The sequence below is a fragment of the Cetorhinus maximus genome, unplaced genomic scaffold (genome assembly GCF_964194155.1).
Source record: "Cetorhinus maximus unplaced genomic scaffold, sCetMax3.hap1.1 HAP1_SCAFFOLD_360, whole genome shotgun sequence".
NCBI lineage: Eukaryota > Metazoa > Chordata > Chondrichthyes > Lamniformes > Cetorhinidae > Cetorhinus > Cetorhinus maximus.
In genome coordinates this window covers 1-288,358 of record NW_027596306.1, presented here as the reverse complement: position 1 = coordinate 288,358, position 288,358 = coordinate 1, and the positions used below count along the sequence as shown (strand labels likewise).

Below are 288,358 nucleotides of genomic sequence, written 5' to 3'. Positions count from 1 at the left end.
TCTCGGATTCAGAATGATTCCGATTCTCATTTTGAATGGTTCATATGGAAATTCAGAATGATTAGAATTGGATCATGATTTATTGAGATTAACGTACAAAATAATTCTGATTCATATTAAGGTGGATTCATATTTGGATTCAGATTGATTCAGATTCAACTTCAGAATGTTCCAAGTTCACTTTGAGATTGTTTTATATTCAGATTCAGGTAGATTCATGTTTGGATACGCAATTATTCTTTTTCCCATTCAGAAATATTTAGATTCATATTCAGAATAAGTCAGGTTCACATTCAGGGTAATTCAGGTTCACATTCAGAATGATTCAGATCCACATTCAGATTGATCCAGATTCACATTCAGAATGATAATTATTAGCATGCAGATTGATTCGGGTTCTCGTGGAGATTGATTCAGGTTTGGGTAAGATTCACATTTTGAATGACTAAAATTCATATTCATAATAATTCAGATTCACGATCTGAATGATTAAGATTCATATTAACATTGATTCAGATTCACATTGAGAAGTATTCAGACTCACACAAGAACGATTCAGACTCAGCATGATCCCAATCCACATTCAGGAAAATTCAGATCCACATTCAGAATGATTCAGATTCAGAATCCGAAAGATTCACATTGACAGAGAGAATGATTCAGATTGGGATTCAACTTGATTGAGATTCACATTCAGCATGATTCAGATTCAAAATTAGTGCCATTGAGCTTTGCATTGTGAGTGAATCATGCGTACAATCAGCATATGTCAGATTTTCATTTAGATTCACATTCCAAAAGATTCAGATTGATATTCAGGTTGATTAAGTTTCACAATGAGACTGATTCACATTCATATTCAGAATCGTACAGATTCACATTTGGATTGATTTAAATTCACATTCAGACTAATGTAGATGCAAATTGTCACCGATTCATATTCAGATTGATTCATCGTTGGATTAAGATCGATTCAGAATCGGATTCAGATTCATTCAAATTCACATTCAGAATGTTTCAGATTCACTTTCAGAATGATTCAAACTTATATAAGATTGATTTGGATTCTAATTCAGAATTATTCAGATTCAATTTCAGAATGATCCAGATTCAGATTCAAATTCTGAATGATCCAGGTTCACATTCCTGCTGATTCAGATTCACATTCAGATTGGTTCAGTTTCGGATTTAGATTCACTTCAAGGTTCATTCATATGCGGATTCAGATTCGTGTTCAGAATGATTCAGATTCATATTCAGAATGATTTACATTCACATTCGGAATGATTCCAATTTACATCCAAAATGTTTGAGATCAAGCTTCAGATTGATTCAAATTCACGTTTGGAATGTTTCAGATTAACTTTGAGATTTTTTCACATTCAAATCCGGATTGTTTCAGATTCGGATACACAAGAATTCAGATTCCCATTCATGATGATTTAGATAAAACATCATAAAGATTCTGATACATATTCAGGCTGATTCAGATTCACATTCAGGATGAGTCAGGTTACCATGGAGATTGATTCAGATTCAATATAAGCATCATTGAGAGACAGATTGTGGTTGGGTCATGTGAAAATTCAGAACCTGCCAGATTCATATTTAAAATGATACTGATTCACATTCAGAATGATTCAGATTCATATAGAATCAGACTCACATTCAAATTATTCAGTTTCACATTCAGAATCATACACACAATCAGAATGATTCAGAATTTCATGGGGATTGATTCAGATTTGGTTTCAGGTTGACTCACATTCACGTTATGAATCATTCGGATTCAAATTCTGAATTATTCAGATTTAAAATTAGTAACATTGAGTTATGGATTGCGATTGAATCATGTGAACATTCATAACGTGTCAGTTTCGCATCCAGAATGATTCAGATTCAAATTCTGAATTGCTCAGATTCACATTGAGATTCATTGATTTATTAATTTGGTTTGAAGCAGGTTTGGATTCACATTCACAATGATGTAAAAGCATATTCAAAATGATTCAGATTTACATTCAGAAAGATACAGATTCGGATTCAGATTAATTCAGATTCTCATTCGAAATGACTCAGTTTCATTTTCAGATTGATTCGTATTCAGATTCAGATCCGGATTCACCATGATTCTGATTCATAATTGTAACGATTCGGATTCACATGGAGGATAATTCAGGTTCTCTTAGGGATTGATTCAGATTGACTCAGATTCACATTATGAATGATTCTGATTCAAGTCCTGAATGACTCAAATTCAGATTGAGGTCGACTCATGTTAGGATTCCGGTTGAATCAGGTTAGAGTTCACATTTAAAATGATTTAGATTCATAGTCATAATGATTCAGATTCACATTCAGAATGACTCAGATTCACTTATAGAATGATTCAGTGTCAGATTCAGATTGATTCGGATTCGGGTTCAGAATTACTTCGATTCGCATTTTGAATGGTACATATTCACATTCAGAACAGTTCAGAATCGGTCTCTGATTGATTCAGATTAACCTACAGAATGGTTAATATTCACATGCAGATTGATCCATATTCGGGTTCAGGATGATTCATATTAACATTCAGAATGATTGAGGTTCATATCCATAATATTTCCGATTCAGATCCAGAATGATTCAGATGATTCAGGATCACCTTCGGCGTGTTTTAGATTTGCATTGAGATTGTTTCATATTCAGATACAGACTGATATATGTTCGGGTACAAAATGATTCAGATTCCCGTTTAGAAGGATTTAGATTCATATTCAGAATGTTTCATATTCACATTCAGATTAATTCAGACTCACATTCAGAATGATTCAGATTCACATTCAGATTGACTCAGATTCACATCCAGAATTATACACGTTCGCATTCAAAATGATGCACATTCACATTCAGAATGAATAATATTCACATTCAGAATGATGCTGATTATCATGCAGATAGATTCAGGATCCCATGGAGAATGATTCAGGTTTGGTCAAATTCACATTCTGAATGATTCAGCTTCACATCGAGAGAGAATTACAATTAGCACCATTGAGTTACGGATCGTGATTTATTCATGTGGACATTCAGGACGTATGAGATTCATATTAGAACTCAGGTTGATTCATGTTCCGGTTCACATTCAGAATGACTTAGTATAGTATTCAGGATGGCTCAGATGCAGATTAGGATTAAACCAGATTCACATTCAGAATAAACCAGAATCACATTCATTTTCATATTCAGAATATAAGATTCACATCCAGCAGGACACACTTTCACATTCAGAACGATACAGATGCACATACAGAATGATTCAGATTCCCATGTGAACTGATTCAGATTTGTATTCAGATTAATTAACATTCCTAATCATTGAAATTCACGTTCAGAATGATTCAGGCTTAAAATTTGCACCATTGAGTTACGGATTTTGAGTAACTCACGTGAACATACAGAACGCATCAGATTCACAGTCAGAATGATTCTGATTCACATTATGATTCAGACTCAGACTGAGATTGAGTCAAATTATGATTCAGATTGAATCAGGTTCGAATTCACATCCACAATGACTTAGGTTCATATTCATAATGATTCAGAATAACATTCAGAAGGATTCAGCTTGATCCAGATTCTGATTCAGAATAACTCAGATTCACATTTTTTATGGTTCGGATTCACATTCAGAATGATTCAGAGTCGGATTATGATTAATTGAGATTAAGCTAAAGAATGATTCCAATTCACATTCAGACGGATTCAGATTCGGGTTCAGATTCATTCAGGTTCAGCTTCGGAATGTTATAGATTCACACTGAGATTGTTTCATATTCAGATTCGGTTTGATTCATGTCCTGGTTCACAACGATTCAGATTCTCATCAGAAACATTTAGATTCATGTTCAGAATGACTCCGCTTCATATTCAGATTATTGCAGATTCACATTTAGAAAAAAATCAGGTTCACTTTCAGAATGATACAGATTCGGATTCAGATTGATTCAGGTTGTCATTATAAATGTTTCCATGTCATATTCAGGTTGATTCATAATCAGATTCAGACCCAAATTCACCATGATTAAGACTCCTATTCACAATTATTCAGATTCACATTCAGGATGATTCAGGTTCTCATAGGGAGTGATGCAGATTTTGATTCAGATTCACATTCTGAATGATCCTGATTCAATTTCTGAATGATTCAGGTTCAGATTGAACTAGGTTCAAATTAGGATTCCGGTTGAATCAAGTTAGAATTCACATTCAAAATGATTTAGATTCATATTCAGAATGATTCAGTTTCACTTTTAGAATGATTCAGAGTCAGGTTCAGATTGATTCGGATTTGGATTCAGAATTATTACGATTCACATTTTGAATGGTTCAGATTCGCATTCATAATGATTCAGAATCGGTAAGTGATTAATTGAGATTCACCTACAGAATGATTCTGATTCACATGCAGATCGATCCGTATTCCGATTCAGAATGATTCAAATTCACAATCAGAATGATTGAGATTCATGTATGGAATACTTCTGCTTCAGAACAAGAATCATTCAGATTGATTCAGAAATATCTTCGGCTTATTGCAGTTTCGCATTGAGATTGCTTCATATTCAAAGACAGATTAACATATAATCAGGAACACAATGATTCAGATTCTCATTCAGAAGGATTTAGATTCATATTCAGAATGGCTCAGATTCACATTCATATTCACATCAGAATGATATCAGATTCGCATCCAACAGGACACAAATTCGCATTAAGAATGGTACAGATTCACATGCAGAATGATTCGATTCCCATGTTTCAGATTTCCATTCGGATTCATTCACATTCTGAATCATTCAGATTCACATTCAGAATTATTCAGATTTAAAACTAATGCCATTGAGTTACAGATTTTGATAGAATCATGTGAACATTCAGAATGTGTCAGATTCACATTCAGAACGACCCTGATTCACATTATGATTCAGATTCACATTGAGATTGACTCATATTATACTTGAGGTTGAATCAGGTTCGAATACACATTCACAATGATTTAGATTAATATTCAGAATGTTTCAGAATTACATTCAGAATGATTCAGATTCAGATTCAGGTTGATTCCGCTTCTGATTCCGAATGATTCGGATTCACGTTTTGAATGGTTACAAATCACATTCAGAATGATTCAGTTTTGGATTTTGATTAAATGGGATCAACCTACAGAATAATACCGATTCACATTCAGATTAATTCACATTCGGATTCAGATTGATTCATATTCACCTTCTGAATGTTGTTGATTCACATTGAGATTTTTTTCATGATTAGATTCGGATTGATTCATGTCCTGATTCACAATGATTCAGTTTCCCATCAGGAGGATCTGGATTCATATTCAGAATGACTCACCTTCACGTTAAGATTAATTCAGATTCACATTCACATTGAATCAGATTCACATCTGGAATGAAACACAATCACATTCGCAGTGATACTGATTCACATTCAGGATAACTCAGATTGAAAGTTAGAATGATTCCAATTCATGTTGAGATTGACTCATTAGGATTCATTTTGTTTCAGGTTCAGATTCACATTCAAAATGAATTAGATTCATATTCAGAACGATTATGATTAACATTTAGAATTATTCATGATCAGATTCAGATTGATTCAGATTCTCATTAAAATGCATGTGATAAGGTACTGTGTAAAAAGGTTATTGCACAATATAGGATCTCAAGGTATTGGGGTAATGTACTAGCATGGATTCAGGATTGGGTAACACACAGAAGGCAACGAGTCGGGATGAAAGGGTCTTTTTCAGGTTGGAAAGATGTAACTAGTGGCATGCCATAATGATAAGTCTCAAATCGTTCATTATTTGCTATCTATATTAATGACTTGGAGGAGTAGGGAAAGTGTAATGTTTCCAAATTTGTTGATGAAACAAAAATAGGTGGGAGGGCAGGATGTGATGAGGACATAAGGAATATTCAGGGGGGACATAGATAGGTTGAGTGAGTGGGCAAAAAATTGGAAGTTGGTGTTTAATGTAGGAAAGTGTGAGGCCATGCATGGCAGGAAAGAATCAAAAGGCAGACCTTTATTTAAATGGAGAGGAACTTCAAAACAGTGAAGCACAGAGAGATTTGGGTGTTCTTGTGCATGGAAAACAAAACGTTAGCGTGCCGGTGCAGCAATTAATTATAAAGGCAAACGGAATTTTGGGCTGTATTGTTAGGGGGTTGGAGTTCAAAAATAGCAAAGTCTTGTTACAACTGTAGAGGGTGTTGGTGAGGCCAAACCTGGTGTATTGTGTACAGTTTTGGTCCCCGTATTTAAGAAATGATATACTGGCATTGGAGACAGTTCAAAAAGATTCACTAGGCTGATTGCTGGGATGAAGGAGCTGACATATCCAGAACGGCTAAGCATACTTGGACTTTATTCATCAGATTATAGAAGAATGAGGGGTGATCTTTTTGAAACGTACAAGATTCTGAGGGGGATTCACAGGGTAGATGTTGAGAAGATGTATCAACTTGTGGGGAAATCTAGAACTAGGGAATATAGTTAGAGAATGAGGGCCACTCATTTAAAAATGAGATGAGAAGGAATTTCTTCGCTCAAAGGGTAGTGAATAGCTCGAATTCACTATCCCAGAGGGCTGTGGAGGTTAGATCACTGCAAGAATTTAAAGAAGAGATAGATAGTTTTTTGGAATGTCAGATAGTTGAGGGCTATGAGCAGCTGGTATGAAAGAGGAGTTGAGGCCCGGGGCAGATCAGCCATCTTCTCATAAAATGGCGGGGCAGGCTTGAGGGGCCGAATGGCCTACTTGTGTTCCTGTTTCTTATGTTCCCATATTCTTATGATTCTGTTTCATATTCAGGTTGATTATATTTTGAATGATTCAGATTTGGAGTGAGAATAATTCAGATTCACATTTGTAATAACTCAAATTCACAATCAAAATGATTCTGGTTCATGTTCAGAAATGATCACTTGGAGGTTCAGATTAATTCCGACTCAAGTTCAGAATTTTGGAGCTTCTGATTCAGATTGAATCAGATTCTCATTCAAAATGTTTTATAATTATGTTCAGAACGATTCATATTCAAATTCCGATTGACTCAAATTCACTTTCAGAATAATTCTGAATTCATAATGATTCAGATTCACATTCATAATAATTCAGGTTCACGCCCTGAATGTTTAATGTTTACATTCATATTGATTGAGGTTCACGTTGAGAATTATTCAGATTCACATGCAGAAAGATTCAGACTCAGAAAGATTTCAATTCAAATTCAGAATGATTCATTGTCAGATTCAAATGGATGCAGATTCTGATTGAGAAAGATTCAGATTCACATTTATAATGACTCCAATTAAGATTCAGATCGTTTCCATTCACATTCGGAGCAATTCAGATTCACATTCATAATGATTCAGATTCATGCTCAGAATGATTCTGGTTCAGAGCCAAAAATAATCTTTTGAAGGTTGAGGTTGATTTGGGCTCCCAATCAGAGTTACTGAACATTTTTTTCAATTCGAGACAAGTTAAGATTCAGAATGACTCAAATTCACGTTCATAATGATTCAGATTCACCCTCTGAATGATCCAGGTTCACATTCATATTGATTCAAAATCACATTGTACAGTATACGGATTCACATGCAGAACGTTTCAGACTCAAAATAATTCCGAATTCAATTCATAATGATTCATTTCCTGATTCAGAATGATACTGATTAGGAATCAGAATGATTCTGATTCACGTTCAGAATAATTCTGCTTCAGATTCTGATTTTTTCCGATACACATTCAGAGCAATTCAGATTCACATTCGGAATAATTCAGATTCAAAATCCGAAATATTCTGATTGACAAACAGAGTGATTCAGATTCGGATTCAGTTTGATTCAGATTCACGTTGAGAAAGATTCAGATTCAAATTTAGCACCACCTAGTTAAAGAGTGTAATTGAATCAAGTGAACATTCAGAACGTGTGAGGTCCACATTCTGATTGATTCAGATTCACATTCAGAATGATTCAGATTAATATTCAAGTTGATTACGTTCCACATTGAGAAATATTCACATTCATATTCAGAATGATGCAGATTCCCATTCAGATAAAAATAGAATCAGATTGTTGCCGATTCATATTAAGGTAGGATCATATTCTGATTCGGATTGTTTCAGAATCGGATTCAGGTTTATTCAAGTTCAGAACGATTCAAATTCAGATTGAGATTGATTCAGGTTCTAATTCAGAATGATCCAGATTCTGTTTCAGAATAATTCAGATTCAGAATGATCCAGATTCACATTTTTTAAATCATTCATGGGACGTGGGCTTCTCTAGCCAGCATTTATTGCCCACCCCTATTCCCTGTTGCTGATGGTGAGCTGCCCAATTGCCCCACTGATGTCCATGTGGTGTAGGCACACCCACAGCGCTAATCGGAAGGGACTTCGAAGATATTGGCCCAGCGACTGTGAAGGAACGGCCAAGTCAGGATGGTGAGTGGCTTGGAGGGGAACTTCCAGTTGGCAGTATTTCCATCTACCTGCTACCAATGTCCTTCTAGATGGGTGTGGTCGTGGTTTTGGAAGGTGCTATCGAAGGAGACATGATGAATTACTGCAGCGCATCCTGTAAAGGGTACACAATTCTTATACTGTGCGTCGGTGGTAGGGGGAGTGAGAGTTTGTGGACGTGGTGTCAATCAAAAGGGCTGTTATTTCCTGGATGGTGTCAAGCTCCTTGAGAATTATGGAAGCTGCACTTAACCAGTAAAGTGCGGAGTATTCCAGCACACTCCTTACTTGTGCCTTGTAGATGGTGGGCAGGCTTTGGGGAGTCAAGAGGTGATTTACTCGTCGCAGCATTCCTAGCCTCTGACCTTCTCTTGCAGGCCCATTCACCCGGGATGTTGATCGTGGGGGATTCAGCAATGGTAATGCCATTGAACATCAGGGGGCAATGATTGGGTTCTCTCTTTTTGCAGATGGTCAATACCTGACTTTTGTGCGGCGCTAATATTAATTGCCACTTCTCAACCGAACCCTGGACATTGTCCGGGTCTTGCAGCAATTTGGGCATAGACTGCTTCAGAATCTGAGGTGTCGCAAATAGTGTTAAACATTGTGCAATCATAAGTAAACATCCCCACTTCTGACATTATGATGAAGGGAGGTAATTGATGAAGCAGCTGAAGATGGTTGGGCTGAGAATACTACCCTAAGGATCTCCTGCAGTGATGCCTTGGAGCTGAGATGATTGACCTCCAACATCCACAAGAATTTTCCTTTCTGCTATGGAAACTTTAACCAACCGAGACTTTCCCCCCTGATTCCCATTGACTTCAGTTTTGCCAAGGCCCCTTGATGCCACACTTGGTCCAATGCTGCCTTGCTGTCAAGGGCAGTCACTGTCACCTCACCTCAGGAGTTTAGCTCCTTTGCCCATTGTTTGAACCAAGGCTGTAATCAATATTTGTGGTCCAGCTATATCAATCCCTAGAATTAATAGCACCCCTGCACTGGGAAATTTCTCCACCACTCCAACAATCACCTCTCCTGTTTTCAAATCACTTTTTAAATTTAGATTTTTTTATAACTAAATTGGCTTGAAACGCCATGAAATCCACAAACTAACACATTCTGCTGCAGTAACTCTTCTGGACAGCAGATGGCACTATCGCATAGCATTAATGTGTGCATAGCCCCTGTATCTCTTAGGGTCTTAAGCCTCCTTCCTGCCCTGCTCGGAAAGCATGGATACACTTTCCCTTTGCATATGAACTATTTAAGGGTCTCTGTAACTTGCCCTTCAGAACTTCCTTCGGCAGGTTGTGAAAACATCACCACCTCTCTGGCGAATACCGACTGTTCCGTTTTCACCTGTACTCGGGATATTAGCCTGCCTTGCATGTGTTCATCTTTAGAAGACTGGTATCGTTCAGCTTGCTCCTTGTTACTCATACTTTTATGATCAGTAGCTTTTCTTTACCTGTGATTCTCTTGCTGGGCCCCGCATGATCCTTTTCCTACACTCAACTATTTGTGTGAAATATCAAAATTATCGGATAAAACGACAGTTTCCCTGGAGTTTTTAATGGTTTTTCATCTAAATATGCCTTGATGGTTACTGGAATAGTATTTCTACATTATTCCATAATCATCATGTTTCTTAAATTGTCATAAGTCTTATCTAACTTCAAAGACCTAAGACTTGGTTCTCGAAGAATTTATTTATTTTTCTTGAAAACTCTACAAATGGTTGGTTATGTTTATTTCTTACAGACCTAACCTTCAACTGATAAGCTTCAAGGACAATTTCATAAGCACTTAGTATTGCCCTTTTAGCTTCCTCGTAGCCTGCACATGGTTCCTCTAATAAGCTCGTGTACAGATTCGTTGCTGTACCTGAGAAAACACTTAGTAGCATTATAGTCGAAATATCTCTTGGCCAATTCAATTTCATAGCTACATTTTCAAATCAGGTGAAATATCTTTCAATTCCATCCTCCGTAAAATTAGGCACGAACTTAAGATTTTTTGTTAAATCAAATTCCTCACAGAAATCAAAGTCACCACCTGAATCAGCAACTCTCCTTTCCTCCTTTATTCTAAGTTTTACTTTAGACAATTCATACTGCCTGGCTTCTTTCTCTCTCTGAAAACCTATATCTCTCGACTTCTCTCTTTCCTCAATTGCTACCTTCTCTCTCTACAGTTGAAGTTCGAGCTTTCGCATTTCTATTTATTAAGAACATAGGAACATAACAAATAGTAACAGGGGTAGATCAATCAGCCCCTCGAGCCTGCTCCGTCATTCAATAACTTATTCTGGTGTTTCAAATTTCACATTTCCACATAACCCCGAAAACCTTTGAGTCCCTTGCCTAACAATGGTCTATATATCTATGCCGTAATACTATTCAATGACCCCGCCTTCAATACCTTATGAGGCAGAGAATTCCAAAGTCACACAACCCTCTTTGAAAAAACAATTCCCCTCATCTCTGTCCTAAAAGACCTATTGCAATGTTTTTCTTTTCCTAATCTTGCTCTTCTTCCTCCTTCCCCATGCAAGCGTTTTTATTTCTATTTATATTAATCTGTCCTTATCTTCCTCTTCCTCATTTTTTTCGAATTCAAGTTTTCTCATTTGTCATTTTACTTTTGATTCAAGTCCCTTCAGTTCCACTTCTTGTTCAAGTTCAAAGTTCTTCATCTGCAACTGAAGCTCTACTAATTCCAGCTATGAAACACTATTGTCAAGTGTCTCTTCCTCTAACATTAAATGCTGAGTAAGCACTACAACCATATGAGCCTTAAAAAATTCAGCTTTTATTTATACCTGGGCTTCATCTGATAACTCTTTCAGAGATTTCAAATACTCCAAAGTTACATTTTGCACTCCCAGATAAGTCTTAGCAGATGGATTTTGCAATCCAACCACTTTACAGTCCATCAACACAAACCCCCTGACTTCAGTACTCTCCTCTAACTCGTATCTTTTTAGGTTCACAAATTGCAATTCAAGCAAATAATTTTAAATCAGGCAAAGAGCCCCCAAATTTGTTACAACCACAGCCGATGTTATTTGCTGAGCAAGCCAAATCCTAGAGGTAAACTTATCTTCCTGTGCATAACATTTTCATTTGTATTTGGAAAACAAGAAAAAAAAGCGGCTGATCCCAGAAGCATAGAATTCCAAAAGACCTTTAGGATTTTAAAAACTTAAAAGGTTTATTAACAGGAAGGAAAACAGTGACCACTTAAGATTAAAGTTACGAAGTTGAAAAAGTTCTACAAAACATCGCCACCTCCCTGGCCCCAAAACCACAAATAGTCAGGATACACAAGTAAACTATTTGGAAACAACATCCTTAGAGACTTTTAACTATAAAAATCGAATAATATTAATTCAAGTCAAGCTGCTGATAATTTAGAAAGGGTTTACCACATGACTCCACAAACACTTCTGCTCTGCTGTGGAAATCCAAGAAAGTTCGGAACACAAACTGCTTTCTGGATAAAATATAACCTTTTCCTTGTTTGGCTGGAAGGCTGTTTCAGATTTCATACATTTTCTCAGGACAGAGCTGGTCTCAGGACATCTCCCCCGCACAACCACAACAACTGAGCTCAGCATCTTGACACTAGCAAAATACTGTGGATGCTGGAAAGCCAAAATAAAAAGAGAAACAAAAACAGACACAGCGTTTTCTGTTTTTATTTCAGCTGAACATCTTTCCTTAAATATCCATTTCCCCTTTCATCTTAGACTCTATTTTCCTCAGCACCTTCTTGCGCTAAACTTTCCCAAAGTAGAAAAATCATTAATGTTTTCCTATTGTCTCCACTTTCGGGACAAATAAAATGTAACAACCTTCCCTTTTTTCTGATGAAACAATTGTAAGTTTTAAACGTTCTTCAAACTCTGCTTTGAAATTTAACAGCTGCAAAGTCAAGTCCCTACCTATCTCAAAATGCGAATTTTAAAAACCCACCCTATTTATTTGTAAATCCAACTTCACCGTTGCCTCTAATTGCAAATATATGCAACTCGTACCTGTACACTTTTAAATCTCAAGTCATAGAGGCAAGCTGCCTCTATGAACCTACCCCAAGCTTAATAAATTATGAGCACACACACACAAATACACATCCATCTATACAGAATACCAACATATTGCCAAAATACTTTCCAAAAAGCATCCATCTTGTTATAAAACTATAAGAATTTTTCATATTGCTATTGAGATGCATTGCAAAGTAGGCATTTAGGTGTGAGTCTGGATGATTCTGTCTGTGTGTAATTTATTTGATTTACTAATGAGTAAACATGATGAGACCTTAGCGTGGAATGTGCGAAGGAAGTAAATTATATGTTTGGATTTCAAAGAGATGGTAGGATGTTAACAAATGGCGCAATAAGCAAGGCCAAGCAGTGTGTTTATTTTTCCAAAAAGGAAAGTGCTTATATTGGTATTAGGAAAGATAATTATTTTATGGGAAAAGTAAATTTGTGAAGACATATGGAACAGTGGAATTTATAGGTTAAAGATGGAGAAACATATATAAAGAGGAATAAAAGGCAATTTTAGGGTTGAAGCAGGGATATGTAAGATCTAACAGGAGTGCGTGAAACAGCTTTGGAGAGGCCTCCAGCCATATTTTGCAAAAGTCTGCTGTGGACAGTAACTAAAGGAGAAAAGGCTTTTGGAATTCCATTGTCGCCTGGGTGTTGTGGTAACGTGCTGGCTTGCTTTTTAATATAAAATCTATTTTGAACTGTTGCTTTAAAGGCGGTAGGTAAGTGCTCCTGCAAGTCTAAACCATTTTGACTTGGAACTATATCGTCGTCCCTTCACTGCCACTGGATCAAATTCCTGGAACTCCTTTCACACATCAGTGAAGGTGTAACTACATCAGGTGGACTGCAGACATTCAAGAAGGCAGCTCACAACCATCTTCACAAGGGTAATTAGGGGTGGACAACAAATGCTGGCCTTGCCACTGAAGCCCACATCCCATGAAAATTATCCGCAGCCCTCACTTAGTTTGGCCTATGTGAGAATCCAGATACACAGCAATGTTGTTGACTCTAAACAGCTTTCGGGAATGGCCTAGTAAGCCGTTCATTTCAAGGGCAATCAAGGGAGGGCAGCAAATACTGGCCTTTCCAGCGAAGCCCACATCCCATTAAAAATATATACTAATAATATAATAATCATCATAATCATTATTATTATTATGAAGAAGGATAATAATAATAATAATAATGAGTTGGATATGAGCTCACTGGATGTCGATGACTGGAACAAGATCTGCCCACAAGGAATGTCACCACTTTCAACTGGACCTGTCCACACAGAAATTAATAGGGCGGAGCTAGGTCTATCAACAGTGAATGAAACAGGTTGAATTAAACTAGTTCACACTGCATTAAAGCGCTTTGATCTCCGCCTCTGTGCTGAGAGTAAACTGGTTCAAGTGGCCCTCTACACATTGATATTAAATTGGGCCCCGAAACACTGAATTTATTACCGCTGGTTTGGACCTGGTCGTACAAATGGACATTTCAATGCTTGAATTAAACCTGTTGGCCTGGACTGAGATCGGCTTCTGAACACTGAGTGCAGCCTATTGAACATGTCCTCCCCACGGTGAATTTAACCATGATGAACTGGACATGTCCTGGACTTTCTGAAAATTTGTGGAATGAACCCGGGGACAGTCACGGTTCCGGTGTTAATGCGGACATGTACGCGAAAAAAATATAATAAAACGAAACTATGATCAACTAGACCAGCCTATGCAGAATTACAATTCAGTTAACTGGCCATATCCATACTGAATATATTTGCCCTTAACTGGACATGTGAACACTGAATGCAACTGCTCTCGTCTGGGACAGTTTACCGTGAATGCGCTCATGCAGAAGAGAATGAAATGTTACTCTGCTGATCTGGACGACAATTCACTCAATTGAATTGAGTGTGCCGAACTAGACCTGTCCTCACTGAAAATAACTCTGCATGATTGGAAATGTCACAATTAATTCACAGAGGTTGATTTGAGTTTGGATACACAGCTCCAGAGTAATTGAAGTCAATGGTGTTGTAGCACAATGTCATACGGACTGAACAATGCTCAGGAATAAGAACTAAACAGAGTTTTTTCTTCGGGCCAGAATCTTGCTGGTTCATTAACCCTTGTGCTGAGACTTAACGCCGTACTGTTGGGTTCACACCCGACAATTATCCATGCATATTTCTCGTTTTCGCCATTGAAACCACCTATTTAGCCTTTCATTATCTTCTTATGAAGGGACATAATTGGGAGTCCATAACTGTACTCCCTGGGTATTTTACGTTAGAGACAATTCGGAGCCCTTTAAAAACATTACATGGCATAAAAAAATAAAAACCACCTGGAAGCAGCTGCAATAAACTGTTTGTTTCAATTAGTATAAATAATGAAAGAATCAAACATTTAATTAAATCCCGGGAGCCGGACATCGGGTATAAACGTGACAATTTTTTCAATGTCGTATAGAACCCGCTGACAACTTTTGCTAAACATGCACGGATCACGAAAAGATCTTTTCTTTGCCATTTACTATCCTTTCCTTGCAGCTATCGGGGTTCCAGGTAAATTATTGCAGTTAATTATTACTTACGGGATTCATTGATTATACTTTATCATTGCTCGCATTTACTCGCGGCTCTTCTCTATTGTACCGACATCTTCCCCCGGCTCCCCTCCACGGTATCTTTTTCCTTCAAGCATGGAACTCCTTTACTCTAATTGATATAATTTCTCCTCTTTACTACACTTTCACATATTCGTTCTCCAATTTAACGACATAATTAATTACATTTACTGATGCAATTTATACCCATTAATGATATAATTTCTCCCCTTTAACAGTGTACTTTTAGACGTTTATCAGTGTGGTTTTTTCACATTACTGGTATCAATTCTCCCTCTCTCTTGATAATATCAGTTTGAACTTTATTGGTTAAATCTACCCAATATAATGGTCTCAACTAAAAATAATGATATAATTGTTTCCTCTTCCAAAGTATAATTTCCTCACTCTAGCTGCACAATTTCTTACGGTTACTCATACCATTTCGCAGCGTAAACGTGATCCTATCCTGTTGACACCGTCACTGTGGGTGAGTTGTCACACTGTTAAGACAATGTAAATGTAATTTTATTATGTTATTGACACTGATCAGTTTCGGCAAGAGATTCACTGAGTGAAATTATTCAGATCTTTATTAAACCCCAACTGCATTTTATGATGAACTTTTTTGATGGGACATTACTAACCATTGATTTGTTAACAGAAATATGTTCAAACTAACGAGTGTTCAATGTACAAATGAATCTGTTCTCGTGCTAAACTCACACAATGCAGTGTCTCTGCTCTCACTCCGAAACACCTATCTATTCATGTCGATTCTCCTCCTCCACCTTAGATGCTGCTGGTAATTCTACCGTGCCAGCTGCTGAGTCCGGGTATTTTGCTGCTCCTAGCATCTGGTAATGTCCAGGACTGTCCACTCGACAATGAAAAAAGAACAATGAAAAGTACAGCACAGGAACAGGACCTTCGGCCCTCCAGGCCAGCGCCGATTATATTGTCCATCAAATAAAATATTTTGCACTTATGGGTTCCGTGTCCCTCTATTCCCATTCTATTCATATATTTGTCAAGCTGCCTCTTAAACACTACTATCGTACCTACATCTACCACCTCCTCTGGCAGCGAATTCCAGACACTCACTACCCTCTGCATAAAAAACTTGCCCCGCACATCTCCTCTATAGTTTTCTCCTCTCACCTTAAATCTATGGCCCCTAGTAATTGACTCTTCCACCCTGGGAAAAAGCTTCTGATTATCTACTCTGTCCATGCCACTTATAATTTTGTAAACTTCTATCAAGTCGCCCCTCAATCTCCGTCGCTCTAGTGAGAACAATCCGAGTTTCTCCAACCTCTCCTCATAGCTAATAACCTCCAGACCAGGCAGCATCCTGGTAAACCGCCTCTGCACCCTCTCCAACGCCTCCATATTCTTCTGGTAATGTGGCGACAACTCCTTCACTCTTTCCTCCCTATAGTTTGTGCCGGCATAATTGCTAACGCTTCTTGCATCTGATACAAAAGTTTCAATTGCAATATCACGAAATTTACCCTAACAGTACAGTGCAGCACGAAAGTGGATTTGCATTCTTGAAGGGGTCTTTAACGGGAAGAGACCTTATCATCTGCCAGCTCTGGGGGACGGGGTCGGCAACGGAGATCCCAGGCAACTGCCAGGAGAGGCGCTGGGAGTTATTATTGTGGCTCGTCAAAATCTCTAATAGTCTGAAACTATGAATTGCCCTATAGTGGCTCTCTAGCTGAGGATCATTTTTGAACAGCTAGGCTGCGGAGCTTTCCAATAGTGAGTCATTTTACAGTAATTCACAGAGTGAGGCCGCCTCTCGAACCCAGCTGGATATAATACGTTGTAAAAATATGTTTAGGTCTGAACATCTTGTTTGTTTATCTTTTGCGGTCTCTTTCTTCGATCATTTAAATATGACTCGCAGAGTATCACAGGGATCAGTATTTGTGCCCCAGCTATTCACAATATATATCAATGATTTGGATGTGGAACCCAAATTAATATTTACAAGTTTGCTGACGACACGAAACTCGGTGGGAATGTGAGCGATGAGGAAATTATTAAGAGGCTTCAAGGCGACCTTGACAGGTTAGCTGAGTGGGAAAATAAGTGCCATATGCACTATAACGTCGATAAGTTATCCACTTTGGTAGGAAAAACAGAACGGCAGGGTATTATTTCAACGGTAATAGACTCGGAAATATTAATGTACAAGTGGATCTAGGTGTCTTTGTAAACCAATCACTGAAAACAAGCATGCAGGCGCAACGAGCAGTTAAGAAGGCAAATGGTATGTTGGCCTTCATTGCGAGAGGACTTGAGGACAAGAGCAAGGATGTCTTACTGCAGCTGTACAGGGCCTTGGTGATACTACACCTGGATAATTGTTTGTAGTTTTGGCCTCCTTACCTAGGAAAGGGTATACTTGCCATAGAGAGAGCAGCGAATGTTCACCTGAGTGATTCCTGGGATAGCAGGATTGTCGTATAACGAGGGCTTGGGCTGAATAGGCCTGTATTCGCTGGAAATAAGAGGAATGAGAGGAAATCACATTGAAACATATAAAGTTCTGACAGGGATGGATAGACTGGATGCGGGTATGATAGTTCCTCTGGCTGGCGAGTATAGAACAAGGGGTCACAGTCTCAGGGTATGGGGTAGACAATTTAGAACTGAGATGAGGAGAAACTTCTTCAATCAGAGGGTGGTGAACATATGGAATTCTCTACCACAGAGAGCTGTGGAGCCCAGGTTATTGAATATATATATAAGAAGGTAAATGGTAGATCTCTGGACTCTAAAGATGCTAAGGGGTATGGGGAGAGCGCAGGAGGACAGCATTGAGATAGAGGATCAGCTGTGATCATATTGAATGGCGGAGCAGGCTCGAATGGCGCAATGACCTACTCCTGCTCCTCGTTTCTATGTTTCTCCATGTTCCTATCACCTGTAATACGTTATTGATGCCATTTCTTTTCTCTGTGTGGCGTTCCCACGTTTGGTGCAAGGTGTTTGTGACTGGTGTTTGGTTCTCCATGTTTCAATACATTATTTTATATTTATTAGGTATTTGCCCTTTCCTACTTTAAAACGAAACATAATTTGTTATTTTAATCACAGGAGACGTTCCTGTCGCATAAATGACAATTTCCAAACAGCATCAAGTGCAAAGCAGGATATTTGACACAGAAACCAATGAAATGAATGTCATTTTGGTTTTCGACCAGTAGCGTTGCTGTTCCCAAGAACTCATATGATAAAGACACTCTCTCTCACTCAATTTCTCTCACTCTCTCTTACAGCTAACTTGGCAGCGATTATGATCCTGTCTCGAGGAAGATGCGGTGTCTCCAGATGTATCACTTACTATTTGGTTTCTATGGCCGTGTCGGACCTCATGGTCATTATCAATGCTGTGATATTAAACCGGATCGCTGGTATTTATTTTCCATTTAGTTTCCTGGCCATCACACCAGTCTGCAGTCTCCGTTCTGTCTTCAACTATGCAGCCTTAGGCTGTTCAGCACTGTTGACGGTCGCTTTCACCTTTGATAGATTTGTGGCCATTTGTTGTCAAAAGTTGAAAATAAAATATTGCACCGAGAAGGCGGCAGCGCTGGTTATCGGAACAGTCTGTGCAATCAGCTGTTTTATAACTTCCTTCTTGTATTTGATTTATGAACCTTCACACACAGTTCACAATGTCCCCTGGTTCTGCAGCATAAAACGCATATTTTATACGTCACCTTCTTGGGTGACATATGACTGGATTCTCCACATTTTAAGCCCTTGTCTCCCATCCATCCTGATTTTACTGCTCAATGCTCTGACTGTCAGGCACATTCTTGCGGCCAGTCGGGCCCGCAGGAGACTCCGGACCCAGAGCAATGGAGAGAATCAGAGCGACCCAGAGATGGAGAAGCGGAGAAAGTCCATAGTTTTACTCTTCGCCATTTCAGGCAGCTTCATCACGTTATATTTGTTAACTTTTATAACTCTATGTCAGAATTGCGAGAGTTACTTATTTCTCTGGTTCCAATTTCAATGAATCAAATTTCATTCTGGAGGAAAGTGGATTTATCTTGAAACTTTTCAGTTCCTGCATCAACCCTTTTATTTATGCCCGAACCCAGAGTAAGTTCAGAGAGGAGTTAATAAATGGGGTGAAATATCCACTCAGTTTAATTTTTAAGTTATTTAAATTATGAGAAAGGTAAATCCTACATGAATGGTACATTATAACTGATTTGTTTGTTCTCCGGCTCTATGTAACAACTGGCCTCTTCTCGCAGGTACAATGTCACTCTCTTCACAATATTTACCCATTGTGTAATTTTAAAATTGTATAAGGAACCATCACCACACATTTCAACTTTGCAATTCGTTCTCGGTTCTCGGTCAGTTTCTAGTTCTTTTACTAGTTGTGACCCAAGCCTGGTTCATTCTCACAGCTCCACGGGCGCCGCACTACCACTACAGTAATGTGGGCGAGAGAGCCTGGCCTGTCATCTCTCATTGGATACGAATTCTAACTGTCTAATGAAGGAATCCCAATATCCTTCCTGAGTAAAGATTGGATCAGGAGGGTAGAATACGCTCTGAAATTGGAATGCTTATTGTTCCATGCACTGTACCCCTTTTACTGAGCACCGACATGCACCCACACAGCTGTGTCACTGTTATGTGTGCATACACTTAATAGCAGAGTAATTAGTGGAAGGGATTAGTTAAGTCTCTCAGAGGGGAGTGCGAGAGGAAGACGATGGGGCATGTAGTCAGTAGCATCTAAAGGAGAGTGTGAGAGGTGGAAGCTGGGACAGGCATTCAGTAGCACCTACAGGACAGTGTGAGAGGTGGACCCTCAGGCAGGCAGTCAGCAGAACCTAGAGGAAAGTGCGAAAGGAGGTTATTGCGACAGGCAGTCAGCGGTAGTTAAAGGAGAGTGTGAGAGGAAGACCCTGCGACAGGCAGTCTGCAGCACCTAGAGGAGAATGTGAAAGGAGGACCTATTCCTCCCTGTCAGAGCCGAAGTGTGACGTCAAAGGAAAAGAGGTAGGTGATTGGTGGGAATTCCTTCAGAATGTATTTTGATTAGCCAAATGTTTTAAATGTTACAACAGCTGAAGAGTAAAGTTTAGAAATTTACTTTTAAAATAGTTAACATCCAAATTAATTAATTGAATAGAATAGGGTTGGCTGGGCAGGCGATGTGTTGCAGCTATAGTATGGGGGATTGGTGGTCGCTGGTATGATGCCTGGAGACCACATCTGTAACAAGTGTTGGCTGCTCGAGTTACTTCAGCACAGAGTTGATGAGCTGGAGTCGGAGCTGCGGACACTGCGACACACCAGGGAGCGGGGGTTTTACCTCGATACTGTGCTTCAGGAGGCAGTCACACCTCTTAGAATTACTTTAAATTTGGACCGTGGTCAGAGACTGGAGGGCGTGGCTGCGAGTGGGGCAGTTTCGGGAATCCAAAATTTAGCTCTGGAGGAGCTTCAGCCAGTCACTTGTCCAATAGGTAAAAGGTTCTTGCTCCCACTGTGGATGAGGGTACAGACTGCATGGAGGATGAGCGAACAGACCACAACATCGTGGTACAAAACGTCTTTCAAGTGCAGTGAGGAAAGGGAAATGAGCTATTAATAGGTAATAGCATTGCTATGGAAATAGATACTGTTCTCTGCTGTAAAGGCAGAACGCCCTGAAAGCTGGCTGTGTTGCCTACCTGGTGCCAAGGTTAAGGACATCTCCTTTGGGTTGAGAGGAACTTGGGGTGGAAGGCAAAGGATCCAGTTGTCGTGGTCCACGTAGGAACCAAAGATATAGGTCACACTAAGATAGAGCTTCTGCTGAGGGGCTACGAGCAGATCGGGACTAAATTAAAAAGCAGCACCACAGAAGAAATAACATTCGGATCACTACCTGAGCCAAGTGAAAATTAGCGTTGGGTAAAAAAAGATTAGAGAGATAAGTGCGTGGCTCAAAGATTGGCGTGGGAGAAATGGCTTCCGATTGATTGGGGTATTGGCACCAGTACAGGTGAAGGAGAGAGCTGTACCGTTGGGATGGACTTCGTTTGAACTATGTTGGGACCAGTGCCCTGGAAAATCTTATAACTAGGTTTGTTGATGGGATCTTAAACCAATCATTATGAGGGGTGGGGGTAGGGTATGGATCAATTGAAGGGAAGTTTAAAAATCAAAAATAAACGAGAGAGCAGAGGTATAGAGCAGTGAAGAGGCGAACGATAATCAAAGTATAACAAGAAAGGGCAGAAAATATAAGCAGAAGAGTGCAGCAGAAATCAGAACCAGAATGGGCAATAATGGTGAAAAGTCAAAGCAAAAGACTCTTTATCAGGGTGCTTGCAGCATTTATAATAAGATAGCTGAGTTGAAGGCACAAATAGAATAAATGAATATGACTTGATAGCTATTACAGAGACGTGGTTGCAGAGTCCAAGATTGGGAACTCAATATTCAAGGGTCTTCGACTTTCTAATTAAGGACAATTACAGAGGTGAGAAAATGGGTTGTCTAAAGAGGGCTGGGAAAATAGGCTAAGGGGAAGGTCAGTGGATGAGCAGTGGCGAACATTAAAGCTCATATTTCATAACGTTCAACAAAGGATTATCCCTGGCAAAAAGAAGGACTTGAGAAGGATGAACCATCCGCGGTTAACAAAGGTGGTCAAAGAGAGCATCGAGTCAAACCCTAGGGCGTCCAAATTGGTGAAAACTAGTGGTAGGCGAGGGGATTGGAATTTTTTTGGGAGCCAACAACTGATTGCTAAAAAGATAATGAAGAGGGAAACAATTGACTATGAAACTAAATTGGCAAGAAATATAAAAACAAACAGCAAGAGCTTCTACAGGAATATAAAAATAAAGAGTGGCTTAAGTGAGAGTGGGACTCTTGGAGGATACAATTGGAGAGTTGATAACGAGGAATACGGAAATCGCATGTAATTTAAACCAATATTTTGCTTCGGTCTTCATTGTGGAGGGCACGATAAACATCCAAAATATATCAGACAATCAAGGAACTAATGGAAGGAATGATCCTGTAACAGTCTCTATCAGGAAGGAAAACGCATTTCACAAACTATTGGGACTAAAGGCAGACAAGTCGCCAGGACCTGATGGCCTGCATCCAAAGGTTTTAAAGGAAGCAGCTGCAGAGCTACTGGAGGCATTGGTCAAAATATTCCAAAACTCACTGGAATCCGGGAGGGTCACAGCGGTTTGGAAAAGCACTAACGAGATGCCGCTGTTCAAGAGAAGAGGGAGACAGAAAGCCAAATGCTATAGGCCAATGAGCCTGACATCTGTCGTTGGGAAAAGCTTGAGTCTATTATTAAGGAAGAAATAGCAGAGCATTTAGAAAAGCTTAATGCAGTTAAACAGAGTTAACATGGTTTTGTGAAAGGGAAGTCATGTTTGACAAATTTGCGAGAGTTCTTTGAGGATAAAGAAAGCAGGATTGATAAAAGGGGACCAGTAGATGTTCTGTATTTGGATTCCCAGAAGGCATTCAATAAGGTGCCAAATAAAGTGTTATTTCACAAGATAGGAGTCTACGATATTGGGAGGTAATATATTAGCATGGATAGAGGATTGGTTAACACACAGAAGACAGAGAGTTGGGATTATTGGGTATTTTTACTGTTGGAAATGTGTAACTAGTGGAGTTCCACAATGATCAGTCCTAGAGCCCCAAGTATTTACTTTCTACATTAATGACTCGGAGGAGGGGCCATAATGTAATGTATCCAAATATGCTGACGATACAAAAATAGGTGTGAAGGCATGTTGTGGTGAGGACAGACTGAATCTGCAAGGGGATATAAATAGGCTGACTGAGTGGGCAAAGACGTCACAGATGGAGTTTAATGTAGTAAAGTGCAAGGTCATGCATCGAAAGGCAGACTATTATTTAAATGGAGAGAGACTCCAAAAAAGTGCAGCATAGAGGGATCTGGGTATTCTTGAGATTGAAACATAAAAAGTAAGCATGCAGGTGCAGCAAATAATTAAAAAAGCACGTAGAATTTTGGCTGTGTTTATCAGAGGTTGGAGTTCAAAATATAGGGAAGTCTTGTTACAACTATACAGGGTGTTGGTGAGGCCGCACCTGGAGTATTGTGCACATTTTTGGCCCCCGTATTTAAGAAAGGATATACTGGCATTGAAGGCAGTTCAAAAGAGATTCACTAGGGCGGTTCCTAGTAAGGATGGGTTGATTATCTAGAACGGCTGAACACGTTAGGCCTTTATTAATTAGAGTTTAGAAAAATGTGGGGTGATCTTATTGAAACGTGTACGATTCTGAGGGGGCTTGACAAGATTGATGTTGAGAAGATATTTCCACTCGTGGGAAAATCTATAACTAGGGAACATGATTACAGAATAAGCGGACACATATTAAAAACAGAGATGCAAAGGAATTTCTTCTCTCAGAGGGTAGTGAATGTCTGTAATTCTCTAGCCAGGGCGTTATAGAGGCTAGATCACTGAAAGTATTTAAAGAGGAGGTAGATAGATTTTTGAAATACAGGGGAGTTGATGGCTATGAGGAGCTGGCACGAAAGAAGAGTTGAAGCCTGGACAGATCAACCATGATCTTACTGAATAGCGGGGAAGGCTTGAGGCGCCGAATGGCCTACTCCTGCTCATATTTCTTATGTCTTTATGAGAAAGGCGAAGAGCAGTGGGAAAACAGGGGATTGGGAAGCCTACAGAGACCAACAGAGGACAACTAAAAAAGAAATAAGGAGGGAGAAGATTAAATATGAGGGTAAACTAGCCAGTAATATAAAAGAAGATTGCAAGAGTTTTTTTTAGATATATAAAAGGTAAGAGAGAGGCAAAAGTGGACATTGGGCCGCTGGAAATTGACGCTGGAGAAGTAGTAGTGGGGAACAAAGAAATGGCAGAGGAACTGAATAGGTACTTTGCGTCAGTCTTCACGGTGGAAGACACGAGTAACATCACCAAAGTTCAAGAGAGTCGGGGGGCAGAGGTGAGTATGGTGGCGATTACTAAGGTGAAGGTGCTAGGAAAACTGAAAGGCCTGAAGGTGGATAAATCACCTGGACCAGATGGATTACACCCCAGAGTTCTGAAGGAGATAGCTCAAGAGATAGTGGAGGCGTTGTGGTGATCTTCCAGGAATCACTGTAGTCAGGGAGGGTCCCAGAGGACTCGAAAATCGATAATGTAACCCTGCTGTTTAAGAAGGGAGTGAGGCAAAAGACGGGAAATTACAGGCCGATTAGCCTGACCTCGGTCGTTGGTAAGATTTTAGAGTCCATTATTAAGGATGAGATTTCAGAATACTTCGAATTGCATGGTAAAATAGAGAAAAGTCAGCATGGTTTCATCAAGGGGAGGACATGCCTGACAAATATGTTAGAATTCTTTGAGGAGGTAACGAGTAGGTTGGACAAAGGAGATCCAATGGATGTTATCTACTTGGACTTCCAGAAGGTCTTTGACAAGGTGCCGCACAGGAGGCTGCTCAGTAAGATAAGAGCCTATGGTGTTAGAGGCAAGGCACTAGCATGGATAGAAGATTGGCTGTCTGGCAGGAGACAGAGAGTGGGATAAGGGGGTCCTTCTCAGGATGGCGGCTGGTGATTAGTAGAGTTCCACAGGGGTCAGTGTTGGGACCACAACTTTTCACTTTATATATTAGTGATCTAGATGAAGGAACTGAGGGCATCCTGGCTAATTTTGCAGATGATAAAAAGATAGGTGGAGGGACATGTAGTATTGAGGAGGCGGGTAGGCTGCAGAAGGATTTGGACAGGTTGGGAGAATGGCCAAAGAAGTGGCAGATGGAATACAATGTGGGGAAGTGTGAGGTCATGCACTTTGGTAGGAAGAATAGAGGAATAGACTATTTTCTAAATGGGGAGAGAATTCAGAAATCTGGAGTGAAAAGGGACTTGGGAGTCCTAGTGCAGCATTCTCTTAAGTTTAACTTGCAGGTTGAGTCGGTAGTTAGGAAGGCAAATGCAATTTTGGTATTTATTTTGAGAGGACTAGAATATAAAATCAGCAATGTGCTGCTGAGGCTTCATAAGGCTCTGGTCAGACCACATTTAGAATATTGTCAGCAATTTTGGGCCCCATATCTCAGGAAGGATGTTCTGGCCCTGGAGAGAGTCCAGAGGAGATTCACGAGAACGATTCCAGGAATGAAAGGCTTAACATATGAGGAACGTTTGAGGACTCTGGGTCTAAACTCGATGGAGTTTTGAAGGATGCTGGGGGATCTGACTGAAACTTACAGAATACTGAAAGGCCTGGATAGAGTGGACGTGGGGAAGATGTTTCCCTTAGTAGGAGATACTAGGACCCGAGGGCTCAGCCTCAGAGTAAAGGGAAGACCTTTTAGAACAGAGTTGAGGAGAAACTTCTTTAGCCAGAGCGTGGTGAATCTACGGAATTCATTGCCACAGAAGGCTGTGGAGGTCATGTTATTGAGTGTATTTAAGACCGAGATAGATAGATTCTTGATTGGTAAGGGGATCAAAGGTTACGGGGAGAAGGCAGGAGAATGGGGTTGAGAATCTTATCAGCCATGATTGAATGGCGGAGCTGACTCGATGGGCCGAAGGGCCTAATTTCTGCTCCTATTTCTTATGGTCTTATGGTTTTAAGGCAAAATAACTTGTAATTCATCTTCTACTCTGCTGATTAGTCTAAAAGGATAGCATCGTCAGTGTTATTAAAGAAAATGAATTAAACTACACTAATTTGCCTCTTCTTAAAGGGATATAAACAATAGCAAGATCATAAAAGAACATGAAACTTAATAAATTAGCTGAAAATATAATTGTCACAATTCACAGTGCACTTAAGTCCAATTCGTTTTCTTCCATTTTCCTACCCGCACGATGCAAAGATTGTGTAGTTGTTGACTCATTAATGCAATCAACCTCTATTAATTAGCCTATAAAAGACTCTGAACGAAGCGAGAAAATGCGATTGTGGAGAGTTTGGGAAGGGTTGTCTGAAATCATTGCTGCAGTATTACAAGGGTCTAGCATAGTTTTACTCGCGTTCCACGAGCAGCATTCCATTGATAAAAAGCAGCTGACAGGCCCATCACCTGAATGTGCTGGATTGCTTTGGATGGACACTATCCTGAAGTCACACAAACCAACAGGCTGAGGTGCCTCAAGATTCCTGGTTTCTACCATTCACTTCAGCGGAACCTTGGGCACATCACTTTGCAACTGATGGACAAGAAAGATGCAATTTGGGCGATACACTTGTGCTACTTAAAGATCCAAGTAGCTTAACTGCTGGTAAGGCATTTCCCCCCGAAACTCTTCAGTGTCTTTTGAAGGATTCTGAATTGTTTTTTTAAGGGAAGTTGGTGATTTTGTGCGGATGCGTTGTACTTCATAAAGGTTGCATGAAATGTGGGTTCAGCGGCAGGAGAACCATTAAGATTACAGCAAAACAGATTGACGTCACAGAGACAGAGGAGAGGGAAGGCTCTGTTCAATACTCTCTTACAAATTCGAATTTGACACCTCAGTTCTTTTCACTGACGGGAAGCAAGCTAAAGCATCGACCATACCGATGTGTCCTTACAATCGTGATTTCCTCCATAACGTCCCATCCAGTTCCTTGACTTGGCACTCTGCAACAGAAGGTGTATGGTTTGTTTTGGGGCAGGCCCCTGTTAGCAGAAATACCACACGTGTTGCCACTGCATAAGAACAGTGCTGAAAATCGCTAAGCAGACAATTGAACATTTTTTGTTTTCCTTAATTCCCAGATATTCTAATGGGTGAAATAATTATAACTTTATTTGAATTTCATTCTTCCCTCATTACTTACGTTAACCTTATATCGTTTTATTCATGTCATATGTTCTCATCCCTTAATATTCCTGCGATACGTTTTGCCTTTTACCGTGATGACAGACTCAAAATACCTGTTCAACGCTTCCGCCATTTCCTTGCTTCCCATCATTAATTCCCCAGGATCACCTTCCAAACAACCAATGCTCATTTCGTTACTCTTTTCTTTTTTATATATATACATACATCTAATACACAAAAAAGATATATATAATTTTCTCCTGAGCTTTCTCTCTCGCACTAATTTCTACCTCCTTATTGTTTCTTTTTAGTAGTTATTTGCTTGTTTATAAAGTCTTCCTAACATTCTGATCTTTGCTGTAAGTTTGTTTCAATGTGATACTAACTTTAACTACTTAAGATATCCTCGAATGGTGCACCCTTCCCATGGAGTATTTATTTCTCATTGGAATTCATTTTTCCTGAGTGTTGTGAAATATCTCCTTAAATATCTATCAATGCTACCTAGAAGCTCCTTTACCCAGGTGTTATGAATTAATTGTGTCTCATTGTGCATTACCATGTCTGAAATAGCCGACTACCTGGCTGGCACGAAAACATACTGTGTTTAGATATTGAACACCATGAACTCATCTTCTAGGCTGCCTTGTTAATCTGATTTTTGGAAACGATATGAAGATTAAAATCTCTGGCTTGTATTCCATTGACTTTCTTTCAAGCCATATTTATTTCTTCCTGTGTACTCTGTACTACGGTATAAGTCCTTTTAGGGAACATATAAACTACTCCCTCAAGAGAATTCTGACATCTGCTGTTTCTTACCTCCACCCAAACTGATTGTACATATTGACCTTGTGAACAAAGGTCATCTCTCATTACTGTACTAATGTTAACCTCAATTAGCCAAGCTATGCCACCACCTATTTCTATTTTCCCACCATTCTGAAATTTGGAAGACATTTGATAAGTCATTTAACATCTATGGTCAACTTGCAACCACCTTTCTGAAGCGTCAATCAGGCCATGCATATTTAAGTCTATTGATGCTATCAATTTATTAATTTTGTTCTGAATGCTGTGCGTATTCAGATAACAGCTTAAAATCCTGATTTTTGTTACCATCCTTGTAAACACTGGTCTATGTGCCGGTCAACACTTCCGTTTATACACTCTGTCACTTCCTGCCACACTCTGGTTACCATTAAACATTCCACTGCCCTGCCCTTTTTCCTTGTCCTTTATCCTTAATTCACCACATTTCCTCTCAAGTGATCACTGCACCCCTGACACTCCCGCAACAACCGTCCCCCGCAACCAGCCCCTCCAGCCCCCCGGAATATTTAGCTTAAAGCCCTCTCCACCGCCCTAGATATAGAACGCGTCAGAACACAGATCCCAGCATGGCTCAGGTGAAAACCATCCCACATTCCCACTTTCTGCAGTACTGGCACCGATGTCCCATGAAGCGAAACCTATTTCTCCCACATCACCCTCTGATCGATGCATTCCACTCCATAGTCACAGTTATCCTGTGATAATTTGCGCCTGCCTGTTGCATTAATGTAGGGATTATTGCCTTTCTGGTCCTTTTTAAAATTAAATCCCAGCTACCTGTAATCCATAAGCAGCAGCTCTACCTTGGTCCTATCTATGGCGCTGGTATCTACAAGGTCTATGGAAACTTGATACTCCCTCTCCAGCCCGGAACTCATGTCCCGACGTGCGACACCGGGCAGATGGCAGAGCCTTCTGGACTGATGGCTGTCAGCTGCCGAAACCCGTGTCGACTCCCTGGCTATACTGTCTCCTACTTGGTCTAGATTTCTGGTTAATACCCCACATCCCCATTTCAATGGCTTCCTGAACCTCGAATCCATGTCCAGATCACTTATCAATGCTACAACCACCGAATTGGTTCACACAAGCTGCAAGCACCTAATACCGATTTGACCATTTCAAGGGCTAAGGCCGCTCCACTTCGAACTTCTCAATCTCCACATCACTTGCAGCCATTCCCTCCATTCTATGACAACGGACAAAATCAGGAGGCCTTAGCTGAAGCCATATGATTGCCTTCCGGAACAAAGAACCCAGGTAACTTTCGCCATTCGTGCAGCATTGCAGCTTCCAAAGCTTAGTGTCGAGTTCAGTAACTCTGAAAAGAGTTACTTGAGCTTCAGTCAGTAACTGCATGCTTGGATGATACGGACGTCCATATATAACCTACATATTACAGTTGCAACACAACACCTTCCTTGTTACCCTTACTGTGATTTAATTAAATAATCAATCAATTGATTTCTTTGTTACGTTTCAATTAAAGCCTCTGGGCCTGATTATTTTATGCTTTACTCGTTTATAGTTCAATTTTCTTATACTGACACGCCTCCATTAACATTCCCTATTTAGATAATAGAGAAAGAGAAAATATTGACCAAATCAATCACTTATCTTCTTTCCTATCCGATCACCCTTCCAGTTCTCCACAATGCCCTGAACTCACAGGCTCACCCGTTGAGATCATCAAACTCTCGCTGCTGTCTCCAGATTTCCCTTTCATTCCAACCTGCAACTTGTTTCTTCTACAGTTATTTAGGGCTGAAAGATGGCTCAAAAAGGAGTGCCTCTTCTCTCATCGACGTCTAATTCACACATAAGCCAATTTCTCGACTTTGCACGCGGTCTACATTGCACTCCGCCGTTGTTTCCTCTCTTTGTTTCCCACTTGCTAAATTGAAGAGCCAACAGGAAACAGTGGGCTCAAACGAATGAGGTGGAGTGGATACAGCGTCTTAACTGGAAAAGTGGGCTCAAGTCATTTGGTTAAAGGAAATGAAATTGTGATGTTAACATGTTAAATGAAAGAGAAGGAGTATGAGGCAGCAGAGAAGAAGAAAGAAAGGACTCGATGCAGTGGAGCAAGTGGAAGGAAGGAGCTGATGCACTGGTAGAAAGAGAAGAGACAGTGGGAAGGCATTGCGCTAAATGGAACACCCAGGATTGAGATGGGAGTGTAAGTTGAAGCTGCACATAGAGGCAGTGGGAAAACTGAATGAGGTAAACCGGATATATAGAAGAAGAGGGGTCAAGGAAGATGTATCATTGGAACAATTTCACATAGACATTGAAATTTGTTATTGAAACTAAATTCGGAAAGTTTCAAACAGTAGTAAGAATGAAAGCTTGGAAGAGAATTATAGCCATAGGGCATTGAATATGCGAATCCAAAACAGTAATACCCCCAACAGAGGGCAGAAATATGAGGAATACAGATGAAAATATTTCAAAGCGTGTGATTACGGATGGTGAAGGCGAATAAAAGGGTACTTTGGTCCCTGGATTTTACAGGGGTGGCGGATAGAACTTCTATCCACAGTGATGTGAAATCACGCATAACATGGACGAAGCCACTGACCGGCTGCTGGGTGTTAATTGTGTCAATTGAACTTAAGTATACATAAGTGTAGTACATTGATTGGATGGTCACTTGAGCACTTTTGAAGAGATACTTCCTGACACAGGTTACTGAATAATACGCCAATGGCAGGTTCTGCACGTGGAAGTCAGTGGCGTTCCGACATCCGGGATAGCCATCAGTGCAAAGGTGTTAGTATGGTAACTGCCATCAGATAGCGCCTAGGGCGGGTTACAGAGCGTCATCCTGCCCAATGAGAGGTGGAGGGCGGGAGGTCCGGTCTCTGAGGTTGCAGATCATGACCCAGAACAATGTAAGGTCCAGCATTTTGATGGGCCTCTTGGCACGGATCAGTATCAGGTAAACCTTCAGATAATCTCTAGCGTGCTGAAGATTTGTGCATTTTACAGTCTGGACAGATGATTCAATTTAATTTATCCCTAAAATAAAAGCAAAATACCGCGGACGCTGGGAATCTGAAATTTAAAAACAAAGTCAGAAAATGCTTGAAAAAGCTCAGCAGGTCTGGCAGTATTATTGGAGATCGAAGCGGAGAACGTTTCGAGTTTCCATGACTCTTCTTCAGAACTGAATAGCGGTAGAAATGCGATGGGTTTTACACTGTTGAAGAGAGGGTGTGGAGTAAAATAGATGGTCAGAGATAGTTGGGAGCTCAAGAGAGACTTCACAATGATGCCATGGACACAAGACAATGGTAACGCTAAAGACTAAGGCGGGTGCTAATAGTGGCATAAAGGTCAGATAGCAGAATGTGCTAAAAGCAGAACAAGGGCCCGCGCTCTCTGAAAGCAAAAAAATAGGAACACGTTACAGACTGCCCTGTTAAAGGGAAGGGGGTGGGGGTGGGAAAAATGTCAAAATGGAGGTCAGAGTTCATGGTCTGAAGCTGTTGAACTCAATGTTAAGTCCAGAATGTCTGTCAGGTGCCTAATCAGAAGATAAGGCTTCCAATTAGATACTTTACAGGCTTCCAGCATTGACATTAAGCTCATTACTTCAGACCATGATCTCTGGCCTGCATGTTGATTTTTTAATCCAACCCCATCCTCCCACAGGGCAAGTCTGTAACTTGTTCTTATGCTTTGCTTTCACAGGCGCTGACCCTTGCTCTGTCAGTAACACATTCTGTTATCTGACCTTTAAATCAGCATAAACACCTACCTTAGGCTTTATCACTATCATTACCACTCTGTCACAGGAACATAAGAACAGGAGAAGGTCATTCAGCCTGTCGAGCTTGCTTCACCATTCAAAACGTTCATAGTTGAACGAACACTTCAATGGCTTTTACCCACACTATCCCCATAATACATTATGTTATTGTTAATCAGAAATCGCCCACTCTCTAGCTTAAACCTACTCAATGACTGAGCTTCCATGGCCCTCTGGAGTGGAGAATTCCAAAGATTCACAACCCTCTGAGTAAAGAAAATTCTCCTCATCTCTGTCCTAAGTGGCATCCCCCTTATTTTGAAATTCTGTCCACTGGTTCTAGACTCTCCAAACAGGGGAAAAATCATACGTGCATCTACTCTATTTATTCCTTCAAGTATTTTGTAGATTTAAATGAGATCACCTCACATTCTTCGAAACTCTAGAGAATGCAGGCCTCGTTTCCCCAATCTCTCTTCATAAGACAGGCCCCCCATTCCAGGAGCAAGTCTGGTGAATCTTCGTTGCACCCCCTCTATGGCAATAATATCCTTCCTCAGGTAAGGGGATCAAAACTGCCCACAGTACTCCAGATGCGATCTAACCAAGCTTCTATACAATTGAAGCTAGACTTCACTACCCCTGTACTCAAATTCTCTGATGATAAAGGCTGACATTCCATTAGCCTTCCTAATTTCTTGCCCCACCTGTATGTGTTGTCCATGACATTTGGTCACGTCTCGCCTGAGCTCCCACCTATCCCTGACCTTCTATTTTGCTCCACCCGCCCAATCCCTCTCTTCAGCAGTAGTAAAAAGCACATTTCTACCTCTCTTCACCTCTGAAGAAGAGTCATACGGACCCCAAGCGTTAACACTATTTCTCTCTTCATTGATGGTAACAGATCTACTGAGTTTTTCCAGAATTTTCAGTTCTCATTTCAAATTTTGGCTAATCTCCGCCAATCATGTAAATCTGTATAGGTGGCAGAATTTTTAAACAGCAACAAGCCTCTCACTTTCTGTCAACGAGGGGTTGTACATTTATCACATATTTCCATACATAGACGTCTGCGCCATCGGAGCGAGGGGAGAGGTGTTTTATCAGGGGGAACGCTTCCCCCAGATTCCATGAGGCCGCCTTGCGATGGAGCAGATATCTGTGCATGGAAACATGTGGTAAATGTACAGCCCCCCAATTATAAACGGTGGTACACTTGCTGACCTCTGAAACTTCTCCATTTATGAAAAATGACATAGTTGATAGAGATTATCTAAAATATAAAATTAAAACAGACAATGCTCCAAAAACACAGCCAGTCTGGCAGCATCTGTGGAGACAGAAACAGAGTTCATTTTTCGCGTCCATCTAACTACTCAGAGCTGAATAGAGGTAGAAATGTGATTAGCTTAACGCTGTTGAAGAGAGGGGGTGGAGCACGTGGAACAAAGTAGAAGGTCAGGAATAGCTGGGAGCTCAGGGGAGATTTGACCAAGGTGTCATGGACACAAAACAAAGGAAGTGGTAATGATAGTGTTAAAGTGCTGTTCCTTTCGGTTGGATTGGGGAACTGGAGGAACAGCGCCTCATCTTCCGACTCAGCACTTTGCAGCCTTCTGGACCCAACAATGAATTCAACAAATTCAGACTATAAACTCTGTCATGCTCAACCCACCTCCTGCCACAGGGCCAAACTGTAACTTGTTCTAATATTTTGCTTTTAGAGAATACCGACCCTTGTTCTGCTATTAACAAATCCTGCTACCTGACTCAGATGTTGTTTTTTACAACGGTACTGACATAAGTATGGATATGAGTTTCAATTGATATTTTTTGTTTATTAAATAACTGAGTTGAAACTCCACCAGCCACCTGTGGTGGGTTTTGACCCCGTGCTCCCTAAGCATCAGTCTGGCCTTCGGGATCACTGGTTCAGTATATACATTACTACTCCACGACCATTTCCCCGAATCCCAGCGACTCGAGACAACAAACCAGATTCATTATGCTTTGTGAAAGGGTGGTGAGTGTTTGTGTTGCCCTCTTATTTTGTAGGCTAATCATTGCCTGAATGTAAAATTTGAACTGAAACCCCTGATGTGAAGCGCCTTGAGCACCTTAATGGCTCTGGATATGGTGAGCTGGTGAGATTTGGCATAGAAATTGAATGAATAAATATTAAAATTATTGTAACTTGATAGAAAATGCTCTAATAGTCTACTTTATGTTTTTCAAAAGTTTCCTTGGTGAGAGTGGTAACATTGAGTAGGACAATTTTTCGCTTTCACCATTTAACATTTTCTCTGAACAGGGCAGTTGTTCCCTTAGGAGTTCTTTTTAGAAGATTATAGAGCTCAACTAGATCTTCTCATGAACGCCTTAAAGGTAAAGAACTGTTTTTTTCGAAATAAACTTGACATGATGTAACCATAAAATCACCTTACTCAATGAAATTGTTAGACGTCTATGAAAACAACAGCAATGTTGCCAAATAAACTCAAACACTCTCAACTCTAGCAATGGTGGGGGCAAATTTGATTAAAAGAATGTGGCAATAAATGATTGTGGTTTGTTCACAGTAAAATCGCACCATCTGCTGCTGTATTATATGACCTGAAAGGAATGATTCTTTACAGGACCGAGATTTAAGGTATGGAAATAATGGAAAATCACGGGAAAGTGTGGTAAATTGATTGAACAGGAACCCACGTATTAACGACGTGGAAATACTTGCAGCCTCTGTGACAACATTATACCTTGTAAGGTAGGTATTCCAATCATCGAAATCTAATAGAAATCGCACCGAAATCTGCAGCAAAAAAAAAAAGCAAGGGCATCCAATGCCGGAAGCATTCATGGAGAAACATATACAATTAAAGAGTAGAAAATATATGACCGTGCTCTTTCAGGATGTCGTGTACAAGGTTGACTATCCAGGAGCTCCATCTATCAGGAAAATCAGGGATTGTATTAGGGATTATGTCAGGGACTGTACAACAGAGCATGTCCTGGAGTTCCATCTGTCAGGGAGGTCAGGGATTGTACATGAGGGCAATGCCCCGGGGTTCCTTCTATCAGGGAAAACAAGAATTGTATCAGGATTGTACAAGAGAGAATGTACTGGAGCCCCATTTATCGGGGAGAGGTCGAGGTCGCAGCTGGAGGAGATCGATGCGATGGGACCAGATTACTTTTCTCATTAGTGCCTGCCCCACCCCTCTCAAATTTAAATTTGTTTCAAAATAGAACAGAATAATTCTTGCTGGTTTCAATTGATTTGATGCGAGGACGTAATAATATTATAGGAATACATACGGGTTGTAAATATTGTGCATTGTTAGGCAAAACGCAATTATTTGAAAGACTTGAATAAGAATGTACCCTGTGCATTAGCAATTCACTGGGGCGTTATGAGGGTTGAGAGATGACAGTTCTGAAAAGATTTAACAGGATCTATTTTTCATTAGAGGTCTGGAACCAATAAAGGGGATAAACAAGATGGATATTCATTGTCGATAACGTTATTAATTCAGAAAAAATAATGTGGGTTTGGTTTTTTGATCTCCTACGGGAGGGAAGCTTCATGCTGCTGTTCAGGATAATTTTATGCAATATTAAGATAAAATAAATAAATGGTCACGGGGGAGGGGTGAGGGTGTGGAGATACATTAACGGAGGGTAAACTGAATTTGTTATTAGTGCAGAGTGCATGAATTAATTTAACAAAAGGCATTTGGGTTAGTTGGTTGTGGAAAGCGGGACATTCAAATGTTTCAGTGGAGAAATTGTCTTATGTTCCATGGTGCCCTTGTGGTTAAAAGCCACCGAGACCCGGTTTCGATTCTCGGTCAACTGAGCGCAACTCGGCTCAAGGAGATATTTGGAATCTTTCTCTTTGTTAGACGAAGTTTAGAATGTAAGATAGAGGGCTAAATACTCGAACTGTATAAAACATTACTTAGGCCACAAGTTGAGAACTGTGTGCAGTTCTGGCCACCTCATTACAGAAAGGATATAATTGCACTAGAGAGGGTACATAGGAGATTTATGAGGATGTTGCGAAGACTCGAAAAAATTCCACTAAGAGGAAACATTGGATAGGCTACGGTTGATCTCAATGGAACAGGGGAGGCTGAGGGGAGGGCTGATTGCGATGTACAAAATGATGTAGGGCCTGGTTAGAGTGCATGGGGAGAGCATATTTAACTTAACAGTGAGTTAAGTGACTAGGGGACATAAATTTAAAGCAATTGGTAGAAAGTTCAGAGGGGAGCATAATGAATTTTTTTAAACAGATGTTAATGGGAATATGGAAATCACTGCCTGAAACGGTAATGGATGCAAGAGCCATCAACTGATTTATAAGATGTCTGGATATGCAACTCAAGTGCCGTAACCAGCAGGGCTACGGACCAAAAGATGGGAAGTGGGGTTAGGCTGGATGGCTCGTTTTTCGGCCGGAGCGAACACGATTTCTGTGCAATAAACTTTCTGTGACTCTATGAAAAATATCAGTTTTTGAGCAGAAACACGCTGCTCTTTCAGGCTGGTCCCATTGAAACCAGGCTCGTCAAGGCCAATGGCCTCTTGTTATAAATAGGCATCTCGACTTTCTAATATTGCGCATTTTGATTGATAGGTACAAACATTTTAATGCAAATAATTCTATTACTTTATTGGGGCCAGCTGAGTTGGTCTCATGGGGCCTGCGCGCCCACATTGTTCCCTTCTGTGTTGTATCAATTCTATTCCATTACATCATTACAAGAGGGCTTTCCATTTCAGCATTGGAAATACAGAGTTTAAACTTAGTTTTGGTAAATTCACGGGGGTAGAATGACTTGCTTCAAGATTGTTTATCTCTAACCCTGAGGCACTGAAGCGCAAAGTCTTCCCACTTGCCTGAATTGAAGCGGGAATAAGAAGTGCATTCTAATCGAAGAGGCACAGTTACTCAGAATAACGTGAGGGGAGGGGAAGGGGGAAGGGAGCGGTGTGGTGGGGGTGGGGGTGGTGGAGTGGTGGGGGGTGGGGGCGGTGCTGTGGATTGGTTGGGGGAGTTCGCGGAGGGGGAAAGGTTGCTCTGTTGCTTCAGTGCAATGGTGCCCAAAAGAGATTCGACACTTCTTACCACCGAGTGATGTAGCGTTGATTGAAATTTCCCTTATTACCCAAAAACCAGCTGATTATTTTCACAGAATCACAGAATTACAGAATCACACAGTGCAGAAGAGGCACCTTGGCCCATCGAGTCTGCACCGACATGAGAAACACCTGACCGACCTACCTAATCCTATTTACCAGCACTTGGCACATGGCCTTGAATGTTATGACGTGCCAAGTGCTCATCCAGGTACTATTTAAAGGATGTGAGGCAACCCGCCTCCAGCACCCTCCCAGGCAGTGCATTCCAGACCGTCACCACCGTCTCAGTAAAAAAGTTTTTCCTTACACCCCACTAAACCTCCTGCCCCTCACCTTGAGCTTATGCCCCCTTGTGACTGACCCTTCAACTAAGTGAAAGAGCTGCTCCCTATCCACCCTGTCCATGCCCCTCATAATCTTGTACACATTTTGTGTGTATAATATAAGGTCGGGAACAAAGAAAGGAAAATGTCGCTGAAGGCTCCCAGATCATTGGGCACCTTAGTGCAGAAATTCAGTTTCAATATAGGAATGCAAATAACTCAGATTACTTCAAGGGACAAGAAAGCACAAGTTTTATTCTGCTAAAGCTGAGAAATGTTGATGCTGCATTATTAATAGCTTTCTAATGAAACATAATTTAAGCAATCGAACCCCATTCGTTTGAAAATCTCTGTTACAATTCACATGCATAGGAAGAAACAATTATTGGCATCTTAAATATAGAACAGGTTATTCTCACTTTGGTTACTGTTAGGGGAAATTAAAAAGCAATTCTAAAATTTATAATTCCTGCTGTTTACAACGTCACAAATACTTAGCCAGGAAATTAAACCTTCACACCGGTCAGATACATTAATTAAATCTGCCGAGATTACCGCCACGTTTCGCTTTGAAATTAAACTCAGGAGTTATTGCTTTGAACTAAGAGCCGGTCTTTAGAGATTGCAGGTGTCCAAGCTGATGGATTTCTCAACCAGGGTGTCCTGAGACTTGTATCTGAACAGACACGAGTAGTGATCCTTCGAGTTCCAGGAGCTGACAGGAACCCTGAGGTAGCTGCTCATGCTGTAGCTGTTGTCAGCCTCAAGGTTAGGTAGACTTGTAGACACTCCGCTCTGCGTCTCACTGCCCCGCACTTTCCACAGGATGTCCACGAAAGCTGGGTAGAAGCCCCGAATCAGACAGCTCAGCGTAACTGTTTCAGCTGAAGTTACTTCTTGGCGCGAAGGAGGAAACAATTCCAGTGATGGTACCTGTAGTTGACGATCTGTAACAGACGGTACATAGATGACATGGCATGTCACTGTAAAAGGCATTATTATTGTAGCTTAACGGAATGGTTATCACAGAACCAGAGGAAAATACCGCACAGAATGAGGCGTCCATCAGTGCCTCTGCCGGCTTTTCAAATAATTATTCATCTTGTCTCAGTCATGTACCCTTTTCCCTTAGCCCCGGAATAGTGTCTGCTCAAATATACATCCCATTCCCGTTTGAAAGTTATTATTGAATCTGCTTTCACCGTCCTCCCATCCATGCCCTCCAGATCACAATAAACCATTGCATAAAAAGAAATATAAATCCCGCATGGCCGCTCTGGTTCTTCTTCCAATCGCTTTAAATCTGTATTCTGTGATTACCGACTTTCCTGTTAGTGGAAACAGTTTTTCCTAATTTTTGCTATTGAAGTCCTTAATGGTTTGAATATCTGCATTAAGTTACCCCATAAACGTCGCTGTTCGAAGGAAACAACCCCAGGTTTTCCAGTCTGTCCACAGAACTCCCGTGCTGCTTCTCTGGTGGGCTTAGTTATGGGCTCATAATCACACCATTACAATTTCGGGAATGGAATTCAATTACGCTGGAGGCAAACAAGCTGCCGGATTTTTGTAATAGCCGAGTGGCTCACAGGGAATGGACCAACCCCATTCCTACCCAACTTGTCTACATGTGACTCAGTCCCACACTGCGTAGTTAAATTTTGGTTCACTGAGGGCGAATAATAATAGGCAACTTCGCTCTGTAGCCCACTATGTTAAGAAAAAATTATTGTAAAATGCTACGACGCCATTATTTACTAACACCGCGTAACATTTTTACCCTTATCTTTTAGTTTTCGCAATAGTTTGATGGAAAATTCCTCGAATTGCTTGGTATGAACAATTTGCTCAATAAAAGTGGAACTTTCCATTTTCTGTTATATATTGGGGAACTCCCAAACAGATATTTCAAATATCTGCCAGCAATACCAACAGAATCATCGCCGCTGTCACAGTTATTTGTTCTACAAAACGTATTCCACCCAATGTGCTTCTGATTCAGCTCCACTCCAGCTGAAAGCGCAGCTGCTCGGTGTGTTGTAGATCAGTGCACACTAAGCCTTGTGCATGTCTGTAAAAATGGATTCGTGTAATATCCTCAGCTGCTATCTTTTATTCAGGAAGAACGCCTTTATTTTTTGTAAACGTACCTACAGCCAGTGGCCAAAATGTGAATCATTAAAAGAAGCATTGCCTGTATTTATTTTTCTTGCAATTGATTATATTGTATTTCTCTATCGCGGAAAATTAGTTAATTTCTAATCTACAACTCCGACATTCAGACCGACAAATGCAGCGCTTTATTGTTGGAAAGATCGAAGCCTTTGCACTAACCACATTAAAATTCTCATGCGCTAACTTAAAAAAAAAACTAACCAGAAGTGAGCTTTCCAGCGCAAGGTCCAACTGATTGACCCACACTTCAGTATCAAAATGTCTTGCAATGCTTTTGGCTATAAATTCGCCCCAGGCGGCGGAACAATACAGTCGGCATTGATTCTACCGGCCGTTCTACACAGCGCCTGATATCCTTATCCATGCAGTTAGTGGAGCTGAGTATCGGGAGCTGTTTGAATGATGGCCGACATTGACTATTTTCTAGCACTTATCAGTAGCATGAGGAACAATTGAAAGAAAATAAAAGTTCTAAAAATATTATAAATGCTTTGAAATGTGGGGGAAGTAATTGCACCGGTCACTTTTTGAATTAAAATAGGAAATGTACCCCAGAATATGTTCCCTGCGTTGCATTGAAAGACAAGTTGGGCATTCACTGGGCTTTGAATTGTCATGGATCGAAGGAGAAGGCATCTATATCCTATCTATATCCCACCACCCTGCACTGAAATCAGAGCAATTCTTCCCCGTCGGAACAAATAACAATCGGAGGCAATTTCAAACCTTTTTTTTCTTTTCGGAATTATTGTCATTTTCTGAAAGTAATTCTATTGATGGTGATGTTCGTTCGTGGATCATTGAACATTCTTATTTGAACATTTCTCTGCCTCGGAGCTCCGCTCTAAACTAATGGCTTATGGTTTAAAGTGAAATAATACATGGCAGCTCCAAATTAAATACATTTTTTTTCTCAATGTTGTACTGTAGGAAATTTAAACCCACAACTTTCTGACTCCAACGCCAGAGTGCTACCACTAAACCATGGCTAACACAACAGAAATGATACCAAGAGGGAGTGTAACGGCCCTCTGTGTAAACATTAGCATCATACTCGGTGTTCCAGTCGAATAATATCACAATTAAATTGTTTCATTCTTACCCTGTCCCACTGTATTAACCTGCAACTTAAAGTGCAATAACGTCTAGGTTTTTTTTTTGATAAATACTGATTGACATGAATGAGCTTTGCCAATGATCATGGCACAGGTCTGCAGTTTCATTTAATATTTTACCACGAAGGTCAATGTTCTCGATGCGTTTATACCGGGAAAATGGCGCCGAAATACAAGTTCAGAACAGAAGTAAAAAGTGAAATTTCAAATCCTATAACTTATTGACAACTAATCTTTCTTTAATTATGCTTCATGCTTAACATTTCTGGATATTTGGATATTGAATTATACGGTTTGCCAATAAATGAAAGATCGGGTGATTTAATTTTTGGTAGCTGTAATTGTTCAGATTATAAGATTCTATTGTTCTGATTAATTTCTGTTTATTTTACGGTATACGCTTTCAGTTATTCGAGCCAATGCATTAAATATGGTAGCTGTACATTCAAAATACATTCATTGAAGGGATTTGTGATTTGTTGGTTATACACCGTTCAGCCACAAAACAATAACTGCCCCCTCATGCCGCTGGCACCACGCCCCAGAGCAATAATGAATATGGCTGTGTGACCATGAATAAATGTAGAATTGAAGAGTGGTGGTAATAAGATAGATTGCTCCAAATTTAAGGAAATACATATCCTGTGTCACTCAATGTTGAAAGACCATCCAGTTTTAACCAATTTGACACGGCAATACCAACTAGCTCCCAGAAATAACAAATATCGCCCAATAATAATGAGTAGAGCTTAGCACCAACAAACAGCACCTACTATTGGGAAACTAATCTTCACCACAATGCACGGTAGGGATAGGAATTCGCCTTGGCAGTGGCGCAAATCAGGCCGTATCGGTGAGGCCGCTGGTTCAGTGCAGCCCCTGACATTTAGTTCCATTGGCTACAATGCAACTGACTATTGGCCGCTGGGAAAAAGGCGCGGCCTATCTGATAAAGTCCATTTCGCGCCACCACCAAAGACGATTTTTACCCCATGGAATCCAAAGAATTTCGGACTCCCTGATTCGTATTCCGCGAAGCTGAAAATGCTCCCACTTTCCTGCATTCTTGACAATAATTTTTAGTGGGGCAACATTAACGCAGCTGAACGATCACCGAGGCCACCTATTTTCAACTAATAAAATGCCAACTGCCGAGTATCTTAAGCACTAAAGGAAATGTCATTGCCGTCGTGTCGGGCTTGCGAAGTTTTGTCACAATGACTGTTGCAACATTGTGTAATATTCTGCAATCTAAAATGTTCCCTCAACCCAAACACGGCCTCAATATTGACTTACCCAGTACGTGTAGCTCTGTACCTTTACCAAAATAATGTCCAGAATCAAAAAACGAGCAGTAGTAGACAGCCGAGTCCTTCAGCTCCACTTGATTGACGGTGAGAGAGAAACTGTTCTTTGGGTCGTTTCTAGAATGGGCGAAGCGGTCGGTGAACCCTGAGCCTCGGATCAGTGCGCCTCCATCATTGGTGCTTTTATGGGTCAGGATCCATACCGGTGTCTTCCCCGGCATCTGCCGGAACCAACGGAGCCATCTGTTCCCGATATCTCTGTTCTTTACCGAGCAGCTTAAGGTGACGGACCCTCCTGGGACGGCAGAGGCAGTTTCGGCTTGGAGCAGTTCGGGAAGTGGACAGACTTTTTTTTTTATTGTAAAAATATACTTTATTCATAAAAATCTTCAATCACATTCAAAACCATTTCAAAAACAACATTACAAGGGTACAATCCAGGTTAAACTTTTACAAAATGTATCACCAGGTGCCTCAGTACAAACAATATTACAGTCATTTACAGCCTTTCATTTTGATCTGTACAGCCCGAGGGGCTCTAAACAGTTCCCAGTCTCTCGGTGCGCTGTGGTAGAAAGGTCTTAGACAGCGACCCTTCCCCATTGCGCCTTTGCGGCAGCTGCCCCAAGCTTTAGTGCGTCCCTCAGCACGTAGTCCTGGACTTTGGATTGTGCCAGTCCGCAACAATCGGTCGGGGACAAATCTTTGTGCTGGAAGACCAACAAGTTTCGGGCAGACCAAAGCGCGTCTTTCACCGAGTTGATGATCCTCCAGCTGCAGTTGATGTTTGTCTCGGTGTGTGTCCCTGGGAACAGCCCGTAGAGCACAGAGTCCTGTGTCACAGAACTGCTCGGGATGAACCTCGACAGCAACCACTGCATCTCTCTCCAGACTTTCTTTGCAAAGGCACAATCCACAAGGAGGTGAACAACGGTCTCTTCCCCACCACAGCCACCTCGAGGGCATCGTGCAGAGGGGGTGAGACTCCTGGCGTGTAGGAAGGATCTGACGGGGAGGGCCTTTCTCACCACCAGCCAAGCTACGTCTTGGTGCTTGTTGGAAAGTTCTGGCGATGAGGCATTCTGCCAAATGACTTTGACAGTCTGCTCGGGGAACCATCCCACAGGGTCCACCCTCTCCTTATCCCTCAGGGCCTCTAGGACGTTACGTGCTGACCACTGCCTGATGGACTTGTGGTCAAAGGTGTTTTTCTGCATAAATTTTTCCACCAGGGACAGGTGGTACGGCACGGTCCAACTACTTGGAGCGTTCCGCGGCAGCGTGGCCAGACCCATCCTTCGCAACACCGGGGACAGGTAGAACCTCAGCACGTAGTGACACTTGGTGTTTGCGTACTGAGGGTCTACGCACCGCTTGATGCAGCCGCACACAAAGGTGGCCATCAGTATGAGGGCGATGTTGGGCACGTTTTTTCCCCCTTTGTCTAGAGGCTTGTACATCGCGTCCCTGCAGACACGATCCATTTTCGACCTCCAGATAAAGCGGAAGATGGCTCGAGTGATCGCCATCGCGCAGGAGTGTGGAATGGGCCAGACCTGCGCCACGTACAGCAACAGCGAGAGTACCTCACACCTGATGACCAGGTTCTTACCCGCAATTGAGAGGGAGCGTCGCTCCCACATGCCCAGTTTCCTTTTCACCATAGCCACTCGCTCCTTCCAGTTTCTAACGCATGCCCCGGTCCCTCCGAACCATATCCCCAGCACCTTCAGGCCGTCAGCCCTGACAGTGAAGGGGACAAAGGATCGGTCAGCCCACTTCCCAAAGAACATGGCCTCGCTCTTCCAGACACCTGCAAGAACCAGAGTAAAAGTAATGAGTTCAGGCCTAAGGTAAAGGATAAAGGCAGCACGGAACGTTTTGGGTCAATACACTTTTAAATATTTACAGCAAAATCAGCTCAACGTTATACTCACTGGAGAAACACATTAGCAAGAGCAGCATCATATAAATTGTGTCCATGGTTACACTAAGGCACGCGCAGTGATTGACAAGCTGGGCCTGAGATTCTGACTTTCTGTGCAAAGGCAAAAATTGGTTGCGACCCATTTATATCCAAATCCAAGGATTCTTATTGGCTGTCGGCAACACGCCTTCAAAAATGCAAATTTATTGGATTGGAAGAGAACTGGCCAACAGACCGAAACCCGTGGACACTTGGAAATTAAAATTGATACCGATTGTGAAAATAGCAATTGCAGCCGAAATGTCTGGGAACAACCCAACACTCGTGTGTTTGGTAATATCAGCAGTCTTAACTGCCCCCTTTGTGAATCCCTCATAACATGTACATCTACATGATCTATCTCCCCTTCACCATGCTGAGGCTATGCTCCCTTACTGTACAGTCATTGAGTATGCTTGTTTTTCTTTAAAGTTGTGTTTTACTATCCAGCCTGGAAGTTGCCATTGCTACTGTGAATTGAGGACCTTCGGTATTCTAGTGAAACGCCCAATTGCCGCTGCTACACTGCTAAAAGCAGCAGAAAAGTGTTTGGCGCAGCGACACGTTAATGTAGCTGGTGGTTGACATTACCAACTTATCTTTGGCCTGAAGTAACTCACTAGCCCTTAGAAAGTCAAATAAAGCATCATTCAGCATTTACACTTGAGCACAACGCAACAACACAACTGTGGATAAATAAAAGTTCTTTGCTGCAGTTTGTCTTCCAGTCTATTGAATGGAATCATCAAATGATACGATGAAGAAGGAAGACGCTCTTTCTACCTTTGCATGCTCTATAAGATCTGTTGAATTTATCCTCGCTCTTTCCCAGTAGACCTGCAAAAATCCCCGTCCATTTATTTTTTCAAATTCCCTGTTGAAATTCATTATTAAATCTGTTTCCACCATCCTCTGAATGGTGAATTCCAGATCATGAACGAATACAATAAAATAAATAAAACCTGCTACACACCCTTCCCAAGGCCCTGACATCCTTACTAAAGTTTGGCGCGCACAATTGACGAGAATACTCCAATTGTGCTGGAAATAGTGTTCTATTAAAATTTAACATGAATTCCCTTTTTACCTGCTTGTGTTTACATTTTCATTTGTCCTTTTAGCAGCCTTCTCAACTCCGCCTGCCAATTTCGGAAATTTGTTCGCACATACGCTCCAGTCTGCCCCTTTAAGGGATTACCTGGTTATTTAATTTGTTAATTTATTTAATTTGTATTAATTTATTTCCCTTTAATTTCCTTAATTGTTAATTGTTCCAATCAAGAGAATATACCCACCTGCCTTAAAAATAACCATTTAGCACAACTATCTGTTTGTAGTCCCCTAACCAATATCCACGATGCCACGGTCCTTATAATACTACGGGCTTCGCTTATGAAGCAAGTTGCTTCTTTATTCTCGGTAACAGTTTCTGTAGAGATTGGGTGACAATGCAGAAAATCGATTCTGTATCTCACTGAACGTTATGAGTTGTGGAGTTGTGTGTACAGGTATTACTTCTGTTCTGTTATATACCAGGCAGTACTTCTGCTTTAATGGAAGATACTGCGATAGCAAAAGGACATTTTCTCCAACATATTTACAATGGAGAGTAGAATTCTTCGCCACAGGCAGCAGTTCAGCTGGATATTAATGCATCCTCTAATCCATTTTTAAGCAAAGTAAGATGAGGAGACTGAGCAGCACTCTGGGTCATTTTACTTTTCTCCAGGAGAATGGGCCAAAAAGCTTTCTTCCTTTTGTAAACGTGTTTGTTTATATCGTTTTACTAATCGAATTGCATTGCTTCCCCTTGACCTGATAGTCCTGTTAGTTTGCAGATTAACGTGGTATTGACATTATTATTTGACAAACTACAACAAAAAAACAATCAATCATTATGTTTTTTGCAAATGTGGCTTGTCTGCCATTACCATCAGTTGCAAAAGATATAAGTCAGTAAAATCAACTTGCTAAAACTCAGGAAAGCTGAAAATACACAAACAAGACAGAGCTGCCTGAGCATGTGAGCGAACTGAGGCGGCATCTGTATAACTGGTTCAGCGGTGAAAGCTGAGCTTGATGCTGACAGTGAATGAAAATTAATACACTATTGCCTTCATTTCTGACACTCTGGGCAACAAAACGACTCAGGTTATTTTCAGAAGAACTTCTTAGCGGTACTGCTGCTGTAAAAATAAAGCACGAGGCAATAGCCAGCGCTACCTTTCCAATCATTTATGGAAATTTTCAAGTGGGAAACATACATAGTATTCATGTTGACTCAAAACCAACCAGAGTGATTCCAATTTCCACACCTAACTTTTATTAATAAAATACATCTCGAAGAATACGACAGGGAAACACAAGATAGACACTTAAAATAACAATTAATGTTATTAACTTTACAAGTAATAATCGGTTATGGAATGTAAGGGATGTGTTACAGTGAATGATTATTATTCATTTTATCCATGATACCTTACAACACTGGGATATTTCCCATTCATTGTGAAGTATATCAGAAAAGGTGATAATTTACCATTCGTTTGACATGAGGAATATTAAAGCGACAAGAAATTGTTAGCTTCTTACGAATTAAATTATAGCAATGCATTATTGTTCATTTAATGTGAGGGTGTTACTGATATATAACTAAATCATGTTACATGAGGTGTGCCCCAGCAATGGAATGCTGTTACATAATATGTGGTGTCATACAGAAGTGGGTTACTATTCACTTAATATGATGCACCTGAAACTAATGGATTAATGTTCATGTAATTTTAGGTATACGACAGCAATTTTCCAGTTTTCATTTAATTTGGAGGATATTTCAATCGTAGAGTGTTGCTCGTCTAATGCAAGGGATATCAAATATTTACATTACTGTTCATTTCATATGACATACATTACAAAAATGGATTATTTTCAGTTATTATGAGGGATATTTGAACAATAGATCAGTGTGCATTTAATATGTTGCATATTGCAGAAATGGAGTAATGTTCATTACATTTCAGGGATATTACAGTGATGGATTATTACTCATTTGGAGGGAGTTTATAGAAGGGATAGATTACTATTCTGTTCAGGTGAGGGATATCACAGCGCTAGATTATTGTTCATTCCATGCATTGCAGCAAATGAATTGGGATTACTTTAAAACCTTGTATATTATGGCAAGGGATTAGTGTTCATTTAATTTGGGGAATATTACAGGAGCGGATTATTGGTCAATTAATGTAAGATGCCTCGGAGCAATGGATTATTCATCATTTAAAATTAGTTATATTGCAGCAATACATTATTGATTTTAATGTGAGGGATATTACAACACTGGATTATTTTTCCTTTACTGTCTGATGTGTGACAACAATTGATCAGTGTTTATTTCATGCGTAGAGTATGGCAGAAATGGATTATTGAACATTTGTCGTGAGTTATATTAAGTTAAAAGATTATTATTCATTGAATTTGTGTGACTCTGCAGTAATGACATGAACTTTCATTTAATATGAGGAATATTGCAGCAGTGTAAAAATGTTCGTCTAAAATGAGACATATCAGAGCAATAGATTATTATTCATTTCTTGTGAGTTACATTGTTGCAATGAATTACCGTTCATTTAATGTGATTGATATTACCGTAATGGATCATTGTTTATTTAATTTGAGATACATTATTGCTAGAAACCATTATTAATTTACTATGAAAGGTATGAAAAATTGGTTATTTTTCAATTATTGCGAGTCATATTACAGTGATGGGAATTTGTTCATTTGATACATGATATATTTCACCAATGAATTATTGATCATTTAAAGTGAGGGTTATTACATGAATGGGACATTGCTTACTTGCTCTGAGGTATGTTTAATAATTGGATTTTTGGTCATTTAACGTGCGTTATATTACAGTGATGTAGCCTTGATATTTGATTTGCGGGCTATTACAGGAATAGATTACTGTTGATACAATCCCATGTACATGATACCAGGGGGCCGTGGTGCACTCTTGCAAACACTGAAGTGATATTCTTAATTTTAAGCAATTTTTTGTTACATTAAAAATTGGGACTCAGGATTAGATTAGATTTTAAATAAATCTCATGGAGCACTGGATTACCCCTTCAGTCTACTGTCCCTCGCCGTTCATATCCAGCAACGGTGTCTCGTGTGTTATTACCCAATTTCTCTTGTAAGTGTTTCCCTAAAACCTCCTCAGGAATTTCACCTCCAGGACAGTTTTCACTTCTTTCTCCTAAATCTATGAAATATCCTCTTTAATGGACACCCGCCCCCCTGAAAATTGTTGTGGGACATTCGAATCGGTATGCTGATCGAGATAGCTGGATAAGACAAAGCTGAAGGCCATGAATGAACAAACACGTTGCACTGATGACAATGTAATACACTTTCATCGCTAGCAGAGTGTGGCAATGCCTATGGTGAAACATAAAGCTCTGCTCCCTCCTGCTGTAATGTACCTAATTCCTTCGACCTCCCAAGTCAGCAGGTCATTGAAATGTATCGGACACATGGGGAGTTTGGTTGTTTTTATTGTGGGATATCATGATCTCCTGGAGTTTGCTTAGTTAACAACCAGCCTGGAAGTTTCAGTTTCGGGCTGGGAACATACAAAGATATTTTGTACCCCGAACACATGGTCACCACCTGTTAAAATTAATGATAAGTCCATGACGTGGCAGTGTACAGTTTCCAGACAGATATAGCTAGCTATTCATTTCCACCATCTTTACATGTTTCACGTTAAATTCAGCTTTGATGGCGCAGGGAGGGGGTGTGTTGGTTGGGGGGTCGTGGGGTGAGGGGGAGGCGGGCCGTGGGATATCAAGCGGTATTGAATGTGCCACCAGTTATCTAAAACCGCCACGTTTCCTCTGTATGGAATTCCACGGGGTGGAAAATTTATCGGTGTATAATGGCCATCGATCGGCTAATGACGGATTCACCTCTGCGGAAGTCGATTTTCAGCCTCAAAGCACTGTTTGGACAAAAGGCAGAGAGAAGTGTCCTATGTGTGGGGTTTCGTGTCCATAACGTGAAGTTACAGATAGCACGGGGGGACAGAAAAGCAGGTGGAGTCATATCTGCAAAGACAAAAGGTTATGATGCAGAAACACATCGAAATAAGAATCTAGTTATCCCATTTGTGGAATTAATAAACTGAAGTCAAAGACAGTAAATTGCATTTTGCTTTCTCAATTTAAAATTATTTTTAACCAGTTTAGAACAAATGGGATATGAACTCCATTGAAATATTCGATACAGGGATGTGGCAATAAAATAAAGGGCGCAGAGAGATAAAAGTAGAAATAGACAGAGAACTGGTGTACACTGAGCGTCAAGTAGATAGTTAAAGAGAGGATCAGAAACATAGGCAGAGATACCTAGCGAGGAAGAAAAGACAGAAATAGCAACTTGGAGGCAGAACGAGAGAAAGGGATGAAAATCAGTAGGTGTGTTTACTAACAGAAAGACAGAAAAGAAAGAGGAGGACAGTAGAGCTAGAGGCAGGGAGAGATAGAGTACGAGAGAGGGGAGAAAATATTGACAGAGTGAGAAACCGACAGAAAGACAGAGGTAAAGATAGATAATTAGATAGATAGATAGATAGAAACATAGATAGATAGATAGATAGATAGATAGATAGATAGATAGATAGATAGATAGATAGATAGATAGATAGATAGATAGATAGATAGATAGATAGATAGATAGATAGATAGATAGATAGATAGATAGATAGATAGATAGATAGATAGATAGATAGATAGATAGATAGATAGATAGATAGATAGATAGATAGATAGATAGATAGATAGATAGATAGATAGATAGATAGATAAGAAGAAGAAAGAGGTGGAGGCAGATTGTGAGACAGAGAGATAGACAGGATATTATGTTAGACTTTAGATGCAAGCAGAAGCAAAGAGGAATAAAAGAGAGAGACCTAAAGAAGGGGAACGGCGGGGGCCTTGTCATTTGCTGAGACCCGAAACAGTTGCGTTTATGTTCAATGCTACAAATCATCTTTATATTGTTAATTCTGACAGAAAATGACAGACGTACACATCAGCACATAGCTTTCCAGGCCGGTGCTGCGTGCTGCCAGGTGCAGGCTGCAACCGGTAGATAAAGCTCTGTGTATTGATTTACTGCAGGACACGCGGCCTGTGGTTTTGTACAGCAGCAGAAAAACAGGATGTGGGCTGAATAAAATTAGAAACAAGGCAGCGCAGTTATGTTTTTAGCCTGAATTAATTCGCTGCCTCCGTGCTCCATCTGAACCTCAGAAAATATTGTTCACTGTTATTTAATTGAAGATTATTTGGAATTTAAGAAACATAAACAGGCATTTAATTGTATGTGTAGAAATAGATAACCGGGGATTTTAGACTAAAAAAATTCCCTGGGAAATGATAAAGGGAGTGATCGAAGGAGATTAGAGAGAACATCTCCAGCTGATCTCGCACTGTCACAGACCCTAACCCAGTCACCTCACATTTAAATCTAAATACCGATATTCTTTGATTTACATTGGGCTATCTCCCTTTAACATTTCTCAGGGTCAATAAATACAATAACCCTTCAGGGCCTGGTTTGTGCTAGTCTGCAAGGTTTTGCTTGTACACTTCTACCTGGCAATCAGAAGGGAGTGAGTCCGATTCAAAGCCCCACTTCACAGAGTTCCCACTGCCAATTATCCTGCTGCATTGCAACAAATGTCTTGAGCGACAAATAGTAATTAAGGAGAACCTAGTCGCCTTAGTAGTTTGTGCGGAAATTAAATATCCTACAGAATGATCTGCTAAAGAGCAGAATGCTCCTTGTTTCCCAGGAAAGCCGTGGGAGAACAGGTTTATACGAGATGCCAGTATGGATATTAGTGACTGAGCGGAGGCTGGAAAATGGCAGTGAAGGTTTGGATGATGGGGAAGAAACTAGGTGACTGAAGAGGAGCGTGAATAATTTGAGAGAGCTCTGGATTATGGCAGTGTGGTGTTTAGCAGAGACCCTGAGTGTCAGACTTATTGTTGGAGGCGGAAAGGATTCTGAATGATCAGTGCCTTGAAAGCAGTAACGATACTACAATGTTTAGAGTTATTATAATTGTAGAAGTTAGTGAAATAAAGTGTTCCTACGAAGGGAAATGGACCTTAGTTCGAGTTATGGCTCTAGCTCTGAGAGAAAAGAATACCAATCAGTATGTGTGGCACGACAGAGAAACTTTGCTCATGAGGCTCCAGGTACGACGATAATTCGAGGGGATTCACTTTTGGGGCTCTATGTGATAAGAAATCGTATGAATGATATTAGAGAACTTAGTGACTGGAAACAAAAAGGATTCCTAGTATTACAAATGTGGGAGGCTTTATGGCGAATTTGGTTGATGTTGGAGGCTGGGGTTATTAATGATGCACTCTCTGAGTAATGGGAAGGTGGGGAGGCCGAGGGGTGAGCTGTCTGGGTGACGATGTTTGAGGTTAGCTATCATCAGGACTCTGGGTTTTGGGAGTGCGGGGATATGGTGGTGGGCGTTCTGGATGCTGGGAGTTCAGGATTAGCGATAGTGAGGATTATGGATGTTGTGAGTGTGGGGTTACTGATAGTGAATGTTCTTGTTGTTGGGAATGGGGTTAGTGATAATGAGGGCCCTATATCTGGGAATGGGGTTAGTGATAGTGTGGATTCTGGATGCTGGGAATGTGCGGTTAGTGATAGTGAGGGTTTTGAATGTTGGGAATGTGGGTTTAATGATAGTGAAGTTTCTGGATACAGGGAATGCAGTTAGTGTTAGAGATCATACGGGATGATGGGATTGCCGGGTTAGTGATAGTGAGGATTCTGAATGTTGGGAAAGTACGGCTAGTGATACTGAGGGCTCTGGATGTTGGGAGTGTGTGGTTAGTGATAGTGAGGATTCCGCATGTGGGGAGTGTGGTTTAGTGATAGTGAGGATTGTGGATGTTGGGAGTGTTCGTTAGCGATCGTGAGGGTTCTGGACGTTGGGAATGCGGGGTCAGTGATGGAGGTGATTCTAGAATTTGGCAGCGTGGGGTTAGTGATAGAGATGATTCTGGATGTTGGGAGTATGGGGTTATTGATAATGAACATTCTGGATGTTGGGAATGTGGGGTTAGCGAGTTTACGATTTCTGGATGTGGGGGATGGGAGCAGTGATAGTGAGGTCTCTGGATGTTGGGAATGTGGGGTTAGTGATTTTGAGAATTCTGGATGTTGGGAGTGTGGGGTTAGTGATAGAGCGAGGATCCTGCATGTGGGGAGTGCGTTTTAGTGACAGTGAGGATTCTGGATTTTGGAAGTGTTCGTTAGTGATAGTGAGGGTTCTGGATGTTGGGAATGTGGGGTTAGGGATTTTGAGAATTCTGGATCTTGCGAGTGTGGGGTTAGTGATAGTGAGGACTCTGCATGTGGGGAGTGTGGTTTAGTAATAGTGAGAATTCTGGATGTTGGGAATGTGGGGTTAGTGACAGTGAGGATTCTGCATGTGGGGACTACGGTTTAGTAATATTGAGAATTAAGGGTGTTGGGAAAATGGGGTTAGTGATTTTGAGAATTCTGGATATTGGGAGAGATGGTTTGGAGATAGTGAGGACTCTAGGTGTTGGGAATGTGATGTTAGTGATAGTGAGATTCTGTATGTTGGGAACGTGGAGTTAGTGATTGTGAGGACCCTGGAAGTTGGAAGACTGGGGTTAGCAATAGACTGGATTCTGGATGTTTGGATTGTTGGATTAGCGATAGGGAGGATTCTGGAAGTTGGGAAAGTGGGGTTAGTGGGGAATTTCTGAGGCGCAACCGTCTTCAGCACTTTCATCAATGAGCTTCCTTCTATCATAAGATTCGAAGTGGGAATGTTCGCTCATGATTTTGCAGTGTTCAGAGCCAAATAGCGACTTCACAGGTACTGAGGCAGCCCATGAACAAATGCAACTAGATTTGGACTGGGCTGACAAGTGGAAAGCAACCGTCGCACCACACAAGTGCCAAGCAATGACTTTCTCTGACAAGAATGAACCTAACCATGCCACTTGACATTCAATGGCATTACAATCGCCGAATTCCGCGCTACCAGCATTCTGGGGGTTACCATTGACCAGAAACTGAATTGGAATTGACATATAACTACAGTGACGACGAGAGTAGTGCTGGGGCTAGGAATCCTGCGGCCAGTAACTCACCTCCTTACTCCACAAAAGCCTGTCCACCATCGACAAACACAAGTCAGGATTGTGATGGGATAGTCTCCACTTGCCTGGTTGAGTGAAGCTCGAACAACACTTAAGAAGCTGGACCCGATCCAAGGCAAAGTAGGCAACTTGATTGGCAAATCATCCACAAACATTCACTCTATCCACCACCGACACACATTTACAGCACTGTGTACCATCTACAAGATGCACTACAGGAACTCAACAAGCCTTTTTCGACAGCAGCTTTCAAGCCCACGGCCGATACCATACAGAAAGGCAAGCGCAGCAGACATATGGGGATACCAGCACCTGGACGTTCCAACTCAAACCGCTCACCACTCTGACTTGGAAATATATCGCCGTTCCTTAACTGTCTCTGGGTCAAAATCCTTGGAGCCCCTCGCTAAGAGTACTGTGGGTGTACCAAAATCACATGGACTGCAGCGGTTCAATGAGGCAGATCACCACCACCTTCTCAGGGGCAATTAGGGATGGTTAATGAATGCAGGCCTAGCCAGCGATGACCAAGTGCCATGAATGAATAATAATAAAAAAAAAATAGTGACAGTGAGAATTCTGGAAGTTGGGAATGATGTTAGTGATTGTGAGCAAGTTGGAAATGGGGCTAGTGAGAGTGAGGATTATGGATTATGGAAATCGGGATAGTGAGAATGTGGATTCTGGATGTTGGAAATCGGGTTAGTGAGAGTTAGGATTCTGTATATTGCGCATGCGATTACTGATAGTGAAGATTCTGATTGTTGGGAATGGGGTTAGTGATAGTGAGGTTTCAGAATTTTGGGAGTGTGGTTTCTTGATTGTGAGGATTCTGGATACTGGGAATGTGGTGTTAGTGATAGTGAGGTTTCCGGATATTGGCAGTGGGGTTAGTGAGAGTGAGGATTCTGTACATTGGGAATGGGGTTAGTGAGAATGAGGATTCTATATATTGGAAATAGGGTTAGTGATATTGAAGATTCTGACTGTCGGGAATGGAGCTAGTGATAGTGAGTTTTCAGAATGTTGGGGAGTGTGGTATATTGATAGTGAGGATTCTGGATACTGGGAATGTGGCTTTAGTGATAGTGAGCATTCTGGATGTTGGGAATATGGGGTTAGTGATAGTGAGGACTCTGGAAGTTGGCAGTGTGGGGTTAGTGATAGGACGGATTCTGAATGTTGGGGGTGTGGGGTTACCGTAAGGGAGGAATCTGGGAGTTGGGAAAGTGGGGTTAGTGGAGAATTCCCGAGGCACAGCCACCTTCAGTTCTTTCATCAATGAAGCTCCTTCCGTCATAAGGTGAGAAGTAAGAATGCTGGCTTATTATTGTGCAATGTTCAGAACCAAATCGCGACTCCTCAGGTACTGATGCAGCTCATGAGCAAATGCAACTAGATCTGTACTGGGCTGACAAGTAGCAAGAAACCTGCACACCACACAAGTGCCAGGCAATGACTCTATCTAACAAGAGATAATCTAAAGATGCCCTTTGACATTCTGCTTTACCATCGCCGAATCCCCTGCTATCAACAACCTGGTAGTGACCATTGACCAGAAACTGAGCTGGAATTGACACAGAACTACAATGGCGATGAGAGCAGTTCTGGGGCTAGGAATCCTGTGGCGAATAACTCACCTCCTGACTCCACAAAGGCATTTCCACCATCGACAAACACAAGTCAGGAGTGTGATGGGATACTCTCCACTTGCCTGGCTGAGTGAAGCTCCAACAACACTTAAGAAGCTGGGCCCGATCCAAGACAAAGCAGGCCACTTGATTAGCACAACATTCACAAACATTCACTCCATTGCACCACCGACGCATAGGCGCAGGACTGTGTATCATCTACAAGATGCACTGCAGGAATTCACCAAGGCTCATTAGACAGCAGCTTCGAAACCAATGGCCGCTATCATCCAGAGAGACAAGGGCAGCAGACACATGGGAACACCATCACCTGGAAGTTCCCGCTCAAGCCGTTCACTATTCTGAGTTGGAAATATATCGCTGTTCCTTCACTGTTGCTGGGTCAAAATCCTTAGACTCCCTCCCTAACAGCTCTGTGTGTTTACGTACACCACATGGACTGCAGCGGTCCACTGAGGCAATTCATCAACCACCTTCTCAAGGGCGATTCGGGATGGCTAATGAATGCTGGCCTAGACAGCCGCGGCCCAAATGACATGAATGAATAAAACAAAACTAAAAATATAGTGATATTGAGAATGCTGGATGCTGGTAATGGGGTTAGTGAGGGTGAGGATGCTGGATGCTGGGAATCGGTTTAGTGTTGGAGAGGATGCTAGATGTTTGGAATGGGGTTAGTGATAGTGAAGTTTCTAGATGTTTCGAATGTGGGGTCTGTGATAATGCGGATTCTGGATGTTGCGAATGGAGTTAGTGATAGTGCAGATTCTGAATGTTGGGAATGTATTCAATGATAAGTGAGGAGCCTAGATACAGGGATTGTCGTTGGTAATAGTGAGGAGTTTGGATGTTTGGGTTGTGGGGTCAGTGATGATGTGGTTTCTGGTTTTGGGCTGTGGGATCAGTGATGATGAGGTTTCTCGATTTCAGGTTGTGGGATCAGTGATGGTGAGGTTTCTCGATTTTGGGAATACTGTGTTAGTGATAGTGAGGATGCTGTATGTTGGGAATTACGTTTGTGCTTTGAGGGTTCTGGATGTTGGAAATGTGGATTTAGTGGCAGTGGGGAATTTGGATGTTGGGAATGTGGTTTGTGATAGTGAGGAACCTGGATGTTTCAATTGGAGTTCTTGATAGTGAGAAAACTGGATGTTGGGAATGTGGATATGTGATAGTGAGGATTCCGGCTTTTGGGAATCGGGTTCGTGACAATGAGAATTCCGGAAGTTAGGAATATGGGGTTGGTGATAGTGATGATTCGGGATGTAGCAAATTTCCTTCATGATGTTTAGGATTCTGCATGTTTGGAATGGCATTAGTGATACTGAGGGTTCTGGATGTTGGGAATGGCGTTAGTGATACTGAGGGTTCTGGATGTTGGGAATGGGATCAGTGATAGTGACGATTCTGGATGTTGGGAATGGGGTTAGTGTAAGTGAGGAATGTGGATGTTGGGAGTGGGGTTAATGATAATGAGGAATCTGGATCTTGGGAAAGATGTTAGTGATAATGAGGAATATGGAAGTTGTGAATGAGGTCAGAGATGGTGAAGAATCTGGATGTTGGGAATGGGATTAGCGATAGTGAGGATTCTGAATGTTGGGAATAGGTTTAGTGGTAGTGCAGATTCCGGATTTTTAGAACGGTGTTAGTGATACTGAGGATTCTGGATGTTGGGAATGGGGTCAGTGATAGTGGCGATTCTGGATGTTTGGAATGGGGTTAGTGTAAGTGAGGAATCTGGATGTTGGGAGTGGGGTTAATGATAATGAGGAATCTGGATTTTGGGAACGGTGTTAGTGATAATGAAGAATCCGGATGTTGTGAATGGGTTTAGTGATAGTGAAGAATCTGGATGTTGGGAATGCAGTTAGTAATGAGGATTCTGAATGTTGGCAATAGGTTTAGTGCTAGTGTAGATTCCAGTTTTTGAGGACGGTGTTAGTGATAGTGAGGAGTCTGGTTGTTGTGAATGGGATTAGTGATGGTGAGGAATCGGAATGTTGGTAACATGGTTAGTTACTGTGAGGATTCCGAATGTTCGGAATGGAGTTAGTGATAGCGACGATTCTGAATGTTGGGAAATTGGGGTTAATGATATTTATGGTTCTGGATGTTGGGATTTTCGGGTTAATGATAGTGTGGATACTAGATTTTTGGTATGTGGGAATAATGGTAGTGTGGATTCTGGATGTTCGGGATGTGGGGATAATGATAGTGAGGATTCTGAATGTTTGGGATGTGGGGTTAATGATATTGATTTTTCTGGATGTAGGCATTTTGGGGTTAATGATGGTGTGGATTCTGGATTTTTTGCCATGTGGGGTTAATGATAGTTAAGACTCTGGATGTTACGGATGTGGGGTTAATGATATTTATGGTTCTGGATGTTGGGATTGTGGGGTTATTGATATTTACGGATTTGGATGTTGGGCTTTTGGGGTTAGTGATAGTTTTTATTCTGAATGCTGTGAGTACGAACGTCTCATCCGAACTAAATTCCGCCTCCCTAAATAATTCTAGTAAGTTTCATCAGCACCATCTCTATGTTCTTGCCATTCGCCCTGAAGTATGGTGTCCAGAATTGGAAGCAATACGACAGCTGAGGCCGACGCAATGGTTTCTGAACATTTTTCATAACTTCCTTGCTTCTGTTTTGTAATCCCTTATTCAATAAAAAAAAATCCCATAAGCTATTCATGTCTTTCCAGTTGCCCAGTCCCGTTCAAGTATCTGTGTCCGTGAACCATCTCTGCCTTTTGAACTCCTTAAATTTATACTATTTAATTAATATTGCCTTTCTTCATTCGACCGACCAAAATGTATCACTATATACACTTAACTATATTATTTTTTTCATGTCACCTGTTTGCTCACCTGACAAGTCAAAATCAGCTTGAAGACTGTTACGATCCTCATGGTTTATCACATTTTTGAGTCCGTATCATTTGCTAACGTTCAAGTTATTCCCTGAATGCCTAATTCCAGGCTATTAATAGGCATCAAAATAACAGTGGACCTGTTATGGACCCGTACAGATCAGCGGTTTTTACTTCTCTCTAGTCTGAAAAAAATTAACTGCTCACCAGTACCCTGTTACCCAGCCGTTTGGAAAGTTTTGTTTCCATGTTTCTTTAACATCATGAGTTTTAATTTTGATAATGTTTCGCTTGTAAACAACTTTTGCAAGTTCCTACAGACAACATGAACCAGATTGTCCTCATCAAAGCTTATTACTCCTTCATCAAAAGCACAGCGTTCAAGTCAGTTAGACAGAATTCCATTTATTAGCCCAGACTTTTTTTTCAAATATGAATTATTTTGTCCCGGATTATTGCCTTTAAACGTTTTCTACACCAGCATTAGGATCTTTAGCCTGCAATTACTTTGTTCACCCCTCTTCCCTATATATAAACAGGGGTGTAACACTTGCAGTCCTGAAGCCTTGCGGCACCATCCCCGTAGACAAGGAGGATTGTAAGCTTCAGGTCAGAAACTCCACAGTGTCGTCCCCTACTTCCTCAGTAACTCAAGGTGCCACTGATTTAGGTTGATGGCTTTCCAGGGTTGGCGGTGGACAATCTTGAAGTACTTCGCTTTCTCTATTTTTATCCAATGAAATGTTGCTTCCATCTTTATGTCTGCATTGGCAACATTTGCTTCCCAAGTAAAGATGCAAAGTAGCTATTTAGTGCTTGAGCTTTGTTTTCTGCCGCCACAAGAAGGTCTGAATCTTGACATAATGGGCCCGAACATCCTTTGATGCCCTATGTGCTGATAGAAGGGTTTTGCTTCATTGTTATGTCAGCAGCAAATCTATTTTTTTCATGATATATTTTCGCCGCTCTAAACTACCCACCTCCCTAACTCCAACCCCCCTTCCACCCCCACCACCTCCCCCTCATCCCCGCCACACCGCCCTGCAATTCATCTTTTCATATTACCTCTACCTTCTTTTAGATTCAGCTTGGTTCTCCATTGTGATATGAAAAGAACATTGTCAAAAACTGTCTTTTCCTTATCTCATTTTAACCGCTCTATATCTACTTATTTAGGAAACTCTGCCTTTGAATTCCTCCCTTTTCCACCTCGTAAAAATGTGCCTCCAATTTCCCAGAATCATCTTCGCTTTGAAGTCCTCCAATTCCACAACTACCCTTTTGCTGCCAGTTTTTCTTTTCACTCCAATGCGCCCGGATCAAATCCCCATTGAACTCACTAAAGTTTATCTTTTTTTTGCGCTTTCTTGAGTTTGTGCCCTTTCCATAACCTCTCTAAACTTGACATTATGGTCATTCTTTCACAAAGCTTTATCCACTGAAATATGCTCCAAATGCCTCACTTCATTCCCAGATGCAGATCCAGCACTTCTTTCATACTGAATGGGCGGGGGAACAAAGACACTGATTATCTGGAATACGCTGCCTGGAAGTCTGGCGAAGGCAGCTTCAATAGAAGCATTGAAAAGAATATTAGATGATTATTTGAATAGAAACAACGTGTAGGAGTACGGGGGATGGCAGGGCAATGGCACTATGTCATAATGCTCATTTGGAGAGCCGGTGCGGATACAATGGGCCGAATGGCCTCCTTCTGTGCCGTTAAAAGTCTGATTCTGTGAAGTCGTGCTTGCATTCAATTCAAAAGATTACCCCTTCTCTTGGCCGGCAGTATAGATCGTATCGCAGTCTAAACTGGGATAATTGAAGGTTCCCATTATCACCACTCTGTACTTTTTGCTTCTTTTTTAAAGTAATAACGTACATATATCCGCCTTTATCTAAGATAAAAATAAAATGCTGCGGATGCTGGAAATCTGAAACAAAAACACTAAATGCTGGAAAAACTCTGCAGGTCTAGCAGCATCTGTGGAGAGAGAGAATGAGTTAACGTTTCGAGTCCGTATGACTCTTCTTCAGAGCTGCTGAGTTTTTCCAGCATTTTCTGTTTTTGCTCTTGTATCTCCTTGGAACTATTTGATGGTCTGTAGTATACACTCCGTAGCATAGCAGTTCCTCTTCTGCTCCTTTACGTTAACCAAATGGAAACCGTCTTTGAGCTCGCAAGTATATCATCCCCCACCGCACCCACACCCCCCACTCCACAACCCCGCCACCACCTCCCCCCGCCCTCCAGCGCTTTAACATTTTATTTGACCAACATTGCTCCTTTATTCCATTCCCTATCTTTGCTGAATACATTATGGAAATACATATTACGTTTTTAATCCAAGCCGGTATTGAATCAACTATTCAGTGATTCCACAAAAGCAGAGCCCCACATGGCGATTTTTTCTGCAGTCAAACTCCATTCATCACTACGTGCACTTGCACACGTGCACTGCAAAACATTTCAAAATGTCTCGGAATTTTCCTCCAGCCTGTTTGCTCCTGTTTCTCAACTATTCTTAACTCAGGTGCTATTTGCCTTTCCTGGTGTTCTGTGCACCTTGTTTTTCCTCTCATCCTATAGCTCACCTATTATTTAAAAAGAAATACCTCAACTCAATGGCACTAGTCTCTTTCTTGAATCAATGCACCGACCGGCACTTATAACAATAAGTATGCTGGAATCTGTTTGTGTTCATGGCGAGCAGCTGCAATTTTCCTAAAATAGATATATATGAGATGACACAAATAAGCAGATGGCAGTAAACTCGCAGCAAAACAAGCAGGACATTTATGTAAATTAGCACAGAAATAGGACCACAACAGAGAGCTTAGTGACAAAAGAGTAACCAGAGTTTCCCCACCAACCAAAACAGATTCATAATGATCAAGAAATGCAAATATTAAAACGAGGAACACAGATTGCTTCAGTATTTGTTGATTCAATGTTTTTCTATTCCATTAGGAATAATGAAGAAAATGCAGGATTCTACACAATGATAAGTAAAGATTATTCTGCAAAGCATGCAGTTTGACAAAACAAAAAACTTTTTTCTGCGAAAACATTCCATTTCCAATATTTCTACTTAAATTGTAAACACCTTTCTGTGAACGGCCCATTTTTAATTTAATAAACAAGGGGTAGCAACAACTCTATTTACGAATTGACTTACTGTTTGTAGCATATAAATGATTTTTTAAACCTTGTGTTCTCTAGATTTAAAATGTTTCTGGGGCTACCAATTAATTATATGTTTTTCGTTCACTCTTCTATTCAACCATCTTCAGCTGAACCATCAATGTCCTTGCTTCCATCGTAAGGTCAGAAGTGGGGATGTTCACTGATGATTGCATAATGTTCAGCACCATTCGCGACTCCTCTGATACTGAAGCAGTCCATATCCAAATGCAGCAAGACCTGGGCAATATCCAGGCTTCGGATGACAAGTGGCAAGTAACATTCCCACCACACAAGTGAAAGGCAATGACCATCTCCAACAAGTGAGTATCTAACAATCGCCCCTTGACGTTCAATGCATTGCCATCGCTGAATTCCCCAATGTCAAATACCTTGGTGTTACTTTAAACAAGAAACTGCACTGGACGAGCAATATACAAAGTGTGACAACAAGAGCAAGTCAGAGGATAGGAATTCTGCGGCGAGTAACTCGCCTCTGGCTTCCCAAAGCCTGTCCACCACCTGCAAGGTGCAGGTCAGGAGTATGATGTGATATTCCCCACTTGCCTGGATGAGTGCAGCTCCAACAACACTCTAGAGGCTTGACACCGTCTAGGCCAAAGTGCCGCTTGATTTGCACCACATCCACAAACATTTACTTTCTCACCACCAACGCAATGTGTCAGCTGTGTGTACCAGCTACAAGATGCTCTGCAGGAATTCACCAAGGCTCCTGAGACAGAACCTTCCAAACCCACGACCGCTACCATCTAGAAAAGAAGGGCAGCGGACACATTGGGACACCAGCACCTGGGAGATGCTCTTCAAGCAACTCACCATCCTGACTTGGAAATATATTGCTGCTCCTTCGTGTGGCTGAGTAAAAATCCTGGAACTCCCTCCCTTACAGATCCGTGGGTGTACCTACACCCCATGGACTACAGCAGTTCATGAAGGCAGCTCACCAGCACATTGGCAAGGGCAATCAGCAATGGGCAATAAATCCTGGCCTAACCAGAGAGGCCCACATCTCATGAATGAATAACAAAATGTCTTCCTTTTCCTGCCGTTCCCTCTTCAATTCAAGACGGTTATTCCTATTTCCCTTCCCCTCTCCGCCGGTCTTCAATTCTACAATTCACTTCCCTCTCCCTCTCTTTCCATGATCCATTTAAAAATGCACCCACTTTCCCTCTTTAATTTAACAATATAAGTCATTTTTCTCTCTTTCCCTCTTCAATTCAACAATGTACCTTTTTTCTATCTCTAACCGTTTTATTGTTCTATTCTATTGACGAGAGTTACATCTCTTCATCATATCTGAGTCAGGACTTGCTTCCACGATCAGTTAACATGTTTGACCGCACATCAAAAGACTCGCACTCTTTGGCTCTCTGTCGACCCACCAATCGGTTTGGCTGAAACCATTCAGCATGGCTTCCTATCCATGATTACCCTTATCACCCATCACAATGTCCCTGCAGGATTCTTTAAGCAGTAGCTCGCCCTTTCTCCGATTGAAGTACCACCTTTCCCGCATCTATTGCTATCCCTGGCCTTTGGTTAACACTTCCGTTGAAATTAGTTTGAAAACAATTTAACCTTTCTCTTCCACTGAGATTTCAGCCTTTTGTTCCCGTTGAGAATTCTGATATTCTCATCGATTGTTCTCCCTAAAAGTTAACTAATTGGCCAGCACCAAAGTTGACCGTTTGTGGCAGGGACTTGTTCTGATCTGATTTGTTCTGTTTATTACGTAAAACATTTTTATTTTCAGCATATACTTGCAGTAACATGATGAAATTTCTGTTTCATGTACATGTGGCCTTTGTACATATTGCCTTCTACACGCACTATTCAACCATGGACTGAAGAATATGGGGTATGTCACCCATTTGTGTACAGATTGTGGATCTAATTAATCCTGCTGCAACTGAATGCACACAGCACCTGATAATGCACAATCTGGACCGTCAGAACTCCCGCACATAACATGGCGAAGGTGAAAAATGCATGCTGTAAGGAGACTTCTAAAATGGAAAAGCAATTATTTCATCATCAGAACTACTTACTGGCCACAGTTGCAAAATGCCATTGTAGGAAGATGTGTGGCTGAAACTGATAGGTTTATGACAAAACATTTCAATCCAGTCATTTCTTCAGGTTAGCCCATCAGCTGAGGCAGGCCCGGTCTGACATTATTAAGCCTGGTTCAGAATGCTGGCTCAGTCGTGGTGGCAATACAGAACAGCACTTGATCCTATCAGTCTTTCCACTAAAGGCTGTTCAACGTGTTAGAACATAGATTCGATGATGCAATGGGCGTAGATTGTGCTCATGTGGAAGTTTCCTTTTCCTCGTTGAAAATGAAACAACGGGGTTTATGGAATCTGGGGGCGGAAGACAAATGGCTATGAAGGCCACGCCAGGCCTGGTGCCAATTCAGATGTTCGTGTGTTGGCAGTGGTGGGACAGTTGTATAGATGGCGATGAGGAGCCTGATTATTGACTATCTGTCAGGCATGTTTTCAAATGAGCATAATTTACATTATATATTATGGGAAATAAGGCAGAAACATGTCATGATAGCAGAGAATTTCACTTGAAGAGATTGCGCCAGCGTGTTCTAGTGAAATACCGACCCCATGTGGCTGTGAATGATATAACTCGAACGTTGCACGAACATACTTGTATTGTTCTGGAATTTGTTATCCTTAGGAACATAACACTATGAGACAAAATTGTAACGAAACAATTTCCCCATGCATTCACTTCCATGACTTTCCCTGTTTCTGGTCTGAATCAGGTGGAGTTCAAACTGAGGACGCTAGGGAAGCTCATGTTTTGTAAGGGAACAGTTGTAGACTTTGCTGTTGTGGCAAATTAATCGATAATTGTAAAGTTCTTTACTTAGATAATCAATAATCCTAACGGATAAAAATCAAATACCTAATCTTTAAGTGTAAATTTGCCTGGTATAAGCCCCAGAAAGTGAGTGCAGGTTACGGGGTTTGAATGGAATTACCATTATTTCCAATAACGCCATCATCTCCCACTACAGATTCCTGGGGCATTGGGATGATTTGGGAGAAAGGAGGACCTTCAAATGCCGATGGGCTGCAACTCAAATTCTCCAAAATAAATATCCTGAAGTGATTGTTTACTGGTGTTTTTGGAAATGGTTTTAATTACCTTGGCCGGATGATGAGAATCTGAACGTCCACTTGGATCGGATAGAAGCACAGCTTGAAATTTTAGGCAGATAATTAAAAGGCCATAACGATAGACAGGGGAAGCAAAGATATGAAGATAGACAACGATCGAATGAAATGGGAGCAGGAGTGGGCCATTTGCTCTCGAGTCTGCTCGGCCATTTAACAAGATCATGGCTGGCCTGATTGTGACATTAACTCCACTTTCCTGTCTGCCGCCAGAACCTTTGGCTCCCTTGTAGCTCAAAATTCTGTCTCATTCAGCCTTGAACATATTCAATGACCCAACCCCCACCTCTCCCTGGCGAAAATAATTCCAAAGACTGACGACCATCTGAGAGAATAATTTCTTTTTAGCTTCCGTCTTAAAAGGGTGAGCCCTTATATTTGTACAATGACAATAATAAATGCTAAAAGCGACAGGCAGGGTAGATGCAGGTAAGTTGTTGGGCCTCGCTAGGGAGTCTAGAACCAGGAACACAATTTCAAAATAGGGTGGTAGCCACTTAGGGCAGACCGAGATGAGGGGTTTTTTTTTACCAGATGTTTGTGAATCTTTGGGATTCTCTACACCAGAGGGCTGTAGAAGCTTAGCCATTGAGCATGTTTAAAGCAGAGGTCGACATATCTCTAAATACCAATGACATAAAAGGGATTTGGAGATAATGTGGGGAAAGGCGTTGAAGTAAATGACCAGGCATGATCGTATTGGATGGCGGGGCAGGCTTGACGTGCGCAATGACCTACTGTCCCTCTTAATTTTTTTTTAATGGATCCTCTCTCTCTGCTTCATTCCCTCTGACAATCTCTTCCTCAACTGACGGATTATCATCGCAGGGATTTCTCTCAATCTCCTTCATCGTCACGTCAGAGATTCCTTCAGAGTCTCTGGTTACGGGAATAGCAGCATATTTTTATTCACATTCCAGGATCTTCCAAAATGTTAACTCTGGTGCGCAGTCGCTTTCCCACGAAGCAAACTGGAGTAAAGACTCAAGGTCTCTTGCTATTGAATATCATAACGTAAAGGGAGGGTATAATTAACAACCCTTCTGAAGTCTTCTGACTTTTATGCAGCAATTCGAGTTGGTGTCTTAACTCTTTCTCTGTCCCAATCTCCCCACCACCACCGCTCCCTACTAGCTCTACCGTTGAGGACTAGCTTCCTCCCTAATCTGCCTTAGTGCTTAACCACTGCCTCTGTCCTTACCAGTTTCCCTGCCCTTTATAGCGTGGGACAGACTCACGACCCTTGAGATGCCAAGGACTCTCTCCCTCGCGGTCATAACCCTGAGTCAGGAATCACAGGTGGAACAAAACTTCACCACTGGGCAGAGGTTGGAACCGGCCATGATCCCCGCTCCTGAATCAATGCGGGTAACAACCAAGCACGGAACAGTGACGTCCAGAAAGCATTGTGACATCATCAATGCAGGGCCAATCGGCGGCAGGCATGTCTGTGTGACGTTAAACCCTGCCCGTATCTGCCGTTTATTGTAATGAACAGTTCGATTGGAAATGACTTCAATCCTCATCAAAATAACTCTTCAATGTTAACACTCATTGGACCATGGAATGCAATGACTCTGCCAGTTTACTTTGTTTGTATCCTGTGTCTTATCACCTCAATTTGTATATAGTCCTTGTCCTCAATACACTATCGTGTGCGGCGTAGCTTCATGACAGAGAGATATTTACTGAAACCTGCAGCTCTCGCCAGTGGCACCGCTGAATTGGCAGCTCTGTAGGTTTAAGCAAAGATGGGGGACCTGAAATGGAATTATTTTATGGGAGACCTCAAATGGAAACTGCGACTGTAAATTAAAATATTGACAAATATGCCTTGGTTATCACCAGTAAAGTGTTGTAAGTGGCCATCAACAGTGCTATCAAAAGCCACTTATTTAGCAATAACCCGCTCACTGAGGCTAAGTTTGGGTTCCGCCAGTGTCGCTCAGCTCCTGACCTCATTACAGCCTTGGCTCAAATATGGACAATGGAGCTGAACTCCCGAGGTGAAGTGAGATTGACTGCCCATGACGTCAACGCAGCATTTGACCGAGCGTTGCATCAAGGAGCACAAGCAAAGCTTGAGTTAATGGGATCAGGGGGAAAAATACTTCACTGGTTGCAGTCATACCGAGCACAAAGGAAAATGATTGTGGTTGTTGGACGTCAATCATCTCAGTTACAGGACATCACTGCAGGAGCTCCTCAGGATCCTGCCTTAGGCCGAACAATCTTCAGCTGCTCAATCAATGACCTTCCTTCCTTAAGGTCAGAAGTGGTGAAGTTCGCTGATGATTGCACAATGTTAGGCACCATTCGTGACTCCTCAGATACTATAGTAGTCCATGTCCAAATGCAGCAAGGCCTGGACAATATCCACCAATGGGCTGACAAGTGGTAAGGAACATTCACACCTCACAAGTGTCAGGCAATTACCATCTCCAACAAGAGAAAATCTAAATATCGCCCCTTGAGATTCAATCGCTAAATTCCAACCCACCGTCAATATTCTGGGAGGTGGGGGGGGGGGGGGGGGGGGGCGCGGTTTACCGTTGGCCAGAAACTGAACTGAATTAGACATAATAAATACTGTGGCTACAAGGGCACGTCAGGCGCTAGGAATCCTATGGCAAGTAACTCACTTCCTGACTCCGCAAAGCGAGCCTACCATCTACAAGGCCAAAGTCAGGAATGTGATGCTGTACTCTCCCCCTTGCCTGGATGAGTGTGCAGCTCCAACAGATAAGCAATATGCAGGAAAAAAGCAGCCGGCATGATTGGCAACCCACTCACAAACATTCGCTCCCTCCACTTCCAACGCACAGCAGCAGCAGCAATTCAGAATGCACTGCAGGAACTCACCAAGGTTCCTTAGACAGCAGGCTCCAAATCCGCAACCTCTAGCATCTTGAAAGTCAAGGGTATCAGATAGATGGGAGTTCCACAGCCTGGAAGGTCCCATCCAACCTACTTACCATCCTGACTTGGAAATATATCGCTGTTCTTTCACTGTCGTTGGGTCAAAATCCTGGAACTCCCTCCCTAACCACACTGTGGCTATACCTACATGAGAAGAATTGCAGCGGTTCAAGAAGGCTACTCACCACCACCCTTTCAAGGCCAATTAGGGATGGGCAATAAATACTGGCCTACCCAGCGACGCTCACATCCCATGAATTAATAATTTAAAAATGATTATGGTGTTATTGTTTCGATTTTATTATTGAAACTGATGCCCTTCGGCTACGGCTTCTAGATTATATTCATTTTGAGATTATTTGGCTCTGGTTTTCTTGAATGCACAAATCAAAACATGCCCTGTTCGGTGAAATAGATGGACTTCACTTAAATAATTTTGCAATTATGAGGCTCGGCTGTTGGTTTCCTCAGAGTACAGTGTTCCGATAATACTAATTATCAAATAATGGAACCAAAAATGATTAATCTCGGAAATTAAGGGTGATTAATATTTTGTTATTGAAGTTAAGTCAACATTTTGGGTCAAACGTGTTTATGTGTGTTTTGTGTGTTTGTTACGGTGGGTCTGTGATTATGTTGGTCTGCGTATTTGTGTGTGTCTATGTGTGCGTGCATTTGAGTGAGTGTGTGTTTCTACGTGTTTATGAGTGTGTCCGTTTGTGTATGTATATGTGTATGTTCGTGATTGTATGTACGTGTGTGTTATTGTGTGTTTCTATGTGTGTGTGTGTGCTTGTGTGTGCATGTGTGTTTGAGTTTACTTGTACATATCTGTGCATACCTGTGTGTCTGTGTACATCTGTGTTTCTGTGTGTGCGTGTCTATGCGTATGCGTCCGTTTGTGTATGCAAGCGTATGTGTCCACGTGTGTGCATGTGTGTTTGTGTGTGTGTTTACGTGTGTGTGTTTATCTGTGTATGTGTTTACATGTGTGTGTGTGTGCGCGCGCAAGTCTGCTGGTGTGTACGTGCATGTGTGTGTGCATACGTGCGTGTCAGTGTTTGTGTGTATGTGTGCGTCTGTGTTTGTGTCATTGTGTGTGTGCATTCGTGTGCGCCTTTGTGTCTGTGCGTGCGTCTGTGTTCGTGTTATACTCATCAATTGATTTCCAAAAGATAGGCGTATCAATCAAGCCTTTCAATCTGGAGAAACGTGGGATACATACTGAGGTAAATCACCCTCAACAGTGTCCCATAAACACGTCCAGTTCAGATACGTCACTGAAGAGAGAGGAGTAAAGCTACACTTTACCCTGAAAGACTCCAAGTTCAGGCAGGGCACCGACAAAATGCACGGTTCTGGATGGATCAGGAGTCACTATGCCTGAAAATGGGAAACAGATCAACATTCACTTCGGAATAATGAGACATATTATTTCATTCCATTAAATTACTCTGGCCATTTATCTCACGTGTTATCTTTATATTTCCCTGGTGTCACACTCATTTCTCAAATCGATGTGTTATTTATCTCTTTTGTCTGATGAAAAGTGAATTCTTGTGCAGTCCCCTCACGTATTTCTTCTATCACCTGTCTCTAGACACAGTTGTAGCACAGCACAACATCGGACAGCCAGTCCTTCTTAATAGGGGATTTTTATACGTCCTACAGGTACTTCGAAACTTCCTTTCAACTGAATGTGGAAACGCGATTCTTAGGAGTGGTTGTTTTGAGGCTTGACTGGAGAGCTACCTGCACTGGAACAGAAGGTAATTTAAAAGAAATGCAAGGTTATGATGAAGCGAAATAGCTTGTCATTCCTCTTTATGATGCATTAGTATCTAAAATTACGACAAGTCACAGGGGCAGTTGGCAGAGTAAGAAGGGAATTCACATAATGATAGGTACCAGGGGAATGACATATATTATTTGTGGATGTAGATGGCATCAATAAATGTATCAGTCTATCTGTCCGTCTGTCCGTCTGTCCGTCTATCTATCTATCTATCTATCTATCTATCTATCTATCTATCTATCTATCTATCTATCTATCTATCTATCTATCTATCTATCTATCTATCTATCTATCTATCTATCTATCTATCTATCTATCTATCTATCTATCTATCTATCTATCTATCTATCTATCTATCTATCTATCTATCTATCTATCTATCTATCTATCTATCTATCTATCTATCTATCTATCTATCTATCTATCTATCTATCTATCTATCTATCTATCTATCTATCTATCTATCTATCTAATCTATCTATCTATCTATCTATCTATCCATCGATCGATCTATCTGTCTGTCCATCCATCCAGCAATTCTCGCTGTACTCTGATCCTGAAAGTTGCTAGACCTAAAACGTTAACACGGTTCGTATCCCTACAAACACTGTCTGGCCTATTGATTCAATGTCTTTGTGTTCAACGTCTGCCCTGTTGAGCGTTTCCGCATTTTATGTTTTTATTTCATTTACCTGCTGTGGCCACGGTACGGCGCACCAGCATCCCAGTCTTGTCAAAACCTGCAGAGCTGCCGGTTCAATGGTTTCACAGGTGACAGCTGAGGTTTCAGGAAATACATCGGTGTCCTAAAATCTTGCACGGTGGCTTGTTTAGGGCAGGAAACTATTAATAAGTTAAAGTGTCACGTTATGGAAAACGGTGACATTAAAATCTCGGGTACATTGCATTGCATGGTCCAATCTGTTGTCCGTTTAAAGAATAAACAGCCTCAATCCCAATTGATTTCTTAACTTCTCATTAATAGACAGATAGAAAATTCCTTCTACCTTTCATGAGTGGAAACAGCCTGGATGTCCAAATTCCTTCACCGTTACACAAGACTCAGTATGATAATATTTCCGGCCAGGAAAGAAGCAGTCTTGTCTCCTCTGTGTCAAGGTAATAAAAAGAAAGATAATATTTCTGTTTGATTTCAAATAGGTGAGCCTTACACGTGTGAAATATACGCGATAAGCAATACATTACAGAAACACATCACAGCAAACAACATGGAGGCACAGCCAAAATAGTAAATAGTGCAGGCTTGACGTACACCGGAGCCTTTTTTATTTTCCCTTTCGGAATCATAATCAAGGACGAGCTATTAGGAAGGTTGCAGAATTTGGTTAAGAAATTGTATTATAACATTAGACAACAACGTGCCAGACCATTCGGCAATTGTACCTAGTCCGGATCTTTGAAACAGCTGCCAAATTAGTCCCGATTCTTGCTTTTTCTCCATAACCTTGCAATTCTCCCGTTCAAGCAATTAACCAATTCCCCATTGAAACTCGTGAGTTAAGAAAAAACGTTATGGACAGAAGTGCAGGAGCTTTTGCAGTTCCGATGCAATGGGCTTGATAATTGATGAAGTTCCCCTACCCAAAAACACTGGAAGTTCAATTCGGGATTCTGAATCGGTTTTGAAAAATTATTATTGCAGAACTGATTCCAAATAGAATTTGAACAATGTTTATTCCGATCAAACAAGGCCTTGCTTTACTGAGTCGTTTCATATTAACTATGAATTCGGTCACTTTGGGACTATATGAGTTGCGAAAAGTTTTGCAAAAGCCATAGAAAACTGGGTTAGATTACATCGGTTCGATACACACAGTTCAAAAACTGAAATTTTTTCAGATCGTCTTTATAATCATGAACAGAGACAGCACGAAATTGTAGCAATCAACAAAATTCTATAGATTTTGGAATGGCCCCAGTGGGTAGGAATACCAGAAAAGTAGAAATCAGGACGATAGCTCTGTTCGTCTAACATCGGTCACAGGGAAAATGCTTGAGACATTACTCAGGAGACAACATCGGGGCATACAGAAAATCATAACAAACCAGCCAAAGTCAACAATGTTTTGTGAAAGGGTCATAAAAGTGTTTGACCAAAGTATTCAAGGCCCTCGAGGAAGCAAAAAACAGGGCGCATAATGGGGAATGAATAGATACTAGGTTTCCAAAAAGGCAGTCGAAAAGGTGCCATCGAAAGGCTTGCTAAGCAAGGTAAGAGATACTGAGGATAACATATTATATTGGATAGAGGAACGCTTACCTAACAATACGCAGGGAGCTCGCAAAATGCGTCACTTTCGGGATGAAAACTAACTAATGGAGTGCAACAGGTCTCATTGCTGGGGTCTGAACTCTTTACCGTCTGTATCAATGACCTGGGGGGAGGGACTGAGTGTATGGTGAGCAAATTTACTGATGACTCAAAAATACCAGGGATAGCAAGTTGTGAGTAACACAGCAAAAACCTTTAAAGAGATATGGATAGACCGACTTAGTGGGCAGAAAAATGACAGGCGGAGAATAACGTAGGAAATAGTGATATTGACCACTTTGACAGGAACAAAGGAAAAGCAGGATAGAGTATAAATGGAAAATCTGCAGAAATCTGTGTTAGAGAACGATATTGTTACATGAATCACTAAAAGCTGGTTTGCAGATGCTGTAAGTGATTGGGAATTAAATGGAAAGTTGACATTTATTGGATAGGGAATGGGCCGTATAATGAAGGCAATCTTTCAACAGCTATACAGGACCTTAGTGAGACCGTGTTTTGAGCATTGTTTACAGTTTTGACCTCCTGACTTAAGGAGCGATATAATTGCTTTGGAAGGAGTTGAGAGAAGGTTCACGAGGCTGATTCCTGGGGTGAAGTGTTTGTCAGATGAGAAAAACTTGAGAAGGTTAGGCCTTTAATCGTTAGAGTTTAGAAGAATGAGAGGTGACCTTATTGAAACATAAAACATTCTGTGAGGATCTGGCCGGGTGCATCCAGCGAGGACGTTTCCCCTTATGATGGAGTCTAGGAATGGGGGCGGGGGGGCATAGTTTAAAATTGGGGTTTACAATTTGAGATGGATATGAGGAGGTTCAGTAGACTTTGGAATTCTCTTCCGCAGGAAAACAGAGGGGGCTGGGGCATTGAATATACTCAAGGCAGAGTTAGATACATTTTTGATCGACAAGGGACTCAAGGATTATTTGCTCTGGCAGGAAAGCGGAGTTAAGGCCAGGATCAGATCAATCATGATCTGACTGAATTGCGGAAAATGATTGATAGGCCGAAGAGCTTACACTGGCTCTTATCTCTTGTGATCTTGTGACTTCAAAAAATATCCAACCACTCTTACTGTTTATACCATTTGGTAATAGATTAAGGGAGTATTTAAAGACATTTTCCAACTCCGCTTTGAATTTAGTCTGGGTCCTGGCATACATAAACGAACTGGTTCTGGAACTAAGGAGTTTTAACATCTATCCGCTTTCCTACAGAATAAATTTTGGGTTATTGGAAATGGAACTGATAGAACAGCTATTTCCTCTAATTTGTGCAAACAGGAAATGCACAATATACGTCAACTCCAGCGAGGGAAAACTGCCTGAGATGGAGGAGAGTAGAAAAATAGACTTGCTGTGGCTGCCCATCTCTGGTTCAAACTGATTCTCTCCATTTCTGTAGGATCAGAGTCTGCTGTGGGATCTACTTGCCAGGAGAATTTTTCTGACTGTCACAGTATCAAGGAGTAAAATCAGGAGGAACAAGAGACATGGGGTTAGAATACAGTCCAGCAAGACAAACATTCTCCATGGAACTGAAATATAAAATGCCTATTTTATGTTCCAGCCCCAGGCTACATTATTAAAGATATACATAGGTCCATATATGATATAAAAAGCGGTGTTTATCAAAGAAAACAGCACACAGACCATTCCTAAAATGACAGCTGCTGTTTCCTCAGTGCAGTATTTCATTTTCAGCTCCAGGAAACAAATGGCTAGGAACTGATCAAAGGCGAAAGCGAAGGTTAACCAGAGGGAACAGTCTCTGCAAGGGAAGCTTAGAGCAACAATGAGGCGGCAGGCAGGAGTGGTGGACATAAAACCGACTGGAAAGTAAACAGCCGGAAACGGGTTAATACCAGTGTATTGATAATGACAAGGGGATATGTGTCCGCCATGGATATCAGATACTGGGTATCTGGAGAGACCAAATCTTCCTCGGGAAAGGGTCACGATCGTCAGAAAGTTAGCTGTAAGGCAGAGAGAGAGAGAGACAGTTGGAGAGAGAAGGACGGAATTAGTGCTGAAACTCTCTGCTACAACATCAGTTTGGCGGTATGGCGGAATGGTATGGAATATGGATCATCAATACTTGATTCAAAGCTGGAACTGATTAGTTTACCAATGTACAGGTACTACAGTAGTCTACACAGACAAGACACTTGCACCTGTAAAAGCCATGACCCAGACACAATTACAGAGATATAGCTCAGCTATCTTTAGGACACAAAGGGTGGAGTTCTGAGAGAATTCCCTTTAAAAGTTAAGAGAAAGGCACACTATACTATTAGATTGTAAGTATTTAACTTTTTCAAATCAATATTTGTTTGAATATCCAGATTGTTCATTAACATGGAATTATAATTTTATGCTATTTTACTTATTCATAAGTAATTGATCAAAAGCTGTCACCTCACACTGAAATCCTCACGAACCCACATATCAATAACAATATTCATCATAGAATTCGTAAGCTTTTCTAAGTGCTGATATTGGTAAACTTGAAAAGAGCTTTTTTCTCACTATAACATGCCTGTAGTTATATTCTACTCTGACATAATTTCGCTGGTTCGACAACTCCTAGGAGTGAAGAAATTTAATTTCAGGACACAGTTTATAGTTGGTAAAGCTCACTAGGTTATTTTAATGAACTTAATTTTTCTCTTAGTTGATGCTATAAGCTAACAATAAGTTTGAGTGTGTAGGTTTACCTTTCCGTGTGGTAAAGATAGTACAATCATAAACAGATAGGCATAAAACCTCCTGCCAATTTCATTATAATCTAATTAACATCATCCTCCAAGTTCAACATCTGCTTCCTTAATTCATGTTCCTAAAGAAACGGTTGTAATTGGAGCCAAGGTTTTTGTACAGCGCTGTCGCCCCTTACTACACTGTGTGTACAGCACAGAAGTAGGTCGCAGTGTCTGTGAGACTCAAAGCTGAGATGGTCAGGGAGCTGCTTTTATTCAAACTTCGACTGACGGCTCTGAATCGACCTTTATGTTCACCCTTTGTCGACGCCATTATCAGCAACTTTGGGCTCTGGTTTGGAGGCTGAACGTACCAGAATATCACAGAGAATGGAATGGTTGTGCGGCAGTGTATCGATATTGTTTTCTGTTCAGCCGGAGTCCGTGATGGATAACTTTGTATAATGTCTTCTTTACCTGTAACACACAAACTGAGCACTAGAGCAAAGCCACCAGATCCAATCATTCCCAACAGGTAACTCCGAAACATAGGAGCAGGTGGAAGACTTTCAACTCTACAGCCCTGCTCCAAATTCAATTAGTTCTCATTTGGTCTGAAGCCTAAATATATTTGCCCTCCTTAGCCCAATATCCCATGATGTAATTGCGCTTAGATGAGAAACATCTTGAAAATATAGCGAAAAGATACAAAAAACACACATGTGCACGTGTGTGTAGTCATTCATTTTTGTTTGAAATAGTAAGGAGGTCAGATACCCTTTGAAAAATTAGAGTCTAAATGTGGCAGAGGACAAGGGCGTCTGCAGGGACTGGTGCAAGTTCAGTAGCGACAGAGTTTATCCGGGCAATTTGACACACAAAGAAAAACTGAGTTTCATTTCTAAAGGGAGGAAAAATGAAAATCAGAAAAGTTGCTTTACTGTTACACTGAAACTCGTGAGAATCTCCGTCCACAGTTCTAGTTTCCATTTCGATGAATTTGTTTTTACTCGCATGGCCAGAATTTTGAGATCATACTGGCCAGATATCTTGAAAAAGCTGTGTCTCTTATCTCGAGAACTGAGTAAAGTAATACACTGATAAATGTTTTTGGGTTACAGAAGTGTTTGTTAAAACATATATACGGCAACCGTTTCCACTTGTGGGAGATACCAAAAGCGGTCGTATAAGATAGATGAAGAGTTATGGGGGCATTCTCTTGCTTAGTGTAATCAGCCGCACAGACCTGCTGGGCTGAGTGCCCGGTTTCTGTTCTGTATATCCTGTTCATCTATCTAACGCTCCGAATGATTCAAATCCAAAGCCTTTGGAGGCAAGAGCTCCGGATTCACAACCCTCTGCATGGAGGAAATTCAGATTTCCCTCAAAAATGGCCTACCTCTAATTGAAATATTATATACCCTCGTCCTCGATTCTCTGATACGAAGAATTACTTTCCCTTCCTGCCCTGTCAAATATTTTAACAGTACATCACCTCGAACTGATATCATTTTAATATTCTATGGTCAATGGAATAAACTGACAATTCTGCAACCTCTGCCCACAAGTTAATATTCTGTCCTTGTATCCTGCTGGTCAATCTGTGCTCCATTAACTCGGAAGCAAATTTATGTTGCCTGTGGTGAGGCGCACAGAGCTGAATGCATTCATGCAGATACCAACTGACCAGGCTACTGAAGTCTAACTTTTGCCGCTACATGTACGAAATATCTTCCGATATGGACTCACCTTCTTTCGCTATTCTGATTGTATTTTCTTCCCCTCTACTCGATTTCAATCATTGTAAAAGTGGACAATTAAGTCTCTTCAAAATTCTTCCTTTCTCCGTGGTTAGAGTTTGAATGTTCAGGGTGAATGCCCTCACACCTGCTCACAATAAGCTCAATCTGCCACAATGTCTCTATTCATTTATTCTATCAACTTCCTCCTAACATCTACATACATAATTAAATGAAATCTGCAATCTTGGATGCAGAATTCACTTTTACTTACTCCACGTCATTAATAATGTTCGTAAAAACTATGTTTACCCATTTGGAAAGGACACAATGCAGTGAAACGTTAAACAGTCTGTCAGTATTGTTTAACACATTAAGATACTTACATGTGGTAAAGATGACCGGAATGGTAAGCACTAGTATCAATCTGAAATGTTCTTGCATCGTGTGCATTGATGGGATTTAAATCCGCTCAAAGTATTGTTGCAGAATTATTGGGAAATGTAAGTGGGACTAGAGGATAGGCTGGACCTGCTTCATTGATTCATCCATCCGAAAAACAAACGCACCAACAGCTTCTCTCGCATGTTACGTCTTCATTGCTAGTCACGAGGGTCAGTTCCATCATTTAGGAAAGGAAGAAATGCCCTGTGCAACGCCCTCAAATAGAGTGAAATACAGCCCAGATGTTATTGCTGGCGGGTCAGCAGCCGGGGTTTTATACATTAGCGTGACGGAAATTCGACCCGGATCACGATAATAGACTAGTGTTTCCGTTAAAATCAATTATAAATATTTTTTAAATGTTAATTTGCTCATTGATCTGCTGACACTGCAGGAGCAATTGCTCAGGGTTTTTGGATTTCTAAGCATTTGGCTTTTAAAAAAATCTAATTATTTGAAGCATCACTCAGTGGATACTGAATATTTTAGTACAATTTGGAAAGCCCGCATGACATTTTGAATGCTGATCTGCTTTATATTAAATTAAGTTTTCAGAAGACACCTTATAATATTACTCACCATCTCTCTGGTACTAAGAACAACGTGTGTTTGAGATACTTTTTACGGCAGTCATTGTGACAATAACAAGAAGTGCCTGTCATGCTTAAACTATTATGAGTGACGATCCACAGTTGATTCAAGATTAGCACATTCTTCCAAACACTGATTAACAGGCAGTGGTTTGTTGGTCCAGGGGATCTAGGCAGAATTTAGGCCCCATTTAAAGTCAACTATTATCTGCTTCAATTTTTAAAATTGCAAATGCTGATGTTTTGTTTGTTATTATTAGCGGTTAAAATGCAAACCAGTTAGGACTTTTAAAGGAAGTTTTTTTTTTTGTTTTGTTTTTCAATCGGGACGCTTCTCTGCAGTGATGACGCGTTCGCAAGCACAAATCCAAAGTACTACAGCGATATTCATGGTCCGGAGGTGTATTTACATAATTTTATATTTTAATTATACGAATTAGTTGTAGAAATGTTCACGCATTAATGATAGAAAAATGTCACATATTTAATATTCAATTAGCTCGCATTTGGTGCCGCACATGGAGAGGGAGACTCGTAGCTTGTAATTTATGTGCCATGTGGACGATTTGTGTGTCCTCTTTCTCAACAGAAAATGAACAAGGGACATATAAATAAAAGGTTTCCCCTGTGGACAATTCGGTTACATTATCAGTTACTAACTGCTCATCAAAACAATATTTTGCATTTCACTTCCTCTCTGTGACGTTAACCTGTACAATAATTGGCATTTTCAATGTATTGCTAACTATATCGCTTTTACCTCGGCAAAATTTAGAAGAGGCATAAAATACACTTGGCATCTTTAACCGTTGAGGTTATGTTACAACCACCTCGTGAGGTGAAGCTTCTCGCTGCTGTTGTAACCTGGGGGTGACAGTTGCAGCACAAGATGCGTTAGTACGAGACAGGTGCACTTCCGGTTCTAACAGCGGCTCCTCATCTCCAACTGAGTCGTGACAAAAAACAAAAATCTGAATGGAAAGTAGGTCAGTTCTATGATGAAAACAATTGATAGGAAATGATTCAGCGTTTGCAAACACTGGTGACACCACATGTTCACTCTCCAAGTGCATTTCTGGGGACCTAGTTATAGAATTAAATTTGAAAAACAAAATTAAGGACACGAATTAGGATCGAAAAAGAGAAGGCGGAACTATTTTGATGGAAAACATGAAACCAAGGCTGCTCTTTACGCACATGTGTAAAGTAACCCCCTGCATTATCACCCCTTAGAGAACAGAAAATGGCTTAGTAGCAATGACACTGGACTAATTTTTCAGAAACTCAGGCTAATCCTCGAAGGATACGTATTCAAATTCCACCACGGAAAGCTGGTAAAATTGACTTGACAACACCTGAATTGAGAATTTGTTTCAAGAATTGTATCTGCGAATCATCAGTGAGTGTCGTAAAAACTCATATGGTTCACACATATCCTTCAGGGAAGGAAATCTGTCGACCTGGCCTGGCCTCCATATGACTCCAGGTTGACTGTTAACTGCCCTCTGATGAAAAACCCAACTAGCCGCTCAGCTCAGGGTCAATCAAGAATGGACAGCTTATGCTGGCCTTGTCAGTGACGCCGACATCCTGTGAAAGAATAAAAGAAATGCAGGGCGCACGTCAGGAAAGTTTGCCCAGCAAGCTCCCAAAAATAGCAATGGGATCCTGACCAAGTCATCCCTTATATTGGTTGAGGATAAATGTTGACCAAGAGACTAGGCAGATCTTCATTCTCCTTCCTTCCATCCCACCCACCTTCTTAATTTCATCTTTCCTCTCCCCTTCCTTGTTTCCTTCTTCCATTCCAGCATTCCTGCGTCCATTCCTTACACTGCAATCCTTCAATGTGTAATGTGAAGTTTTCACTGTCACATATGAATGTTGTAGCCTCACAACTGATACAGCACAACTGTTTTGTTATTGAGCACACTGCGTGTGACTTTAACACTGTTTATTCCTGCGCACACTGGTAAACCGCGGAGTACCCAAATATACAGTTATGAATGGCAAAATTGCCATTTTATGCAATAGATATTGATGTTGAATCAGCAGACCGTTTGTTCCGTGTCAAATGTCGGGATGAGCCACATTGGCATTAAACGTGCCTGCTGTCCGAATAAATGCATGCAAATGGTTGTAGTTTCTTCATCGTTGCACCTCATCTTATTGTGTTTATTTCGCGATCTCAGGACTTCCCAATGTTGACAACACATTCCACCATTGACGCCATGTTCAAGCAGAATGTGCTGCTCTGCCGACTTTAAGTATTGATTCAGGGCACTGGGACACCTGCTGGAAATATGTCAATTTTTATGTGCAACGGAGGAAGCAAACACTACATTCGAAAGGTCCCACAGTTCGGCACCGAAACGCCAGGCTACATTATATACGCAATTTCCGGACTGGGACTTCAAATAACATTTTCTGATCCTGAGGCCACATTGCTACCACTGATCCACAAATGCGTAAAGGAATACCAAAAGTGCGAGGGCAGATTGAAGCGGGGAATTCAGATAATTCACAACAACTGGAGCTGGTAGTTTTTGTACCAGTGGTAAGGGTTAATGTAACGTCGTGCTTCATAGCCGCGCAGTAATACACGGCTGAGTCAGAGAGCTGGGTGCCTGTGATGTTCAAAGGGATGTTTGTGTTGCTCCTGTCCTGTACGGCCGAAAAGCGCTTTGCAAAACCTGGTGCATTCTCTTCATTCCCAGCCGTGTGTCTGACCAGCACACACTGAAGGCCGTTTCCCGAGTACTGTACGTACCAGAATAGGTAAGCGGCTGTGTATGTCGCAGGGTAGTTACAGGACAACACCGCAGTATCTCCTTCACTCAGTGCTACAACTGGGTGTATTTGGAAAAGTCTATCCTGTTGGCTGTATTCTGGGAAACAATAACAGAATGTTATCAATGCAACTTTTAGATTTTTTTTTTCATCTGGACGAAACAGGCTTTCCCGTGCACACGCTCACGCACACCCGGGCACACACACACGCTCACATTCAATCTTCCCCGACATTAGAACGGTTGACTGCATTTCGAGTGTGAAAAACAACAAAAAAAAACAGGGAGTTCCTGAGATTTTGCCCCTCAGTTAACTGATCCCAGGCCATCATCGGTGCAGTTTTCTTCTGGGTGTGTTCATCAGCCAAGGCTACCGTTTCCGCAGGAAAAAAAAGATGCTCTTCTCCGGACAGTTGTGATTGTGACAGATCAGCTTGTGGCTAATTTAGATACCGTACGGAGACTCACTGACCGGTGAGCAAAGCTGAGGAAGCTGACGTCACCAATGGAGTGAAGAAACATTGGAGGAAAAATAACAATACCGTTAAGAAAAAAAAGCCTTACAATCGCATGAAATGTCTACTTGCTTGAACAGTTATGAGGAAAAGGAACACTTTGACGAATACTATTCCAGTCCAGGAGACACATTGACGATCAGACGGCATGTTGATGTTGTACTCTGTGTCACAATTCCATACTTAACGGAAGTATGCGGTGAATATTCAAGACAGTTGTTACATCCTATTACGGCGTCTAGCTGCACATGAGTATGACTCCGATATTTATAAACAACACACAAATGGCAAATGTAAGTTTACTCTTTTTGACGTCTTCCAGCAGCCGATAGGTGCGATGCTGGCAGGGGTGGGACAGACAAACAAAGTGAACGAATCAAAATTTAAAAAATACAAATTCACATCTATAGCCCGGCCTCAATGTTGATGTACATCAATGGCCATTGTTACTTGATAGATAGACTTGATCGTTATGATTTCATTGACTCCAATAAATGCTGTTCTTTACCAGACGCAAGTGTCCATTGTTACTTGGTGGGAATCAATATCTATTTTTATTTGATGGCGGTAAATGCATATTCTTATTCAACAGCCAGCGCTGATCAATGTCATTAATGGATACCAATGAACATCGTTATGTGATGGACACCAGTATAAGATTGGTGTCATGGACACTCATATAAGAATCAACACAGGTCATTGTTATTCAATGCAGAAAGAATACGCTTTGGCTTTTGGTCGGACAGAACTTGAGTATTTCTGAAAAAGAGACAGGTCTAAGCTTATCGCCCTGCACTCATCAGGAAACTCGCAAGTATAAAAACACAAGGGACGGGGGGAGCAGAATTTATACTGTATGTGAGGAGAATGATGATTGGTTGGCAAGTGGCATTGCCCTGAATAATGCACCACCTATGGCGACTGACAGTTAACTGCCGAGAATTGTTTGAAATTTAAGCCAGGCAGCTTGACCCTGATTGGTTAAGGCTGACTCGTTTCTCATGATGAAGAAGAAGAAGACGAAGAAAATGAAGATGATATTGCTGATCTGACTGGTTTGCTCTCCAGAGGCCCGGCAAAGACTGTGCAGGTCAAATGCCTCCCTCCCCGACACCCACCCACACCGCCAACCCAGCGCCCCCCCTCCCCCCCACCCTCCGCCTCCGTGCTGTAATGAGACTGGTGAACCTGGTTGCATCAATCTATGGCAGAGCGCCCCAGTCCCAGTTAGGTAGATCAAAACTGAGCACAGTACTCCAGATGCGTTGTTAGCAAAGTCTTATATATTTGCAGCAAAGCTTTCTTACACTCCTTATCCAACCTTCTTGCAACGGCTTCACAAACGTTGTTGATTTATCTTTGTTATTAACCAGTTTGAACTGAGAAAAAAAAACACAAAGGCACATTGTTCTCCTGCATATTTTTGGCTGTTCCCTTTCTCATTGTACGTATTTAATTTGAAGGCAGACAGAGAGATATATATACAAAATGGCAACTCAAAAAAAGCACTTTGTTCCTCAGAGAACTGAACTCAGAATCAAAAGTGAGGGATGGTTTAGTCACCATTGTATTGAATCGGAGCTAATCCATTGCACAGCTATGAATTCCATGTCAGAGCAATAATCGATCTAGAAACAACCTAATTAATGGTCTAATTAACCAGGGCGAGGGTGAGAATATTCATCACACAGAGAGATCAAGGCGAGCAAATGAGAGAAAAAAGAGTTAAGGATAGAGACAGACTCACATAGACAGACAGAAATTGAAGGAGAGTCCTAGACAAGGGAAAGGGAAACAGGCAGAGAAACTGACAGTTAGAGGAAAGAAGCTGCACATTCATTTCACAATTCCATCTCATTATTTATTTATAGTTACTGACAGACAGCAACTTCTGCAATTATATAAAGTCCTTCAATAGTTCAGAGTGTCCCAGGTTGCTTAACAGACAAGGGCGTATTTTTGAAGAATAGTCGCTCTTGTAATCTATTGATAGAGTTAGAGGAAAATGCAGAATCTGTCTAAATAACATCTTAAGAAAGACATATAAACGTGGAATCCCTCTTTCCATGTATTCACGCTGCTTGATGAAGATCCAGGAGATGTAAAAGTCTTTTGAATTTTCAACTTCTGCTCTGTTAAAATTTCACTCGTACAGCATGAAACTCACAAAAATTTGGAACAAAGAATAAGGCCTCTAAGCATTCTCCAATCAATAAGATGTTTGATTTTTTATGTTCTAAAAGTCCAAGGAGATGTTAAGGAAGTTATACAATTATAAATTAAATCCTTTGAATGATTATAATTGCTGCAAGCTGGAGGGGTCGTTGGATGCCCGTTTCTTAGTTTATCGTCAGAGAAACCAACGGATCAATGATCAAAGGTAATTAACAGCTCTCAGTTCCTCTCAGACAACGTCAATCATGCTTCCTCCTCCAGTGAATCTTATCAGCTGCTGTTTGATGACACATAGTTTAACGGTAGACCACACATCGTTGAACGAAAACTTATGTGTCACATTCCCACCTCCTTTTATAGAAAAAGCCAGATTAAAATGACCTGGCATCAGGGGAGTGTGTGGCGGAGATAAACAGACTCTTAATCAAAAAAAAATGTTGAAGCTCTGAGCTATACTGACACAGGCAGGCATGCGCACAGACACTTGTCAAAGAGGCTACACAAACAAACACACACACACACACATAGGCGCGCGTGCACACACGCAAACACGCACATACCCACACAGCCACATGCATTTCCACATCAACACATATGTATCTGTGTATATTTTATGTAGTTTTAAGTGGAAATAGAGGCGGACAAACTGCAAGAACATTGGCTGCTATTCTGACATATTTTATTAATGGACAGTCTATCAAAATGAACAACCCAACAACACTGTCAGGGTGCGAGGAGGAGGGGAGTAAACATTGCTCATACACACGTGATACCAGCACCACCGTGTGTCGCTAGTGGTGGCGCTGCAGCTGTTCCCTCAAACAGTTCAGGTTCATATTCACTTAACGTGCGTTTACATTCATGCAGTTACCAAGGCCATAAGGATCCCCAAACACAGGCTTTTATGCCTAACATTTCAGAAAGCAAACACACAAAAGTGTTAAGTTGATCATTTATACGCCATGTGGTCATGTATATCAAGGTCACATGCTCAATGACGATCTATTACTCTTTGGTCCAGTGACTGATCAGAGTTACCAGTCACATCTGTGTCCACAATTAACTACATGGGATGGCTGGCTAACTTAGTTAAACAGAAGATACCAGTACAGAGGCATGAACAAAGAGCAATGGATGGTGAGGGCAATCCTCAATTTACATAATTTTTAAATGCTTGCAAATCTCCGGACTCTGAGCAGGATCTTTCAACTCATGTCACTCAAAAATAAATAGAGTTAATTGGAGAAATCCCAGAATAAGTTGAATGCCAAAGACCAATCGTTACTCTTCCAGGGGCTTGAAACTATTTTTGTGTTTGCAAATTTGATGCCAATTCAGGTTCTTTCCGGAAGCTATTATAATATTTTCGATAATCAACTAATTGAGGTCCGACATTGCTCTAAGACTTAGATAGCTCAAACTATGTGACACAATAGTGAATTTACAGCACAGGAACGACTTCAAATTCCCATGAGTCAATTTTCAAAACGTTCTATATCCTCTTTTTCTAAAGTCATATAAAAATGTAAATTATAGCTCAGGCATTTTTTTCTCTCGAAGAGATATCCTGAAAAAAATACATCTATATTTTCCAGTGCCCTCCCCCCATGACTCAATGACGTTCGTGTCTCATTGTGAAGGGCAACTATGCGCAGCCCATCTCGGAGCTGGAACAGATGAATGATCTCCTTACCGCGAAGGTATTTGCTGTTTGAAATTCCACAATAACGCCAAACAGATAGTTGACCTCTTAACAATGTGAATACTCTGGTGCATAAGCAGAAAGTAGAAGCAGGGTAACGCCTGGCCGCAGCCCAGACTGTTGAAGGTCCACTCCTTGGTATCGCTGTGTCAATGAGTCACCAAGTGAAATGAAAGATTGAAGTCATTGCTGCACTGGGAGCGGGTGACAGCTACCCACCGGTGTGGTTGCATATATGAGACAGTAATGAGGAGGGGCAGTAGATCTCTTCCTGCTCTTACTGTGCCTGAATGCCATTGTGCCTTCGTTGGTGGAACATGTCAGTGAACTTGGATCTAAATGGCGATTGACCAATTAAGCCGCATCTCTTAGTCTGCATAGAGCCACCAGAGCCTCAGCAGGTTGGAGGGCAGGTGAATTTCCTCCCGCACACTTGGCAGGCGAATTACGCCGCCCAGGTGTGGACTTATAGGTTTCTCAGGAGGTCACGAAGTCTGAACCTATTCCCAAAGTAAAATGGACTCAAATCAAACTCTCAATTCTCCATCACCCTATAGAGAGTGCAGTTTATGATGAAAGAGACGGGGGTTTTACCAGAGGCCACTAGGTCAAAGGGCGGAGTTTTGTCCTCATCGGGCGGGCACGGCGAGGTGGACAGGAGCGCTTCGGTAGGCGACCGCCAGCCCGCGATCGGCGCCCGAACGCGATTTCACGCTGGCAGGCCAACTAAGGGCCGCCCCGCATGAAACTCAGCTGGTCACAGGTCGGAGGGGCCGAGCGGGGACGGGAGCCTCTAGGCCGCCGGGTCCAATGGCGATCCGGCAGCCAGTTTGAAAACGGCCCAGGCAACCCCTGGAAGGCTGCTGGAGAAGGGCGTCTGTCTGCCGTTGCAAAGATAGACTCGAGTGCGGCAGCAAACGCCAGGCGGGAGGGCATGTTGTTTGGGCGCTCGGCCCCCCGTTTTACTGAGGAGTGCCTCGCTGCCCTCCTGGAGGAGGTGGCTGCCGGAAGGGACACTCTTGTCCGAAGAGATGGGAGGAGGACGCCTCCAAACCTCACAAAGAAGCCTTGGGAGGAAGTGGCAGCCTCGGTGAACAGCCATAATGCACACCTGGGTGCAGTGCCAGAGGCGTTTCAGTGACCTGCTGCACTCAGAAAGGGTGATTGCCGTGTTGATATGAGTCAGTGTGTTGAATTGTTTTGAGCTAGCCGCCCTCCCCATGGAGTTCAGGGGTGTCAGAACCTGAGTCCCAACTGTCAATCGCTCCGGCGCTGGCCAAGGAGCTGAGCCTTGGCTGCTTTGACTGAGATGCCATGCGGCTCACGGGCCATGATGTGGATGTGCACTGCAAGGCGCCCCACTGCTGGAGTTGGCCAGGCTGTAGTAGCGCTGCAGGTTGGGTGTGGACTAATGAATGGTCCTCTGTGCTTTCAAGAGAAGGCAGCCCATAACAACATTGAGAGGCCACGGACTGGCGGAGGACCCCCACACCTTTCAACATTGCTGTCTCTGGCAATGTAAACGTAGCGGCCTCGTACCAGGGCTCCCCTCGCTGTTATCTTCTCTGAATATGGAGGTTTGTATCTATAAATCTTCCCCTCTCTGACCCCTTAGCTTGGCCACATCAGACATTCAACTCACTACAGATGACAAAAGTTTTAATTCTTTAAGCAAACGCCCAGAATTTGAACCGAATTGTGATGACAAATATGTTTCCTTCACTCCACCTTTTCTAAAATCTCAAATGAGCTCCACCGATCTTCACGTGATACACAGGGTCTGTTAGCACGTAGAAATGCAATTTAACTACCTGTTAGCTCCAAAACTTTCCTTAATCCTGGCAAACCACGTAAAAAGCTTTTTATTTACTGGAATAACTTCAAACGTCCTACCTCCTGTTCCTTAGCTAAATAAAAGCGCCCGCATTATCATGATCTTGGCTTTCTAACTGTTAACCTCTTAAGTCAAGATGGCTCCAAACTGTTAAGAATAATAAACTCCAAGGTTGGTTAAATTGCATTTAATTTACGGCTGCTTTTACCAGTTTTTGCCACCAGATATCCCCACTGCCTACAGCTAAATCTTTAATTCCTAAAACTATAAATTGGATTGAAAATCATCTGAACTATGACACTAGCTATACGTAACAGAAGGTGATTTTTTTCACCACAGTATCAGGTACGAATTTACTATTAAACTGGTATAGCAGTTCCAAGGTCACAGTTAGACCGGGGCGTCAGGTAAATGGTCACGTTCAAGGCTCACAGTTGAAAACCGTAGAAAGAGAACAACGAGAGTTTCAATCCTTTCCAACAATTGGAATAATAAATTGGATAATTTCAGGTGTGTGAATATCATGTCAGGTAAACGTACAGGATCATTTTTTCCGCCGCTTGCATACATCATCACACTTTTGAGGTAAATATCAGGAGTTTCTGTGAGATGCTGCGGTGATCATTTTCCAATAAACTGCTCGTCATTCTCGATGTGATTCTAATTCCTGAGTGCCTCAGCATAGTGTCCTAGGCCCAAGCATCTTCAGCTGCCTCATTAATGTCTTCCCCCCATCATAAGGTGGGGATGTTCGCTGATGATTACATAATGTTCAGCACCATTTAATAACTTCACATATACTGAAACACAAAAGCAGCAAGACCTGGACAACATAGAGGCTTGGGCTGATAAGCATCAAGCAGCATTCGCGCCACACAAACGCCCGGTAGTGACCACTTCCAACAAGAGAAAATCCAACCACGTCCCCTTGACATTTAAAGGAATTAGTATCACTGAATCCCCGACTATCAACGTTGTGGGTGTTACCATTGAGCAGAAAGTGAACTGTACCAGCAATGTAAATACTGTGACGACAAGAGCAGATCAGTGGCTGAGAATGCTGCGGAGAGTAATTCACCTCTTGAGTCCCCAAACTCGCCCAGCACCTACAAGGCTCAAGTCAGGAGTGTGATGGAATACTATCCACTTGCTTGGGTGAGCGCGGTTCCAATAACATACTAGAAGCTCGACACCATCCAGTACAAAGCAGCCAACTTGTTGACACCTCAGCTACCACTTTCATCATACACTCCCTCCACCACCGACGCACAGCAGCATCAGTGTGTTCCATCTACTATATGCACTGCAGGAACTCATCAAAACTCCTTCGACAGCTCCGTCCAAGCCCATGACCACTACCATTTAGAAGGGCAAGGAAAGCAGAAAGATGGAAGCACCACCACCTGGGAGTTCCCCTCCAAGTCAATCACCATCCTGACTTAGAAATGTATCGCCGTTCCTGCACTGACACTGGGTCAAAATCCTGGAACTCCCTTCCTAACAGCACTGTGGGTGTACCTACACCACATGGACTGCAGCGGTTCAAGAATGCAGCTCAGCACCACCATCTCAAGGGCAATTAGGGATGGGGATAAAAATATTGGACTAACCAACGACGCCCACGTTCCGTGAAATAATAAATAATAATTTTCCAAATGATCTTTGGGAACAGAAAAGTCGGTTCTTGGAAACGAAGTGGTCAGTCACTTTGTAAAGAATGGAGAACAACTGAATAGTTATCAATAAATAGTTGCAGTATTCAACTATCTGCAATTAAAATGCAGGAACTCTTTTGGATTTAACACATTCCCTGAGGGTGGAGATGGGCTGAAGGTTATCACTGCAGTTAATATAGGGGAATTATTCTTTATTAAGTTTTTTTTCAAAAAAGCATTAGTAGAAAATCGCAGATTTAAATGAATGGGCAATTTCTCAGAGACAGAGACACAGAGAGAGAGAAAGAGAGAGGCGAGGGGGTGGGGGGGTGGGGTAGAGAGAGAGAGAGCAATAAGTTTCATTGAGTTAGACGCTGTCTCAGTTAGAGAGGTAACAGACATTCAGTGATTGTGGTGACAAACGTGTCCGTCTTAGCAAAGAAATGGTTGGCATGACATGAATTTCTAAACAAGACCACACAACAGAATATATTATCAATAAATATTTACGTTATTAGACGATCTGTAGTTGCAGTTTGAATAAGAGAAAATAAAACAAAATGAAACATTCTAGTGAAGATAAATCTTTTATCTTTGTGGAATGTTGCAGCATGATTTCTTTTCATACAGACAGACAGAACAGGTGATGTCTCATATGTAATACTGTTAGCTGCAATGAAACTGAATATCAGGAGCTGCGTGGAACAAACAGTCAATGCAAAAACTCTAGTTTTCATCCAATGTCAGAGGCCTATTTGTATCTCAACGTCCACCTTACAGAGACATAGAATAGTGTAGTAACAACAGAGACGGAGCCTGGTATGGTAATTACTGAGGCAGGGCCTAGTGCAATTTAAGCAGAGACATTACTAGTGCAGTAATAATAGAGACAGCATCTAATGTTATTTAAATAAAGACGTGACCTAATGCAGGAATAACAGGGACGGGGACGGGGACGAGTGCTATATTAACATAGACAGGCTCTACTGCTGTAATAGCGGAGATGGAGCGAGTGCAATATTTACTGATAGAGGGCCTTGGTCAACATCAAGCGAACTAGGGTAGTTATTACAGGCACAGGGCACAGAGTAATTGCTTCCTAGAGAGAGTATAAGTCGTAATAGCGGAGACTGCCGCCAATGTAAGAGAGACAGATGTGATCTCGTGGAGTAAAAACAGGGACAGGGAGAATGAAATAGAAGCAGAGACAGAGGTACAAAGACAAAGTCTCTGCAAAGACAGGAATCATTTTAATTAAAAAGACAGACAAGTTCGAATGTGATACAGGGTGATACAGAGTCTAGTGTAAATTGTTCTGAAATGTGGTCTAGCGGAATATAAGCGCAGACATGATTTAGTGTGTTATAAGCAGGGCCGCAATCTAGTGGAACATATGTGAGTCAGTGCAAAGTTCAGTAATAATTGAGACAGGATCATGCGCATTACAAACCAGCCTCGTGTAGGAATAACACAGACCGGATCCAGTGTAAAAAAACTGATACATGGTCTAGTGGAGCTTCACATAATTCAGGGCTCTTTGTAATATAAACTGACACAGTGTCTGGCGAAGTAAATACCGCCAAAGGTACGAGATTAATAAGAGACATGGACAAGTCCAGCAATAAGAGAGTAATGGTATAGGAGAATAAAATCAGAAACAGGAAATTGTGTGATATGAATTGAGGCATGTATTTGTGCAGCATTGACTGAGATAGGGTCCAGTTTGATAGACACGAGGCAGATTATACTGGAGTAACAGCTGAGACAGAGTCTTGTGAAATTCAAACAAAAACATGTTCGAGTTTTCCATTACCAGAGATAAACTCTAGTGCAGTGCCAACTGGGGCATGGCTTATTGTAACTTTAGCCGAGACCTGCTTCAGTGCAGTCATGACTGAGATAGTGCCAACTGTATTATGGCCCTAGCCCAGTACATAAACAACTGTGACTGAACCAATTACAGAAACAACTGAGACATGACCTTATGTAATATGATCAGAGGCATGCCCTAGTGTAATAGAAACAGAGACAGCGTCTAATTTAATATGAACAGAGACAGTGTCAACTGCTGTAATAATTGAGACAGCGCCTGCTTCATGTGATGTGAGCAATCACGGTTACACTGCCATCAACTGGTCAAACGTTGCTATTGCAGGTGTTGTGAAAACGTCGATTTCATTTACTGTTTCTGAGATCAATGGTTAAAATCAGAAATAATGGAAAACGTAGTGGACAGGATTTAGACCTGCGCGGGGTAACTCCAATGGATTTCAAATCCATCGCCTTAACCACTCGGCCACGACTACAGACCTTAGCGTTAAGCATGTATTATTTATATGAAATCATAGAATAGTTACGGCAGAGAAAGAGGGTCTTCTTCCCGCCCTGTCACTGCCACAACCCAACCTTTCCCCATAACCCTGCAATTTATACTGCCCTCCTCGTTCTCCCTCCCAAACTGGTAATGAAAGAGTGAGAATGAGAGAGGAAGAGAAGTGATGAGTTTTGTCGATCCCAGGGAAAAGAGACTCCAGGAACAGTTCATTGTGACAGTTCACACAGCTACAAGAAAACAACATTCCCTGAGGAGGGCCAGGAGTGGGAGCGTGTTTAGTTCAAACACAGAAGACTTGTTCAGCCAATAACAGCATCGAGTGTGTTAGACATGAACATGAAGTGAACAGTGAGGTGAAATAGTGGAATAGCTTCTTTACCCAGAGTGGTGGGAATGTGGAACCCGATGCCACAGGGAGTGGTTGAAGTGAATTGTACAGATACATTTAAGTGGAAACTAGGCAACAATTTAAGGGAGAAGGGAATAAATAGTTACAATTGTAGATTTAAATGAAGGAAAATTGGAGGAGTCTGAAGTGGATCATAAACCCCGGAGCGGACTGGTTGGACCAAATTCCCATTTCTGTTTCCTCCATCCTGTGAGAATAATACCAGATTCTGCCGCCTCTCCACATGATTGAAATAGCTTATCCCTGACACTGTTCATGTGAATACTGCCCGTAACCTCTCCAAAGACTTGACATCATTCCCAAAGTGTGAACATAATATTTCAGCTGAGGTTCAATAAATAGTTTACAAAGATTCAGCATCATCAGTTTGCTTTTGAACTCCAAGTCTCCATTAGTGAAGCCAAGGACGACATGAGCTATTTTTAAAGAAAGCAGAGAGATCAACTTGTCCTGCTACCTTCGAAGGTTTGTGTACACATCACTCTATCCCTCTACTCAGTTCTCCGCCAAACAACCTTTCACAGCCCGTGTGTGTTTTTTCCTTCACCTCCTCGTTCCGAACACTGTCCACAAGCCTTGCAGAATGGCTCGTCCACTCCAATTTTGCCATTTCCTCGCTTCAGACCCGCTTCAGCAGGGATAACTTTGTCCTACAAAATGGTGCGTTTACTTGGATCAGGAAGGGCCTGTTCAATGGCAATTGTTCAGCCAATGAGGACAACGGTTTCTGTGAGCTGGAACACGAAATCGACAGTGAGGTGAAATAGTCCCACCAGCTGCTCCTGTGTAAATTTCAATTTCCAAAACCCACCAACCTCATCACTGCGGCTCCTGTGAAACTGACAAGGGAACACGCGGCAGAAACTCATCACTGAAAGTAACTGAGACACATCCAATTCAAAACACTGTCATGTCGCATCTGTTTCTGCTTCTGTCACTGCCTCTCCTCCAGCTCCCTCTGCCCATCCAGCTCCCAGGTCAATTAGCTGCTCGATGAAGACACATTCAGTTCATGAACACAAGCTTTCCCTGGAAATCGGAGACAGGGAATGGAAGTCCCAAAGCTTCCGGAAGAGATGGGTTTGCAAATGACAGTGTATAGATAAAACAGGATCTCTCTTCCTGGCTCTCCCACATACTGATTACAAGAAAAGGACACAAGGGCAACCCACTGTCTGTTTAAATGTTGCTCAGTGAAACTTTCTATCATCCTGCGCTGCGTAACATTCGGGCACTGACTCAACAAGCAGTCTGCACTCAAATATAAACACAGGAAGTGGCAATCATAACTTGCAATATTTAAACCTGTTGTTATTCCCTGTACCATTTACCCCGAAGATACATTACAAAAGTGAACAAATTTTGCGATGGTAAAAATGTGTTCACCCCTCGGTGAACTGAAGCGCACTGACACACTCAGAGGGGCACAGACAGATATATACACCGAGAGGGACAGAGGACTAAAGAGAGACAAACACCCATGTCACCAACAGTTTTCTTCCATTTCTGGCGATTTGGTGAATGCTTTCAGATGAACGGAAATGAAAGAGCGCGCAAGTGAAGCAGATACAAATCACGGGAGTATTTGGAAGCTTCTGATTTCATTTCACCAGCAATTAGCTGTCGAGACAGAGAAAAGGACAAACAGGGAAGCAGCGCAGTCGGCAGGAGTCGAAACTGCGTGGGGAAACCCCAATGGATTTCAAACCCATCGCCTTCACCACTCGACTACGACTACTACAGAAACATGAATGTTTTTGAGCTAAAATTGCAGAATGGTTACAGTGGGAAAAGCTGGCACTTGGCCCCACTTACTTCCGGTCACCCTGCAATTTTTATCGCCTCTCCTCGTTCTTCCTACCAAAATAAAGCACCGCAGGCGTCAGCTGCCCCGAGCGCATCCCAATGGATTTTCGAAAAAGACAAACTAATTGAAATTTCGATCGCAGTGGGATTTGAACCCAAGCTTCATAGGAGACTAAAACCCGCGTTTCATGAAACACTACAACCGAATTTCGAGGCCTTGGGCCGCTCGGACACGCACCTACACAGCAAACAGAACCACCGTAACCATTGCCTAGAGTGGTATCAGCTCTGAATTAGACCATAACAAATAGGAGTAGGAATGGAACCATTTTGCCCCTGGAGCCCCTCATAATATCACAGAATGACAGCTAATGTTACACCACAGATAGAGGCCATTCGTCCCGGGTCATTGAAATATAGGATTTAGCAGCAGGACGAGGCTATTCGGCCCTTTGCGACTGCTCCACCATTCAATAAGCTCATGGCTGATCAGGTTGTTGGCTCAACTCCACCTTTTTGTTTGCCCCCAACCCCCATAACCCCTTCTAGATCAAAAACCTGTCTAATTCTGCCTTGAATAAATTCAGTGACCCAGCCTCCACTGCTTTCTGGGGAAAATAATTCCACAGGCTAACCACCCTCGGAAGGAGAAAAAAATCTCATCATCTCCGTCTGAAAAGGGAGACCTCTTACTCTTCTGGAAACTAACTGACCTGCTGCCACTCCCCATCCTTTTCCCTGGAGACCTGCATTTTCTGTCCAATTCTCCTTTGAAATCCATGATTGTATCTGCCTCCCCCACACTCTCAGGTAGTGCATTCCGGATCCTAACCACTCACTCTGCAACAGAGAATTGTAGAATTGTACACTTTGTTTGATGTTGCTTCTCTTCATTTTTTCAACCAACATGAATCACTTCATGCTTCCTGACATTAAATTCCAGGATCGTTTTAACAGTTTACTAGAGGAATTCCTGTGCATTGTGGCAGTTCACACAGCGGTAAGAAATAGGGTTTCCCCTAACTGGGAATTGAACATGGGCTGCGGCGGTGAAAGCACAAAACCCTCTGCATAAAACTCTACGACTTCTAATGAAGCCGAGGGCAGTGTTCGTTCAGAAACCAGCGGCTGTGACATTAACAAAGTGGGATGGAGAGAGACTCAGTTTGAGCGGTGACACTGCCGGAGGAATGGGGAGCTGGGGATCACCCATGAAAACAGCAAAGCTTTAAAAACAGGCGGTGCTCAAACCCACGACCCTGAGATATAGAGTCTCATGCGCTACGGACAGAGATCGCCGGGCACACATACTACTTACTTCCTTTGCAAACATCCAGGGAGATCAATGTTGCTCTCCACCTGGAGCCTCAGCTTGTTCTGAATTTCAAAGTGTAGAAGGTAATCGACCTACAAAAGCCCCAAGGTTGTCATGCATTCCTCTCAATCATCAATAACATCTTCCTCTTCTTAGCTGCACCTCCTTAGAAATTTGCATCGTTCATACTGATATTTTTCTCTTTGACATTTTAATATGAAGCTGCACATCTGATGCAAGTTAAGTTTCTGATGGTGAATATGTGTTGGCCTGTCGGGGAACAGAACCACATTGACACACACAGAGGAACACACAGAGTCATATACACCAAGAGTGACAGAGGCCGAAGGAGAGACAAACACTCAGAAAGCAGGGATGTCACCAACTTGGCCAATTATTGTTCCATTTCAGGGGCCAAATGTAGTGAATGTTTGCAGATGAACAGGAGTAAGAAACACGGGGGTATTTGGGTGGTTTTCTTTTTCATTTGACTGATAATTTATTCTGCAGACAGTTTGTGTCAGTCAGGAATGAGAAGAAGGGGAGTTGGGACGATTCAAACCACGTGGAAAAACACCTCAACCACTCGGCCAGGACAACCGGGTAAAGGCTGCATGTTGTCTGTTTAAAATAATAGAATGAATACAGGGATTTCCAGTGAAATAAGGTCTTCCAGTCCGTGCCATTGCCCCACCTTTTCCCAGTCCCCCTGGGATTTACACTGTCTCTCCTCATTCTTCCAACTGAAATACAACACGGCACAGCTCAGCTTCCCCTTCACCGCACGGAGAATTTTTTGGAAGCGTCTCAAATAACAAAGCAGCAGAAAGTTTGGCAGCGGTGGGAGTGAAGCGCAAATCACCAGAGAGATCGGAACCTGAACCAGCGGCTGAGCCCGCTCGGCCTCACTACCACATTCAGGTTAGACACAAACATTGTCTTCACCAACATTGACACTGAATTAGAATATGAAAAATAATTTTCAGGAATTCAGAAATTGGCCATTCGGCCCCTCGAGCATTCTCAGCTACTTAATAAGATCATGTGAAAACTTCAATCATCCTCCGCTTTGTAATATCCAGAAGTTAAGTTGCTGAACAGTCTCCACTCAAAATAAAGAGAGAAATGTCCTGTTAACAGCTTTTCTTTTGCTGATATGAAGTCAGAGAACTAACATGGATAATGATTGGGTGGTAAAAATGGGAAACTGAACAACATTGACTCACACAGAAAAGCACAAATACGCATTGTTAAGATTTGAAATTGTGCTTATTTTCACACTGTCTTTCAATGTGCAGAAAGTGGAGCTGTGATCAGCTTATAGCTCAGAAGATGCACAGCAAGAATGTACATAACAGGCTGATGCTCACGGTGCCTGTTGGGACTCGGTGAGCTGCATCTAACGATTGAGACCATTTAATTGTCGTTTAACGAGCCCGGTTCCAAATTCTGTGCTAGAAATGAAAAGAAAACTCGCTGAATTTGCTTATTGTCTTGAATTCAAAGCATCCCATGGAAGATAAGAAAGTTCATCCGAACCGTGGTGTTAGGAAACAGAAAATGACAGAAAGTTACAGCAAGGAAAGAGGCCATTCGGCCCTGTGTGCTGCTTCCAAAGAACAGTGTGATTGGTTGATCTGAATATTCAAAGGTATTCGCCATTTAGGAAGAATGGGCAAAAAGGAAAACGAGGCGGGGTCGCGCAGTTAATAAGGAACGAGATCGGTACATTCGTGAGAGAGGATCTTAGATTGAAGAATCAAGATGTAGAATCAGTTTGGGTGGAGCTAAGGAACAATAAGAGGCAACAAACATTGGCAGGAGTTGTTTATAGGCCACCAAACTGCAGTGGTAATGTTCGGCATGAGGTAATTCAGGAAATTAGATCTGCTTGTGACATGGGTAAATCAGGAATAATATTCTGCCTTGCACCACCAGCTCTATAGTCATTGCTTTGTAACCTATCACAGCCCTTCTCTTTTATTTTCACCCCCTCACTCCGACTCTGGATTTATTCCCGAGTTTTGCCCTTGTGACATTTCCATCTCTGATGTGAAACTCCCACTCTCACTCCACCAGTTCTAGCAGAGCTAAACCGTGTTATTTTCAACGAGAAAATCAATCACATTGATTTGAACAGCTCATCCAGGAGTAATATTTTTCAACTCCCTAACCATGAATCGAACGCAAGCGGTACTGATAAAATTGCCGCATTCTAACCACTCACCCAGCAGTTGGACACATGTAGGCTGCGTATGGCATTTTTTCATTCCAGATCTCTTTCACCACACCAAGTTTCTTTGACCAAATAGTCTGTGTCGGTTGAACACAAGTGACGTCTTCAGCCAATGAGATGAACCACAGCTGTTCACTGGAACATGAAATCGATACTTCCTGTCACAGCCATGACCTGATCTTTTCCCCTGTACCCTGCAATTTATCCTGTCTCCCCTCGTTCTTCCTACCAAACTGGGAGTGAAAGAATGAGAATGATCCAACCTGGCCAATTACCGCCCCATCAGTCTACTCTCCATCATCAGTAAAGTAATGGAAGGGGTCATCAACAGTGCTATCAAGCGGCACTGACTTGGCAATAACTTGCTCACTGATGCCAAGTTTGGGTTCCACATGGGCCACTCAGCTCCTGACCTCATTACAGCCTTGGTTCAAACATAAACATAAGAGATGAACTCCAGAGATGAGGAGAGATATCAAGACAGCATTTGACCGAATGTGACATCAAGGAGCCTGAGCACAGATGGAGTCAATGGGAATCAGGGGAAAACTCTCTGCTTGTTGGAGTAATGCCTCGCACAAAGAAAGATGATTGTGGTTGTTGGAGGTCAGTCATCTTAGCTCCAGGACATCACTGCAGGACTTCCTCAGGGTAGTTTCCTCAACCCATCTTCAGCTGCTTCACCAATGAACTTCCTTCCATCATAAGGTCAGAAGTGGAGATGTTCGCAGATGATTACACAAAGTTCAGCACCACACCCGATTCCTCAGATACTGAAGCAGTCCATGTCCAAATGCAGGAAGACCTGGACAATATCCAGGCTTGGGCTGATAAGTGGCAAGTAACATTCGCACCACACAAGTGTCAGGCATTGACCATCTCCAACAAGAGAGAATCCGACCATCGCCTCTTGATGTTCAATGGCATTAGCAGCCCTGAATCCCTCACTATCAACATCCTGGGGGTTACCATTGACTAGGAACTGGACTAGCCATATAAACACTGTGACTACAAGAGCAGGTCAGACGCTAGGAATCGTGCAACGAGTAACTCACCTCCTGACTCCCCAAAGCCTGTCCACATCTACAAGCACATATTAGGAGTGTGGTGGAATACTCCCCACTTGACTGGATGAGTGCAGCCCCCACAACAGTGAAGAAGCTGGACACATTCCAAGGCAAAGCAGTCCACTTAACTGGCACCACATCCACATTAACGCCTTTCACCACCGACGCACAGTGGCAGCAGTGTGCACCATCTACAAGATGCACTGCAGGAATTCACTAAGGCTCCTTAGACAGCAGCGTCCAAACCCGCAATCGTTGCCAGCTAGGAGGGCAAGGGCAGCAGGTAGATAGGCACGCCACCACCTGGAATCTGCCCTTCAAGTCACTCACCATACTGACTTGGAAATATATCGCCGTTCCTTCACTGTCACTGGGTCAAAATCCTGGAACTCCCTCCCTAACAGCACTGTGGGTGTACCCACACCACATGGACTGCAGCGGTTCAAGAAGGCAGCTCACCGCCACCTTCTCAATGGAAACTAGGAATGGGCAATAAATGCTGGCCCAGCCAGCAAAGGCCACATCCCATGAATGAATAAAACAAAGATCCATGTTAGCCTGTAAAAAATATTGCCTTGTTCTTCTGACCAAAGTAAAGCACTGCCAACGTCAGTGCCTGGAGCAAATCTGACGTATTTTCTCAGGTGAGGAACCAGCTGAAGCTTTCAATATTGGCTTTATTAACTTTGAGTTTCCAAATGGAAATTTTACAGTGGCTTGAAAGCGAATAAAAACAGGGTTAAGGAGAAAAAGAAGGAAATTGGCAATAATTATAAAGGCCTTTGTACAAAACTGACATAGATACCATGGGTGGAAGGTCCTCTTACTGTGCTGTGCCATTTGATGATGACATTGTTGATCAGTCTGTCTCCAGCATTCCTAATGAGAACAGCCGAATTCCATTTCTTCAAAACAAAGACCCAATGTGCTGCTGCATGACGTCACCGCTTAACATTCCAGACAGCTCCATTGGGATCTTTACAGCGCAGGGTTTATAGAGGCGAGTGGGGTCATATTCGCTTCACATGTGGTGGAGCTGCGGTTTGAAACCTGGCAAGATCATTATCCAGGCTTGTTTATTTGAGTGAGTGAAAGTTCGATAATTTACGTTTGATGTAAATATGAACACGACGGTTGGAATTCTGCTGACTGAAGTTTTCACCATTTGTGATTTTAACCAAATTAGTTAATTAGAAGGAAACCTATCCAAATACGTCCGTATTTTCTGATTTCCATTCATTTGTCAGCATTCAGGGAATTTGCTTTCGGAAATGGAACAAACACTGAGCCAAGTTCGTGACATCCTTGCTTTCTGGGCCTGTGTCTCGCCTTAGACCTCTGTCACTCTCGGTGTATATATCCCTGTGTCTGTTCCTCTGTGATTGTCAATGTGGTTCAGTTCCCTGAGGGGGTTAAAACGTTTTTAACGTCGCAAACTTGATTCACATTAGTTGTGCGAATTCATGTTAAAATGTCACAGAGAAAAGTATCAGCGTGAAAGATAAAACAAGAGACTGGCCCTTTCTATATATATCCTACAACAACAACAACATATATTTATAAAGCGCCTTTAACCTAAGGAAACGTCACAGGAGTTCCCCAGGACCATTATATAACAAGGTGTGACACCGAGCCTCATGTTCGGTCAGATGACTAAAAACTCGGTCACAGTGGGAGGTTTTAAGAACTGTCTTAAAGGAGGAAAGTATCGATTTCATGTTGCAAATAACAGCAATGGTTCTTCTCATTTGTTAAGAAGTCGCTTGTGTTCAATCTAAACAGAACATTTGGTGGGAGAAAGTTTCCTCTGGTGAAAGATTTCGGGAATGAAAAGAAAATGTCAAAAGTTGCTTCCATCATCCAAATCTCAAGCCTTCTTGGTAGTTTCCCTGATTTCAAGTGACTTGGGATCGGTGCTTCCATTGAACCAACAGGGAATAGGGTGGAGGGTTTTGGAAATTGGAAGTTGCGCATGTGCAGCTTGTGGGACTATTTCACCTCACTGTCGATTTTATGTTCCAGCTCACAGCAACCATTGTTTTCATTGACTGACAAAGTCGTTTACCTTGAACATAAACAGGCAGTTTTGTGGTGAAAGAGATCTGAACTGAAAAACAATAGGCAAAAGCAGCGAAGATAAGCCAAATCAAAAACTGCTGGTCTAGCTTCCCTGGTGGTCTAGTGGTCAGGATTCGGCGCTCGATTCCCGGTCAGGGAATGTCGAGTTATTGAATCTGTTGGAACGAGTGTTGATTATTCATTGATTGGAAACGTTTAAAAGCTCCACCAGAATCAGAGAAGTGTGGGTTTAAGTTTTACCTCAGAGCTGGAAAACATCACACTTGGTTCAAGTTGAGGGAATGAAGGGAGAGGAGTGAGGGCTGGTTCCAAAGCACTAACGAAAGAAATGTTGGTGTGAGGCAAAATATGGGTGGGAGAAGGGCAAATTTTGCTGCCTACTGTTTGCACTGGCACAAATATCACTCCTGATAGATCAACCAATCACTACTGCTCTTTGAAAGCAGCACGTCAAGCCGAATGGCCTCTTTCTGTGCTGTGAATTTCTTTAATTTTATGTTTCGCAACAGCACAGGTCATTCTGCCATTTTATAACCCACTCGAGCGAGATGTACTTTCTTTCCTTGTATTCAGCGCTTTTGAAACCAAAACACGGAGCAAATTCAGTGAGTTTTCTTGTCATTTCCAGCACGAGATTTGTCACGAGACTAATTGAGCGACACATTAATGGTGTCAATCCTTCACTGGAGCTCACCGCGTCCAAAGAGCACTGTTATCATCAGCCTGTTATATAACTTCTTGCAGTACATCTGCTGAAGAATGTAAGCTTATCACAGCTCTGCTTTCTGCACATTCTGCACAGTGTGAAAATCAATTTCAAAGCTGAACAACTGGGAGCAGAGTGGCTTTGGATAATCGGCACTGGGCACATTCCTGTAATCAGTATCTGGGAGAATCAGGAAGCTGAGATCCTGGTGTCTCTTTACTCACGAGTTTTACCCATTCCCACGAACTTACTGTGTCTGCATCGAGCAGCTAATTAATGTGGGAGCTCGACGGTCAGAGGAAGCTGGAGGCGAGGCAGGGACAGAAGCAGAAAGAGATGCAACATGAAAGTACTTTGAATTTGACGTGTGTCAGTTGCTTTCAGTGGTGAATTTCTGCCTTGTAAGTTTCACGGGAGCCGCAGTGATTAGTTGGTGTTTGTTTTTTAAGCAGCAAGATTTAAAATTAAAAAAGATAAAAGCAAATTACTGCGCATGATGGAAATCTGAAACAAACACAGAAACTGCTGGAAAAACTCAGCAGCTGGAGGGAGAAACAGGGTCAAAGCTTCCAGTCCGTACGGCTCTTAGTCAGATTTTTAACCTATTACAGCGCCCATGACCCTGACATTAAGAGTCTAATGCTCGACCGACTAACCTAGCCGGGCATGTGAAAAAGCTGTTTCGTATCCCAACATACATGGATAAACCTGTTGATTATCCGCCTGATATCTCAGCTTGGTCGGAATTTTAAAGTGTGGAACGTAATCGGCCGACAAATGCCCCAAAGTTGCAATGCATTCCCCTCAATCATCAATCACATCATTCACATCTTCCCCTTCTTAGCTGCAGCTCCTTCCAAATACTGTGATCCATTTTCCTCAGTATTTTCTCCTGGATTTAATATTTACCTGCTTTGTGACCTCATTTTGAAATCAGATTCGCTTCAATATCCAACACAAATTGAATTACAAACCTGACGGACAAACAATGGAAAACAAGTCACTCGGTAACTCAAATCCCATGGTGCTCATTTTCAGATTCACAACAGTCAGCTTTTCAATAAAATGAAGGAATTTTACAGTGATAAGTTTAGAAAGTTGGTGTGACTTTTATTTGTGACTCACTCACTCGGGAATTCTGTAAATGCTCCCCGGAGGTTTAGTGACCGGGATATAATGTACCTGCATCTTCCTGAGCCTGTGCTCGGAGTATTGGGAGGTTTGGCCCGGGTTGGAGAATCTTGTGTTCCAAGGATGGGCAGTAACTCGCTGATTGAAGCTGCAGTCGCCGCTTTCTGCTGGCAGCGGGTGATTGGAAAGTGTAGGGCCGGAATATTGCGGCTTTTCTGCTTTTCCCTGTCTCACTCACTGCGGAGCTGAAGAAGAGAGTATAACTGATGGGTTCGTTTGATTCCAACAATTTCATGGATTTCTGATGGGTTAGATGAAGGTACGGAGTGGGTCCAAATCTTTTCTCATTGTATTTGACAGAAAACGTAGTTTTAAAAAGAAGCTGTTTTTGTGGGACCTCACTGGACAACAAAAGACCTGCCACCGTTTGGGGAAGATATCTTGCAGCCCAAGTACCCAATAACAATCCAGAACTGTGTGGCAATGATTGGTGATGAGGGGGAAAAACAATAAACACCTTCACCCTCTGGGTGGTTTTGAATCACCAACCTTTCAGTTATCAGGCAAACACGCTGAACAATTGCGTCACAGACACTTACACAAACCTAACTGACAAGGTATCCCAACCAGGCTGTCAGTGAGTCTAATCTTCAGATTGCCACTACCCAGATTGCTGTTGCGCTCTATCAGTTTTACTCTTCTAAAATAAAGGGTGAGACATTCATTGTGGACACATGGAAACAGTTTGATCCCACCCACTGCAGACACATCCATGTCACTGGGAACTAGCTTTCCCACAACCAGTGCCATTTCCCTTCGAGCCTTTCATTGTCTTGTCTATTACCAAGTATTCTGATTGTCCCGAAGGCGATATTAGGTTTGAATTCCTGATGTGCAGTAACGAAAATCCTTCCACTGTCTCAGATCAGTTATATTCACTAACAACATCAGAGTCAATGTTCCAGCGTCTTAAAGAAGGGAAAGGTGCCTTGACTGTCTCTGGTTCACCCTTCATTCACATTGGATTCCATTTCTCAAAGGGGACTTTCATTTCCTTCTTGAGCTCCCTGATCACATCTGGCAGCATCTTTGGATTAAGAGGCTTAATTAACATTTCAGATGCAGCGCAGTTCTAATGAAAGGCTACAGAGCTGAAATGAAAACTATGTGTCTCTCTCCACAAACGCTCCCAAATCTGCTGAGAATTCCAGCATTTTCTGTTTATTATTTCAGATAACCAGCATGTGCAGTACTTTATTTTTTTTCCCCCTGATTAGTGAAACGTATAAGACCCTGAGCAGTACTTGACAGAGCGGATTTGGAGAGGATGTTACCTCTTCTGGGAGAATCTAGAACTCGGGATCGCTGTTTAAAAATAAGGGGTCACCCATTTAAAACGGAGATGAGGCGATTTTTTTTCTCTCAGTGGGTCGTGAAACTTATGAACTCTCTTCCTAAAAAGGCTGTGGAAGCAGAGTCTTTAAATATTTTTAAGGCAGAGGTGGATATATTCTTGGCAAGCAAGGGGGTGGCAGGTTATCGGAACTAAGTGGGGTAGAGATTTCAGGTGACTATCAGATCAGCCATCATCTTATTAAACGGTGGAGCAGGCTTGAGGGGCCGAATGGCCTACTCCTGCTCGTTTTTCTTAAGTAGTGCTAAGAATGTGGAACCCATTACCAGTAGATTTCGAGATCATGTCTGAGCTGAAAATGTGTAGGTAAATTCACACTGTAAACAGATTGTTCACCAACTGGAATTGGAAAGGGATTCAATCCCATCCCATTTACTGACACAGCAACATAGTCTCGCTGGTGGGAGACCATTCAGATACTTCTCATGTACAAAGGGCTTTAATCAGTTTTCCCACAAGTTAACACTCCAACTTTAAAAGCCTAAAGGATTTGATCCACAATCAGAGAATTGATACTAGCATGACACAGTTTAAATGTTCCACGTATAGGGGGAAAAGCCAGGAGCTCACCCAATCTGCTGAGACTGCACTGAGTTCAGATCTAACTGTAGGATCATTATATCCAGGAGAGAATTGAGGTGGAGCCCTGAGCAATTTGGCCGCTGCATCAAGTGATTCAACAATTTTATGTCTTGCCCCTATGTCACCCATCGTATTCTGATTACAGGACAGAGGTTTCTGTTCTACAATATGATCTTTCAATGGCACAGCGGAAACCCAAGTTTCACTGCGAGACAGAATGTGCCCTATCCTCACTCCAGCAGCTTCCCGCGCGTGCGGATTGCGGTGTATGATGGTGCATGCGCATTTCGGTCTGTTTCATGAGCATGCGCAGTGCTGGCCTGTGACTGAAGCTACTCAGTGCGGTGGAGAAAATGTCGAGCGGAGTCAACTAACAGAGTTAGTGAGTGTGTGAGGAGGAATGGAGCCAGCGGAGTGGGCAGGGAGGCTTCATAAAGACACACTTCAGGCCGTAGACCCCAAATAACAAGGTGCCGGTCTTGTGTTTGCAGAGAACGGGCCGAAAAAGTCTGGATTTCTCCCTTCGCCAAGCCCGGCCGCCATCTTTATAGGGGGCAATGTGCAGCAGGGCGCGTGCGCGGTCATCCTGGTCCAGGTCGCAGGAGGAGAGAATGTTGTGCATTTCTATCCTGGACTGACAGGGATGGATTTTGGAAACTCCTTTTACAGGGGGTCAGAAGGGGAGGATTTATACACAATAAACTCAAGCCAATAGAAACGTTTGGCCTTTCTGAATTTCTGTTCGGGACTGACTGATGGATTTTGTGAACTCTATTTACAGGATGTTAGAAGAGGAGGGGAAACTTGAGGGAGATGAGAAACCAAAACCAAACATCACGTCAAAATCTGAAAGTCACATGTTTCAACAGGACCTGAATATCACCAGCCTTTGAATGTAAGCATTGAGTTCCAGGACATTACCAGTCACTGGGTAAAAAAAATCTCTTCCTGGCATCCGCCTTGTGGATCTTGCCCAAAATCTTAGAACTCTGTCCCTTAATCGTTTCATAATCAGCTAATGGCAACAGTTTTTATTTAACTACCTTTCATTATCCTGTATACCTCTATCAAATCTCCCCTCAATCTCCTTTACTCCAAGGAGAACAACCCCAGTTTCTCGAACCTCATCTTACAGATAAAACCCCTCATCTCTCGAACCATTCTGGTTAATCTCCTCTATACCCTCACATCCTTCATGGTGTGGTGATCACTGGTTTGCACAGACCCAGATGTTCTGTATTCGTGCCTGTGACATCATCACATATCGACAATTAAACAGTGACATCATCACACATCGACAATTACACGGTGACATCACCCCGCTCCCCGGATATTTCCTCAACTGGGAGATTTTTCTCTGACTCCAGTTCTTCTGATATCTTTCCAGCTGCAGAATCCAGCAGGAGAGTTTAAAGTTGAAAACTGAAACTGTTTCAGAGTTGACTATTTTTCACCATCCACCTACAATTTAGAGCTTTTAGTTCTACGCTCTGTATCTGAGAGGCTCCATGGCTCTGGGGCTGGTGTGACTCCTTTACTGTGGATCTGAATCCATGTTCATCCATTGATCTGTTTCACCTCTGCCCTCCCTGATCACTTCTCTGCAATTTTTCAACTTCCCCTGTCTCTAATAATGGATGTATTTGAGTTATGTTTAGTATTTTACTGTTTCTTCTGTCGATTGTGTCTAAATGAAGTTTCCACCACTGCCCAACCCCCGACCATGTGCTGCTGGCTTCCCAGCTTTATCTTCCCACAGTCTCTTTCATAGTCAGGAATTGCTTTTCCTGACCTATAGTCCATTTCTATTCCACTTCTAAGCTTATATTGACCATCAAATTCGGCACCATTTGTACTCCCTGGGAGGAGGCGATGGTGTAATGGTATTGTCACTGGTCGAGTAATCCAGAGACCCAGGGCAATATCCTGGGGACCCAGGTTCAAATCCCGTCATGGTAGATGGTGGAATTCCAATTCCATAACAAAAATCTAGAATTCAAAGTCTAATGATGACCGATGATGATTGTCATAAAAACCCACCTGGTTCACTAATGCCCTTTAGGGAAGGAAATCTGCCGTCCTTGATCTTGCCTGCACGTGACTCCAGACCACAGCAGTGGTTGACTCTTAACTGCCCTCTGAATGCTAGCCTGAGTGATGCCCACGTGAATTTAGAAAAATCATTCTGCACACCTTGAAACGTTAACTCTGTCTCTCTCCACAGATACCAGCATCTATTGTGATCCCCAGTTGCCTGTGGGGAAGATGATGTTTGACCTTGAACCGCTGCAGTCCGTGTGGTGAAGGTGCTCCCACAATGCTGTTAGGTAAGGAGTTACAAGTTATTCACCCAGTGATGATGAAGGAACAGTGATATATGTCCAAATCAACAACAACAATTTGGATTTATATGGCATTTTTAATGTAAGACAATGGTCCAAGCATTTCACAGAAAGATTAAAAGCAAGGTTTGACACTGAGCCAAATAAGGAGATATTAGGGCAGGTGACCAAACGTTTGGTCAAAGAGGTAGGTTTTAAGGAGTGTCTTAAAGGAGAAAGATGAAGTAGAGAGGAAGAGAGGTTTGGGGAGAAAATTCCAGAGCTTGAGGCCATGGAAACTGACAGAATGCTCAGCAGGTCAGAACGAAAGGAGCACAAACATCTCAGAGGGTTGTGAGGCTGGATTACAGTGATAGGGAGGAGCGAGACCAACATGGAATTTCAAAAAGTGGATGAGAATTTTAAAATGAAGAAGCTTCTTAACCCGGTGCTTTTGTAGGTCAGTGAGCACATGGGTGATAGGTGAACAAGACTTGGTGTGAGTAAGCACACAGGCAGCAGAGTTTTGGATGACCTCAAGGTTACAGGGAGGTTGAAAGTGGGAGGCCGGCCGGGAGTGCATCAGACAGGTCAGGAAGGTGTGTGACTTGGAGGGGAACTTGGAGACAATGATGCTCATATACACCTGCTACCCTGGTCCTTCTGGGGGTGGAGGTTGAGGGATTGGAAGATTCTATCAAAGTTCTGCTTATGTTATAGATATAAACAATCCATCTCCTTCACCTCCTGCGCTACCTACCTCTTTTTCTCTCTCTCTCTCTCTCTCTCTCACTCTCTCTTTCCATAGAGGCCAGTGTAGGTCCAGACTGGGTGGCAGGTTCACTTCCCTGAAGGACATTAGTGAACCAGTTGGGTGTTTATGACAATCCAGCAGTTTTCATGGTCACTTTTTCCTCGTGCCGGCCCCACAAATTCCCAGATTCATTCAGCTCAATTTCACAACCTGCCTTTGTGTTTTTGTGGGTTCTCTCTCACTCCCTTTTTTCTGTTTTAAATCAATTTCACAGGGTATTAGAAGGGGAGAATTTACAGTCGGGAAACTCAAACCAAACATCACATCAGGATCTGATGGAGTCGCCCAATTTATCGTAAGCTGAATATCTTTGCATTTTGAACATGGAAGGACAAAGCACTGTTCACAGTGGGGAGAAACCGTACTCGTGTTCTGTGTGTGGACGAGGCTTCAGCCAATCATCTAGCCTGTCAAGACGTAAATGCAGTCATAGCGATGAGAAACCGTGGAAATGTTGGGACTGTGGGAAGCGATTGACTGACCCATCTGACCTGGAAACTCACCGATGCAGTCACACTGGGGAGAGACCGTTCACCTGCTCCGAGTGTGGGAAGGGATTCATCAGTGTATCTAACCTGCTGAGACACCAACACACTCACACTGGAGAAAGATCATTCACCTGCTCAGAGTGTGGGAAGGGATTCACTCAGTTATCCAGCCTGCTGACACACCAGCGAATTCACACTGGGGAGAGACCATTCACCTGCTCCGAGTGTGGTAAATGATTCATTGATCCATCCATCCTGCTGAAACACCAGCGGGTTCACACTGGAGAGAAAACTTTTAGATGCCCAGACTGCAGGAAATGCTTCAAAAGTTCCGGGAACCTGATGTCCCATCAACGTGTTCACACTGATGAGAGACCGTTCAGGTGCTCTCACTGTGGGACTGGGTTCAGATGGTCATCTGACCTTACGATACACCAGAGAATTCACACTGGGGAGAGACCGTTCACCTGTACGGCGTGTGGGAAGGGATTCACTCAATCATCCAACTTGCTGAGGCACCAACACGTTCACAAGTAACTACAGTGATTGGGATTTGCTGATAATCACATCCAGGACTGAACTATATTCATTGGGGTCGGTTTCTGTTGATCTTCATAAACTCCAGCCCAGTTATAGGGGGCCATTTGTATTTTTGAAATGCTGTGTGTTAAATACAGTGTATTGAGTCCTTTTAGTACCTTTAACACAAGTTATTTCCTTTTGACGGACTCTGCCTCTCCCCTGTCACCTCCATCCTCACCTCCAACAAGTGTGAGGAGCTCATGGAGCTTCTTTGTCACTAAGATTGAGACAATCCGATCAGCTGACTCTGCTGCTTCCCTCCCTTCCACTAGCCCACTGGGCCAAAGATCCATCCTCTCGGGACAGGGGTGAATTGCATAGAATTTGCATCAGGAAGTGAATATAATAGGTGCATTTCAGGGGAAAATGGATAGCTCTATGAGAAAGAAGGGAATAGATGATTACATTGGTAGATTTAGCTGAGAAAAAATGGGAGGAGGCTCAAGTGGAGCGTAAACACCAGCATGGACTGATTGGGCTGAATGGCCTGGTTCTTTGCTGTATATCCCGTGACCTCCTGTGCAATCTAGTCTAAATCCATGGTATTATCTGTCTGGAAGCAGCATGACATTAAACTGAAAACTAAAATCAAACTTTACCAGGCCATTGTCCTGAGCACCCTGCTGTATGGAGCAGAATCCTGGGTCTGCTCTTGGAGCCACATCAAAGCTCTGGAACAATTCCAGCAAAGATACCCGAGGTCCATCCTGAGCATTAGATGGCAGGACAAAAATCACAAACAACGAGGTTCTCCAACACGCTGGGTTCAACAGCTTGGAGACCACCCTCCAGAAAATTCATCTCCGATGGCCAGGCCATGTTTCCCACGTGGACAATCACATAATTCCCAAGCTGATCTTCCATGGGGAACTGTCTCAGGGCAAACAACATCAAGGTGGTCAGTACAACCGATACAAGGACACCTTAAAAAAGAGCCTCACCAACTCCTGCATTGCAGACTGCCTCTCCTCGGAAAACACTGCAGTCGACCGGCCGAGTTCTGGTCACTACATTATAGGAAGGATGTGATACCACTGGAGAGGGTGCAGAGGAGATTTACCAGGATACTGTCCGGGCTGGAGGGTCTGAGCTATGAGGAAATATTGGATAGGCTGGGGTTGTATTCCCAAGAGCAGCGAAGGGGGCCTGATAGAGGTGTATAAGATTATGAGAGGCATAGTTGGGTGGATAGGAAGGCACTTTTTCCATTAGTAGTGGGGTCAATAACCAGCGGGGCATAGATTTAAGGTAAGAGGTAGAAGGCTAAGACGGGAGTTCAGGAGAATTTTTTTTTCACCCAGAGGGTGGTGGGAGTCTAGAACTCACTACCTGAAAGGGTGGTTGAGTCAGAAACTCTTGTAACATTTTAGAAGTATTTAAATATTCACTTGCATTGCCTTAGCCTCCAGAGCTATGGGCCAAGTGCTGGATAATGGGATTAGTGTAGTCAGAACTTTGTGAGCAGCATGGACACAATGGGCCGAATGGCCTTCTCCTGTGCTCTATGAGTGTATATATGGTGGGAAGCACTGAAGTTTGGTTCAGTGTGTTTCGAGGACCATCTACACCAAACTCAACATCCGAAGTGCCCAGAGGAAGGTCAGAGGTGGCATAGCGGCAGAAGTTAACCCAAGCACCACCACCAACAATATTAACGGTCATTTCTGTGGACGTCCATGTCGAACCCACACCGAACTCTTCAGTCACGAGAGGACCCACAGGAAATGATTAAATCATTTACAGCTTGGGCACTCGAACAACGAGGAGTCTACCTCAACATTATCCCTGTCCTCTGGATCGGGGAACTATACCCTGTCTGTATTACTGCGGTGCTGTTAATAAAGACAGCGTGAGACAATCTGTTGTGAGCTTGATTATCTGGTCTCTGAATCCACAAGATTCATCATTTAGAGTCAACAATATGAACAAGGAAACACAGCACGGCCCAAAACACCAGCTCGATATTCCCAGGAGAAAGTCTGTTATCTGACACCTCAAATGGACAGAACAGAGAAAGATCCCAACTGTAAGAAACCCTTGAATCATTTGTAAATATATTACAAATGCTGACAGATTCCAGCCGCTTAGATTTCCATCACATTGAAGTTAATGGAAGGTGAGAGCGCAGTTATTCTAGAACTATAAAAAAAATACTAGTTAGAGCACAGCTGGAGTACTGAGTCCAGTTGTAGTCAGCACATTACAAGAAGGATGTGTTCACACTAGAGCAGGCACAGAAGAGATTTACCTAGATGTTGGCAGGACTGCAGAATTTCAACTCTGAGGAAAGATTGTAGAGGCTGTTTTCTTTGGGACAGGGGAGGAAGAGGGGAGATTTAATTGAGGTGTAAAAATTATGAGGGTCCCAGATAGGAAGGACCTATTTAATTTACAGAGGTCAGAACCAAGAGGATAGAGATTTAAAGTAATTAGTGGAAGGATTAGAGGGGAGTTCAATAATGCTTTTAGCCAGAGGGTGGTGGGTCTTGGAACTTACTGACTGAAAGGGTGGTAGAGGCAGAAATACACAGATTTAAAAAGTGCTGGGATATGCACTGGATGTTCTGTAACCTACAGGATTACGGACCAAGACCTGGGAAGCGGGATTAAACTGGATTGCTCATTTTCAGCCAGTACAGACATGATGGGCTGAACGGCCTCCTCTGTGCTACAATTTCTATGATTCTGTGGTGACAAGTGGTCCTCGTGTTTTTATCTGAGACAGGCCTCGGCCCAGTCATTTGCCCCGAGTGTTGATGAGATGGTTCAAGCGAAGAGATGCCGGGTACCGGGAACAGCAGGAACAATAAATAAAACCGAGGTGTCACTAAATACTGATATAGTTTATTTGTATCTAGTTCCATTTTTATAAATTCTGCTGAATGTTGCCCTCAGCCAGTGTCAGGATATTGGATCAGAGCCACCATGGAAAATGAATTTGACACCGGTGAGATAGACAATGTCAACCGGATCATCAGTATCACTGTAACCTCCTCCAGCCCCACAACCCTTCCTGTAAATACAAGGTGTTGTTCTTGGATTACACTCTGAGATAGACAATGTAATTATATTTTAACCTTTATTCTTCAAGTAAAGTATCTCTCTTCAGGCTGTTCTCAAGGTTGTGCAAGATGAAACCAAACAGTGATTTATTTGTACTTCTTGCAGTTTAGTTACTGTATTCACTGTTCATGATGCGATCTGCTCTACGTTGGGAAGACCAAACACAGATTGGGTGATCACTTTGTGGAACAACCTCCGTTCAGTCTGTCAGCTTGACCCTGAGCTTCCGGTCACTTGTCATTTTCATTCTCTGCCCCACTCCCACTCTGACCTCTCTGTCCTTGGCCTTCTGCAATGTTCCAATGAAGCTCAATGGGAGGTCGAGGAACAGCAGCTCATCTTTCAATTCGGCACTTTACAACCTTCTGCACTCAAAATCGAGTTCAGCAGTTTCTGCATCAACAGTGAGTTGTCAGGATCTGGAACATTCTACCTGAAAAGGTGCTGGAACCTGATTCTATCAGGAAGTTTAAAAGGCAGTTGACAGGGATTTGGGATTGAGGAACTTACAGGGTTACAAACAGAAAGTGGGTGTGTGGGACTAAACACGACTGCTCTTTCAAAGAGACAGCACAAGCACAAAGGGTTGAATGGCCTCCTCCTGTGCTCTCAGTTTCAATGATTCTAGGAGTTGGCCATTTAGCCCCTCGAGTCTTTCCCACCATGCAATCAGATCACGGCTGATCTGTGACCCTTTGTCTCCTGTCCCTTGATTTATACCTTGTGTTAGGAAGGATCTATCAATGCCAGATTGAAAATGAACATTGATCAAGCATGAACTGCTAATTCAGGAAGAGAATTCCAAACTTCTCCCAACTTTACCTGAAGATTTTCCTAATCTCGCTCCTGAAAGTTCTGGCTCTAAGTTTTAGACTATGTTCCTCAGTCCTGGATTCCCCAACCAATGGAAATTGTTCCCCTCTATCTACCACGCCATTTCCAATTATATCATGAAAACTTCGAGAAAATCCTCCTCAATCTTCCAAATTCCAGGGAATACAAACCTCACTTCAGTGAGATGACGAATATTGGCAGAATGAATAGGATACTCAATGGTACAGTCCTAAAGGGTGTGTAGGGACTGGAGGACCTGGGGGTTAATGTGCATACACATTTGAAGGCGAAAGGACATATTGAGAGAGCAGTTCACAAAATATATGAGATCGTGGGCTTCATAAGCAGATTTCATGTGTATAAACGCAGGGAAAATAAGCTGACCCGTTATACAGCTCCGGTTAGGTCACAGCAGGAGTATTGCATCCAGTTCTGGTCTCCACACTTTAGGAAAGGGGTGAGGGTCCTTGAGAGGATGCGGGGGAGATTTACCAGACTGGATCCAGGAAAAAGGGAATTCGGTTACAAAGGGAGATTGGAGAAGCTGAAGTTGTTCTTCTTGGAGTTACAGAGTTGAGGGGAGATTGGATAGAGGTGAACAAGATTGTGACAGGTTCAGATAAAGGTGGACAAAGAAAATGTTGTTTCCATTTGGTGATGGGACAAGGATTAGGGGGACACAGATTGAAGGTTATGGGCAAAAGATACAGGGCAAATGCAGGGAGGAATATTTTACACAACAAGTGGTAATAACCCAGAATTCACTGCCTACGAGCAGGCTGGAAGCAGACATGATCAATGCTTTAAAATTAAATTGGACCAGCAGTTAAGAGAAATAAACATGCAGGGGGTTGAAGACACAGCGGGGCAATGAGACAGACTGGACTGCTCTACAAAGAGCTGGCATTGACTCAATGGGCTGAATGGCTTCTTTCTGTGCTGTAATTACTCTGGTGCATTTGTTTGACCACTCCTCATAATTTAACCCTTGGAGTCCAGTTGTTTTTCAGGTACATCTGCACTGCTCTCCCACTAAGGCCAATATGGTCTATCCTTCCTAAAGTGTGATCACATCAAGATCTTACAGAGTCACTCGATTCATCAGGACCTGAATATTATCATCTTTGAATGTGGACGGAGAAACGTTTGTCTGTTCTGTCTGCAGGGAAAGATTTCAAACATCAGTGTGACTGCAAAAGCACCGAGACACACACACACCCGAGTGAGAGTGTTCCAGTGAACTGACTGTGGAAAGAGCTTTAACCAGTTACACAGCCTGAAATAACATCACACCATTCACAGTGGGGAGAAACTGTACACGTGTTCTCTGTGTGGACGAGGCTTCAACTGATCATCAAAGTTAGAGAGACACAGGGACACCTGGACCATGGAGAAACCGTGGAAATGTAAGGACTGTGGGAAAGGATTCAATTGTCCATCCAAACTGGAAACCCATCGACGCAGTCACACTGGGGAGCAGCCGTTCACCTGCTCTGAGTGTGGGAAGGGATTCACTCAGTTATCCAACCTGCTGACACACCAACGAATTCACACAGGGGAGAAACCATTCACCTGCTCCGAGTGTGGGAAGGGATTCACTCGGTCATCAAGCCTGCTGACTCACCAGCTAGTTCACACTGGAGAGAGACCATTCAACTGCACGGTATGTGGGAAAGGATTCCCTGGGTCCTCTAACCTGCTGAAGCACCAGCGAATTCACACTGAGGACAGGCCATTCAGTTGTACTTCCTGTGGAAAGAGATTCAAGAATTCATCGAACCTCAAAGTACACCAGCGAATTCACACTGGAGAGAGGCCATTCAGTTGTACTTCGTGTGGAAAGAGATTCAAGAATTCATCGAACCTCAAAGTACACCAGCGAATTCACACTGGAGAGAGGCCTTTCACCTGCTACGAGTGTGGGAAGGGATTCACTCAGTCATCCAACCTACTGACACACCAGCGAGTTCACACTGGAGATAGGCCATTCACCTGCTCTGAGTGTGGGAAGAAATTCACTCTGTTATCCAACCTGCTGAGACACCAGCGAGTTCACACTGCAGAGAGACCATTCACCTGCTCCCAGTGTGGGAAGGGATTCACTCAGTCATCCACCCTGCTGAAACACCAGCGAATTCACACAAGGAGAGGCCATTCCGCTGCACTTCCTGTGTAAAGAGATTCAGCCTTCATTCCACCTCAGTGTACACCAGCGAATTCATATTGGAGAGAGAGCTTTCACCTGCTGCAAGTGTGGAAAGGGATTCACTCATTTATCCAACCTATTGAGGCACTAGCGAGCTCACACTGGAGAGATGCTGTTCACCTTCTCTGAATGGAGGAAGGGATTCACTTAGTCATCCCACCTGCTCAGACACCAGTGAGTTCTCAAGTGACAGCAGGGATTGGATTCTGCTGTTATTGCTGCTGTTAATCACATCCAGGACTGAACCATGTTCATTCTGACAGTTGTGGTTTGTTTCTATTGCTGTTCATAATCCCTGTAACTGGGCTGAAGTGTTCTAGAATTGCTGTGTTTTTGAGCAGGAGTTTAACATTTACAATCTATCAGTCCTTTGACACCACTACTATATAAGGAGGATTGGAAGATTGTGACCAGAGCCTCCACAAGTTCCATGTGAAGGATGCTGTCTCTGACAGTGCAGCAGTCCCTCAATGTCACCCTGGAGTGTCAGCCTAGATAATGTGCTCAGGTTTATTAATATTTCCTCTTGTTATTGATGTGGATCATTAAGAAACAATGGACTCTTATGATGTCATCCAGTCCCAGTGCGATGATGTCATCCAGTCCCAGTGCGATGATGTCATCCAGTCCCAGTGCGATGATGTCAGAAAGACTATTAAATACCAGCGGAGCCTTAGTGGTGAAAACAGTTTTGTTCAAGATGACAGCAAGTCCATTACTGATAGATCAGCAAATGGAATTAATGGGAAAGAAAGTGAGGCAGCTGATGAACATCAGGAATAGTATTGTGAATTATGAGGATGAGAAACATGTACAGTATACATGTCCCATCTCCCGACACTCTGCTCCATCTCCCGACACTCTGTGCCCATCTCCCGACACTCTGCTCCATCTCCCGACACTCTGCCCCCATCTCCCGACACTCTGCGCCCATCTCCCGACACTCTGCGCCCATCTCCCGACACACTGCCCCCATCTCCCGACACTCTGCCCCCATCTCCCGACACTCTGCCCCATCTCCCGACACTCTGCCCCATCTCCCGACACTCTACCCCCATCTCCCGACACTCTGCCCCCATCTCCCGAAACTCTGCCCCCATCTCCCGACACACTGCCCCCATCTCCCGACACTCTGCCCCCATCTCCCGACACTCTGCCCCCATCTCCCGACACTCTGCCTCCATCTCCCGACACTCTGCCTCCATCTCCCGACACTCTCTCTCCGTCTCCCGACACTCTGCCCCCATCTCCCGACACTCTGCCTCCGTCTCCCGACACTCTGCCCCATCTCCCAACACTCTGCCCCCATCTCCCGACACTCTGCCTCATCTCCTGACACTCTGCCCCATCTCCCGACACTCTGACTCCATCTCCCGACACTCTGCCCCATCTCCCAACACACTGCCCCCGTTCTGACATCCCGTGGACCAGCTCGCCCTCTCACTGGGTTCATGCTGAAAGTCAATCCAGGCTGGGAGCCATTGGGTGGATGTGCAATGGGTGGGTGAGTGGGTGAAGGAATGTTCAGTTCACAGGGAGGGGGATGGGGGAGGGGGGTTGGTGCTGGTGGTGGGAAGTGTTCGTTCTGAAGGAGTCCCACCTGAAACAGTGACCACTAACTTATCACTTTCCAATGGTGATTGACCTGCTGTGTATTTCCCCAGGTTTGTTCTGTTCAGTTTTTCAGTATGTATATATTTTTGTTTTTGCTAAAACATGTTCTTGTTTTGACACTGAAATCCAGAGGATTTTAACTCTGTTAATGTCAATCTCCATCGAGTACACAGGAGGACTCAACTGGTCCAAACTTCTTATGGTATCAATAAACCAAGATCCTTCAAGATGTTTATTTGGGGAATTGTTTTTCTCTGAGACCCGGGACAGTCAAACTATGACCCAAAGTTCAGATTTGGGCCTTGAGCCTGGGCCATGGGGCCCACATACATGGAGCACCATTACCGGATGTCCTTCATCCCCAGTTTTAATCACTCCACCATTGGTGGCCGGGCCTTCAGCTGCCTGGACCCTGAGCTCTGGAATTTCCACCCTAAACCTCTCCACCTTTCTCAGTCACTTTCCCCCTTACAGACACTCGTTCGAACCGACTTCTTTGAACAAGCATTTGGTCATCTGACCTAATATGTCCTTATGCCCCTGTGAAACTTCTTTGGACAATGTATTACGTTAGAAGCTCGATATAAATAAAAGTTGTTGCATTTGTTATTGTAATTCAGTCAGACCTGATCACTTATTGAGTCTGTATGAATGTAACTCAGATAGACACAACTTGTGTCAAAGTTCAGTGAGATCTGATCACTCACTGAGTGAGAGAGTCTGCATCAATGTAACTCAGATAGACACAGCTTGTGTCAATGTTCAGAGAGATCTGATCATTCACTGAGTGAGAGAGCCTGTATCAATGTAACTCAGATGGACACAGCTTGTTGGAATAGACCTGGGGAGAAGGAAGCTCTAAATTAATCACTGGATTTTTTGTTCTCCACAGTTGGGAAAAAGGTGATTCTTTCCAAACATCCAAATGATGAATCTAGTCATTAAAGATGATTTGTTGTTTTGAGCTGAATTATTTAATAGAATTAGAGTGAAGGAGTGGGATTGACCCACAGGCTGAGTCACCACTTTAAGGACAGGAAGAGAGAGAATCTGGAGAGGGGAAAAGAATTAGTGAATTAGTAGGTGACTGGGCACTGAATCTGGAACAATGAGCAGAGAGGGGGAGGAGTGTGTGGGACAGGGATTTATAGATTTGGGGGAATGAAAGGAGAAAGAATATTCCATAGAAACTAGAATTGTCTGTTCTGAATTTCTATCCTGTACTGACAGTGATGACTTTTGTAAACTGTGTTTACAGGGGATTAGAGGGAGAAGATTTTCAGATGAGAAATCAAACCAAAAATCTCAATAAGAGCTTACAGAAACACTGAATTCATAAATGATCAGCCTCTGATTATGGAAGGAGAATTGTTTGTCTGTTCTGTCTGTGGGGAAATATTTAAATCATCAGTGTGACTGGAAAATCAGCGGGACACACACACACGAGTTGGAATCGCATCTCGGGATCAAACCTGACATCACGTGTGCAAAAAGTCTGGTTTAGATTCAGACAGTTGTGAGGAAGAGGAATGGAGTTGGTAGCTCGGGAATGAAAACAATGGCTTCAGTCTTCCCAATACTTAATTGGTGGAAATTTCTGCACATTCACCACTGGATATCAGACAAACAGTCTGATAATTTAACAAAAGTGGAGAAGTGGAGAGAGGTGGTGGTGAGGTAGAGCTGGGCACTTTCAGTGTACATGTGATAACTGACACTGTGTTTTCAGATGATGTCGTTTTGGGGAACATGTTGATGAGAAATAAGAGGAGGCCGAGGCTGGATCCTCTGGGGGACACCAGAGGTAACTGTGGGAGTGGGAAGGGAAGACATTCCAAGTAATTCTCTGGCTATGATTAGATAGAGAAGAATGGAACCAGGAGAGAACAGCCCCACCCAGCTGGACGACAGTGGAGAGGTGTTGGAGCAGAATGGTTTGGTCAACATTGTCAAAGGCTGCAGATAGGTTGAAGCTTGAGTAAATCAGTCTAAATTTGAGAGATCTATATATACAGTTTTTAAAAAAGCACATTTTCAGGATTATTAAAAGTTTTATGAGCCATAAAATGTTTGTAGAGGAGAAAACACCTTTCTGACTGTATATCACACCAATAGATTCTGTTGTCGATAACTGAAACCCTATTGTAGTGACTAATAAAATCTGCTTGTGTGTGTAATTGGCAGTCATTTATATGAAATATCCTGTACACGCAGAAATGGAATTTCAAGATTTTATTTAGTGAAGAGTTATAGAGTTATAAAGAGAATTAAGAGTTAATTATACATGAATCTAATTTACAATGTAGGCTTTACATTATATTAAATTTCCATTGAGCTTAGAGCAAGTATTTAGCTGCTTGAAGTGCTGTCTGCACAATAATGATTGTCCAAACTGTCTGTCTGAAGCCTCCTTCCCCCCGCCCCGCTCAACATCTCCTGTAACCCCCAGATTTTCACTCTAAGGTCACACCAAGTCTGAGTCATTAAAATGAGGCCTCACTGGGAAAGGTTTGGGAAATGCTGTATTAATAGACTCAGCATTTTATGTTTAACACAAAGCTGTTTTATTTGAATTTTATCCACAACATTAACCCTTATATCTATCTGGAGTTTATTAACATCAGCAGAAACATACAGTAATGAACATGGTTCAGTCCTGGATCTGATTATCAGCAAAATCCACTTACTGTCGTTACTCATGAATTCGCTGGTGCATCAGCAGGTTGGGTGCCTGAGTGAATTTCTTTCCACACTCGAAGCAGGTGAACGGTCTCCCACCCCAGTGTGAACTCGCTGGTGTGTTAGCAGTGTGGATGACTGAGTGAATCCCTTCCCATACTTGGAACAGGTGAATGGTCTCTCCCCAGTGTGAACTCGTTGGTGTCTGCGCAGTGTGGCTGACAGACTGAATTTGTTCCCACAGATGGAGCAGGTGAATGGTCTGTCCCCAGTGTGAACTTGCTGGTGTGTTAGCAGTGTGGATGACTGAGTGAATCCCTTTCCACACTTGGAACAGGTGAATGGCCTCACCCTAGTGTGAATTCGCTGGTGTCTCAGCAGTGTGGATGACTGAGTGAATCCCTTCCCACACTCGGAGCAGGTGAATGGTCTCTCTCCAGTGTGAGTGCGCTTGTGTTGATAAGATTGCCTGAACCCAGCCCCACAGTGAGAGCACATAAACGGCCTCTCATCAGTGTGAACACGTTGATGCGACATCAGTTCCTTGGAACTTTTATAGCACTTCCCACAGTCTGGGCATTTAAAAGATCTCTCGACAGTGTGAACTCGCTGATGTGTCATTAGGTTCGCTGAATTAATGAATCCCTTCCCACACTTTGAGCAGGTGAATGGTCTCTCCCCAGTGTGAACTCACTTGTGTGTCAACAGGGTAGATAACTGAGTGAATCCCTTCCTGCACATGGGGCAAGTGAATGGTCTCTCCCCAGTGTGAGTGCGTCGATGAGTTTCCAGCTCTGATGGGGATTTGAATTGTTTCCCACAGTCCTCACATTTCCAAGGTTTCTCCCAGTTGTGACTGCGCTTGTGTCTCGACAGGCCAGATGATCGGCTGAAGCCTCGTCCACACACACAACACGTGTACGGTTTCTCCCCACTGTGAACGGTGCTTTTTCCTTCCATGTTCAAAATCCGATGATATTCAGGTTACGATAAACTGGGTGACTCCGTCAGATCCTGATGCGATGTTTGGTTTGAGTTTCCTGACTGCAAATCCTCCCCTTCTAATAACCTGTGAAATTGATTTAAAACAGTAAAAATGGAGTGAGACAGAACCCACAAAAACACAAAGTCAGGTTGTGAAATTGAGCTGAATGAATCTGGGAATTTGTGGGGCCGGCACGAGGAAAAAGTGACCATGAAAACTGCTGGATTGTCATAAAAACCCAACAGGTTCACTAATGTCCCTCAGGGAAGGAAACCTGCCACCCAGTTTGCGACTAAAGATGACTGTGCCCTCCACAGGAGGAGAGAGAGACAGACAGGGGTTGGGGGTGGGAGGGAGAGGAGAGAGAGACAGACAGGGGTTGGCATTGGGGATGGGAGGGAGAGGAGAGAGAGACAGAGATGAGTGAGACAGCATGAAAAGGAGAGGGATAAAAACAAAAAGTGTTGGAAAATCTCTGCAGGTCTGGCAGCATCTGTTGAGAGAAAAACAGAGTTAACGTTTCGAATCCGTATGACACTTTTTTGGATTTGGTGAAGGAGAGGAGATTTAGATTTCTACAACTCGACCAGACCTTTCATAGAATCTCCCAAACCCTCAACCTCCACCACCTACATGGACCAGGGTAGCAGGTGTATGTGAACATCATCACCTCCAAGTTGACTTGTCTGACATTCAGTACTGGATGAACAACATTTCCTGCATTTAAACACTGGGAAGAGTGAAGCTGTTATCTTCCGTCCCCGCTACAAACTCCACTCTAGATCCACTGGCTCCCTGCAACTGTCTGAGGCCGAGCCAGTCTGTTGAAAAATCAGTGCCATATTTGACCCCGACATGAGCTTCCAACCACATTTCCACATCATCACCAAGACCGCCTATTTCCACCTCAGTAACATCGCCCGACTCCAGCCCAGTCTCAGCTCATCTGCTGCTGAAACTCTCATCCATTCCTTTGTTCCCTCTAGACTTAACTATCCTAATGCACTCCTGGCCGGCCTCCCACATTCAGCCTCCCTGTAATCTTGAGGTCATCCAAAGCTCTGCTACCCGTGTGCTTACTCGCACCATGACTTGTTCACCCATCACCCCCGTGCTCACTGACCACCAAAGACTCAGGGTTAAGAAACACCAAAATGTTAAATTCCTCTTCCATATTTTCAAATCCCTATCTATGGAATCTCCTCCAGTCTCACACCCCTCCGAAATATCTGCACTCCTCTAATTCCAGCCTCCTGGGCATTCCTGATTTTAATTGTCCCACCTTCAGTGCCCGCGCCTTCAGCTGCCAAGGGCATGAGCTCTGGAATTTCCCCCTAAACCTCTCAATACCTTTTCCTCCTTTAGGATACTCCTTAAAACCTTTTGATTAAACATTCGCTCACCTGCGCTCATGTCTTGTTATGTGGCTCAGTGTCGAATGTTTCTTTATAACATTCCTATCAATCACTTTGGAGCTTCCTATTACATAAAATGTGCAATGTAAATACAAAGTGTTATTGTTGATTTGGACATATATCACTGCCCCTTCATCATCACTGGGTGAATAACCTGTAACTCCTTTCCGAGCAGCATTGTGGGAGCAGCTTCACCACACGGACTGCAACGGTTCGAGAAGGTCAAACATCATCTTCTCCACAGGCAACTGGGGATTGACAACATTTTCTGGTCTTGTCAGTGTTGGGGCAGGGGAGTGGGACTGGCTGATTTGCTCTTGCAGAAAGCCAGCACGGGCACAACAGGCTGAATGGCCTCCGTCCATATCGCCATCATTCAATGATTCTGTGACTCGATGAAAAAGGACCTACAATGGAGGCCAGGGACTAACTTCTGTAACCAACACCCACCCTGATACAAACCGGCTCTTAATTGGTCTGTCTGTGTTTCTAGACTCGGTTTTGTGAGCAACACCTGCAATAAAATAATAGCAAAATACTGCAGCTGCTGGAAATCTGAAATAAAAAGAGCAAATGCTGGAAATACTCAGCAGATCAGGCATCTGTCTCTGGAGGGAGAAACAGAGTAAACATTTCAGGGGGTGCAGGATGAATCAAGGGGAATAAAAATGGTGCAGAATTTGATGGTCAATAAAAGCTCAGAAGTGGAAGAGGAATGGACCATAGCGCAGGGAAAACAATTCCTGGCTATGAAAGATACTGTGGGAAGATAAAGCTGGTAAGACAGCAGCACATGGTCAGGGGATGGGCAGTGGTGGAAACCTCATTTAGACACAGTCAGCAGAAGTAACAGTAAAATCCAAAATAGAGCTAAATTACACCCAATATTAGAAGCAGAGGAAGTTAGACGAAGGCAGAGAGGTGATCAGGGAGGGCAGAGGTGACACAGAGCAATAGATGGACCTGGAATCAGATCCACAGTAAAGGAGCCACACAAGCCCCAGAGACATGGAACTTCTCACAGAGATGAGAATAAAACTAAAAGCTCTAAATTGTAGATGAATGGTGAAAAATACTCAACTCTGAAACTGAAACTTTGAAAAACTCCCAAAATCACAGGGTGTCCAGGGGAGACAGAGGGGGTCCAGGGGGAGCTGGAGGGTGTCCGGGGCGAGTCTGATGGGGTCCAGGGAGAGACCGATGGGGTCTAGGGGGAGACAGAGGGGGTCCAGGGTGAGACTGAGGGGGTCCAGGGGGAGCTGGAGGGTGTCCGGGGAGAGTCTGATGGGGTCCAGGGAGAGACCGATGGGGTCCAGGGGGAGACTAAGGTGGACGAGGGTGAGACTGAGGGTGTTCGAGGGGGAGACTGAGGGTCTCCAGGGGGAGACTGAGGGGGTCCGAGGAGAGACTGAGGGGGTCCAGGGGGAGACGGAGGGTGTCCAGGGGGAGACTGAGGGGGTCCAGGGGGAGATTGAGGGTGTCCAGGGGAGACTGAGGGTGTCCAGGGGAAGACTGAGGGGGTCCAGGGGGAGACTGAGGTGGTTCGGGGGGAGACTGATGGGGTCCCAGGGGATATTGATGGTGTCCAGTGGGAGACAGAGGGTGTCCGGGGGGAGACTGAGGGGGTCCGGGAGGAGAGGGAGGGGGTCCGGGGTGAGACCGAGGGGGTCAGGGGTGAGACCGAGGGGGTCCGGAGGGAGACCGAGGGTTTCTGGGGGGAGACCGAGGGGGTCCCGGAGGAGACTGAGGGGGTCCGAGGGGAGACTGAGGGTGTCCAGTGGGAGACTGAGGGGGGTCCAGGGGGAGACTGAGGGGGGTCCAGGGGGAGACTGTGGGTGTTCAGGGGGAGACTGAGGGGGTCCGAGGGGAAACTGAGGGTGTCCAGGGGGGGACGGAGGGTGTCTGAGGGGGAGACCGAGGGGGTCCAGTAGGAGAGACCGAGGGGGTCCAGCGGGAGACCGCGGGTGTTCGAGGGGGAGAATGAGGTTGTCCGGGAGAGACTGAGGGGGTCCAGGGGGAGAAGGAAGGGGTCGGGGGGAGAGTAAGGGGGCCAAGGGGGAGATGGAGGGGTTCCGGGGGGAGACTAATGGGGTCCAGGGAGAGACCGAGGGTGTCCAGGGGGAGACCGAGGGGGTCCAGGGGGAGACTGAGGGGGTCCAGGCGGAGACTGAGGGTGTTCGAGGGGCGACTTAGGGGTTCCAGGGGGAGACTGAGGGGGTCCGGGGGGAGACTGAGGTGGTCCCGGGGGAGACTGAAGGGGTCCAGGGGGAGACCGAAGTCGTCCAGGGGGAGACTGAGGGGGTCCAGGGAGAGACCGAGGGGGTCCAGGGGGAGACTGAGGGTGTCCAGTGGGGTGACCGAGGGGGTCCAGGGGGAGACTGAGGGTGTCCAGTGGGGTGACCGAGGGGGTCCAGGGGGAGACTGAGGGTGTCCAGTGGGGTGACCGAGGGGGTCCAGGTGGAGACTGTGGGTGTCCGAGGGGCGACTGAGGGGTTCCAGGGAGAGACTGAGGGGGTCCCAGGGGAGACTGAGGGGGTCCAGTGGGAGACTGAGGGTGTCCAGGGGGAGACTGAGGGTGTCTTGGGGGAGACTGAGGGGGTCCAGGGGGAGACTGAGGGTGTCCAGGGGGAGACTGAGGGGGGGTCCAGGGGGAGACTAAGGGGGTGTCCAGGGGGAGACTAAGGGGGTGTCCAGGGGGAGACTGAGGGTGCCCTGGGGGAGACTGAGGGTGTCCAGGGGGAGAGCGAGAGAGTCCGGGGGGAGACCGAGGGGGTCCGGGGGGGAGACTGAGGGGGTCCGCGGGTAGACTGAGTGGTTCCAGGGGGAGAATGAGGGGGTCCAGGGGGAGACCGAGTGGGTCCAGGGGGAGACAGAGGATGTTGAGGGGGAGATTGAGGGTGTCCATGGGGTGCCTGAGGGGGTCCAGAGGGAGACATAGGGTGTCCAGGGGGAGACTAAGGATGTCCAGGGGTAGACTGAGAAGTTCCAGGGGGAAAACCGAGGGTGTCAAGGGGGAGATTGAGGAGGTGCAGGGGGAGACTGAAGGTGTCCAGGGGGAGACTGAGGGCGTCCAGAGGGAGGCCGCGGGGGTCCGGGTGGAGACCGAGGGGCTCCAGGGGGAGACTGAGGATGTTCAGGGGGAGATTGAGGGTGTCCAGGGGGAGACTGAGGGGTTCCAGGGAGAGACTGAGGGTGTCCAGCAGGAGACTTAGGGTGTCCATGGGGAGACCGATGGGGCCCGTGGGGAGACTGAGGGGGTCCAAGGGGAGATCAAGGGGGTCAAGGGGGAGAATGACGGGGTTCCAGAGGGACCGGGGGGAGATCGAGAGGGTCCGGGGGGAGACTGAGGGGGTCCGGGGGAAGACTGAGGGGGTCCGAAGGGAAAATGAGGGGGTCAGGGGGGAGAATGAGGTTGTCCGGGGGAGACTGATGGTGTCCAGGGGGAAATGAAGGGGTCTGGGGGGAGACTGAGGGGGTCCAGGTGGAGACCGAGCGGGTCCGTGGGGAGACTGAGGGTGTCCGGGGGGAGACTGAGCCTGTTCGAGGGGGAGACGGAAGTTGTCCAGGGGGAGACTGAGGGTTTCCAGGGGGTGATTGAGGGGGTCCAGAGGGAGACCGAGTGTTTCCAGGGGGAGACTTAGGGTTTCCAGGGGGAGAATGAGTGTGTCCAGGGGGAGACCGAGGGAGACCGAGAGGGTCCGGGGGGAGACTGAGTGTTTCCAGGAGGAGACTGAGGGGGTCCAGGGGGAGACGGAGGGTGTCCAGGAGGAGATTGAGGGTGTCCAGGGGGAGAATGACGGGGTCCAGTTGGAGACTGAGGGTGTCCAGGGGGAGATTGAGGATGTCCAAGGGGAGACTCAGGGTGTCCAGGAGGAGACTGTGGGTGTCCGGGGGAGACCGAGGGTGTCCGGGGGGAGACCGAGGGGGTCCGGGGGGAGACCGAGGGGGTCCGGGGGTAGACTGAGTGGTTCCAGGGGGAGACTGAGGGGGTCCGGGGGAGACTGAGGGTGTCCAGGGGGATTCCGCGGGGCTACGGAGGGAGACCGAGGGGGTCCGGGGGGAGACTGAGGGGGTCCGGGGGGAGACTGAGAGGTCCGGAATGAGACAGAGGTTGCCCAGGGGGAGACTGAGGGTGTTCGAGGGGGTCCGGGGGGAAACCCAGGGTGTCCAGGGGGAGATTGTGGGGGTGCAGGGGGAGACTGAAGGTGTCCAGGGGGAGACTGAGGGTGTCCAGGGGGAGATTGAGGGGGTCCAGTGGGAGACTGAGGGTGTCCATGGGGAGACCGATGGGGCCCGGGGGGAGACTGAGGGGGTCCGGAGGAAGACTGAGTGGGTCCGAGGGGAAAATGAGGAGGTAAGGGGGGAGAATGAGGTTGTCCGGGGGAGACTGAGTGTGTTCGAGGGGGAGAATGAGGGTTTCCAGGGGAGACTGAGGGTGTCCAGGGGGAGATTGAAGGGGTCCGGGGGGAGACTGAGGGGGTCCAGGTGGAGACCGAGCGGGTCCGTGGGGACACTGAGCCTGTTCGAGGGGGAGACTGAGGGTGACCAGGGGGAGACTGAGGGTGACCAGAGGGAGACTGAGGGTGACCAGGGGGAGACTGAGGGTGACCAGGGGGAGACTGAGGGTGTCCAGGGGGAGAACGAGGGGGTCCAAGGGGAGACTGAGTCGGTCCAGTGGGAGACTGAGTGGGTCCAGGGGGAGAATGAGGGTGTCCAGGGGGAGATTGAGGGGGTGCAGGAGGAGACTGAAGGTGTCCAGGGGGAGACTGAGGGTATCCAGGGGGAGACCGAGGAGGTCCGGGAGGAGACCGAGGGGGTCCGGGGGGAGACTGCGGGTGTTCGAGGTGAGTCCCAGGGTGTCCAGGGGGAAACTGAGGGTATTTCAGGGGGAGACAGAGGGTGTCCAGTGGGAGACTGAGGGTTTCCGAGGGGAGATTGAGGTTGTCCAAGGGGAGGCTGAGGGTGTCCAGGGGGAGACCGAGGTTGTCCAGGTGGAGACCGACTGGGTCCGGGAGGAGACTGAGGGGGTCCGTGGGGAGACTGAGGGGTCCGGGGGAAGACTGAGGGTGTCCAGGGGGAGACTGACGGGGACGGCGGGGAGAATGTGGGTGTCCAGGGGGAGACTGAGAGTGTCCAGGGGGAGACTGAGGTGGTCCGAGGGGAAAATGAGGGGGTCAGGGGGGTGGCGACGGGTGTTCGAGGGTGAGAATGAGGGGGTACAGGGAGAGACTGAGGGTGTCTACGGGAGACTGAGGGGGTCCAGGGGGAGACTGAGGGGGTCCAGTGGGAGACTGAGGGGGTTCAGGGGGAGACCTAGGGGCTCTGAGGGCAGAGCGGGTCCAGGGGAAGACTGAGGGGGTTCGGGGGGAGACCGAGGGGGTCCGGCGGGAGACTGAGGGGGTCCGGGGGGTGAATGAGGGTGTCCGAGGCTTGACTGAGGGTGTCCAGGGGGATACTGAGCGGGTCCAGGGGGTGACTGAGGGGGTCCAGGGGGAGACTGAGGGTCTCCAGGGGGCGACTGAGGTGTGTCCGAGGGGAGACTGAGGATGTACAATGGGAGACTGAGGGTGTTCGAGGGGAGACTGAGGGTGTCCAGGGGGAGACCGAGGGGGTCCAACGTGAGACCGAGGGTGTCCAGGGGGAGATTGAGGGTGTCCAGGTGGAGACCGAGGGTTTCGTGGGGGAGACCGAGGGGGTCCAGGGGGAGACCGAGGGGGTCCGGGGGGAAGAGCGAGGGGGTCCAGAGGGAGACTGAGGGTGTCCGGGGAGAGATTGAGAGTGTCCAGGGGGAGACTGAGGGGGTCGAGGGGGAGACTCAGGTTGTCCATGGGAAACTGAGGGGGTCCGAGGGGTGAGTGAGGGTGTCCAGGGGGAGACTGAGCGGTTCCGGGGGGAGACTGAGAGGGTCCAGGGGGAGACCGAGAGTGACCAGTAGGAGACTCAGGGTGTCCAGGGGGAGACCGAGGGTGTCCGGGGGGAGACCGAGGGGGTCCGGGGGGAAGAGCGAGGGTGTCCGGGGGGAGATTGAGAGTGTCCAGGGGGAGACTGAGGGGGTCGAGGGGGAGACTCAGGTTGTCCAGGGGGAAACTGAGGGGGTCCGAGGGGTGACTGAGGGTTTCCAGGGGGAGAATGAGGGTGTCCAGGGGGAGACCGAGGATGTCTGAGGGGAGACTGAGGGTGTTCAAGGGGGAGAATGAGGGTGAAAATGGTGAGACTGAGGGTTTTCGAGGGGGAGACTGAGGGTGTTCGAGGGGGAGACTGAGGGTGTTCGAGGGGGAGACTGAGGGTGTTCGAGGGGGAGACTGAGGGTGTCCATGGGGAGACTGAGGGTGTCCAGGGGAGACCGAGGCGGTCCAGTGTGAGACTGAGTGTGTCCGGGGAGAGACTGAGGAGGTCCCGGGGGTGACTGAGAGGGTCAGGGCGGAGACTGAGGTGGTCCGAGGGGAAACTGAGGGTTTTCAAGGTGGAGACTGAGGGGGTCCGGGCGGAGACTGAGGGTGTTCGAGGCGTAGAATGAGGGTGTCCGAGGGGAGACCGAGGGAGTTCAGGTTGAGTCTGAAGGGGTCCAGGGGGAGATTGAGGGTGTCCAGGGGGGGACCAAGGGTGTCCGGGGGGAAACTGAGGGTGTCCAGGGGAGACCGAGGGTGTCCAGGGGGAGATTGAGGGTGTCCGGGGGGGGACTGAGGGTGTCCAGGGGGAGACTGAGGGTGTCCGGGGGGTGACTGAGGGGGTCCGGGGGGGCGGCTGCGGGGGTCCCGGGGGAGACTGAGGGTGTCCAGCGGGAGACTGAGATGGTCCGGGGACAGACTGAGGGGGTCCTAGGGGAGGCTTAGGGGGTCCAGGGAGAGACTGAGGGGTTCCAGGGGGAGACCGAGGGGGTCCAGGGGGAGAATGAGGGTGTCCAGGGGGAGACCTAGGGCGTCCGGGGACAGGCTGAGGGGGTCGGAGGGGAGACTGAGGGGTCCAGGGGGAGACTGAGGGGGTCCAGGGGGAGACCAAGAGGGTCCAGGGGGAGACTGAGGGGGGTCCAGGGGGAGACTGAGGGGGGTCCAGGGGGAGACATAGGGTGTCCAGGGGGAGACTGAGGATGTCCAGGGGGAGACTGAGAAGTTCCAGGGGGAGACTGAGGGTGTCCAGGGGGAGACTGAGGGGGGTCCAGGGGGAGACTGAGGGGGGTCCAGGGGGAGACTGAGGGTGTCCACGGGGAGACTAAGTGGGGTCTAGGGGGAGATGGAGGGGATCCAGTGGGTGACTGAGGAGGATCCGGGGGGAGAGTGAGTGGGTCCAGGTGGAGACTGAGGAGATCCAGGGGGAGCCTGAGGGGGTTTGGGCGGGGACTGAGCGGGTCCGAGGGGAGTCTGAGTGGGTCCGGGGGGAGACTGAGGGGGACCAGCAGGTGACTGAGGGTTTTCAAGGGTGCAACTGAGGGTGAAAAGAGTGAGACTGAGGGTTTTCGAGGGGCAGACTGAGGGTGTTCGAGGGGGAGACCACGGGTGTCCGGGGGGAGACTGAGGGTGTCCAGGGGGAGACTGAGGGGGTCCATAAGGAGACTGAGGTGGTACAGGGGGAGACCGAGGTGGTCCGGGGCGAGACCCAGGGGGTCAGAGGGGATACCCAGGGGGTCCGAGGGGAGACCGAGGGGGTCCGGCGGGTGACCGAGGGGGTCCGAGGGGTGAATGAGGGTGTCCGAGGCTTAACTGAGGGTGTCCAGGGGGATACTGAGTGGGTCCAGGGGGTGACTGAGGGGGTCCAGGGGGAGACTGAGGGTGTCCAGGGGGAGACTGAGGTGTGTCCGAGGGGAGACTGAGAGTGTTCGAGGGGGAGACTGAGGGTGTGCAGGGGGAGACTGACGGTGTTCGAGGGGGAGAAGGAGGGTGTGCACGGGGAGACTGAGGGTGTCCAGCGGGAGACCGAGGGGGTCCAGAGGGAGACAGAGGGTGTCCAGGGGGAGACTGAGGGTGTCCGGGGGGAGACCAAGGGGGTCCAGGGGGAGACTGAGTGGGTGCAGGGGGTGACCGAGGAGGTCCGAGGGGAGACCGAGGTGGTCCAGGGGGAGACCGAGGGTGTCCGGGGGGAGATTGAGAGTGTCCAGGGGGAGACTGAAGGGGTCGAGGGGGAGACTGAGGTTGTCCAGAGGGAAACTGAGGGGGTCCGAGGGGTGACCGAGGGTGTCCAGGGGGAAACTGAAGGGGTCGAGGGGGAGACTGAGGTTGTCCAGGGGGAAACTGAGGTTGTCCGAGGGGTGACCAAGGGTGTCCAGGGGGAAACTGAGTGGGTCCGGGGAGAGACCGAGGATGTCCAGGGGGAGACTGAGCGGTTCCGGGGGGAGACTGAGAGGGTCCAGGGGGAGACCGAGGGTGTCCAGTAGGAGACTGAGGGTGTCCAGGGGGAGACTGCGGGTGTCCGTGGGGAGACTGAGGGTTTCCAGGGGGAGACTGAGGGTGTCCAGTGGGAGACCGAGGTTGTCCAGGGGGAGACTGAGGTTGTCCAGGGGGAGACTGAGGGTGTTCGAGGGGGAGAATGAGGGTGAAAAGGGTGAGACTGAGGGTTTTTGAGGGGGAGACTGAGGGTGTTCGTGGGGGAGACCGCGGGTGTCCAGGGGAAGACTGAGGGTGTCAATGGGGAGACTGAGGGCGTCGAGGGGGAGACTGAGGGGGTCCGGGCGGAGACTGAGGTGGTCTGAGGGGAGACTGAGGGTTTTTGAGGTGGAGAATGAGGTTGTCCGAGGGGAGACTGAGGGGGTCCTGAGGGTGTCCGAGGGGAGACCGAGGGGGTCCAGGTGGAGACTGAAGGGGTCCAGGGGAAGATTGAGGGTGTCCAGGGGGGGATTGAGGGTGTCCAGGGGGAGACTGAGGGTGTCCAGGGGGAGACTGAGGGTGTCCAGGGGGAGACTGAGGGTGTCCGGGGGGTGACTGAGGGAGTCCGGGGGGCGACTGAGGGGGTCCGGGGGGTGACTGCGGGGGTCCAGGGGGAGAATGAGGGTGTCTAGTGGGAGACCGAGGTTGTCCAGGGGGAGACTGAGGTTGTCCAGGGGGAGACTGAGGGTGTCCAGGGGGAGACCCAGGATGTCTTGGGGGAGACTGAGGGTGTTCGAGGGGGAGAATGAGGGTGAAAAGGTGAGACTGAGGGTTTTTGAGGGGGAGACTGAGGGTGTTCGTGGGGGAGACCGCGGGTGTCCAGGGGAAGACTGAGGGTGTCCAGGGGGAGACTGAGGGTGTCCAGGGGGAGACTGAGGGTGTCCGGGGGGTGACTGAGGGGGTCCGGGGGGCGACTGAGGGGGTCCGGGGGGTGACTGCGGGGGTCCAGGGGGAGAATGAGGGTGTCCAGGGGGAGGCTGAGGTGGTCCGGGGACAGACTGAGGGGGTCCGAGGGGAGGCTTAGGGGATCCAGGTATGGACTGAGGTGTTCCAGGGGGAGACCGAGGGGGTCCAGGGGGAGATCGAGGGGGTCCAGGGGGAGAATGAGGGTGTCCAGGGGGAGACCGAGGGCGTCTGGGGACAGGCTGAGGGGGTCCGAGGGGAGACTGAGGGGTCCAGGGGGAGACTGAGGGGGTCCAGGGGGAGACCGAGAGGGTCCAGGGTGAGTCTGAGAGGGTTCAGGGGTAGACAGAGGATGCCCAGGGGGAGACTGAGGGGGGTCCAGGGGGAGATTGAGGGTGTCCAGGGGGAGTCTGAGGGGGTCTAGGGGGAGACTTATGATGTGAAACCACAGTCCTCCCTCCCACTGAGATACTGATCCTTCCAACATAGAGGAATTTGGGGCAAGAGTGGCTTTGATGCTCAGATTTTCTCTGTTTCCATATGATCAGATTGATCGAGAAGCACTGGGGAAGGTGCGAGGAAGATTTACTGGAATTTTGCCAGAACTGGAAAGTTATGTCAATCCACAGAGATTGAACAGGTTGAAAAAGGTTTTGTTGAGGAAAATGAGTGAGGGATGACCTGACCGAGGCCTTTAAGATAATTAGAGGGTTTGACAGGGTAGACAAGTGGAAGATGTTTCCACTTGCGAATGAATGAGAATAAACATAAGTTAGTCACAAATAAATCTAATGTCCATTTCATAAGCAACTTCATTAACCACAAATAAAGCAGAAAATGCTGGAAACATTCATCACATCTAGGAGCATCTGTGAATTGAGAAACAGTATTAACTTTTCAAGTCTGTTCACTGATGCAGTGCAATTGTGATGTACAGTCATAGCCTATGTTTAGCTCTCCACAGACACTATCAGATCTGATGAAAATTCCAGCATTTTCTGTTTTTATTTCAGATTTACAGCCCCAGATTTTCTCCAACTGTAGTCGGTTAAGAATGTAGAACTCATGATCAAAAGAGTTTGAGATCCCAGTCTGAGCTAGAAACTTATGGGCTAAATCACACCATGAAAAGATCATTCACCGGCTGAATTACTGGCAGTATGGAGTTTAAATGCTCTGTGCATGGGAAGAAAAGCCATTTGTTCACACCGCCTGCTGAGTCTCCACTGAGTTAAGATCTAACTGACTCAAACTGTCAGAAAGAACATGGTTCAGTCCTGGATCTGATTAACAGCTGCAAAAACAGCAGAATCCCACCCCTGCTGTCACTTGTGAACTCGCTGGTTTCTCAGCAGTTGGACTATCAATTAAATCCCTTCTCATACACGGAGAAGGTGAGTGGCCTCTCCCCTGTGTAAACTCCCTGGTCTGTGTCTTGCAGATGATGGTTTTCCCATGTACCAGCTGCTCTTGTCCTTCCAGGTGGTGAGGAGTGTGGGTTTGGCAGAATCTGTCCACATTCTTGTTGAGTTGCAGTTGGATGAAGTCCATCTTGTTTTCCTCCATTGCTCTCTCTCCTTCTCTCATGTTCTCTCTCTCTATCTCCTCTCACAGATCACAGAATCTTGTATAGGCCCAGACCGAGTGGCAGGTTCACTTCCCTGAAGGACATTAGTGAACCAGTTGGGTTTTTATGACAATCCAGCAGTTTTCATGGTCACTTTTTCCTAGTGCCGGCCCCACAAATTCCCAGATTCATTCAGCTCAATTTCACAACCTGCCTTTGTGTTTTTGTGGGTTCTCTCTCACTCCCTTTTTTCTGTTTTAAATCAATTTCACAGGGTATCAGAAGGGGAGGATTTGCAGTCGGGAGACTCAAACCAAACATCAGATAAGACCGGACAGATGCATTCTTTTCATCTGGATCAGAATATCATTGGATTTTGAACATGGAAGTAAAAGGCACCGTTCACAGTGGGGAGAAACCGTACACATGTTCTGTGTGTGGGCGAGTCTTCTGTCAATCACCTGGCCTGTCTAAACATAAGCGCAGACACACTGGAGAGAAGCTGTGGAAATGTGGAGACTGTGGGAAGGGATTCAATTACCCATCTGACCTGGAAACTCATCGGTGCAGTCACACAGGGGAGAGGCCATTCACCTGCTCGCAGTGTGGGAAGGGATTCACTCAGTCATCTGACCTGCTGAAACATCAGCGAGTTCACACTAGAGAGAGACCATTTACCTGCTCCAAGTGTGGGAAGGATTTCACTACGTCTTCCCATCTGTTGAGACACCAGCGAGTTCACACCGGAGAGAGACCATTTACCTGCTCCGAGTGTGGGAGCAGATTCACTGAGTCATCCACCCTGCTGAAACACCAGCGAGTTCACAAGCAACTACAGTGAATGGATTTTGCTGTTAATCACATCCAGGACTGAACCATGTTCATTGGGGTTTGTTTCTACTGATGTTAATAAACTCCAGTCCAGTTATAAGTGTTAATATTCTGGCCAAAAATCAAATACATTAGCTTTGTGTTAAACACCGTGTGTCGAGTCTTTTTAATATCTCCAACACAAGTTAGTTCCTTTTGACGGGCTCTCCCTCTCTCCTGTTTCCTCCACCCTCACCTCCAACAACAAGTGTGAGGAGCTCATGGAGCTTCTTTGTCACTAAGATTGAGACAATCTGATCAGCTGCCTCTGCTGCTTCCCTCCCTTCCACTAACCCACCAGGACAAACTGTCTCTAAAGTTCCCCCTTGTCTGAGCCCTGAACCCACATCTTTCTCCAGTTTCCCTTCCATCTCCCCTCATGCCCTCTCAGTGCTCATCTTGTCCATGAGAGCCACCTTCTGCTGTACTTACCCCACTCTCACTGAACGACTGACCATCCAACTTCCCCGTATTCACTAATATTGTTAACTGTTCTTTCTCTAAGGTACTGTCCCTCTCTGCTTCAAATCTCCAATCATCACCCCTTCCTCAAAAAATAAACGTTTGAACTCACTGTCCTTTGCAAACTACTGCCCCATCTCCAAAATCCCTCTCCTCTCTACACTGTTGGAAGATGCTGTCACTTCCCAAATACTGGGATTCTCAGTGTGAACAGGAAGGGATGTGTTTGGAGACAGGATGTCCCAGTTCTCCACCCTGGGATTCTCAGTGTGAACAGGGTGGGATGTGTTTGGAGACAGGATGTCCCAGTTCTCCACCCTGGGATTCTCAGTGTGAACAGGGTGGGATGTGTTTGGAGACAGGATGTCCCAGTTCTCCACCCTGGGATTCTCAGTGTGAACAGGGTGGGATGTGTTTGGAGATGGGATGTCCCAGTTCTCCACCCTGGGATTCTCAGTGTGAACAGGGTGGGATGTATTTGGAGACAGGATGTCCCAGTTCTCCACCTTTAAAGGGACAGGGAGAGGACCAGCTGGGCTGAATGATGCTGCTTTGTGACATCACTGCAGTGCCTAGTAACCATTCTCCCTGAGCCCTGCTCATTATGGGCTGGCTTTAGCTCAGTGCTGTTACAGGGAGGGAAACAGGAGGAGGATTCGAGCCGTGTGGAGCTCAGGATTAATGGGGAGAGATACAGGGTCAATTTCTACCTTACTGAGTGCCCCTACCTCTGAGCCAGTAGCTCTGGGTTCGAGTCCCACTTCAGGACTTGCTGGCCATGGAAGGTGTGTTCATAACGTGGCCAAACAGGTTGATTATCAGCCTGGAAATCCTTCCAATACACCTGATGGCAGGCGGTAAGAGTGGGAGAGTCTCCCGGTCAGCCAGAACCTGCAGAAGGCAATGGCAAACCACTGCAGTACCTTGTCAAGCATAACCATCGAGCAAGACATGGAAGGCTATGGCCCTGATAGGACATGTCACCTGAAGAGAGAGACAGAGATTCAAGATCATGAGGGGTGTGGACAGAGTGGACAGGGAGGAAATATTTGTGTGTCTTGAGTTCAAAAACATTTGCAGCATGTGATCAGACAATATAGACTTCAAGGTATATTTAATGAATTCAGCCTTAAAAGATCCAGACCGATATTCAGTGTATTTCTATCACATGGGAACATAGGAATAGGAGGAGTCCATTCAGCCTGTCAAGCCTCCTCCACCATTCAAACAGGTTATGGCTGATCATTTCCCTCACCTCCATTTTCCCCATATCCCTTGATCTCATTAGTTTCCAGAAATCCATCGATTCCCTCTTGAACATGATCAATGATTGAGCTTCCACAGCCTCTGGGGTAGAGAATTCCAAAGATTCACCACCCTCTGAGTGAAGAAATTCCTCCTCATTTCAGTCCTAATGGGCCTGCCCCTTATTCTGAGACTGTATCCCCTGGTTCTAGACTCCCCAGCCAGGGAAACATCCTATCCACATCTACCCTGTCACATCCTGTGAGAATTTTCTCAGCTTCAATGAGATCACCTCTCATTCTTCGAAGCGCACAGAAAACAGGCCCAGTTTTCTCAATCTCTCCTCATAAGACAATCCCACCATCCCAGGGATGAGTCTGGTGAACATTCACTGCACTTCCTCAATGCCAAGTTTATCCTTCCATAGATAAGGAGACCAAAACTGCTCACCTTACTCCAGGTAAGGTCTCTCCAAGGCTCGAGACAATTTCAGAAAGACATCTTCACGAGTGAGTGATGAAAGCTCCATCCACATCTGCCTTTCTTTCACAGGACGATTTGGATTGAGAAAGGGCATTTGAAAAGATCAGTTCAGATTTAAAAATCAGCCATTGGCTCAACATGATTCTGTCTCCATGTGTCTGTGTGTTTTGTGTGTTTCTGGCTATATGTGTGTTCCTGCTACACTGTTCCCATCAAACACTCCCAGGACAGGTACATCACGGAGTGAGATACAGAGGAAATCTCCATCTCACTGTCCCCATCAAACACTCCCAGGACAGGTACAGAATGGGGTTAGATAGAGAGTAAAGCTCCCCCGACACTGTCCACATCAAACACTCCCAGGACAGGTACAGCACGGGGTTAGATACAGGGTAAAGCTGCCTCTACACTTGAGTTATGAGATTGAAAATTGTGATTATCCTATGAATTGGAGTTCAAATTAAAAGCAGGGATATTCTTCTGAAGAAAAGAATAAAGCTTCAAAAATTTGTAAACATGTCTGGGTATGAGCAACAATATCCAGTGACATATCCGTTCTCCATCTTTAAAATGGAGGGAGATCCCTTCTACATCTATTAAATGGAGGGAGATCACTTCCCCATCTTTAAAATAGAGGGAGATCCCTTCTCTCTTCTTTCAAATGGAGGGAGATGCCTTCTCCATCCACAAAAAAGAGGGAGATCACTTCCCCATCCTTTAAATGGAGGGAGATCACTTCCCCATCCTTTAAATGGAGGGAGATCCCTTCCCCATGTATAAAATGGAGGGTGATGCCTTCTCCATCCACAAAATGGAGGGAGATCACTTCCCCATCCTTTAAATGGAGGGAGATCCCTTCCCCATGTATAAAATGGAGGGTGATGCCTTCCCATTTCTTTTAAATTGAGGGTGTCTCCAGTTCCGACTGCCCCCTTACATCAGTGTCCCATCACTTTTATACCCTGTAGTGATCCAGCTCTGGCCCCTGACTCTTCTTTGTCTTCTCTGCTGGGTTTTGGCAGGAAGTGAGGTAAAGACAGCTGGAATTTCGCTAATCTGTGATTTACAAGGACACATTCCCCGGTTCCCAGCAGTTACTTTTCTTCAGGAATTTTCTCATTCTCTCTAAACTCCCCTGCCCACTGTTAATTCTGTTATTTCTGATAGCTTCACAATTATAGGTATAAACATCACACATTATAACCTGATCTATTCCATTCCTCACTCTGGTTTCAGTTTATATTGTAGTTAATAACAGACAAACTCTGTCCTTTTCCCTGATCTGATTCAAGTTTCCAATGAGCTGATTCTGTGCAATGGAATGTCTTATCAGTGTCGCCATGGTGACCTGTCTGCAGTGAAGAGCCTGTTTGAGTTTCTAACTCAGACGAAACTTCTCTATCCCATAATACACATTATATCAGACATTTTACCTCAATGTCTTTTAGCCATGTTACAAGGGGTTCAGATACACAAATCTTTAAATGTGAAGGACAAGTTTAAAATGCTGTTTGAACCTGTTACTCCAATTTTCTATGCAAAATTAATTTGTAAATCATTGCTTAAGCTGCATTTAGAATATTGAGTCAAATTCTCGCATCTTACAACAGGAATGATGTCAGGGCCATGGAGAGGGTGCAGGAGAGATTCACAGAGATGATACCACAGATGAGAAGATACAGCACAAAATGAGGCCATTCGCCCCATCGTGCCTTTGCCAGCTCTTTGGAAGAGCTACCTGAATAGTCCTCTCCCCTGCTGTTTCCCCATGGCCCTGTCAATGTTTTCCTTCAAGCATTTCTCCAATTCCCTTTTGAATGTTACTGTTGAACCTGCTCCCATCAAACTTTCAGACAGTATATTCCAGATGATAACAACTGACTGTGGAATGAAATGTTTTCTTATGGTGACCTGTCTGCTGTGAAGCTCCTGTTTGAGTTTCTAACTTAGTTCAACTGTTTCCATTGAGGAGAGACTGGAGAAACTGGGGGGTCTTTTCAATAGAACAAAGAAGGATGAGGGGAGATATGAGCAAGGAGTTCAAAACTGGGTCAAGGGCATGGTCCAAAATATTCCAGACACTCCTTGTCTTTCAGGATCTGTGTCCAGGGGGGAAGCTGATGGTTTTATCTCATCATCATCGAGGTGAACAGCTTCTGTCAGAATCAAACACTCTCCAGTCAAACACAGCACGGATTAGATACAAAGTAAACCCATCAGCCTGTCCCCCGGATACAGATACTGAGGGACAGGGAGTGTCCGGGACAGTGACATTTCTCACTCAGTAAGGTAGAAATTGACCCTGTATCTCTCCCCATTAATCCTGAGCTCCACACGGCTCGAATCCTCCTCCTGTTTCCCTCCCTGTAACAGCACTGAGCTAAAGCCAGCCCACAATGAGCAGGGCTCAGGGAGAATGGTTACTAGGCACTGCAGTGATGTCATAAAGCAGCATCACTCAGCCCAGCTGGTCCTCTCCGTGTCCCTTTAAAGGTGGAAAACTGGGACATCCTGTCTCCAAACACATCCCACCCTGTTCACACTGAGAATCCCGGGGTGGAGAACTGGGACATCCTGTCTCCAAACACATCCCACCCTGTTCACACTGAGAATCCCAGAGTGGAGAACTGGGACATCCTGTCTCCAAACACATCCCACCCTGTTCACACTGAGAATCCCAGGGTGGAGAACTGGGACATCCTGTCTCCAAACACATCCCACCCTGTTCACACTGAGAATCCCAGAGTGGAGAACTGGGACATCCTGTCTCCAAACACATCCCACCCTGTTCACACTGAGAATCCCAGAGTGGAGAACTGGGACATCCTGTCTCCAAACACATCCCACCCTGTTCACACTGAGAATCCCAGTATTTGGGAAGAGACAGCATCTTCCAACAGTGTAGAGAGGGATTTTGGAGATGGGGCAGTAGTTTGCAAAGGACAGTGGGTACAAACGTTTGTTTTTTTGAGGAAGGGGTGATGATTGGATATTTGGAGCAGAGAGGGACAGTACCTTAGAGAACGAACCGTTAACAATATTAGTGAATACGGGGAAGTTGGGTGAGAGTGGGGTCAGTACAGCAGAAGTCTGGGTCTCATGGACAAGATGAGCACTGAGGGGGCATGCTGGGAGATGGAAGGGAAAATGGGGAAAGATGTGGGTTCACGGCTTGGACAAGGTGGAACATTATAGAGACAGTTTGTCCCGATGGGCTAGTGGAAGGGAGGGAAGCAGCAGAGGCAGCTGATCGGATTGTCTCAATCTTAGTGACAAAGAAGCTCCATGGTCTCCCCACACTTGTTGTTGGAGGTGAGGATGGAGGAGACAGGGGGGAGGGAGTGCATTTTAAAAGGAACTAACTTGTGTTTGAGATATTAACAACACTCAATATGCTATATTTAACACAAATATATTTTATTTGTCCTTATCCAGAATATTAGCCCCAATAACTGGGCTAGAGTTTATTAACATCAGCAGAAACAGACCCCAATGAACAAGGTTCAGTCCTGGATGTGATTAACAGCAACATCCTGTTCATTATTTCTGAACTCGCTGGTGTCGCATCAGTTGGGATGACCAGGTGAATCCCTTCCCACACTCGGAGCAGCTGAACGACCTCTCCTCAGTGTGAATTCGCTGGTGCTTCAGCAGGTCAGAGGACACAGTGAACCCCTTCCCACATACAGGGCAGATGAACGGCCTCTCTCCATTATGAATTCGCTGATGTCTCAGCAAGTGGGATGACTGTGTGAAGCTCTTCCCACAGTGGGAGCAGGTGAACTGTCTCTCCCCGGTGTGAATTCGCTGGTGTCTCAACAGATCAGATAAATGAGTGAATCCCTTCCCACACTCGGAGCAAATAAATGGTCTCTCCCCAGTGTGAACTTGCAGGTGTGTCAGCAGGTTGGATAACTGAGTGAATCCCTTCCCACACTCGGAGCAGGTGAACGGCCTATCTCCAGAGTGAACTCTCTGGTGTATCAGCAGGTTTGATGACCGAGTGAATCTCTTCCCACACTCGGAGCAGGTGAACGGTCTCTCCCCAGAGTGAACTCTCTGGTGTGTCAGCAGGTGGGATGAATGACTGAATCCCTTCCCACACTCGGAGCAGGTAAATGGCCTCTCACCAGTGTGAACGCGCTGGTGTGTCAGCAGGTTGGATAACTGAGTGAATGCCTTCCCGCACTCGGAGCAGGTAAATGGCCTCTCACCAGTGTGAACTCTCTGGTGTGTCAGCTGGTAGGATAACTAAATGAATCCCTTCCCACACTCAGAGCAGGTGAATGGTCTCCCCCCAGAGTGAATTCGCTGGTGCCTCAGCAGGTTGGATGCCCGAGTGAATCCCTTTCCACACTCGGAGCAGGTGAACGGCCTCTCTTCAGTGTGAATGAGCTGGTGTCTCAGGAGGGTGGATGAATCAACAAATCCTTTCTCACATACAGAACAAGTGAAAGGCCTCTCCCCAGTGTGAGTGCGCTGGTGAGTATTCAGCCTGGATGGATAATTGAATCCTTTCCCACAGTCTCCACATTTCCATCGTTTCTCTCCAGTGTGACTGTGCTTGTGTTTCGACAGGTCAGATGATCGGCTGAAACCTCGTTCACACACAGAACACGTGTACGGTTTCTCCCCACGGTGAAAAGCAGTTTTATCTTTCATGCTTAAAATGCGATGAAATTCAGGTTTTGACTAATTGTGCGACACCGTCAGATTCTGATGAAATGTTGGGTTTCCCGATTGAAAATCCTGAGGAAATAGTTTAAACAGACAAAAGTGAATGAGAGAGAACCCACAATAACACAAAAACAGGTTGTGAAATTGAAGTGAATGAACCTGGGAATTTGTGGGGCCAATACCAGGAAAAAGTGACATGAAAACAGCTGCATTGTAATATAAACCCAACTGGTTCACTAATGTCCTTCAGGGAAGGGAACCTGCCAACTGGTCAGGGACTATACAAAATACCAGCATCTACTGGGGGAAATAGAGAGGGAGATGGGAGAGGCAGGGAGTGAAGGAAAGGGATTTTATGCATCTACAATTCTACCAACATCTCCCAAACCCTCACCCTCCATCCCCTAAAAGGACCAGGGTAGCAGGTGTATGTGAACACCATCACCTCCAAGTTCCCCTCCAAGTCACACACCGTCCTGACTTGTCTAACATCCAGCACTGGATGAACAGAAATTTCCTCCATTTAAATATTGGGAAGGTTGAAGCCATTGAGTTCAGTCCCCCCTATAAACTCCACTCCCTGAGCATCAATGCCGTCCATCTCTCTGACAACTCTGAGGCTGAACCACTGTTCACAATCTTGGTGTCATATTTCACCCCAAGCTGAGCTTCTGACTATATATCACTAAGACCACCTATTTCCACCTCAGTCATTTTGCCTAACTTCATTTGCTGCTTAATCTCACCCATTCCTTTGTTCCCTCTAAACTGGACTATTCCTAGCCGCCCACATAAAGATGGTCATTAAAAAATCTGCTTCCCATGTCCTTGCTCTGCACGGCTGGATCTGAAATTTAAAAGATAAAACACTGAAAATATTGAACAGGTCAGGCCGCATCAATCGAGTGAGAAACAGAGCTTGGCCGTGAGACTGTCAGAAAAATCTCAGCGACAGTCGCTGACTAATGGTGGCCATAGTTCCCACAATTCTATGCATCCAAGGGACCGCTCTATCTAAAAGTTGTTCATCATTTGCGAATTGAATGTCGGCTGTCGGAATTTGCAGATGATAACAATCCCATAATGCAAGCTAAGAAGGTGAAGAACTGCAGCAAAATACAGGAAGACATAAACAGACTGGCTGATTGCACGGATTAATGGAAAATTAAATTTAAAATAGTAGAGTGAGGGTAGACTGGGCTCCTGTATTTGAGACAGACCATATTCTACCTCAGAGCATTCTGGGTAGCATCACCCACCATTACTGCAGAACAATAAGCCTTCCTTCAGCGCTTGTGCACCCACACTAGGGCCGGGACTAACAACCATCCCGCATTCAGAATCACCGCAACCTGCAGCCTGGGAGTGGGAGTGGGAGAAGCGGGAAGAATGAGGAGAAACAATATAATCTAACACTCACAACAACCTCCAATTCACCTCCATTCCTGGGATAGTGAAACAGAGTTTAGAAACACTCACCAACACAATTCCAGTCAAACATCCACGAGGAAAAGGGGGAGTAGTGACTGTGCCTGCTCTGATATAGCCCCAGACCTGTCACTCAAACCCCCCAACTCCGCCCAGTTCACAGCTCAACCTACCAGCTTGCAGCTTCCTGCACCTTGACCCCGCCTGGCCCAGGTGTGGGACAGTCCAAGGTGAGTCGTTTGTGTAACCATGACAGTGGGGGAGGGGTGACCTCCTGCCCTGTGCTGTGTCACAAATGGTTCCATTTTCCCCTCCCCCAGGGCCCACTACACACTGCATGCAAACGGCTGATGGACCTTGGGGATCCTCACTGACCTGTACAGGTACGTTATCCTGTACCCCACTCATGAATCACTCTATGAACAAGTTGCTTTAGTTTTTTTTTCTGCTACCCCTTCGCGTAAACACCTTGTTACATTCGAATCTTGTTCAATCTTGGTTAATCACAGGCTCTGGGAAAAGGGAGGTGGCACCGGGTAAATTGCTCCTTCAGTGGGCCAACACAAACAAGACCGACCGAGCGGTCTCCACTGTGCTGTAACCATTCTATGATTCTCTGATGTGTCTATTCCACTGCTCCATTCCCAGTGATTCCCGTCTTCTGCTATTGTCTCTGGCTTCCTGTTTAACAAAGTAATTCCTCCCCTTTCCCCTGCTCACCCTGTGCAGTATGTGCCAGATTTCCTCCGGACACCTCCCCCAACAACCACCCCACCCCCTTTAACCATCAGCAGCTTCCTGCTTGTCTGGTTTTAGTTTAAATTTACAGAATTGCAGGATTAAGCTTCAAACTCGCCTTCACTGACTGCAGCAAATCTGAAACTGTTTGTCCCACACACCAGGATAATTTATTTTGTTAAAAACCAGAACCCAATGTGCAGTTACTGTCCTCCAGCTTCTCCTCCTGATGCACACAAGACACGAATATAAACCAGTGAGTATTATCCCCAGACCCGAATATAAAACATTGAACATTATCCCCCAGACCCGAATATAAAACAGCGAACATTATTCCCCGGATCTGAATACAAAACAGTGAACATTATCCCCCAGACCCGAATATAAAACAGTGAACATTATCCCCCAGACCCGAATATAAAACAGTGAACATTATCCCCCAGACCCGAATATAAAACAGTGAACATTATCCCCCAGACCCGAATATAAAACAATGAACATTATTCCCCAAACCCGAATATAAAACAGTGAACATTATCCCCCAGACCCGAATATAAAACAGTGTATATTATCCCCCAGACCCGAATATAAAACAGTGAACATTATCCCCAGACCCGAATATAAAACAGTGAACATTATCCCCCAGACCCAAAGAGAAAACAGTGAAAATAATGCCCTCAGCAGGTCAAGCCTGCATCTGTGGAGAGAGGAACAGAGTTAATATGACAGCTCTGTGACCTTTCACCTGAACTGAGAATAGATAGAAATGTAATAATTTATTACGAAGTGAAAAATGGGGCAACTCTTACAGCCTTCAGCAATTGAGCTCATCTATTTAGTATCATAATCTCTGCCCCTGTTTTGCTTTGTGTTTCTTTGTGTCTTTGTTTTCCTCCCTCATTTCTCTCTTATTTCCTTCACTTTGCATTCAGAATATTGTTTCTGTACCATTCACACCTCATCTAGACATATTTTCTGTGTTTTTGCTTGTTTGTTTCCCACTCCCTTTCACCTTGGGGAGCTGCTGGCACAGTGCTATTGTCACTGGACAATTCCATAGACCCACTGTAATGATCTGTGGACCCGCGTTCGGATAGTGAAATTTGAGTTCAATGAAAATCTGGAATTAAAAGTCAAATGATGACCACAAAACCATTGCCGATTGATCGTAAAAACCCATCTGGCTCACTAATGTCCTTTAGGGAAGCAAATCTGCTGTCCTTACCTGGACTGGCCTACATGATCAGATCCACATTAATGTGGTTGACTCTTAAATGCCCAGAGAACAAGGGCAATTAAGGATGGGCAATAAATGCTGTCCTAGCCAGTGACACTCACATCCCATGAACGAATAAAAAAAACCCTTTTGTCAGTTAATCTCTCCCGACCTGCAGCCTTTCACAGACCTTTCCTTCTGTTCTTCTTCCCACCTCTCCTCTTTCACTTGCTCACAGACCTGAAATGTTAATTCTATTTCTCTCTCCATGGATTCTTCCAGATCTGCTGAGAGTTTCCAGTTTTTACTGTTTTTATTTCAGGTTTTAGTAATCCACAGATTTATATAATTGACACTACCCCTCTCTGTGGCAATTGTCTGAGGCTGAATCAGACTGTTCACAATCACGGTGAAATATTTCATCCCAAGATGAGCTTCTAGCCACATATCCACATCATCACCAAGACCGCCTATTTCCACCTCAGTAACATCGCCCGACTCCACCCCAGTCTCAGCTCATCTGCTGCTGAAATACTCATCCATTCCTTTGTTAAGATTTATCTATTCTAACGCACTCCCGGCCAGCCTCCTACATTCAACCTCACTGTAATATTGAGGTCATCCAAAACTCTGCTGCCCGTGTGCTTACTCTCACCAAGTCTTGTTCACCCATCACCCCTGTGCTCACTGACCTACAAAGGCTCCTGATTTATAACACACTTGTGAAACTCGTTGGAAAGGTCTAGTACACAAAAACATTCCATACAAATGCAAATTGTTGTTGTTGATTTGGACATAATTCACTGATCCTTCATCATCACTGGGGGAATAACCTGTATCTCCTTCCCTAACACATTGTAGGAGCATGTTCATCACACCACACGGACTGCAGCAGTCAAGAAGGTCAAACATCACCATCACAACAACTGGGGATTGGCAACATTTGCTGGTCTTGTTAGTGAAAGAGCAAGGGAGGGGCTAACTGATTTTGTCTTGCAGAGAGCCAACAGGGGCTCAACAGACTGAATGGCCTCCGTCTGTATTGTAATCACTCAATGATTCTATAACTTGATGAGAAAGGACCTACACTGGAGGCCAGGGACAAACTTCTGTAACTGACACCCATCCTGATACAAACCGGCTCTTAATTGGTCCATCTGTGTTTCTAGACTCGGTTCTGTGAGCAACGCCTGCAATAAAATAATAGCAAAATACTGCAGCTGCTGGAAATCTGAAATAAAAAGAGAAAATGCTGGAAACACTCAGCAGGTCAAGCAATATCTGCAGAGAGAGAAACAGTTAACATTTCAGGGGGTGCAGAATGAACTACGGGGAATAAAAATGATGCTGAATCTGATGATCGATATAAGCTCAGAGATGGAAGAGAGATGGACTATAGCACAGGAAAAACAATTCCTGACTATGAAAGACATGGTGGGAAGCTATAGCTGGTAAGCCAGCAGCACATGGTCAGGGCAGCAGTTGGCAGAAGTAACCGTAAAATGCTAAACAGAGCTAAAATACACCCACTATTAGAGACAGAGGAAGTTAGACAACAGCAGAGAGGTGATCAGAGAGGGCAGAGGTAGAACAGCGCAATGGATGGACACAGAATCAGATCAACAGTAAAGGAGTCACACTAGCCGTAGAGTTGTAGGACCTCATATAGATAACAGAGGACTAAAAGCTCCAAATTGTAGATGAATGGTCAAAACTACTCACCTCTGAAACAATTTAACTCTTTTCAGTTTTGGAAACTCATGCTGGAGACTGCAGCTGGAAAGGTATCAGAAGTACTGGAGTCAGAGAAAAATCTCCCAGTTGATAAAATACCCAGCGAGCGGGGTCACCGTGTAATTGTCAATGTGTGATGATGTCACAGTGTAATTGTCGATGTGTGATGGTGTCACAGACACGGACACAGAACATCTGGGTCTGTGCAAACCAGTGATCACCACACATTATGAAGGATGTGAGGGTCCTTGAGGAGGAGACTTACCAAAGTGGTTCAATGGGTGAAGGATTTTACATTAGTTTGGAAAAACTGGTGTTGTTCTCCTTGGAGCAAAGTAGATTGAGGGGAAATTTGATAGAGGTATACAAGTTTATGATTGGTTTACATGAGGTAGTTAAAGAAAAGCTGTTCACATTATCTGATCATAAAAGGGTTATGGGACACAGATTTAAGATATGAGGCAAGATTTACAGGGGGTGTGAGGAAGAAATTTTACACACTGAGTGATAATGACCTGAAACTCATTACCTACTCTCAAAGGCCGATAATATCCAGGTCCTGATGAATCAAGTGAGTCTACCAGATCTTGATCTGATGTTTGGTTTGAGTTTCCCGTCTGCAAATCATTCCCATTTAATATCCGATTAAAAGATTACAAAACAATAAATCACTATGAGTTTGACATAAATTGAGACGAGAGAAACATTTCTCTTGGTTTGAGTTTGCTGTGTGTAAATCCTTCCCTTCTAACCCCCTGTAAAAGGAGTTTCCAAAATCTATCCCTGTTCGTCCAGGATAGAAATGCACAATATTCTCTCCTCCTGCCACCTGGACCAGGATGACCGCGCATGCGCTTTGCTGCACAGCCGCTCCCACGGGCCGAGCAGAGCGAAAGACCCAGTCAGTTCCGGTCTGTTCGCTGCAAACGCGGGGCCTGTAGTTTCTTATTAAGGGTCTGCGGCCTGCACGAAGTGTTTATAAAACCTTCCTGCCCACTCCGCTAGCTCCATTCCTCCTGTCCACCCACTAACTCTGTTATTCTGCTGCAGTCGCCATTTTCTCACTCACTCTGCGGCTCCAGTCACAGGACAGCACTGCGCATGCTCAACCAAGAGCCCGCAATGCGCAGGTGCCAATCACACTCCGTAATGCGCATGCGTAAGGCCCTGGCGCTCTGGATAGGGAACATTCTGTCCCGCATTGAATGCTGGGTGGGAGGATATAATTGCTTATCCAATAAATTTTTATGATCCGATGGTAATTGCAGCTTTAAGGTCAAGATATAAAATTATACAATCAATTGATACAATAAATTGCATCGGCCTCTACCATACTTCTGCCCTGGGTGTAATTAACGACAGAACAAACCCCTACAGTTAGATGTGAATTCACTGGATTCTTCATAGGTGAAGTGAAGAAGTGATTTCTCCTTCCATACACCAAACATTTAAACTCCGTCTTGTCAGTAAGAATGTGCCTATTGCAGAGCAAATCCTTTGAACTTTTATAGCTAGATTGTTCACTGGTGGCCAAACTGAGTAAATGCCTTCACACACATGAAATCTCTGAATTTTCTCCATCAGATGTGACTGCTGTTGTGTCAACTAATCAGATGATCGAGTAAACCTTTTTCCATAATTAGCTGCTGAAAGATGTTTTCACAGTGTTACTTTACCTAGGAATGTCCAGCACAGACTTGGATCTCTAATCCTTCTGGCGATGGGCTCTACATTCTCAGCTGAAGAAAAAAGGAAAGCGATGCTGTAAATCTGAAATAAAAACAGAACATTTTCGAATTCTAAACAGGTCTGGTAGCGTCTGTGGAGAGACATAGTTTTCATTTCAGGTCTGTGACTTGTCAGCGGAACTGTACTGAATCAGTGCACAGACCTGAAAATATAATTCTGGTTCTCAGTCCACAGAAATTCCCAGATTTGCTGAGTATTTCCATCATTTTCTGCTTTTATCTCTGGTTAAAGACGTTGCTTCCCAGTTGGACACTGGATTTCCTGGTGACCAAATTTTATTTATTCTTGTCTATCCGCAAGTAGAAGCAGCTTCTAAACCCTTTTGGAATATTAAAGGCTTTGATCAGGTCATCCCTCACCCTGTTTTCTCGAGAAAATCTGTTTAATCAATTCAATCGTTGTTGAATGTTAAAACTTTTCAGTTCTAAAATCACTGCAGTAAATCTTTATTGTACCTTCTCCAGTGCTTCTAGATTCATCTTATAATATGGAGACGGAGCTAATCTGAGCATCAAATTTATCATTGCCCCCAACTGCCTTTAGATTGGAAGGATCAGTATTGCAGTGGGAGAGAGGAACATGGTTCCAAGCTGTTATTCACCAACCTCTATTTTGGCCATTTTCCCATCTGCAGAACTTAAAATGAAATGAACACATCCAATAAAATGATTTAGAAAGTTGGAGTTACTTTTGTTTGTGACTCATTCCCTCGGGTATTCAGTAAATGCTGCTCTGAGGTTAGGGACTGGGATATAATCTACCTTCGTTTCCTTGAGCCTGTGTTCGGTGAATTGGGAAGTTTGGCCTGAGTTGGAGTGACTTGTGTCCCAGGAACGGGCAGTAACCCGCTGATTGAAGCTGCAGTTGCTGCTTTCTGCTGGCAGCGGGTGATTGGAGAGTGTGGGGCCGGAATATTACTGGTTTTCTACCTTTCCCAGTCTCACTCACTGTGGAGCTGAGGAAGAGAGAATAATTGATGGGTTTGTTTGGATCCAATAATTCTATAGATTTCGAATGGGCTCGATGTCGGCCTAAATGTTTTTTTCATTATATTGCAGATTAATATTCATGAACATTGACCAGGACACATGGCTGTGAGATAAAGCACCTCCTCATTTTTCTCAGTCGAAATATACAATCTAATATCTCGCCGTACAACCTGTTACAGAGATTGCTACAGAAAAGAGGGAAATATTTGCTACAGCTATACAAAGCCTGAGTTAGATCACACCTGGAGGACTGTGTGTAGTTCTGGGAGCGGCCCCTTTTAAGGATCAATATTTACCTTGAAAGTTTCAGAGGAGCCGCATTGATGAGGTTGGTGGGTTTTGGAAATTGGAAGTTGTACATCCGCAGCTTGTTTATTTCACCTCACTGTTCACTTCATGTTCATGTCTAACACACTCGATGCTGTTATTGGCTCTACGAGTCTTCTCTGTTTTGACTAAACATGCTATTATTTTGTAGGAGGAACGAGGAGATACAGTATAAATTGCAGGGTTCTGGAGAAAAGGTCGGGTAATGGCAGTGACAGGACGGGCAGAAGGCCCACTTTCCCTGCTGTAACCATTCAATGATTTTAAACAAATAATATTAACATGATCGCAAGTTTTGTAGTTGTGGCCCAGTCTTTAAGGTGAATGGGTTTAAAATCCATTAGGGCCTCCTGACGTAGGTTCGAATCTTGCTGACTGTGCTTCTCGTTATTTCTGCTTGACTGTACAATGAATTCTCATTCAAATGGAAGAAAAGCCATCCAAACAAATCAATTTATGTGTCAGTCTTCTACAAGCCTCCAGTCGGATATGAAATAAAAACTGAGCCAAGTTGGTGACATCTTGTTTTCTGGGCGTTTGTCTCTCCTTAGGCCTCTGTTACTCTCGGTGTATCCCTCTGTGTGTGTCAATGTGGTTCAGTTTCCCGAGGGATTGAATACATTTTACCAGCACAAACTTTATTTACTTTCGTTGTGCAACTTCATATTAAAATGTTACAAGGAAAAACTCTCAGGGTAAAAGATGCAAGAGGAGTTTGTCTATTTCTCTGTATGTTAAACTGCAACAACAATTTATATTTATAAACCGCCTTTAACCCAATGAAACGTCACAAGGTGTTCCCCAGGATCATTATATTACAAAGTGTGACACCGAATCACATATTCGGTCAGATAACTAAAAGCTCGGTCAAAGGGGGAGGCTTTAAGAACTGTCTTAAAGGAGGAAACTATCGATTTCATGTTCCAGATAACGGCAATGGTTCTTCTCATTAGCTCATTGTGTTGAACCTGAACAGACATTTGGTCAGAGAAATTTATCTCTGGTGAAAGGGATCGGGAATGAAAAAAATGCCAAAATGAGCCTGCATGAGCCACATTTCCAGCCTTGTCAGCAGCTTCCCTGATGGCCGACTGGTTAGGGTTCAACACTTTCACTGCTGTACCGCAGCTTTGATTCCCTGTCAGGGAATTGAGATTTACTGCCCTTGGGCGAACTGTTAAAACCAATGTTATTGTCTTCCTGGCTGAAAGCAACACAGAACAGCTCTGTCAGAATCAGGGGAGTGAGAGTTAAAGTTTCACATCAGAGCTGGAAATATTACACGTGCAACAAGTCGAGAATAAATCCAGAGTCTGAGTGAGGGAGTGAAAATAAAAGAGAAGGGCTGTGATAGGTTACAATGCACTGACTATAGAGCTGGTGGTGCGGGGCAGAATATTATTCCTGTATTACCCATGTTACTTGCAGCTCTAATTTCCTGATTTATTACAGTGCCCAACATTACCACTGCAGTTTGGTGACCAATAAACAACTCCCACCAATGTTTGTTGCCTCTTGCTGTTTCTTAGCTCCACCAAAATTGATTCTACACCTTGCTCCTTCAATCTAAGACTCTCTCTCAATAATGTACCGATCTTGTCGTTATTAACTGCGCGACCCCGCCTCCTTTCCCTTTTTTCCCATCCTTCCTAAATGACGGATACCCTTGAATATTCAGATCAATCACACTGCTCTTTGAAAGCAGCACACAGGGCCGAATGGCCTCTTTATTTGCTGTAACTTTCTGTCATTTTATGTTTCCTAACACCCCGATTGCATCTCTCTAAGTTATTCTGCTATTTCATAACTCAATCTAGCGAGAAGTAATCCCTGCCCTTCTATCTGACACTTTGAATTCCAGACACTAAATTGATTCAGTGAGTTTTCTTCTCATTTCCAGCACTGAATTTGAAACCAGATTAGTACAACTGCTGAACCATTCACTTGAGTTTCAAACACACAGTTCTTGCACATGAGCATGTACCTTCTTGTATATCTACTGAACAAAATAAGCTCATTCCGATTCTTCACATTGAAAATCAGTTCAAAATAATTTCAAAGTTTAACAACATACACAAGAATGTGGATAATTGATACTGTGCACATTCCTATAATCAGTGTCTGGGACAATCAGGTCCTGTGAACACTTCTCGCGTCTTACATTCCCATTCCCTGCTTTCCAGGGAAAGATTGGGTTCATAAACTGGTGGGTAGTCCCTGGCTAGGTCAGCCCTCTTCCAGAGAGTTATTGCTGGGACAGCAGATTTTCGTCCCTACTGCCATTAGTGATGGTCACAAGATTTTTTATTGAAAACAAATTTCACCATTTTCCATGGTGAGATTTGATCCCCAGAATCCCAAACCAGTGAAAGTACCACTGTGCCACAGCCTCCTACCAAGGTAAACGCGTTTAGAATTTGATGTGTGTCAGTTACTTTCAGTGATGAATTTCTGCCGTGTGTCGCCTTGTCAGTTTCACAGGAGCCGCAGTGATGAGGTTAGTGGGTTTTGGAAATTGAAAGTTCTACATGAGCAGCTTGAACAGCGAGTCGAACAAGTGCCAGCTCAAATCGAATTGTACGGTTTGTGTGCGGTGTTTCATTTTAACAGGAAGGACGAGAGACAGATTCAAAATAAATTGCTTTGAGGAAAAAGACGAGGGTTATGGAATGAGTTAAATTGCTCTTCCAGAGAGCCGGCACGGACAAGAATGTTCTCCTTCTCTGCTGTAGCCACCCATGATTTCATACTAACAACATCACCCTGTGCATTGAGTCAGTCGTGGTGACTGAGCGGTGAAGGCGATGGAGTCCAAATCCATTGGGATTTCCCGCTTCTCATTATTCCTGGTTTTAACTCTGTGTTTACAGAGTAATTATCGGTTACATTGAATCAAGTCCATCCAAACACTCGGACGTTTTCCTATTTCTGTTCATTCACGAAAATATTCACGAAAATATTCACGAAACTTCTAGTCGGAAATGGAACAAAAACGGAGCCTCGTTGGTGTCATGCTTGCTTTTTGGGTGTTTGTCTCTCCTTAGAAACAAACCCTTGTCCTCTGTCACTCTCGGTGTAAATGTCTGTGTGTTTTCCTCTGTGTGTGTCAATGTGGTTCAGTTCATCATTTTTACCACCCAAATATTGTTTATGATAGTTTTGTGGCTTCAGATTAAGATGGTCCAGAGAAAAGAAAAGCGCTGTTTTAAAAGATGCAAGAGGACATTTCTTTCTGTTTCTTTTTGGGTGGAGACTGTTCAGCTACTAAATGCCCGGATGTTACAAAGCGGATGATGATTGAAGTTTTCACATGATCTTATGAAGTAGCTGAGAATGCCAGAGGGGCCGAATGGCCTATTCCTGATCATATTTTTCCCACACTCTAATTCAGAGCCGATGCCGATCAAGGCAATGGTTGTTTCTGCTCTAAATGTGGTACTGAGTCGCCGAGGGGGCTAAGATGCTGGCCGAGGCTTTCCTGCTTTGGGCTCCAGTCCCGCGGCTGTTAAACTTTGTTGCTTGAGACACAAAATCCTTCATGAGGCCAGGGGACGGCTGATCTGTGCAGTGTTGCATTTTGTTTGGGAGAATGGGGAGAGGTGGTTGGGGCAATGGCACAGACTGAAAATCTTTTTTCTCTGTTACTCCCTGTCTCCATTCTATTATTTTACACAAACAATAGCGAACTTTCACTAGGTATTGTGGCGAATTGGTTAAACTGATGGACTGGAAATCGGCTGGAGTTTTCTCAAGCAGGTTTGAGCCCTGTAGTTTATGCTTCTTATCATTCCAGATTTTAACTGACGGTCTGTGGAATTAATTATCGGTTAAGTTGAATAAAAAACATCCAAATACCCCGTGTTTCCTATTTCTGATCATCTGCAAACATTCACTAAATTCGCAGTGTGAAATGGAAGAGTAATTGACCACTCCTAATCAACCGATCACAACTGCTCTTTGACAGCAGCGCACCGGGCCGAGTGGCCTCTTTCTTTGCTGTAACTTTCTATAATTTTATGTTTCCCAACACCACGGATGCTCTTTCCCAGTCATTCTGCCATTTTTTCACCCATTCTATCGAAATGTACTTTGTTACTTTGTGTCCTGTCCTTTTGAAGTCAAGACCCGGAGTGAATTCAGTGAGAATTTTTCTTGCCATTTCCAGCAGGAGATTTGGAACCAGACCAGTTCATTGAGTTTAAATGGTGCCAACCCTTTACTGCAGCTCATTGTGTTTTTGAGTGGAGATGATTTCTGTTTGTTACGAAGTGCAGGATGATCTGATTAACTAACGGAGCAGGTTTGAGATTCCGAATGATCTATTCCTACTCTGAAACAAAACCAAAACATGCTGGAAAAACTCAGCAGGTCTGACAGCATCTGTGGAGAGAAAGACAGAGTTAACGTTTCGAGTCCTCATGACTCTTTTTCAGAACTAAAGGGAAGTACGACTTCATATTTCTACTTCCCTTTAGCTCTGAAGAAGAGTCATACGGACTCGAAACGTTAATCCTGCCTTTCTCTCCACAGATGCTGTCAGACCTGCTGAGTTTTTCCAGCATTTTTTGCTTTTGTTTAAGATTTCCAGCATCCGCAGTAGTTTGCCTATTCCTAATCTATAGTTTTTGTTCTATTTCAGTGCCAAAACTTGTGAAGGAAATGGTTCATAAATTTCGCCCAGCGAGGCTGAGCGAGCAAAGGCAATGGCTTAAAGTGTGTACGAAATCGTGAGTTCGCCTCCCACCGCTGCTCAACATTTAGCAGCCCCATTAGGACAAGCAGATGCCACCTCATATTGACAGGGAGAACGAGGAGAGTTGCTGTGGGGGAAAGGTGGGGTGTGGTATTACAGTAGTTGAGTTGCTCTTCCATAGAGACGACATGCTGAATGACCGTCTGATGTAGCCGTCTGTGATTTTATACAAAGAGCAGTGACGTCATTATCGGCCCTGTGTTCAAGTCGTAGTAGATAAGGGGTTGGAGTTGGAATCCTGTGGGGTCTCCTCACAGAGTTACAAATCCTACCGTCTCCAGTTCTCATCATTCCTGATTTTAATCAGGTGCCCATGGAATTAATTATTGGATAAACGGAATCAAAACCACGCAAACACTCCCGTGGTTTCTTCTTTCTCTTAGTCTGTGTGAGTGTTAATGTGGTTCAGTTCCCCAAGGGAATGGACACATTTTTAACAGAACAAACTTTATTCACATTGGTTGTGCAACTTCAGATCAAAAAAATATCGGGGTGAAAGTTGGAAGAGGAGCTTGTCTCCTTCTCTATATGCCCATTACAACAACAGCTTACCTTTAGATAGCGCCTTTAACGTAATTAAACCTCCAAAGATGGTTGACAGGATCTTTATGTAACAGAGTCTGACACTGACACACATATTGAGATGTTGGGCCAGGTGAACAAAAGCTTGGTCAAAGAGATAGGTTTTATGGAGCGTCTTAAAGGAGGAAAGAGTGGTCGAGGTGGAGAGAGGGAATTCCAGAGTTTGGGGCCTCGGTAACTGAAACCTCGGTCACCAATGGTGGAGCGATTTTGATTGGGAACGTACAACAGGCCAGGATTAGAGGGGCACAGATATCTCAGAGACGTGTGGGTTTCGAGGAGATCTCAGAGATAGGGAGGGGCGAGAACAACGGGAGATTTGAACACAAGGATAAGAAAGTTTGAAGTAAATGCATTCTTTGACCGGGAACCAATGTAGGTCAACGAGTAGAGGGTGATGGGGAATGGGACTTGCTGTGAGTGAAGACACGGACAGCAGTTTTGGATGACCTCAATTTACGGAGGGGAGAATGTCCACTTACATTCCAGAACTGACATTCTGCTGGATCAGCACTGCCCTGTTTCCAAGACCAATATTGATCCTTTATAAGGTGCCGTTCCCAGAACTATACACAGTCCTCCAGGTGAGATCTAACCAGGGCTTTGTTTAGCTGTAGCAAACCTTTCCCTCTTTTCTATAAACAGCCTCTGTAACAGGCTGTACAATAAGGGGAATTACATTGTATATATCGACTGAGATGCTTGGTCAGAATAAACTTCATTTAAATATTCAATAGTAAATCAATTGCATAAATAAACATTCCTCTTCATTTCGAAGACAACATATGAATCCCCAGTCCAACTCTCCGTGGGAAACTTTGTTAATTTTCACACACTGAGCATAGACACTGCAGAAGCTCCTGCACCTCTTTCAATATTGTTTTTCTTAACTCAGAGTTTTCAAAAAGGAATTCATAATTATTTGAAATGGAAAAAAAACCTGCAGGATTATGAAGGAAGAGAATGATATTGGAACTAAGTGGTTAGCTCTTTGAAGAAAGCACAAACCCGATGGGTCGAATGGCCTCCTAATGGGCGGTGTCAGTTTACAATTAGATCAATTTCTCTGCAGCATTCCAAAATGTCCCATCCCAATCTTATTCCAGTAGAACAGGATCTTGCAGTGCAGCAGGTCTACACAGTTTGAAATTCTATACAAGTCCCTTTGGCATTTTCTCGCAAATTGTTTCTGTGGTGCATCGCCAGTGATGCCAACGTCCCATAAATGAATAAAAATACCAATAGTGGTTATCACATTCACTTCACATACGCAACGTCACTGGTTCAAAAGCTGGCAGAGACATTATCAAAACTGAATTATCTAATTGCGAGAAGTTGCACAATTCCCATTTGTTGCTAAACAATAACTGAATATATTATCTCACAGCCATGTGTCATTGGCACTTCTCCAGGCTTTGAATGATTTTCTCCAAAAGGCACGGTTATGAGAAAGAGACAAAAATGAGACGAATTACAGTGAGATAGTTCGCACATGTGTGAAGTGTTGAATGACCTGCTGATGTGCTGTGACATTTTATGATTCTAATTTCAGATCAATTTCTCTGCCGCATGGCTATGTTTATCAGCCAAACTGGACTTCCACAAACCAGGGTTCGGGCGTGCAGTAAGACTGCAGGGTTTGATATACTAAGTACTCTCTGTGGTTCTGTCCATTGTTTCTGTAGTGTAGTGGTTATCAAGTACATGCAAAAAGTCCCCTGTCTGGAAATGGGTAGAAACATTATCGAGATTTACACATCAAAGTGTGAGGGAAAGTTCCATAATTCATGTTTGTTGCTGAATATTAACTGAATATAGTTCCTTGCCACCACATTAAATTTGCCCTTCGCCAACTTCAAAAAGCATTCTCAAATTCAGGAGGGATGAAACTGACTAGGCACAAAAAAAATACCAGTTTCTTTAGTCAACAACAGGAATTAATGAGTTTACAAATGCAAATTCACAGTTACTTACTGACTGAAAGATGACTACTTGTGTTAAACAAAGACTAGCATTACCCTAAAGGCAGGCGCAACTGATACTGTGATTGAACACAAGGGAATGGGAGAGATGGTACAAAATCACTTTTCATCGCTCCTTATCATGGATCTTCATTCTTTCATGAGCATCGCTGGCCAGCATTTGTTGCCCATCCCGAATTGCCCTTCAGCTCTGTAACTTGTTAAACCATTTCGGAGGGCCGTTAAGAATCAACCACATCACTGTGGGTCTGGAGTCACATGCAACTCAGACCAGGTAAGGACGACCGATTGAATTCCCGAAAGGACTGGTGAATCACATGGGTTTGTACAGCAATCAGTGCTAGTTTCATGGTCATCATGACTGAGAAAATACTGAGGACATGTCCGATCAGAATAAACATCTTTTGTAAATTCAATATGAAATTAATTGCACAAATAACTAATGTTTATATCAAAAACTTCAGAAGGAACCAAAGTCCAACTCTTCATTTCATTGGGGAAGGGAAATGTTCATTAAGGCAAACTGCATGGATTCTGCAGAAACTCCTTCTTCAAAAGGGAACTTGGACATGGTTGAAAGGGAGAAATTTCTGATTCATGGAAAGGGAGAAGGAAACTGGGACTAATAGGCAAGATCTTTTTAAAAGGCTGGTTATAAATAGAATGGGTGGAAGGTCCTCTTACTGCGCTGTGCCATTTGATGATGACATTGTTGATCAGTCTGTCTCCAGCATTCCTAATGAGAACAGCCGAATTCCATTTCTTCAAAACAAAAACCCAAAGTGCTGCTGCATGACGTCACCGATTAACATTCCAGACAGCTCCATTGGGATCCAGGCAGGGAAATGTTCCTGTAGCGTTGTGGTTACCCCGCTCATTTCACATGTGCAAGTTACTCCATTCGATGCTCCGGAAAACATTATCACCCAGCTGTGTGGAAAAGCTGTATCGCTCCCATTCCTGTTTGTTGTTGAATGTGAGCTGAATGCTGGATCTTGCAGCCACATTAGATTCGCTCTTCACCATTTCTGAAGATAACATTCAGCAAAATAAGAAGACGTTTCCACTGGCAGCGGGTGATTGGAGAGTGCGGGGCTGGAATATTGCTACTTGTTCCTGTCTCACTCACCGTGGAGCTGAGGAAGAGCGATTAATTGATGGGCTTATTTCAATCCAATAGCCTCACAGATCTCTATTAATTTGGATGGGGGTTCACGATTGTTCATATTCTTTGTTATATCTGAAATGAATATCCATAAACAGAGCTTGGTGTGGGAACTCAGTGGGTGAGAGCCGTGTTTTCAACGTGGGGGGTGGGATGGATTTTCTTGTAGTTTCAGGGCCCCGAAACAAATCAGAGCGTTAATGAGTAATGATGGGGAGAAAAAAGTGCCAGCTTCGTCCCTGTGTGGTCTCGAACCACCAACCTTTCGGTTAACAGCCGAACGCGCTGACCAATTGCGCCACAGAGACTTGATAGAAGAGCTTGCACTCTGTAAGATATCCTAAACCAATGGCTCAGTGAGAGAAAGCTTCAGATTGCCGTGACTGCAATGACAATTATTCCCTATCAGTTTTACTCTTCCCAAATAAAGGTTGGGACATTCATTGTGGGCACAAGGAAAAAGTCTGATCCCACCCATTGCAGACACATCCATGTCACCGGGAACCAGCTCTCCTACAACCGGTGCCGTCTCCCTTCGAGTCTTTCCGTGTTTTGTCTGTTACCAAGTATTCTGATAGTCCCGAAGCCGGTAATTCTAAAGGGGTTTCTCTGTTACACAGCGAGTGGTTAGGATCTGGAATGCACTACGTGAGAGTATGGGTGGGAGGCAGATTCAAACGCGGATTTCAAAAGAGAATTGGACATAATGCAGGTCTCCAGGGACAAACGCGGGGGAGTGAGACCAGGTGAGTTAGTTTCCAGAAGAGAAAGAGATCTCCCTTTTCAGACGGAGTTAAGGAGATTTATTTCCTCTCATAGGGTCATTCGCCTGTGGAATTATTTTCATCAGAGGTTTGGTCATTGAATTTACACAAGCCAGAATTAGACAGATTTTTGATAGACAAGGGGGTCAAACGTTATGGGGAGCAGGCAGGAAGGCGGAGTTGAGACCACAACCAGATTTGTCGTGACCTCAATGAATGGTGAAGCAGGGTCAAGGGGCTGAATGTCCCATTCCTTCCCCTGAGTCTTTTGTTCCTCCGACCCAGGCTGAATGGCCTCCATCTGTGTGTAGTCTTAGCACTGATTCTCTGACACTATGAGGCGCTGGAGAGGCAAATGGCCAATTCCTGCTTCTATTTGTTATGTTCTATTTTGGAGCTGTTACCACCCAAGGCAATGGTTAGTTTACCTTTGATAGTGGGAGCGTGGCCGGCTGGGTTAAGGTGTTTTATTTGGCCTCTGTTCTCTTCGTGGGTTCGAATCGAAATTTCATTTGATTTGTTCTTTCAGTCACTTCACCTGAGCATCGGCTCGTGGCCATGATGTACTAAGATCTTCATCTTGGCAGGAAGAACAAGGAGACACAGTATGAATTGCAGGGTGACTAGGGATATGTGGGGCCGAACTCCCTCTTTCTCTGTTATAACCTTTCTGTGATTTCATATGAACAAGATTGAAATTGTTGTGAGGTTTGTAATTGCGGATGAGTGGTTAAGACAATGGGTTTGAAATCTATTGGGCTCTCCCCGTGTAGGTTTGAATCCTCGCTGTCTGCTGCTCCTTATTTTAGATGAATCCAGAATTAAATTAATTGTTGGTGAAATGGAATAAAAACTTTCCAAAGACTCCCGTGTGTTTCTCCGGCTTCTGTTCCACATTTCTTCATTTCCGTTCATCGGCAAGCATTCACCAAATCTGCAGTCTGAAATGGAACAATAATTGGAGAAGCTGGTGACATCCTAACTTTCTGGGTGTTTGTGGATCCTGAGGCCTCTATCACTCTCGGTGCATGTGTCTGTGTGTGTTCCTCTGTGTGTGTCAATGTGGTTCAGTTCCCTGTGGGGATGAACACTTTTTTACCATCACAAACTTCATTCACATTATTCGTGCAACTTCATGTTAGAATGTTATGGTCCCCCGTCTTTTCCCCGGAGACCTGAATTTTCTGTCCAATTCTCTTTTGAAATCCGCGATTGAATCTGTCTCCCTCACACTCTCAGGCCGTGCATTCCAGATCCTAACCACTCGCTCTGTAACACAGAAGCCCCTTCAGAATGGTACACTTTATGTGATGTTGCCTCTCTTCATTCTTCTGACCAACATGAATCACTTCACACTTCCCTACATTAAATTTCAGGTTCGCTTTAATAGTTTACACGAGGAATTCCTGTGCATTGTGTCAGTTCACACAGCGGGAAGAAAAAAGTTAGCTCCTGATCAGGAGTTGAACCTGGGCTGCGGCGGTGAAAGCACCAAATCCGAAGCACGAAGCTCTCCGACTTCCAGTGAAGCCGAGGCTGTTTTCACTCAGAGGCCAGCAACTGTGATATTAACAAAGTGGGATGGAGAGAGACTCAGTTTGAGCGGTGACACTGCTGGAGGGATGGGGAGTTGGGGATCACCCATCAAAGCTTTAAAAAAACAGCAGCGCCCAGAGTGGGTCTCGAACCCACGATGCTGAAATTAAGAGTCTCACGCTTTACCAGGTAAGCTAGCCGGGAATGCAGAGTCATTGTTCCCTATGCAAAAATTCAGGGAGATCAATGTTCCTTCCTCCCTGGAGCCTCAGCTTGTTCTGAATTTCAAAGTGTGGGAGATAATCGGCCTACAAAAGCCCCAAGGTTACAATGCATTCCTCTCAATCATCAATAACATTCACATCTTCCACTTCTTAGCTGCACCTCCTTCCAAACATAGCAAACTCTCTCTTGCATCTTTCATCCTGATATTTTTCTCTTTGACATTTTAATATGAAGCTGCACAATTAATGTGAATCAAGTTTATGAAGTGAATATGTGTCCATCCCCTCGGGGAACTGAACCGCATTGGCACACACAGAGGAACACACACAGACACATACACCGAGAGTGACAGAGGCCGAAGGAGAGACAAACACCCAGAAAGCAAGGATGTCACCAACTTGGCCAATTATTGTTCCATTTCAGACTGCAAATGTAGTGAATGTTTTCAGAATAACAAAAGTAAGAAACACGGGGGTATTTGGGTGGTTTTCTTTTTCATTTGGCAGATAATTTATTCTGCAGGCAGTTTGTGTCAATCAGGAATGAGAAGAAAGGGAGTTGGCAGGATTCGAACCATGTGTAAAAATGCCTTCAGCACTCGGCCCGGACAACTGGGTAAAGGCTGCATGTTGTTTGTTTAAAATAATAGAATGAATACAGGGAGTTCCAGTGAAAGGAGGTCTTGCAGTCCGTGTCATTGTCCCACCTTTTTCCAGTCACCCTGGGATTTACACTGTCTCTCCTCATTCTTCCAAATGATATACAATACTGCACAGATCAGCTGCCCCTTCACCGCACGGAGAATTTTTGGGAAGCGCCTCAAATAACAAACCACCAGAAAGTTTGGCAGCGGTGGGAGTGAAGCCCAAATCACCGGGGAGATCGAAACCTGAACCAGCGGCTGAGCATGCTCGGCCTCACTACCACATTCAGATTAGACACAAACATTGTCTTCACCAACATTCACACTGAATTAGAATATAAAAAATTATGATCAGGAATTGGCCATTCGGCCCCTCGAGCGTTCTCAGCTACTTAATAAGATCATGTGAAAGCTTCAATCATCACCCAGTAACATCTGGAGGTTTAGTTGCTGAACAGTCTCCACTCAAAGAAAAGAGAGAAATGTTTTAAAACTGCTCTTTTTTTCCCTGTACCACCTTAACATGAAGCCACAGAACTAACATGGCCAATGTTTGGGTGGTAAAAATGGGAAACTGAACCACATTGACACACGCAGAAAATCACAAATATGTGTGTTGTTGAGATTTGAAATTGTGCTTATTTTCACACTGTCTTTCAATGTTCAGAAAGTGGAGCTGTGATCAGCTTATAGCTCAGAAGATGTACAGCAAGAATGTACATAACAGGCTAATGCTAACAGTGCCTGTTTTAACTCGGTGAGCTGCATCTGACGATTGAGAACATTTAATTGCCGCTCAACGAGTCCGGTTCCAAATTCCCTGCCATAAATGAAAAGAAAACTCGCTGAATTTGCTGAATGTCTTGAATTCAAAGCATCATATGGAAGGTAAGAAAATTAATCTTAACCGTGGTATTAGGAAAAATAAAATGACAGAAAGTTACAGCAAAGAAAAAAGGCCATTCGGCCCTGTGTGCTGCTTTCAAAGAACAGTGTGATTGGTTGACCTGAATACTTTTAGGAAGAATGGACAAATCGAAAACGAGGTGGGGTCGCGCTGTTAATAAGGAACGAGATCGGTACATTAGTGACAGAGGATCTCAGATTGAAGGATCAAGATGTGGAATTAGTTTGAGTGGAGCTAAGAAACAACAAGAGGCAGCAAACATTGGTGGGAGTTGTTTATAGGCCACCAAACTGTAGTGGTAATGTTGGGCATGGGATAAATCAGGAAATTAGAGCTGCATGTGACATGGGTAACACGGGAATAATATTCTGCCGTGCACCACCAGCTCTATAGTCAGTGCTTTGTAACCTATCACAGTCCTTCTCTTTTATTTTCACTCCCACACTCCGACTCTGGGTTTATTCCCGAGTTTTGCCCTTGTGACATTTCCAGCTCTGATGTGAAACTTACACTCTCACTCCATCATTTCTAGCAGAGCTTTACAGTGTTATTTTCAACCAGCAAATCAATCACTTTGATTTGAACAGCTCGCCCAGGAGGAATAAGTTTCAACTCCCTAACCAGGAATCGAACGCAGGCTGTACTGATAAAATTACCGCATTCTAACCACTAACCTAGCAGTTTGACACATGCAGGCTGCATGTGGAATTTTCCCTTTCCAGATCCCTTTTACCAGGGACAAGTTTCTTTGACCAAATGGTCTGTGTCATTTGAACACAAGTGACGTCTTCAGCCAATGAGAAAAACCATTGCTGTTTGCTGGAACATGAAATCGATACTTTCTTCCTTTAAGACAGTTCTTAAAGCCTCCCCCTTTGACGGAGCTTTTAGTCATCTGACCGAATATGAGGCTCAGCGTTGTACTTTGTTATACAATGCTCCTGGGGAACGCCTTATGACGTTTCATTAGGTAAAAGGAGCTTTATAAATATAAGTTGTTGTTGTAGTCCATACATAGAAAGAGACAGACTCCTCTTGTCTCTTTCATCCTGATATTTTTCACTGTAACATTGTAATGTGAAGTTGCACAACTAATGTGAATCCAGTTTGTTCTCGTAAAAATGTGTTCACCTCCTCAGGGAACTGAACCACATTGACCCACACAAAGGAAAACAAACAGCGGTGTACACCGAGACTGACAGAGGCCTAAAGAGAGACAAATGCCAGGATGAAATCATGTCACCTAATTGGCTCATTTTTTTTTTTCCATTTCCGGCTGGAGATTTGCAGAAGGCTGACAATCAATGGACATAAGAGATCACGGATATGTTTGGATCACTTTTCCTCGATTCAAACGACAATTAGTTCTGTCTGTGCGTGGTTAAAATCAGAAATAACAGGAAACGTAGTCAGCAGGATTCGAACCTGCGCAGGGTAACCCCAATGGATTTCTAATCCATCGCCTTAACCACTCGGCCACGACTACAGAAGTTGTTCCTATTCTACTATTAGTTGTATGAAATCATAAAAGTTACAGCAGAGAAAGCAGTCTTTCTGCCCATCTTGTCATGGCCATTACCTGGCCTTTTCCACGGAACCCTGCAATTTATCCTGTCTCTCCTCGTTCTTCCCACCAAATTGGGAATGAAAAAGTGAGAATGATCTAACCTGGCCAATTACCGCCCCATCAGTCTACTCACCATCATCGGTAAAGTAATGGAAGGGGTCATCAACAGTGCTATCAAGCGGCACTGACTGAGCAACAACCTGCTCACTGATGTCCAGTTTGGGTTCCGCAAGTGCCACTCAGCTCCTGACCTCATTACAGTCTTGGTTCAAACATAGACAAAAGAGCTGAACTCCAAAGATGTGGTGAGAGTAACTGCCTTTGACATCAAGGCAGCATTTGATCGAGTGTGGCATCAAGGAGCCCTTGCAAAACTGGAGTCAATGGGAATCAGAGGAAAACTCCCCGCTTGTTGGAGTCATACCTAGCACAAAGGGAGATGGTTGTGGTTGTTGGAGGTCAGCCATCTTAGCTCCAGGACATCACTGCAGGAGTTCCTCAGGGTAGTGTTCTAGGCCCAACCATCTTCAGCTGCTTCACCAATGACCTTCCTTTCATCATAAGATCAGAAGTGGGCATGTTCGCTGATGATTGCACAATGTTCAGCGCCATACCCGACTCTTCAGATACTGAAGCAGTTCATGTCCAAATGCAGCAAGGCCTGGATAAATCCAGGCTTGGGCTGACAAGTAGCAAGTAACATTCACACCACACAAGTCTCAGGTAATGACCATCTCCAACACGAGAGAATCCAACCATCGCCCCTTGATGTTCAATGGCATTACCATCACAAATCCCGCACTATCAACACCCTTGGGGTTAACATTGACCCGGAACTGAACTGGACTAGCCGTACAAACACTGTGGCTCCAAGAGCAGGTCAGAGGCTAGGAGTCATGCAACGAGTAAGTCACCTCCTGACTCCCCAAAGCCTGTCCACCATCTACAAGGCACAAGTTCGGAGTGTGATGGAATGCTCCCTGCTTGCCTGGATGAGTGCAGCTCCCGCAACACTGAAGAAAATGGACACCATCCAGGGCAAAGCAGTCTGCTTGACTGGCACTACATCCATATTCACTCTCTTCACCACCAATGCGCAGTAGCAGCAGTGTGTACCATCTACAAGGTGCACTGCAGGAATTCACCAAGGCTCCATAGACAGCAGCGTCCAAACCCACGACCGTTGCCAGCTGGAAGAACAAGGGCAGCAGTTAGATGGGAACACCACCATCTGGAAGTTCCCCTCCAAGTCACTCACCATCCTGACTAGGAAATATATCGCCGTACTTTCACTGTCACTGGGTCAAAATCCTGGAACTCCCTTCCTAACAGCACTGTGGGTGTACCTACACCACATGGACTGTAGCGGTTCAAGAAGGCAGATCACCTTCCCAAGGGCAATTTGGGATGAGCAATAAATGTTGGCCCAGACAGTGAAGCCCACATCCCGTGAATGAATTTAAAAAATCATTCATGTTAGCCTGCAAATTATATTGCCTTGTTCTTCTGGCCAAAGTAAAGCTCTGCAAACGTCAGTGCCTGGAGCAAGTCTGACGTATTTGCTCAGGTGAGGAACCAGCTGAAGCTTTCAGTATTGGCTTTCTTGACTCCGAGTTTCCAAGTGGGAATTGAACAATGGCTTGAAAGTGAAAAAGAAACAGGGCTAAGGAGAAAGAGAAGGCAATTGTCGTTAATTATAAAGCTCTGTGTGCAAAACTGACAGAGACACCATGGGTGGAAGGTCCTCTTACTGAGCTGTGCAATTTGATGATGACATTGTTGATCAGTCTGTCTCCAGCATTCCTAATGAGAACAGCCGAATTCCATTTCTTCAAAACAAAGACCCAAAGTGCTGCTGCATGACGTCACAGTTTAACATTCCAGACAGCTCCATTGGGATCTTTACAGCACAGGGTTTGTGCAGGGCAGTGGGGATCATGGTCATTTCACATGTGATGGAGCTGCGGTTTGAAACCTGGCAAGAGCATTATCCAAACTTGTTTATTTGAGTGTGAGCGAAAGTTCGATAATGTATATTTGTTGTAAATATGAACACAAGGGTTGGAATCCTGCTGACTAAAGTTTTCACCATTTTTGATTTTAACAAAATTAATTATCAGTTGATTAGAAGGAAACCTATCCAAATACGTCGGTATTTTCTGATTCCCATTCATTTGTCAGCATTCAGGAAATTTGCTTTCGGAAATGGATCAAACACTGAGCCAAGTCGGTGACATCCTTGCTTTCTGGGTGTGTGTCTCTCCTTCGGCCTTTGTCACTCTCGGTGTATATCTCTGTGTTGGTTTCTCTGTGATTGTCAATGTGATTCAGTTCCCTGAGGGGGTGAAAAAGTTGTTAACGTCGCAAATTTGATTCACATGAGTTGTGCGAATTCATGTTAAAATGTTGCGGAGGAAAGCATCAGCGTGAAAGGTAAAACTGGAGACTGAACCTTTCTATATATATCCTACACAACAACAGCTTATATTTATAAAGCGCCTTTAACCTAATGAAAAGTCAAAAGGCGTTCCCCAAGAGCATTATATTACAAAGTGTCACACCGAGACACATATTCAGTCAGATGACTAAAAGCTCGGTCAAAGGGGGAGGCTTTAAGAACTGTCTTAATGGAGGAAAGTATCGATTTCATGTTCCAGCCATCAGCAATGGTTCTTCTCATTGGGGAAGAAGTCAATTGTGTTCAACCCAAACAGACCAATTAGTCGGAGAAAGTTGTCTCTGGTGAAAGAGATCGGGAATGAAAAAGAAAATGTCATGAGTTGCCTCCATAATGCAAATGTCAAGCCTTGTTGGTAGTTTCCCTGATGTCCAGTGACTGGGAATCGGCGCTTCCATTAGACCAACAGCGAATGGGGTGGAGAGTTTTGGAAATTGAAAGTTACACATGAGCAGCTTGTGGGACTATTTCACCTCACTGTCAATTTCATGTTCCAGCTCACAGCAACCGTTGTTTTTATTGGCTGACAAAGTCGTTTATCTTGAACCTGAACAGACAGTTTTGTGGTGAAAGAGATCTGAACTGAAAAGCAATAGGCAAAAGCAGCGTAGCCAAGCCAAATCGAAAATTATTGGTGCAGCTTCCCTGGTGGTCTAGTGGTTAGGATTCGGCTCTCTCAGCGCTGCGGCCCGCATTTGATTCCCGGTCAGGGAATGTCAATTTGTTGGAACGAATGTTGATTTTTCATTGATTGGAAACGTTTAAAAGCTCCACCAGAATCAGAGAAGTGAGAGTTTAAGTTTTGCCTCAGAGCTGGAAAACATCACACTTAGTTCAAGTGGAGAGAGGGAATGAAGGAAGAAGAGAGGAGAAGGGCTGGGTGCAAAACACTGACTGTAGAAATGTTGGTGTGAGGCAAAATATGGGTGGGAGAAGTACGAATTTTGCTGCCTACTGTTTGCACTGACACAAATTTTACTCCTGATGGATCAAACAATCACTACTAATCTTTGAAAGCAGCACGCCCGGCCGAATGACCTCTTTCTGCGCTGTAACTTTCTATAATTTTATGTTTCCCAACGGCACGGGTCATTCTGCCATTTTGTAACCCACTCGAGCGAGATGCGCTTTCTTACCTTGTATTCGGCTCTTTTGAAACCTAAACACGGAACAAATTCAGGGACTTTTCTTGTCATTTCCAGTGCGAGATTTGTCACAAGACTAATTGAGCGACACATTAATGGTGCCAATCCTTCCCTGGAGCTCACCGCGTCCAAAGAGCACTGTTACCATCAGCCTGTTACGTACCTTCTTGCAGTACATCTGCTGAACAATATAAGCTTATCACAGCTCAGCTTTCTTCACATGGAAACCCAGTGTGTAAATCTGTTTCAAAGCTGAACAACTGGGAGGAGTGTGACTGTGGATAATAGGCGCTGTGCACATTCCTGTAATCAGTATCTGGGAGAATCAGGAAGATGAGATCCAGGTGTCTCTTTACCCACGAGTTTTACCCATTCCCACGAATTCACTGTGTCTGCATGAAGCACCTAATTGACCTGGGGACTGGACGGGTAGAGGGAGCTGGAGGCGAGACAGGGACAGAAGCAGAATGAGATGTGACATGAAAGTGTTTTGAATTAGATGTGTGTCAGTTGCTTTCAGTGATGGATGACAGTCTTGTAAGTTTCACAGGAGCCGCAGTGATTAGTTGGTGTTTCTTTTTATTTCAAGCAGCAAGATTTTAAAAGTAAAAAGATATAAGTCTGAACCTTTCCATATATATCCTACAACAGCTTATATTTATAAAGCACCTTTAACCTAATGAAACGTCATAAGACGTTCCCCAGGAGCATTATATATCAAAGTGTGACACCGAGACACATATTCGGTCAGATGTCTAAAAGCTCGGTCAAAGGGGGAGGCTTTAAGAACTGTCTTAAAGGAGGAAAGTATCGATTTCATGTTCCAGCCATCAGCAATGGTTCATCTCTTTGGTGAAGAAGTCACTTGTGTTCAACCCAAACAGATCAATTGTTCGGAGAAAGTTGTCTCTGGTGAAAGAGATCGGGAATGAAAAAGAAAATGTCATAAATTGCCTCCATAATGCAATTGTCAATCCTTGTTGGTAGTTTCCCTGATGTCCAGTGACTGGGAATCGGCGCTGCCATTGGACCAACAGCGAATAGGGTGGAGGGTTTTGGAAATTGAAAGTTATACATGAGCAGCTTGTGGGGCTATTTCACCTCACTGTCAATTTCATATTCCAGCTCACAGCAACCGTTGTTTTCATTGGCTGAAGAAGTCGTTTATCTTGAACCTAAACAGGCAGTTTTGTGGTGAAAGAGATCTAAACTGAAAAACAACAGGCAAAAGCAGCGCAGATAAGCCAAATCAAAAACTTCTGGTGTAGATTCACTGGTGGTCTAGTGGTTAGGATTCGACGCTTTCACCGTCGCGGCCCGGGTTCGATTCCCGGTCAGGGAATGTCGAGTTACTGAATTTGTTGGAACAAGTGTTGATTTTTGATTGATTGGAAACGTTTAAAAGCTCCACCAGAATCAGAGAAGTGAGAGTTTCAGTTTTGCCTCAGAGCTGGATAACATCACACTTGGTTCAAGTGAAGTGAGGGAATGAAGGAAGAGGAAAAGTTGCAAAGCACTGAATGTAGAAATGTTGGTGTGAGGCAAAGTTTGGGTGGGAGAAGTACGAATTTTGCCGCCTACGGTTTACACCGGCACAAATATCACTCCTGATGGATCAAACAATCACTACTGCTCTTTGAAAGCAGCACGCCCGGCCGAATGGCCTCTTTCTGTGCTGTAACTTTCTATAATTTTATAGCAACAGCACGGGTCATTCTGCCATTTTATAACCCACTCGAGCGAGATGTACTTTCTTACCTTGTATTCGGCTCTTTTGAAACCAAAACACGGAACAAATTCAACGGGTTTTCTTGTCATTTCCAGCACGAGATTTGTCACGAGACTAATTGAGCGACACATTAATGGTGTCAATCCTTCACTGGAGCTCACCACGTCCAAAGAGCACTGTTATCATCAGCCTGTTATGTAACTTCTTGCAGTACATCTGCTGAACAATATAAGCTTATCACAGCTTTGCTTTCTTCACATTGAAACCCAGTGTGAAAATCAATTAAAAAGCTGAACAATTTGGAGGGGAGTGACTGTAGATAATCGGCACTGTGCACAAGAGGTGTCAGCTGTGGCTCAGTCCATAGCACCATCGCCTTTGAATCAGAGGGTTGTGGGTTCATGTCCCACTCCCGGAAACCAAAAACTGTGACTGTACTTGAAAGAGTTGCAATCTGTGACTATTGATAACTCGAAAGAGTTTCCTGTAATCAGTATCTGGGAGAATCAGGAAGATGAGATCCAGGTGTCTCTTTCCCCACGAGTTTTACCCATTCCCACGAATTCACTGTGTCTGCATGAAGCAGCTAATTGACCTGGGAGCTGGACGGGCAGAGGGAGCTGGGGGCGAGACAGAAGCAGAAAGAGATGCGACATGAAAGTACTTTGAATTTGACGTGTGTCAGTTGCTTTCAGTGATGAATGTCTGCCATGTAAGTTCACAGGAGCCGCAGTGATCAGTTGATGTTTTATTTAAGCAGCAAGATTTCAAATTAAAAAGATAAAAGCAAATTACTGTGAATGATGGAAATCTGAAGCAAAAACAGGATATGCTGGAAAAACTCAGCAGCTGAAGTGAGGGTCAATGTTTCCAGACAGTACGACTTTTATTCAGATTTTCAAAGTATTACAGCAACAGCGAGGAGTTCGAACCCATGACCCAGAGATTAACATTCTCATGCTCTGCCGACTAAGCTAGCTAGGAACATGAAACATTGTTTTGTATCCCAATATACATGGTTAAACCTGTTGCTTTCTACCTGATACCTCAGCTTGACCGGAATTTTAAAGTGTGGAACGTAATTGGCCTACAAATGCCCCAAAGTTGCAATGCATTCCCCTCAATCATCAATCACATCATTCACATCTTCTGCTTCTTAGCTGCACCTCCTTCCAAATACTGTGATCCATTTTCCTCAGGATTTTCTCCTGCATTTAATATTTAGCTACTTCGGATCCTCATTTTGAAATCAGAATCGCTTCAATATCCAACACAATTTGAATTGCAAACCTGACGGGAAAACAATGGAAAACAAGTCACTCAGTAACACAAATCCCATGGTGCTCATTTTCAGATTCACAACAGTCAGCTTTTCAATAAAATGAAGGAATTTTACAGTGAAAAGTTTAGAAAGTTGGTGTGACTTTTATTTGTGACTCACTCACTCGAGAATTCTGTAAATGCTGCTCGGAGGTTTAGTGACCGGGATATAATCTACCTGCGTTTTCCAGAGCCTGTGCTCGGTGTATTGGGAGGTTTGGCCCGGGTTGGAGTATATCGCATCCCAGGGATGGGCAGTAACCCGCTGATTGAAGCTGCAGTCGCCGCTTTCTGCTGGCAGCGGGTGATTGGAGTGTGCGGGGCCGGAATATTGCTGCTTTTCTGCTTTTCCCTGTCTCACTCACTGTGGAGTTGAGGAAGAGAGAATAATTGAGTGGTTCGTTCGATTCCAATAATTTCATGAATTTCTGATGGGTTAGACGAAGGTACATGGTGGGTCCAAATCTTTTCTCATTGTATTTGACAGAGAACGTAATTTTAAAAAGAAGCTGTTTTTGTGGGAGCTCACTGGACAACAGAAGTCCTGCCACCGTTTGGGGATATCTTGCAGCCCAAGTACCCAATGACAACCTGGAACTGTATGACAATGAATGGTGATGAGGGGAAAAAACAGTAAAAATCTTCACCCCCTGGGTGGTCTTGAATGACCAACCTTTCAGTTAACAGGCAAACACGCTGACCAGTTGCGCCACAGACACTTACACAAACCGAACTGATGAGGTATCCAAACCAGGGTGTCAGTGAGTCTAATCTTCAGATTGCCACAACCCAGATAGCTATCACGCTCTATCAGTTTTACTCTTCCAAAATAAAGGGTGGGAAATTCATTCCAGATACTTGGAAACAGTCTGATCCCACCCACTGCAGACGCATCCATGTCACCGGGAACGAGCTCTCTTACAACCGGTGCCATCTCCCTTCGAGCCTTTCATTGTCTTGTCTGATACCAAGTATTCTGATTGTCCTGAAGCCGATATTAGGTTTGAATTCCTGATATGCAGTAACGAGAATCCTTTCAATGTCTCAAATCAGTTAATTTCACTGATAAAATTAGAGTCAATGTTCCAGCGTCTTAAAGAAGGGAAAGGTGCCTTGACTGTCTCTGGTCAGTCGGGCAGTTCACCCTTCATTTGCATTGGATTCCATTCCCCAAAGGGGATTTTCATTTCCTTCTTGAGTTCCCTTACTACATCTGGCAACATCTTTGGATTGAGAGGCATTATGAACATTTCAGATGCAGTGCAGTTCTGATGAAAGGTTACAGACCTGAAATGAAAACCATGTCTCTCTCTCCACAGTCACTACCAGATCTGCTGAGAATTCCAGCATTTTCTGTTTTTATTTCAGATAACCAGCATCTGCAGTATTTTGATTTACTTTACCTGATCAGTGAAATATATTAGGTCCTCAGGGTACTTGACAGGGCGGATTTGGAGAGGATGTTACCTCTTATGAGAGAATCTAGAACTCGGAATGGCTGTTTAAAAACAAGGGGTCACCCATTTAAAATGGAGATGAGGCGATTTTTTTTCTCTCAGAGGGTCGTGAAACTTTGGAACTCTGTTCCTGAAAAGGCTGTGGAAGCAAAGTCTTTGAATATTATTAAGGCAGAGGTCAATATATCCTTGGGAAGCAAGAGAGTGATAGGTTATCAGTGATAGGTGGGATACAGATTTCAGGTGACTATCAGGTCAGCCATGATCTTATTAAATGGCGGAGTAGGCTTGAGGGGCCGAATGGCCTACTCCTCTTCCTTTTTCTAATGTAGTGCTAAGAATGTGGAACCCATTACCAGTTGATTTTGAGATCCATGTCTGAGCTGAAAATGTGTAGATAAACTCACACTGTAAACAGATTGTTCACCAGTTAAAATTGGAAAGGGATTCACTCTCATCCCATTTACTGACACAGCAACACAGTCTTGCTGGTGGGAGACCAGTCAGATACTTCACATGTGCAAAGGGCTTTATTCAGTTTGCCCACATGTTAACACTCCAACTTTATAAGTTCAAAAAATTTGATCCACAATCAGAGCAGAGATGCTGGCAAGACACGGTTTAAATGTTCCATGTATCGGGGGAGATGTTACTAGCTCACCCCATCTGCTGAGACTACACTGAGTTCTTATCTAACTGTCGGGGTTTGTTCTGCATCCAGGCGAGAATTGCGGTGGACTCCGGAGCAATTTGGCCGCTGTATCATTGATTCAACAATTTTATGTCTTTCCCCTATGGCACTCATCGTATTCTTATTACCTTTGTCCTACAACGTGATCTTTCAATGGCGGATCGGCCACGCAGCATTCCCTGCGGGGCAGAATATGCCCTATCTTCACAACAGCAACGCCATACGCATGCGCAGTGCTGGGAGTGGTGAGGCATGCGCATTGCGGTCGGATCCATGAGCATGCGCAGTGCTGGTCTGTGACTGAAGATGCTCAGAGCGGGTGAGAGAATGTCGAGTGGAGCAAACTAACAGAGTTAGTGGGTGTGTGAGGAGGAATGGAGCCAGCGGAGTGGGCAGGGAGGCTTCATAACGACACAGTGCAGGCCGCAGACACGAAATAACAAGGTACCGGTCGTGTGTTTGCAGAGAACGGGCCGAAAAAGTCTGGATTTCTCCCTTCGCCAGGCCCAGGGTAACGGCCGCCATCTTTATAGGGGCAATGTGCAGCAGGGCGCATGCGCGGCCATCCTGTTCCAGGTAGCAGGAGGAGAGTATACTGTGCATTTCTATCCTGGACTGAGGGATGGATTTTGGAAACTCCTTTTACAGGGGGTTAGAAGGGGAGGATTTACACACAGCAAACTCAGACCAAGAGAAACGTTTGTTCTTTCTGAATTTCAATCCTGGATTGACCGTGATGGATTTTTTGAATTCCATTTACAGGATGTTAGAAGAGGAGGAATTCAAGGGATACTTGAGGGAAATGAGAAACTGAAACCAAACATCACGACAAAATCTGAAAGTCTCTTGATTCACCAGGACCTGAATGTAAGTATTGAGGTCATTTTCAGTTACTGGGTAAAAAATCTCTTCCTCACATTGTGGATCTTACCTAAAATCTTAAATCTCTGTCCCTTAATCCTTTCATAATCAGCTAATGGGAACAGCTTTTATTTAACTATCTTTCATAATCCTGTACACCTCTATCAAATCTCCCCTCAAGCTCCTTTACTCCGAGGAGAACAACCTCAGTTTCTTGAATTTAATCTCACAATTAAAATCCCTCATCCCTCGACCCATTCTGATAAATCTCCTCTGCCCCCTCTCAAGGACCCTCACATCCTTCATAATTTTTGGTGATCACTGGTTTGCACAGACCCAGATGTTCTGTGTCTGTGACATCATCGCACATCGACAGTTACACTGTGACATCATCACACATCGACAGTTACACTGTGACATCATCGCACATTGACAATTACATGGTGACATCACCCTGCTTCCTGGGTATTTCCTCAACTGGGAGATTTTTCTCTGACTCCAGTGTTTCTGCTATCTTTTCAGCTGCAGGCTCCAGCAGGAGAGTTTAAATTTGAAAATGGTGATATTGTTTCTGAGGTGAGTATTTTTCACCATCCGTCTACAATTTAGAGCTTTTAGTGCTGTGCTCTGTTTTCTGTGAGAGGTTCCAAATCTCTGGGGCTGGTGTGACTCCTTTACTGTGGATCTGAATCCATGTCCATCCATTGCTCTGTTTCACCTCTGCCCTCCCTGATCACCTCTCTACCATTGTCCACCTTCCTCTGTCTCTAATAATGGATCTATCTGAGTTATGTTTAGTATTTTATTGTTACTTCTGCTGACCGTGTCTCAATGAGGTTTCCACTGCTGCCCATCCCCTGACCATGTGCTGCTGGTTCCCAGCTTTATCTTCCCACAGTATCTTTCATAGTCAGGAATTGTTTTTCCTGCACTATAGTCCATTTCTATTCCACTTCTGAGCTTATATTGATCATCAAATTCTGCAGCATTTTTACTCGTGTAAATCATTCTGCAAACCCTGAAACATTTACTCTGTTTCCCTCTCCACAGATACCAGCAAATATTGCCAATCCCCAGTTACCTGTGGAGAAGATGATGTTTGACCTTCTTGAAACGCTGCAGTCCGTGTGGTGAAGGTGCTCCCACAATGCTGTTAGGTAAGGAGTTACAGGTTATTCACCCAGTGATGATGAAAGAACATTGATATATGTCCAAATCAACAACTTGTATTTATAGAGCACTTTTAATGTAAGATAATGTTCCAACGCATTTCACAGAAATGTTACAAAGCAAGGTTTGACACTGAGCCACATGAGGAGATATTAGGGCAGGTGACCAAGCGTTTGGTCAAAGAAGTGGGTTTTACAGAGTAAATTAAAGGAGGAAAAAGAGGTAGTGACTGGCGGAGGTTTAGGGAGTGAATTCCAGAGCTTGGAGCCTTGGAAAGTGACAGAATGGGCACGAATGTGGAACAATAGAAATCAGGAACACTCAGTAGGCCAAATTAGAGGAGCGCAGATATCTCCGAAGGTTGTGATGCTGGAGGAGATTCCAGCAATAGGGAGCAGCCATGCAGAAATTTTAAAATAAGGGGTGGAGTCGGGCGATGTTACTGAGGTGGAAATAGTCGGTCTTGGTGATGATGTGGATATGTGGTTGGAAGCTCATCTTGGGGTGAAATATTTCACCATGGTTGTGAACAGTCTGGTTCAGTCTCAGACAGTTGTCAGGGAGAGGGATGGAGTCGGTGTCTAGGGAGTGGAGTTTGTAGTGGGGACTGAAGACAATGGCTTCAATCTTCCCAATATTTAAATGGATGAAATTTCTGTTCATCCAGTTCTGGATGTCAGACAAGTCAGGAGGGTGTGTGACTTGGAGGGGAACTTGGAGGTGATGGTGTTCACATACACCTGCTACCCTGATCCTTCTCGGGGGTAGAGGTTGAAGGTTTGGGAGATTCTGTCAAAGTTCTGGTCTATTTATAGGTCTCTGAAAAGCCCTCTCCTCACCCCTGCCTCTCCCACTCCCCTCTCTGACTTTCTCTCTCTCTCCTTTTCTCCAGCCTAGCAGGCTGTGGATGCTCCATCATTGAATATATTTCAGGCTGAGGTGGGGAGATTTTTGGTGTCTCAGAGAGTCGAGGGATATGGGGAGTGGGCGGGAAAGTGGAGTTGAAGCCTAAGAGAAGCCACAATCATGTTGAATGACGGAGCAGTCTCGAAGGGCCATGTTGTCTCCTGCTGCCCCTAATACTTGTTTTATTTTTGACACCAGAGTCTTGTGTCGGCCCAGACCGGGTGGCAGGTTCCCTTCTCTGAAGGACATTAGCGAACCAGTTGGGTTTTTATGACAATCCAGCAGTTTTCATGGTCACTCTTTCCTCGTGCCGGCCCCAAAAATTCCCAGATTCATTCAGCTCAATTTCACAACCTGCCTTTGTGTTTTTGTGGGTTCTCTCTCATTCCCTTTTTTATGTTTTAAATCAATTCAACAGGGTGTTAGAAGGGGAGGATTTACAGTCGGGAAACTCAAACCAAACATCACATCAGGATCTGACGGAGTCGCCCAAGTTATCAAATCCTGAATATCATCGGATTTTGAACATGGAAGGAAAAAGCACCATTCACAGTGGGGAGAAAACATATACGTGTTCTGTGTGCGGACGAGGCTTCAGCCGATCATCAGGCCTGTCAAAACATAAATGCAGTGAGAATGGGGACAAACCATGGAAATGCGGAGACTGTGGGAAGGGTTTCAATTACCCGTCTGAACTGGAAACTCATCGGCACAGTCACACCGGAGAGAAACCATTCACCTGCTCCATGTGTGGGAAAGGATTCACTTGTTCATCCCATCTGCTGACACACCAGCGAGTTCACACTGGGGAGAAACCATTTACCTGCTCCGTGTGTGGGAAGGGATTCACTCAGCCATTCAACTTGCTGAAACATGAGCGACTTCACACTGTGGAGAGACCGTTCACCTGCTCCACGTGTGGGAAAGGATTCACTCAGACATCTGACCTGCTGGCACACACACCAGCGAGTTCACACTGGGGAGAGACCATTCACCTGCTCAGTGTGTGGGGAGGGATTCACTCATTCAACTAACCTGCTGAAACACCAGCGAATTCACACTGGGGAGAGACCGTTCAAATGCTCAGACTGCGGGAAGTGCTATAAAAGCTCCGGGGAAATGATGTCCCATCAACGTGTTCACAGTGACGAGAAACCATTCAGGTGCTCTCAATGCGGGACTGGGTTCAGGTGGTCATCTCAACTCACTGCACATCAGCGAGTTCACAGCGGAGAGAGACCGTTCACCTACTCCGCGTGTGGGAAGGGATTCAGTCAGTTACCCAACCTGTTGACACACCAGCGAGTTCACACTGGAGAGAGACCGTTCACCTACTCCGCGTGTGGGAAGGGATTCAGTCAGTTACCCAACCTGTTGACACACCAGCGAGTTCACACTGGAGAGAGACCATTCACTTGCTCCGAGTGTGAGAAGGTTATCCCACCTGCTGAGACACCAGCGAATTCACAAGTGACAACAGTGAATGGATTTTGCGGTTATTCACATCCTAGACTGAACCAAGTTGACTGGGATCTGTTTCTACTAATGTTAATAAACTCCAACCCAGTTATAGCCATTATTATTCTGAATAAAGTCAAATAAATCAGCTCTGTGTTAAACATACAAATTAGGTCCTTTTGAAGTGCTCTCCCTCTCTCCCCGTCTCCTCCATCCTCACCTCCAACAACAAGTGTGAGGAGCTCATGGAGCTTCTTTGGCACTAAGATTGAAACAATCTGATCAGCTGCCTCTGCTGCTTCCCTCCCTTCCACTAGCCCACCGGGACAAACTGTCTCTAAAGATCCCCCTTGTCTGAGCCCTGAAGCCACAGCTTTCTTTAGTTTCGCTCCCATTTCCTCTCATGCCACCTTAGTGCTCATCTTGTCCATGAGACCCACCTCCTGCTCCATTGACCCTATTCCCACTAAACTGCTGGTCACCCAACTTCCCCATGTTCGCTGAGATTGTCAATGTCTCTTCAGTTACTGTCCCTCTCTCCTTCAAATCTGACATCATCAAGCCCTCGTCAATAAACAAACCTTTGGCCTTGCCCTTACAAATTGCTGTCCCATCTCCAACCTCCCTTTCCTCTCCAAACTCCTCAAACATGTTCACACCTCCCAAATCCGTGCCCATCTTTCCCAGAACTCTATGTTTGAATCCCTCCAATCAGGTTTCTGCCCTGCCACTGTACTGAAACAGCACTGATCAAAGCGCCAATGACATCTTATGTGACTGGGACAAAGGGAAACTATCCCTTCTCTACCTGTCTGTAGCCTTTGACAGGGTTGACCACACCATTCTGCTCTAACACCTTTCCACTGTCGTCCAGCTGGGTGGGGCTGTTCTCTCCTGGTTTTATTCTTCTCTATCTAACCATCGTCAGCGAATCACTTGTAATGTCTTCCCTTCCCATAGTTATCTCTGGTGTCCCCAAAGGATCCAGCCTTGGCCTCTTATTTCTCATCAACATGTTCCCCACAGCGACATCTTCTGAAAACACAATGTCAGTTATCACATGTACACTGACAGTGCCCAGCTCTACCTCACCACCACCTCTCTCCACTTCTCCACTTTTATTAAATTATCAGATTGTTTGTCTGATATTCAATGGTGGATGTGCAGAAATTTCCTCCAATTAAATATTGGGAAGACCAAAGCCATTGTTTTCATTCCCTAGATACCAACTCGATTCCTCTCCCTGGCAACTGTCTGAGACTAAACCAGACTTTTTGCACAAGTGATGTCAGGTTTGACCCCGACATATGTTCTGACTCAGGTGTATGTGTCTTGGTGAGTTTCCAGTCAAATTATGATGTGAAAATTCCCCACAGACAGAACAGACAAACACTTCTCCTTCCATAATCAAAGGCTGGTCATTTATGAATTCAGTGATTCTATAAGATCTTGTCGAGATTTTTGGTTTGAGTTTCCCCATCTGAAAATCCTCTCCCTCTAATCCCCTGTAAACACAGTTTACAAAAGTCAACACTGTCAGTACAGGATAGAAATTCAGAACAGACAATTCTAGTTTCGATGGAATATTCTTTCTCCTTTCATTTCCCCCAAATCTATAAATCCCTGTCCCACACACTCCTCCCTCTCTCTGCTCATTGTTCCAGATTCAGTGCCCAGTCACCTGCTAATTCTTTTCCCCTCTCCAGATTCTCTCTTCCTGTCCTTAAAGTGGTGGCTCAGGCTGTGGGTCAATCCCACTCCTTCACTCTAATTCTAGCAAATAATTCAGCTAAAAACAAATGCTCTTTAATGACTTGATTCGTCGTTTTGAATGTTTGGAAAGCATTCCCTATTCCCAATTGTGGAGAACAGAAATTCTAGTGGCTAATTCAAAGCTTCCTTCTCCCCAGGTCTGTTCCAACAAGCAGTGTCTATCTGAGTTACATTGATACAGACTCACTCACTCAGTTAGTGGTCAGGTCTCACTGAACAGCAAGAACAGAGGCAATACAAGTGCAGAGGCACGAGTGATAATCTTCCAGCCTTCCTCAGACACAGAAGAGGTGCCAGAGGACTGGAGACCTGTGAATGTTACACCCTTGTTCAAAAAGGGATGTAAGGATAAAGCTGGCAACTACAGGCCAGTCATTTTGACCTCAGTGGCAGGGACACTTTTGAAACAATAAGTATGGGATAAAATCAATCATCACTTAGACAAGTGCAGGACAATTAAAGAAAGCCAGCATGGATTCATCAAGGAAAAAAATCATGTTTAACTAACTTGCTGGGGTGTTTTGAGGAGGTAGCAGAAAGGGTTAATAAGGGAAACGTTGATGTGTATATGGATTTTCAAAAGGCATTTGATACGGTGCCACACAAAAGACTTTTCAGCAAAATTCTCGGCCATGGAATAAAAGGGAAAGTAGGAACTTGGATAAGAAACTAGCCGAGTGAAAGGAACCAGAGAGTAGTGGTAAATGTTTGTTTTACAGATTGGAGGAAGGTTTGTAGTGGAATTGCTCAGGGGTCAGTGGTGGGACCCCTGCCCTTCCTGATATATATTAATCACCTAGTCTGTGGTGCGCAGGGCATGATTTCAAAATTTGCGGATGATACGAAGATTGGAAATGTTGTCAACTGTGATAGGGAAAGTCATGAACTTCAAAAGGACATAGACATGTTGGTGGATTGGGCAGACAAGTGGCAGATGAAGTTCAATGCAGAGAAGTGTGAGGTGATTTGTTTTGGCAGGAAATGTATGGTGAGATAGCATAAAATAAAGGGAGACCCTCTAAAGGAGGTGCAGAAACAGAGGGACCTCGGTGTGTACGTACTTAAGTCATTGAGGATGACAGGGAATGTTGAGAGAGCAGTTAATAAAGCATTTAGTATCTTAGACTTCATTAATATGGGTATTGAGTACAAGAGTAAGGAGGTCATGTTGAACTTGTAGAAGACACTTGTTAGGCTTCACCTGGAGTACTGTGTCCAGTTCTTGGCACCATACTTGAGGAAGGATGTGAAGGCTTTGGAGAGAATCCATAGGAGATTAACAAGAATGATTCCCGGGATGAAGAACTGTAGCAATGAGGATAGATTAGAGAGGTTAGGACTGTTTTCCTTGGAGAAAGGAAGGCTGAGAGGAGATTTAATAGACGTATTCAAGATCCTGAGGGGTGGGGACAGGGTAGTGAGAAAATGTTCGCACTCAAGAGAACATCAAGAACTGGAGGGCACAGATTCAAAATAATTGAAAAAAGGAGCAATTGTGATGTGAGGGGAAAAAAATCACCCAGAGGGTGGTTGGATTCTGGAACAAACTTCCTGAAAGGGTGGTGGAGACAGGTTCGATCGAGGTATTCAATAGGGAATTGGATTGTTACATGGAGAGAGAGAATGTGCAAGGTTACGGGGATAAGGCAGGGGAGTGGGACTAGGTGGAATGTTCTTTCAGCGAGTCAGTGCAGACTCAATGGACAAATTGGCCTCCTTCCACACTGTAAAGATAATGTGATACTGTGAAGAACAACAACAACTTCTATTTATATCAAGCTTTTAACATGGTAAAATGTCCCAAGGAATTTCACAGGAGCAGGACATATTAGGCCAGATGGCCAAAAGCTTGGTCAAAGAGGTTAGTTATAAGGAGTGTCTGAAAGGGGGAAAGTGAATGAGAAAGGTGAGAGGTTTAGGGAGAAAATTTCAGAGCTTAGGGTCCAGGCAGCTGAAGGCACGGCCACCAATGGTGGAGTGATTAAAATCGGGGATGAAGGACATCTGGTAATGGTGCTCCATGTATGTGGGCCCCATAGCCCAGGCTCAAGGCCCAAATCTGAACTTTGGGACATAGTTTGACCATCCCTGGTCTCAGAGAAAAACAATTCCCCAAAAAAACATCTTGTAGGATTTTTGTTTATTGATACCATAAAAAGTTTTGACCAGTTGAGTCCTCCTGTGCACTCGATGGAGATTGACATTAACATAATTAAAATTCTCTGTATTTCAGTGTCAGAACAATATGTTTTAGCAAAGATAAAAAAATATATAAATACTGAACAGAACAAACCTGGAGAAATAAACATCAGGTCAATCACCATTGGAAAGTGATAAGTTAGTGGTCACTGTTTCAGGTGGGACTCCTTCAGAATGAACACTTCCCACCACCAGCACCAACCCCCCTCCCCCATCCCCCTCCCTGTGAACTGAACATTCCTTCAGCCACTCATCCACCCATTGCCCATCCACCCAATGGCTCCCAGCCTGGATTGACATTCAGCATGAACCCAGTGAGAGGGTGAGCTGGCCCACGGGATGTCAGAATGGACAAGAGCTGGAAGTGGTTCCAATGAATACATTTTCTGTGTCCTTGTTAAAAACAGGAAACTTAATATTTTGTCAAACCCCCATGTGCACACCCTTGGTGAATTAAAATTTCTCACCCAGGCCTTTCCTCTGGTTTCAACATGGTGCATCCTGTGTGGGTTCAGCAGAGGTAGAGACGGGCTGCTCGAGAGATGGGGGCAGAGTGTCAGGAGATGGGGGCAGAGTGTCGGGAGATGGGGCAGAGTGTCAGGAGATGGGGCAGAGTGTCGGGAGATGGGGGCAGCGTGTCAGGAGATGGGGGCAGAGTGTCGGGAGATGGGGCAGAGTGTCAGGAGATGGGACAGAGTGTGGGGAGATGGGGGCAGTGTGTCGGGAGATGGGGGCAGAGTGTCGGGAGATGGGGGCAGAGTGTCGGGAGATGGGGCAGTGTGTCGGGAGATGGGGGCAGAGTGTCGGGAGACGGGGGCAGAGTGTCAGGAGATGGGGGCAGAGTGTCGGGAGATGGGGGGCAGAGTGTTGGGAGATGGGGCAGTGTGTCGGGAGATGGGGCAGAGTGTCGGGAGATGGGGCAGCATGTCGGGAGTTGGGAGATGGGGGCAGAGTGTCGGGAGATTGGCGCAGTGTGTCAATAGGTGGGGGCAGAGTGTCAGGAGATGGTGGTAGGGTGTTGGGAGATGGGGGCAGTGTGTCGAGAGGTGGGGGCAGAGTGTCAGGAGATGGGATATATACTGTACGTGTTGCTCAGCTTCATAATCCACATCTATCAGTAATGGACTTGCTGCCATCTCGAACAAAACTGTTTTCACCACTAAGGCTCCGCTGGTATTTAATAGTCTTCATGACATCATCGCACTGGGACTGGATGACATCATTGCACTGGGACTGGATGACATCATAAGAGTCCATTGTTTCTTAATGACCCACATCAATAACAAGAGGAAATATTAATAAACCTGAGCACATTATCTAGGCTGACACTCCAGGGTGACACTGAGGGACTGCTGCACTGTCAGAGACAGCATCCTTCACATGGAACTTGTGGAGGCTCTGGTCACAATCTTCCAATCCTCCTTATATAGTAGTGGTGTCAAAGAACTGATAGATTGTAAATGTTACACCCCTGTTCAAAAACACAGCTATTCTAGGACAATCAGCTTCATATCAGTTGTGGGGAAAGGCTGGAGACAATAATCTGGGAGAAAATCAATTGGCACTTGGAAAAGTATCGGTTATTTCCAGCATTTTCTGTTTTTAACACTGATACTTCCCTGGATCCCAAGGCTCTCTGGGAGTTGTGGGGAGCTGGGACATATCCATGAGAGTAACCAAAGGTCTGAGAACTGAAAGAATCTAGAGTTAAGAGAGGAGAAAAGATCCAAAAATGGAGCCATTAGGAACAGGACATCAATCAGTCTTCTCTTATCCTGGAGAAATCAAGGACTCGACATTCTGAGAGTATGAAACAAAACTGATTTATTTAACAGACTTCAAGATATTAAACTTCAGCCCAGTTACAGGGATTATGAACAGCAATAGAAACAAACCAAAACTGTCAGAATGAACACAGTTCAGTTCCGCATGTGATTAACAGCAGCAATAACAGCAGAATCCAACCTCTGCAGACACTTGTGAACTCACTGCTGTCTGAGCAGGTGGGATGACTAAGTGAATCCCTTCCTACATTCGGAGAAGGTGAACAGCATCTCCCCATTGTGAACTCGCTAGTGCCTCAACAGGTTGGATAAATGAGTGAATCCCTTTCCACACTCCGAGCAGGTGAACAGCCTGTCTCCCATGTGAATTCACTGGCGTACACTGAGGTGGAATGAAGGCTGAATCTCTTTACACAGGAAGTGCAGCGGAATGGCCTCTCCTTGTGTGAATTCGCTGGTGTTTCAGCAGGGTGGATGACTGAGTGAATCCCTTCCCACACTGGGAGCAGGTGAATGGTCTCTCTGCAGTGTGAATTCGCTGGTGTGTCAGCAGGTGGGATGACTGAGTGAATCCCTTCCCACACTCGGAGCAGGTGAAAGGCCTCTCTCCAGTGTGAATTCGCTGGTGTACTTTGAGGTTCCATGAAGTCCTGAATCTCTTTTCACAGGAAGTTCAACTGAATGGCCTCTCCTCAGTGTGAACTCGCTGGTGTGTCAGCAGGTGGGATAACAGAGTGAATTTCTTCCCACACTCAAAGCAGGTGAATGGCCTATCTCCAGTGTGAACTCGCTGGTGTGTCAGCAGGTGGGATAACCGCTTGAATCCCTTCCCACACTCAGAGCAGGTGAACGGTCTCTCCCCAGTGTGACTGCGTCGATGGGTTTCCAGTTCGGATGGACGATTGAATCCTTTCTCACAGTCCTTACATTTCCACGGTTTCTCCATGGTCCAGGTGTCCCTGTGTCTCTCTAAGTTTGATGATCAGTTGAAGCCTCGTCCACACAGAGAACACGTGTACAGTTTCTCCCTGCTGTGAATGGTGTGATGTTATTTCAGGCTGTGTAACTGGTTAAAGCTCTTTCCACAGTCAGTTCACAGGGATACTCTCACTCGGGTGTGTGTGTGTCTCGGTGCTTTTCCAGTCACACTGATGTTTGAAATCTTTTCCCACAGACAGAACAGACAAACGTTTCTCCGTCCACATTCAAAGGTGATGATATTCAGGTCCTGATGAATCGAGTGACTGTGTCAGATCTTGATGTGATGTTTGGTTTGAGTTTCCTGCCTGAAAATCCTCCCCTTCTAATTATCTGTAAAAGGAGTTTACAAGATCCATCACTGTAAGAACAGGATAGAAATTCAGAACAGACAATTCTATGGAACATTTTTTCCTCTCTTGTTCCCCCAAAGCTGCAAATCCCCATCCCACACACTCTCCCTCCTCCCTGTGCTGAAATCCAAACAGAGTTTTGGACAATTCTTTCTGTATATTTTTAACAAATTTCTATAATTGGAGTTGACAATATGTCTGATCATTCACCTCAGTGATTACTCGTGACAAAACATTAATCTGAAACCCCCTGACCGACCAGACAGAATAGCAGATGTTAACCTTGTGTTCAAAACTAACTGTGTGGAGATTTAATGAGCGATTATGAAGGTGGTTTCTCCCAATGTCCCAGAGTTTCCTTCCTTCCTTCTCTCCCTCTCTAACTGAGTTAAACCTGGGATCAGTCTCATGGCCCATTCTGGTTCCTGCTTCTCTTCCTGATGACTAATTAACTCCAATTAAACACTGAGAAGACTGAAGACACTGTTTTCAGTCCCTGCTCCAATCTCCATTTCCCAGATACCAACTCCATCCCTTTCCCTGGGAACGGTCTGAGATTAAACCAGTCTGTTCACAACCTCGGTGTCACATTTGATCTCGAAATGAGCTGCTGACCTCATGTCTGTGCCATTACTAAGATCGCCTGTTTCCACCTCCGTAATATCACCCGACCCCACCCCTGTCTCAGGAGTGTCTCATCTGCTGCTGAAACCCTTATCACAGCCATTTTTACCTCCAGACTTGACCATTCCAACACACTCCTGGCTGGTCTCCCACATTCTGCCCTCCGTAACCTTGAAGACATCCATATTTTTGCTGTCTGTGTCTTCACTCACAGCTAGGCCCATTCCCTGACCTTCCTTGGCTCCCGTTCAAGGAGCGACTCGATTTTAAAAATCTCATCCTTGTTTTCAAATCCCCCAATGGCCTCCTCTCTGTGGCTCCTGCAGACCCACAACCCTCTATGATATCTGCACTGCTCTAATTCTAGCATTCCCTGTTTTAATTTCTCCACCATTCGTGTCCGTGCCTTCAGTTCCCTCGACCCCAAGCTCTGAGATTCTCTCCCTCTGTCTACCACACTTTCCCCCTTTAAGACAACTTAGTATTAATAAAAAAAGACATTCTGTCAAAACATTTTATCTTGTACTCATCAGGATAGAGGGAAGAATACCAAATTTCAAAAATTATCAGTCAGGCTTGTAATGTGTCTCACTTACACTTGCTAGAAGCTACATATGTTCATCCACAGGGACCTGGCCTCTGCAGGCAGAAGGAACAAGTCCAGGCACGGGGTCTTTTGTGGAGTTAAACAAAAGCAGAGGGGATGACAGCTCCTGGCTGTATTGTCCATGGCAACAACCAATCAGAGCCGACAGGCCAACCAATCAGCACCCTTTTCTCGTGCAGTATAAATTGTGGTTCCCTTTGAAATTTGGGATTCTTGCGTCTGTCCTGGTGAGTGCAACAGGAAAAGCTTTGACAGCTTGTCTCTTTTTTCAGTAATAATCAAATTCTGTACAAACAAGTGACTATTTAAGTATTTTGGTCACCTCCTTCTGTGTCTGAATGTTATACTTTATTTTATAATTTCCCTGTGAAGCTCACTGGGATGATTTATGATGTTAATAGAAGCTGTTGTTGTTTCTGACTGTTACCCTGATCTCCTGTTTTACAACAACCCATTGATTTCACACCAAACTCTATCTCTGATTTATTGTCCCTCCTGCGGGTCATTCATCCGGGCCTGCAGCCTCTGTAAAGATGGCGCCCACGCATGCTCCCTGTTGGACATTGCCCGCTATAAAGATGGTGACCACACATGCGCTCTGCTGCTCCTTGCCCCCTATAAAGATGGTGACAGCACATGCGCTCTGCTGCTCCTTGCCCCTATAAAGATGGTGACCGCACATGCGCTCTGCTGCTTCCTGCCCCCTATAAAGATGGTGACCGCACATGCGCTCTGCGGCTCCTTGCCCTCTATAAAGATGGTGACCGCACATACGCTCTGCTGCTCCTTACCCCCTATAAAGATGGTGACCGCACATGCGCACTGCTGCGCCTTGCCCCTATAAAGATGGTGACCGCACATGCGCTCTGCTGCGCCTTGCCCTCTATAAAGATGGTGACCGCACATGCGCTCTGCTGCTCCTTGCCCCCTATAAAGTTGGCGGCCGTTAACTCGGGCCTACTTCCGGAGAAATTGCCTAATCTGTGTTTGGAAGGATGGTTCCTTATTGAGGGTTTAGGACAGAGACCGTGAATTCATAAAGCCTCCCAACTCACCCGCCAGCCCTATCTATGCTCACGGGCTTTTTTTCCAGCTCTCAGTCCGCACTCGCTCTTTGTAAATCCCGCATTTTAAATCCGCTCGCTCCAGTTCTCCTCACGCCTGATTTCACGCGCTACACATGCTCCAGCTGACAATGATTGACGGTAGCTCCGGACCAATAGGGACAGGGGGCGGGCCTGGAGGACCAGCGGGAGCGGCTGTTCCTCCGGCCAATCGGAGTGAATGAGGGGCGTGGCCGGGCTTGAATTGGAGCATGCGCAGCGCGGGTGGGGATCGGTATCAAGGCGGCCGGGTTGAAAGTCCAGCGGTTGAGAAAGGGCCGAGTGCAGGAGAGGAATGGAGCCGGAGGGTGGACTGGGAGGGTTCACAAACACCCGGTGTAGGACTCCAAACCCGGATTACAAACTCCCGGAGCCCAGTTTACACCCAGTGCTTGGAAACTCCTTTTACAGGGGGTTAGAAGGGGAGGATTTACACACAGCAAACTCCATCCCAGAGAAATGTTTGTCTCTTAATTTCTATCCTGGACTGACAGGGGTGGATTTTTATAATGTCCTTTGTACAGGATTTTCAATGGGACGGATTTGCAGATGGGAAACTCAAACCAAACTTCACATCAAGATCTAACAGAGTCACTCGATTCCTCAGGTCCTGAATATCATCGGACTTTGACTGTGGAAGGAAAAAGGTTTGTTCTGTTTGTGGGAAAAGCACCGACATTTTCAAAATCCTGGTTAGACTGCACCTGAACCACTGTAATAAAAATAAATAATGCTGGAAGTACTCAGCAGGCCTGGCAGCATCTGTGGAGAGAAACAGAGTTAATGTTTCGAGTCAACATGAAATTTCATCAGGACAGGAATACTGTGTTCAGTTCTGGGCATCACACTTTAGGAAGGATAGAACATATTGGCCTTAGTGGGAGAGCAGTGCAGATGTACCTGAATAACAACTGAACTCCAAGGGTTAAATTATGAGGAGTGGTCAAACAAATGCATCAGAGTAATTACAGCACAGATAGAGGCCATTCAGCCCACTGAGTCAATGCCAGCTCTCTGTAGAGCAGTCCAGTCTGTCTCATTGCCCCGCTGTGTCTTCAACCCCCTGCATGTTTATTTCTCTTAAATGCTGGTCCAATTTAATTTTAAAGCATTTATCATGTCTGCTTCCAGCCTGCTCGTAGGCAGTGAGTTCTGGGTTATTACCACATGTTGTGTAAAATATTCCTCCCTGCATTTGCCCTGTATCTTTTGCCCATAACCTTGAATCTGTGTCCCCCTAATCTTTGTACCATCACCAGATGGAAACAACATTTTCTTTGTCCACCTTATCTTAACCTGTCACAATCTTGTTCACCTCTATTCAATCTCCCCTCAACTCTGTAACTCCAAGAAGAACAACTTCAGATTCTCCAATCTCACTTTGTAACCGAATTCCCTTCTTCCTGGAACCATTCTGGTAAATCTCCTCCGCATCCTCTCAAGGACCCTCACCCCTTTCCTAAAGTGTGGAGACCAGAACTGGATGCAATACTCCTGTTGTGACCTAACCAGAGCTTTATGACGGGTCAGCTTATTTTCCCTGTGTTTATACACATTAAATCTGCTTTTGAAGCCCACGATCTCATATATTTTGCGTACTGCTCTCTCAATATGTCCTTTCGCCTTCAAATGTGTATGCACATCAACCCCAGGTCCCCCAGTCCCTACACACCCTTTAGGACTGTACCATTGAGTACCCTATTCATTCTGCCAATATTCATCATCTCACGGCGAGGTTTGTATTCCCTGGAATTTAGAAGTTTGGGGAGGATTTTCTCGAAGTTTTCATGATATAAATTGGACATGGTGTGGTAGATAGAAGGGAACAATTTCCATTGGTTGGGGAATCCAGGACTGAGGAACATAGTCTAAAACTTAGAGCCAGAACTTTCAGGGATGAGATTAGGAAAATCTTCTTCAGAAAAAGTTGGGAGAAGTTTGGAATTCTCTTCCTGAATTAGCAGTTCATGCTTGATCAATGTTCAGTTTCAATCTGGCATTGATAGATCCTTCCTAACACAAGGTATAAATCAAGGGACAGGAGACAAAGGGTCACAGATCAGCCGTGATCTGATTGCATAGTGGGACAGACTCGAGGGGCTAAATGGCCAACTCCTAGAATCATCGAAACTTAGAGCACAGAAGGAGGCCATTCAACCCTTTGTGCTTGTGCTGTCTCTTTGAAAGAGCAATTGTATTCGTCCCACACACCCACTTTCTATTTGTAACCCTGTAAGTTCCTCAATCCCAAATCCCTGTCAACTCCCTTTTAAAATTCCTGATAGAATCAGGTTCCAGCACCTTTCCAGGTAGAATGTTCCAGATCCTGACAACTCACTGTTGGTGCAGAAACTGCTGAACTCGATGTTGAGTGTGGAAGGTTGTAAAGTGCCGAATTGAAAGATGAGCTGCTGTTCCTCGAGTCCCCATTGAGCTTCATTGAAACACCGCAGGAGGCCAAGGACAGAGAGGTCAGAGTGGGAGTGGGGCGGAGAATTAAAATGACAAGTGACCGGAAGCTCAGGGTCAAGCTCACAGACTGAACGGAGGTTGTTCCACAAAGTGATCACCCAATCTGTGTTTGGTCTTCCCAATGTAGAGCAGACCACATCATGAGCAGTGAATACAGTAACTAAACTGCAAGAAGTACAAATAAATCACTGTTTGGTTTCATCTTGCGCAACCTTGAGAACAGCCCGACAAGAGATACTTTACTTGAAGAATAAAGGTTAAAATATAATTACATTGTCTATCTCAGGGTGTAATCCAAGAACACCACCTTGTATTTACAGGAAGGGTTGTGGGGCTGGAGGTGGTTAGAGATACTGAGGATCCGGTTGACATTGTCTATCTCACCAGTGTCAAATTCATTTTCCATGGTGGCTCTGATCCAATATCCTGACACTGGGTGAGGGCCACATTCAGCAGAATTTATAAAAATGGAACTAGATACAAATAAACTATATCAGTATTTACTGACACCTTCGTTTTATTTATTGTTCCTGCTGCTCCCGGTACCCGGCATCTCTTCGCTTGAACCATCACATCAACACTCGGGGCAAATGACTGGGCTGAGGCCTGTCTCAGATAAAAACACGAGGACCACTTGTCACCACAGAATCTGTCGCAGAAAAACGGAGTGAACACTCAGAACCTGGAGGTTTGTCTAGGAAGTCTTTATTAAAGTCGTGATATCACGGAGAGCCTAGTTGCATACAACGGAGCGAACCAGTCTCTGCCTAACAAAAACAGAATTACCTGGAAAAACTCAGCAGGCCTAGCACCTCTTTACACACATAGATAAAGCAAAAGATTCGTGACAGAAACTTGGGCAATTACAATAGTTTCAAATGGTTTCAAAAAATAGCAATCAGTGTTAATGGTTTCACGATTAGACAGGACAATGTCAATGGTTTAGCAAATAGACAGGACAATGTCAATGGTTTAGCAAATGGACAGGACAATGTCAATGGTTTAGCAAATGGACAGGACAATGTCAATGGTTTAGCAAATAGACAGGACAATGTCAATGGTTTAGCAAATAGACAGGACAATGTCAATGGTTTAGCAAATAGACAGTGATAATTGGTTACATATCCTGGGCAATGCACACTCACAATAGTTTTTTTCTCTTAGATTTTGCCACCGTATCTGACATCCGGAGCCCCTTAGTCTGGGAAGGTAGCACTGGCCCTTTGATTTGCTAATTTATGTGCTGGCTGCGTGACTGTTTGGGGACAGTCTACAGTAAATTACATTATACATGTATTTTAAGTTTATTTCTCTCACAAATATAGGTGTATTTTATTTCATTCACAATTGTATGTGTATTTTATTTCATTCACAATTATACGTGTATTTTATTTCATTCACAATTATATGTGTATTTTATTTCATCCCCAATTACACACATATTTTATTCCTCCACTGTCCCTCCTTGTTAATCTTTTCTTTTAGATTAACACCAGTGAGGAATAATATCTTCATCATCATACGGGGGTTCATAACCATGAGGAAAAGGCCGGTCCCTGGCGGGGTAAACTTTCTCTCCCCACCAGTGGGCTTCGCTGGGGCCAGTGCGCATCATTTGGGGAATGATTGGGGCACCCCCTAATCCAGTGGAGACACTATTGATAATCTGGGAGCAGCAAATCCGTAAAGTAACACACGCACAGCACCCTATGATACATGCTACGACTATCCCAATTAAAAAGTATAGCAACCAACTTCCTCAACCAGAAAACCAACCTAGTATTGTAGACCACTGAGAATCTTTTTTATAAAAATCGCTCGAACTTTCCCCAGCCTTCTTTATTTCTTGTACCTTGTCCATGACATGCTTTCCAAAGTCAGTGATATTTTCAGAGACATCGGGGACTGAAGTGCAGCACTCTGAGCCTATCATAGCACAAGTGCCACCTTTTTCAGCTAGAAGGAAGTCAAGGGCCATCCTGTTTTGTAATACGGTTAGGCGTAATGCTATCATTTCAGTGGTGCTGGCTGAGATCTGCTTCTGTGTTTTAATCAGAGCATCAGCCGTTGAATTAGCGACTTTTTCAAGCGCAGCTGCCAGGTTGATAATTTCACGTGAATTACGAGCTGATCCATAAGGGGGCAAAGCAATCATCCAGAATCGTTCAGATTCCGAGATGCCACGGCGATGTAGGCGCCAATGTGGGTGCATATCTGATTTACCTATATGGCGAAGATAGGGATTTAAGTATGCTAGGTAGCAACAGCCACTCCAGGTGGGAGTGGTTTTGTTCTTTTCCGAATTTCCTACAGACATGTTAGAGAAAAAGGACAGCTGAGGCATCCCAGGCAACCAGGGGTAAGCTTTATCTCCACAAAGCCAATATGTACCATTAAGAGGGTCTGGTGGATGTTCAGCACCGGCGGGCTTTCGGACAGATAGGTCAAAGATGTATGATACTGTAGTATGACAGGAGCTTCATCCCAGATCATAAGTGCTCAGTGTAAGGTTGGAACACCAGCAGGTGGCGTTTACCGGCTCTAACGGGGGTCTAATTCTAATCCCATGTTCTGTGTAGTTCCACCCATTGGCAGGTGGAGAGCGACGGAACCAACCCCGAAACATATTGTGCTGCGGTGTTACAATATCCAAAGTTCGAACGTCAGCATACTCAGTGTCATTTAGAGGAACAGCACGCCAATTACCCATCTCTCTCCCATGTTGGGGAGTCTGGGCACATATCCTACAGGCACCCTGACCTACTTCTCTAGCATAGGTGCGGCATAGAGACAAAAAGGTGTTTGGGTGAGGGTCCCTTGGGCATACTCTGCGGAATATAACAAATAACAATATCCTATACATAATGAAGTTAAATCACTTAGTAACAGTTGCTATACTGTCGCCAGACAATGTTTTTTACAGCGGGTGACATGGATCCAGTCTTCCTTCCCTTCAAAGCTGACCGAGCTGTTAGCAACACGAGGTAGGGTCCTTTCCACCTAGGAGAAAGAGAGTCTTTATTTAGATTTTTTACATACACTTGATCACCTGGCTGGAAGTTGTGTATAGGAGTATCTTCTGCGGTCACCTGAGCCCACCTTACTCTCTCATGCAATTCAGCTGCAGTTTTGCATAGTGCTTGGGCGTAAGCCAAAGTCTGTTCATCGTTCCAAACTAAGGCTAATTTTTCGGCACATACAGGGGGCTGGGCTCCAGTAGTCATAGGATGTCCCATAAGAGCTTCATGGGGCGTTATTCCAGTGGCTCTATTGTTTCTATTTCGCATAGCATAAAGCACTACTGGGAGTGCTTCTGGCCACCGGAGTTTATTATCCTGACAAACTTTAGACAGGGCGTTTTTAAATTCCCCATTTACCCTTTCTACCATCCCTGAGGACTTTGGCTGGTAGGGAATATGCAATTCCCACTGAAATCCCATAACCTGCGCTAAGTCTTTTACTATCTCTCCGGTAAAGTGAGTCCCTCGGTCACTATTTATTCCCATAGGTATTCCGTATCTAGGTATTATTTCTTTCCACAATATTTTCACTACCGTTCGAGCATCATCTTTTCGTGTGGGATAAGCTTCGGGTGAACATGTCCACTATCACTAGCATATACTTATATCCCAAGGCCGGGGGCATATGTACAAAATCAATCTGTAAATTTTCGAAGGGTATCTTGAGCATCGGGAGGTGATCATACTTGGCTGCTGGCCCTTTGTTATTCTGCTGGCAAATTGAACAAGAGCGAGTGATTTTTTGTATGGTTGGGGTTATGCCTGGCGCAAACCATTGTTGGTTAATCGCATGTTGCATCCCTCCTTTGCTCATGTGTGCCTGTGCATGCACTAGGCAATACAGGGGCAAAAACAGACTTCGGGGACGGACCACCCGTCCATCCGGATGAAACCAAAATCCTTCCTTAGTACTGCATTGTGCCCGTTCCCATGTCCGCTTTTCCTGTTGAGTAGAGTTTTGTTGCGCTATCTGTAGTTCAGAAGACTCTAAAACAGGGATGGGAGGGTGGCTGGAGACGCGGAGAGCTTGCAGGAGAGGTACTTGTGCGGCAGCTACTCCTTTGGCTGCCTGGTCAGCGCGGGCATTTCCTTTGGAGACATCATCAGTTAAATTAGTGTGTGCTTCACATTTAATAATTGCCAGGTGCTTGGGCAATTGAATTGCTTCGAGGAGGTTTAATACAAGTTGGGAATGCTTGATGGACTTTCCCGCTGATGTAATAAAACCCCGATTTTTCCATATCTGTCCGAAATCATGCACAACACCAAAGGCATAGCGGGAATCGGTGTAAATATTGGCTGCCTGATCACCGGCCAGGATGCAGGCTCGGGTGAGGGCAAAAAGTTCCGCTGCCTGCGCTGAAGTGCCAGGGGGCAATGCATAGGCTTCCACAGTGCAGTGCGCGTCCACGATGGCATAACCGGCGAGGAGTAAATAGTCTCTTGGTCGATGAGAAGAGCTGTCAGTGTAAAAGATAACATCCGGATCGAGCAGGGGGTCTATCCACAGATCCACCCTGGGGGAAGTGGACTGTTCGACCACTGTGAGGCAGCCATGCTCTGCATCGGTTGAGGGCTCCGGCACAAAGGTGGCAGGATTATTGCAGGCGATCGGCGGTAAGTATAATAGGGGTGTGATAGCAAAATTACTCCGTATCCCATACATCGTGAGGCAGTAAAATGTTGTGTAGCGGCGGAGTTTAAAAGTAACATGACAGCATGGGGTACTCGCACCTGACAAGGGTGGTCGAGGACCAACGGTAAAGACTTTTCGACCATGGCAGCGGTGGCTGCGATGGCACGGAGACAAGCAGGCATTCCCAGTACTACAGCAGGGAGAGCCGTAGAGTAGTAAACAACTGACCTCCTTCCTCCTCCATGGTACTGTGTAAGCACTCCCATGGAGATTCCTTCCTTCTCACAGACGTGCAACTGAAAAGGGCGCGCATCGTTAGGTAGCCCCAAAGCCGGGGCTGTTGTTACAGCTGTCTTGAGGGCTCGGAATGCTGACTCCCGTTCTGGAGTCCATTGAACGAGTGCGGGTGCTTCTTTCAGAGTAGCAGCATGGAGGACAGCATCATGCAGGCGATAATCGGGTATCCATTGTCGACAATAGCCAACCGTGCCTAGAAAAGAAAGGACTTCCTTTTTAGTCTTCGGAGGGGGTATTCGTAGGATAGCCTGTACTCGCTCAGGTCCTATTTGCCGAGTTCCAGCCTTCAAGGTGAATCCCAGGTACTGGACTTGTGACTGGCAGAACTGTAGTTTAGACCTCGATACCCTGTGGCCTCTTGTAGCTAAGAATTGGAGCAAAGTCACTGAGTCCTCTACACCGTCCACCAGGGTAGGTGAGGCCACTAAAAGGTCATCTGCATATTGTATCAGGGTAGAGTTTCCATTCAGACAGCATTCTTCCAAATCACATTTCACAGCAGCTGCATACACAGCGGGGCTCTCTGTATACCCTTCGGGAAACCGTGTCCAGGTATATTGTCGTCCTTTATATGTAAAAGCAAACAAATACTGGCTATCCAGGGCGGAGAGGGATAGAGAAGAATGCAGAACACAAGTCAACTACAGTGTAGACCGCAGCTTCAGACGGGATAGAATCACATTTACATCGGGCACCACCGGGGCTATGGGAATCACAATGTTATTTACAGCTCGCAAGTCCTGCACAAAACGCCATTCATCTGGCCGTCCAACTTTAGGTATAGGCAGTATTGGTGTGTTACAGGTGCTGACAGTAGGCTTGAGAAGCCCTTGTTGGAGCAGGGAGTCTATGACTGATGCGATGCCTGCCTCAGCTTCAGGGGTCAGTCAGTACTGTCGAATGCAGGGCAGCACAACATCCTTTCGTAGTATGACAAGGTGGCCCGGGGCGGTGAGCACTCGGCCTACATGAGTATTGTGCAGGGCCTACAAATCGCTATTGATTATGTCCAAGGCTGGAGGGCCAATGAGGCTGGGCTGCTCAGGGGGCTGCTGCCGCTGAAATTCAGCAAGAGGGTCGATTAACTGACAGGAAATACCAGGGAGGTATATTCTACCCTCAGCAGGTCCAAACCACTCAAAAGATCCAATGCATTCAGAGGTAGAGGCCGACTGTAACCGTTTAATCATGGGATCTATGTGCTTTGCCAGGAAGAGGGGCGATTAGCGAGTGTCAAGTGGGGCTTGAATCAAGGTCCATACGGAACAGGGGCTGCTGCTCTGTGGTTAGGTGCACCGGGACGCCTGTGCCCGCTTCCCCGAAATAAATGTAGCGGTCGGGGCTGACGGAGGTTAACTGTCCTGCAAGAGCATTGGCCTTTTGGTGATACTCAGGGTCATCTGTCATTGTAATCCACACAGTACAGTGTAAGCGAGAGTAATACTGCACCACCTGTAACAGGCTTTTCAGAGTCCGAACAGGAGTTAAAAACGGCAGCTTATCAATTTCCTGCCACAAGCGGCCCATCTTTGCCGCATAAGGGTTACCCTCAAGTTGCCAGCAGTATAAGGTCGGTTCGGGCTCAGCTTCGGGGGTAAGGAGTAGGGACATTAGCTGATGGGTCTGGGGCGAGGGTACCTCCGTATACATACCCTGAGGGGTACAGTAGATAGTGTCTCCTAATTTGCACAGGGTCTGGCGTCCTAGCAGGGGTAAGGGAGTGGTTGCTGATACTATCAATGTCTCCTCTACACGGTTGTCTTTTAATGATAAAACAACCCGTTTCGATAGGGTCTATGATAAAGGAACCCCAGACACTCCCACAGTCACTACCCTGTTCTGACTAAGGGGCAATCACAGGGAGGGGGGTACAGAGGACAGGGTAGCGCCAGTGTCCACCAAGGCTCGTAAATGTGTATCTCCTATTCTAAGGGTTACCATAGGTTGTGCTTCCGAGCCTTGGGAAAGTGATATAACCTCCCCTGGGCCCCGCTAATTTTGTGGAAAAGGGTTATTATAAGTAAAGGAGGGAACCGCGGTTATCGGCTGCCTGGGTGGCATAGCAGGCTCCTTGGGGGGAGTAGATGGGCAGTCCCTGGCCCAGTGCCCTTTTTTCCCGCATTTACGGCAAATGTCTTGGGATTTGTCCTGTCTCAGACCCCTAGCCTGTCCCTTACATCTGCCCTATTCTTGACGATAGAATTGGGTTTTTTGTTGTTTGGGGTGCTCCCGGGGGCTAGCAAACAGTCCCTCACGGTCCATATTGACCAAGGTAGTGGTAATTTCGGACCAGCGCATAGTTTGCCAATTTAGATTTCGCATCTTAAAGGCCTGGGCATGTTGGGTTCAACAGTTCAGCAGCGTCTGAATAGCCAAGGGCCCGTTGCCCTCCAAGGGAACACCTGCATACTCTTCCCAGGTATTATGGAACCTGGCAATAAAATCAGGGGCGCCCTCATCTTTCTTCTGCAAACACCGAGTTACTTCCCTCAGGCCCCCATGTCTCTGTGCTGCCCCCATAATTGCAATACGTCCCCTCCCTCGTAACCAATGCTCTAAACTTTCATTTCCCATGTCAGCTTGATCATCATCGGACCGCCAATCCCCATTTTCCTCAGGTGGCACCGGAATGTGGCCCAGGAGCTGCCATAAGCAAATTTTAATAAGGCTTGTAAGTCGCCTGGAAGGGGTGGATAAATTGCACACATTTGCTCCAACCAATTGAGGAAGGCTGCGGGACGCTTAATGGGGTTGGGTGCCTCGGCTATCATGGTGCGAGCCTCAGCTGGGGTCCAAGGTTTAAGTACGGCCATGTCTCCAATCATTATTTTAGGGGCCTGAAATGCATGAGAGGCAGAGTCAGCTGCTATCTGTCTAGAGAGGCTTCGTGTGATGGCTCCATTTAGCCAAGTCACTTTCTTACTTTCACTATCAGATTCCGACCCCCTGAATCGGGAAGGGTGTTTACGCTTGTCGTCAGTTGGGACGGGATTTGATGGTCCCGGACCCGCTTCTGCCTCTGCTCCAGCTTCCGCACCTGGTCTCGCCACTCTATTAGACTGTCTCCAAGCCGCTACCATCTCTATTAGTTCTTCTGTCAGGGTATCAGGGAGAGGAGGCTGACAAGGGCTGTCAGAAATGGGCGACATGAGTCTAGGGTACTGGGGATAAGGCCCCAGTAGTCCGCAGTTAGTGGGATAAGGCGGAGGGGCAGAGGGGTTTTCAGGCTCTGGAGCGGGAGTTTTCTCCTTTAGGGTGGTATCAGGGGTACCCCCTCGGTTGGTCGGGGTCTCATTATCAGAAGCCAAACCCTCCTGTTTACTCTTTTGTTTGGGGGGCTGATGCCGCTTTGCTACCTCCATCCATTTTTCAAAACAACCCAGCATATAATTAAAATCCCAAGTAGGATCTCCGGCCCCATTCGCAACTCCATCCCACCAGGTCTGGATGAGGGGTATTTTCAAACTGCCGCCATACGGCCATTCCCCTTGTGTCCAGCCCATATAAGTCACTACTAAAAGGCACCGCATACCTGTCATCTCCCGTTTCTGTTAATACAACGTCGGCTGACGACCCCGGAGGGACCAGCGGATCTCGTACCTTCTGCCGAGCCCTGGTTACCATTTTCATGCATTTTTCCGTTCTCTTGCCCATCTTCAAAGTTCCCGATTTGGGTTCTGGCTTTGGTCTGTTTTTGAATTCCCGTGGAGCCGGAGATGCGGCAGATGCCTCTCTGCTGCCACGATTTCCCATTTTATCTGGAAAGGAAACACAATTCAACAGCGCAGTGTGTTTTGCCTACCTATGCGCCCACCGGTGTTTAAGAATTCCTCAACAATACCTCCAAATCCTTGGGTCTTTCAAATCTTTTCGGTCGGTAGCTACCCTTTTTCAAGCACTCCCCCTTTCAGCTAGGATGCTTGTTCATCCCCCTTTCACCTCTCCAACTTAAGAGGCCACCTCTCCAACTTAAGAGGTAGCTGGGACGCTATTTAACTGCACTCCCCCTTTCAGCTAGGATGCAGTTCGTATTCTCACCAATTTAGGAGAGTCTCTCCCTTTCTCCGCGAGGGTTCTTTTTCAAAGATCCGATGGTCCAGGTTTTCAAATACCTCTCCAACTTAAGAGGCCACTGGACTTCAGTCGGATCCCATCCTCGTCTCCATCTGTCGCGGAAAAACGGAGTGAACACTCAGAACCCAGAGGTGTGTCTAGGAAGTCTTTATTAAAGTCGTGGTTTTTTTTTTCTTGCAAAAATATACTTTATTCATAAAATATCTTCAACCACATTCCAAACCATTTCAAAAACACCATTACAAAGGTACAATCAGGTTCAACTTTTACAACGTGTATCACCAGGTGCATCAGAACAAACAATATTACAATCATTTGCAGACATTCATTTTGAGCTGTACAGCCCGAGGGGATTTAAACAGTTCCCAGTCCCTCGGTGCGCTGTGGCAGAAAGTTCTTAGGCAGCGACCCTTCCCCATTGCGCCTTTGCAGCGGCTGCCCCAAGCTTTAGTGCGTCCCTCAGCACGTAGTCCTGGACTTTGGAATGTGCCAGTCTGCAACACTCGGTCGGTGACAACTCTTTGCGCTGGAAGACCAACAAGTTTCGGGCAGACCAAAGAGCGTCTTTCACCGAGTTGATGATCCTCCAGCTGCAGTTGATGTTTGTTTCAGTGTGTGTCCCTGGGAACAGCCCGTAGAGCACAGAGTCCTGTGTCACAGAACTGCTCGGGATGAACCTCGACAGCAACCACTGCATCTCTCTCCAGACCTTCTTTGCAAAGGCACAATCTACAAGGAGGTGAACAACGGTCTCTTCCCCACCACAGCCACCTCGAGGGCAACGTGCTGAGGGGGTGAGACTCCTGGCGTGTAGGAAGGATCTGACGGGGAGGGCCTTTCTCACCACCAGCCAAGCCACGTCTTGGTGCTTGTTGGAAAGTTCTGGCGATGAGGCATTCTGCCAAATGACTTTGACAGTCTGCTCGGGGAACCATCCCACAGGATCCACCCTCTCCTTTTCCCTCAGGGCCTCTAAGACGTTACGTGCTGACCACTGCCAGATGGACTTGTGGTCAAAGGGGTTTTTCTGCATAAATTTTTCCACGAGGGACAGGTGGTACGGCACGGTCCAACTACTTGGACCGTTCCGCGGCAGCGTGGCCAGACCCATCCTTCGCAACACCGGGGACAGGTAGAACCTCAGCACGTGGTGACACTTGGTGTTTGCGTACTGAGGGTCTACGCACCGCTTGATGCAGCCACACACAAAGGTGGCCATCAGTATGAGGGCGATGTTGGGCACGTTTTTTCCCCCTTTATCTAGAGGCTTGTACATCGCGTCCCTGCAGACACGATCCATTTTTGACCTCCAGATAAAGCGGAAGATGGCTTGAGTGATCGCCACCACGCAGGAGTGTGGAATGGGCCAGACCTGTGCCACGTACAGCAACAGCGAGAGTGCCTCACACCTGATGACCAGGTTCTTACCCGCAATGGAGAGGGAGCATCGCTCCCACATGCCCAGTTTCCTTTTCACCATAGACACTCGCTCCTTCCAGTTTCTAACGCATGCTCTGGTCCCTGCGAACCATATCCCCAGCACCTTCAGGCCATCAGCCCTGACAGTGAAGGGGACAAACTCCGCCCAGTTCACAGCTCAACCTACCAGCTTGCAGCTTCCTGCACCTTGACCCCGCCCGGCCCAGGTGTGGGACAGTCCAAGGTGAGTCCTTCGTGTTACCAGGACAGTGGGGGAGGGGTGACCTCCTGCCCTGTGCTGTGTCCCAAATGGTTCCATCCTCCCCTCCTCCAGGGCCCACTAAACACTGCATGCAGACGGCTGATGGACCTTGGGGATCCTCACTGACCTGCACAGGTACATTATGCTGCTCCCTGCCCCTGGTACACTCTGTAAACAAGTTGCTTTTCTTTTTTTTCTGCTGTCCCTTCGCGTAAATATCTTGTTTCATACAAGTTTTGTTTAAGAATTGTTCAATCTTGTTTAATTGCAGGGCTATGGGGCAAAGGCAGGGACGTGGCATTAGGTAAATTGTCCCTTCAGGGGCCTAATACAGACACGACTGGCTGAATGGCCTCCTTCTTTTGCTGCAACCATTCTATGATTCTCTGACTTGTCTCTATCCCGCTGCTCCATTCAAAGTGAATCCTACCTTCTGCTTTTGTCCCTGGATCCCTGTTTAACCAAGTAATTATCTCTGCCCCCATTTGTTCCTTATTTCTTTGAGTCCTAGTTTTCCTTTTTTATTTCTCTCATTTTCTTCACATTGCATTCAGATTGTTGTTATCGTGCCATTCACACCTAATCTAGAAGCAGCTTTTGTGTTTTTAATAGTCCCATTACTACTCCCTTTGACCTTGCATTATGAAGCCTTTTGTCAGTTAATCTCTCTCGCCCTGCAGCCTTTCATAGACCTTTCCTTCTGTTCCTCTTCCACCTTTCAATGGCTCACAGACCTGAAACGTTAATTCTGTTTCTCTCTCTACAGATTCTTCCAGACCTGCTGAGTGTTTCCAGTTTTTAATCTTTTCATTTCATGTTTTAAGCATTGCAGTAATTTTCGTTTCTCCATTCCAAGCACTCTACCTGACATTATTAATAATTCAATTCAGTTATTCATAAATTAATTTATCTGTACTTTATGTCTTGAAAACTGATTATTTATTGAGCTATTTATCAGTTATCAGTGTCTTTAAATGTTACAATTTCACAACTCCTCACGTTTTCCCCACACTTCCTGGCGTTAATATTAAATCCTTAGTAATCTTAAATGGAAGGGTCAGCCCAGCATTGACAGACCAGTCAGTTTAACCTCTGTGTGGGAAAGCATTTAGAAGCGGCAATTCAAGTCAAAATTAGGTCACTTGTACAATTTGTTCAGGACAATCGTGTTGAACTAAATTTCTTGAGTTTTTGATAAGGCAACAGAGAATGTTGATGAGGGTAACACGATTGATGTGCACATGAACTGCTAAACGACATTTGATACAGTGCCAAGTAACAGGCGTGTCAGCAGAGTTAAAATCCATGGGGCAGAGGCAGCATTGGCTGTGTGACAGGCAACAACATGCATGGTGAACGGTTGCTTTTTCAAATTGAGGAAAAGTATATAGTGGGATCACAAGGGGTCGGTCGTCAGAACACTGATTTCTTGATATATATTAATGATTTAGACTTGTGTGTGCAGGGCTTCATTTCAAAATTTGCAAACGACACCAAATTTTCAAGTTGAGTTCACAGTGGGGAGGATTGTGATAAACCTCAAGAGGACATAGACACGATGGTGGAATGGGCAGACAGGTGGCAGATAAAATTTCATTCAGAGAGATGTGAAGTGATTCATTTTGGTAGGAAGAACAAGGAAAGGGAATATAAAATAAAGGATACAAGTGCAAAAAGGTGCAGGAGCAGCGTCATCTGGGGCTTTATGTGCACACATTTTTGAAGATGGCAGGGCAGGCTGAGAAAGCAGTGAATAAAGCATGTGGAATCCTGGGTTTATGAATACGGGAATAAAGTACAAATCAACCAAGTTAGAATAAACCTGAATAAAACACTGGTTTGGACCCAACTGCAGCATTGTGTCCAATTCTGAGCTTTAGGAAGAATGTGAGAGTGTGGAGGAAAGATCCACAAGAGATCAGAACTTCAATTAGGTTCGGTGAAGTTGGGTTTGTTATCCTTGGAAGGGGAACCGTTTTCTTGCATCTTTTCTGGACCCTCTGTCTTCACTTCCTTCCGAAATTGTAGCCATTCAGTGGCGGTGATGTTAAAAACTTTCTTTCATGGAATGTGGGCAGGGACAGCATTTGTTGCTCTTGAAGCAAGTGCTTGCCACACCATTTCAGAGGGTTATTAAGAGTAACCACATTTCAGTGTGGATCTGGAGTCACATGTAACACCAGGTAAGGACGGCAGATTTCCTTCCTGAAAGGACATTAGTGATCCAGGTGGGTTTTTATGACAATCGACAATGGCTGAATTGTCGCCCTTATTGAGACTCGCTTTCAATTCCAGATTTAATAATTGATTTTTAATCCCACCAGCTGCTGTGGTGGGATTTAAACCACTGTCCCCAGAGCATCAAGCTGGTTTTCTGGATTATTAGTCCAGTGACATCCCCACTGTGGTACCATCTCCCCCAATATATATTTTTATTTATTTTTAGCTAACAGTTGAGTATTTGTCAGTGTTTTGATCCATGTGGTTTCTATTCTGAGTTTCAGACAGTTTCTGTGCCAAGTGGACGAGGTGTTTAAAGTTCATTCATTTGCCCCTTTTCCATCTCCAGGTCCGGGAAAGACACAGAGAATAATGTCCCCTCATTAAGTATCTATTGATGATACTGAGATGGACAATTCCCACTCCCCATCTTTCCGGTGGATAATGGATGTTCTGTTACATTTATGTTTCCCTCTAATTTGATCACTAATTTTATTGAGTTTTTATATATTTTTTTCCCCAAAACCCAGACCCAGGGTAACGGCCGCCATCCTGTTTCAGCAGGGAGCAGGGCGCATGCGCGGCCTTCTTGTGGATGTAACAGTGTGTGAGTCCATGGGACATTTACATATTCAGGGTGAGAGTTGCTGATCCTCAACCTCTGGCGATACTTCAGCCCCACAATCCAAATCTCTGGCTGCCCAGTGTAACGGGCAGGGGGCGGGGTGGGGGGGGGAGGGGGGGTGGTTATTAAATCAGAGAATCTTCTCCTGTAACTGTTCATGGGCCTGTTTAACACAGGGATTTCTAGGATGGGACTGGTCACATTGGCTGCCGACCTCTCTTCCATGGTCTTGTCTGTGCTCGGGTGTCCCTGGTGAGGGAACATGCAGTATCCACCGGTACGCTTGATACCTCACACAACCGGTGGGCACCTCGGGGTACAGAGTGTCTCATAGACACTGGAAACAACATCCTGGTTTATTTAGGAAGGCTCCCTTTGCTTTTGCTGGGACTTTGTTGCTGATCTGAATTTCATTCAGTTTGATTGGACCACATGTTTGGGTGAATAATGTACCAAAGAAACTCGAATTTTCTGCTTTGAATTTCTATCCTGTACTTAGATTGAATATTTTTGTAAACTCCTTTTACGGGGTACAAGAGGGAGATAATTTGCTGATAGGAAACTCAAACCAAACATCACATCAAGGTCTGACAGAGTCACTCGATTCAGCAGGAAACATAGAAAATAGGAGCAGGAGCAGGCCATTCGGCCCTTCGAGCCTGCTCCACCATTCATTATGATCATGGCTGATCATCCAACTCAATAACCTGCTCCCGCTTTCTCCCCATATCCTTTGATCCCTTTCGCTCCAAGAGCTATTTGTAACTCCGTCTTGAAAACATTCAAGGTTTTGGCCTCAACTACTTCCTGTGGTAGCGAGTTCCATAGGCTCACCACTCTCTGGGTGAAGAAACTTCTCCTCATCTCAGTCCTAAATGGTCTACTCCATATCCTGGTTCTGGACTCCCCCACCATCGGGAACATCCTTCCTGCATCTCCCCTGCCTGGTCCTGTGAGAATTTTATAGATTTCTATGAGATCCCGCCTCATTCTCCTGCACTCCGGCGAATTTAATCCTAACTAACTCCATCTCTCCTCATATGTCAGTCCTGCCATCCCAGGAATCAGTCTGGTAAAAATTCGCTGCACTCTCTCTATAGCAAGAACATCCTACCTCAGATAAGGAGACTAAAACTGCACACAATATTCCAGGTGTGGTCTCACCAAGGCCCCGTATAATTGCAGCAAGACATCCCTGCTCCTGTGCTTGAATGCTTTCGCTATGAAGGCCAACATACCATTTGCCTTCTTTACTGCCTGCTGCACCTGCATGCTTACCTTCAGCAACTGGTGTACGAGGTCACCCACGTCTCGTTGCACGTTTCCCTCTCTCAATTTATAGCCATTCAGATAATAATATTCCTTCTTGTTTTTGCTACCAAAGTGGATAACCTCACATTTATCCAAATTATACTGCATCTGCCATGCATTTGCCTACTCACTCAGCTTGTACAAATCACACTGAAGTATCTCTGCATCCTCCTCACTGCTCACCCTCCCACCCGGCTTTGTGTCATCTGCAAATTTGGAGATATTACATTTAATTCCCTCATCTAAATCATTGATATATATTGTGAAAAACTAGGGTCCCAGTACCTATCCCTGCGCTACCCAACTAGTCACTGCCTGCCTGCCATTTGGAAAAAGACCCATTTATTCCTACTCTTTGTTTCCTGTCTGCCAACCAGTTTTCTATACCTCTCAATACACTACCGCCAATCCTATGTGCTCTAATTTTACACGCTGATCTCTTACGTGGGACTTTTTCGAAAGCCTTCTGAAAGTCCAAGTGAACCACATCCACTGGTTCCCCCTCATCAACTCCAGTACTTTCATCCTCGAAACATTCCAGTAGATTTGTCAAGCATGATTTCCCTTTCATAAATCCACGCTGACTCTGTCCCATTCTGCCACTTTATTTTTCCAAGTGCTCAGCTATTACATCTTTTGTAATGGACTCTAGAATTTTCCGCACAACTGATGTCAGGCTGACTGGTCTATAACTCTAGACATTGGACCTGAATATCATTGATCTTTGACTGTGGAAGGAGAAATATTTGTCTTTTCTGTCTGTGGGAAAAGATTTCAAATGTCAGTGTGACTGGCAAAGCACCGAGACAGACACGCCCGAGTGAGAGTGCTCCAGTGAACTGACTGTGGAAAGAGCTTTAACCTGTTACACTATCTGAAAAAAAACATCTCACCATTCACAGCGGGGAGAAACTGTGCAAGTGTTCTGTGTGTGGACAAGGATTCAACTGATCATCCAACATGGAGAGACATGGGGACACTGACACCATGGAGAGACCGTGGAAATGTGGGGACTGTGGGTTAGGATTCAGATCCCCATCTGTGCTGGAAACTCATCAGCGCACTCACACTGGGGAGAGGCCTTTCATCTGCTCCGAGTGTGGGAAGGGATTTACTCTACTAACCCACCTCACTTCACATCAACTTGTTCACTCTGACATGAGACCTTTTTAATGTTGCGACTATGAGAAGAGCTTTAAAAGCAAAAGGAATCAGCTGATACACCAGCGAGTTCACACTGGGAAAAGGCCATTCACCTGCTCTAACTGTGGGAAGGATTCACTCAGATAAGTACCCTCACTTCACATCAACTTGTTCACTCTGACAAGAGGCCTTTTAAATGTTCTGACTGTGAAAAGTGCTTCAAAAGCAAAAAGATTCTGCTGACACACCAGCAAGTTCACACTGGGCAGAAACCATTCAACTGCTCCAAGTGTGGGAAGAAATTCACTCAACTAACCCGGTTCACATCACATCAACGTGTTCACTCTGAAAAGAAACTTTTTAAACGTGCTGACTGTGTGAAAAGCTATAAAAGCAAAATGGGTTTGCTGACACGTCAGCGAGTTCACACTGGAGAGAGGCATTTCACTTGCTCCATGTGTGGGAAGGGATTCATTCATCCATCTCTCCAGCTGACACACCAGCGAGTTCACACTGGAGAAAGGCCATTCACCTGCTTCGTGTGTGGGAAGGGATTCATTTATCCACCCTGCAGACAGAACAATGTATTCACAAGTGAATCCTGGGGTTGGATTCTGCTGTTATTGTTGCTGCAAATCACATCCAGGACTGAACCATGCTCATTCCGACAGTTGGGGTTTGTTTCTGCTGATGTTAATAATCCCTGTCACTGGGCTGGAGTTTAATATCCTGGATAAAGGTTAAATCAATCAGCTTTGTGTCAAACATTGTCGACATATTAGTCGAGGCATTGAATGCAAGAGCAAGGACGTTATGATGGAGCTGTATAAAGAATTAGTTAGGCCACATTTGATGTACTCTGTGCAGTTCTGTTTGCCGCACTATAGGAAGGATGTGATTGCACTGGAGAGGGTGCAGAGGAGATTCACCAGGATGTTGCCTGGGCTGGAGAGTTTCAGCTATGAAGAGAGACTAGATAGGCTGGGGTTGTTTTCCTTGGAGCAGAGAAGGCTGAGGGATTAACTGATAGAGGTGTACAAAATTATGAGGGGCATAGATAGGGCGGATAGGAAGACATTTTTCTCTTTAGTGGAGGGGTCAATACTCAGGGGGGCATAGATTTAAGTTAAGGGGCAGAAGGTTTAGAGGGGATTTGAGGATTTTATTTTCACCCAGACGGTGGGGTCTATCTGGAACCTGCCGGTGAAGCCTACATCCCATGAATGAATTTTAAAAGAAAGACAACGCTTTCATCCCAGAAATCAACTGAGTGAACCTTCCCTGAAATGCTTCTAATACGACTCTATCCATCCTCAAGATTACCCATAATTATGTTATCATAAGGTGCAAATGGTATGAGCTGGAACTTGGCCTTTTTTATTTTTCAATCCATTTACTAACAGAATCTGCCCCTCCCATCCCCAGATTCAGACAATGATTAACTGAGACTCAGTCTCTAATGGCGGCCTTAAAAGTGGATAAATCCCCAGGCCCAGGTGAAATGTGGGACTCAGTGCCTGAGGGAGTGGTAGAGGCAGGAACCCTCACAAGAGTTAAGAAGTATTTAGATGAACACTTGAAACACCACAGCTTACAGGGCTACGGGCCAAGTGGTGGAAAATGGATGAGAGTAGATGGGCTTTGATGATGACCACTGCAGGAATTCACCAAGGTTCCTTCGACAGCACCATCCAAACCCATGATCAATAACATCTAGAAGGATCAGGGCAGCAGATAGATGGGAACACAACCACCTGGAAATTCCCCTCCAAGTCACTCACCATCCTGAAAGGGAAATATATTGCCATTCCTTCACTGTCGTTGGTTGAAAATCCTAGAAGTCCCTTCCTAACAGCATTGTGGGTGTAGCTACACCACATGGACTGCAGTGGTTCAAGAAGGCAGCTCATCACCACCTTCTCAAGCAGAACTAGCGTTGGGCAATAAATGCTGGCCCAGCCAGCGAAGCCCATATCCCATGAATGAAGAAGAATAAACAGGGCATGAGTGATTATTGTGGCCAGTAGAATGAAACAATGTTTTAAATTATCAATACAGTAAGACCTATTCCAGATAAAAATTGTCTCTCAAACATTCAGGAAAGAATTAAACACCTTGAACATATCAAAGTGAGTCAAATTAATTTGAAGAAGGAAATAGAATCTGGATTTAGAAAATATCCACGAAGAGGATGTAGGTTAACAGAGAGCTGAAGAATCTTTAAAGTCTGTGCATAAACTTTTGTTTGAACCAGATGTAATTACAACATGTCAATAATTTAGAATTGTGTGGGATGATCAGCAGATGGGGAGGATGAATCTAAGTCGATAGTTATCACATTTTAGCGGAAAAATTTTGACATTTATTCTTGGTGGCAGCTCAAGTGTTTGTGTTACTGATTCTGATCATTCAAGTAGGTTTAGTATGTTATCTACAGTTTGTCATCAAGAAATTAGGAAAACAACCTCGTAGCTTAGAAATAGTGAGGTTAGTCAGAAATCAGTTGTGAGAAGTCAGTAAGGACATTCCCTTCTCAAGGTGGAGAGATCTGTGAGAAATAACTGTCTAATTAACCTTATAAAATCTTCAGAAATTTAATGAACATTACAGAAATAGTTCTCTCTCTCTCTCTCTTCCTTGTATAGGAAGAAAGATTCCTGGGTTGATAAACATAGGACAGCGTACCCTTATGATAACTCATCGGGATGGTCTCAGTAGTTATGGGATGGAATTTGTAGTGGTGATTGAAGACAATGGCTTTTGTCTTCAATTTTTAATTGGAGGAAATTTCTGCTCATCCAGTACTGGATGTGGGATAAGCAGTTTGATAATTTAGTAACAGTGGAGGAATGGAGAGGGATGGTGGTGAGGTAGAGCTGGGCGTTGTCAGTGTACATGTGTAAAGTAACACGGTGCTTTTGGATGACGTCACCTAGTGGTAGCATGGAGATGGGAAATAGGAGGGGGCAAAGAGACATCCTGTTTTTAGGATGGGTCAGGATGGTGGATTAAAAGGTGAGAGGGACAGTACCAGAAGAGAGTGAGACAAAACTGTGAATAATATCAGCTAACATGGAGAAGTTGGGTGATCAGTAGATCGGTGAGAGTGGGGTCAGTACAGCAGAAAGTGAGTCTCGTGGACAAGATGAGCACTGAGAGGACATGAGGGGAGATGGGAGAGAAACTGGAGAAAATGTGAGTTCAGGGTTCAATTTGTCCTGGTGGGCTAGTGGAAGGGAGGGAAGCAGCAGAGGCAGCTGATTGGATTTTCTCAATCTCAGTGACAAGGAAGCTCCATGGGTAGAATTTTACCCTTGGCGTGCGGGCTCGGTGGGGCGAGTGGGGCAGTCGGGAACCCGCCCGCTGCCTGCAATCAGGCCCGGAAGGCAATTTCATACTGGGGGCCAATTAAGGCCTGCGCTGAGTGAAACGTGAGCAGCAGTGCTCAGCCCTGCCTGTGCGGGCGGGGGGAGGAGTGCGAGCTGGGCGAGTGTGACCTTTGTGCATGCACGCGAGAGCGAGCTACATAATCTCCCTGAGTCAGAGAGCTGTCTCCGGGAGATGGATTGATTTGAAAAAGAAATTATAAATTTTATACAGGTTATGAAACATGTCCCCTCATATCACTCTGTCACATGATCAGGGAGATGTTTTTAGTTAATAAGATAAAAGCAAAATACTACAGGGCCGTACTTCTTCAAGACAGGCATTCCTGGAAGAGAAGTGTACTAAATAAGATAAAAGCGAAATACTGCAAAATACTTTTTGCAAAAAAACAAAACTCTGTCTCTCCAGAGATGCTGTCAGACATGCTAAGTTTTTCCAGCATTTTCTCTTTTTGTTTCATGTTTTTAATTCAAGTGTAAAATTTGATTTGCTTCAGGTGACCTCGTCCCGCCCGTGGATGAGGTTTCCTGATAAAGGTAAAGGCCGCTTGGTCTTTTCGCCCGCCTGCCAACCATTAGGTACGATGGGCAGCGTAAATTTGAATTTAATTAACTTCTTAGTGGCCTTACAGGCTTCTTAATTGTTGGTGAAATATTGCGGGACTGCGCGATGACGTCGGGACACTCGCCCACCGAGCGTAATTTCCTGCCCCATGAGCTCCTCACACTTGTTGTTGGAGGTGAGGAAGGAGACGGGGGTGAGGAAGAACCCTTCAAAAGTAACTAACTTGTGTCTGAGAGATTAAAAACACTTGACACATGGTGAGTTTAACACAAAGCTGATTTATTTGACTTTTATCCAGGATATTACACCCTATAACTGACCTGGAGTTTATTAACATCAGCAGAAAGAGACCCCCATGAACATGGTTCAGTCCTGGATGTGATTTCACAACAACATCTAATCAGTGTAGTTACTTGTGAACTCGCTGGTGTCTCTGTAAATGGTATAAGTGAGTGAATCCCTTCCCACACCCGGAAGAGGTGAATGGCCTCTCCCCAGTGTGAACTCGCTGGTGTCTCAGCAGATGGGATAAGCAAGTGAATCCCTTCCCACACCCGGAAGAGTTGAACGGCCACTCCCCAGTGTGAACTCGCTGGTGTGTCAGCAGATGGGATGACTGAGTGAATCCCTTCCCACACTCGGAGCAGATGAACGGCCTCTCCCCAGTGTGAACCCGCTGGTGTGTCAGCAGGCTGGATGACTGAGTGAATCCCTTCCCACACTCAGAGCAGGTGAACGGTCTCTCCCTAGTGTGAACTCTCTGGTGTACAGTGAGTTGAGATGATCGCCTGAACCCAGTCCCACAGTGAGAGCACCTGAACAGTCTCTCATCAGTGTGAATGCGTTGATGACACATCAGCGCCCCAGAGCTTTTATAGCATTTCCCGCAGTCTGGACATTGAAAGGGCCTCTCATCAGTGTGAACTCACTGGTGTCTCAGCAGGCTGGATGAGGTAATGAATCCCTTCCCACACTCAGAGCAGGTGAACGGCCTCTCCCCTGAGTGAGTTCGCTGGTGTCCTGTGAGATGAGGTGAACATCTGAATCCAGTCCCACAGTGAGAGCACCTGAACGGTCTCTCATCAGTGTGAACACGCTGATGACGCATCAGTTCCTCAGACCCTTTCCAGCACTTCCCACAGTCTGAACATTTAAAAGGTCTCTTATCAGTGTGAACTCGCTGGTGGGTCTTCAGGCTGGATGACTGTCTGAATCCCTTCCCACACTGGGAGCAGATGAATGGCCTATCCCCAGTGTGAGTGCGGCGATGAGTTTCCAGCTTAGACGGGTATCTGAATCCCTTCCCACAATCGCCACATTTCCACGGTATCTCCCTATTGTGAACGGTGCCTTTTCCTTCCATGTTCAAAATCCGATGATATTTAGGTTTCGATAGATCCTGATGTGATGTTTGGTTTCAGTTTCCTGACTGCAAATCCTCCCCTTCTAATACCCTGTGAAATTGATTTAAAACAGAAAAAAGGGAGTGAAAGAGAACCCACAAAAACACAAAGGCAGGTTGTGAAATTGAGCTGAACGAATCTGGGAATTTGTGGAGCTGGCACGAGGAAAAAGTGACCATGAAAACTGCTGGATTGTCATAAAAACTCAACTGGTTCAAGAATGTCCTTCAGGGAAGGGAACCTGCCACCCAGTCTGGACCAACACAAGACTCTGGCCTACAAGGGAGGAGAGGGAGACAGAAGTGGGAGAGGCAGGGTGTCAAGGGATACCTACAACACAACAAGAACTTTGACAAAGTCTCCAGAAACCTCAACCTCCACCACCTAAAAGAACAGGGTAGCAGGTGTATGTGAACACCATCATCTCCAAGATCCCTTCCTAGTCACACATCATCCTGACTTGTCTGGATCAACAGAAATTTCCTCCATTCCAATATTGGGAAGACTGAAGCCATTGTCTTGAGTCCCCGCTACAAACTCCACTCCCTGACCACCGGCTCCATCCCTCTCCCTAACAACAGTGTGAGGCTGAACCAGACATTCATAGGGATATGGGAGCAGGAGTAGGCCCTTCAGCCCGTCGAGCCTGCTCTGCCATTCAATCCGATCAAAGTCATTTTCCCACACTAGCCGCATAGCCCTGTATGTAATTGCTCAACCTGTCATCCATTCCTTTGTTCCCTCTAGACGTAACTATCCTAAGAGACTCCCGGCCGGCCTCCCACATTCAACCTCCCTGTAATACAAAACTCTGCTTACTCGCACCAAGTCTTGTTCACCCATCACCCCTGTATCCACTGACTTACAAAGCCTCTGGGTTAAGGAGAACCTCAATTTTAAATTTCTCATCCTCGTTTTCAAATCCCTCCATGGTCTCTCGCTCCCTACCTCTGTAATCTCCTCCAGCCTCACAATCCTCCGAGATATCTACACTTCTCTAATTCCGACCTGCTCAGCATTCCTGGTTTTAACTGCTCCACTTTTCGTGTCTCCCCCAACAGCTGCCAAGGCCACAACCTCTAGGACTTCCTCCCTAAACCTCTCCACCTCACTTTCCTCCTTTAAGATAATCCATAAAACCTTCCTCTTTCAGTAAACCTTTGTCCATCTGCCCTGATATCTCTTCATGTGGCTCAGTGTCAAATGTTGCTTTCTAACACTCCTGTGAAACACCTTGGTACGTTCCATTACACAATAGAATGAATGAATTACCATTTCAGGGTGGGAAGAATTTGATGGTCAACACAGGCGCTAAAGTGGAAGAGAAATGGACTGTAGTGCAGGAAAAACAATTCCTGAAAGATACTGCGGGAAGATAAAGCTCGTGAGCCAGCAGCACATGGTCAGGGGATGGGCAGCATTGGAAACCTCATTTAGACACAGTTGGCAGAAGGAACAGTAAAATCCTAAACATAGTTAAAATACACTCGTAATTAGTGACAGAGAAAGTTAGAAAATGGCAGAGAGGTGATCAGGGAGGGCAGAGGATGAAAAAGAGCAATAGATGGACATGGATTCAGATCCACAGTTAAGGAACCACACCAGCCCTAGAGCCATGAAACAGATAACAGAGCACAGCACTAAAAGCTCTAAACTGCAGATAAATAGTCAAAAATACTCAACTCTGAAACAATACAGTTTTTAAATTTAAAATTTCCTGCTGGATCCTGCAGCTGGAAAGATATCAGAAGCACTGGAATCAGAGAAAAATCTTCCAGCTTAGGAAATACCCAGGGAGCGGGATGATGTCACCATGTAATTGTCAATGTGTGATGGTGTCACACACATGGGCACAGAACATCTGGGTCTGTGCAAACCAGTGATCACCTCACTTTACGAAGGATGGGAGGGTCCTTGAGTGGGTACGGAGGAGATTTACCAGAATGGGTCGAGGGATGAGGGATTTTAGTTGTAAGATTCGTTTGGAGAAACTGGTGTTGTTCTCCTTGGAGCAAAGTAGGTTGAGGGGAGTTCTTATGGAGGTGTATAAGTTTATGATAGGTTGAGATAAGGTAGATAAAGATGTTCACATTAGTGGATCATAAAAGGATTACAGACACAGATTTAAGATTTGAGGCAAGATCTGCAGGGCGGGCGGGGTGGGGGGTGAGGAAAAAAAAATTACACAGTGAGTGATTGAGTGAGCTGAAACTCAATGCTCACAGTCAGAGGCTGATAATATTCAGATCCTGATGAATCGGGTGACTCTGTTAGATCTTGATGTGATGTTTGGTTTGAGTTTCCCAAATGTAAATCCTTCCCATTTTACATCCTGTAAAAAGGAGATTATAAAAAAAAATCCATCACTGTCAGTGCAAGATAGAAATTACAAGAGACAAAAATTCCTCTTGGTTTGAGTTTGCGGTGTGTAAATTCTCCCCTTCTAACCCCCTGTAAAAGGATTTTCCAAAATCCATCCCTGAGAGTTCAGGATAGAAATTCACAACATTCGCTCCTCCTGCTACCTGGACCAGGATGACCGCGCATGCGCCCTGCTGCACAGCCGCTCCTCCGGGCCGAGCAGAGGGAGAGACCCAGCCATTTCCGGTCTGTTCACTGCAAACATGGGGCCGGTAGTTTCTGATTAAGGCTCTGCGGCCTGCACCACGTGTTTATGAAACCTCCCTGACCACTCCGCTGGCTCCATTCCTCCCTTCCCCCCACTAACTCTGTTACTCTGCTGCCCTCGCCATTTGCGTCCCCGCTCTCTGCTGCTCTGGTCACAAGACAGAACCACGCATTCGCAGGTTGGAGACAGCAATGCGCATGTGACAATCACACTACGCAATGCGCATGCGCCGAACGCTGGACTCTGTATCAGGCATATTCTTTCCCGCTGTGAATGCTGGGTGACAGGTCCGCCATTAGAAGCCGATACTGTTTCATGATCCGATAATGACTGGAGATTTAGGGTCAAAATATAAAATTATTATATCAATTGAGGTAACAAAGTGCACATGCCTCTACCACACTTCTGTCCTGGGTGTAATTAACAACAGAACAAACACTTACAGCTAGATGTCAATTCACTGGATTCTTAGCAGGTGAGGTGAAGAAGTTATTTTTCTTTCCACACACTGAACATTTAAACTCCGTCTTGCCAGTAAGAATGTGCCTATTGCGGCTTAAATCTTTTGAATTTTTAAAGCCTCTGGTGACTGGTGACCAAACTTTGCACACATGAACTACCAGAATTTTCTCCATCAGATGTGACTGCTGCTGTGTCAACTCATCAGATGATCAAGTGAATCATTTCCACATTCAGCTGGTGAATAATGTTTTCAACGTGTGACTTTACCCAGGAGTGTGCAACTCCGACTTGGATTTCAAATCCTTCTGGAAATGTGTTCTACATTTTCATCCAAGGAAAAGAGAAAAGCGATGCTGTAAATCTGAAATAAAAACAGGACATTTTGGAATTCAAAACAGGACTGGTAACGTCAGTGGAGAGAGACATATTTTTCCTCTCAGGTGTGTGACTTTTCAGCAGGGTTGTACTGAGTCAGTGCACAGAATTTAAAACATAACTCTGACTCTCAATCCACAGAAATTCCCAGATATTCCGAGTATTTCTATCATTTTCAGCCTTTATCTCTGGTCAAAGACTTTGCTTCTGAAATGGACGTTGGATTTATTGGTGACTAAGTTATATTCATTCTTGTCTATCCGCAAGAGGAAACATCTTCCAAACACTTTTCTAATATTAACAGCTTCGATCAAGTCATCCCTCACCCTGCTTTCCAGAGAAAACCTGTTTAACCTGTTCAATCGTTCTTGAATATTATAACTTTTCAGTTCTGGCATCACTCCAGTAAACCTTTCTTGCACCTTTTACAGGGCTTCTGCATAAACATAATGATATGGAGATGGAGCAACCCTTTCAAAATAGGCACTTATATCATGAGCCTGTTGTGTACCTTCTTGCAGTACATCGACTGAACATAAACTCATCCCAGCTCCGCTTTCTTCAATTGAAATCCAGTGTGAAAATATTAACAGTTTCAAAGCTTAACAAGGTGCACAAGATTGGAAGGAGAGTCTGGCTGTGGATAATTGACACTGTGCATATTCGTGTAATCAGTATCTCGGACAATCAGGAAAATGAGCTCCTGTCAACCCATCCCGACTCAAAGCTTCGTGTCTTACATTCCCTGCTTTCCAGGGAAAAATTGAGTTCGTGAACTGACATTGCCTGCATCAAGCAGCTAATTGATCTGGGAGCTTAACGGGCACAGGGAGTTGGAGGCGAGGCAGGGACAGAAGCAGAAACAGCTGCAACATGGAAGCGTTTAGAACTTGACGTGTGTCAGTTACTTTCAGTGATGAATGTCAGCCGTGTGATCCGTTGTCAGTTTCACAGGAGCCACAGTGATGAGGTTGGTGGGTTTTGGAAATTGCAAGTTGTACATGAGCTGTTCGAACAGCAGGTCGAACACGTGCCAGCTCAAATTTTATTTAGGGGTATGTATGCGGTGTTTCATTTTTACAGGAAGGACGAGGAGGGACAGGATCGATATAAATTGCTGTGGGAAAAAGGTGGGATTATGAAATTAGTTAACTTGCTTTTCCAGAGAGCCGACACGGACACGATGGGCCGAATTTACTCCTTTTCTGCTGTAGGCATTTATGATTTTATACCAACAACATTAAACTGTGCAGAGGACCAGTCGTCGTGGCCGAGTGGTTAAGGCGTTGGAGTCCAAATCCATTGGGGTTTTCCGCTTCCCATCTTCCCTGGTTTTAACTCTCTGTCTGCAGAGTTAATTATCAGCTAAATTGAATCTACTCCAACCAAACATTCGAGAGTTTTCATATTTCCGTTCATTCACGAAAACAGTCATGAAACTAGCACTGGAAAATAGAACAAAAACAGAAACAGGTTGGTGTCATTCTTGCTTCCCTAAAGGACATTAGTGAACCAGATGAGTTCTTATGACAATCGTTCCATGGTCACCATTAGACTTTCAATTCCAGGTGGGATTCCAACCCTGGCCCCCAAAGGATTACCCTGTGTCTCTGGATTACTAGCCCAGTGACAATACCACTAAGCCACCACCTCCCTGAGTCTTCATTCTTTCTCAAAATAAAATTCAGCAAAATAATAATAGTTTTAAAAAAATGTTTCTTCTGGCAGCGGCTGATTGGAGAGTGTTGGGCTGGATAATTGCTGCATTTCCCTGTTTCACTTACTGTGGAGCTGAGGAAGAGAGAAAAATTGATGCGGTTGTTTGATCCAATAACTTCATCGATTTCTATTGGGCTAGATGGAGGTACATGATCGTTTATTTTCTTTAAAATGAATATTCAGAATATTCTTTGAAATGAAAGTTCAGAAATGAAGATTGATGTGGGAACTCAGAGGGTAAAAGTCGAGCTTGCAACGTTGGGCGATATTTTCCTGTGGTTTCAGAGCCACAGAGCCAGCCAGACCTGTGTGGGAATGAATGTTGATGGGGAGAAAACGACGACGGATTCGCCCCTGGGTGGCCTCAAACCACCGATTTTTTTCAGTTCTCAGCTGAATGCACTGATCAATTGTGCAACAGAAACTGATGAAAGTTGACTCTTCGAGATCCCCTAAAGCAGGGGGTCAGTGAGTTAAAGCTTCAGATTGCTGCTACCAGAATGACAATTGTTCTCTATCAGTTTCATTCTCCCAAAATTAAATTTGGGACATTCATTGTGGATACATGGAAACTGCCTGATCCCACCCACTGCAGACACATCCATGTCACCGGGAACCAGCTCTCCTACAACAGTTGCTATCTCCCTTTGAAACTTTAAGTTTTATCTGTTACCAAATATTCTGATTGTCCCGAAGCCAATAATTCTAAAGGGGTTTCTCTGTTACACAGCGAGTGGTTAGGATCTGGAATGCACTACCTGAGAGTGTAGGGGAGGCAGGTTCAATCGTGGATTTCAAGAGAGGATTGGACAGAAAATCCAGGTCTCCGGGGAAAAGGCGAGGGAGTGGGACCAGGCGAGTTAGTTTCTAGAAGAGTAAGAGGTCTCCCTTTTCAGACGGAGATGAGAAGTTTCTTTTTCTCTCTCGGGGGGTTGTTAGTCTGTGGAATTATTTTTCCCAGAAAGCATTGGAGGCTGAGTCATTGAATTTATTCAAGGAAGACTTAGACAGATTTTTGATAGACAAGGGAGTCAAGGGTTATGGCGGGCTGACAGGAAATTGGAGTTGAGCCCACAACCAAATCAGCCATGACCTTATTGAACAGCAGAACAGACTCAAAGGGCTGAATGGCCTATTCCTGCTCCTGTTCCTGAGCCCTATGTTGCTATGACACGGGCTGAATGGCCTCTATCTGTGGGGTAACTTTGAACCTGATACTATGATGGGCTCGGGAGGTAAAATGGACTATCTTGGTTATGTTGGTTATGTTGTAATTCAGTGCAAACACCACTCAAGGCAATGGTTAGTGTGCATTGAGTGGAGATAGCATGGCCGAGCGGTCTCAGGGGGTTGGGTTTAGACTCCAGTCTCCTGTGTGTGCTGCCCTTTCAGTCACATCATCTCAGAATCGGCTCGAAGTCGGTGTCCTTTTAAGATGTTCATTTTGGTAGGAAGAACAAGGAGAGTCAGTGTAAATTGCAGGGTGACCGGGAAGATGTGGAGCCGAATGCTCTCTATCGCTGCTAGAACCGTTCGGGGATGTTATATGAACAACATTAAAATCACCGTAAGGCCTGTAGTTGGGGCCAAGTGTTTAAAGTAATGGGCTTGAAATCCATTGGGGTCTCCCGAAGCAGGTTTGAGTCTGGCTAACTGCACATCTTCCTTTAGATGCCTCCAGGGTTAGTTATTGGTTAAATTGAATAAAAACCTTCCAACATTCCCGTGTACTTTACCTGCTTCCCTTCCGCGTTTATTCATTTCCATTCATCTGCAAACATTTACTCAATTTGGAGTCTGGAAAGGAACAATAATTGGCCAAGTTGGTGTCGCCCTTGCTTTCTTGGTGTTTGCCTCTCCTTCGGCCTCTGTCACCCTCGGTGTAAATGTCTATCTGTCATCCTCTGTTTGTGTCAATGTGCTTCAGTTCCCCAAGGGGATGAACACATTTTTATCATCACAAGCTTTATTCACATGAGTTAAACTCAGAACAAGCTGAGACACCAACTGGAAATCAGGATTTCTAATGATGTATTTTGGAATATGAACGGCTTTAAATGCTGGTCCGGTTAGCTCAATCGATAGAGCATGAAACTCTAAACTCCGGGGCCATCTATTTGAGCCCCACACTAGGCGCCATTATTCCTGAAAACTTTGCAGCTTCCATGGGTGATCCCCAGCTCTCCATTGCTCCAGCAGTATCACCGCTCAAACTGAGTCTTTCTCCTTCCCACTTTGTGAAAAATCGATTTGGTTGTTTCTGCATTAAAATTGCCCTCTACTTCACTGGAAGTTGTGACTGTTCAGTGCTGAGGATATGGTGCTTTCACTGGCAATTCCCGGTCAAGGAAAACCTTTTCCTTACCACTGTGTGAACTGTCACAATGAACAGAAATTCCTGATTAAATGAAACCAGGTTTGGCAGCGTCTGTGGAGTGAGAAAGAGAGTTAATCTTCCAGCTGGATGATCTTTCATCAGAGCTGGAAAAGTCACAGATGTAACAGGTGGAAAACAAGTCCAGAGGCGAAAGGGAGTGAAAGGACAAAAGGGAAGGACTGTGATAGGTTACAAGGCCTGAGACAGAAACTGACGAAAGGGATGATAGTGCAAAATGTGGGTGGGAATGGGACAGATTTATCTTCCTGCTGTTCAAACTGGCAAAAAATATCACTCTTGATCAACCAATCACAACTACCGTTTCAAAGTAACTTTCTATAATTGTTTCATTTCCATCCCCACTGCTGCTGCCTTCACTGTCATTCTATCATCTTCAACCCATTGCAGCAAAATCCACCTTCTTCCCTTGTGTTCAGCTCTTCTGACGTCATGGAACTGAGTAAATTCAGTGAGAATTTTTTTGTCATTTGACACAAGATTCGGAACCAGACCTGGGAGAGGTTTGTGTCGGTGTAAACAGTGAAATCTCCCCTATTACCGCTATATTTTGCCGTGAACCACCGTCTCTATAGTCAGTGATTTGCAGCCTGCCATGCCCTTCTCTCATTCCTTATCTTCACCTCTGAATTTGTTCGCGACCTGTTGAACGGGTGACATTTCAGGCGCTGATGCAATACTCCAGCTCTCAATCCACTGATTCAGGTGGAACTGATATGCGTTTTCAGTTTTCAATCAAGAAGTAATGCATATTTATATTAATCATTCTCATGACATTTATAAGCGCCGAACCCTAACCACTAGACCCCCAGATTTGCAGCTTTACAGCCCGGCTTATCCATGCTTTCTGTGCCTTTTATTTTCATTTCAAACTTCTTTCAACAGAGACACTTTTCTCTGACAAAATGACACGTTTCTCTAGAACACAACCGACTTCTTCAGCCAATGACAACAGCGATTGCTGTTAGCTGGAGCAGTATTCATTGTCTCACAGTCCCAGATTGTCATTGGATCATTAAACAACAAAAAAAGACAGAAATCGCCAACTCTCCTGTTACCCGGCGAGTTCCAACAGATAAGGCGAAGAGCAAGTGCAATACGGCTGTGAGACACTGCATTCAGCTAATATTTAACAACAAGAAGGAGCAACGCAGCTTTTCCTGTTACTTAAATGTGTAAGTTGCGGTAAAGTTTCTGCCCGGTTTCGAACCGGGGACCTTTCGCGTGTAAAGCGAACGTGATAACCACTACACTACAGAAACTCCATTGGTAAGTGCATCTGACTACAATGCAGTTCCGCAACAGCATTTTTGAGTCTTTGTTTTGAAGAAATGGAATTCGGCTGTTCTCATTAGGAATGCTGGAGACAGACTGATCAACAATGTCATCATCAAATGGTACAGCAGGTTGGATGGTCATTAGATCATCTCTTCTGTGCCAGCTTCCTTTTTAAAGAGGAACCATTTCGTCTCAATATATTTCTCTCTCTCCATAAGCCTAATTTTTCTCTATTTCAAGTAACTGTCTAATTCACTTTTGAAGAAGGAGTTTCTGCAGAATCCATGCACTGTTTCCCTTAATTAACAAAGTTTTCCCGACCCAGTAACGTGAAGATTTGGACTTGGGTTTCTTCAAGTCCCTGGAGGAGTGGATCCGAATCCCAGCACTGCCACAGTTTAAGTCACATTCCCACTTTGGGGAACTTTAGGAATTCCCTTTCGGAGAACAAGAGGAGATTCTAGTTTAATATAGGGCGGGTTTTGGTCCTTTATTTTGTTTGGAAAAACACGGAGAGGCCATACAAATATAAATTGTTGTGGGGGAAAGGAGGGTGTGTGGTATTGGTTGAGTTGTTCTTCCAGAGAGCCAGCACAGACACAACGGGCCGAGTGACTTATTTTGCAGCCATCTCTGATTTGACAAGAACACATTTGAGCTCGGAAGCTGCTGTTAGTCGTGGCTGAATGTTTAAGGTGATGGATTTCAAATCCATTGGTCTCTCCCCCTGTAGGTTTGAATCCTGCTGACTACAGTTCTCATTATTCCTAATTTTAACCAGATGCCACCAGCCTCATCCCTGCGGCTCCTGTGAAACTGACAAGGCGGCACACGGCAGAAATTCACCACTGAAAGTAACTGACACACATCAAATTCTGCCGCTTTCATGTCGCATCTTTTAACTTCCTGTTCTCCCTCTCAGACATTTCCAGGTCTATCAAATGTCATCCACCTGGAACTTCAGCATCTGCCTCGTTTTACTGAACATGGTCGATTTTCCGTTAGCTTAGGTTATTAGGTGGCTCCATAGCTCAGTGGTTATAGCACTCATCTTGTACGTCAGGGGGTGCGAGTTCCATCCTTTCCTGAACCTATGCGTAACCTTCAGCAGAGATGGAAAAATTATGTGGAAAGCTGAGAGACTGCAGAACAATATAGAAGAAGCAATTTAATAAGTTAAAACATTGCGGATGTTGGAAATCTGTATTAAAAACAGAAAATGCTGTAAAAACTCACCATCTGACAGCATCTGTGAAGAGAGAAACAGAGTCAATGTCTCGAGTCCTTGTGACTCTTCAGATCGAAAGAGAAGCAGAAATGTGATGGAGTTTATACAGTTATACGAGGGGTTGGGTGGAGCAGGTGGGAACGTCAGTGATAGGTGGGGGCTCAGGAAGGGTTGACAAAGGAGTCAGGGACACAAGACAAAGGCAGTGTTAATGATAGTGGTAAGGGCGAATAAAGATACTGATTGTGGCATAAAGGCAAGAAAGCAGAATGTGTGAATAGCAGAACAAGGTTCAGCACTCTGTGAAAGAACAACTGACAGTTGGCCCTTTAGGGGAATTCCTCCTCACTTTCCAAGGGCCAAAACACTCCTTTCAGGTGAAGCAGCGCTTCACCTACACCCCCTTCAATTTGGTCCACTGCATTCGCTGTTCCCAATGTGGTCTCCTCTCCATTGGAGAAACCAAATGCAGACTGGGTGACCACTTTGTGGAACACCTTCGGTCTGTCCGCAAGTATGACCCAGACCTTCCTGTCATTTACCATTTCAACACCCCACCCTGCTCTCAAGCTCACATGTCCTTCCTTGGGCTGCTGCAATGTTCCAGTGAAGCTCAACACAAACTGGAGGAACAACACTACATCTTCCGATTAGGCACTTTACAGCCTTCCGGACTGAATATTGAGTTCAATAGCTTCAGACCGTGAATTCTCTCCTCTAATTTCACCCTTTTTAAAATCTCGCTATAAAAATGTATTTTTTTTGTTTAATTTTCATTAATTTATTCATTATTTCATCCCCCCTTATATCCCCTTTTCTATCCTTTTTTCCCCCAACCACCGCACTTCCCCCCACCCCAGCCCAAAATAGAGCCATCTGTTACTTGTTCCATGTTGCTCTTTCACAAAGTGCTGACCCTTGTTCTGCTATTAACACATTCTGCTTTCTTACTTTTATGCCACTATCCGCACCTTCTTCAGCCCTGACCACTACCATTAACACTTCCCTTTGTCTTGTGTCCATGACACCTTTGTCAATCTCTCCTCCGCCCCCACCTATCACTGACCAATCTCGCCTGCTCTACCCTCCCTACACCGCCCCCCTCCGCGCCCCCTCCCCGCCCAGCTTGAATAGCATAAATTCCATCACTTTCTATTTATTTTCAGGTCTGAAGGAGAGTCATACGGACTCGAAACGTTAACTCGGTTTCCCTCTCCACAGATGATGTCAGACCTGCTGAGTTTTGCCAGCATTTTCTGTTTTTATATTATGTAAGAGGTGATTGGCTAACAAGATGACAGATGGAGAAAAATGTAGCAAAGTCTGAAGTTACTCACTTGGTCGTAAAAATAGTTTAAAAAAAACAACAAAGCAGAACATGTTTGAAGAGGTGAGAAACTTGTGCTGATGTTCAAAGAGACTTGGCTGTGCCTGTACAAAGAACACAGAAAGTTGCATCAGTCTCTGCAGAACAATTGGTCAGCGCGTTCGGCTGTTAACTGTAAAGTTTGGTGGTTCAGAGGCGAAGCCGTTAACATTTTTCCCCCATCAACATACAGTGTCTCACAGATCCAGATTGTCAATGGCGGTAAGAACATTTTCCACAAATGTTGCCAGTTCCACTGTTCTTCAATGAGTTTCGATTCAGGAAACTTTCGGCGTGTAAAGCAAATGTGATAACCACTCGACTACAAAAACAACACGCAGCTACTTGCAGAACGACCTAGAATGTCAAACTGTGCTGTCTTATAGCACTTCAGAACCTTGTTTTGTGGAAGTACAATTTGGCTGAAAACCTTAGCCATGCGGCAGAGAAATTGATCTAACATTAGAATCATGAGATGACACAGCACATCAGCAGCTCATTCAACATCTCACACAGGTGCGAACGGCCTGACAACAAATCCGTCCCAATCTTTCTCTCTTTCTTCCAAGCCATGCATTTTTCAGAATATCATTTGAAACCTGGAGAAGTATAAATGTCACATGGTTTTGAGATGATGCATCCAGTTACTATTTAACAATAAACGGGAATGATGCAACCTTTCCTCACACTTAATTCTGTTAATGCTTCTACCCCTTTTCGAGCGGGGAAACTTTCCGTGTGTGAGAGACCGTGATCCCTATTACCCTACACAAACCCTGCAATGTAGCGGGGAAACTTTCCGTGTGTGAGAGACTGTGATCCCTATTACCCTACACAAACCCTGCAATGTAGCGGGGAAACTTTCCGTGTGTGAGAGACCGTGATCCCTATTACCCTACACAAACCCTGCAATGTAGCGGGGAAACTTTCCGTGTGTGAGAGACCGTGATCCCTATTACCCTACACAAACCCTGCAATGTAGCGGGGAAACTTTCCGTGTGTGAGAGACCGTGATCCCTATTACCCTACACAAACCCTGCAATGTAGCGGGGAAACTTTCCGTGTGTGAGAGACCGTGATCCCTATTACCCTACACAAACCCCGCAATGTAAAGAGCCCAATTTAACACATAGAAGGCAGAGAGCCGGGAATTTTCAGATTAGAAAGCCGTAACTAGTGGAGTGCCACAAGGATCAGTCCCAGGGACTCAATTATTTACTATCTATATTAATGACACGGAGGAGGGGACAGAGTGTAATGTATCCAAATTTTCTGACGATACAAAATAGGTGGGGGTCAAGTTGTGATGAGGACTTGAGGAATCTTCAAAGGGTTATAGATAGGTTCAGTGAGTGGGCGAAAGTTGGCAGATGGAGTTTAATGTAGGGAAGTTTGAGATCATACATATTGATAGGAAGAATCAAAAGGCAGAATATTATTTTAATGGAGGGAGACTCCAAAAAAGTGCACCACAGAGGGATTTGGTTCTTCCTATGCATGAAACACAAAAATGGCAAGCAGGTGCAGCAAGTAATTAAGAAGGCGAATGGAATTTTAGCCTGTTTTGCTCGTGGTTGGAGTTTAAAAATCGGGAAGTCTTGTTACAGCTGTACAGGGTGTTGGTGAGGCCGCACCTGGAGTCCTGTGTACAGTTTTGGTCCCCAGGTTTAAGGAAGCATATATTGGCATTGCAGGCAGTTCAAAAGAGATTCACTAGGCTGATTCCTGGGATGAAGGGGTTGACTTATCAAGAACTGTGAAGCAGGTGAAGACTTTATTCATTAGAGTTTAGAACACTGAGGGGTGATCTTATTGAAACGTGCAAGATTCTTAGGAGGTTGACAGGGTAGATGTTGAGACGATGTTTCCACTAATGGGGGAACCTACAACTAGGGGACATAGTCACAGAATCAGGGGGCACTCATTTAAAACTGAGATGCGAAGGAATTTCTTCTCCCAGAGGGTAGTGAATGTTTGGAATTCTCTACCCAAGAGAGTTGTGGAGGGTAGCTCACTGAGAGTATTTAAAGAGGAGGTAAATAGATTTTTGAAATATCGGGGATTGAGGGCTATGAGGAGCTGGCACGAAAGAGGAGTTGAGGCCAAGGGCAGATTAGCCATGATCTTATTGAATAGCGGGGCAGGCTTGAGGGGCCGAATGACCGACTCCTGCTCCTATTTCTAATGTTCTTATGTTCTTATGAAACGTGTCTCTGCTGAAAGAAGTCTGAAGCAAAAATAAAGGCACAAGTAGCATAGAAAAGCCAAGTGGTGAGGCTTATGAGCAGCTTTCTTGGTGGTCTAGTGGTCAGGATTCAGCGCGTTCACTGCTGTGGTTCGGGTTTGATTCCTGGTCAGGGAATGGAGATTTACTCGTGCAAACTGTTAAAATGTGTCTGAGTTGTTTCTTGATGAAAAACAGAAGACGCTCATCATTGCCAGAATCAGTGGAGTGAGAGCTGTAGTTCTACCTCAGAGCTGGAAGTGTCACCCGTGCAACAGGTCGAGAACAAATATAGAGGTGAAGATAGGGAATGAGAGAAGGGCTGTGATAGGTGGCAAAGCCTTAACCAGAGAGATGTTTGTGCAAGGCAAAATATAGCGGAAATAAAGGAGGCTTTACTGTTTACACTGACACAAATACCTCCCAGATCTGGTTCCATATCTCGTGTTAAGTGAGAAGGAAGATTCTCCCTGAATCCTCCACTTTTTAGCTGCACCTCCTTCCAAACATTGCAAACTCCTCCCGCATCTTCCATCCTGATATTTTTCTCTGTGAAATTTGAAACGAATGTGAATAAAGTTTGTGATGGTAAAAATATGTTCATGCCCTTGGGGAACTGAACCACATTGACACGCACAGAGGAACACACACAGACATATACACCGAGAGTGACAGAGGGCATGGGATTGTCTTGAAGGAGAGACAAACACCCAGAAATCAAGCCTGACACCAACCTGGTTCCGTTTTTGTTTCATTTCTCGCTGCAACTTTTGTGAATGCTTACAGACGAATAGAAATTAGAGAACGCTGGAGGTTTTAGATGGTTTTTATGCAACTTATTCGGACAATTAATTGTGCAGGTACACTGTAAAATTCAGGAATGATAAGAAGCGTAATTAGTAGGATTCCAGCCTACCTGTGGAGATCCCAATGCATTCAAAACCCGTCAGTTTAACCACTCAGTCACAAATCCAAGCCCCAGATTTGCATTAATGATGTTTGTATAAAATCATAGACGGCTACATCAGACGGTCATTCAGCATGTTATTTACATGCCGACTCTCTGGAAGAGCAGCTCAACTACTGTAATTCCACACCCCGCCTTTTCCCCACAGCAACTGATATTTATATTGTCTCTCCTCGTTCTTCCTATCAAAATAAAATACCGCACACTCCGCTAGTGTGAGCTGGTATCTGTCGATCTGTTGGTTTGAAAGGGGCTGCTGCAGATCCCAAAAGGGTCATCACTGGAACGATTGGCAGTGAGTGGGATTCGAACCCACGCCTCTATAGAGACTGGAGCTTTAATCCAGCGGCTTAGACCGCTCAGCCACACTACCACCTTACCATTGGCTGCTCCTAATTCCCTTCACTGGTATTATCATCGAAATAGAACAGAAGCAAAGGAGCAGGAATAGGTCGCTGGGAAACTCGAACCAGCTCCGCCAGTTAATCAGATCATCCTGCACTTTGTAACATACAGAAATCATCTCCACTATTAGCTTCATTATTTCAATGTTTCACTATTTCAATGTTTCAAATGATTTGTTTTTTTCCTGTGGTGACTGTGCGTGTTTGCTCAAGGAAATGATGTAAAAGGTATCGACTGAGGAAAATGAGGAGATGATTGGTCAGAATAGACATTTGTTTTCTGAAAATTCGATTTGAAATCAACTATTTTTAAAATTTGAATAATTGTAAAAGAATTCAGAGTCCAACCCTTCATCTCAATGAGTCAGGGAATCCTTGTTAATTGTCACACACTGAGCATGGACAAGGCAGAAGCTCCTGCGCCTCTTTCAATATTGCTTCTTTTAACTCAGAGTTTTCAAAAGGGAAATGGACAATGACTTGAAAGGGAGAAAAAAATCAGAGTTATGGAAAGACACGAAGAAATTGAGATTAAGTCGAAAGCTCTTTGTGGAAATCTGACATCGATACTATGGGCCTTTTGTAGAGCTGTGCCTTTTGATGATGACATTATTGGATCAGTCTGTCTCCAGCATCCCCAAACAGAGCAGCTGAATTCAATTTGTTCAAAATAAAGACTCAGTGCTGCTGCATGACGTCACCGCATAACATTTTAATGAGGCCCATTGAGCTTCTTTCCTGTCCCCTGTTTCTGCAGGGCAGTGGTTATCATGTTTACCTCATATATGAGGAGTTACTTCGTTCGAAACTGGCCAGAACCATCATCAAAACTTGCAGATTGAAGTTTGTAGAAGACAGCAGAATGTGGTCATGTGTCCTGGTCACTGTTTATCCTTCAACCAAGATGACAAGATCTGCGCATTGTCAAGTCCCTGGCTTTGTGTGTTTGTTGAGCAGTGATTGGCTGCCTTGCTCCCTGCATGAAAACAATGACTCTCCTTCAGAAAGTACTTCAATAAAAGCAAAATACTGGAAATCTGGAATAAAAACATTAAATGCAGGTAGAATTCAGCAGGTCTGAGAGTGTCTGTGGAAAGCAAAACCTGCTGAGTTTCTCCAGTATTTCCTGTTTTAATTTCAAAAAGTGCTTAATTGGCTTGAAAGTGGTTTCAGATATCCGCTGGTCAGGAAAAGCGCTGGATAAATGCAAGTCTGTCTTTCCTTAACTTTCTTTAAATCCCAATCCTGTGGTTACTGACCCCCGTCAGTGGAAACAGTTTCTCCCTATCTGCACCATCAAGCCGCCCGTCCCCACTGCCCCCACCCGCATTATTTCGAACAGCTCCATGAAATCTCCACTTAAACTTCTTTGCTCTAAACAGAACAAACCCGGTCTCTATAATCTCTCCACAAAACTGAATTTCCTCATCCCTGGACATGATGCAAGATGGGGGATTGAGATGAGATTTTGGAAAATATTGTCAGTTGGCATGTGGGAAAATGGAGAAGGAACCAAAACAGAAAACCCAGACTCCAGCTTTGTGAATCTTTAAAAACTCTTTGGGAACCGGAATCAGAGGAGAATGAAAGGTGAAATGATTGACCAGAGACAGTCAAGGCACCTTTCCCTTCTTTACGACGCTGGAACATTGTCTCTGATGTTATCAATGAAATTAACTGATCTGAGACATTGAAAGGATTCTCGTTACTGCACATCAGGAATTCAAACCTAATATCGGCTTCGGGACAATCAGAATACTTGGTAACAGACAAGACACGCAAAGGCTCGAAGGGAGACGGCACCGGTTGTAGGAGAGCTGGTTCCCGGTGACATGGATGTGTCAGCAGTGGATGGGATCAGACTGTTTCCATGTATCCACAATGAATGACCCACCCTTTATTTTGGAAGGGTAGAACTGATAGAGACAATTGTCATTCCGGTAGCAGCAATCTGAAGCTTTAACTCACTGATACCCTGGTTAGAGGCTGCCACAGTCTCTGTGGCGCAACTGGTCAGCGCGTTCGGCTGTTAACCGAAAGGTTGGTGGGTCGAGAACACTCAGGGTCGAAGCTTTCACTGTTTTCTCCCCATCAGCATTGATTATCACACAGTTCCGGGCTGTCATTGGGTACTAGCGCTGAAACGGAAGACCCCCAAAATGTTGTCAGTTCCACTGTTATCCAGTGAGCTCCCAGGTAAGTGGCTATTGTCGAATATTAATTTCAAATATAATGAGAAAGCAATTAGACCTACCATGTACCGATATCTAACCCATTGGAAATTTATCAAGTTATTGGATTGAAACAAACCCATCAATTATTCTCTCTTCCTCAGTTCCACCGTGAGTGAGACAGGGAAAAGCAGAAAAGCAGCAATATTCCGGCCCTGCACTCTCCAATCACCCGCTGCCAGCAGAAAGCGGCGACTGCAGCTTCAATCAGCGGGTTACTGCCCATCCCTGGGACACAAGATACTCCAACCCGGGCCAAACCTCCCAATACACCGAGCACAGGCTCAGGAAAACACAGGTAGATTATATCCCGGTCACTAAACCTCCGAGCAGCATTTACACAATACCCGAGTTAGTGAGTCACAAATAAAAGTCACACCAACTTTCTAAATCGTTTCATTGGAAAATTCCTTCATTTTATTGAAAAGTTAACTGTTGTGAATCTGAAAATGAAGACCATGGGATTTGTGTTACTGAGTGACATTTTTCCATTGTTTATCCGCCGGGTTTGCAATTCAAATTGTTTTGGATATTGAAGCGAATCTGATTTCAAAATGAGGTCACAAAGCAGCTAAACATTAAATCCAGAAACAAATCCTGAGGAAAATGGATCCCAATGTTTGGAAGGAGGTGCAGCTGAGAAGCGGAAGCTGTGAATGGTGTTATTGATGAATGAGTGAAAAGCATTGGATCCTTGGTCAATCATCGTAGCTGAGTGGTTAAATCGATGGTTCTAAAATCCAATGGAGTCTCCGCAGGTAAATTCAAACCTTACCGAATGTTCTTCTTATTATTGCTGATTTCAACCAGGTGTCCACATAACTGCCGGATCAATGGAAGTAACAACAACCAAAAATTCTCCTTATTTTTGGACTCTAAGGGAATGAAGGGCTTTCGGGATCTGGTGGGAAATTGGTGTTGAGGTTGGGGATCTGCCATGATCTTATTAAGTGACGGAGGAGGCTTGTGGGGCCTTATGACGTATTGTTGCTGCTTTGATTCTGTTCTGTTTCAGGAGCAATATCAGACAAAGCAATGGGCAGTAGCATCCTGAGCTCGGTAATTCAGCTGAGTTGTTGTAGGTGTTGGTTTAAGGTTTCACTATTTATTGAGGCGTGGTTCCTAATCCCACTGCTGCTAAATTGTCCTATTGGTCGAAAAGGTGCCAGCTCACAGTTAGAGCAGGTGTTTGCGGTGTATCACTTTAACAGGAAGAACGAGGAGACACAATAAAAATATAAATGGCTGTGGAGAAAATGTGGGGTTGTCGAATTAGCTAAATTCCTCTTCCATATGCTGGCATGGACAGACTGGGCCGAATTTCCTCCTCCTCTGCTGTAGACATCTATAATTTTATACGAACAACACTAACCTATCCATAGGACCAGTCATCGTGGCCGAGTGGTTCAGGCAATGGAGTCCAGATCCAGTCAAAGTGAAGTGGAAGAGTATCGTGAGCTTGGTATCGCAGCTGTAGTGATTGTCAATGGTTTAATATCTCATTCTTTATTGAGGCGTGGTTTCAAATCCCACTGCTGTTAAAATTGCCCTATCAGTCGAAAAAGTACCAGCTCACAGTTAAAGCAGGTGTGTGCGGTCTTTCACTTTAACAGTAATACTGAGGAGAGACAATGAACATATAAATGGCTGCAGAGAAAAGGCGGGATTGTTGAATGAGCTGAATTCCTCTTCCATGAGCTGGCACGGACACAATAAGCCGAATGTCCTCCTTCTCTGCTGTGGCCGCCTATAATTTTATACCAACAAAATTACCCTGTGGATAGGGGCAGCCATCGTAGCCGATTGGTTTAGGCGATGGAGTCCAAATCCATTTGGGTTTCCTGCTTCTCATTATTCCTGTTTTTAACTCTGTGTCTACAGAGTTAATTAACGGTTACATTGAATAAAATCCTACAAAACAAGTGGGCGTTTTCCTCTTTCTGTTCGTTAACGAAACCTGCAGAGGAAATGGAGCAAAACTTGGTGTCATGCTTGCTTTCTGGGCGTTTGTCTCTCCTGAGAGACAAACCCTTGCCCTTTGTAACTCTCGGTGTATATCCCTGTGTGTGTCCCTTTGTGTGTGTCAAAGTGAATCAGTTTCCCGAGGAGGTGAACACATTTCTACCATCACAAACTTTATTCACATTAGTTGTGCAACTTCAGATGAAAATGTTACAGGGAAAAATATCAGGATGAAAGATGCAAGAGGAGTTTGCAATGTTTGGAAGGAGGTACAGCTAAGAAATGGAAGATGTGAATGATGTTATTGATGATTGAGAGGAATGTATTGCAACCTTGGGGCTTGTGTAGTTTGATTACCTTCTACACTTTGAAATTCAGAACAAGCTGAGGCTCCAGGTGGAAAGCAACAGTTGTCTCCATGTATGTGGGGATACATATGTTGTGTGTGCCCGGCTAGTTCAACAGGTAGATCAAAGGCTCTAAATCTCAGGGTCGTGGGCTCGCCGCACGTTGAGTGCAGTTTCTTTCAAACAAATAACCACCAACCTCTGTTCCTTTGAAACTGGCACACGACGGATATTCACCACTGATTCAAAGCACTTCCATGTCACATCTCTTTCTGTCTCACCTCCAGCTCTCTCCGCCCTTCCAGGAGCTGTTTGACCACACACAGTCAGTTAGTGCGAACGTAATACACAACGTGATCAGTTTCCAGATAACAGGCTAAAGAGACACCAGGATCTTCCTGATTCCCCCAGGTACTGATTACAGGAATGTGCACAGTGCCGATTATCCACAGTCACACACTCCTTCCAGTCTTGTCTACATTGTTCAGCTTTGAAATTTCTCGTATTTTCGCACTGGATTTCAATGTAAAGAAAACAGAGCTGTGATAAGCTTATACTGTTCAGCAGATATACTGCAAGAAGTTACATAACAGGCTGATGATAACAGTGCTCTTTGGTCGCGGTGAGCTCCAGTGAAGGATTGGCACCATTAATGTGTCGTTCAATTAGTCTTGTGATTGGTTGATCCATCAGGAGTGATATTTTTGTCAATGCAAACAGTAGGCACCAGAATTTGCCCTTCTCCCACCCATATTTTGCCTGGCACCACCATCCCTATGGCCAGTGCTTTGCAAACAGCCCTTCTCTTGTCCTTCTTTTACTCCGCTTCTGTCTTTGTTCCCGGCCTGTTCTAAGTGTGATATTTCCAACTCTGAGGCGAAACTTAAACTGATTCTGGTGGAGCTGCTAAATGTTTTCAATCAATAAGTAATTAATACTCATTTTGACAATTCCACAAGATCAATAAAACTGCATTCCCTGACCAGGAATCGAACCCGGGCCGCGGCGGTGAAAGCGCCGAATCCTGACCACTAGACCACCAGGGAAACTGGCAGACTTGTTTCAGGTTGGTTTATTGACGCTGCTTTTATCCCCGTTTCCACTTTAAATGGAATGAATTCTTCAGTCAATTACAACAACGGTTTCTGTGAGCTGGAACATGAAATTGACAGTGAGGTGAAATATCCCCATAAGCTGCTCATGTGTGACTGTCAATTTCCTAAACCCACCAACCTGATCACTGCGGTTGTTGTGAAATTGACAAGGGAACACATGGCAGACATTCATCACTGAAAGTAACTGACACACTTCTAAACACTTTCATGTCGCATCTGTTTCTGCTTCTGTCCCTGCCTCACCTCCGGCTCCCTCTGCCCGTCCAGCTCCCAGGTCAATTAGCTGCTTGATGCAGACACAGTCAGTTCATGAACCCAAGCTTTCCCTGGAAAGCAGGGACAGAGAATGCGGGACCCAAGGATTTTAGAAAGAAGAGGTTTGCAGATGACATGGTAAAGATAATCTGGGATCTCATCTTCCTGATTCTCCCAGACACTGATGACAGGAATGTGCACAGTGCCGATTATCCAGAGTTGCAGACACCTTCCAGTCTTGTGCAAGTAGTTGAGCTTTGAACCCACTCGCAAAAGTGGATTATAAAATGGCAGAATGAGTGTGAAAGAAGTGGTGTTGGGAAATATCAAATTATAGAAAGTTACAGCAAAAAAAGAGGCCATTCGGCCCTGTGTGCGACTTTCAAAGAACTCCAAAGAAGAGTCACACAGAATTGAAACATTAATTCTATTTCTCTACCAGAAATATTGCCAGACATGCTGAATTTTTCCAGCATTTTCTGTTTTCACTTCAGATTTCCCGCATCCACAGTATTTTGCTTTTATCTCTGGGTTTCTAGCCCAGTGACAATGCCAATACGCCATCTCCTGAATGCTCTGATTTGATTTGAACATGTTTTCCCGAAAGAAGTGCTGTTAGTAGCGGACGAGTATTGGGGGCGATTGTTTCTGACATCCATCTGGGCTTCCCCAATGTTGGTTTGCTGACTGCGGTTCTCATTATTCCCGATTTTGACCAACAGAATTAGTTATCTGGTAAATAGAATCAAACAAAAACTTCCGCGCTTTCTTATTTCCATTCATCTGCAAGGATTTGCGAAATCTGCAGACGGAAATGGAGTAAAACTGAGCGAGTTTGGTGTTTTTATGGGTATTTGTCTCTCCTTGGCCCTCTGTCACTGTCGATGTATATGTCTGTGAGTGTCCCGCTGTGTGTGTCAATGTGGTTCAGTTCCTCATTTTTAGCAGTCCCCACTTTATTCATCTTACTGTGGCTTCATATTAAAATCGTAAAGAGAAAATAAAAACCGGTTTAAAAGGTTCAGGAGGAATTTTCTTTCTGTCTTTCTGAGTGGAGACTGTTCAGTTACTAAGTGTCCGAATGTTACAAAGCGGAGGGCGATTGAAATTTTCACTGAGCAACATTTAAACAGACACCGAGTCCTTGTGGTCGAGTGGTTAAGGCAATGGACACATCGAGAGAATGAATTTGTAAATACAAACAGTCCAAACTGATACCCCTCGGACATGAGGAACTGTATTTCTTCTCGAAGTTGTTCCACGTGTGACATTTGCAGCTCTGATGTGAAACTTCAACTCTCACTCCACTGATTCGGGCGGAGCTGTTGTGCGTTTCGGTTTTCAATCAATAAGTAAATGAGGCTTGTTTTAACAGTTTGTACCAGATCAATAAACCTTCATTGCCTGGCCGGGAATCGAGTCCGGGCCACAGCGGTGAATGGGCCGAATCTTTACCTCTAAATCACGAGGAAAGCTGTCTATAACTCTTGCAACGTGCTTTATCTGGGCCACGTTTGCCATTTCTCAGACACTTTCACCAGAGGTGTTTTTAAGGGGTAGCTGCAGTGAAGGATTCGCACCAATATAGTGTCGTTCAATTGGTCTGGTTCCAAATCCTGCTCAGGAATTTAAGAAAAACTTTGAATTTGCTCAGTGTCTTGACTTCAAAAGCGAGAATGTAAGAAAGTACATTCCCCCAAGCGTGTAATAAAATGTCGGAATGACTGGGAAATTATGCTGGGAAACATAAAATTGTAGACAGTTACAGCAAAGAATGAGGCCATTCGGCCTGGCGCGCTGCTTTCAAAGAGCAGTTGTGATTGATTGGTCAGGAGTGATATTTGTGTCAGTGAAAACAGTCGGCAGTAAAATCTCTCACATTACCACGGCAGACTTTCATCACTGAAAGCAACTGACACACGTCAAATTCTGCCGCTTTCATGTCGCATCTTTAACTTCCTGTTCTCCCTTTCAGGCATTTCCAGGTCTATCAAATATTATCCATGCAGAACGTTGTCCTGTTCCTCGTTCCACTAGGAGACTTACTGTGAGCGGGGTTGAGTAACTGGCTTCATAGCTCAGTGGTTTAGAGCACTGGTCTTGCAAACCAGGGGTCGTGAATTCAATTCTCACTGGGGCCTGCGATTAACGTTTATGAAATTTGGTAACAAGGTAACCTTTGAGCATAGCACTGTAAACAGATAAAAGCTAGAAATCCAAAACAAAATAAAAAAATACCTCGAAAAACTCAGCAGGTTCGACAGCATCTGCGGAGAGGAACACAGTTAACGTTTCGAGTCCGTATGGCAACAAGATGGCAGGTGGATTATAATGTAGGCAGGTGCGATTATGTTCACTTGGTTATTAAAAATGAGAATAACAAAATGCTTTTAAAATGAGGAATTTGTAAGTGCTGATGTTCAAAGAAACTTGCGTGTGCTTGTACAAGCAATGTGGAAAGTTTGCATGCAGGATCAGCATGTTGGCCTTTATTGCAAGGGGATTGGAGAGCAAGAATAAAGAAGTCTTGCCACAGGGTTTTGGAGAGACGGCATCTGGAATCCCGTGTGCTGTTTTCATCTCCACATTTATAAAAGAATAGACTTGCATTGGGGACGGTGCAGGAGAGGTTCACTAAATTGATCTCTGGAATGTGCTGGTTGTCCTAAGATGAAAGGCTTTTATTCTCTGGAGTTTAGAAGAATGAAAACCAATCTAATTGAAACCTGTAAAATTCTGAGAGGGCTTGATAGGGTAGACACAGGGATTGTTTCCGCTGGTCAGGGAGTCTAAAACACTGGGGCACAGTCTCAGGGTAAAGGGTCGATAATTTCGGGCTGAGATGAGGAGAAATTACTTCATCCAAAGAGTTGTGAATCTTTGAATTCTCTACCCAGAGGGTTGTGGATGTTCCATCATTGAATACATTTAAGGCCGGGATGGATAGATGTTTGGTCTTTCGGGGGACTAAGGGAAATGGAGAACGGGCAGTATAATGGAGTTGAAGCCCAAGATCAGCCATGATCGAATTGAGTGATGAGACAAGCTCGATGGGCCGTGTGATCTACTCCTGCTCCTATTTCTTATGATCATATATATAATAAAGACAGTAATTCATGTTATAATAAAAACAGAAAGTATTGGAAGTTCTCAGCAGGTCTGACAACAAATATGAAGGGAGAAACAGAGTGAAGGTTTCGAGTCTAATTTGACACTTTTTCAAACCATAAATTGGCTGCTAGTTATGACATTTTGCACAACATCAAGACAGAATTGAACCCAGGCGGTGAAAGCACCGAGGCTGGACCACTAGAGTGTTAGATTCCAACTGAAGGTTTAATGGTTTAAGAAAACCTAGGGTCAAATAGATTCCCTCTCTTCCTGCTTCTACTCATATTACCGACGTAATTCTACTTTGTGTCCTTTGGCTACAAGGAAATATTGTCCAAACTTTGCCAGCCCTGCTGTTATTCAGTAAGTTCTCACACAAGTATTGCGTGTCTCCAAATATTGTGTGCAGTTCTGGAATCAGCATCATAGGAAGGGTGTGATTGCACTGGAGAGAGTGCAGAGGAGATTTACCAAGACGTTGCCTGGGCTGGAGAGTTTTAGTTATGAGGAGAGATTAGATAGGCTGGGGTTATTTTTCTTGGAGCAGAGGAGATTGAGTGGGGACATGATTGAGGTGTATAAAATTATGAGGGGCATAGATAGAGTAGACAGGAAGGAACATTTCCCCTTGGTGGAGGGATCAATAACCAGGGAGCATATATTTAAGATAAGGGGAAGGAGGTTTAGAGGGGATGTGAGGAAGAATTATTTCACCCAGAGGTTAGTGGAAATCTGGAACTCACTGCCTGAAAGGGTGGTAAAGGCAGAAACCCTCATAACATTCAAAAAGTATTTGAATGTGCACTTGCAATGCCATGGCATAGAAGGCTATGGGCCTAGTGCTGGAAAATGGGATTAGAACAGTTAGGTACTTGTTTGACGGCGCAGATTCGATGGGCTGAAGGGCCTCTTGCTGTGCTGTAGACCTCTATGGCTCTTTGACTAAATAGATTTATGAATATTCATTTCAAATAACGCGAGAAACTGAAACAAACATGTGCGTAACATTCAACCTATTAGAAAGATTGGGTTCAAAGCAACGAATAGAAATTGACTGTCAAATTGCATTTACCGAACTGGAACACACCATCACAATGAATGAATCCATTGTCTGTTAAAATGTTGCTCAGTGAAAATTTCAATCATCCTCTGCTGTTTCACATACAGGCACTGAGTCAATAAGCAGTCTCCACTCAAATAAATACAAAGGGTCAATCTCCTCTTGCAACTTTTCAACCTGTTGTTATTCTCTGTACCATTTACCATGAAGATATATAACGAAAGTGAATAAGGTTTGCGATGGTAAAAAATGTGTTCACCCCTCGGGGAACTGAACCACATTGAGACACACAGACACATGCAGCGTGAGTAATAGTGGGCAAGGTTTTATCTCTAAGGAGATAAAAACTCTCAGAACGCAAGTATGGCACAAATCAGCTCAGTGTTGTATCATTTCTGACTGCAAATTCCGTGAATTCTTTGGATCAACAGAAATGAAGCAACACGGAAGTGAAGCAGGAAAACTACACGGGAGTGTTTGGAAGGTGCTGATTCCATTTAACCAATAGTTAATTCTGGAGGCAGCAAAACGAAGGAACAGCGAGAAGTACAGTCAGCAGGACTCTAACCCACGTGGGGAGGCCCCAGTGGATTTTAAATCCATCCCTGTAACCACTCAGCCACGGCTGCAAGCCTTATCCTAGCGTCATTGTTGTTCATGTAAAATCCTGGAATGGTTACAGCAGAGAATGAGAGCATTCAGCCCCACCTATTCCCAGTCACCCTGCAATTCCTACAGCCTCCCTTGTTCTACCTACCAAGACGAACTACATCATATGTCAAATACCCCGAGCCTATTCTAAAGGATTTGATGAAACGTCTGAAAGACAAACCAACTGAAACTTTGGCAATGGTGGGATTAAAATCTATGATTTAATAGGAACTGGTGCTTAAATCCAGCGCCTGAGACCACTCGCATACGCTACTGCTGGCAATATGAAAGTAACCATTGCCTTGATTAGTAACGGGACTGAATTGGAACATAACAAATAGCTACAGGAATAGACCATTTTGTCTTTCGAGCCCCTCACTGTACCATAAAATCAGAGCCAAAAACAACATATAGAGACCATTCAGCCGGGTCAGAGGAACAGAAGCCGTTCAGCCCTGTGACCCTGCTCAACCATTCAATAAGATCAAGGCTGATCTGTTTGTGGTCTCAACTCCACTTTCCTGTCTGTCTGTCCGTACCCAGCCCCACCCTCACCACCCCCCATAACCTTTGAGTCTCTTCTCTACCAAAAATCTGTCCAAATCAGCCTTGAATAAATTCAATGACCCAGCCTCCACTGCTTTCTGGAGAAAATTCCTCAGACTAACGACCCTCTGAAAAAACAAAAAAAAAAACTCTTCATCTGCGTCTGAAAAGGGAAGCCTCTTACTCTTCTGGAATTAACTCACCTGGCCCCTCTCCCCTACCTTTTCCCTGGACATGTTGCAGTATTTGGTCCAATTCCCTTTTGAATTCCGCTGCTGAATCTGCCATCCCCACATTCTCTGTCTAACCCAGCCGCCGGATCCATCCCTCCCAGGTCGCCATGTGGAAATGCATGTGACCCTGCACTGAAGAACAGGTTCCAGACATACTCAGCTACTTGACAACAGAACAACATGAAGTGATTATTATGGAAAATTGAATGAAACATTTTAAATCATCAAGACATTGACACACTCCATAGAGAAACTGGCTTTCAAACTATCAGGATAGAATTAAACACAACAGTACCTATCAGAGGGAGTAAAATTAAAGTGAAGAGGGAAACAGAATCTAGATTTAGAAAATATCCACAAGGTGGATGAAGGTGAATAGTGAGCTAGAGAATCTTTAAAGTCCGTGCATGAACTTCTGTTTGAACCAGATGTATTTACCACATGTCAATAATTTAAAATTGTGTGAGATGATCTGCAGGTGGGGAGGATGAATCTCAGTCGATAGTTATCACATTTAGTGGATAAAGTTTTCACATTTACTCTTGGTGGCAGCTCAAGGGTTTGTGTTGCTGATTCTGATCATTCTAGTAGCTTTAGTATGTTATCCATGGTTTGTCATAAAGAAATTAGGAAAACAAGCTCGTAGCTTAGAAATAGTGAGGTTAGTCAGAAATCAGTTGTGAGAAATCAATAAGGATATTCCCTTCTCAAGGTGGTGAGATCTCTAAGAAACCACTGTCTAATAACCTTATAAAATCTTCAGAAGTGTATTAAATATTGTAGGAATGGCTCTCCCTCCCCCTCTCTCTCTCGCTTAGGAACAAAGATTCCTGGCTTGACAAACATAGGACAACATATCCCAATGTTACCTCATAGGGATGGACTCGGGAGGTAGGGAACGGAATTTGTACTGGTGACTGAAAACAATGGCTTTGATCTTCCCAATTCTTAAAAGGAGCAAATTTCTGCTCATCCTGTACGGAATGTTGGATAAGCAGTTTGATAATTTAGTAACAGTGGAGGAATGGAGAGGGATGGTGGTGAGGTAGAGCTGGGTGTTCTCAGTGTCCATGTGAAAACTAACACGGTGCTTTTGGATGATGTCACCCAGTGGCATCATGTAGATGAGAAATAGGAGGGGCCAAGGATAGATTCTTTTTTTAGGATGGATGATGACGGTGGATTTAAAGGTGAGAGGGACAGTACCAGAAGAGAGGGAAAAAATCATGAACAATATCAGCCAACATGGAGAAGTTGAATGGTCAGCAGTTCAGTGGGAATAGGGTCACTGGAGCAGAAGGCGAGTCTCAGGGACAAGATGAACACTAAAAGGCAATGAAGGGAAATAGGAAACTGGAGAAAGATCAGAGTTCAGAGCTCGGACATGGGGAATCTTTAGAGACAGTTGACCCGGTGAACTAGTGGGAGGGAGGGAAGCAGCAGAGGCAACTGATCGGATTGACTCAATCTTAGTGACAAATAAGCTACATGAGCTCCTCACACTTGCTGTTGGAGGTGAGAACAGAACTGGCAGGGGAGAGAGAGAGCACTTCAAAAGGAACTAACTTCTGTAGAGAAATGAAAAAGACTCAACACACTGTGTGTTTGCCACAAAGTTAGTTTATTTGAATTTTATCCAGAATTTTAACCCCTATGACTGGGTTGGAGTTTATTAACATCAGCAGAAACAGACCCCATAGCACATGGTTCAGTCCCAAATGTGATTAACAGCAAAATGCAATCACTGTAGTTACTTGTCAACTTGAGTTAATGTTTCGAGTCCATGTGACTCTTCTGAAGAAGAGTCTATGTGGACTCAAGAAGTAAACTTTGTTCTTCTGTTCACAGATGCTGCCAGACCTGCTGAGACTTTCTACACTTTGTTTTATTTCAGATTTCCAGCATCTGCAGTATTTTATCTTTGTACTTGTGAACTGGTTGTTATCTCTGCAGTGTGGATGAACAACCAAATGACTTGCCAGACTCGGAACGTGAGAACAGCCTCTCCCCAGTGTAAATTCACTGGTGTACAGTGAGGGCAGACGATTGACTGAACCTAGGCCCATTATGAGAGCACCTCAACTTTCGTCAGTCTGAACATGTTAATAAGGCATCAGTTGCCTGGAACATTTCTAGCACTTCCCGCAGTCCGGGCATTTAAAAGGCCTCATCAGTGTGAACTCACTAGTGTGTCTGCAGATGGGATAACTGAGTGAATCCCTTTCCACAGTTGGAGCAGTTGAATGGTCTCTCGTCAGTGTGAACATGTCGATGGGAACCAATGAACATTCTCCAATCTCACAATCCGCCGCTTCCGGCTTCTCTCCGGCACCAACCTCAAGCAAAGAGAGCAGGAGACTCCGAGCATGCGCCATTCACCCGGACAACGCGCGGCAGATAGAGCGGTTTCTGAGGCGCACGGGATTGTGGGTAATCAGGCCGCCATTAGAGACCGCGTCTCAGTTAATCTTTGCCTGAAACTGGGAAAGCAAGGGAAAGGTTCTGTTCGCATAGGGATAGAAAATAAGAAAGATCAAGTTCCAACTCCTGCCATTCGGACTAGAGATGATAGGGGACTTAGGAGGATTTACACATGGGGGCAAATGGCATAGCCGAGAGTCTAAATGAATACTTTGCAACTGCCTTTACAAAGCAAGAAAATGCTACCCAGACCATGGTGAATGAGGAGGTGATTCAGATTCAGAAGTGTTTAAAATTGAATTCGAGGAATATTAGATAGGTTATCAACACTTAAAGTTGTGAAACAAAAACAGAACATTCTGGAAAAACTCAGCCTGTCTTACAGCTTCTGTGGAATGAAAAAATAAACAATTAATGTTTCGAGTCCGTATGACTTACTGTTTTGTTCTCTCTCCACAGATGCTGTTAGACCCACTGAGTTTTCCCAGCATTTTCTGCTTTTGTTTCAGAATTCCAACATCCGCAGTATTTTGCTTTTGCTTTAAAGTTGTGAAATCACCTGAGCCAAAGGAGATGCACCCAAGGATCCTGGGAGAAATAAGAATGAAATTTACAGAGGTGCTGGACATAATGTTTGATTGTGCCTTAGTCTCAGGTGCCAAAGGGCTCGAAAATTGCAAAAGTTACACCCTTGTTCCAGAATAGGTGTAAGGATAAGCCCAGCAACTGCAAGCCAATTACTTTAACTTCAGTGGTGAGAAACTTCTAGAAACTATAATTTGGACGAAGTTAACAGTCACATGGACAAATGCACGTCAATAAAGGAAAAACAACATGGACTTCTTAAGAGAAAATCATGTTTAACTTCCTGGATCAAAACAAAAAAACTACTGTGGATGCTGGAAATCCAAAACAAAAACAGAATTACCTGTAAAAACTCAGCAGGTCTGGCAGCATCGGCGGAGAAGAAACGAGTTGACGTTTTGAGTACTCATGACCCTTCAGCAGAACTGAGTAAAGTTAGGAGAGGGATGAAATATAAGAATATAAGCTGGTTTAAGGAAGGGTGGGGGGGGGGGTTCGGGGTGGTGGGGGGTGGGGGGGGTCGGGGTGGGGGGGGAGAGAAGTTGGGGGTGGGGTGGTTGTAGGGACAAGCAAGCAGTGATAGGAGCAGATAATCAAAAAATGTCACAGATAAAAGAAACAAAGAGGTGTTGAAGGTGGTGATATTATCTAATAAAATGTGCTAATTAAGAATGGATGGCAGGACACTCAAGGTACAGCTCTAGTGGGGATGGGGTGGAAAGACTGACAGGGCATTACAGTTATAGATTTAAAAATAATTGAAACAGGTGGGAAAAGAAAAATTTATATAAATTATTGGAACAAACAAAAGGGAGGGGGAAGAAACGGAAAGGGGGTGGGGAAGGGGGAGGGAGTTTAAGATCTAAAGTTGTTGAATTCAATATTCAGCCCGGAAGGCTGTAAAGTGCCTAGTCGGAAGATGAGGTGCTGTTCCTCCAGTTTGCGTTGGGCTTCACTAGAACAATGCAGCAAGCCAAGGACAGACATGTGGGCAAGAGAGCAGGGTGGAGTGTTAAAATGGCAAGCGACAGGGAGGTTTGGATCTTTCTTGCGGACAGACCGCAGGTGTTCTGCAAAGTGGTCGCCCAGTTGGCGTTTGGTCTCTCCAATGTAGAGGAGACTGCATTGGGAGCAACGAATGCAGTAGACTAAGTTAGGGGAAATGCAAGTGAAATGCTGCTTCACTTGAAAGGAGTGTTTGGGCCCTTAAACCAGCTCATATTTTACCCCTCTGTTAACTTTACTCAGTTCTGCTGAAGGGTCATGAGGACTCGAAACGTCAACTATTTTCTTCTCCGCTGATGCTGCCAGATCTGCTGAGTTTTTTCCAGGTAATTCTGTTTTTGTTTTAACTTCCTGGAGTTTTTTGAAGAGGTAACAGAGAGGGTTGATGAGGCCAATGCTCTTGATGTGGTATACATGGGCTTTCAAAAGACATTTGGTACAGGGCTGCACAACAGACTTTTAAGCAAAGTTTTAGCTCATGGAATAAATAGGACAGAAGCCACATGGATACCGAATTGGCTCAGCGGATGGAAACAGAAAGTAGTGGTTAATGGATGTTTCTCAGGCTGGTGGAAGGTTTGTAATGGTGTTCCCCAGGGGTCAGTGTTGGGACTCGGGCTTTTCCTGATATATATTAATGACCTAAATCTTGATGTAAAGGGAAAAATTTCAAAAAGTTTGCAGAAGATACAAAAGGGGTTGCAGGAGAAAGGGACCTAGGTGTATATTTCCATAAGTCATTGAATGCGGCAGGAGAGTGATTGAGAGAGTGACTAATAAAATATACAGTATCCTAGGTTTTATTAACAGGGGCATAGAGTAGAAGAGCAAGGAGGTCATGTATAAGTCAATCGCTTCACCTCAGGTGGTTTATTGCATCCATTTCTGGGCACCACACTTCAGGAAGGCTGTGAAGGCATTGGAGAGGGTGCAGAAAAGATTCACAAGCTTGATTCCAGGGAGGAAGGACAGCTCATAAGAAGATAAGTTGGAGAAATTGGACTGTTTTCATTAGAGAAAAGAAGGCTGAGAGGATATTTGGCAGAGTTATTCAAAATCAAGTGGGGGCTGCACAGAGTAGATAAGGAGAAACTGTTCCCACTCATCAAAGGATTGAGAACAGGTGGGCATAGTTTTAAAGTGATCAGTAAAAGAATCAACAATGATATGAGAAAAATCCTTTCACGCAGTATCAGTTTCGGGTCCGGAATGCTTTGTGTGGGAGTGTGGTGGAGGCAGGTCCAACTGAAGCATTCAAGCAGGAATTAGGCTGTTATCTGAAAAGGAAGAATATACAGGTTTATGGGGAACAGGCAGAAGAATAGGACTGGTTGAGTTGCTCATTCAGATAGCCAGTGCAGACACGATGGGCCAAATGGCCTCCTTCAGCCCCAAACCAAATCTATAATGTGGTAGAAATTATTGGTTCATTCTGACAGTCAATCTCTATAAATATGTTTGTAACAGAGCAACATTCCATTGTTCTCCCAGTTTTACATTCTGACAGGAAGTTCCAGGTGTTTGTAGCGCTGTGATCTTGTGGTGTGGACAACAACATAGTCAATCTTGTGGAAAGGGTCTGATACATCGAGAGTGATATGGTCTGCAAGATACAATCTGTGTGAGTCATTGGAATATGATTGTGTAATAGTTCAATGAGATCTGACCACTCACTCAGTGATTCCATATAAGTGTAACATAGATACACACAGCTTGTGTCATAGTTCAGTGAGATCTGACTACTTAATGAGTGAGTCTGTATGAGGGTGAGATTCTGCGAACATAGGCATTGCAAATTAAGAATGACAAGGTCCATCTCCTACCATTTGCATCCTGCAATAATGGACCTGTTGGCAAATTCTTGGTAATGAATCTGTTTCAATAAGTTTGTCACAAACTAACACCCTGTTGCTCTGCTGTGCTTTATCTTTTAATGGGCATTAACAGACATTTTCATTGCTATGAGCTTGGGAAGTGGCTATGTCTTCACTCTTCTCTGTTGATCTTATCAAGAAGGGCTGCTGCAGAAAGAAGGACTTGGCCTGTCAGACGCGGTCACTGTGAAAGTGATAATGAAACATCTGTGTGTCAAAGTTCAGTGACACCTGATCACTTACCGAGTGTGAGTCAATGCAAATGTAACTCAAATAATCTCAGCTCCTGCAGGTGATTCTCTGGCTACAATGACATAGATAAGAAAGGAATCAGGAGCATGTATTCCCACCCAGCTGGACACCAGTGGAGAGGCATTGGAGGAGGATGGTTCAGTCAATGGTGTCAAAGACCACAGACAGGCCAAGAAGGACACTGAGGGAGAATTTACCTTTGTCACATTCACAGACGATGTAATTTTTGACTTTGACGAGAGCTGTTTCAATATTGTGGCCGGGGCAATTTTCTTATCGGAGGGATTGAACCATGGAGTTTCATAAAAGATTGGCATGGATTTTGGAGGTGACCAGGACTTCGGAGAGGAAAGGGTGGAGAGAAATGGGGAGATAGTTTGCAAGGACATTGGGGTCAAGGATTGGTTTTATTGAGGAGGGAGTGATGATGGCATACTTGAAGGAGAGGGAATGCGCTTCAAAGGAACTAACTTGTGTTCAAGATATTAAAAAGACTCAACACACTGTGTTTAACACAAAACTGATTTATTTGATTTTTATACAGAATATTAACCAGAATGACAGGGCTGGGGTTTATTAACATCAGCAGAAACAGACCCCAATGAACATGTCCTGGATGTGATTAACAGCAAAATCCAATCACTGCAGTTACTTATGAAATTACCGGTGTTTCACCCGCTTAGCTGACCGAGTGTTGGAAGGGATTCACTCAGAGCAGGTGAACAGTCTCTCCCCAGTGTGAGCTCGCTGGTATGTCAGCAGGTGGGATGACTGAGTGAATCCTTTCCCACACTTGGAGCATCTGAATGGCCACTCCCCAGTGTGAACTCACTGGTGTACAGCGAGTTGAGAGGATCACCTAAACCCTCAGTGAAAGCACCTAAGCAGTCTCTCATCAGTTTAAACCAGTTGATGGGACACCAGTTCCCCAGAACTTTTAAAGCACTTCTTGCAGTCTGGACATTTAAAAGGTCTCTCATCAGTGTGAATTTATTGATGTGTCTTTAGGTGGGATCATTGAGCAAATCTCGTCCCACACTCGGAGCAGCTGAACAACTTCTCCCCAGTGTGAACTCGCTGGTGTCTCACCAGGTTGTTTGAATGGGTGAATCTTTTCCCACACTCGGAGCAGCTGAATGACCTCCCCTCAGTGCGAGTTTGTTCATGTCTCAGCAGGGTGGATAACTGAGTGAATTCCTTCCCACACTCCGTACCGGTGAATAGTCTCTCCCCATTGTGAATTTACTGGTGCCTCAGCAGGGTGGATAACTGAGTGAATCCCTTCCCACGTACAGGTGAATGGCCTCTCCCCAGTGTGGACTCGCTGGTGTACGGTGAATTCAGATAAACGTCTGAACCCAGTCCCACAGTGAGAGCACCTGAATGGTCTCTCGTCAGTGTGAACACGCTGGTGCGCCAGCAGGTTGGATGAGTCAGTGAATCCCCTCACATACTCGGAGCAGGTGAACGGCTTTTCCCCAGTGTGAACACACTGGTGTATCACCAGGCTGGATGACTGAGTGAATCCTTTCCCATAAATGGAGCATGTGAACGGTCTCTCCCCCGTGTTAACTCTCTGGTGCCTCAGCAGGTTGGATGAATTAATGAATCCCTTCCCACACTCTGGGCAGGAGAACAGCCTCTCCCCAGTGTGACTGTCTCGGTGAGTTTCCAGCTGAACTGCATAAGTGAATCCTTTCCTACAATCTGCACGTTTCCACAGCTTCTCCCAGCATTTATGTTCTGACAGGCCAGATGATCGGCTGGTCTCGTCCACACAGAGAACACATGTACGGTTTCTCCCCACTGTGAACGGTGCTTTGTCCTTCCATGTTCAAAATCCAATGATACTCAGGTTACCACAAATTTGGCGTGTCCATCAGACCCTGATGTGATGTTTTATTTCACTTCCCCAAATTAAAATCCTCCCCTTCTAATACTCTGTGAAATTGATTTAAAACAGAAAAAAGGGAGTGAGAGAGAACCCACAAAAACACAAAGGCAGGTTGTGAAATTGAGCTGAATGAATCTGGGAATTTGTGGGGCCGGCACGAGGAAAAAGTGACCATGAAAACTGCTGGATTGTCATAAAAACCCAACTGGTTCACCAATGTCCTTCAGGGAAGGGAACCTGCCACTCGGTCTGGGCCTACACAAGACTCTGGACTCCATCGGAGCAAATAGAGAGAGAGGTTGGAGAGGCATTGGATAAATCAGAGGGATAAACTCTAAATCTCCATCCCTAGAAGGACCAGGGTAACAGGTGTAGGTGAACACCATCACCTCCAAGTTCCCCTCCAAGTCACACACCGTCCTGACTTGTCTGACATCCAGTACTGGATTAACAGAAATTTCCTCCATTTAAATATTGAGAAGACGAAAGCCATTGTCTTCAGTCCTCGCTACAAACTCCACTCCATAGTCACTGGCTCCAAACCTCTACCTTGCTGGGAGTTGGAGCAGAGCGCACCTGTGGGAGATACGCGGGAGATGAGAAGCACCTAGAAATACAGGTCGGGGATTCGAGTGAGGCCTACCTTGCTGGGAGTCAGAGCGGAGCAGACCTGCAGGAGACAGTGGGGAGCTGAGGAGCCCCTATAAATACAGACCGGGGATTTGAGTGAGGAGTGTCTATAAATACAGACCGAGGATTCGAGTGAGGAGTATCTATAAATACAGATGGGATATTTGAGTGAGGAACACATATAAATACAGACCGGGGATTTGAGTGAGGAGTGTCTATAAATACAGACCGGGGATTTGAGTGAGGAGCGTCTATAAATACAGAGTGAGGATTTGAGTGAGGAGTGTCTATAAATACAGACCGGGGATTTGAGTGAGGAATGTTTATAAATACAGACCGAGTATTTGAGTGAGGAACATCTATAAATACAGACGGGGGATTTGAGTGAAGAGTGAGGAATGTGTATAAATACAGACGGGGGATTTGAGTGAGGAACACATATAAATACAGACCGGGGATTTGAGTGAGGAGTGTCTATAAATACAGACCGGGGATTTGAGTGAGGACCGTCTATAAATACAGAGTGAGGATTTGAGTGAGGAGTGTCTATAAATACAGACCGATGATTTGAGTGAGGAACGTTTATAAATACAGACCGGGGATTTGAGTGAGGATCATCTATAAATACAGACGGGGGATTTGAGTGAGGAACGTCTATAAATACAGACCGGGGATTTGAGTGAGGAATGTCTATAAATACAGACAGGGGATTTGAGTGAGGAACGTCTATAAATACAGACGGGGGATTTGAGTGAGGAATGTGTATAAATACAGACCGGGGATTTGTGTGAGGAACGTCTATAAACACAGACGGGGGATTTGAGTGAGGAATGTGTATAAATACAGACGGGGGATTTCAGTGAGGAATGTGTATAAATACAGACGGGGGATTTGAGTGAGGAATGTCTATAAATACAGACGGGGTATTTGAGTGAGGAACGTCTATAAATACAGACGGGGGATTTGAGTGAGGAATGTCTATAAATACAGACCGGGGATTTGAGTGAGGAACGCCTATAAATACAGACGGGGGATTTGAGTGAGGAACGTCTATAAACACAAACGGGGGATTTGAGTGAGGAGCGTCTATAAATACAGACGGGGTATTTGAGTGTGGAATGTGTATAAATACAGACCGGGGATTTGAGTGAGGAACGTCTATAAATACAGACGGGGGATTTGAGTGAGGAATGGGCTGTTTCACTTTTGCAGCTGCTGTGAGGCAGCAGGAGTGGGGGGAAAGAGGTAGCTGTGATGTCACAGGAAGCTGGTACGTTGATTGGTCGGTAAGTGTTCAGTCTAAGGGACAGTGTGTGAGAAACCAGCTTAGGACAGGCGAGTTCAGGTAGATCTATAAATAAAAAGAACTTTACAATAACAAACCAAAATTTGAAAGCTTTAAAATTCAAATAAAACAACAAAGATTTTAAACAGGCAATAAAATAGAGTTACTTAAATAACATCTAATACACATACCTTGTAGTTAAGAAGCATATAATCTTTAGTTGTCAGTGGTACTAGCATTCAGTAAACACAGTAAATTGTAGCATACATAGGAAGAAAGTAATTAAAGTAAATTAACTAAATAACATAAGTTAGAATGGTAGGACAGGGGTTATGTTGCAGCTGTGAGATGTGGGAGCTTTTGGATGCCAAGGCGATCCATGACAAGCACGTCTGCAGGAATTGTAAACAGCTTGAGGAATTCCGGATCAGGATTATTGATCTGGAAACCGAAATGCAGACACTGCGCAACATAAGGGATGTGGAGAAATACCTGGATACTTTGTTCCAGAAGACAGTCACATCTCTTAGAAGAGGGTCATCTGTTTGATCAGCAATGAGGGACAGGAGGATGTGACTGTCAGTGAAGCAGGTAATGGGACTGAGCAGGCAGTAGTGGAGGAGTCTCAGACTTTGCAAGTGTCAAACAGGTTTGAGGTGCTCACAACCTGTGTGGAAGAAAGTGAAATGTGCAAGGTGGATGAGCTGGCTGGCCATGACACTGTGGTACAGGAAGCCATTCACGCAGGGGGAGCAAAAAGGAATGTAGTGGTAGTAGGGGGTAGGATAGTGAGGGCATTGACACTGTTTTATGCAGCAAAAAGTGAGAGTCCAGACGGCTGTGTTGCCTGCCCAGTGCCAGGGTTCAGGACATCTGCTCAGGGCTGGAGAGGGACTTGCAATGGGAGGGGGAGAATCCAGTTGTCCTGGTCCATGTATGTACCAATGACAAAGGTAGAACTAGGAAAGAGGTTCTGTAAAGTGAGTATGAGGAGCTAGGTACCAAATTATGTAGCAGAAGCTCAAAGGTAATAATCTCTGGATTATTACCTGAGCCACGTGCAAATTGGCATCGGGCAAATAAGATTAGCGAGACCAATGCGTGGCTCAAAGATTGGTGTTGGAGAACTGGGTTCCGGTTTGTGGGGCACTGGTATCAGTGCTGGGGAGAGTGGGGGCTGTACCATTGGGACGGTTTACACCTGAACCGTGCTGGGATGAGTGTCCTCGCAAATCGCATAGCTAGGGAAGTAGAGAAGGCTTTAAACTAAACAAGAGCGGTGAGGGATCAAGCTTGGGTAGAGGTAGCAATTCAAGGTGTAGAGTCAAGAGAGGAGAGCAAAATAGTAAGATGAGAAATGTTGGTCAGAGAATGGCAGGAAAGGACTGAGAGAAAAAAACCTGAGAATAAATCAACAGTCAAGACTAGATGTTACAACGGTAACAAAAAGACAAGACTGAAGGCTCTCTATCTGAATGCACATAGCATTCAAAACAAAGTAAATGAATTGATGACTCACACAGAAGTAAATAAATATGATCTGTTAGTAATTATGGAGACGTGGCTGCAGGACAACTAAGATTGGGTCCTTAATATTGAGGGGTACATGACATTCAAGGAGAATAGGAAGCTAGGTAAAGGTGGCGGGGTTGCATTGTTAATCAAAGAGGGCATTGGTGCAATAGTTAGAGATGACCTTGGATCAGGAGATCAGGATGTAGAATTGGTTTGGGTGCAGATGAGGAATAGTAGGGGAAAAATAGTCATTAGTGGGAGTGGTTGATGGGCCCCTAACAGCAGCCATACTATAGGACAAAGTATTGAAGTGAAAATATTGTGTGCTTGTGATAAAGGGACGACAATAATCAAGGGTGATTTTAATCTACACATTAACTGGAAAAATCAGATTGGCAGTAATAGCCTGGATGAGGAGTTCTTAGAATGCTTTTGAGATAGTTTCTTAGAGCAGCATGTTCAGGAGCCAATCAGAGAGCAGGTTATATTTGACTTGGTATTGTGTAATGTAACAGGATTAATTAATGATCTCAGGGTAAGGGCACTACTAGGTTGCAGCGAGCACAATATGGTTGAATTTTACATCAATTTTGAAAGGGAGAAGAGTGGGTCAAAGACTAGTATTTTAAACTTAAATAAGGGCAACTATGTGGGGATGAAAGCTGAGCTAGCTGAAGTGAACTGGGAAACTAGCCTAGAGGAGAGATGAATAGAGAAGCAGTGGCAGACATTTAAGGGGATATTTCAGAGTATTCAGAATGGATCCTGACCATATAGAAAAATTATAAGGGGAGGACCCCCCATCTGTGGTTAACTTAAGAAGTTAAGGAAAGCATCAAGTTTAAGGAAAAAGCATACAACTCCGCAAAGATGAGCAGCAGGACAGATGATTGGACAGAATATAAAGAACAGTCGAAAATGGCTAAAAGGTTAATCAGGAGAAAGAAATTAGAGTGTGAGAGGAAGTTTGCTAGAAATGTAAAAATGGATAGCAAGTGTTTCTACAGGTGCTTAAAAAGGAAAAGAGTGAGCAAAGTGAGTGTTGGTCCTCTAGAGGGTGACAGTGGGGAGTTAATAGTAGATAAGGAAATGGTGGAAGAAATTAATAATATTTTGCTTCTGTGTTCAATATAAAGGATACAAAAAACATTCCAGTAATAGCTGCAAATCAGAAGGTGACAAGAGAAAGGAACTTGGTGAAATTGAAATAACTGGGGAAATGGTATTGAGAAAATTGAAGGAGCTGCTGATGTCAAGTCTCTGGGACCCAATGAACTACATCCTAGGGTCTTAAAAGAGGCGGCTAATGAGGTAGTCGGTGCGCTGGTGTTAATTTTCCAAAGTTCGCTAGATTCTGGAAAGGTTCCATCAGATTGGAAAGTAGCAAATATAACCCCTCTATTCAAGAAGGGAGGGAGGCAGAAAACAGGAAACTATAGGCCAGTTAGCTTGACGTCTGTCGTGGGGAAGTTATCAGAATCATTCATTAAGGAGGTTATAGCTGGGCACTTAGAAGAGCTCAAGGCAATTGGGAAAAGTCAGCATGGTTTTGTGAAAGGAAAATCCTGTTTAACCAACTGACTGGAGTTTTTGTGAAGGAGTAACATGCGCAATGGATAAAGGGGAGCCTGTAGACGTGCTGGACTTGGATTTCCAGAAGGCATTTGAGAAGGTGCCACATCAAAGATTATTACGGAAAATAAAAGCGCATGGTGTAGGGGGTAACTTATTAGCATGGATAGGAGATTGGCTGGCTGGCAGAAAGCAGGGAGTATATGTAAATGGGTCTTTTTCTGATTGGCAGGATGTGACGAATGGAGTCCCACAGGGATCTGTGCTGGGGCCTCAACTTTTTATGATTTACATCAATGACTTAGATGAGGGGAGTGAAGACATGGTCGCTAAATTGGCATTTGGCACAAAGATAGGCAGGAAAGTATGTTGTGAAGAGGATATGAGGAGGTTGCAGATGGATGTAGATAGATTGAATGAGTGGACAAAGATCTGGCAAATGGGGTGAAATGTGGGAAAATGTGAAGTTGGTCACTTTAGCAGGAAGAACAAAAAAGCAGAGTATTGCTTAAATGGAGAATGGCTGCATAATTCTGAGGTGCAGAGGGACCTAGGTGTTCTAGTAAATGAGTCACAAAAGGTTTGTATGCAGGTACAGCAAGTAATTAATAAGGCTAATGGAATGCTATCCTTTGTTACGAGAGGGGTTGAACATAAAAGTAAGGATGTTATGCTTCAGTTATACAGGACCACACCTTGAATACTGTGTGCGGTTTTGGTCTCCTTATTTAAGGAAGGATATAAATGCATTGGAGGCGGTTCAAAGGATGTTCACTAGATTGATTTCTGGAATGAGTGGGCTGTCTTATGAGGAAAGGTTGGACAGACTGGGCTTGTTTCCACTGGAGTTTAGAAGAGGGAGGAGTGATTTGATTGAAGTAGATAAGATCCTGAATGGCCTTGACAAGGTGGACGTTGAAAGGATGTTTCCTCTTGTGGGTGAGTCCAGAACTAGGGGGCACCGTTTCAAAATTAGGGGGTTGCCCTTTTAGGACAGAGATGAGGAGAATTTTTTCTCTCAGAGGGATGTGCGGCTTTGGAATTCTCTGCCTTAGAAGGCGGTGGAGGCGCGATCATTGAATATTTTTAAGACATAGGTAGATAGATTCTTGTTAGGCAAGGGAATCAAAGGTTATCGGGGTTAGATGGGAATGTGGAAATTCAAACGCAAGAAGATCAGCCATGATCTTATTGAATGGCACAGCAAGCATGAGAGGCCAAATGGTCTGCTCCTGTTCCTATTCCATATGTTCTTATGGTCTCTCTCCAGTGTGAATTCGCTGGTGTATTCGCAAGTGGGATGACTGAGTGAAACCCTTCCCACACTCAGAGCAGGTGAATGGCCTCTCCCCATTGTGAAACCACTGGTGTATCAGCAGTTGGGATGACTGAGTGAAACCCTTCCCACACTCGGAACAGGTGAACGACCTCTCTCCAGTGTGTAGCTGCTGGTGTCTCAGCATCTGGATAACTGAGTGAATCCCTTCCCACATTCGGAGCAGGTGACCGGTCTCTCCCCACTGTGAACTCGCCAGTGTATCAGCAGGTCAGATGACTGAGTGAATCCCTTCCAACACTCAGAGCAGACGAATGGTCTCTCCCCATTGTGAATTCGCTGGTGTGTTCGCAGGTTGGTTGAGTAAGTGAATCCATTCCCATACTCAGAGCAGATGAATGGCTTCTTCCCACTGTGAATTCGCTGGTGTCTCAGCATGTCAGTTGACTGAGTGAATCCCTTCCCACATTCAGAGCAAGTGAATGGTCTCTCCTCAGTGTGAATTCGCTGGTGTGTTCGCAGGTCGGATGACTGAGTGAATCCCTTCCCACACTCAGAGCAGGTGAACGGCCTCTCCCCGGTGTGACTGCGTCGATGGATTTCCAGCTAGGATAGGTAATTGAATCCTTTCCCACAGTCCTTACATTTCCACGGTTTCTCCATGGTTCAAGTGTCCCTGTGTCTCTCCAGGTTTGATGATCAGTTGAATCCTTGTCCACACATAGAAGACGTGTACAATTTCCCCCTGCTGTGAATGGTGTGATGTTATTTCAGGCTGTATAACTGGTTAAAGCTCTTTCCACAGTCAGTTCACTGGAACACTCTCATTCGGGTGTGTGTGTCTCGGTGCTTTTCCAGTCACACTGATGTTTGAAATCTTTTCCCACAGACAGAACAAACATTTCTCCTTCCACATTCAAAGATGATAATATTCAGGTCCTGATGAATCGAGTGACTCTGTCAGATCTTGATGTGATGTTTGGTTTGAGTTCCCTCTCTGTAAATCCTCCCCTTCCGATACCCTGTGAAAGGAGTTTACAAAAGTAATCACTGTAAGAACAGGATAGAAATTCAGAGCAGACAATTCTCATTTCTATGGAACATTATTTCCTGTCTTCTTCTCCCAAAGCTGCAAATCCCTGTCCCACACACTCGCCCTCCTCCCTGTGCTGAAGCCAAAAAGAGTTTTGGATAATTCTTCCTGTATCTTTTTAACAAATTTGTCCAACTGAAGATAACACTATGTTTCATCATTCACTTCAGTCATTACTCATGACAAATCATTAATCTGAAACCCTCAGACCAACCATACAGAATAGCAGGTATTAACATTGTGTCCAAAACTTACTGTGTGGAGATTTAATGAGTAATTGTGAAGGTGGTTTCTCCAAACCTCCCAGGATTTCCTTCCTTCCTTCTCTCCCTCTCTAACTAAGTTAAACCTGGGATCAGTCTTATGGCCCATTCTGGTTCCTGCTTCTCTTCCTGATGACTAATTAACTCCAATTAAACACTGAGAAGGCTGAAGACACTGTTTTCAGTCCCTGCTCCAATCTCCATTTCCCAGATACCAACTCCATCCCTCGCCCTGCAACAGTCTGAGATTAAACCAGTCTGTTCATAACCTCGGTGTTATATTTGATCTCAAGATCAGGTTCTGATCTCATATCTGTGCCGTCACTAAGATCGCCTCTGCAACATCACCCGGCCTTACCCCGTCTCAGTGTATCTGCTGCTGAAACCCTAATCACTGCCGTTGTTACCTCCAGACTTGAACGACTATCCCAACACACTCCTGGCTGGTCTCCCACATTCTACTCTCCGTAAACCTGAAGCCATCCAAAGGTCTGCGGTCCACATCTTCACTCGTAGCAAGTCCTGTTCCTCTGTCACCCATTTGCTTCCTGACCGTCTTGGATCCCGGTCAAGCAACAGCTTGATTTTAAAATTCTCATCCTTGTTTTCAAATCCCTCCATGGCCTCGCCCTTCGTTATCTCTGTAATCTCCTCCAGCCCCACAACCCTCTGAGATATCTGCACTGCTCGAATTCTGATAGCTTGTACATTCTCCATTTTAATCGCTCCAGCATTAATGACCTTGCCTTAAGTTCCCTCGTTCCCAAATTTTGAAATTCTCTCCCTACATCTCTCCCTCTGTCTACCACATTTTCCCCCTTTAAGACACTTGAGTATTGCTAAAAAAAGAGACATTCTGTTGAAACCTTTTCTCTTGTACTCATCAAGACAGGCGCAAGAATATCAAATTTAAAAGATTATCAGTCGGGCTCATAATGTGGCTCACTTATGCTTGCTAGAAGCTGCATATATTCATACACAGGGATCTGTCAACTGCAGACAGAAGGGACATGTCCAGGGATGGGGCCGTTTGTTGAATAAAACAAAAGCATGGAGGATGATAGCTCTTTGGTGCATTCTCCATGGCAATGCCTTGACCAATCAGAGCAGACTGGCGAACCAGTCAACACCCTTTCCTTGTGCAGCATAAGTTGTTATTCACTGAGAAATTTGGGTTTTTTGCATCTGTCCAGAGGAGTGCAACATGAAATATCAGCAATATGTCTCCCTTTTTCAGCAATGTTTAAATTCTGTACTGCTGAGTGACTGTGGGTTTATAATTCTATTGCTGCTGATCTAAAACTCCTGGTGAACGCATATTTTATGAACGTCTCCCTCGGGCTGTTGCTCATTGTGCCCGTGAGGATGGCGGCTGCGCATGCGCTCTGTAGCACATTGGCCAATCAAGATGGCGGCCGCGCATGCGCCAATCTCACATTGCCCCTATAAAGATGGCAGCCGTTAACTCGGGCATTTCTCCCGCAGCGCCGAGCAAACCCGGCATTGGTGGCTTCTTATTGAGGAATTGGGGCCGGTACCTTGAGTTTATGAAGCTTCTAAATTCATCCGCCGGCCCTATCTCTGTTCACGGGTTTATTTTCGGTTCTGGATCTGCATTCGGTCTTTGTTAAACCCGCATTTAAAATCCGTTCGCTCGAGCTCCCGTCTGTCTCCACGGACTGCGCATGTTCCGACTTCAAATGATTGGCGGCAGCTCCGGACCAATAGGAAGAAGGGGCGTGGTTGGAGGACCGAGAGGGAGCAATTGGTTCTCCAGCCAATCGGAGTGAGGGGCGGAGCCTGCTGGGAGTGGAGCATGCGCAGTGTGGGCGGGGGACCGGGACAAAGGCAGTGGATTTTTTTTCCCAATAATTGATATAGATTTTTCTTTTCCCGCCTATTTCCATTATTTTTAAATGTATTTCCATCCATTGTTTTATCTCTACCTTTTAGCCTATTTCAATCCCTTCACCCCACCCCCACTAGGTCTATCTGTACCTTGCTCGTCCTGCTTTCTACCCTTAATTAGCACATTCCTTAGATAATATCACCACCTTCAACACCTCTTTGAACTTTTGTCTGTGACATCTTTTGGTTATCTCCACCTATCACTGGCCCTCTATCCAGCTCTACTTGTCCCACCCCCTTTAAACCAGCTTATATTTCACCTCTCTTCTATTTTTACTTGGTTCTGTTGAAAAGTCATATGGACTCGAGACGTTAACTGTGTTCCTCTCAGCAGATGCTGTCAGACCTGCTGAGTTTTTCCAGGTATTTTTGTTTTTGTTGCGGTGGAATTTAAAGTCCAGCGGGTGAGAAAGGGCCGAGTGCAGGAGAGGAATGGAGCCGGAGCGTGGACTGGGAGGGTTCACAAACACCCGGTGTAGGACTCCAAACCCGGATTAGAAACTCCAGGAGCCCAGTTTATACCGAGTGTTTGGAAACTCCTTTTACAGGGGATTAGAAGGGGAGGATTTACACACAGCAAACTCAAACCCAGAGAACTGTTTGTCTCTTTGGACTGACCTGCTGAAACACATTGAAGTCACACTGGCTAGAGGCTGTTCAGTTGCTCACAGTGTGGTAAGAGCTTCAGGACATCATCCCACCTGGGACACCACATTCACACTGACAACAGACCTTTTAAATGACCAGAGTGTGAGAAGTGCTTTAAAAGGTGTGGGGAATCTTGCGGTATGTTAGAATTTCTTTTTGCTTAAATCCATGCGAACGGAATTGTATACCCTGGCACGGGACTGGAATACGGTAAAAGGGAAAGACAGTATTTTACCTTGAACATCTTCAGTGTAAGTGTGAGCTGCTGTTAAATCAGGCTGTATAGGTAGAACCTAAAAATAAAAAGGGGGCAATCACATTGTTGGGAGCATACTATAGACCCCCAAACAGTCAGGGAGAGATAGAAGGGCAGATATGTAGGCAAATCTCAGAAGTGTCAAAATAATAGAGTAATAATAGTCGGGGATTTCAACTTCCCCAATATTAACTGGGATAGACAAAGTGTGAAAACTTTGAGGGGGCTGAATTCTTCAAATGTATCCAGGAGAGATTTTTAAGCCAGCACATAGAAAGTCCTACAAGAGAGGTGCTGGACCTTCTTTTAGAGAACAAAGCTGGGCAAGTTGTAGAAGTGTCAGTGGGGGAGCAGTTCAGTAATAATGACCATAACTCCGTAAGATTTAAGTAGTTATTGAAAAGGACGATGATGGATCGAAAATAAGGGTTTTGAATTGGGGGAAGGCCAATTTCAATATGATAAGACAGGACCTGGCCAAAGTGGACTGGGAGCAGCTACTTGTAGGAAAATCAACATCAGAGCAGTGGGAGTCATTCAAAAGGAAATAGTGTGCAGGACCAACATTTTCCCACAAAGGACCAACAAGTCCAGAGAAACCGGGATGTTGAGGAATTGACAGGATTAGATAAGGGGGGAAAAAAGGGAAGCTTATGGTACATACCGAGGGCTCAAAACAGCAGGAGCCCTTGATGGGTAGAGAAAGTGCAGGGGGTTACTTAAAAAAGAAATTAGGAAGGCGAAGAGGGGGCATGAAAAACACAGCTGGGTGAAATAAGTTAAAATGCAAAGGCATTTTATAAGTATATTCAGGGAAAGAGGATAACCAGGGAAAGATTAGGGCCCATCAGGGACCAAAATGGCAATCTGTGTGAGGAGCTGGAAGATGTAGATGAGGTTTTAAATGAGTACTTTGCATCTGGAGTAACTATACAGAAGGATAATGTAGATATAGATATCAGGGAGGGGGACTGTGATATACTTGAACAAATGAGTATTGAGAGGGAGGAGGTATTAGCGGTTTTATTGGGCCTTAAAAGTGTATTAATCCCCAGGCCCAGATGAAATGTATCCCAGGTGCTGTGGGAGGCAAGGGAGGAGATTGCAGGGGCCCTGACATTAATTTTCAAATCCTCTCTGGTCACAAGAGAAGTACCAGAGGACAGCTAATGTGGTACCATTATTAAAGAAGAATGGTAGGGATAAACCAGGGAGCTAATAGGCCAGCGAGTCCAACATCAATGGTAGGGAAACCTTTGGAAACGTTCTGAGGGACAGAATTAATCCCCACGTGGAGAGGCAAGAACTAATCAAGGATAGTCAGCATGGCTTTGTCAGTGAGAGATCATGTCTAACAAATTTGATTGAATTTTTCGAGAAGGTGACAAGGTGTGTAGATGAGGGTAGTTCAATTGATATAGTCCACATGGAATTCTCTAAGGCTTTTGACAAGGCCTGGCATGGGAGACAGGTCCAGAAGGTAAGAGCCCATGTGATCCAGGACAATTTGGCAAATTGGATCCAGAATTAGCTCAATGTCAGGAGGCAGAGGGTGATGGTCAAAGGTTGGTTTTGTGACTGGAAGCCTGTATCCAGTGGCATACTGCAGGGTTGAGTGCTGGATCCCTTCTTGTTTTTAGTGGACATTAATGATGTAGACATGAATGTAGGAGGTATGATCAGTAAGTTCACAGGTAACACAAAAAAATCACTAGTGTGGTAAATAGCGAGGAGGAAACCCTTAGACTATAGGACAATATAGATGGGCTGGTCAGATGGGCAGAACACTGGAAAATGGAATTTAATCCCAAAAAGTGTGAGGCGATGCATTTCGGGAGGACTAACTAGGCAAGGGAGTATATGATGAATGGTAGGACCCGGGAAGTACAGACCCTCGGTGTGCATGTCCATAGATCCTTGAACAGAAGAACTAGGAGCAGGAGTGGGCAATTCAGCCCCTCGAGCCTGCCCCGCCATTCATTACGATCATGGCTGATCTCATTTTGGCCTCAACTCCAATTTCCCAACCTCACCCCATAACCTTTCAACCCATTACTAATTAAGTCCGTGTGGTGAAGGTGCTCGCACAATGCTGTTAGGTAAGGAGCTACAGGTTATTCACCCAGTGATGAGGAAGGGACATTGTTGTTGTTGATTTGGAGAAATATCAATTTGTGTTTATATCACACATTTATTGTTATATAGTTTACCAAGACATTTCACAGAAATGTTAGAAACCAAGGAGATACTTGGGCAGGTGGCCAATAATTTGGTCAAAGAGGTCGGTCTGAAGGAATATTTTAAAGGATGCAAATGAGGTAGAGAGGCAGAGAGATTTAGGAAGGCAATTCTAGAGTCTTGGAAACTGACAGAATGGCAACCAGTGATGGAATTATTAAAATCAGTAATTCTCGAATTCGAGAAGAGCAGATATCTCGGGGGGTATTGTGAGGCTGGAGGAGGTTACAGAGATAGGAATGATCACAACCATGGAGGAAAACAAGGATGAGAATGTGAAAATTTAGGTGCTGCTTAAATGAGTGCCTTCAAATCATTTGTATAGTTTGTGAATGGCTGTGAGCCAAGCACTGATCCTTGCAGTATCCCACAAATAACTGCCTGTCATCCTGAGAATGAGACATTTATTCCAACTCTGTTTTCTGTCTTTTCACCAATTCTCAATCTATAACAGGATATTACCCCAATCCCATGCACTTGAATTCTGTTTATTGACATCCTGTGCTTTGTTTAGTAACCTTCTCTCTCTGTCTCTCCCACTCCTCTCTCTCTTACTCTCTCTGTCACATTGAATTCTCCAGCCCAGCGAGTTCTGGATGCTCCATCATTGAATATATTTCCGGCTGAGATGGAGAGATTTTCGATCTCTCAGGGAGTTGAGGGATATGGGAAGTGGGTGGGAAAGTGGAGTTGAAACCCAAATTCAGCCACGATTGTATTGAATGGTGGAGCAGGCTCGATGGGGTGTTAGGACTTCTCTTGTTCCTATTTCGTATGTTCTTATGGAGGCCAGAGTCTTGTGTTGGCCCAGACCGGGTGGCAGGTTCCCTCCTCTGATGGACATTAGTGAACCAGTTGGGTTTTTATCACGATCCAGCAGTTTTCATGGTCACTTTTTCCCAGTGCCGGCCCCACAAATTACCAGATTCGTTCAGCTCAATTTCACAACCTGCCTTTATGTTTTTGTGGGTTCTCTCTCACTCCCTTTTTCTGTTTTAAATCAATTTCACAGGTTATTAGAAGGGGAGGATTTGCAGTCGGGAAACTGAAACCAAACATCACATCAGGATCTGATGGAGTCGCCTAATTCATCTTAAACTGAGTATCTTCAGATTTTGAACATGGAAGAAAAAAGCACTGTTCACAATGGGGAGACACCGTACACGTGTTCTGTGTGTGGACGAGGCTTCAGCCGATCATCTGACCTGACGGAGCATAAATGCAGTCACAATGGAGAGAAACCATGGAAATGTGGGGACTGTGGGAAGAGATTGAAATCCCCATTGGAACTGGGAACTCATTGGTGCACTCACACTGGGGAGAGACCATTCACTTGCTCTGAGCATGGAAAGGGATTCACTCAATTAGCCAACCTTATGGGACACCAGCGAGTTAACACAGATGAGAGACATTTTAAATGCCCACAGTGTGAGACGTGCTTCAAAAGTTCTGTGGAACTAAAGTCCCATCAACGTGTTCACACTGATGAAAGACCGTTCAGGTGCTCTCACTGTGGGACTGGGTTCAGACGATCATCTGAACTCATGGCACACCAGCGAGTCCACACTGGAGAGAGACCGTTCACCTGTTCCAGGTGTGGGAAGGGATTCATTCAGTCATCCAACCTGCTGCTGCACCAGAGAGTCCACACTGGAGAGAGGCCATTTAACTGCTCCGAATGTGGGAAGGGATTCAGTCAGTCATCCGACCTGCTGCTGCACCAGAGAGTTCACACTGGAGAGAGGCATTTACCTGCTCTGAATGTGGGAAGGGATTCAGTTGTTCATCCAACCGGCTAAGACACCAGAGAATTCACACTGGAGAGAGGCCATTTACCTGTTCCGAATGTGGGAAGGGATTCATTCTGTCATCCAACCTGCTGCTGCACCAGAGAGTTCACACTGGAGAGAGGCCATTTACCTGCTCCGAATGTGGGAAGGGATTCAATCAGTCTCCTGCTGAGACACCAGAGAGTTCACACTGGAGAGAGGCCATTTACCTGCTCTCAATGTGGGAAGGGATTCAGTCAGTCATCCAGCCTGCTGAGACACCAGCAACTGTCCTGATGGGATTTTGCTCTTAATAACATTCAGGACTGAAGTATGTTCATTATAGTGTGTTTCTGTAGACACTAATAAACTCCAGCCCACTTAGATAAAAGTCAAATAAATCAGCATTGTGTTAAACACAATGCATTGATCCTTTTTACTATTTTTAACACATTAGTTCCTTTTGGATGATAATAAACTCCAGCCCAGTTACAGATTCTGGATAAAATTGTAATAAATCAGCTTTGCGATGAACAGTTGAGTCGTTTTGATATTTCTAGCACGTTAGTTCCTTTTGAAGGGCTCTCCCTCTCCCCTGTCTCCTCCATCCTCACCTCCAGCAACAACTGTGAGGAGCTCATGGAGCTTCTTTGTCACTAAGATTGAGACAATCTGATCAGCTGCCTCTGCTGCTTCCCTCCCTCCCACTAGCCCACTGGGACAAACTATCTCTAAAGGTCCCTCTTGTCCGAGCCTGAACTCGTGATTAAATGACAAAGGGGATGATGGTGCAAGGCAGCATTGGGTGATAATGAGACGAGGAAATAAACTAATGGGACAAGTGGAGAAACAACACAGGCTCAGAGGAGGGATAAATGGTAAAAGAAGAACCATTACCAGCACCTACTGTCAGAAAAAATGGGAGCAGTTGTTGTGATCTGAAATTATCAAAATGAATGTTGAGTCCAGAAGGATGTAAAGTGTCCAATGAAAGATGGGCTGCTGTTCCTCGAGCTTCCATTGAGCTTCATTGGAACAGTGCAGGAGGCCGAGGTCAGAGTGGGAGTGGGTGGAGATTAAACTGATAAATGACCAGAACCTCAAGGTCACACTTGGGGACTGAAAGGTGATGTTCCACACAGCAGTTACCCAATTGGGATTTAATCTCCTCAATGTGGAGAAAACCGTACTGTGGTCAGTGAATTGACAATACTGAATAGCAAGAAGTACCAGTAAATCACTGTGCCCCTTGGAAAGTGTTTTGGGCCCTGGAATGAGGGAAGGGAGGAGGTGGATGGGTGCTGCTGCATCTGCTGTGCTTGAATGGAAATGATTCACACTGATGTTCATAAGAACACAAGAAATAGGAGCAGGGTAGGACTAAAAGGCCCCTTGAGCCTGCTCCACCATTAAATGTTCTTCCAGCTCAACTCCATTTTCCCATCCTATCACCATATTCCTTAGTGCCCAAATATTTATGGATTTCCATCTTGAACATATCAAGATGGAGAACAACAGACTCAGTGCAACTATTAATCTGGGAAATGCACAAACAAGGTGCATGTGAATTACAAATTCACCTCTTCACTGCTTGGTAATCATGTTAAATGAGCTTTACACTGGCCCCATGCTGAAATCTAGTCATTCTCTGACGGGTATTCTTAATGGTATAATTAGCAAATTTAGAATGAAAAATACCCTCTGCTTCACTGTAAGGCTGAGAGACAATTTTGTAATTGATTCATAATGTCACAGACTGGCTCATGAGATCTGCTCATTTCATCTAACCTTATTTTCAGCTAATGGGAGAATGGCTGAAACAGGGGATGGTGAATAACAGCTCGAAACCACAGTCCCCTCTCCCACTGCCATAATGATCCTTACAACATACAGGAATTTGGGACAATGTGACTTAGATGCTCAGATTAGCTCTGCCTCCATATTATAGGAAGGAGCGAAGCACTGGTGATGGTGCAAAAAAGATTTACTGGAATGATGCCAGAATTGGAAAATATGTCAAATTCACAAAGATTTAACAGATTGAAAAGTTTTTTTCTCTGGAAAAGAAAGTGAGGGATGACTTGACTAAGGCCTTTAAGATAATGAAAGGGGTTGACAGGGTAGACAAGTGGAAGAGTTTTCCACTTGTAGATGGTTGAGAATAAATATACGTTAGTCATCAATAAATCTAATGCACAATTCATATGCAACTTCTTCAATCAGAGATAAAAGCAGAAAATCATGGCAATACTCAGCACATCCAGGAGAATCTGTGAATTGAGAAATAGAGATAAGTTTTCAAGTCTGCTCACTGGTGCAGTGCAGTTCTGATGGAAAGTCACAGCCCTGAAATTTAAATACATCTTTCACTCTCCACAGACACTGCCAGATCTGCTGAAAATTCCAATATTTTGTTTTTTTATTTCAAATTTACAACACCACCTTTCTCTAACTGTGGTTGCCAATGTAGAGCACATTCTTAGAAGAGTTTGAGATCCCAGTGTGAGCTGAAACTCATGTTGCAAAATCACACCATGAAATCACACCAGCTGAATGTGGAAATGGATTCACCTCGTTATTCCATTTTCTGACATAGCAGCACAGTCATACCTGTGGGAGACAATTCAGATACTTCATGTGTGCAACCCTTTGCTCACTGCCCACCAGCTAACACTCCAGTTTTAGAAGGTCAAAGAATTAGATCCACAATTGCTACATTCCAACTGACAAGACAGAATTGCAGTCGTCCGAATATGGGGAGAAAAATCACTTGTCTGCGCCGCTGCTGAGCCTCCAGTGAGTTCAGATCTAACTGTCATGGTTTGATCTGTTGTTAATTACACCCAGGACAGAACTATGGTGGAGGGGCCGTGCACTATGGTTGCCATATCAATATTGATAATTTTATATATTGGCCCTATGGCGCCAATCATCATCGGATCATAAAACATAATTATCTTATCAGAAAAGGCCTTTCAATGGCGGTACGTTTACCCAGGATTCAGTGGGGGGCAGAATGTGCTGTCTGCTCACGTCAGGCGAGCCTCGCACAGGCGCAGTAGCTGACAGTGACTGGTACATGCGCATTGCGATCTCTGACTGGAGCATGCGCAGTATCATCTGTACCTGGAGCTGGTGGAAGACGCTGAGAAATGGCGAACACAGGCGAGTAAAAGGAGCCGGTGAGTGGGGAGGGATGGAGGCGGCGGAGTGGGCGGGGAGGCTTCATGAAGACCCTGTGTAGGTCTGAAATCTTGAATAAGAAGCTACCGGTCCTGCGGTTACACCGAATGGAGAGGAGACAACTCTGACCCGCGTCTCCTCTCGGAGACAGGCCCCAGTTAACAACCGCCATCTTCACAGGGGGCAATGTGCAGCAAGGCGCATGCGCGGTCATCCTGGTCCAGGTAGCAGGAGGAGAGAATATTGTGCATTTCTATCCTGGACTGACAGGGATGGATTTTGGAAACTCCTTTTACAGGGGGTTAGAAGGGGAGGATTTACACACAGCAAACTCAAACCAAGAGAAATGTTTGTCTCTTCTCAATTTCTATCTTGGGCTGACGGTTAGTGTTTTTGTAAATTTCTGATACTGGATCTTAGAAGTGGAGGGTTGACAGACAGGAAATTCAAATCAAACATCAATTCAGATCTGGCAGAGTCACTCGATTCGTGAGGACCTGAATATCATCGGCCTTTAAATCTGGAAGGTAAACAGTTGGCCTGTCTGTCTGTGGGCAAAGGTTACTTGTAGGAGAAAGAATAATTAACTGGGGAAAGCCAACTTCAATAGGGTGGGAATGGATCTGACCCAGTAAAGTGGAATCAAAGGTTGGCAGGACAAACTGTAACTGAAGAATGGGCTGCCTTTAAAGAGGAAATAGATCAGACACAGTAAAGACATATTTTCACAAATGAGGAAGGTGTGGCTAACATTCACAGCTCACTAAATAAGAGAAGAGATTAAGATGAAGATGAATAAATCTGCTAACAGAAATATCAGGTGGCTAATACAACCAAGAGACAGGATAAAGAAAGAATATTCAGAGAGGAATTGGAAAAAGAAATTAAGAGAAGCAAAGAGAGAGTATGAGAAGAGACTGGCAGCTAACATGGAAGGAAATCAAAACACCTTTTCTGGCTGATACCTAGTAACAGGCCGGTAAAAGGAGAAAGGGGGCTGATTAGGGATTAAAAAAAGGTGATTTTCCCATTGGGACAGGGGGCATTGATGAGGTATAAATGAATATTTTGCATCTGTCTTTACCAAAGAAAATGATGCTGCACAGGTAATGGTTAAAGAGGAGGTAGTTCAAACACTTGTGGTGTTTAATATTGATAAGGAGAAGGTATTATATAGGCTGTCTGATAAAGTTGACAAGGCACCAGGATTGGATGAGATGTATCCAAGGATACTGAGGGAATTCAGAGTGGAAATTGTGGAGGCACTGACCATATTATTCCAATCTCCTTCAGACCCATGAGTGGTGACAGAGGACAGAAGAATTGCAAATCATACACCTTTCTTCAAAAAGGGTGTAATGATAAGCCCAGCAACTACCAGACCAGTCAGTTTAACCTTGGGGGTGATAATTCTGGACAAAATTAATAGTCAGTTAAGCAAATGTGGGCTAATTCAGGAAAGCCAGCACAAGTTTGTTAAGGGAAAATCATGTTAAACTAACTTGCTTAAGGTTTTTCAAGAGTGAACAGTGTAGTTGATAAGGATAATGCTGTTAATGTGGTGTACATGGTCTTCCAAATGGCATTAGGTAAAGTGCCACATAACAGACTTGTGAGCAAAGTTATAGCTCATAGAACAAAATGGGCAGCAGCAACATGGATACAAAATTAACTGAGTGACAGGAAACAGAGTAATTATTTTTCAGAATGGAGGAAGGTTGAAAGTGGATTTCCCCAGGAGTCAGTGTTAGGACCCCTGCTCCTATGACCTAGACCTTAGTGTTCAGGCACAATTTTGAAATTTATGGGCACAGACTGTGTAGAAGGTCCTTTCTCTGGTGGACCTTAGTGAACCAGTTGAGTTTTTGTGACAATCCAGCATCTTGCGTGATCACTTTTTCCTCGTGCCGGCCCCACAAATTCCCAGATCCATTCAGCTCAGTTTCACAACCTGCCTTTGTGGGTTCTCTCTCACTCCCTCTTTCTGTTTTAAATCAATTCCACAGGTTATTAGAAGGAGAGGATTTGCAGTCAGGAAACTGAAACCAAACATCACATCAGGATCTGATGGAGTTGCACAGTTTATCATAACCTGAATGTCATCGGATTTTGAACATGGAAGGAAAAAGCACCGTTCACAGTGGGGAGAAACCGTACGTGTTCTGTGTGTGGACGAGGCTTCAGCCAATCATCCAATCTGGCAGGACATAAATACAGTCCCAACAGGGAGAAACCGTGGAAGTGTGGGGACTGTGGGAAGGGATTCAATTGAATGGAAAGACATCAGTGCAGTCAAACAGCAGAGAGACCGTTCATCTGCTCCGACTGTGGGAAGGGATTCACTCGTTCATCCTACCTACTGAAACACCAGCGAGTTCACACTGACGAGAGACCTTTTAAATGCTTGGACTGCGGGAAGTGCTACAAAAGTTCCTGGGAACTGATGTCCCATCAACGTGTTCACACTGACGAGAGACCGTTCAGCTGCTCTCACTGTGGGACCGGGTTCAGGCGATCATCTCATCTGACTGTGCACCAACGAATTCACACTGGGGAGAAGCCATTTATCTGTTCCAAGTGTGGGAAGGGATTCACTCAGTCATCCAACCTGCTGAGACACCAGCATGGTCACGCTGGAGAGAGGCATTTCACCTGTTCAGAATGTGGTAAGGGATTCACTGATTCATCCCATCTGTTGACTCACCAGCGAGTTCACAGTGAGGAGAGACCTTTTCAATGTCCAGACTGCGGGAAGTGCTATAAAAGTTCCGGGGACCTGGTGTCCCATCAACGTGTTCACACTGACGAGAGACCGTTCAGGTGCTCTCACTGTGGGACTGGGTTCAGGCGACTAACTAATCTTATTTCACACCAGCGAGTTCACACTGGGGAGAGGCCTTTCACCTGCTCCGTGTGTGAGAAGGGATTTACTCAATCATCCAACCCTCTGAGACACCAGCAAGTTCACACTGGGGAGAGACCGTTCACCTGCTTTGAGTGTGGGAAAGGTTTCACTCAGTCATCCAACCTGCTGAGACACCAGCGAGTTCACGAGTAACTACAGTGATTGAGTTTTGCAACTGAACCATGTTTCACTGGGGTCTGTTTCTGCTGATGTTCGTAAACTCCAGCCCAGTTATAGGTGTTAATGTTCTGGATAAAAATAAAATCATTAAGCTTTCTATTAAATAGAAGATGTTGAATCTTTTTACTATCCCTAAGACATTAGTTCCTTTCGAAGGGCTCTCCCTCTCCCCTGTCTCCTCCATCCTCACCTCCAGCAACAAGTGTGAGGAGCTCATGGAGCTTCTTTGTCACTAAGATTGAGACAATCCGATCATCTGCCTCTGCTGCTTTCTTCCCTTCCACTAGCCCACCGGGACAAACTTTCTCTAAAGATCCCCCATGTCCGAGCTCTGAACCCACATCTTTCTCCAGTTTCTCTCCCATCTCCCCTTCCTGCCCTCTCAGAGCTCACTTTGTCTATGAGACCCACCTCCTGCTCCATCGACCCTATTCCCGCTAAACTGCTGATCACCCATTTTCCCCATGTTCACTGAGATTAACGGTTCTCTCTCTCCTGTTACTGCCCATCTCTCCTTCAAATCTGCCATCATCACCTGTCCTCAATAAAACCAACACTTGACCCCACTATCCTATTAAACTCCTGCTCCAGCTCCAACCTCCTTTCACTCTCCAAAGTCCTGATCACCTCCATAATCCATGTCCACATTTCCCAGAACTCCATGTTTAAATCCCTCCAATAAGATCTCTGTCCCTGTCACGGTAACGAAATAGCTCTTCCGAAAGTCACCAATGACACCCGATGTGAATGTGACAAAGGAAAACTCCCTCATTGTCCTTCTCGGCCTGTCCACAGCCTCTAACAACGTGGACCAAACCGTCCTCCTCCAATGCCTCTGCACTGGTGGCCAGCTGGGTGGGACATGATGAAACAATGTACAAACAATTCAAGGGCTGACTGACTTCAAGAAATAACCGGGCAGACAGGGAATGTCACCGTTAGAACAAGGAGAGTCCGTGGTTTCAGTGAATGAACCGACAGAAGGGTGTTGTGGAGAATCTAAGACACTCGACATGAGTCAGCTGTGTGATGGAAAAGCAACATTAACGACAAATATGGGGATACAGGAGAGCCCCAAAGACATCTCATTGATACAAGTTTCTCCCGTACGTTTGGAGTATTTTGTAGACATTACAGCATTGATGATGATTACAGAATGAACCGTGTGCCTTTGTTTATAATTTCGATCCTGTACATTCATGCCTATGTAGAAATGGTCTGCACCCATAGCTGGTTCCTCTGTTATTCCCCTCCCACCCCACACCACAAGTGCACTTCCTCTGACCTCCTTGCCTTTCTAGCTCCTTCTCACTGTCTCCCTTTCCATCAAAAATCAGCAAATTGTTAAAAAAATGAATGTAAAAATAATGTCTAACCTTGTAATCCCGACATTAGCAAGAAGTCCCCTTATGTCCCCTTATAAAGATCTGTCCATTCGACCATACCCTAATCCTTCTGTTAGTCCTAAATTAATTATGTCAGACAGGCTAAGCAGAATTAATAACTTGAAGCATCTATGTGTTAATGACGCATTCCCCCCTTTCAAGGTTTAGGACAGGTTAGGAAGAAGGTTCATATTGTCATCATTCAGAACAACCCAGATTACAAAGGAACAACTGATCTCAAAGACAACCTCTTGTAGTGTGTGTGGAGCGGGTGTGCTGACTCAGGTTTAAATGATATATGTTTTCTATGTTAGACAATCACATTAAAATCTGGAACTCAGATGGGGATATGGATTTGTGTTAGGTGGGAAGATCGGGATCAGTGTATTACTCCAGGGAGCCTAATGATCAGAGGGACAGTATTTCAGAACTGATTCCTGTGATAGCAGCAATCGCATTGCTGTCTGTGAAAAAGACCGATGGAAATATTTAAAGTGGAAACCATAGGCGTGTTGGAGGATGATGTACACAAGGAATTTGTGAACTATCTGAGAATAATGGTGATGGGAAAGGAATGGATCTTGAAAGCAGTTCATGTTGCTCCAGGAGAAGTGGGGCCTGGTTGTGTAGATGTCAGGTTTTACGCAGCACACAGTCAGCCTGTGGTTTCACCCTGGATGAAAAATCTCCGAATCGTACCATTCACATCACTGGATGGGATTCTCAGGAGCCTTGTTGTCTGCTTGGAGAGGGAGGTTTGTGTTATAGCTAATGAGAAGCAGCACAGACAACCACACACAGAGACCTACACACACGCATTCTCTGTCTGTCTCACACACTCAGAAATCCTCTCCACACCCACACACATTTACACACACTTCCGCACTCAGTGATACACCCGCCCTCATACAAACAGACACGTGAGGACACATCCTGTCCTATCAGGTGGACAACACCAACCAAAGTGACTAATACTGGGGATAAAGTATTGGTGCCTATGGAGAACACTGATTTTGGCACATTCAAGTCAACATCACCCTCCATAGCCTGTGAGCGGTTTTGACCATCCAATCTCACCCCTTTCTCTGAACATTAAATCTCCAACGAACAACATCTGGGACAGAGGCTGCAACACAATTAGAACAATGAGCTGTCTATTGCCAGCTTTGGTGACAGTGGGAGGTAGTGTAAATTCCAGAACAACATCCTGGATAATTACAGGCTCTAATTTCCTCTTGGAATGACTTAAAATGTCAACTCCTCTCATGTTGATGGTCTGTTTGATGAGAGAATTCTGAGACAGATCACATGGAGAAAGAATATAATGTTGTTTTGACTCTGTATCCAATATTCCCCTGAGTTTTTTCATTGCTGCCCCAATGTCCTGAGACATGTTCCTTTGTTCAAAAATAACTATTTTGTGTTAGCAATATTAAAAAAGACTCAATACACCATGTGTTTAACACAAATCTGATTGTTATCCAGAATATAAATCCCTATAACTGGGCTGGAGTTTATTACCATCAGCAGAAACAGACCCCAATGAACATGGTTCAGACCTGGATGTGATTCACAGCAAAATCCAATCACTTGTTAGTTGTGAACTTGCTGGTGTCTCAGCAGGTTAGCGGCTGAATGAATCCCTTCCCACACTCGGAGCAGCTGAACGGTCTCTCTCCAGTGTGAATTCATTGGTGTACAGTGAGTTGAGATGACCATCTGAACCCAGTCCCACAGTGAGAGCACCTGAATGGTCTCTCGTCAGTGTGAACACGTTGATGGGACATCAGTTCACTGGAATTTCAAAGCACTTCTCTGTCCACTTTAAAGTCCACTCGGCAGTGTGAATTTGTTGATGTGTCTGTAGGTGGGATGACTGAGTAAATCTCTTGCCACACTCAGAGCAGCTGAACAACTTCTCCCCAGTGTGAACTTGCTGGTGTCTCACAAGGTTGTTTGAAGGGGTGAATCTTTTCCCACACTCGGAGCAGCTGAATGGCCTCCCCTCAGTGTGAGTTTGTTCGTGTCTCAGCAGGCTGGATAACTGAGTGAATCCCTTCCCACACTCCGTACAGGTGAATGGCCTCACCCCGGTGTGAGTGTTCTGGTGTATGGTGAGTTCTGATAAATATATGCTTTCTTTACCACCTGATCCACCTGTCCTGACACCTTCAGGGACCTGTGGACATGGACTCCGAGGTCTCTCACTTTTTCTACCCCTCCCAATATTCTCCTGTTTATTGTGTATTCTCCAGCTTTGCTTGCCCTCCCCAAATGCATTAGCATGAATTTTCTTTCTGTTTTACAGCTGATTTAAAGTTGCAGATTTTGCTCCAAAGGTTAAATTGGGATTGATATTCAAAGTTAGCTATTTAACTGCAGCAACAATTTCAGCTGGGAGTCAGTGAATTAAGAGGAAAGATCCCAGACAGCAGTTCTTCAAGGTACACTGCAGGCCCGACAGCTCAATCAGCTTCACTCTCAGCTCAGGAGAGCTCAACAACTCCACATTCTGTCCACAGGGGAGTTCTCCTGGTGCAGTGGGACCAACATTCGTGCTTTAACTGACAGCACCAAAATCTAGATTAATCAGTTAGTCTGATTGCTGTTTGTGGAATCTTGCTGTGCACAGACAGGCTGTCATGAAACAGGAACAACTTGTATAAAACATCCCAAGGTGCTTCAGAGGAGTTTCATAAAGAAAAAACTGACAAGTCACATAGGGAGATATTAGGGTCAATGGACAAAGCCGTGATTGAAGAGGTAGATTTTAACCAACATCTTTAATCAGGAGAGAGAGCTGGAGGGGTGGAGAAGTTGAGAGAGAGAATTTCAAATCTTCACACCTAGGCACGGTCATCAGTGGTGGAGTAATTAAAGTCAGGGATGCCAAAGAGGCCAGGAGGATGAGTGCTGTAATCTAGGAGAGTTGTAGGACTGGAGATTAGAGAGATAGAGAGGGATGAGGCCAGGAGGGATTTGAAACAAGTGTGCAATTTTAAAATGGAGACATTGCTTGACCAGGAGCCAATGAGCACAGGGCTGATGGGTGAATGGGATTTGAGGTGAGAACACACAGGCACAGAGTTTTTGATGATCTCATGATTCCATGTGGGACGGGGTGAATGTGAGAGGCCGGCCAGGAATGTATTGGAATCATCAAGTCTAAAGGTAACACGGATATGGATGAGAGTTTTAGCTGATGAGCTGGGGGTGGGGTGGAGTCAGGCAACGTTATGGAGATTGAAATATCTGGTGTTAGTGATGGTGTGGATATGTGGTCAGAAACTCATCTTGGAGTCAAATAAGACACCGAGATTGTGAACAGTGGTTCAACCTCAAACAGTTCCCGGAGAGAGGGATGGACTCGGTAGTTAGGGAACGGAATTTGTAGTGTTGATCGAAGACAATGGCTTTGATCTTCCCAATTTTTAATTGGAGGAAATTTCTGCTCATCCACTACTGGATTTGGGATAAGCAGTTGGATAATTTAGTAACAGTGGAGGAATGGAGAAGGATGGTGGTGAGGTAGAGCTGGGTGTTGTCAGTGTACATGTGAAAACTAACACGGTGCTTTTGGATGATGTCACCGAGTGGCAGCATGTAGATGAGAAATAGGAGGGGCCAAGGATAGATCCTTCGGGGACACCAAGTACAAGGACTTTAGAGAGGAAAGGGAGGTTGGAGCTGGGGCAGTAGTTTGTGAAGACAATGGGGGATCAGAGATTGTTTTTTTCGATGGGTGATGACGATGCATTGAAAGGTGAAGAGGGACAGTCCCAGGAGAGAGAGAACACCATTAATAATATCAGCTACATAGAGAAATTAGATGATCAGCAGTTTAGTGGAATAGGATCGATAGATCAGGAGGTGGGTCTCATGGACAAGATGTGCACTGAGAGGGCATGAGGGGAGATGGGAAAGAAACTGGAGGAAGATGTGGGTTCAAGGTTCAGACAAGGGGAACTTTAGAGACAGTTTGACCAAGTGGGCTAGTGGTAGGGAGAGAAGCAGCAGAGGCAGCTGATCAGATTTTCTGAATCTTAGTGACAAAGAAGCTCCATGAGCTCCTCACACTTGTTGTTGGAGGTGAGGGTGGAGGAGGCAGGGGAGAGGGAGAGTCCTTCAAAAGGAACTAACTTGTGTTCGAGGCATTAAAAAGATTCAACTCACAGTATTTCATACAAAGCTGATTTATTTGACTTTATCATATATATTTTTTAAATATTAAACTTATAACTGGGCTGAAATTTACTAACATCAGCAGAAACAGACCCCAATGTACATGGTTCAGTCCTGGATGTGACTAACAGGAAAATCCACTCAATGTTCTGAGTTACTTGTGAACTTGCTGATGTCTCAACAGGCTGGATGACCGAGTGAATCCCTTCCCACACTTGGAGCAGGTGAACGGTCTCTCTCCAGTTCACTGGTGTACAGTGAGTTGAGATGATTCCCTGAACCCAGTCCCACAGTGCGAGCACCTGAATGGTCTCGTCAGTGTGAACACATTGAAGGGACATCAGGTTCCCGGAACTTTTAAAGCACTTCCCGCAGTCTGGGCATTTAAAAGGTCTCTCCTCAGTGTGAACTCGCTGGTGTGTCAGCAGAGTCGATAATTGAATGAATTCCTTCCCACACTCAGAGCAGGTGAATGGTCTCTCCCCTGTGTGAAGTTGCTGGTGTTGATGCAGCCCTGACGATCGGGTGAACTCCTGCCCACATTCGGTGCAGGTGAACGGTCTCTCCCCTGTGTGAGCTCGCTGGTGTTGTACCAGCCCTGATGGTCGCGTAAATCCACTCCCACAATCGGGGCAGGTGAACGGCTTCTCCCCGGTGTGAACTCGCTGGTGTCTCAGCAGGCTGGACAATCGAGTAAATCCCTTCCCACTAGAAAGCAGCTGAATGGCCTCTCCCCAGTGTGACTGCGTCGATGAGTTTCCAGCTCAGACGGGAATCTGAATCCCATTCCACAATCCCCACATTTCCAAGGTGTCTCCCCACTGTGAACGGTGCTTTGTCCGTCCATGTTCAATAGGGCGACTCCGTCAGATCCTGATGTGATGTTTGGTTTCAGTTTCCTGACTGCAAATCCTCCCCTTCTAATCCCCTGTGAAATTGATTTAAAACAGAAAAAAGGGAGTGAGAGAGAACCCACAAAAACACAAAGGCAGGTTGTGAAATTGAGCTGAATGAACCTGGGAATTTGTGGGGCCGGCACGAGGAAAAAGTGACCATGAAAACTGCTGGATTGTCGTAAAAACCCAACTGGTTCAACTAATGTCCTTCAGGGCCACCCGGTCTGGGCCTACACAAGACTCTGGTCTCTATAAGAACTGAAGAAATAGGAACAAGAGAAGTCCTAACACCCCATCGAGCCTGCTCCACCATTCAATACGATCGTGGCTGATCTTGGGTTTCAACTCCACTTTCCCGCCCACTCCCCATATCCCTCGACTCCCTGAGAGACCAAATCTCTCCCCATCTCAGCCTGAAATATATTCAATGATGGAGCATCCACAAATCGCTGGGCTGGAGAATTCTATGTGACACAGAGAAACAGAGAGAAGGGGAGTGGGAGAGGCAGAAAGAGAAGGGGAATGGGAGAGGCAGAGAGAGAAGGGGAGTGGGAGAGGCAGAGAGAGAAGGGGAGTGGGAGAGGCAGAGAGAGAAGGGGAGTGGGAGTGGGATAGGCAGAGAGAGAAGGGGAGTGGGAGAGGCAGAGAGAGAAGGGGAGTGGGAGAGGCAGAGAGAGAAGGGGAGTGGGAGAGGCAGAGAGAGAAGGGGAGTGGGAGAGAGAGAGAGAGAAGGGGAGTGGGAGAGGCAGAGAGAGAAGGGGAGTGGGAGGGAGCAAGAGAAGGTGAGTGGGAGAGAGAAAGGGGAAGTGGGAGAGACAGAGAAGGGGAGTTGGAGAGAGAGAGAAGGGAATGGGGGAGAGAGAGATAGAGAAGGGGATTGGGAGAGAGAGAGAAGGGGAGTGGGAGAGAGAGAGATAAGGGGAGTGGGAGAGGCAGAGAGAGAAGGGGAGTGGGAGAGGCAGGGAGAGAAGGGGAGTGGGAGGGGCAGAGAGAGAAGGGGAGTGGGAGAGGCAGAGAGAGAAGGGGAGTGGGAGAGGCAGAGAGAGAAGGGAATGGGAGAGGCTGAGAGAGAAGGGGAGTGGGAGAGGCAGAGAGAGAAGGGGAGTGGGAGAGGCAGAGAGAGAAGGGGAGTGGGAGAGGCAGTGAGAGAAGGGGAGTGGGAGAGGCAGAGAGAGAAGGGGAGTGGGAGAGGCAGAGAGAGAAGGGGAGTGGGAGAGGCAGAGAGAGAAGGGGAGTGGGAGAGGCAGAGAGAGAAGGGGAGTGGGAGAGGCAGAGAGAGAAGGGGAGTGGGAGAGGGGGAGAGAGAGAGGAGGCGGAGAGAGAGATAGAGAAGGGGATTGGGAGAGAGAGAGAAGGGGAGTGGGAGAGGCAGAGAGAGAAGGGGAGTGGGAGAGGCAGGGAGATAAGGGGAGTGGGAGAGGCAGAGAGAGAAGGGGAGTGGGATAGGCATAGAGAGAAGGGGAGTGGGAGAGGCAGAGAGAGAAGGGGAGTGGGAGAGGCAGAGAGAGAAGGGGAGTGGGAGAGGCAGAGAGAGAAGGGGAGTGGGAGAGGCAGAGAAAGAAGAGAAGTGGGAGAGACAGAGAGAAGGGGAGTTGGATAGAGAGAGAACGGAGTGGGGGGAGAAAGAGAGGAGTCAGAGAGAGATAGAGAAGGGGAGTGGGAGAGACAGAGAGAGAGGGGGAGTGGGAGATGCAGAGAGAGAGGGGGAGTGGGAGAGAGCAAGAGAAGGTGAGTGGGAGAGAGAAAGGGGAAGTGGGAGAGACAGAGAAGGGGAGTTGGAGAGAGAGAGAAGGGAATTGGGGAGAGAGAGAGATAGAGAAGGGGATTGGGAGAGAGAGAGAAGGGGAGTGGGAGAGAGAGAGAAGGGGAGCGGGAGAGGCAGAGAGAGAAGGGGAGTGGGAGAGGCAGAGAGAGAAGGGGAGTGGGAGAGGCAGAGAGAGAAGGGGAGTGGGAGAGGCTGAGAGAGAAGGGGAGTGGGAGAGGCTGACAGAGAAGGGGAGTGGGAGGGAGCAAGATGGATAAAAGGGGAGTGGGGGAGAGAGAGAGAAGGGGAGTGGGAGAGAAAGAGAAAGAAGAGAAGTGGGAGAGACAGAAAAGGGGAGTTGGATAGAGAGAGAAGGGTGTGGGTGGAGAGAGAGAGAGAGGAGTCAGAGAGAGAGATAGAGAAGGGGAGTGGGAGAGAGAGAGAGAAGGGGAGTGGGAGAGAGAGAGAAGGGAGTGGGAGAGGCAGAGAGAAGGGGAGTTGGAGAGAGAGAGAAGGGAATGGGGGAGAGAGAGAGGAGGCAGAGTGAGAGATAGAGAAGGGGATTGGGAGATAGAGAAGGGGATTGGGAGAGAGAGAAGGGGAGTGGGAGTGAGAGAAGGGGAGTGGGAGAGAGATGGGGAGGGGGAGAGAGATGGGGAGGGGGAGAGATGGGGAGGGGGAGAGAGATGGGTAGGGGGAGAGAGATGGGGAGGGGGAGAGAGATGGGGAGGGGGAGAGAGATGGGGAGGGGGAGAGAGATGGGGAGGGGGAGAGAGATGGGGAGGGGGAGAGAGATGGGGAGGGGGAGAGAGATGGGGAGGGGGAGAGAGATGGGGAGGGGGAGAGAGAAGTGAGGGGGAGAGAGAAGGGGAGGGGGAGAGAGAAGGGGAGGGGGAGAGAGAAGGGGAGGGGGAGAGAGAAGGGGAGGGGGAGAGAGAAGGGGAGGGGGAGAGAGAAGGGGAGGGGGAGAGAGAAGGGGAGGGGGAGAGAGAAGGGGAGGGGGAGAAGGGGAGTGGGAGAGGGGGAGAGAGAGAAGGGGAGTGACAGAGGGGGAGAGAAAGAAGGGGAGTGACAGAGGGAGAGAGAGAAGGGTGTCGGAGAGGCAGAGAGAGAAGGGGAGTGGAAGAGATGGAGAGAGAGAAGGGGAGTGGGAGAGACAGGGGGTGATGGGTGAGTTTTAATAAACCTACAACAAAACCAGAACTTGGATTGAATCTCCTGAACCACTAACCTTCATCCTCTGGAAGGCCCAGGGTAACAGGTGTATGTGAACACCATCACCTCCAAATTCCCTTCCAAGTACACACCGTCCTGACTTGTCTGACATCCAGTACTGGATGTACAGAAATTTCCTGCATTTAAATATTGGGAAGACTGAAGCCATTGTCTTCAGTCCCCTCTACAAACTCCACTCCCTGATCACCGACTCCATCTCACTCCCTGGCAACTGTCTGAGACTGAACCAGACTGTTCACAACCATGGTGAAATATTTCACCCCAAGATGAGCTTCCAACCACATATCCACATCATCACCAATACCGTCTATTTCCACCTCAGTAACATCACCCGACTCCAGCACAGTCTCAGCTCATCTGCTGCTGAAACTCTCATCCATTCCTTTGTTACCTCTAGACTTAACTATCCTAACATACTCCTGGCCAACCTCCCACATTCAACCTTCCTGTAATCTTGAGCTCATCCAAAACTCTGCTGCCCATGTGCTTACTCGCACCAAGTTTTGTTCACCCATCATCTCACAACTGACGGACCTGCAAAGACTCCAGGTTTAGAAGCACCAAAATTTTAAAATTCCCATCCCTATTTTCCAATTCCTGTATGGCTGCTCCCTGTTGCTGTAACCTCCTCCAGTGTCACAACCCTCCGAGATATCTGTGCTCCTCTAATTTGGCCTCCTGAGCATTCCTGATTTTCCTTGTCCCACATCTGTGCCCATTCTATCAGTTTCCAAGGTCTCAAGCTCTGGAATTCACTCCCTAAACCTCTCCCATTCTCTACCTCATTTTCCTCCTTTAATTTACCCTGTAAAACTCACTTCTTTGACCAAAAGCTTGGTCATCTCCTCATAATATCTCACGTGGCTTAGTGTCAAACCTTGCTTTATAACATTTCTGTGAAATGCCTTGGAACATTGTCTTACATTAAAAGTCTCATATAAATACAAATTGTTGTTGTTGATTTGGACAAATATCACTGTTCCTTCATCACCACTGGGTGAATAACCTGTAACTCCTTAACTGACAGCATTGTGGGAGCACCTTCACCACACGGACTGCAGCGGTTCAAGGTCAAACATCATCTTCCCCACAGGCAACTGGGGATTGGCAATATTTGCTGGTATCTGTGGGGAATGAAACAGAATTAATGTTTCAGGGTGTGCAGAATGAATTCCAAGGAATAAACATGCTGCAGAATTTGATGGTCAACATAAGTTCAGAAGTGGAAGAGGAATGGACTATAGTGCAGGAAAATCAATTTCTGATTATGAAAGGGACTGTGGGAAGATAAAGCTGGTAAGCCAGCAGCACATGGTCGGGGAATGGACAGAAGAGGAAACCTCATTGAGACACCGTTGGTAGAAGTAGCAGTAAAACCCTAAACAGAGCTAAAATACACCCAGTATTAGGGACAGAGGGAGTTAGACAATGGTGGAGAGGTGATCAGGGAGGGCAGAGGTGAAACAGAGCAATAGATGGACATGGATTCAGATCCACAGTAAACGAGTCACACCAGCCCCAGAGCCATGGAACCTCTCACAGATACAGAGCGTAGAACTAAAACCTAAACTAAAAGTTGTACCTGAGTAGTGAAAAATACTCACCTCTGAAACAATTTCAGTTTTCAATTTTAAAATCTCCTGCTGGAGCCTGCAGCTGGAAAGATATCAGAAGCACTGGAATCAGAGAAAAATCTCCCAGTTGAGGAAATACCCAGGGAGCAGGATGTTGTCACCGTGTAATTGTCGATTTGCGATGATGTCACACACACGGACACAGAACATCTGGGTCTGTACAAACCAGTGATCACCACACATTATGAAGGATGGGAGGGTCCTGAGGTATATATGAGGTAGATAAAGAAAAACGATTTCCCTTAACTGATCATAAAAGGGTTATGGGAGACAGTTTAAAGATTTTGTGAAGATCTACAAGGGGGATATGAGGAAAAAAGTTCACACAGTGAGCGGTAATGACCTGGAAGTCAATGCTTACACTCAGAGACCGATAATATCCAGGTTGGGATGAATCAAGTGATTCTTGCTGACTCTGATGTGATGATTGGTTTGAATTTCCAATCTGCAAAACCTCATCTTCTGGTATCCTTTAAATGGAATTTACAAAATCCGTCATTGTCAGTGCAGGATAGAAATTGAGAAGAGACAAACATTTTTCTTGGTCTGAGCTGACTTCGTATAAATTCTCCCCTTCTAACCCCCTGTAAAAGGAGTTTCCAAAATCCATCCCTGTCAGACCAGGATAGAAATTCACAATATTCTCTCCTCCTGCTACCTGGACCAGGATGACCGCGCATGCGCCCTGCTGCACATTGCCCCCTATAAAGATGGCGGCCGTTACCCCGGGCCTGGCGAAGGGAGAAATCCAGACGTTTTCGGCCCGTTTTCTCCAAACACAAGACCGATACCTTGTTATTTCGGGTCTTCGGCCTGAACTGTGTCTTTATGAAGCCTCCCTGCCCACTCCGCTGGCTCCATTCGTCCTCACACACCCACTAACTCTGTTAGTTTGCTCCGCTCGACATTCACTCAGCCGCTCTGAGCAGCTGCAGTCACAGACCAGCACTGCGCATGCTCGTGAAACAGCCCGCAATGCGCATGCTTCAAGCACAGACACACAGACACACACAGCAATGCGTATGTGCGAGTGTGCTGCTGTAATGAGGATAGGGCACATTCTGTCCCGCAGCGAATGCTGGGTGTGCACTCCGCCATTGAACGGTAAAATTGTAAAATCGAAACCCAAGTTCAGTAATCAGAATACGATGGGTGCCATAGGGCCAGGATATAAAATTGTCGAATTAATTGGTTATAGCAATTAAAATGCTCTATATCCGCCATAAAGTCTCACCTGAATGTAATGACCAGCAGAACAAACCCCTGTACTAAGATGGGGTATTTTTCACCATACATGGAACATTAAAACCGTGTCTTGCCAGTAGGAATGCTCTGACTGTGGATTAAATCCTTTGAATTTTAAAGCTGGTGTGTTTACTGCTTTGTAAACTGAATAAATCCCTTTACACATGTGAAATATCTGGTTGGTCTCCCACTGGTGTGACTGTGTTGCTGTGTCAGTAATTGGGACGATAGAGTGAGTTCTTTTCCTTTTTCAGCTTGTGTACATGAGTTTATGTACACATTTTCACCTGAAACATGGATCTTAAACTCTTCTGGGAATGGATTCCACATTCTTAGCACTAATTAGTTAAAGAAAATCAAAATGCTTCAGATGTTGGCTTTCTGAAATAAAATAAACCAGAAAATTCTGGAATTCTCGGCAGGTCTGGTAGCGTCTCTGGAGAGAACAACGCTGTTTTTATATCTGGTCTGTAACTTTTCATCAGGACTGCACTACATCAGTGCACAAATCGGGCAGATAGTAACTAAAACCTAAAATGGGCTTTTGGACAAAAGCAGACAAGACACCGAAAGCCTCGAAAGGAGAATCTGTTGTGCGACAGCTGGTTGCTGGTGACATGGATGTGTCTGCAGTGGGTAGGATCAGACCTTTTCCATGTTTCCATAAATCAATGTCCCACCTGTTCTTTTCGAAGAGTGAAACTGATAGAAAACAAATGTCATTCCGGTGTTGACAATCTGAAGCTTTAAATAGCTGACTTAGTTTAAGATATCTTGCAGATTTTTTTTTTTTGTTTGTGTCTCTGTTGTATGACTGGTAGGAATTTGGCAGGTAAACGAAAGGTTGGTGGTTTAAGACCATCAGGAACGAGGCCTTTGCTGTTTTCTCCCCATGATCATTCATTGTCACAAAGTTCCAGGATGACAATTGGAACTTTGGCTACAAGAAAATATTCACCAAACATTGCCAACTCTACTTTTAAGCAATGGATTCCCAAACTAACAGTGTTTTTTTTAATGAATATCCATTTGAAATTTAATGAGAAAACAATCAAACCTACCATGTAACTACGTCTAACCCATTGAAATCTATGAAGTTATTACATTCAAACAAACCCATCAATAATTCTCACGTCCTCAGCTCCACAGTGAGTGAGACAGGGAAAAGAAGAAAAGCAGCAATATTCAGGTCCCACACTCTCCACTCACTCGCTGCCAGCAGAAAGCAGCAACTGCAGCTTCAATAAGCGGGTTACTGCCCATCCCTGGGACACAAGATATTCCAACTCAGCCCAAACCTCCCAATACACCGAGCACAGGCTCAGGAAAATGCAGGTAGATTATATGCTGTTTACTAAGCCTCCGAGGAGCATTTACAGAACATCGAGTGAGTGAGTCACAAATAAAAGTCACACCAACTTTCTAAATCTTTTCACTACAAAATTCTTTCATTTTAATGAAAATCCGGCTCTTGTGAATCTGAAAATGAGTACCATGTGATTAGTGTTACCGAGCGACATGTTTTCCATTGTTTGTCGGTCAGATTTGGAGTTTAGTTTGTGTTCGCTATTGAAGCGAATCCCATTTCAAAATAAGGGCACAACGCAGCTAAATATTACATCCAGGAACAAATCCTGAGAAAAATGGATCCCAATGTTTGGAAGGAGGTGCAGCTGAGAAGCGGAAGCTGTGAATGATGATATTGATTATTGAGTGGAAAGCAGTGGGCCCTTGGTCAATCATCATGGCCGAGTGGTTAAATGGATGGTTTCAAAATCCGTTCGGGTTTCCCCAGGCAGAGTCAAGACTTACCGACTGTGGTTCTCATTATTGCTGATTTCAACCAGTTGTCTACAGATCTATCGGATCAATGGAAGGAAAAACATCCAAAAAATCATCTTTAGCTCTGAAGAAGGGTCATACGGACTCGAAACTTTGAATCTGTTTCTCTCTCCACAGATGCTGCCAGACCACTGAGTTTTTCAGCATTTTCTGTTTTTATTTCATATTTTCAGCATCCACAGCATTTTGCTTTTATCCAAAAATTCTCCTGATTTTTGAACTCTAAGGGAATGAAGGGCCATCAGGATCGGGTGGGAAATTGTTGTTGGGGCTGGGGATCCGCCATAATCTCAAAAGGTGACGGCGGAGGCTTGTGGGGCCTTATGATGTATTGTTGCTGCTTTGCTTCTGTTCTATTTCAGTATCAATACCAGACAAGGCGATGGGGAGTAACAGCCTGAGCTTGATAGTGTGGCCGAGCAGTCTAGGTGCTCGATCGTACTTCTACTTTCGGTGGAGGCGTCGGTTTGAAGCTTATAGTTACCAAAATTGCACTTTCAGAACTCCCATTGGTCGAAGAAATGCCAGCCTAAAGTTGGAGCAGGTGTGTGCGGTGTTTTATTTTAACAGGAAGAGCGAGGAGAGACAATAAAAATATAAATTGCTGTGTAGAAAAGGCGGGTTGTCAAAGTCGCTGAATTCCTCTTCCAACGGCCGGCACGGAGACCAGAGGCCGCATGTCCTCCTCCTCTGCTGTCCCCATCTATGCTTGTATACCATAGGGCCAGTCGTCGTCGCCGAGTGGTTAAAGCCATTGAGTCCAAATCCATTGGTCTTTCCCGTTCATTACTCTGCCTGGTTTTAATTGTGTGTCTACAGAGTTTATTATCGGTTAAATGGAATAAAATGCATGAAAACACTCGGGCGTTTTCCTATTTCTGGTCATTCACGAAACTTACAGTTGGAACTGGAAAATAAAGTTATTGGTCATGCTTGCTGTCTGGGTGTTTGTCTCTCCTTAGAAACAATCCCTTGCCCTCTGTCTCGGTGTTTCTGTCTGTGTGTGTTCCTCTGTGTGTGTCAAAGTGGTTCAGTTCCCGAGGGGGTGAACACATTTTTACCATCACAAACTTTATTCACAATAGTTGTGCAGCTTCACGTTAAAATGTTACAGACAAAAATGTGAGGATGAAAGATGCAAGAGGAGTTTGCGATGTTTGGAAGGAGGTGCAGCTAAGAAATGGAAGATGTGAATGATGTTATTGATGATTGAGAGGAATGCATTACAACCTTGGAGCTTTTGTAGGTCGATGACCTTCTTCACTTGGAAATTCAGAACAATCTGAGGCTCCTGGTGGAAAGCAACAGTTGTTTCCATGTATGTTGGTATATGGATGGATTTTTCTATATGCCGGCTAGTTCAGTCGGCAGAGCATGCCAACCTTAATCTTAGGTTCGAGCTTCACTTTTGCTTTTAATCTTGCTGCTTTTAACGCCAACCCAATCCCTGCGGCAGCTGTGAAACGTACAAGGCAGACATTAAACACTGAAAGCAACCGATGCACAAAAAAATCAAATCATTGTCTTGTTGCATCTATTTCTGCTTCTGCCCCTCCATATCCCTCTTCACGCCCAGCTCCCAGGTCAATTAGCTGCTTGATTCAGACACAGTCAGTTCATGGGAATGTAAGACACAATACGATCGGTTTGCAGACCATTGAGTAAAAAGACACCAGGATCTCATCTTCCTGATTCTCCCAGATACTGATTACAGGAATGTGCACAGTGCCGATTATCCACAGTAACACTTTCCTTCCAGTCTTGTGTACGTTGTTCAGCTTTGAAATTGTTCATATTTTCACACTGGATTTCAATGTGAAGAAAGCAGAGTTGTGATAAGCTGTTATTGATCGGCAGGTGTACTGTAGGAAGGCATATGACAGGCTGATGATAACAGTGCTCTTTGGACGTGGTGAGCTCCAGTGAAGGATTGGCACCATTAATGTGTCGCTCAATTAGTCTCGTGACAAATCTCGGGCTGGAAATGACAAGGAAACTCACTGAATTTGCTCCGTATTTAGGTTTCAAAGGAGCCGATTCCAAGGTAAGAAATTACATCTCGCTGGAGTGGACTATAAAATGGCAGAATTATTGTGAAAGAAGCAGTCGTGGTGTTGGAAAACATAAAACTACAGAAAGTTGCAACATCGGAAGAGGCCATTCGGCCTTGTGTACTGCTTTCAAAGAGTAGTTCTGATTGTTTGGTCGATCAGGAGTAATATCTGTGCCAGTGCAAACAGGAATCAGCAAAATATATCCTTCTCCCACCCATATTTTGCCTGGCACCACCATCTCTATTGTCAGTGCTCTACAACCAGCCCTTCTCTTCTCCTTCTTTCATTTCTTCACTCCGCGACTGTGTTCGTTCTTGACCTGTTCCCAATGTGACATTTTGTGCTCTGAGGCAAAACTCCAACTCCCCTTCCACTGACTCCGGTGCAAATGTTAAATGTTTTCAATAAATAAATTCGCAACACTCGTTTATAACCATTTCACAAGATCAATAAATCTTCATTCCCTGACCAAGAATCCAACACCACCTGAGGCGCTAAAAACACCGAATCCTAACCACTGGACCACCAGAAAAGCTGTCAAGTCTTCTTCCGGTGTGGCTTATCTACGCTGCTTTCACCATTTAAAAAATATTTCAGATCTCTTTTACCTCAAAACTGCATGTTTAGACTCAAGACAAACCAATTCTTCAGCCAACGACAGCTCTGCTTTCTTCACATTGAAATTCAGTGTGAAAATATGAGCAATTTCAAAGCTGAACAACGTAGACAAGACTGGAAGGAGAGTGTGACTGTGCATAATCGGCACTGTGCACATTACTGTGATCAGTATCTGGGAGAATCAGGAAGATGAGATCCTGGTGTCTTTTTACTCTATGGTCTGCAAATCTATGGTATTGTGTCTTCCATTCCCATCAACTGACTGGGTCTGCATCAAGCAGCTAATTGACCTGGGAGCTGGACGGGCAGAGGGAGCTGGAGGGGCAGAAGCAGAAAGATATGCAACATGACAGTGACTTGAATTTTATGAGCATCGGCTGCTTTCAGTGGTTAATGTCTGCCTTGTAAGTTTCACAGCTGCCGCAGGGATTGGGTTGGCGTTAAAAGCAAGGCTTGAACCCGCAACCTTGAGATTAAGAGTCACATACTCTGCCGACTGAGCTAGCAGGCTATACGGGAACAGTAATTCATATCACAACATATATGTAAACAACTGTTGCTTTCCACCTGGAGCCTCAGCTTGTTCTGAATTTCAAAGTGTAGAAGGTAATCGACCTACCAAAGCCCCAAGGTTGCAATACATTCCTCTCAATCATCAATAACATCATTCACATCTTCCTCTTCCCAGCTGCATCTCCATCCAAACATTGCAAACTCTCTCTTGCATCTTTCATCCCGACATTTTTGTCTGTAACATTTTAATCTGAAGCTGCACAACTATTGTGAATAAAGATTGTGATGGTAAACATGTGTTCACCCCCTCGGGAACTGGACCACTTTGACACACACAGAGGAACACACACAGACATTTACACCAAGAGTGACGGAGGGCAAGGGATTGTTTCTAAGGAGAGACAAACACCCAGACAGCAAGCATGACCAATAACTTTATTTTCCAGTTCCAACTGTAAGTTTCGTGAATGACCAGAAATAGGAAAATGCCCGAGTGTTTGCATGGATTTTATTCCATTTAACCAATAATTAACGCTGTAGACATAGTTAAAACCAGGCATAGTAAAAAAAACGGGAATGACCAATGTATTTGGACTCAGTGGCTTTAACCACTCTGCGATGACGACTGGCCCTATAGTATACAAGCATAGATGGGGACAGCAGAGGAGGAGGACATGCGGCCTCTGGTGTCCGTGCCAGCCGATGGAAGAGGAATTCAGCGACTTTGCCAACTCGCCTTATCTGCACAGCAATTTATATTTTTATCGTCTCTCCTCGCTCTTCCTGTTAAAATAAAACACCGCACACACCTGCTCCAACTTTAGGCTGGCACTTCTTCGACCAATGGGAGTTCCGAAAGTGCAAGTTTGGTAACTGTAAGCTTCAAACCGACGCCTCCACAGAAAGTAGAAGCACGATCCAGCACCTTAGACTGCTCGACCACACTATCAAGCTCAGGCTGTTACTCCCCATCGCCTTGGCTGGTATTGATACTGAAATAGAACAGAAGCAAAGCTGCAACAATACTTCATAAGGCCCCACAAGCCTCCCCCGTCACTTAATAAGATCATGGCGGATCCCCAGTCCCAACACCAATTTCCCACCCGATCCCGATGGCCCTGCATTCCCTTAGAGTCAAAAAATCACGAGAAATTGTGGACAAAAGAAAAATGCTGTGGATGCTGGAAATATGAAGTAAAAACAGAAAATGCTGGAAAACTCAACAGGTCTGGTAGCATCTGTTGGAGAGAGAAACAGATTCAACGTTTCGAGTCCGTTTGACTCCTCTTCAGAGCTAAAGACGATTTTTAAATGCTTTTCCTCCCATTGACCCGATAGTTAGTTCTGCAGACACCTGGTTGAAATCAGCATAATGATCAGTTGGTAAGATTTGATTCTACCTGGGTAAACCCCAATAGATTTTGAAACCATCCATTTAACCACTCGGCCATGATAATTGACCACTGCTTTCCACTCAATAATCAATAGCATTATTCACAGCTTCCGCTTCTTAGCTGCACCTCCTTCCAAACACTGGGGTCCATTTTCCTCAGGATTTGTTTCTGGATTTAATATTTACCTGCTTTGTGCTCTCATTTTGAAATGGAGTTCGCTTCAATATCCAACATAATTTGAATTGCTAACATGATGGACAAATAATGGAAAGCAAGTGACACGGTAACACTAATCCCATGGTGCTCACTTTCAGATTCACAATGGTCCGCTTTTCAATAAAATGAAAGCATTTTTATTGAAAAGATATACAAAGTTGGTGTGACTTTTATTTGTGACTCACTCACTCGGGTATTCTGTAAATGCTGCTCGGAGGTTTAGTGATCGGGATATAATCCACCTGAGTTTTCCTGAGCCTGTGCTCGGTGTATTGGGAGGTTTGGCCCGCGTTGGAGTATCTTGTGTCCCAGGGATGGGCAGTAACCCGCTGATTGAAGCTGCAGTCGCCGCTTTCTGCTGGCAGCGGGTGATTGGAGACTGCAGGGCAGGAATATAGCTGCTTTTCTTCTTTTCCCTGCCTCACTCACTGTGGAGCTGAGGACGAGGGAATTATTGATGGGTTTGTTCAAATCCAATAACTTCATAGATTTCAAATGGGTTACATGTAGGTACATGGTAGGTTTGATTGTTTTCTCATTATATCTGAAATGAATATTCATGACAAAAACACTGTCAGTTTGGGAATCCATTGCATAAAAGTAGAGTTGGCAATGTTTGGCGAATATTTTCTTGCAGCCAAAATGCCAGTTGTTATCCTGGAACTGTGTGACAATGAATGATGATGGGAGAAAACAGCAAAGGCTTCGTCCCTGATGGTCTTAAAGCACTAACCTTTCGGCTACCTTCCAAATTCCTACCAATCATACAATAGAGGCTCACACAATCAAAACCTGCAAGCTATCTTAAACTGACTCAGCGAGTTAAAGCTTCAGATTGTCAATACTGGAATGACAGTTGTTTTCTATCAATTTCACTCTTCGAAAAGAGCAGGTAGGACATTGATTATGGAAACATGGAACCAGTCTGATCTCACCCACTGCAGACACATCCATGTCACCAGGAACCACCTGTCATACAATAGATTCTCACTTCGAGCCTTTTGGTGTCTTGTCTGATATTGTACCAAAGCCCATTTTAGGTTTCGATTCCTGACCTGCCAGACCTGTGCACTGATGGAGTGCAGTTCTGATGAAATGTTACAGACCTGAAATAAAAGCTATGTTTTTCTCTCCAGAGGCGCGACCAGACCTGCTGAGAATTCCAGCATTTTCTGTTTTTTCTATTTCAGAAAGCCAGCATCTGCAGCATTTTGATTTTCTTTAACTAATTATTCCACAAAGAATGTGGAAGCCATAAGGCTTGAGATCGATGTTTCAGCTGAAAATGTGTAAGTAAACTCACGTGCACAAGCTGAAAATGCAAATGGTTCATTCCATTGTCCCAATTACTGACTCATTAACACAGTCACACCAGTACAAGACCATCCAGATACTTCATATGTGTGAAGCGATTTATTCAGTTTGCAAAGCAGTAAACACACCAACTTTAAAATTCAAAGGATTAAATCCTCTGACAGAGCATTCCTGTTGGCAGGGTTTAAATGTTCCATGTCTGGTGAAAAATAATCCATCTGCTAAGCCTGCATCGAGTTCAGATCTAACTGCAGGGTATTTGTTCAGCTGTTCATAACACCCAGGGGAGAATTATGTGGAGTCCAGAGCATTTTACTTGCTGTATCAATTCATTCGAAGACTTTATACCTTGTCTCGATGGCACCCATCGTATTCTAATTACTGGACTTCAGTTTCATTCTACAATGTTAGCCTTCAATGGCGGAGCGGTCACCCAGCATTCACCGCGGTACAGAATGTGCTCTATCCTCATTACAGCAGCTCCCCACACATGCGCATTACGGTGTGTGATTGGAGCATGCGCACTATTGTCTCTTTCACGAGCATGCGCAGTGCTGGTCTGTGACTGCAGCTGCTCAGAACGGGGGAGAGAATGTCGAGCGGAGCAAACTAACAGAGTTAGTGGGTGTGTGAGGAGGAATGGAGCCAGCGGAGTGGGCACAGAGGCTTCATAAAGACACAGTGCAGGCCGCAGACCACAAACAACAAGGTACCGGTCTTGCGTTTGTAGAGAACGGGCCGAAAAAGTCTGGATTTCTCCCTTCGCCAGGCCCGGGGTAACGGCCGCCATCTTTTTAGGGGGCAATGTGCAGCAGGGCGCATGCGCGGTCATCCTGGTCCAGGTAGCAGGAGGAGAGAATGTTGTGAATTTCTATCCTGGACTGACAGGGATGGATTTTGGAAATTCCTTTGACAGGGGGTTAGAAGGGGAGGATTTACACGCAGCAAACTCAAACCAAGAGAAACGTTTGTCTCTTCTCAATTTCTATCCTGCACTGACAATGATGGATTTTGTAATCTCCAATTACAGGATACTAGAAGATGAGATTTTGCAGGTGGGAAATTCAAACCAAACATCACACGAGAGTCAGCAAGAATCACTCGATTCATCAGGACCTGGATATTATCGGTCTCTGAGTGTAAGCACTGAGTTTCAGGTCATTACCGCTCACTGTGTAAAGTTTCTTCCTTATATCCCTCTAGTAGATCTTCCCAAACTCTTTAAACTGTCTCCCATAACCATTTTACGATCAGTTAATGGAAATAGTTTTTCTTTAACTACCTCATCTAATCTTCAGGACCTTCACATCCTTCATAATGTGTAGTGATGACTGGTTTGTACAAACCCAGATGTTCTGTGTTTATGACATCATCACATATCGACAATTACACTGTGACATCATCACACATCGACAATTACACTGTGACATCACCCCGCTCCCCGGGTATTTCCTCAACTGGGAGATTTTTCTCTGACTCCAGTGCTTCTGATAGCTTTCCAGCTGCAGGCTCCAGCAGGAGATTTTAAATTGAAAACTGTTAAATTGTTTCAGAGCTGAGTATTTTCACCTTTCAGCTACAGCTTTTAGTTCTATGCTTTGTATATGTGAGAGGTTCCATGGCTCTGGGGCTGGTGTGACTCCCTCACTGTGGACCTGAATCCATGTCCATCCATTGCTCTGTTTCACCTCTGCCCTCCCTGATCACCTCTCTACCATTGCCTGACATCCTCTGTCTCTAATACTGCGTGTAGTGTTTGTTTAGGATGTATGTTTAGGATTTTACTGTAACTTCTGCCCACTGTGTCTAAATGAGGTTTCCACTGCTGCCCATCCCCAGACCATGCGCTGCTGTCTTACCAGCTTTATCTTCCCACAGTATCTTTCACAGTCAGGAATTGTTTTTCCTGCGCTATCGTCCATTTCTCTTCCACTTCTGAACTTACATTGAGCATCAAATTCTGCACCATTTTTATCCCCTGTAATTCATTCTGTGAACCCTGAAATGTTAACTCTGTTTCACTGTCCACAGATAACAGAGCCTATTGTGACCCCCAGTTGCTTGTGGAGAAGATGATGTTTGACCTTCTTGAACTGCTGCAGTCCGAGTGGTGAAGGTGCTCACACAATGTTGTTAGGTAAGGAGTTACAGGTTATTCACCCAGTGATGATGAAGGAACAGTGATATATGTCCAAATCGACAACAACAATTTGTGTTTATATTGCACATTTATTGTTATTCAGTTTTCCAAGGCATTTCACAGAAATGTTACAAAACAAGGTTTGACACTGAGCCACACAAGGAGGTATTCATGCAGGTGACCAATAGTTTGGTCAAATAGGTTGGTTTGAAGGAGCATCCTAAAGGATGCTATGATGTAGAGAGGTGGAGAGGTTTAGGGAGGGAATTCCAGAGCTTAGGCCTTGGAAACTGATGGAGTGACAATCAGTGATGGAGTGATTATAATCAGGAATTCTCAGGAAGTCGGAATTCGAGGAGCGCAGATATCTCGGGGGGGATTGTGAGGCTGGAGGAGGTTACAGAGATAGGAATGAGCACAACCATGGAGGAAAACAAGGATGAGAATGTGAAAATATGGGTGCTTCTTAAATGGGTGCCTTCAAATCATTTCTATAGTTTGTGAACGGCTGTGGGCCAAGCATTGATCCTTGGGGTACCCCACAAGTAACAGCCTGTCATCCTGAGAATGAGACATTTATTCCGACTCTCTGTTTCCTGTCTGCTCACCAATTCTCAATCCATAGTAGTATATTACCCCAATCCCATGTGCTTGGATTTTGTTCACTGCATCTTGTGCTTTGTTCACTAACCATCTCTCTCTGTCTCTCCCACTCCCCTCTCTCTTTTTCTGTCTCTCTCTTTGTCACAAAGAATTCTCCAGCCCAGCGAGTTGTGGATGCTCCATCATTGAATATATTTCCGGCTGAGATGGAGAGATTTTTGGTCTCTCAGGGAGTCGAGGGATATGGGGAGTGGGTGCGAAACTGGAGTTGAAGCCCAAGATCAGCCACGATCGTATTGAATGGTGGAGCAGGCTCGACGGGGAGTTAGGACTTTTCTTGTTCCTATTTCTTATGTTCTTATAGAGGCCAGAGTCTTGTGTAGGCCCAGACTGGGTGGCAGGTTCCCTTCCCTGAAGGACATGAATGAACCAGTTGGGTTTTTATGACAATCCAGCAGTTTTCATGGTCACTTTTTCCTAGTGCCGGCCCCACAAATTCCCAGATTCATTCAGTTCAATTTCACAACCTGCCTTTGTGTTTTTGTGGGTTCTCTCTCACTCCCTTTTTTCTGTTTTAAATCAATTCCACAGGGGATTAGAAGGGGAGGATTTTCATTCAGGAAACTGAAACCAAACATCACATCAGGATCTGACAGAGTCGCCCAATTTATCAAAACCTGAATATCATCGGATTTTGAACATGGAGGGAAAAAGCACCGTTCACAGTGGGGAGAAACCGTACACGTGTTCTGTGTGTGGACGAGGCTTCAGCCGATCATCTGGCCTGTCGAGGCACAAGCACAGTCACAGCGGGGAGAGTCCATGGAAATGTGGGGATTGTGGGAAGGGATTCAGATTCCCGTCTGAGCTGGAAACTCATCGGCGCAGTCACACTGGGGAGAGACCGTTCACCTGCTCCGAGTGTGGGAAGGGATTCACTCATTCATCCAAACTCCTGAAACACCAGCGAGTTCACACTGGGGAGAGACCTTTTAAATGCCCAGACTGTGGGAAGTGCTATAAAAGCTCCTGGGATCTGATGTCCCATCAGCGTGTTCACACTGATGAGAGGCCATTCAGCTGCTCTCAGTGTTGGACTGGCTTTAGGTGGTCATCTCAACTCACTGCACACCAGCGCACTCACACTGGGGAGAGGCCGTTCACCTGCCCTCAGTGTGGGGTAAGATTCAATGATTCCTCCACCCTGCTGACATACCAGCAAGTTCATGAGTAACGACAGTGATTGGATTTTGCTGTTAATCACATCCAGGACTGAACCGTGTGCATTGGGATGTGATTCTGCTGATGTTAATAAACTCCAGAACAGTTATAGGCCTTAATATTCTGGCTAAACGTCAAATAAATCAGCTTTGACCGGCTTCAGCCCATCATCTGGCCTGTCGAGACACATGTGCAGTCACTCTGGGGAGAAACTGTTGAACTATCGGGAGTGGGGGAAAGGATTCAATTACCCATCCCAGCTGGAAATTCATCGACACAGTCACACTGGGGCGAAGCCGTTCACCTGCTCTGAGTGTGGGAAGGGATTCACTCAGTCATCTCTCCTGCTGAGACACCAGCGAGTTCACACTGGGGAGAGACTGTTCACCTGCATCCAGTGTGGGAAGTGATATTAAGATTCTGGGGAAATGATGTCCCACTAGGATTCTCACACTAAAGAGAGACCTTTTAAATGTCCAGACTGCGGGAAGCGCTATAAACATTCAGGGAACTGAGGCACCATCAACGTGTTCACACTCGGAGCGACCGTTCAATTGCTCTGAGTGTGAGAAGGGGTTCACTCATCATCCCACCTGCTGAGACACCAGCGAGTTCACTCTGGGGAGACACCGTTCACCTGCTCCGTGTGTGGAAAAGGATTCACTACCTCATCCCACCTGCTGGGACTCCAGCGAGTTCACAAGTAACTACAGTGATTGGATTTTGCTGTTAAATGCATCCAGGACTGAACCATGTTCATTGGGGTCTGTTTCTGCTGATGTTTAATAAACTCCAGCCCAGTTATAGGGGTTAGTGTGCTGAATAAAAGTTAATAAATCAATTTTATGTGAAATATACTGTGTGTCAAATCTTTTTGATATCTCTTAGACAAGTTAGTTCCTTTCGAAGGGCTCTCCCTGTCCCTTGTCTCCTCCATCCTCACCTCCAACAAGAAGTGTGAGGAGCTCATGGAGCTTCTTTGTCACTAAGGTTGGGACAATCCGATCAGCTGCCTCTGCTGCTTCCTTCCCTTCCACTAGCCCTCCAGGCCAAACTATCTGTAAAGATCCCCCTTGTCCGAGCCCGGAATCCACATCTTTCTCCAGTTTCTCCCCATCTCTCCTCATGCCCTCTCAATGCTCATCTTGTCCATGAGACCCAACTTCTGCTCCACTGACCCTATTCCCACTAAACTGCTGATCGCCCAACTTTTCCATGTTCAATGAGATTGTTAATGGTTCTCTCTCTCTTTTGGTACTGTCCCTCTTCACCTTTAAATCCACCATCATCAACCATCCTAATAAAAACAATTTTGACCCCACTGTCTTTGCAAACTGCCCCCATCTCCAGCCTCCCTTTCCTCTCCAAAGTCCTTGTACTTTGTGTCCCCCAAGGATCTATCCTTGGCCCCTCCAATTTCTCATCTACATTCTGCCACTAGGTGACATCATCCAAAAGCACCACAACAGTTTTCACATGTATACTAACAACACCCAGTTGCATGTATAATCAGTGTCCTATTATATTCATAATCAGGATCTAATTGCATTAATAATCAGTGCCTGATTACATTGTCAGTGTCCTATTACGTTATTAATCAGTGACCTATTACATAAAGAATCAGCATCATATTACACTAGTAATCAGAGTCCTATTACATTAATAATCAGAGTCCTTTTACATTACTAATCAGGATCTAATTATATTAATAACATGGTTCCACTGAATTAATAATCAGGCTGCCTGTTGCAGCAATAATCAGGATGCAAATACATTAATAATCAGAATTATTTCAATGAACTATCAGAATCCTATTGAAGCGATAATCAGGGCCCTATTACATTATAGTCATTTGCCAATTGTGTCAATAATCATGATCTGATAAGATGTATAATCAGGAGTCTAGTATATTAATAATCAGAGTCCAAATACATTAATAACCTGTTAGTAATCACCCCCCCCCACCCACACTCCCACCCCCCCACCTGCACCCCAACCACTCAACAACTCTCACACCCCTCAACAAATTTCACTCTGGGGGTCACATGAAGCTGAATCATTAAAATGGGGTCACATCAGGAGAAACTGTGGGAAGCACTGATTTAATCCAACCCCTTCCTGGACTTTAAATGCACATATCTCATTACTTACCTCACCATTCAATGTCACATCTCCTTGTTCTATCTCCCTGGCAGAAGTTATTATTATTCATGTTTATCAGGTCTCGTTGTGGGTTCTTGTTTCCAGTGTTGGTGTCTGTTTCACTTCATTCTTCACCCTGAACCTGTCATAGATTCTGCCATCAGCCTGTACAGTACATGGCCTGTTGTCATGAAAGGAGTGGATTATACTGAGCAGCTTTGGTGGACAATCAAGTTTCTCCAATATCTTCTACAGTTCTGCCCTGCTGACGGAGTC

General features: G+C 44.5%; 1 protein-coding gene, 8 non-coding genes, 7 pseudogenes and 1 gene segment (V, D, J or C); 6 read left to right on the top strand and 11 right to left on the bottom strand.

Annotated features, from left to right (window-relative positions):
* Positions 1-37,339: 37,339 nt before the first annotated feature.
* Positions 37,340-42,045, bottom strand: LOC144673387 (immunoglobulin lambda constant 6-like). The segment is given in 2 exon segments: positions 37,340-38,055; positions 41,695-42,045. Coding segments are annotated over 2 exon segments (564 nt in total).
* A 49,349-nt stretch (positions 42,046-91,394) lies between these two features.
* Positions 91,395-91,476, bottom strand: trnas-uga (transfer RNA serine (anticodon UGA)). The gene has a single exon. It is a non-coding gene; the product is annotated as a tRNA-Ser (tRNA).
* Positions 91,477-92,451: 975 nt separating this feature from the next.
* LOC144673396 (uncharacterized) lies at positions 92,452-112,404 on the top strand (annotated as a pseudogene).
* On the top strand, positions 102,849-285,953 carry LOC144673390 (uncharacterized). The gene is made up of 3 exons (XM_078535256.1): positions 102,849-102,969; positions 104,299-104,401; positions 285,322-285,953. The coding sequence occupies exon 3, from the start codon at positions 285,420-285,422 to the stop codon at positions 285,951-285,953; it is 534 nt and encodes a 177-aa protein (XP_078391382.1). The 5' UTR covers positions 102,849-102,969; positions 104,299-104,401; positions 285,322-285,419.
* Positions 136,503-179,841, bottom strand: LOC144673395 (uncharacterized; annotated as a pseudogene).
* On the bottom strand, positions 154,537-154,610 carry trnan-guu (transfer RNA asparagine (anticodon GUU)). Its single transcript has one exon. It is a non-coding gene; the product is annotated as a tRNA-Asn (tRNA).
* Positions 159,782-159,863, bottom strand: trnas-aga (transfer RNA serine (anticodon AGA)). The gene has a single exon. It is a non-coding gene; the product is annotated as a tRNA-Ser (tRNA).
* Positions 164,818-164,889, top strand: trnae-uuc (transfer RNA glutamic acid (anticodon UUC)). Its single transcript has one exon. It is a non-coding gene; the product is annotated as a tRNA-Glu (tRNA).
* On the top strand, positions 172,209-173,283 carry LOC144673388 (uncharacterized; annotated as a pseudogene).
* Positions 200,884-205,305, top strand: LOC144673394 (uncharacterized; annotated as a pseudogene).
* On the bottom strand, positions 205,400-206,353 carry LOC144673393 (uncharacterized; annotated as a pseudogene).
* On the bottom strand, positions 215,163-215,235 carry trnav-uac (transfer RNA valine (anticodon UAC)). The gene has a single exon. It is a non-coding gene; the product is annotated as a tRNA-Val (tRNA).
* trnaf-aaa (transfer RNA phenylalanine (anticodon AAA)) lies at positions 221,327-221,409 on the bottom strand. The gene has a single exon. It is a non-coding gene; the product is annotated as a tRNA-Phe (tRNA).
* Positions 226,955-227,026, bottom strand: trnae-uuc (transfer RNA glutamic acid (anticodon UUC)). The gene has a single exon. It is a non-coding gene; the product is annotated as a tRNA-Glu (tRNA).
* Positions 229,418-229,491, top strand: trnaa-ugc (transfer RNA alanine (anticodon UGC)). The gene has a single exon. It is a non-coding gene; the product is annotated as a tRNA-Ala (tRNA).
* On the bottom strand, positions 239,989-241,508 carry LOC144673392 (uncharacterized; annotated as a pseudogene).
* Positions 247,238-268,117, bottom strand: LOC144673391 (uncharacterized; annotated as a pseudogene).
* Positions 285,954-288,358: the final 2,405 nt, after the last annotated feature.

What these genes read in the sequence shown, in the direction of transcription:
- LOC144673390 (XM_078535256.1), top strand. Translation starts at nt 285,420, where the DNA reads ATGGAGGGAAAAAGCACCGTTCACAGTGGGGAGAAACCGTACACGTGT.